Genomic DNA, 288,358 nt, shown 5'->3' with positions numbered 1-288,358 from the left:
GACCTAGATAAATGGAAAGGTACACAGTGTCTGTAAATGGGAAGACTCACTACAGTGAACGTGTTAATTTTCCTCAAAACAACATATAGATTCAACACAATTCAAACTAAAATTCCAGTAGGCCTTTTTGTAAAAATTTATAAACTGATTCTAAAATTCATGCGGAAATTCAGAGTCTAGAATAGCTAAAATAACTCTGTCAAAGAAGTACAAAGGTAGGAGACTAAACAACCTGCTGAATGATTATTAGGTCAAGGAGGAAATTAAGATGGAAGTCAAAAGATTCTTTGAATTAAATGATAAAGGGGACACAAGTTATCAAAATCTGTGGGACACAGCTAAAGGAGTTCTGAGAGGAAAATTAATAGCCATAAATGCCTATATCCAAAAGACAGAAAGATCACAAATCAACAATCTAATGAATCATCTCAAAGAACATGAAAAAGATGAGCAAACCAATCCCAAACCCAGCAGAAGAAAAAAAATAACTGCGATCAGAGCAGAACTAAATGAAATCAATAATTAAAAAAACTATATGGAAGACTAATAAAACAAACATTTTGTTCTTTGAAAAAATAAACAAAATTGACACACCTCTCACTAGATTAACCAGAACCAGAAAAGAAAAGACTCTAATAAGCTCAATCAGGAATGAAAAAGGAGAAATTACAACTGATATCATAGAAATACATATGCATGCCGTATTATCCAGTCATTGTACTTCAAGATATTTATGACATGACAAATGAAAGCATATGTACACATAGACACTTGTAAATGAATGCTCACAGTAACTTTACTTGCAATAGCCCAAACTGGAAACAGCCCAAATGACTAATCAATGGATAATACATTGTGGTATAGTCATACAATGAATTGCCATATGATAATAAAAAAGGAATGAACTATTGAAACACATAAAAACATGGGTGAATTCTAAAATAATTTTGCTAAGTGATGAAAGGTGATTATTTAAGGATTCTTAGACATTAAAATCAGATGTTTTAACACATTTATTGAGTACTTTAAAATTTAATAAATAAAAATAATGGATCTCTTGCTGGGAAGGGCAGGAAAGAGAAGGTGATTAGGGTAGGAAGGAAGAATTAACAGTGAAGTTTATTTATGAGCAAAAAAGGTAATGTCATATTTCATATATTATCCTACAATAAAAACCCTTAACCTATCATCAAACACCCCAAAGGAGTCCAGGGATGGACTCAAAGAAATGTGTGACTGTTTCAAGGGCACACATATTTTTCCTGGGGAGAGGGCCCATCACTGTGATCAAAGTATTGAAGGGCTTCATAGTACAAAATATTAATAACTACTCAATGATCTATGTCAAGGATATATAGAAAAATCTGATGGAAACATTCCACTCTGTTTGATCTTCTATCTTTTATTAAGATGGTCTTATAAAAACCAGCTGGCTGATTTTTATGAGCTTTGTAACACTTATTGTGACAAATCTCTTTCACAATGAAAAAATAGGCCCTCACTAAATGTGTTATTCAAGATTTTCAACATTAAATGCTAGTTTTGCTGAATAAAAGAAAACTGAACAAACTAAATCTTTTCCAACAAGTTCTCCTCTTAACACATGTATAGAGTTATAACATTTACTAGAGACAATTAATAGTTTAAACTATTATGTCAGTATTTTATTGCAAATATCCTGTTGTGACAACACTCAGTAAGTTAATGAAAGCCAGCCATTGTTAAAAGTAGTCAGACAATTGACCCAACTGAACCACCTGCATACATTTTCTGAAGTCCTTACACTATTTTAATATCAACTTTTCAAAACATTTTAAGATTGTGATGGTAAAAGGCAAATAGAATTATGCTATGTAGCTGGGTGTAGTGGCTCATGCCTGTAATCCCAGCTATTCAGGAGTGTGAGGTCCCTTGAGATCAGAAGTTTAAGACCAATCTGGACAACATGGCAAGACCCCTTTAAAGAAAAAAAGTAAAAATAAAAATTAGCCAGGTGTGGTGGTACTTGCCTGTAGTCCCAGCTACTCTGGAAGCTGAGGTACAAGGATTGCTTGAGCCCAGGAGTTCAAGTTCAAGGCTGCAATGAGCTATGACCATGCCACTGTATTCCAGCTTGGGCAACAGAGCAAGACTCTGACCTTAAAAAAGAAAAATAAGGAACTACTCTATGTGTTAGGAAATAAACAGCAATCTAAAACCTGAGTGAGTATTAAGTAATCTAACCTCTGTTTCTTTAATTGTCCTCTAACATTTTCCCCCTCAGTTATTACAAAAACTTAACAGAATCAGTAAGTTAAATAATTTATCAATAAACAAAATATTAAAATTAGAGCTGTTCTGGAAACTTCAATTTCCCTCAAATCACTCCCCTCCAATCAATTATACCTGTGAATGTCCAAATACTAAGAACATAATCCCTGTGTAGTGGTTTTATTTACATGTATATTTCCACCTTTCTTCTACCCCAAGATGTTCTAAACTATGTCTTAGAAAAGAGCTGAAAAACTGATACTTAGTATATTCTTCTCAATATTCTTTGAATTACCCTCTACCCTCTATAACTTTTCTGTAATCTTTGTTTTTACCCCAAGTCTAACCATTTTGATTGCTTTTCATTTTTTCAAGTCAACTTCTTGACAACTAGAGCCCTCTTCTTCTCTGAGAGAGCTGTAGTTTTTTCTCAGCTATGCTTTTACTTATTTTTTTTTTTTTTAGGATATAAATAATCACGTTCGTCTTATTTGTTGTTTTCAACTGCAATCTTCCTACTCTCTCTTCCACCTTGAGAGCCAAGGAATGACGTTCCGCTCAGCTGCTGAGTCTCATTTGTTATGACACTAACATGTGTTTCTTTTCTGTTCCTTCACTGGTTCAAAAATATAACACCAGGAAAACAATGTCAATTAAATTATCTCAGAGGAGAAAAACGTGAAGTTTGTAGCAACTAACTTCATTAAAGTGAATCTGTAAAAGCATGGCTTACCAAAAATGGAAGAATACGCAAGCAAACTTCAAACCCAAACCAAGGCTTCTTCAGAGATAATCTTAGAAAATCATTTTTGTTTAATTATTTTTTTAACATTTCAGGGTTTTCTGAATTATTTGTTCAATGTCACACAACATCAATATGTTAATCTTGTAGCATTTCATTCAATCACAGAAATTTGCCCATGGTATATTCAATTGGTCTATCCATGAATTTGTTCTCTCCTGGGTCATCAAAATGGAAGTGGTGATCTGATGAATCTTTGTATTTGCATATTTCACAAGATATAATAATTGTGCCTTGAATTTATTTATACAAAGCTCTATCTGTTTAAGGAGAGAAATGACATGATTTCTTTTCAGGATTCCTGAAAGATTCCTGCACTCTTATGTTTACTGCAACATTATTCACAATAGCAAAGATATGGAATCAACCTGAGTGTCCATCAATGGATGAGTGGATAAAGAAAATGGAATACTATTCATCTATAAAAAAGAATGAAATCATGTCTTTTGTAGCACCATGGATGAAACAGGAGGCCATTATCTTAAATGAATTCAGAAACAGAAAGTCAAATACTACATGTTCTCATTTATAAGTGGGAGATAAATAATGTGTATATAAGGACATAATGTGTATAATAACAGACACTGGAGACTGGGAAGCATGGGAGCATATAGTGGGTGAGGAACGGAAAATTACTTAATGGGAACAATGTACACAATTGGGTGATGGTGACACTAAAAGCCCAGGCTTCACCACTATGCTATGTAGCCATGTGAAAAAACTGCACTTTTAAATCTATTCAAATAAAAAATCAAGCAGGAAAAAATATTGTATGTTTATTAACTTTCTATATCCTGGACAAAAAGAGAACTTTTAATTTATTGTTGCAACTAAAAAATTACTATAGCTAAATGCATATCACTTTTACTGATTTTTTTGGAATATAATATGCTGTTTGAACACATTTGTAGATCATTTTTTGACTCAGAAAATTATTTTTATTGATGTTTTCCATTGTTATTCATTTTGACTTTGCTGGGTGTTTTTTTTGCTTGAGTTTTTTGCAGTTAGATCTATTATCTGTATTTTGACTCTTTATTTTTTGTACTCCATGTCCTTCATATTCTCTATCATATTTTTCTTTGTTCTTTCCCTCTATATTCTAGGAGACCTTTGGAAGTTTATACGCTGATTTAATTTTCTTCAGTATCTTTTCTGCTTTTTTGACTTGAGAGTGGATTTTTAACTTTTTTCTTATTTTTCAGAAATCCTTAGTCATCTCTCATTTTACCTCTTGGTAACATTCTTTTAATGCATCATAATGTTTTCTTGTTATAATTTTTTGCTCCTATTTCAAAGAGGCTAACACTTTTTGCATTTGCTTGAGAATTTCTACCCATTTTCTAAACCTTATAGTAGATTATATCTTAGGTTGCTTTCAGAAATATTCTCTTCCTGTCAGTTTTGGGATGTTGTTTCTTTTCCCTTGTCCTGCAGTATTTTTACATTACTCTGTCGTGCTTCTTTTTCTGTAGCCACCATTGAATGTAGCCAAATCTTTTCAGATTTATATCTGTCAACAGATTATGTGGATTACTCCTGGTCCAATTTATATATTCTTAGGTAATGGTTAAATCTCTCTTTCAAATCTACATCTGGAGAAAAGGTTAATATATAAACAGCTCCTAGATCAATTCTCAATTTCTTGCAAGGATATGCCTAGTTCAGCTGCATATCACTGAGACTGCTATTTATCTTATGGAAAATTTCCTGGTTTTTTTTTATTCTGAATGATAAATTATATAAATTGATGCAATTCCTAGGGCATAATCTAACTAGGAATTTCTGCCAGCCTCCAATTCTTGCTATGGTGTTTTACTTGTGGAAATTACACCTTTTAAGCAATAATGCTTTATAACTAGACCTCTATTGTAACAGTCCAGCTGACTTTCTGGGATTTTCTTTTTTTTGGCTAGATAAACAAAAATAGAATAGAGGTCATGTGGCAAAAAAAAAAAAAAAAGGGAAGTGAAATGCACTATTCTGGTTATCCTAAAATGCAATAAATAAATGATAGAAGAAAAGTAGCTCCATATTATTTGCTACTGATGTTGGGTATCCAATCATTGAACCGACAGTGGAGTGGGATAGGTGCAAAATATCATCTCTCTTTATGAGGTGAAACGTGGGGGTGAGCTGTGATGTTAATTTCGGTAAGTTTTTTTTCTTTCTAACCACATGAACTCTTCTATGTTTAAAAAGATATGAGAGTTAAGAATTCTTCCCAAATCTGACTTCAGGTGGTCTATAGACCTTAGTGTTTAGTATCATTTTTGTAACATTTTCTCCCACTGTCTTCATAATTATTTTAGTAGGAAGTAAAGGGAAAAAGGCATTGGAGACTACCAGACAAAAGTCATTTAAATGAAAAGCCCAGATAAGATCATTTTTGCTTCATTTGTTAACATTTTCTTTCTTGTTAAAAGGTGTTAAGGATTAGTTCTGTAACTGGCTAGTTAGACATTCATTCAAACTGTTTTATTTATAAACATCTTCTGACATTTGTTGGCCTTCAGGTTCCCAGGTTTCTTTGGTGGCATTCTGGTGTCTTTATTACATGTCACTGCCAAGTGTTATAGCGTAGAAATAACAAAGAAGAAAAATACAGCAGAAATTTGACAGCATCTGATAGGCTCACTTTTGTGTAGTTTTCCATTTAAATGAATAGTTTTTTTTTATATTTGAAAACAGATTGGAAACGTAACTAATGCATTTTGGACACTTACTCTTGATCAATGTTGTACTAGGTGCCTTCATGTATCTTTCCCTATTTAAGCCTTTGAAAGAGAGGATGCCTAACTCTCATTATTACAGATGAGACAATATGAGCCTCAGGGAAGTCCAGAGAGCTGTTCTGTGTCCTACAGCTTATAAGTGGACAGCTAAGTTCTCAGCCTAGTTCAAGTCTGCATGGCTACTGGGTCCCTATCCTTTCCAGCACACCATGATGAACATTTAGTATGTGAAAACAATTCACACATTCATATTCTGTGTACTGTCTTTAAGCAAATTCTTAACCAGATACTAACAATAAATAAATAATTAATATGTGGATGGCAACATTTTCAGATTTTTGTTATTCTGCCTTTTGTTGAAAGACAAAGTTTGGTAAAGCAAATAGTACGAATACTTTTGAAAATCTTTCTACTGTCTCACAATACACCGTAAACTGTTTATGAAGTCAAAATATTTGAGTTATCATTTTCTGCTTGTTACATAATACCTACTATTTGAAAATATTTGTTTAGATAGCTGGAATCCATCATTAATAATTTTAAGAAAACAGGCTTCCACATAGAAGGAATTTGGAGTAAAGTAAGTTTAAGGACCTATTACTACCTTCTAGAAGTGCTAAGGATCCTACCCCTTTGTTACACAAGTCATAAAATAGTCAACTATAGCTTCCACCAGTATGATCCACCACTGTGCTCGGATGGCCATAAAGCCTGGAAGGAATTGGGGTCAACTTTTTTTTTTGGGTGAGGGGAGACTGGAGTAGAATGAGTAGGAATATTTGAGGAAAACATGAGTTAAAAAGCTAAGTCCCTCGTGGTGGAGAGGAAGAAACAGTGAACAACAGTTCCCAAAGAAACTCAAGCAGATATAAGCTATTTATGGGCCAGATAGAAAGAACTTATGGGAATAAAGTGAGCTGCAGAGCTAAACCATCACAGGAATTCTGCCTGAAAATAAGACAAGGGAGTACAAGGATAGGGTCCAGCTTCAGGGCAATAAACACAGGACAAGTATAAATAGACACAGACTCAAGCCAGCTGGCTAAGTCGAATGGAGTCACGTAACCCTACCACAAGTGCTCAGGACTGGAAAAGCAAAGAAACCCCAGATAGTAAGAAGGCCTGGAACAAGGGAACTTATAGCACCTCCTCCACCCTCAACCCCACTACCAACATCATACCCACATATACACAAGCAAGCATATTTTGCAAAAATGTGCTTGTTCTTTTACAATTTCAGGAGATGGACAAAACAGGACAGGTCTTGCCAATACACATCTTGTTCAAGCATTGTTTTATAAGAAACTGAACTTTCTTACAGCAGCTATATGCTGATGCTCAGTACTCATTGGAAAAGGATAACAAACCAAATCCAGAAATATATATAAAAATTATAACAACCAAGTTTGCTTAACATTACAGAATCAATGTAATTCCCCATAATCTCCTTTAACAGGTTAAGGGGGAAAAAATCCCATAATTATTTTAACTAAGAAAAATTAGCATTAGATATAAATCAACATACATTAATGAGAATAACTGTTAGCAAACAAGGAATAGAGGAAAATGTTTTAATCTAATAAAAGGTATATGGGAAAAAGCTACAGCAAACATCATACACAATAATAAAATGTTAAGACATTGGCTTGTTGAGGTTGTATAGTAGATATGTGTGTGTACTTTACATGTGCAAGGTACAGGGATACAAAATATAAAAAAGTATTATCTGTATACAAACACAACAGGTGAAGCCACGCCAAATTAAGAAATTAGCAATGTGGAAATCATTGCTTAAAATTATTATTTTTTTTATATTTAAATGTTTTAATTTTTATTTTTCTAAAGTTTAACAATTTTGGACAGAAATCTTTTTTTTAATGCTTAATACCTAAAATTTGAACCTTCTCCCTTTTGTTTTGGGTTATAAAATGTGGAAGTCCTCAGAAGTTATGATATGTGTGGAATTGTTTGCCATGCCCAAAGTCCTTTTTTGTTTGTTTTTGGGTTTTCCTGGCTTTATTGAGGTATAATTAACAATGCACATTGAAATCAATGAAAAAAAAATATGCATGTAAACAATGTTTCAAATAGATTTAAAAAATTGAATGCAAAGAAATTTGAGCTCATCTTCTAAAAATCTTCTACAACCCAATTGTTGAGATTAAAGAGAAAAGCAGAGAAAGAAATGTCCCTGCATCTTTATCTTCCATAAAGAGAATTAAAAACCATTGTCTTAACCATTAGAGGTTGCTTGAGCACAGACCCATTTCTCTGTGAATTGATAATAAAAGAAAAATATTAGGCTTTTATCTCACGTTTCCATATCAACTTTATGATAAGGAAAGCAAGTAGCCCTCTTAGGTGAGGAAAATTTTCTTCCATAGAAAAATTCCAGCTAATACAAGCAGGCAAATGGTGTAATTAAAAAATTACCATCTCACAATTCTTTAAGAAGTAAATGACTCAGGCAAGGTCGTTAATGAATAGTTCTTTAAAAAATCAATAATAAATGAAAAGTTGATGGAGATATTTCAAGTGTAAAGGTCAAACTTGCACATTCAGAGCGAACAACCTCAGCGTCACTAAAAGCCAGAAAGTAAGTACTTCCTGATGTGAAGCAAGGCAATATGATCAACACAGAATGACCTTTGAAATGTTTCCATCTAAAAAAAAAAATCTAAATCTAATCAGGCCTCAAATCTAAATTCCCTGGAAACATGGGGCTATGAAAGAAAAACTCGGTAATACCATAAAGGAACATTCAGACAAATCAGAATGTGAGGCACTGTGTGCTGAGACGACAATTGGAATGTCTTCTTTAACAAGTCAGTGGCCTGAAAAAGACATGAGAGAAGGGATAGATATTGCAGGTGTAAAAAAAGATTTAAAAGAGGCAAGAGATAAATTGAGTCAATCAGAAATGTTTTTGTTTAAATAATTGAGAGAAATTTGTACATTGACTAGGATCTTACTGATATTAAAGAAATTATCAATTTAGCTGCGAGTAATAATATTGTAGCTATGTATGTATGAAAATGTCTTCTGGGATGTACATTGAACAATATAAGATTGAGATGTCATGATAACTGCAACTTGATTTAAAATACTCAAAACTGGGGAAAATAAATAAAAAGAAGCATGGGAAATATTAATTGTTGATGCTAACGAAGAGGTATATGAGAATTTCTCATACACTCTACTTTTGTGTGTTTGGAAACAATAAAAAAATTAAACTGTGCTGTGATAGATCTAGATAATTAGATCAATATAATTGGGTGCCTTTTAAGAAATTTTAATTGCTACAAAAATTAAATCAGAATGTCTTCTAAATTAGTGATGATAAAAACATTGATCATAGAAAATTTTAAGTTATATGGCAAAAACAGAATAGAAAGAATATAGTATGAGCCGGTAGGTGGTGTTTGTGGGTTAGATTTGACCACACCCTGTATGATGAGTCAGTAGATGCACTTAAACGGTGTGCAGAATGACCTCCCTGGAAGTAGGTGGCACTTTCTGGGAGGAGCAGGCTGCAGTGCTGTTTTTGGGTCCTGTAACCAGCTCTTGTTCCTCTAGAGAGGCACTCTAGTGCCTCAGGTGGTGGGTGCCGCCCTGGGACTTCCAGGTGTGTCCTTATTCTCCACCTCAGCTGGGGCAGATCAGGGAGTGAGTCTGGGTGGAGCTGGGTTGGGTGAGCCTGCCCTTAAATTCCACCAATGCTGTTAGCGGGGGTCAAAGGTCTGTTCTCTACTTGTGGGAAAAACTGCCAGGGAGGGGCTGAAATGGCCCCACTCAGCCGAAAAGTCTGCAGGTGGGGGTGATGCTGTCTGAGACCTGCAGTCTGGAGCAGGCCTCGCTCCTTTATACCCTCACCTATTCTGACATTTCTCTCGGGCCTCTGCCAGCGGGACCTCAAACCAGCAGATCTCCCCTGGCTGTGATGCAGGCTGGGAGGTTTCCTACCCAGGATCTCAGCCTGGGTTGGGCACTGGACCTTCCTGTAGGTGGAAGGTTGCCCCTCAAGCACGCTAATCTGCCCCTGAAGGCACACACACCTCAGTAGGCTCATTCACAAACATTCCTTCTGTGCCTCAGGGCAAGGAGATATAGACCTGGGTGTACAGGATCTGGTTTGCAGGCCTGTCCCCTGAGCCCTGGAGAACAATCCCTTGCCTTGCCAGGGAGAGGATTGCTGGTCTCAAGTCACCCATGGGGTGCCCATGCTGAATCAATGTCTTTCTGCCTCGGGATTTGTCCCCACTCTCCTGGAGTCACCAGGCAAGGAGCACCTGGGAAGGCTGTCAGGTAGGGAGTTCACAGTCTCAGTATCCCTCAGTCTGCTGTAGGGCCCCCAAAAGAAAGGTCCCATTCCCAGCACATTTCCCAGGGTGGTGGCTAAATTGCCTCTCTCAGCAGATGGGGATAGAGAAGGGGAAGAGGAGAATGAAGCAATATGGCGTCTGCCAATCAGCTCGGGTCTGTGGGCCGGGAGGTGCCCTGAGCGAGCTGGGAGCCTGGTGCCCTGTCCGCAAGAGGCTCACTGCTCAATGGCAGCGGCTGTCTCTGGGCTAATGTTGGCAGGTCTCTCCAACCACTCAGGAGCCCACCAGCAGTCTGAGATGCAAGGGAGAGAAAATTTAACTGCTTCACCTACCCTTGTTGCTGGTCTCCAAGCCTCTCGCAGGCCTTTGTCCTTCCCGTTCTCCTCTGCAACTTCTTCCCATGATGTCTCCTGTAGTTTTAGGCACCCTTCCTTCCAACCCTCCTCCGATCTATGTTTGTCTGCCTGTTTATTTTTTTCACTTTCTTCTAAAACCTGTCTTTCTTGTAGAGACACTCTGGCTGATGGTTTTTCTCGTCCGCCATCTTGCCTCCAGGATCAGAGTCGTTTTTTTAACCAGGCTTAATGCCTCCTAAGACCAATTCAGAAGAATGAAAGACTTGATTACCCTTAGTTCAACTATTTTATATAATTTAGGACATTGATGTTTAGTAATATTCAGAGATTAAAACATTTTTAGAGCTAAAAACTCGCAAAAGCAAACAAATGATCTCTGATGTAGTGCACATTTAAATATACTCACTAGATGAAACAAAATACATAGGTCAGGCCGGGCGCGGTGGCTCACGCCTGTAATCCTAGCACTCTGGGAGGCCGAGGCGGGTGGATCGCTGGAGGTCAGGAGTTCGAGACCAGCCTGAACAAGAGCGAGACCCCGTCTCTACTAAAAATAGAAAGAAATTATATGGACAACTAAAATATATATATACAAAAAATTAGCCGGGCATGGTGGCGCATGCCTGTAGTCCCAGCTACTCGGGAGGCTGAGGCAGTAGGATCACTTAAGCCCAGGAGTTTGAGGTTGCTGTGAGCTAGGCTGATGCCACGGCACTCTAGCCCGGGCAACAGAGTGAGACTCTGTCTCAAAAAAAAAAAAAAAAATACATAGGTCAGAATTGACTTCTCTGTAAACAAGAGGAAATAGTCATAACATCATACGTAAGAAATTTCATAATATATACAAACCAATATTGACTTTCATTTTTATTTACCTCTTCAAGAAGGGAGGATTTAAGTACACAAAGAACCCTTTAAGTACAAATGACCAGTGAGCCTTCTAAAGCTTGTATCTTGTGTGGGTTTGAAGAGTTAATGTCCTTCTCTGCTCTTTGCCTTTTGAGAAATCTCTTTGGCTGCTTAACTCTGTGAATATACTGGGGCTTCAGCAATTTGGAAGACCAACCAACCTGAATGCCTCTCCTGCTGCAAACTCACAATAATGCTAGATAAATCATTAAAGTTTTAAATACATAGCTCAGTTCACAAGAAAAAAAAAATACCTGAGTGTCAGAAATCAACAAAAAATTTAGAGCCAGAGTGATAAGCTCCTGAGTGACCCAGAGCAATCTTTGACCCTACAGAGATTTTGACAGCTAAGGGCTGGTGGTTTGGTGTTATGGATTTTATATTTTATTTTTGAATAGATAATGCATTCACATTGTTCAAAAATAAAAACTGTGTAACAAGCTTTAATTTCATCCCTGTCCCAATCCAACACTTTCCCTTCTTTCTATAAATAATATATTTTATTAGCCTATTATCTATCCTTCCAGTGTTGCACAGGCAGCAATAAGCACATGTCAATGTAAATTTGTTCTTATTTTCATACACAAAATGTAAACTACCTTTTTTACACAATATTGGTAGACTTTCTTTTTTCAGTTAACACTAATTTTGGAGATATTTCCCCGTATGTATTAATATATGGAGAACTTCTTGTTCTTTTAAAAAACTGCATAATATTGTTTTATATGGAAAGCAATTGTTTAGTAATGGACACAGGCTTCTGCAGAATATACACTTATAATCACATCATCATATACATTTGTAAATATATCTGTAGGATTAATTCCCAGAAGTGGGATTTTTGAATCATAGAGTAAGTTCATGTTTTATTTTGAGAGCTACTGCCAGATTGCCTTCCATAGAGGTTGTATCATTTTGACAGCTTGGTCAGCATTACAAGGAAATGTTTCTTCCTCTGAAGACTGGCACACAAAGGGCAGGTCAAACTTTAGGATTTTTTCCAATCTTATAGATGTAAAATGCCATCTCACATGTCACATCTCAAATTTAGTCTTATTTTATGCACAAGGATGAGTATCTTTTCATGCACTTAAGGACCCTTCATATATATTTTTTTTTCTCTGACTTGTTTGCTTATGGTCTTTGCCCATTTTTCTATTGGACTTTTGATTTTTTTTGTTATTGATTTCTTGGAACACTTTATACATGAAGAAACAATCTAGAGACTGATGTTTTCATACTTCACAAAGAATAGAAAATATTACATAAAGCCTGTACTTTGCAAAGGATGACTCCTAGAAAAAGGGTAAAATAAAATGACTTACAAAAATCTACCCACCAGTTCAAGGAAGAGACAAGAATTTATGGTTGTTTCTGACAAGCTTATTTCTGGTTGGACTCTGGGAAAGAATAAAAAGTTTTCTGTGAGAAATTTCTGTGAGTCCATATTTATAGAGCCTACTTGACATGGAAATTCTTCATGTGGAAATTCTCAAAGATTAGAAAGTAACATAAAAGCTGGTGTAGAATCAATGAAGCTCTGGAATGAACTGATAATATGGCCCAAGGTCCATAGTTTGCTGACTTCTAAGCTTTCCAATGGCTGGGGTTTTCCATAAGAATTCCTGGTATACAGAGATGAGAATCAACTATTGAATAGATAGATTATTAAAATATGAAATATAGCTTCAGAGCAGTGGTCCTGATCATTTCCCAAGTGTTTCATTGCACAGATTATAGCAGGCCAACAGTGTTTCTCCCAGACTATGATCCAAGGCAAGCATCCTGAGACCAGCAACCCAGACAGATAACTAGTTAGTAACCTTCTATGTTAAAACACATAAAGATATTGAATTCAAGCAAAGAAAATAAAGATGTTTTTAATGGACTTTAATCATAGGAATTTTGAATTAAATATTTGGGAATTTGCTTTGCCATTTTGACCCAGGAACATGTTGTTCAGCCCAAGCCTATGGTTTCCTGTGCTTTAAAATGGAACAAAAGAGGTCTTTTACCTCCTTAGTTAAATATATTCCTAGGTATTTTATTTTCTTTGTCATTATTGTGAAGGGTATTGAGTCTTTGATTTGGTTTACAGTTTGACTGTTGTTGGCATGTAGGAATACTACTGATTTCTGTACATTAATTTTGTAACCTGAGACTTTGCTGAATTTGTTTATCAATTCCAGTAGTCTCATGGCAGAATCTTTGGGGTTTTCTAGATATAAGACCATATTGTTAGCAAAGAGGGACATGTTCTTAGCTTGGAAGACTCTACAGTGCATAAGAAATAAATTTCTCTAGTTTGATTTAAATAAAAAAAACATAAAAATAAAAAATAAAATGGAGCAAATATATGTAACTATAACAGACATTTTTAAACATTATTCTTAATTTAATTTAATTTTAAATATTATGAAATCATCCAAAAATAACAAAAAGTCTATAAAATAATATATGAAAAGCCATAATCAATTATGAGTTATAACAAATGTTAATATGTTGTTCCAGAGTCAGGATAAGCTAGTTATGCTATGACACAAATGCCAACAAGATATCAGTGACTAAAAAAACAAGCTTTATTTCTAACTCATATTTCATAACACCAGGAGTCAATAGGGAAGCTCTACTCATTAAAGTCACTCAGGGTCTTAGGCTGACAGAGGCCTACCATCTCTTTCATCTCATCAAGGGATTCAGCATTTGCCACAGCAGGGGAAGTGAGCATGAAGATTTGCACATCTAGGGTGACACAGTCACATATTCTCATGTCTCATTGGCCAATGCAAGTCACATGGCTAAGCTTCACTTCAAGCGCATGGGTAAGTATAACCCTCTTCGTAACTGCAAAACACAAAGAACCAGATATATGGGCAAGCATTTATTTTAATAAAATATCCCACAAAAAGACTGAGAAAACTAAAAAAATAAATAGATTCTGGTAATATTAATTCAGAAAAAAGCAAAAACAATACAAATAAATAATAATATTTATTTATTATAAAAAGAGAACTTAAATTTGGAAGAAATTTGAAAGAATGCAGCATGAACAATGTAAAAACTAATCAAAAGAAATCTGTACTAATATGAAAAATACCTTCAAGGCCATGACACAAATGATTAGGAAAAGCAGTTAAAAATACAAAAGAAAATGAATTCATTGTTGAAATATTTCCTTCAAAGAAAATACCAAAACCATTAATTCCAATTATATAGAAATTTTTTCAGAGAACAGATACAGAAAACATCACAACTCATTGTAAATGGCTCCCAAAACTGACAGCCCAACCAGAGATAGTATAAAAAAGGATCATTGCACTCCAATGTAACTAATGAATGCCAAGAAAAAGATAACAAACCAAATCCAGAAATATATATAAAAATTATAACAACCAAGTTTGCTTAACATTACAGAATCAATGTAACTCCTCATAATCTCCTTTAACAGGTTAAAGGGAAAAAAATCACATAATTATTTTAACTAAGAAAAATTAGCATTAGATATAAGTCAACATACATTAATGAGAATAACTGTTAGCAAACAAGGAATAGAGGAAAATGTTTTAATCTAATAAAAGGTATATGGGAAAAAGCTACAGCAAACATCATACACAATAATAAAATGTTAAGGCATTGGCTTGTTGAGGTTGTATAGTAGATATGTGTGTGTACTTACATGTGCAAGGTACAGGGATACAAAATATAAAATCTAAGTATTATTTGTATACAAACACAACAGGTGAAGCCACGCCAAATTAAGAAATTAGCAATGTGGAAATCATTGCTTAAAATTATTATTTTTTTTTACATTTAAATATTTTAATTTTTATTTTTCTAAAGTTTAACAATTTTGGACAGAAATCTTTTTTTTAATGCTTAATACCTAAAATTTGAACCTTCTCCCTTTTGTTTTGGGTTATAAAATGTGGAAGTCCTCAGAAGTTATGATATGTGTGGAATTGTTTGCCATGCCCAAAGTCCTTTTTTGTTTGTTTTTGGGTTTTCCTGGCTTTATTGAGGTATAATTAACAATGAACATTGAAATCAATGAAAAAAAATATGCATGTAAACAATGTTTCAAATAGATTTAAAAAATTGAATGCAAAGAAATTTAAGCTCATCTTCTAAAAATCTTCTGCAACCCAATTGTTGAGATTAAAGAGAAAAGCAGAGAAAGAAATGTCCCTGCATCTTTATCTTCCATAAAGAGAATTAAAAACCATTGTCTTAACCATTAGAGGTTGCTGGAGCACAGGCTCATTTCTCTGTGAATTGATAATGAAAGAAAAATATTAAGCTCTTATCCCACGTTTCCATATCAACTTTATGATAAGGAAAGCAAGTAGCCCTCTTAGGTGAGGAAAATTTTCTTCCATAGAAAAATTCCAGCTAATACAAGCAGGCAAATGGTGTAATTAAAAAATTACCATCTCACAATTCTTTAAGAAGTAAATGACTCAGGCAAGGTCGTTAATGAATAGTTCTTTAAAAAAATCAATAATAAATGAAAAGTTGATGGAGATATTTCAAGTGTAAAGGTCAAACTTGCACATTCAGAGCGAACAACCTCAGCGTCACTAAAAGCCAGAAAGTAAGTACTTCCTGATGTGAAGCAAGGCAATATGATCAACACAGAATGACCTTTGAAATGTTTCCATCTAAAAAAAAAAATCTAAATCTAATCAGGCCTCAAATCTAAATTCCCTGGAAACGTGTGGATATGAAAGAAAACAGGGGAATACCATAAAGGAACATTCAGACAAATCAGAATGTGAGGCACTGTGTGCTGACACAACAATTGGAATGTCTTCTTTAACAAGTCAGTGGCCTGAAAAAGACATGAGGGAAAGGATAGATACTGCAGGTGTAAAGAGATTTAAAAGAGGCAAGAGACAAATTGAGTCAATCAGAAATGTTTTTGTTTAAATAATTGAGAGAAATTTGTACATTGACTAGGATCTTACTGATATTAAAGAAATTATCAATTTAGCTGCGAATAATAATATTGTAGCTATTATGAAAATGTCTTCTGGGATGTACATTGAACAATTTAAGAGTGAGATGTCATAACTGCAACTTGATTTAAAATACTCAAAACTGGGGAAAATAAATAAAAAGAAGCATGGGAAATATTAATTGTTGATGCTAACGAAGAGGTATATGAGAATTTCTCATACACTCTACTTTTGTGTGTTTGGAAACAATAAAAAAATTAAACTGTGCTGTGATAGATCTAGATAATTAGATCAATATAATTGGGTGCCTTTTAAGAAATTTTAATTGCTACAAAAATTAAATCAGAATGTCTTCTAAATCAGTGATAATGATAAAAATATTGATCATAGAAAATTTTAAGTTATATGGCAAAAGCAGAATAGAAAGAATATAGTATGAAAATCTTTAAGAAAGATGAGGATAAGACAAGATGATGGCAATAGTAGTATTACAAATGAGTTAAAATCCCCTATTGATATGTAAACCCTTCTGCAGAATTTTAAAACAAAATCTAACTAGATTCTTTTAACTAGATTAATTAAAAACCAACTTCAAAATGTTACAAATGAAGGAGTAAAGATGTTTTATAAAGTAAAAAATAGGCAGAGGTGGCAATATCAAAATCAATATATAAGTAATTGAATGAACAAAGCTCATCAGTTTATAAGAATGAGAGCTATTATTTATAACAAAGACAAAATTGTTATGGACTTTTGTGTGTTTATTACTTTCTCACTCAAATATTGTAGTTACTTCTAAAGTGATTTCTCTGCCTCAAGAATTCTTATTCTTCTTTACACAGATATCATAAAATTTCCTGGCAAGTTATAAATGCAGAATCACTCAATAACCAATTATTAAATATCTACTTATCTAAACAGTATAAGTGTGTATATGGAGACATATAATACATAAAACCCCTTCCCAGCCACTTTAGCCCCAATATCTTCTGGGGAGAGGCAGAGATAGCATATCTTGTTTCTTTACTGAGTTTTAATTTTTTCATTTTTTGTTTTTCATTTTTTCTCTTCTGGTCATAGCTGTCTAAAATGTCTTTGTTTAAATTAACAAATAGATCAAGGTGGAAAGAGCACAATAATAATTTTTTAGATATCTATTTCACACAATCCTCACAAAAAAGTATAAGGTAGGTTTGCCAGAACTTTACCATTTTTAAGCAGAATCTTATAAATGGGGTGCTCAAAAACACATATTTATAAAATAGAGAAGTAAATATTAAACCTTGTCCTTCTATGCTAACTTACCCTTGTCATTTTAGTTATAATATTTTCGATATTTCAAAGCTAATTCTCAAAGTTTAATGGTAAACACAGGCTAACAGAGAAACCTGAAGATAGTTTTACCTGACAAGAACTATTTTATCCATAATATTTCTGTCATTAAAAAGAACAAAGTACTTGCTACATACAGCAAGTACATATTGCTGCTTCCTAACATTTGGAAAATTTCAGGGATGGTAATGTGTTTATAGTCTTGTGCAAGTCAGTGTGCCCACCAGGCTGAGAAAAAACTATAAAGCAGGTTAAGTCTAGAGCTTCAGAACAACGTATAGAGTTAGAGTTCTGATTTTTAGGACTCTTACTAGTAGGATATATTTTATTTAATCTTGGGCATTATACCTTTAATGTAAAGGTCTTTTCTGGGAATAAAGATTATATCCAACTCTGTTTAAATTACTAAATAACTAAATCACTAAATAAACTAATTGTGTCTCTAATAAAAGCATGAAAGGATGTGCTTAATATATTCAGAAAGTTTATAAATAGTAAAAATGCAAATATTTCAACTCAACACTAGCAAATTCTGTCATAGCTTTAAGGAATAGAGGTTTGATATGGTACCATTTAAACTATTCAGGTGATAAAGAAATAAAAAAATTGTAAAGTCTGTATAACAAAGAGTCCAAAAAAAGAAAAACTATAGTTCAAACACAATATCATCCCAAAACTTTTAAATAACATTAGCAAATAGAACTCATCTGCCTATTATAGGAATAATACCATATAATAAGGGGGAATTAGTTTCAGGGATGAAAGAAAGATTTTATTTTAAGAAATCTATTAATATCATTTTCTTAATAATAGGTCAAAAGAAAAAACTTTAATCATCTTCACACAGGTGAAAACGGCACTTGATAATATCCACCAACTGTTTTTTAATTATAAATCTTATTATGATAGGTCTTATAAGATATAACTATGACTTTATTTTTAACTGTGTTTCAAAATAAAAAGCTATCATAACACTAAAATTCTAAAAACAATGTTAGGAAATCCAGGAAAAGACAAAGGCCCAGAATATTTCCTCCTTCTTTACCTAATTATGGGAAAACACACAGGGATGTCCTAAAGAGGGCTCATTGCTGTGATGTAGGTGACATGAAGGTCTTGGCCATTTGTTTGCTCAGGCCCACCCCAAATGGACTATTTCCATAATTTAATGGCTCACTGCTGTACCTGCCCAGCCTTATAACTCAGTGGGTCAGATCATAAGGAGTTGCATCATGACCTGATATCCCATGGTCCAGCACCGTCTCGATTACAGTCCAGGAACATACCAACATTTACTGTTTAGATGCTGAATACGCTCTGCTTTCAATGCTACAGAAGGTGTAGCCTTGCTCCAAAACCCTACAGATGTGCTCTGCAACTCTCTTGTTAAGAAATGCCGGAGATTCCTTATCTACCATACTCCTACCACCTACAACCTGATACTTGCATGTTGAAATCTAGAGAAAAATTCTTGGAAATATATAAATGATCATTAACCCAAGTAAAAAAAAAAATAATAATAACAATCATTAAAGAAATGGAAGGAAGAGTCAAAAGTCATCTTCAAAAAAAAAAAAATGGCAAGTCCTGCTTTAATTAAAATTACCAAATAGACTAAAATGTTTTCTATTCCTTCTTTCAGTGCTCTTCTTTGCTTTTGTTCCCTTTTTCCAGGCATCCATCCCAATACTCCCTCTTTGCTCTCTTATCCCAAGTTTGCCTCATTCAGGAATTATTCCATTCTTCCAAATTATTTTCATACTTTCTTTTCAAAATTGAAGGATGTTCACTTATGATTTCCAATATTTTCCACTGTGACACACCTAATAGTTTGAAATTCACATCTGCCTCACACTCCCAAGGGCATTCTGAGCATGAGAGCTGCAACTGTTCTCTCAAGAAAGTAATGTAGGATGCAGGGAACAGAAAGGGATATTGGTCTAAGAAAAGAAGTGAGTTCTCTCTAGTTTTTAAAGTATATAATTATTGTTAGTATTAATAGTAGTATCACTAGTAATAAAGTTGTGACATACCTCTCAATCAATGTGCTACATCAGTGTGTGAAGACAACCCAGTTAAGAGTGGTGAATTAGAGGAAATAATTCTGATACAGCAAATTCACCCTAAGGCAAAAATTACTGACACTTTCTCTGAGAAAACCTAACAGTTTGTTAAACAATTTTGTTTCTAAAAACTGAGTTGCAAATCCAGAGTTTCCATGCAAAATGAATATACACTTTTTTCTTTATATTTATTTGCCTTGCTTGTATCTCCCAAATTTAGACCACAATTTAATCATAGATGGAGGAATAGTGAATTTTTTATTGGTGCTGGTCATTGTACTTTGGCTCTACGACCGTGGGAAGGAAATCGGTTTCTTCAGATGATGATTCATTTCCTTCTGCAGAACTTAAAAAAAAAGCAAAGTGTTAGATAAAGATTGAAGGAGTTAAAGTAAATAGCATACTCAAGTGTCCCAAAGATAAATATATACTAATACACAAATAGAATTCTCTGATTAGAAAAGAAATGAAGAGTAGGAGGAGGGGGGATGGAGGGAGAGAAAGGAAGGACGGAGAGAAAAGAAAAAGGAGAGAGGAAGGGAGAGAAGAAAAATTTCATGTCAAGACATATTTCTTTAATGGAACTCTCAGCTCCTGGAGGAGGTCAGAAACTTGGTTTTATATAGCATTGCCTTTGGGTCTTCTACAGCAATGGACACATGGTAAGAATCTAATAAATACATTTTGGTTGCTGGAAATAATTAGCTTGCAAATATACATGATATATAGAAGAGTTTTTGTTTTCTTTTAGAGAAATCACCCCACAAGAGAAGGAAAAAAACTCCCAAACTATGGAAAAGGAAAAACTAAATGTATTTCTCAGAAAACTGCACAGGCTATGCAGCAGAAAAGGGTCATATTTTTCCTATAAGATGGTTTCTGTTGACACTGTATGTGCATTAGCCCACTGTTCCTCTGCCAAACTCAGGCAACTTGTAGGTTGGACTATCAAGAGGACAGCTCCAGGAGCCAGAATGATTGATAAAAGGGATGTTTTTCATGGGTCAGAGCATTCTTCTGTGTTTTTTCACTGATTGTTTAACCTCTAGCCTTGTAATACTTTCAAAATTAAGTGCCCATAGAATTTATTATGGATAATATGACTTAAAAAATGGAATGAGGCATATAATTCTAATCTAGCCAGCATCTGCCTGAGTAATGTAATATCTCAATGACTCAGAAATCAAAAATTGTCCATGAGGAAGAGACTGAGAAGAATTCAGATGTATAAATAATGTGGAGTTGAGAAAGTCTCATCAATGAAGAATTTCTTTATGTTCTTAGTTCTTAAAGAACTCAAAAAAATGGATTTAGAATGCAATCATAGGGAATTGATTAGTTCAATAAGCATATATGAATGCATTTTATGTAGCAAACATAGACACTAGGGAAAAAAAAAAAAAAAGAAGAAATGACCACTTCACTTTCTAGTGAAGAATGGAGAGGCAAGAATGTATACTTTTATTCTACAAACATATATGAACATTTACCATGTGAAACATATGCTAGCTTTTAAAAAAATAAAAAAAAAGACAGATATAGACTTTGCTACAGAAGCTCACAGTCTAGTTGGGATTCAGAGTATAAAAAGTGATTGCAGTCCAGTTTAACAGACATTAAGAAAGAGGTATAAACAGGATGCTATGGAAAACAACTGATTATTGAAGCACAGATAATTTACAATTCAAAATTAAGTACAATAGAGGAATGAATATATGATGTGGGAGCATAAATGGTTTCAAATACTGCCCAAAGACATCAGAAAAGGCTTCCTTGGAGAAAGTAACATTTGAGATGGGGTGGAAAAGCTGAGTATGATATGCTTGGTGAAAAAGTTCAGGTGGGGATTGCAAAGGGAACATACCAGAAGCCATAAATTTGTCAACAAGCCTGGCTTGGACAGGAAACAGTAAGAATTTTCTTGAGAAAAGAAGTAGGGTACACATCAGGGAGGGGTATAACGACCCCAGAATAAGTAATTAGCTACAGAATGTGAAAGGCAATTTAGAGTAAGCCAAAAAAATTTCACTTTTTCCCATAGGCAGGAAGCCAAAATAACTTTTTAAGCAGAGGAAGAACATAATTAACTTCCCCCCTCCCCCAGCTTTTTGCTTTCTTTTCTTTCCTCTCTCCTTCCTCTCCTTCCTTCCTTTCTTCAAAGTGAATTTACACTGCCACCTAGAAAGTGACCTGGAGTAAAAGGAGACATTGTTGGGAGAAAATCCAGTTAGGAACTAGTTGCTGAAGCTCAAATGAGCAAGTACAAGCAATGTGGAGAAAAGCAATGATGGTGGAAATAAAGAGGTGAGGACAAAATTGAAAAGCCTTTCGTAGATAGAATTTTAGTTACAAGATGGATGAGTTCGTACCACCAGTCTTCGATGAGGGGAGGATGGAATGATAGTGGATAAAGAATGAGACATAGGAATCATGAAAGCCCAGAAGATTTTCAGTCTAAAGCCTAGATAACAAAGAAAATAAAATACACAGGAATATATTTAACTAAGGAGGTGAAAGAACTCTACAGGGAGAACTACAACACACTGAGGAAGGAAATAGCAGAGGACATAAACAGGTGGAAAACAACACCATGCTCATGGGTCGGCAGAACCAACAATTGTTAAACTGTATATACTGCCCAAAGTGATCTACAGATTCAATGCAATCCGAATTAAAATATCAACATCATTGTTTGAAAATCTAGAAAAAATAATTTGATGCTTTGTATTTAACCAGAGAGGACCTCATATAGCAAAAGCAATCTTAAGGAAAAAAAAAAAATTGGAAGACATCAATTTACCAGACTTCAAGCTGTACTATAAGGCTATAGTAACTAAAATAGCATGGTACTGACACAAGAACAGAGACATAGACCAATGGAACAGAACTGAGAACCCAGATGTAAATCCATCCTCATATTATCCATCTAATTTTTGACAAAGCAGACAAAAACTTACACTGGGGAAAAGGATCCTTATTCCAAAAATGGTGCTGGGAAAATTGGATAGGCACATGTAGAAGACTGGAACAGGATCCGCACATCTCACCTCTAACAAAAAGCAACTCACTGTGAATAACAGACTGAAACCTAAGCCATGAAACTATAAGAATTCCAGAAGAAAATGTTGGAAAAACTCTTGTAGACATCAGCCTCGGGAAAGAATTTATGAACAAGATCCTGAAGGCAATCACAGCAACAATAAAAATAAATATGAGACCTGATTAAATTAAAAAGCTTCTGCACAGCCAAGAAAACTATCAGGAGAGCATACAGACAACCTACAGAATGAGAGAAAATATTCTCATGCTACACATTCAATAAAGGGCCAATGACTAGAATCTGTATGGAACTCGGGAAAATCAGCAAGAAAAAAAAACAAACAACCCCATTAAAAAGTGAGCAAAGGACATGAACAGAAACTTTTCAAAAGAAGACAGAGCAATGGTCATAAACATATGAAAAATGCTGAACATCTCTAATCATCAGGGAAACGCATATCAAAACCACCATGAGATATCAATTAACTCCAGTGAGAATGGCTTTTATCCAAAAGTCCCAAAACAATCAATGTTGGTGTGGATGCAGAGAGATAGGAACACTCATACACTGCTGGTGGACTGGAAACTAGTACAACCTCTATGGAAAGTAATATGGAGGTACCTCAAAGAGCTACAAGTAGAACTACCATTTGATCCAGCAATCCCATTACTGGGCATCTACCCAAAGGAACAAAAGACATTCTATAAAAAAATACATCTGCACTAGAATGTTTATAGCAGCACAATTCACAATTGCAAAGATTTGGAAACAACCCAAATGCCCATCAATACATGAGTGGGTTAATAAAATGTGGTATGTGTATATCGTGGAGTACTACTCAACCCACAAAAAACAATGGTGTTCTAATGCCTCCTTTATTATCCTGGATAGAGCTTGAGCCCATTCTACTAAGTGAAATATCACAAGAATGGAAAAATAAGCACCACATGTACTCACCATCAAATTGGAATTAATTAACACTTATATGCACATATAGTAGTAACATTCATTGGGTGTAGGCAGGCAGGATGAGGGAGGAGGGAAAGGGTATATTCACACCTAATGGGTGCAGTGCACACCATCTGAGGGATGGACATGATTAAAACTCTGATTTGGGTGGGGCAAAGGCAATATATGTAACCTAAACATTTGTACCCCCCTAATATGCTGAAATAAAAAAAAGAAAGAAAGTTTGTAAAGTTTTGGCACAAGCTAATAAAATATGTACCGACATGTGTGGGACTTGGAAATGTGTTTGATTTAGTTAAACATCTATGTATGAGAGATAACTGAGGTGCATTCTTGGCTGGAAGCAGACAGATTAAATAAGCCCTAGGAGTCACTAAAATATCAATACTGGACGGGCAGGTTAATTCTAGCACTCTGGGAGGCGAGGCAGGAGGATTGCTTGAGGCCATGAGTTGGATACCATCCTGAGCAAGAGCTAGATCCCATCTCTATAAAAAAAATAGAAAACATTAGCCAGGTATAGTGGCATACACCTGTAGTCCCAGCTACTCTGGAGGCTGAGGCAGAAGAATCTCTTGAGCCCAGGAATTTGAGCTTGCAGTTAGCTGTGATGATGCCACTGCACTCTAGCCAGGGTGGCGAGACTCTAGTGAGACTCTGTTTAAAAAAAAAAAAAATCATTACTAACGGGTAGCAAACTGCTATACTTTCATCTTGTGCTATTTTAGCCAGTTCAGAAATGTAAAAGTCACCTTAATATATACCTTAAAAATGCAAATTAACTTATGGTCCAATTTTTTTCATTATGTTTAAACTATCCTTGACTTTTCAAGTGCAGTGATATCCTTAAAGAGTGTTCTGTTTTCAGTCATTTTATAAATAAAAACATATAGTCAATATATAGGATGAACAAGTTTAGAAATGTAACATACAACATGAAGACTAAAGATACTAAAATTGTAATTGTATTGTACCAGAGATTTTTGTTAAATAAGTAGATTTTAGCTGCTCTTGTAAAAAAAAAAAAGTAGTAACTACATGAGATGATAGAAATGTTAATCTGCTTCACTATAGGAACCATTTTACTATCTGTATGTATCCCATAACATTTGTAAACCTCAAATATAATACTATATTTTTAAATATATATATATATTGTTAAAAAAAATTGACATTACATAGCCAAAACCTTGTTACTCTTGGTCCTCAATCAGTATGCTGAGTATTAGCTAATATAATATGCATACTGACTGATCTTTGGTCTCTTTGCTGACCCGCTTCCGGTGAATATTAAATGCAGATGGAGAATCTGTAATGAATAGCAGAACACACAGGCAGCTATTTTATTTCTTTGTTCCTTGATTCACTAAGCTGAGAGAACTGCCAATAGAAATGTAGCAGAGCATAAATATTCACTGTTTGATATGCAGAAGCTTCTCTTATTGTTGGCTACATGTGACCTTCTTCTGAATGGCACAAAAGGAATTGCTTGAGGTAACAGGGCGATATATTCATGTTCAAGTTTGTCTAAGCAGAGGGTTCTCTTTGTATCCCCAAAAAAGTTATATTCAGTTTTCTTTTAAAAGAGGATTAGCTCCCTTAAAGGGCAAAAGAATGTTTTGTCAACAAGACAAAATATTTCAGGTAATTATGCTCAAACCTGGAGGCCTGAAGTGGAGTGCATAATATAGATATTAATATCATATTGGATTCAACTTGACTGAAGGTACCCAGTTTCCAGAGCTTCTCTCTCCTGATTGTAAGCTCTGTCCTACCTTAAACTATATATATTTAAGGATTCATAGATTTTTCAGAGGGGCCTTGTTTTGACCCTTAATGCCATTTTTGTATTTTTACTATTCTTTTCTTGATTATTCTAGAAATCTCTACATGCATCTTAGATTTATCTAATACAAAATACCAACTTTTATACTTCCCTGCCAATGCTTTCACTTTAGAACACTTTAATTTCCCCAATTCTTTACTCCTTTCCTGTGATAGAAATATGCATCCATAACTTTTGTAACATGATATTAGAGTACCTTGACCACAGCAAACAGAATATATTTTCTTGTTTTATTAATATTTAGCCTAGTCTAGCAACTTGCTTTCGCTAGTAACATGTAGTATACATAACATGAACAGAAGTTTTAAATGTGATTGCATGGGTTGGCTTTTTCTTATAGAAACAGAACCAGTGGGATATATAGAGATATATAACAGAAGATTTATTACGAGAATTGGCTCACATGATTATAGAGGCTGAGAAGTCTCACCATCTGTTGTCTATAAGCTAGAGAACCAGGAAAGATAGTGGCATAACTTCCATTCCATGGCCAAGGCCTTAGAAATAGGAGGGCACAAGGGGAGGTGCTGGTGTAAGTTGCAGCGTCTGAGGCCCAAGAATCAGGAGTTCAGATATTCAAAGGCAGGGAAAAAAAGAATGCCCCAGCTCAAGAAGAGACTGAGCAAATTTGCCCTTCCTCCACCATTTTGTTCTATGAGTGTTCTCAGTGGATTGGATTGTGCCTGCCCACATTGGGTAAGACAGATCTTCTTTATCCATTCCAATGATTCTAATCTCTTCCAGAAACAACCTCACAGATACACCAAGAAACAATGTTTTACCAGTTATCTGGGCATCCCTTAGCCCAATCAAGTTGACACATAAAATTAATCACCACAGACTTGTACTCTTGCCATTGTCATAAAAAGAGAATGCCCCAAAGAAGCCCATGGTCCATAAATAAGACATGTGGAGTATACCTGAAATGTAACTACAGTCTTCAGCCAAGCCCAGACCCATTAATCCATGAGTGACACACACACACACACACACACACACATGCATATATGTGTGTGTGTGTGTATATATATACAGTCATCCCTCAGTATCCACAGGGGATTGGTTCAAGGCCTGCCCTATGGGTACCAAAATCCAACAGAGGCTCAAATCCCACAGTTGGCCCTGAGGAACTCACAGATAAAAAAAGTCAGCCCTCCATCAGCCAACCATATTCATGGCTTCTGTATCATACAAATACTGTATTTTCAATCTGTAATTGGTTGAATCCTCAATGTGGAACCTGTGGATACAGAGACCATAATGAAAGTATCAAGGATTTGGACACAAGGACTAAATGTGTCTCCATGATAAATTATCAATACTTTTGCCTTTGTGTGTGTTTGTGTAAGTGTGTGATGGGGGTGAGGGGTGTTTGAGGGGAATGTATCTTTTCTTTCCTTCTCCTGGCTGCAGCCTGGGAATTGAGTAGATAAGAATGCCAAACCTCACATGTGTGACTCTGTATTTTATTAAAAGCCACTGTGATTTTGAGATTGCTTTTTATGTATCATTATTGCAATAATAGTTGATATGTACAAGCAAATATCAAAGTAGGTAAGGAAAGGCTAATGGTGGGTCTTGAGAGAGAGAATGAGGTTAACTCTCAGGAACTAAGACAGAGGAATGAAGATGGAGCTTTCTGTGGCTGAAGGTGAAACCTTTCCCAAGGGAAGAGAATGTCATGAGCATTCAAGGGGAAATTAGAGCACTGGCCCCAACATAGAACCCCAGCTCTAAAGAAAGAAAAACCTTTGCTTTAAGAAGTGTGGAAGTGAGATTCCAGACTCACCAGGCCCACTCTGTTGCCTGGAGCCTGGAATCTATGGTGAGATGTAGTGGGGGTAATGACAACATTTACATCAGTGAGATAAAATGGCATCTGTGGAGGATCCACAACAGTGTGAAGTGCAATTGGCAATAGCAGGACCACTAGCTAAGAGTTTTGAATGACAAAGATCATCAAGGTCTAGAAGGATGCCCTTAGTCCCCACAGTGCATCGCAACATTGACAACACAATTTGAGGTTATAGAGTTAGAACAGTGTCTATGGCAGCTAACAGTAATCAATTTTCTTTGTGTTGTCTGATTCTAACAATTCTAATACAAGGTAAGTAGCTAAAATCCTGTCACAAATTTAGACACCTGGTTGCCAAGCATTCATTTCATTTAAATAACTGGATAAAACTAGACAATGCAATAGCAAATTGGTTGAGAGGGCAGTCTCTAAAATCAGATTATCTAAGCTTGAATACCATCCTGCCATTTATTAGTTATTTGACCTCAGTTGCTAATTTTCTCTGTGCTTCAATTTCCTTATCTACAAACTCCAAGCAATAATGGTAACTTCCTCATGGCACTGGCATAACGGTTAAATTACTTAACACATGTAAAAGACTTAGACCAATTTTTAGCACCATATAAAAAATTAAATAAATGCTAGTTATGTTACTTGCTTTATCAACGAGAGTTTATGAAACCTCCCTTGCTTTCTTCTCCTGTCTCCTTAAACTAAGAAGACCATAATAAAAGTATCAAGCAGTTGAGGACAAGAATAAAATGTGGCTCAGTGATAAATCATCAATACTTTTGCCTTTGTGTGTGTTTGCATGAGTGGTGTGGGGTGAAGAGGTTAAGGGAAATATTCTTTTCTTTCCTTCTCCTGGCTGCAGCCTGGGAAATGAGAAGATAAGAATGTCAAATCTCACATTGTGTAAGAAAGAGATAGATGAGAGAATTACCTTGGTAATGCCCTGGCTCCTTAATGGGTGATATGTTTGCCTTTCCCTTTATTCTGATTTTGGGGGTTGGCTATTCTCACGAAACAGCTCACAGTTAATACACTCATTGTTGAATAAACATTACGAAATCTGGAAGGGGAGCCATTTGAAACTAATGGAAAGTTACTAGAGAAAACAGTGAAATCCAGATTACCAATGTTTGCTACACAGGGACAAGAAAAAGAAAACTATGAAATCAATATACACAATACTGATGTGTAATTATTTCTAATTTTATGGATGTTTAATCAAATACTCCTGGGCTAGTTAAGTCCCTACTAAATATTTTAAAAGTATCAATAGATGAAAGATTTATCACAAAGGTCAAGTCTTGCAAAGGACTAGAGAATACCTGAATGAGAGTTTCTAAGAACAAAAATTGGAAGAAAGCTAAATGTAAAGGGAAACAAGTAGATAAATTACAACATAAAATGGAGTATGACACAGCCATTGACATGATGCTATTGATATTTTTTGAAATCTAATTATGTTCATCATACCAAGTTCTAGGTAAAAGCAGGTTATAAAGTAGTTTGATAATAATTAGTTTTATAACAATGAATTTAATTATTTAAATTAAAAGGAGGGAGTAATAAAGAGTATGTCCCATGCATGTGTATGTCTAGTCAAAATTTTGGAAAGATATGCATCAAAGTGTTAACAATGGTTAGTTTTGTATGACAGGATTAGCAATAATATTTTTTTAATTATTTGTTATTAGTATCATTATTTAATATTTTATAAAAATGTGTCATATATTCAGGGAATAAAACCATAAGGATATTTCCATTTTTAAAAATTTGTTTGAAAATAATTAAACTTACTTACAGAGTTTAAAATCTGCTTCTGCATTCATATGAACCATTCTTGAACTCCTGGCCTCAAGTGATCCTCCCGCCTCAGTCTCCCAAAGTTCTAGGATTACAGGTGTAAGCCACCAAGCCCAGCCCAGCATTCTTGAATAGCCCCTGATATAGTGACCAAGAAAGGTTACAAAGATTCAGAGCTAAAGGTTTTCATTCACTTTTCAAATGTGCAAACTTGAATCAAATTAGACTTTTTAAAATTTTAAATTATTATGTATACATAATAGATGTATACCTATATATGGCATATACAATGTTTTGATACAGGCATTCAATGTGAATTAATCAAATCAGGGTAATTGGGGTAACCATCACCAAAGGCATTTATTATTTCTTTGTGTTAGGAACATTCCAATTCTACTTTTTTAGTTATTTTAAAGTATACCATGACTTACTGTTCATTATAGTCACTTTGTTGTGCTATCACATATTATTCATTCTATTTAACTATATTTTTACACCCATTTAACCATCTCCACTTTATCTCCCCTCCTCACTATCCTTCCCAGCCTTTGATAACTATTATTCTATTCTCTGTCTCCATGAGATCAATTGTTTTAAATATTTAGCTTCCATATATGCGTGAGAACATGTGATATTTGTCTTTCTGTGTTTGGCTCATTTCACTTAACATAATGTTCTCCAGTTCCAATCATGTTATTGCAAATGGCAGGATTTCATTCTTTTTGTGACCATATAATATTTCATTGTGTATATGTACCACAATTTCTTTATCCATTCATTCACTGATAGACACTTAGGTTGCTTCCATACCTTGGCTATTGTAAATAGGTCTGGAATAAACATGGGAGTGCAGATATATTCTTGATACACTAACTTCCCCCTCCTTTGGATGTATACCCAGCGGTGGAATTGATGGGTCATATCATAGTTCTATTTGTAGTTTTTTGAGGAACCTCCTTATGGTTCTCCATAGTGGTTGCACCAATTTACATTCCCACCAACAGTGTATGAGGGGTACCCTTTCTCCACATCCTCGACAGCATTCATTATTGTCTGTCTTTTTGATAAAAGCCATTTTCACTGGGGTGAGGTGATACCTTATTGTAGTTTGATTTGCATTTTTCTGATGACTAATGATGTTGAACAGTTTTTCATATACCTGTTGGCCATTTGTATGTCTTCTTTTGTAAAATGTCTATTTGGATCCTTGGCTCATTTTTAATCACATTATTTAATATTTTTCTATTTAGATTTTGGAGCTCCTTATATATTCTAGTTATTATCTCTTGTCAGATGGGTAGTTTGCAAATTTTCTCCCATTCTGTGGATTGTTTTCTCACTTTTTTGATTGTTTCACTTGCTGTATAGAAGCTTTTTAGCTTGATGTGATCTCATTTGTCCAATTTGCTTTTGCTGCCTGTGCTTTTGGGGTATTTACTCAAGAAGTCCTTGCCCAGACCAATGTCCTGAAGAGTTTCCCCAATGTTTTCTTTGAGTAGTTTCATGGTTTTGGGCCTTAAATTGAAAACTTTAATCCACTTTGATTTGATATTTGTATATGGTGAGAGATAGGATCTAGTTTCAATCTTTTGCCTATGATATCCAGTTTTCCCATTACCATTTATTGAAGAGACATTCTTGTCCTCAATGTATGTTTTTGGTACTTGTGTCAAAGATAAATTCACTAGTGATGTGTGAAATTATTTCTGGGTTCTATATTCTGTCCCAGTGGTCTATGTGTTTGTTTTTATACCAGTACTATATTGTTTTGGTTACTACAGCTCTGTAGTATAATTTGAAGTCAGGTAATGTGATTCCTCAAGTTTTGTTCTTTTTGCTCAGGATGGCTTTGGCTATTCTGGGTCTTTTGTGGTTCCATACAAATTTTAGGATTATTTTTCTATTTCTGTGAAGAATGTCATTGGTATTTTGATGGGGATTGCATGAATATGTAGATTGTTTTGGGTAGTATAGACATTTTAACAATATTGATTCTTCTGATTCATGAACATGAAATATATTTCCATTTTTTATGTGTCCTCTTGAATTCCTTTCATCAAGGTATTATAGTTTTCATTGTAGAGATCTTTTACTTCTTTGATTAAGTTTATTCCTAGGTATTTTATTTATAGCTACTTTAAATGGGACTACTTTGTTGGTTTCTTGTTCAAATTGTTTGCTCTTGGCATATAGAAATAATTTTGGGGTGGAGTCTGTAGGTTTCTCTAGAAATGAGATTATATCATCCGCAAACAAGGATAATTTGACTTCTTCCTTTCCAATTCGGGTGCCCTTTATTTCTTTCTCTTGTCTGATTACTCTAGCTAGGACTTCCAGTACTGTGTTGAATAACAGTGGTAAGGTGGGCATACTTGTCTTGTTCCAGATCTTAAACAAAAATCTTTCAGGTTTTCCCCACTCAGAATGACAGTAGCTGTGGATCTGTCATATATGACTTTTATCATGTTGAGGTATATACCCTTTATAGCCAGTTTTTTGAGAGTTTTTATCATAAAGGGATGTCAAATTTTATACAATGCTTTTTCAGCATCAATTGAAATGATCAAATGTTTTTTGTGCTTCATTCTGTTGATATGATGTATCACATTGATTGATTTGCATATGTTGAAGCATCCTTGCATCCCTGGGATTAATCCCACTTGATCATGGTAAGTAATCCTTTTAATATATTGTTGAATTCAGTTTACTAGTATTTTCTTGAGAATTTTTGCATTTGTGTTCATCAGAGATACTGTGCTATAGTTTTTTTTTTTTTTCATTGTGTGTCTAGGTCTTGTTTTGGTAGCAAAGTGATACCTTATAGAGTCAGTTTGGAAGTATTGCCTCCTCCTGGATGTTTTGGAATAGTTTAAGTAGGATTGGTCTTCTTTGAATGCTTAGTAGACTTCAGCAGTGTAGCCATTGGGTTCTGGGCTTTTCTTTGATAGAAGACTTTTTATTACTGCTTCTATCTCATTACTTGTTATTGGTTTATTCTGGTTTTGGATTTCTTCCTGGTTCAATCTTGGTAGGTTGTATGTATCTAGGAATTTGTCCATTTCTTCTAGGTTTTTAAATTTATTGGCATGTAGTTGTCTATAGTAGCCTCTAATGATCCTTTGGATTTCTGCAGTATCAGTTGTAAAGTCTCCTTTTTCATCTGTGATTTTATTTATTTCAGTCTTCTCTCTTTTTTTATTAGTCTGGCTAAAGATATGTCTATTTTTTTATCTTCTCATAAAACCAATTTTTTATTTCATTCATCTTTTGCATTTTTTTGTTTCAATTTCATTCATCTCTGCTTTGATCTTCATTATTTCTTTCCTCCTACTAATTTTGGATTTGATTTGCTCTTGTTTTTTGAGCCACAAATGTTGTTTATTTGAAGGTTTTCTATTTCTTTGATGTAGGCATTTATTGCTATAAACTTTCCTCTTATTACTGCTTTTACAATAGGTTTTGATATGTTGTGTTTTCATTCTTTCGTTTCAAGAAATTTTTAAATTTCTTTCTTAACCTCTTCATTGATCCACTGGTCATTCAGGAGCATATTGTTTAGTTTACATGTGTTTGTATATTTTCCAATGTTCCTCTTATTATTGATTTCTAGTTTAATTCCATTGTGGTCAGAGAAAGTACTTGGTATGATTTCATTTTTTTTGAATTTTTTAAGACTTGTTTTGTGGCCTAACCTATGGTTTATCCTTTTGAATATTCCTTGAGCCTAGGCAAAGAACATGTGTTTGACAACTGTTGGACAAAATGTTCTATAAATATCTATTAGCTTCATTTGACCTTTAGTGTCGATTAAGTCCAATGTTTCATTGTTGAATTTTGTCTGGATGATCCATACAATTCTGAAAGTGGAATGTTGAAGTCTCCAACTGTATTGTGTTTGTATTTGGATCTCTCTCTCCTTTATCTCTGATAATATTTGTTCTGCATATCTGGGTGCTCCAATGTTGGGTGCATATATATTTAGAATTGTTATATGCTCTTGCTGAATTGGCCCGTTTATTATTATATAATGACCTTCTTTGTCTCTTTTATAATCTTTGTCTTGAAATCCACTTTATCTGAGAGAAGTGTAGCTAGCTACTCCTGCTCTTTTCTGTTTTCCATTTGCATGGAATATGTTTTTCTATCCCTTACTTTTCAGTCTATATGTATCTTTACAGGTAAAGTGAGTTTCTTGCAGACAACATGTAGTTGGCTCTTTTTTTTTTTTAATCCATTCAGTCACTCTATGTCTTTGTATTGGAGAATTTAATCCATTCACATTCGATGTTATTATTGATAATTAAGGACTTACTACTGTCATGTTATTATATGATTTCTGGTTGGTTTATGGTCCTCTCTTTCTTTCTTACATCCTTCCTGTCTTCTTTTGTTAAAAATGATTTTCTCTGGTAGTGTGTTTCAATTTCTTGCATTTTAATTTTTGTATATCTGTTGTAGGTTTTTTGATTTGAGATTACCATGAGGCCTGCAAAAAACTTTTTATAATCAACTATTTTAAGTATATGACAGCTCTGCTTACAAACAAATAAATACATAAGCAGAGAGAAATATAGCAGAAATTCTACCCTTTGACTTCATTCTCCCTTGCTTTCTTTTTGTTGTTTCCATCTATAACCTTTCATGTTATCTCTCAGAAAGTTGTTATTGTTATTTTTCACAGGTTTGTCTTTTAGTCTTTCTACTCAAGATATAACTGATTTCTACAACTCAATTACAACAATGGAGTATTCTGTATTTGTGTACATACCATACCAGTAAGTTTTATACCTTCAGATGATTTCTTATTGTTCATTAACATCCTTTTTTTTCCAGATTGAAGATCTCCTTTTAGCATTTCTTGTAAGACAGGTTTAGTGTTGATGAAACCTCCCCTCTTTTGTTTGTCTTGGAAAATACATCCCCTTCATGTTTGATGGGTATTTTTGCAGGATATAATATTCTTGGATTAAGGATTTTTTTCCTTCAGCACTTTGAATATGTTATGCCACTCTCTCCTGGCCTCACAATTCTCTGAGAAGTGTATTGCCAGACATATTGGAGCTCCTTTATATGCTATTTGTTTCTTTTTTCTTATTTCCCTTAGGACCTTTTCTTTATCCACAACCTTGGGGAGCTTGATTTTTCAATGCCTTGAGGTAGTCTTGTTTGGTTTATATCTGCTTAGTGTTTTATGATCATCTTATACCTAAATATTGATATCTTTCTCTAAGTTTGGAAATTCTCTGTTATTATTTCTTTGAATAAATTTTCTACCCCAATCTCTCTCTCTCTCTACTTCCTCATGAAGGCCAATAAATCTTAGAATTGCCCTTTCCAGGCTATTTTCTAGATTTTGTAGGAGTTTCTCACTTTTATTTATTCTTTTTTCTTTTTCTCTTTTGTGTATTTTCAAATAACCTATCTTCAAGCTCACTAATTTTTTATTTTGCTTGGTCAATTCTGCTGTTGAGAGACTCTGATACATTTCTCAGTTTGTCAATCAAATTTTTAAGTTCTAGAATTTCTGCTTTTTTTTTTTTAGTGTTTCAATCTCTTTGATAAATTTGTGTGATAGGCTTCTGAATTCTTTCTCTGTGTTGTCTTGAAATTCATTGAGCTTCTTCAGGACAGCTACTTTAAATTCTTCTTCTGAAAGGTCAACTGTCTCCATCATGCCAGGATTGGTCACTGGTACCTTATTTAGTTCATTTGGTAAGGTCATGTTTTCCTGGATGTTCTTGATGCTTGTGTATGTTTGTCAATGTCTGGGCATTGAAGAGTTAGGTGTTTATTTTAATCTTCACAGTCTAGGCTTGTTTGAACCTATTCTTCTTGAGAATTCTTTCAGATATTCAAAGGCAATTGATTTTTGTGGGCTAAGTCTTTGGTCACACTCAGTGTGCACCCCAAGTGGTGATATGGTCCCTGCAGTCATATCAGCACTGGGGGCGCTGTATCCCAGTGATGCTGTGACTACTGCAGACTCCTGGTGGTACTACCTTGGTGGACTTGTATAAGGTATGGAAAAATTCTCTGGATTATTAGGCAAAGTCTCTCACTCTCTTCCCTAATTCTCTGTACTCTCTGTGCTTGGCTGCTGGAGATGGGGGAGGAGTGACATGGTCACTTCCTCATAGCCACTAGCACCAGGTCATACCTGAAGCCTGTCTAGTCTCACTCAAAGCCAGTGGTGACTGTTGCCTGGCTACCTCTGAAGTTTATAGAAAGCTCATTAGTCAGCAGGTTTTGAATCCTGCCAGGACTGAGCCTTTTCCTGCAGGGTAGCATGTTTCCTTCTTGCCCAGGGTGGATCTAGAAATGCCATCCAGGAACTAAGGCCTGGACTCAGGGGCTTCAGGAGTCTGCTTGGTACTTTATTTTACTGTGACTGAACTGGTACCCAAGTTGCAAAACAAAGTTCTTTGAGCTCTTCACTTTCCTTTCCCCAAGTGGAAGAACACTCTCCCTGAGCTGGGCTGCCTATAGTTGGGGGAGGGGTGACACAGGCACTGGTTTAGTCAGAACTGCTGGTGTCTTACTGGGTCATGTGCACCTCACGTCCACTCACTCTGAGCCAGAACAGCCATAGGAACTTCCCAATACTGTAGCCTTTGTAACTTGACTGCTTTACAAACTTAGTCCAGGCCCCAAGTTGCTTTTTGTCAGCCAGTGTTGGGGCTAGCTGGAACTTCTATTTTGGGGCAGAACATTTCCCTCTGGCTGGGCTGGTTAAAATACTCCTTCTGTGGGCCCTGGCAGAATTCTTCCCTTAGCTATGTTCCCCTGTGCTAAGGCGACCCTGAGTCTCAAGGTAAAGTCCCATAATCACTTCACTCTCCCACCCCCAGGCACACATATTCTCTCTCCATGGGGCATGCTGGCACTACACTGCCAGGGTATGGGGGAGGAGTGGCATAGGCAGTGCAAAATTGTCTTTTCATCCCTCCTTAGTGCTTCTCTCATTGATATAATGTTAAAACCAGGTAGTATAATCACTCATCTGATTTTTGGTTCCTCTGAAGGTGCTTGCTTTTGTGGATAGCTGTTGAATTTGGTGTTTATGCAAAGGGACAACTGCTCAAGTTTTCTGTTTGGGCATCTTGCTCTGCCCCCTTTCAAATTAGACTTTTAAGAAAGATAATGGTATTTCTACATGTTTGCATAGCATACTAACCAAAATAACAAGTGCAACAGAAAATAATAAAGGAATCTCCATTTAAAAGTAAATTAGTAAATTACCAAAATCCCTTATTATAGAATCTAAAATAGAATTTAAATAATATTTTCATCAAAATAAAAGGAAGATGCTCAGCTTTGACAGATATCTTCCCCAATCAAGAGTGAGATGCTGTTTGGTAAGAAAGTAGGGAGTACCCCCAAATATCCTTTACTTAGAGATATAACCTCTTGCAATTTGGGTGTGTGTCTTTTTTTTTTTTTTTCAGATTCTTTATTTATTTTTTACTTGGATCATAGTAAGTCTTTTAGTGTGGCTGAAACAGGCATGTTTAGTGGGAAAATGGGTAGTGACATTCATACATTGACTCCTTCTACAAATACTTGTTGAGTATGCCTATGTATGTTGCACTAAATGCTTAGAAAGGTAGGACAAGTCGCAAAAGGACTCTTGAATAAAATATGTCTCAGAACTCTCTATTCTTTCTACCCACTTCGGGTGTGTTTTTGAAGTGTGGGTCACCATTTTGGATTCCTTAGACCATGAGTTCTCTGAGGTTAGAAACCATAATGTTTTTGTTAACAACTTTATCCAGAGTTCCTGGCACACAGTAAAGGCTGAATAAATATTTGTTGGGTAAATGCCTGTAGTTGTTTTCCCTCCCACATAATGGCAGAAGTGGAAGGAGAAATGAAGTGGCCATGTCATTTTAATTCAACCCAACCTACTTTCATAACCAGGAGGAAACAGCTGCTCAACCACAAAGTTAACCAAACAGACAGAAATAAATATTCATCCACCAAGCAAAAACTTTGTGAATCTTGGAGCATTCACACTGATAAGAAAACCTGCCAGAATGACCTGGACCAGTCTCTCTAAAACAGAGGAGAAGCCAAAATCTGGGAGACTTAAGATTTGAAATATTGTAACTCAAAATCTGATGCTTTTAATCATTGTATTGGACTGCATCTTTTCTAACAAGAATGAAGTAATCCTCCCCATGACTAAATTATAATAACATACTTGGTGTAAGGTAACATTTAACTAAAATACTGTCTTGTCCTTCTAGATGGCCCCCAACTAATCAGAGTAATAAAAGAACTTTTCTGATGGAGAGTCCACAGGTTTAATCAAAGATTTGGTGACACAGGCCACCTTCTAAAAGACTGTAAAAAAGCTACTTGAGATGGCCAGGAAGTCAATGTGCAACCTTATTAATATCCAGCCCCAGTAGTGTCTGGTGCATTAAGGGGTCACAGGATTCCACTGCATTTTAGAATGGATTCGAGATTTGATGGCCTTGCCTTCTCAGAATATTTTTTCACATCTTAAATTCTATATTTTGTGTCAAGATCCAAGCTCATCAAAAGTCATGACTGATTTAGCAATAAAAACAATTCATTTATCTTTATTTTGTTAACTTATCTGTGCAGGAAGAATAAATTACAGACTTGTGCCAGCCAAGATCTTCACGCAGAAGATTATTTAATAGGGATGTAGTGGATAAATAGGGTAGATGTAGGCCTAATTGTTAAACAACAAAAAAATTACTTTAACTTAAGAAAGAAAGTTAAATTTATTAAATTACTAAGATAGCAGGCAGAATTGAAAGACATGTTGAACCTGCTTTGACAAAGGCTAGGAACAAAGGCTGCTCTGTGTCATCAGCATCTGAAGCTGTTAAATCTTCTCTGAAGTAGCAACATGAGTTATCCCAGCTCTAATAACCTTCATTCTCTATGTGATTGTCTTCTAGTTACATAATTATAAGAAAAAGAATTGGGTTTTCCCAACTTAGAACAGATGTATTTATCCTTGATTAATCACCCTGGCAAGTGTTTTTTTAAAACAGGACATGGTGACACAGATACAGACACAGATACAGGGTAGAAATTAAGGGCTGAGCCATGGCCCCAATCTACATTGTTGCAGTGGGATACTGACATGGTCGGAGCATGTTCTCTTCAGGTAGAAGTGGATTTCCAAATTCCTCTTGGAAAGTGGCTTAACCACTGTTGGATTTGTTCTATGACAAAACCAAGAGGTAGAGTCATAGCTGCTAAGTTGATTTGGTCAGCAAAATGGTGGTATGCCAAATCCTGCAGGCTTGACCTTTGACTAGGATTCAGTATTACAGTTCTTTCCTCTTTCCCCCTCCTCCAGCTTCTGTTGCAGAAAAAGATGCCACATTTTCCTTGCTTCATATGAGGTTAGAGCTGATTTCTCATTGACTTAAGCACTTTCATGTTCAGCTCATTAGTTGTAGGAAGCTTACATTTTGTTGGCTCATTTCTTACATTAGGAATTAGAAAATTTGGGACAATTATTTGCTGGAAACTGCAAGATCATAGCTATCTCTTCTACTCAAAATTGTATATTATGAACATGAACTTATTCCAACATCTTAAAACTTTCAAATCATCCCCTTTTGTAAGGTGAAATAATCATAAAAATATACATGTAAAACCTCCCTTCTATAGGAATATCAGGAAATATATGTGTCAAAGTATTTTAGTTACCTGTTGATTCACAATATATTATTTCAAAATTGGCTCAAAAAAAACAAACATTTATTATCTCACTCTTTCTGCAGGTCAAGAATCCACGTACACTTAGGTGAGTGCCATTGGCTCAAGGTTACTCATGAGGTTGTAGCTACGGTGCCAGCTGAGACCACAGCCTCATTTAAGGGCAAAACTGCACGAGGAAATAATTCCATGTTTCCTCACATCATTGTTGGCAGGATTCAGTTCCTCATGCCATGTGGGACTGACAACCTCAGTTCCTTACTGGCTGATGGCTGGAGGCCTTCCTCTGTCCCTGCCACATGCGTCTCTTCATAGGGAAGCTCACAGCATGCCAGTTGGCTTTCCTCAGAGTGAGCAAGTGAGAAAATGAGAGGCAGTGCCAGGACAGAAGCCACTATCTCTTTGTATCCTAATCTTGTAAGCACATTCTGTTCATTAGAAGTGAGTCACTAGGTTCAACTCACACTCAAGAGGAGGAGATTATACAAGGGTATGAGTTCCAGGAAGCAGAAGTCACTGGGAGTTCTGTTAGAGGTTTCCAATCACACCAGGAAAAAACAAATCTGTGTTCCCATTAGTATAGGAATTACAGGTATATTCTGACCTTTAGGAAACAGAAGAAGGTCATAAGATAAAGCATAATAAAGTAACAACTTTCAAATTGAGGAGAGACTTTGAGAAAAAATGAAAGGAGTTTACTATTATGATTCTATAAACCAGGAGGAAAAGAGGTTTGATTAAGACAGATTTTCATTGGCAAGCATGAAGAATTTTACATTTACATCAAATATTCATTAGGCTACAGATTTTTGCATGAGTTTTAAGAGTGTGCCTACTTACCCTCTACAATAGGTGGCTGCCCAACATGACTTGTGGTCATCAATACAAAGAGTTACATAAAGATATTGTCAATACAGAAAGCCTTGTAAAGGTAAACTAAATGACAAATTATAAGGAAAATGTGAAAAAAATAAAACAATTTTAACAAAGAAAGCTTGTAAAAAAAGATCCATTGGAAAAAAAAATGCAACAGTTTAAACAATTTACATTATACAAAAGCAAAATATTTTGAGGCAAAGGAATTCAAGAGCTATTGGGCTCTTTCAGCTTTATAGGAAACTGGCCAGTTGTACCTCTTCAAATGAAAAACAAAAATAATCAAATTCCATAAAGATGAAACTGGATAGATTATATTTAGATATATTAATCTTAGTGAACTACAAGTGGTCTCTGACTTAAAAGATTTTCAACTCTACACTGGTGCAAAAGCAATACTCATTCCATAAAAACTATACTTTAAATATCCATACAACCATTCTTTTTTTTCAATTTCAGTACAGCATTCAATTAAATTACATAAGATATTCAACAGTTTATTATAAAATAGGCTTTGCATTAGATGGTTTTATCCAATTGTAGGTTAACATAAGTATTCTGAGCACATTTAAGGTAGGCTAGGCTAAACTATGATGTTTTGTAGATTAGGCATATTAAAGGCATTTTTAACTTATGATGTTTTTGACTTATGATGACTTTATTTGACATAACCTTATTATCAGTCAAGGAGCATCTGTAATCTGATGCAGATATCCAGAATGATAGCTGTATAGGATGGGTAGAATAGTTGAGATATAAACATTGAAAAAGAAAATGAACAGTCATTGAAAGAAAACTTAAAATATCTAATTTGGATATGTAAAATCAACATGGTATAATATATTTTACCTAAGAATTAGAAGATGATCTACACTAGTAGTTATCTTGAAGATTCATATTTCAGATGACAGGAAGCTCTCTTGTGTTTCTTATTTAAAGAGAAGGAATAAATAGGTAAAGCCAATGATGATACTCTGGTGCCCTATCTTGGAAATATAAAAAAAAAAATTTAAGAAATCAAACATTTTCAATCATGTCACCAGAGGATTTGTAGAAACAGAATGACTGAAAGCTTTAAAAAGTTGTCAACAAACCTGTGAATGGCCACTTGGAATTGCAAGTATAGATGATAGGGAATTAACTGCCTCCTGCCTACATAAATCAGGGATGATATCACAGAGATGTCACCTGTCTGAGCCTTCAACAAAATATATGAGGTCTGTCCAGAAGGTATCCAGCCATGTAATAATGAAAAATAGAGACATTTATTGAAGAAGATACAAGATACAAGAAATGTTGTACATAGGACAAAGATGCCTCAGTCCCCTTCAAAGTAGGTACCTTGGGGCCTCACACAGTTCTCCCAGTGTCTCTTATCCTAACCTGTACACGTTTGACGATTTCAGGTGTTCTGCTTGTTGCAGCCCTTCCAGAACATGGATCACTTTCAACAGATTCTCGACCATCTTTGAAGCATTTGTGCCAAACTTTTATTTGTGCTGCATTCATTGCATCATCCCGGAAACCCTTTTGAATCATCCGAATAGTTTCTGCAGAGGAATATTCAAGCTCGACGCAAAATTTGATGCAGATTCGTTGCTTTACTCGCTCAATCATTTTGAATGCGACAGCCGCACAGTGCACAATGCTCACTCAATGGTGTCTAGCGCCCCCCTGACTAGTATAGTGAAGTTGGCATTGTTCACGCATGCGCATCCCAGTCCACTCGCCTTGGCTGCCAGGTTACAACCATGTCTCACAAACTGTTCTGGTTAAATTAAGAATGGCTGGATACTTTCCAGATAGACCTCATATGAGCTTGCTAGAAATACCATGGTCACAAAGAATTCTAGGCAGAAATTATGTGCAAGGGTGGCATTTGTACTCTAATCATTTTCTTTTCGAAACACTCTCCTCTCTTGGTTTCCATCATTTCACACTCTGCTTGTGTTCCTCATTATCCCTTGTTCCACAGGTATTTCCTGTTTTCCCTATTTCCAGTGGATGGACTTCTTTAACGTGCACCCCTGGTCTCTTGCCTGACCCTTTAATTACTCCTCCCCATGAAGAAGGTATCAGGTGGTATTGATGGTTGAGAGTCATTGGCCCATATTTCATGTCAATCATCCGTGATCAATGAGAATTTGAATGCCTTTTCTCCTTTCTCCACTAGACAGCCAGTGGGGGCAGAGAGCTGAGGTTAAATATTCAATATCAAGTTTACTCACAGGGAAACTTTCCTAAGACATAAATGGGAGGTGTGAGAGGAGCACAAGAGACCAGGACATTCTAATCGATCCATTTACCCCTCATGCTACTTTTAGAGTTTAGCAGCAATTAAGATGATGCTATAGTCTCTTTCTGACACTCTATTTCAGAATTGGTTCCACACCGGACAAGGAAAAGAGAGTATTAGATACTGACAATCTAAAATCTCTGCAATTTGTATTTTATTTGTAATTATTTTTTGATTTGGGATGAGAAGATTTGGTCGTTGATTGGATGTGGGAGGTGAGGGAGAGAGAATTGGAATAACTCTCAGATTCCAGAAAAGAGACTATAGAAGTGGCAGCATGAGACAGACACAATGATTCTGTTTATTTGAGTTTAAGGTATCTTTGGGGCTTCCTAATAGAGAAGTCAAGTAAAAAGTTATAAAAAGAGTTACACAGCCTTTGTTATGTGTGATGCCTAAAGTTTATTTCAGAGTACACAGTTTATTATAAATCAACAAAAAAGGGAAGTCTATTTGCAGGTTAATAGAGACAACACAACATAATCAGAAGTAGCACCACTTTCATCAAAAGACCACCAAATCTCAGGAGAAAAAAAATTTTAGGAATCAGAAATATTAAAGTCGTTTTAGTAATTTTAGAATGTATAGTGTGAGAATAAGGAATAATGACCATAATTTGTTGATATATTTCTTTAAGATGAAAATATGGCAGTCTCTTCCATCTCTCCTCTGTCCTAACCTCAACAGCATTACTGTCACATGATTAACTGAAAAATGCCTGTGGTTTGAAGGCCTAAATTAAATCTTAGCAGTCTAAGCAAAGGAGATATTCTAGATTGTAATTTAATGTGTAAACTCTGACAGTGGGAAGCATGCCAGCTTTTAGAAAATAATTTATGACTCAAAAGCAAGCAGAAAACGGCCCAGTAGGTATGTGAAAGTATTAGCTACTAAGATAAAATATAGTTTCTAAGAGGAGTGTATTTGCAATGGGTGACAACCTTTCTTGTCATTTTTCTTTTAACAAATGTGTGTATGTCTGTAGTACTTTATCATTTAGCTAGTTCACTAAAAGTTACACACAATGTGTCACATTAAGCGGCCTAATATATGTCAAGCCAAGCTTCTGTAAGTTTTCAAACATGAAAGCCCAGTTTGATATTTCACTGTGCTGACAAACTTGTATTCTTTACAAACAGCATAAATAAAATCTGCAGGATGTTAAAGTAGGTAGTGAGAAATCATATCCAACTGGGGCTTGTGGAAGGCTTCAGAGGGGAGGTCAAACTTGACCTAGACCATCAAGAACTTTGACAGATGAGGCTATGGCATAAAGAAAAGGTGTTTCTGAAAGTACATTAAACTTAATGAAGTGAAATTGGGTATTTTGAAACCAGTTTTTTTCTCTCTCCAGGCTGCCTTAACATTGTGTGTTTCAGTCAGCCTCACCTCCCAAGAACTAGTGACCCAAATAAAAGTGAGCCCCCAGGACCTTTTTGGGGAATTCATGGCAGTCATTGAGGGCCCTACAGATTTCTTCCTTCCTTGCTCCTGGCTCTGACTCCTAGCTCTGTCTCTTCTATGAAGCTACACTTTTTACCTTTTCAATTTGAGTATCTACATTCAGTCTCCTGAGTTTTGGTTATCAATTCTTAACAATTTTTTGACATTTGATTGCTACTCAGTTCTGTGACATTTCTCACTCTAGACTATCTTGTAGAATGGCTTTGGGACTCTCACTTCCAGTGCCAGGGTGGGTTGGTTTGTAAGCCCAACATGGACCCACATGGTGAAGAATTAGACAACATCAACCACTGAAACTATTTTTGTTTTATTGCTATTTTAGTTTTTTCAGGTAAGAAAACAAATACTTATTCATTGGAGGAAATTTGGACAAAAAGCATAAGAATACAAAAGAAGAGAAAAATCACCTGCAATTCTACCACTCAAGATAGACACTGTTCACCTCTTATTTTTTCTAGTCTTTTTTCTATCTGTGTGTTTATATATGAATTTTTAAAAATAAAATTGTGTTCAGAGTGAATATACAGTTTGTATCTTCTTTTTAAATCCTTATTTTCTCATGATTGTTTTCCAGTATCATTAAGTAGTCATGGATAAAATTGCTTTTGAATGGCTGAATATTTCAAGATATATTAATAAGTATAATACGATGAAGCTCTGTTATTAGGCATTTATGTCATTTTTCTATTTTCCACTATTGTACATGAAACTCTAATATCCAGTGGCCTATGATTGCAAGTCAGTTTCAAGGAAATATAGATATAAAGGTAAATGTAACTAGAAAAACACAACTCTATACATGGATCTTGGAGACCATTCACAGGGAAGCCATTCATAAGCCACTGCAAATTTCTGAAGCACCCACTTTATCATCCCAGGCTCCAGCCTGGATCTTGAGCAGTGTGGTACTCTGACTGGGATTTAAAAACCTCTTTTTCCCATTAGCCAGAACCTCAGTTATTGTGGGTCCAATTTCAAGAGGCTGAGGCATACCTGCATCATTTCTGGCTACCTGGGGTCTATGTTTTAAACTTCGTTATTGGATCCTGTTCTTTGTCATCCAGGAAAGAAACCACTTTTCCTTCCTCAGCCTTTGTCATCTTCCCATTTGGGGAATTTTGTGAGTCTCAATGAAATCCAGTGCTACTTATTCATTCCTAATTACAGATCGTCAAGCTGTGAACTTTGGCCTGTCTGAATCTCATACACTCTCTCTTGGGTATTGATCTGTGGTATAGTTTTTCTTCTAGCCTAACGTGAATACTACTAAGTATTTTTCTCTAGTTTTCTAACATATCCAACCTAGTCACTGTTCCTCAGGCCATACCATCAGCAATTCACCAAAGAGAAATACTCCTTGTGGCTTTGCATCCATGAATTTAGTTGCTGGACTTATGATGGTGGCATTCTCTGCCTCTGAAATAGTCACTATTTGGGTGGCTTTTTCAATTATAGTTCAAGGTGTAATTTCCCCAATAAATGGTTACAGGTTTTGCGGGGGTTGGTTAGCAGAAGATTTAAGTAAGTATTTTTGAGTTACGATAGAGTTCTGCCTCAAAAGTTCCCAGCGTTCACTTTATATACATACATGTATATATACACACACATATATATTTGTTTATTTGCAGTTCCATGTTTTTTAATTATTTTATTTATTTTTAAATTTTTTATTTTTACTGATTATGGGTACATAATAGTTGTATGTATTTATAGGGTACATGTGATATTTTGGCACAGGCATACAATGTGAATTAATCAGATCAGAGTAAACGGGGTATCCATCACCTCAGGCATTTATCATATCTTTGTGTCAGGGACATTCCAATTCCACTCTTTTAGTTATTTTAAAGTATGCCATAACTTATTGTTCATTATAGTTACTTCGTTGTGCTATCAAATATTGTTCACTCTAACTATCTAACTCTATTTTTGTACCCATTAACCATCCCCACTTTACACCCCATTCCCTACTACCCTTCCCAGCCACTGGTAGCCATCATTCTACTCTCTGTCTCCATGAGATCAATTGTTTTTAATATTTAGCTCCCACATATGAGTCAGAACATGTGAGGTTTGTCTTTATGTGCTTGGCTTATTTCACTTAACATAATGTTCTCCAATTCCATCCATGTTGTTGCAAATGGTAGGATTTCATTCTTTTTGTGGCTGTATAATATTCTATTGTGTATATGTACCACATTTTCTTTATCCATTCATCTGCTGATGGACACTTAGGTTGATTCCATATCTTGGTTATTGCGAATACTGCTTTAATAAACACGAGAGTGTAGATATCTTTTCCATATATTGAATTTTATTCCTTTGTATATATATACCTAGCAGTGAGATTGCTGGTCATATGGTAGTTCTATCTTTCAGTTTTTGAGGAACTTCCATACTATTGTCCATATTGTTGTAAATGCACTAATTTACATTCCCATCAATGTTGTACAAAGGTTCCCCTTTCTCAACATCCTCACCAGCATTCATTGCCTGTCTTTTTCATTAAAGCCACTTTAACTGAGTGAAATGAAATCTCACTGTAGTTTTGATTTGTATTTCTCTGATGACTAATGATGTTGAGCATTTTTATATACTTGTTGGCCATTTGTGTGTCTTCTTTTAAGAAACATTTTTCAGATCCATTGCCCATTTTTTAATCAGGTCATTTGATTTTTCATATTGAGTTATTGGAGCTATGTATATATTCAAGGTATTAATCCCATGTCAAATGGGTAGTTTGCAAATATTTTCTCTCATTCTGTGGGTTCAATTTTCATTTTGTTGATTGTTTCCTTTGCTGTGTAGAAGCTTTTTAGCTTGATGTGATGCTATTTGTCCAATTTTGCTTTGGTTGCCTATGCTTTGGGGGCATTATTGAAGAAGTCCCTGCCCAGACCAATGTCTTGAAGCATTTTCCTGTGGGGGCTGGGGATAGAAGAAAGGATGGATGGATGGAAGGATCGATGAAAAGAACATGAGCAGGGAGAATGAGGGTCAGGTGAAAATACCTGCCTGAAGCTGCTTGTTTGCTGTGTGGAAAGGTCAGCTGAAAACAGCTGACCTGTATGGAAGTTGTTAAATAAATTAACAAATGGCCCTGACCCTTTGCACCTGTCTTTGGAAATAAATACGGGGAGGAACTTGGCCGAGGAGGCCATTTTGTCCTTCAGACTTAGGCCTCTCCTCTCTAAGGAAGATGTGTTTTGAGTAATTATTCATTCCCTTGCTACCAAGCTCAGAAGCAAAAAGCAGCGACAACAAGTGGTGACCCCGACATGATTCAGGAATCCATGCATCCAGTAAGCATTTTCGTCATCTGGACCACAAGGGGAATCATCCTGGTAAGGGACAGTCCTGCTGGCTGTTTTGGGAAAGGGACCCATGTGTGTAGTTTCAGAAGAGGATTTCTGACGTGGGACAAGAGCTGACGAAAGATCAGCAACTCTATCTGCACGCTTTGCAGCAGCTCTTAAAAGCTGCTCAGTGTTCTGTTGAACCAAAAGCCTTACGGTACCTCTTATGTGCCATAAGGCAATATTGCCCAGATGCTGCTGTGTGAAACACTGATAGTTACAGAGTAAGAAAAATATAGACCATAAAGGATATCATAGAGCTATGTGGAAGGAATCCAGGAAAGAATGATATCACAGGCTTCAAAAGAACAAAGTCTTTCGAGGATTAGGGTGCTCAACCATGTCAAAAGTTACAAAGAAAGGAAGGGAAACACAACAACAGTGATGGTCCCTCTTGATTTGGCTATTCTAAGCTTGTTGGTGATGACAAAAGTTTCAGTGTATCAGAAGATGAAGCGAGATAGTTGATTAGTAGTAAAAGATAAATATATACATATATACATATACATAAAGGTATATTAGAAAGAGTAGGTATAGCCTATTCGCTCTAAAAGTTTAATTAGAAGAGAGAAAAATAGGAGAAAAAGAAGTGTGATCTGAGGAATTTATATGGTTGGTAGGCAGCATTAAAGTTCACTTAAAAACATTTAGAACATGGCTTAGTTTTTTTAGGTATTTTGAAAAATTGCTTTTATTCCTCAAAACAATGTTTTTTGGTAAATGTTCTTAAATATGCTTTAGCAAAATTTGTCTTGATCTATGAAATAAATAAAACTACATCCAGTAAGCAGCAAGTCTACAGAATTTCTGCTGTCAGATAAGGGAAGAGAAAGAATTTTTAGAGTGGTCAAAACTTAGAACTGGCTCACTCTCTTCCTCCTCAGGATCCTAAATATTAAGCAGAAAAAATTTTAAGTATTTTGGATAAGAGTTCGTTGCATGAGCCAATTTTCATCTCAAAATAAAAATTAACTAAAATAATCAAACACAAAAAAGTTAAATACTGAACCCTGATCTTTTTAGGGTCAAAAAGGAAACAAAACAAACTAAGTATGACTAAAATGATAAATCCAACCATTTTGGGTTTAAGAAGAAAAATAAAATCTACAGTTCAAAGACAGCTAACTGAAAAAATTAAATAACAGGGAGGAAAAAAGCATTGGCTCTAAATTATTCTAATTAAACCTCTGACTTCAAACATATCTAGGCAATTAGCTGCCAGCTCAGTCCCTTGGGAACTGGCCACTAAATCTTTTGAAGCCTCAGATATCTCCTCTACATGATTGGAATAATGATAGCAACCTACCTTATGGAGCACTTGTGAGGATTAAGTGACCTAATCAAAATAATGTGAGATCCAGGTCTGACACAAAGTATGCACTCAACAAAAGGTAAATGGTGATGATGATTTCATTTCCTCATTCAAGCTTCCTAGTTCACCTGATAATACAAAGGAAAAAGCAAACATAATAAGAGAGCTGCTTCCCAAGTTTATATAAGTTTCTATCTAGTAGAGTTGCATCACTGTAGTCACTTGCACTGAATTTTCTCGTATGCTATGATTCAAATATATTATACCTCTTTTACATACTATAAAATAATGAATAATCATTAATGTCTAGAAAACAAAAAATTACACCAAATAACAAGAATCTTACTGTATTCCATAATTGAGAGAAATAGTTGACAAAACATCCTTCTGTAAACCATTAAGCTTGAACAAAAAAGAGCCAGAAAATAACATTTTTCAAGTATTTGAACTTTATTTAGAACACATGAGTTGATTCACACAGATTTGAATAGTTTACATGTATTATTAAAATCAAAACTTGTTTTGACATTTTATTGGCCTACAATGTGAGAATTTTTAGAGTAATTCTTCATAAAATCTGATATAAACAATTCTTTTGGAAAAATTGCCTCCTGAAACCTTGGCTTTTTTTAAAAAATTAAAATACTATAACTCATTTATTAGGTTTCACTAAATTACTTGAACAGGTATATCTGCTCTCAGAAACACTTGAAATATATATGCAAATGACTTAGAAAAACCAGGAAAACATAGCATTGTCTCAAACAAATATAGAGCAAATTGTTTTAAAATACAAACTGAATACAAATTGAAAGCTAATAGATAATAAATGGAAGACACACCACTATTTCTGACTTGGAGTTTTTAAATGTACACTAACTTGGAATGTAGCACAAAATTTGTGGAGGAAAAGGTAATCTAATTTCTTAGAAAATAGTTAAAGAAATATGCGTATCTTATGCTGTTTCCTCTTCCAATGTGAAGTACCCACCATGGGAAGGCAGTTTGAGAATGTTATTTATTTGGAAGTTTTAGAATTATTTTATTAATGCTGTTATTATTTTCAAAGTCACAAAACAAAAGGAAATGTGTAAAAATAGAAAAGAATAGTTTTTATCATAAAATACTTGTATCATTTTATAAAATTATACTACAGCTTTAAATATTTTACTGACAGGCTAATTTTCTTAGTGGTAACATATATCTAATTATCTATTTTTTTGTCAATGAGAATATCTTAATTTTTAATTAAAATTTGTAAGTCACTTGGGAATAATAAATATTTTATTAAATGAGGCATACATTAACTAGTAAGTATAAGAAAATTAATTCATCTCACATGAAAATTTTGCTAAACCTTACAAAGAAAGATTTTACGTTCTAAAAGAGAATTGGCACTAGGCTAAGTTATTGACGTTGGCTAGAGAATGTTAATCCTTGGAAATATTTATGTCAAATAAATGATTGTGTGATTTGTATATCAAGAGGGGGTATATTTTTGTGGGATTATATGACTTCTTAAAATTTCTTCCAATGCTATTATTGTTACATTTATTCCATTAAAGAAAGTGTCCTTGCTCCAAATGAAAGGGAGGGAGAGGAGATTATAAAGACATTAACATAATCATTCATATTTGGGAACTATATGATTAGATCTTGATCAAGTTAAGCCTTAGATATAACCTTAAAGCAGAACATTAGAGCAAGTTGGGCTTCAGTGAAAACACATTTTACATTTAATGATATAGTAACTCTAAAACAGTATCCTAAAAGATCAAGCCTTATAGGTAATAACAAGTAAGTGAAAACGAAAAACAAATACTATGACCAAATTGAGATTATTCTATAACACACACACACACAAATCACGGAGATAAAGCACAATAATTTAGATCCCCTAACCATACAGATGAAGATTTTAGAAAATATTGGCCATTTACAAAAAAATTAAAGTGAAAGATGCAAGGGTTATTAAACAAAATTTGAACTGGTTTAATTCCACTAGAGAAAAATACAAACATGTGAGACATAGCAAATTATGTACATAATTTTGCATAAACGCAGATTAGGCAATGGAAGAACTACTCAAAGAAACAGGGAGAATGCAGAAGAAAATAACACAGATACAAAGAAATATGAATAATATTAAGAAATATAAAAGATGATGACAAACATGGAATTTAATAACTAAACAGATGATATTGTAGGAATTTAGAGAACTGGAACAGAATTGCTAAGCAAGTATAATAGAAGAACACTTTATAAACATTAAAATTAAATTAGCCTTAATATAATAATTACAACATTAAAGCTTAAATTATTTTAGTGAAAATACTCAACCTCACAGATTTGATTTGTAAAACAATAAATTGTCTATGAAATATTTTAAGGCAGAAAGACATACAGGGAAAAAAGTGAGTTTTAGTGTTCCTCATAATATTAGAGCAATACTCAGAATATTAAGACTTTAGCCTAATAGAGAGACATCAATGCATAAAGTTAGGAGTGTAGGCTCTGGAGGTTGAATCCCACTCTATCACTTATTGGTTGTGTAACCTAAGGAGAGTTTCTATGCTTTTCTAAATCTCAGTTTCTTTATTTAAAAAATAATGATAATATAAAATAGCCATTCTGCAATTGTCATTTTTGGGTTAGACGAAATACCACATGTAAAGTGCTTAGCACAGTGATAAGTACCTACTAAAATAATGCTGTTCATGATATTAATAATGATTAAGATGGTAATGATGAATCAAAATTTAAGTCCTCATTAGCACAAAAAGTTTATCAATTCTACCTCTGCAAAGCCCATTATATCTGTTTCTTCTTTCAATATCCTATCTGTAACCAGTGTCACCATTTACTTGTGTCTTATAATAACCTCCAAATTCATTACTCTTCATTATTTTTTATCCTTATATGAAAAGTATGTTGCTAATACAAATAATAGGTCTTATCACCTTTCTAATCTGAAAAAACATGTAATAGAGCTCTAGTTATTTCTTTATTATGCCACTCACTTTATTTTAGCTTTTGCTCAAATATAAACAACTTATAAAGGTTTTCCTAAATCATCCATTTAAAATAACCTCCTTACCTTACCTTATTTTTATTAGCACTTACTTCTGTCTGATGCTTTATTGTACATAGTGATGCATCTCCTAAAAACGGGAATATGTTCTGAAAAATGAGTTAGGTGATTTTTGTCATTGTACAAACATCATAGAGTGTACTTACACAAACCTACTACACACCTATTGCTCTTAGGCTACAAACCTGTAAAGCATGTTACAGTACTGAGTACCATTTGTATCACTGTGTTACATATTTGTGTATCTAAGTATATCTAAACATAGAAAAGGTTACAGTAAAAATCGTATTTATAATCTTATGGGACCATGTTGTATATGTGGTCTGACATTGACCAAAATATCTTTATGCAGCACATCACTGTATTGGTAGTTTTCCTCTCTACTAGATAAATTCCATGAGAGCTGGAACTTTGTCTGCCTTACATACCGATATATCCCCAGAATCTATTAAAGTGGCTGAAACACGAAAGTGCTCAGTAAAAAATATTTCTTGACTAAATTAATGAATTAATGTTTGCCTTTCCTAGTAGAAGTTGTTGAGGGCCAGGATATTCTCACCCTCCAACAAAATATTACATCTTGTACATGATGGGCTTATAACAGAGAATTAATGAATTTTATTTTAATGCTAGAAAAATCCTGGGAGTATTCAAGAAGACAATGTGGCATATATAGAACATATTTAGAATTCTAACCCTCTAAAAAGCTACACATTTAATTTGGTTACATTGTATAAAGTAATGTAATATTCAAAATTCTCCTCCAAAATTAAAGTGGTTTTCCAAGTGATGACCTACTGTAATCAAAACTATACATGCTATTTCCTCAATGTTTTACTTTACCTCTAGACTGAATCTCTTCCTTAGTGGGATCGGCTGCATCTAATCTGAAGCACTTCATCCCACCCCTTATCACCGCTTCAAGACCTCAGGAAGGCTGGATCATGTCCCATGATCCAAAATCTATTATCAAATTTAATTTCTCCTGCTACTCCCTCCCAGTTCCTATTTTGTGATATGAATGTGATTCATTTGATAGATAAAATTATTCTTTCTATAAATTAAGAGTTTAACTAGATAAACATAAAAGTCCCTTCTGGGTCTAACTCTCTATCATTCCATATGATACATCTCTTGGAAATTCTGAGTAGTATATCGGAGGAATAATACCTTTCAAAATTTTTAAATTTAAAACATATTTGTATAAAAAATTTTAACTTTAAAACAGAAGTAATGTAACTATGGATTAAAACCAGAAATATGATTTACCACTAGGAGCAAATATTTATTGATTTACTAACCACTTTCAATATTAAAAAAAAAACTTGGTTACCATAGCAAAGCTAAATTAGAATTAATGTTACTTACCACTTGGTTGACTCTTCTAATAATTTTTATTTGTCTGAATTACATTACTGCATCATACAATCCAGTACTCTAAATTTATCTTCCAAACTGAGTGTAAATTATTATTATATCTACTGTTTATTTTAAAAACACCAGATTTATTCTATTGTTAATGATAGGGCAAATATATAAAATATTTTCTCACAACTAGCACTACCTGCTAATTGTAAAAAATATAGAAATTTAAGGAAATGAATTAATTAACTACTAGCAGCATAGTGTATATTCTTCTAGACACATAATTATGAAAAACAAGATGATTGTTTAAGGTCCTACGCATATAAATGAAGTGCTAAATTATATTTGTCTTTACCTCTTTATCACCTATTCAAATGATATCGATTACATGTTACTTATTGCATCTGTTTTAACTTAAAATTAAAATCAATGTTTTCCCATGTCATCACAATCTATTAGAAAACAGTTCTTATTATAACAAAAGACCTCAAAGATCTTGGCTTAAAACAACTATTTGATTAGGTCTTATTATTCCGTGTTAACAGGCTCGGTTGGGCAGTTCTGCTGGACCACATCATGTTGACTGGGGCTTCAGTCATCTGGAAACTCAGTCGGGCTAGATGCCCAAGGGAGCTCATGCAAATGCCTGGCAGAATACATTAGTTGTTGGCTGGGAGCTGTGGCCTCTCCATGGGGCTTGGGTTTCTCACACCATTGTGGCTGGGTTCTGAGAGAGAAGGTTCCAATAGCGAGCATTCCAAGTGAGAGGAACCAGAAGCTATTACACTTAACGGCTATAGACCTGGTCCTGGCACAATGTCATTTCCATTGCATTTTATGGAATAAGCGGTCACAGGACTTAATTAAGGGGAGGCAAAATAGACTGCACTCTGAATGGGGAAAATGAGAGATTTGGGTCCATCTTTAATCCACCAGAATAGCAACATAATTTTTACTTATATATGCACCATAATTTAGTCAAAGCTAGAAATAATCTGTGCTAAAATTGTTCAACAAAAGGAGAAAAGCTATTATTATTCAGGCTGAGACACATCTGTGCAACTTTTTTGAGTTTAGCCTATTTGGAGTTGACTCAGCTTCTTGTTTATGTCTTTTTTGAAATTTAGGGAATTTCCAACCATTATTTCTACAAATACTTTTTCAGTTCCATCCCCTTTCTCTTCTCCTTCTGAAACTCCAATGGCACAAATGTTAGGTCTTTATTATAGTTCCACAGGTCTCTGGTTTTCTGTTCATTTTTCTTTTTCAGTTTATTTTGGCTCTTATGTTCAGATTGGGTAATTTCTATTGTTATATCTTCAAGTTCACTGAACTTTCCTTTTTCTTCTTCATTCTGCCTTAAGCCCATCCATTAAGTTTCTTGTTTCAGTTATTGTATTTTTAGTTCTGAAATTTTCATTTAGTATCTTCTATTTCTTAGCTGCAGCTTTTTTTTTTCATTTGTTTCAAGCATATGTATAATTGCTCACAGAAGCATTTTTATGATGGCTGCTTTAAAATCTTTATCTGTTAATTCCAACATTAGTGTCATCTTGGCAGTATTATTTAATAATTATTTTCTCTCATTTAAGGTGAGATTTTTCTGACTCATCCTTTGATGGGTGATTTTTTTTTCTTTATTGTATCCTGAACATTTTGTGTATTATGTCCTGAGACTTTGGACCTTATTTAAATCTCTGTTTTAGCAGACCTTCTCTGACATGCCGGAGTGAAAGTCCTAGTTCTCCATCTGACCCTTTTTGACACCCTGACTGAGAGAATTACCTTGTTGGTGCTGGGCAGAGAGAATATTTCTTGTTCCCCACAAGGTATCTGGTGACACCATCCTACTTGGAGTGGGGAAAGCAGCTCATTAATACTTCCACATGATTCCCACTGACACTGCAGAGCGGGTGGGCTACCTGTCCCTGGATCACGATGAAAGTTCTGGCTTCCCACTCGGTCTTTTCTGACACTGGTGGGAAGGAGTACCTTGCATGGCTATATGGGGATGGCAGTCCAGGCTCCTCATATGTGTCCACTGAAACCATGGGGACAGTGTCTGATTATCACCAGGTAGGAATTAAAAATCTCTGCTCCCTGCTCAGGCTTCTCTAACACTGCCCTGTTGGAGAGGTAGGGGTACCTCATTATACATTGGTAAAAGTGGAAGTCTAGGCTCCCCATTGGGCCTTTACTGACTGGGATGAAGGTAGACAGTGTTGCTTTCTGTGGTGTTTGGTTAGAGTAAAGTAGTTATTGTTTTAAAGGTTTCTGTTTTGCATGATTACCCTTTTTCTGGTCTTTTGGCCAGAGAGAGCAGGAGATTGTTGTATTAAGCAGGAGGTACAGAGAGAAGTACGTCTACTCGATCCAGAACTGTTTTTTTTCTTTTTTTAAATCTGAGTATTTTGCACTTTGTATGTCATGAACATTTTTAAATGTTGTTACACTGACTTCTCAAACATCACTTTTAACAAGAAGGATCTATACTAAAATATAAGAGAAATATCTCTGGATGGTGGAATTGCATGTGATTTTTATTTTCTCTTTTGTTTTTTATCTGTCATGTCTAAATACTCTAGTGAACATATATTTATTTTGTGGTAAGAAATTACTAGATAATTATTAGAACACATTAGCTTAACATTTCATATATAGCAGTTAAATATAAACAGTGCAATATAGACAGAGGCAAGTCACAGGAACTCTATACATAGTTTAGAAGATTTGACAGAAGATTTTTAAGAGTTCTATGTCCTTCTAAGTAGTAAGAACTTTGCAAAAGTTAAATTCTTAATTCCTATCTTATAATTCAATAATAGTTAAAGCATATCCCTTTGTGTTCCCTCTCCTCATCCTCCTCCCTTCACCTGCCCAGGTATAGCATAAAAAAAATTTCAGTGCTTTGTTTTTCTTGTCTGTTTTACACTGAAAAGAACAAAGTTAAGAATATTCTTAATAATGTAGTTTAGGGACAGATGGTCATACAAAAATAACCAAGTTTACCAAAATGATGGTGAAAATGCCACATTTCTCTTAACATTGTCACCGAGCAACAGGAGTGAAATTCAAGATTTTTATGCCTTCTCTCTCAGAACTGAAAAGTAAGGGAAGATAACAGTATCATACTCAGCTAAAAGAATCTTTTCCGTGATCATTTCATTTTAATTAGTTAAACTAAATCTTTAATATATGAATAGTTTGACTTCTACCTCAATCAATTGGTTATTAAAAACCCACAAAACTGTGTTCTCTTTTCCTCTGTGCTAGACAAAATAGGATTTCTTAAATCATTTTATATTCCAGCTTCCTCATCTGTAAAATAAGAAACTGCAATGTTTTCCAACTTTGAAATCATTTTAACTTTTGAAATGAGAAAAAGGGCATTGTCTGTACCCTCCTGGGAGGTCTCTAACCTTCCTCCTCACATCCCCTGCTCCCTGCTCACATCCCCTCACAACACTCCATGCACAATTTAACTCAGAGTCCTTGTTAATTTTTATTAGGCTAAATATATTTTTTTGCTTAAGAGATCAATTCAGTATAGTCAACAGTTGATTCAAGAGAAGATATTGAACTTACTAAAATAATTATGTTAATATCAATAATCAGTAATTATGGGTCTCCACTGAAAACAGTACTCCTCTGATTTTGGTCTGAGTACCGCCAAACACTCAGATAAGAGACTATGGGCATCAAAAAGAGAGATTTCTTCATTTCTAAATCAAAAGCACAATGGTTGGAACTTCTGGGAGTTGAGAGGAATCTTTTAGTAAAATTATTAGGAATTATAAGCATAAAATGCTTTTTTTTTACAAAAAGCATAGTGGTACTTTTCCGTTCACGTTGGTCAAGTTCAAATCTTTTAACTCTTTATTCATTCATCCATTTAATTCATTCAACAGACATTGTTTTAAATACTGACATACAGAAGTAAGCTAGGTGGACATCCTCATTATGTTCATGAATCTTAAAATATCTTCATAATGGAGTGTGTCTTCAAAAAAGATCAATTTGTAACTTAGCTTGTCTGTTTCTATAATGAAGATAACTCCAAAATGTGCTAATAGATTTACAAAGCCATAAGAAAGGATGCTAGTGGAAAAAGATAGAAATGGAAGCTAATCTGCTTGTCCTGAGGAGGCATTCTCTGTATGTAGAGTATTGTCAGTGAATATAGAGTATGTATTCATTGTCTAGAAAATGACTGGAGGAGGAAAAGGGGGAAAAGGACAGAAATAATTTATGTAAACAGCTGACAAAAATCATTTCTTTGAGATTCCATATTAAATATCCTTTTATCTATTGAATTCACTTCCTTTGTTAGTGAAGTTTTCAACATATTAAGGGTCCATTCCTCCACTGCATCTGTACCCTGTTGTGTCATCTTTCACTCAAGATGGCTGAGATATGTGACACTAGCTATACATCAGCAAAATGTATGTACAGTATTCCACACAAGGGCTCCTTACCCAAATACCTACCATCATAAGTTTGGCTGGAAAAGCCATAAATATCAAAGCTCCTTCTCACTTTAGTATCTATTTCTTAAAGTCAAGTCCACAGCTAGTCTATCTCCTTCATCCCTTTTCCTTTGGTCCTATTCAGGTTCTAACAGCCATCCAGATCCGAGGACCTCCCAGACTGTCTTACAGCCCTACTGGGAGGTACTGGTCCTCTGTCACAGAGGATTGTCCCCAAAAGATACTGTCAATCCAATCATGACATTCCATCAGGGAACATAAACAACAAATAGGAAAGAAACAGATACTCTTTTATTTTTCTCAAACTACACCCCACGATATTAGCCTCATTGTGTGTCGTTTAAGCATCCACTTCATATATTTAGGCTCTCTCTGATGAGGGTGTGGGAAATTGTCTTTACTTAAAAGAATAAGAAAATAGGGGATCTAAAGTGTTAGAGAAAATCTTACTATGGCATTGTTAAACCAGAGGAAAAGAAAGACAGGGGGCACAACATTGAAAGAAATTCTTGGTTAATAAAAAGCTACTGTCAAGGTTTTATAGAAAAGAGAGAATCTTAATTTTTTGTTTGCCCAGAAGCTATGATAAACATTCCTGACAAATGATCCTGACTCTCTATTTTAGTCTGAATGCTGCACAATTCCTGATAGGGACATTGAGAGTACTGTACAATTGTATTTAAAGTCTTCATACAAAGAAAGTGGCTTTTCCACTTCAGACAAGGATTGACCCAGACTCAAAAGAAAATTAAATGATTGAATAAAAAGAAACACCAAACAGTACTAGGTTTATCTCTTTAGAGATTTTTCTTGGTCACATATGCCTAACAGCTTCACCAGAGAATACACAATGACTGTATGCTTTAGAGCAGGGTCTATTCATAGTTATTCTTAAGGTAATTGTATAGTAATGTATATATTAATATATATTTCTTCAGGTTTTCATGTGTATTTAGTTATTTTCAAGATAGTCTTACTTTTTAAATAAAATCCCAAGTAAAATAACTCTTTAAGTATCTATGAAGCGCAACTTATGTAATTCAAAAGATTCAAAAGAATTGCTAACAGCATTCAGAGTCTAGACTGGCAAGGGAAGTAGAATCCTTTGAGAATGGTGCTTCAATATAACGGATTCCTACTGAGGTGTGCAAATAGTTTCTGGGCAGCAATTATTTCATAGACCCTGCTAGCATTTGGAAGACATAAAAAAAGGTTTTACAACAATTTTAGATTGCCAATGAACTCTATATACCTCTCTTGTCAATGAAAGAACTTCTGGTTTCTTAAAACTGTAACAAAAGAAATATTGAGTGGCAATGAAAATTACCATTACTTAACATAATCCTAAAAGATATAGATTCAGAATACAGATTTTTTAAAAAGAATTTTTACAAAATATTAGTTAAATCAGTGATGGAAGTGAGAATTTACACAACCTAAAATTTATTCTAGCCTTATGGTACATATGTTATCTCTTATCTCTCTTACTAACCACTCCTACTCAATTCTTTAAGACCTATTTCAAATACCACCTCTTTAGTAAAGCTATCATTGTCCTCACTCTGCAAATACGCACACTTTCTTCAGCAAGCAGTACTCATTGTTCTCCCTCTCAAAGGGCTCTCAGAACACTTTGCACATAACTCTGTCACATTTTATTATTAATTAGTTGTTGCTACATATTCCTTTCCTGCTAGGCTGTGAAATTATCTAAGGCATGGACAACTTTTTATTAGGATGTTTATCCCCAGGGTTTAATAGTGTCTAAAACTGAGTAGTCACTTATTAAACATGGGCTTGGTGGAATGGTGGATATGCAGCCAGTTCCACTGTAAAGTGACTACTGGATATATTAGTATCAGCAGCTGCCACAGACTGCATTTTGTGGCCATAAAAATTCTACATTCAGTTTATTTATCTTTGGATTCTTAGATCATGCTTCATGTGCATTTTATTTTCAAAATCCTATGTGGATTATGTTCAACCAAAAAACCAAAATATCCACTGACTTAAACAGACTTCCCTTCTGTAAGGGCTTCTTAAGCAAGTGTCAGAATTTGATGCTCTCTTACAACTTTGGTAATAAATTACAAATTGTATTATGAGGTAGATTATACGTCTGGATCAAGTTTTTAAACTATGCACTATTTAAAAACATCATTATTCATTAGGAAACAGATCAGCTATTAAGAAACAACAACAACAACAACAAAAAAAAAACTGTGAGCAGCTACTGAAGAACCACACAAGATAGGACAAGTTCTGAGTGTGTCTGATAAAGGTTTTCAAAAGGCTTCTGACTGAATTATTAAAGAAGTTCATCATTACAGTCCTTGTAAGTATAAAAGAATATGTTGTCATTAAATAACGTCAAAGTGACAACAGGGAGTCGTGAAATCCTCTACTAATGTGGCTCTACTCTGAAGCACCTTAATTAAAGTTGCTTATTAAAACCTAGCTCACTTTTGGGAAAGCACCAAAAATCATGAGCACATGGTGATTGTTAGACTGGCCAAAAACGAAGTTTTCCCTTTCTGTATTTATAAACATTTATTTCTAGCACATCTATTAGTTTCCTCAGAGTAGTGTTTTTAATAGTGTTTGTTTAGATGGAAACTATGATATTTTTGGCTAGGTGAAGAAGATAAAGAATTACTTCAGAATCACGTTGATCTTTTCAGCCTGGGCCACACACAGAAGGCAATGCTGTCAATAATATACTCAGCAAATGTAAAAGGTGACAACATAGAGAATGTACAGAATTTAATGTACCATTAAATTGAAGTTTAACAAATTCCTGAAATGTTAGGAAATATTTTCTATTAGGAAAACTAGGGCACTGCTCATCCACCAGGAAGACATCAAGAATCAATAACATCAGTCCCAATAGAGAGAGGTGCCAGAGCCTGCTGAGATCTCACAGAGTAAACTGGGAAGCAGAGAAGGAAGAAGATAAAGGAGGGAAGTTTTCAAACCCAGAGAGGCTCTGAGCCCAGTGAAAGGGCAGACTCTGGCTGGGTGGCCGCTTCATTCCCTCTCTGGTGGCTTTACCCAGAAGCTGGGAGCAGATCGTTGAACCCTGCCAAAACAGTTACCTTACTAGTTTATATGAAGCCTGAGGGTGAGCTCACCCAACCCAGCCTCGCCCAACATCACTCCCCCACCTGCTTCTGTTTTGGCAGAGATAAAGACACACCTGGAAGTACCAAGGCCCTGCCCACCACCTGGGACAATCAAATGCTCCTCCTTAGGGACTAATGCTAGTCACAAAAACAGCACTGCACCTTGTTCTTCCAGCAAATGCCATCTACTGACAGGGAAGTCAATTTTCCCAGCCCTTTACAGCAAGTACTGTCTCAATCATAAAGGGTGAGGTCAGTTCTCACCCACAAGTGTCACCCACTTTTTCAGAGATTAAACTGGGCATACCAGTACAATTCACATTGCTAATAAATCCGCAGAGCTGGGGAAAGAAAAAGGATTTCAAAGACCTTCATCTTCTCTCATCAAAGAGAGAAAAGGAATTTGCCCACAAACATAGCTCACCACTGCTACAGCCTACAAACAACTAGCAACTGAGAAAACCATTACACTAAGGATATCCGTAACCAAGGCATCTGTCCAGAACCTAGAGTGCCATCAAAACACACACAAAGCCAAAGGATCTTGCCCAACATATATTACAAACACACCTGTTCGAATGAGGGGAGGGGAAGCCCCATCTAAAGATAAGAAAATCAAAATTTAAGAAGCAACAGCTACTCCAGATGAGAAGGAATCAGTGAAAGAATTCCAGAAGTATGAAAAATCATAGCAAAAGGACACCCCCAAAAGGGAACACCAGCTCTTTTGGGTGGAGTTTTACATAAAATTCCATGATTATAGATGGCAACGATAATATCTTCTATATAGTTTCCCACTGCTATTGTAACAAATTGCCACAAATTTAGTGGCTTAAAATAAACACAAATTTATTATTTTACAATTCTGGAGGTTTCAAAATTGGTTGGCAGGGCTGCAATCTTTCTAGCGACCCTAAGGAAGAATCCGTTTCCTTGCCTTTTCCAGCTTCTCAAAGCTACCCTCATTGTTTGAGTTATGTCCCTGCATCACTCCAACTTCTACCAATGTTTTCATATCTTCTCTGATTCCCTTTTATAAGGAAATTTGTGATTAGATTGGCCACAGTCAGATAATTCAAGATAATCTCTCCATTTCAAGATTTTTAACTTAATCACATCTGCAAAGTCCTTTTCACCATGTAAAGTAACATATTCACATGTTATAGGGATTAGGATGCAGACATATTTTGAGACCATTATTCTGCCTACCACATCCTAAACTGAGGGCTGCCTGGAAAATATTTCAAAAGTATTCAAATCCATTTTTTATGTTGTCCAGAACTGTCTGTAACCCTTGCTTTGCCTTAGGTTACAATTGGAGGAGAAGGAAAGATGCTTTGGAAAGAAATGGTGTTTAAGGGAGAAACAGCTTGGGTTCTGAGTCTTGGTACTGCTACTGACTGGCGTTGGGGGAGGGGGTGGAGAAGGGTCATGTAAGTTTTCTTACATGTAAATTAATACATTTTTACTTTAAAGATGACATTGCATTATAAATGTTAAACACCTAGCACAATATCTGGCACAGAGGGGGGTCGTTATTATCACAGTTACAATTACTCATTTAGATTAGATGTTCTCAATTCTGAATGCCCATGAGAATCATTAACAGAATAACAAAGTCCAGGAACCACCCTCAGAGATTATGATTTGATTTTTTTTGTGATTTTTTTTAAAAAGCTCCCCAAGTAATTACAGTGACAACAGGGGTTGAAAAAACACTGACTTTGATTAAGTTGACTAAGATGTTAACTAAATCTTTTGGCTGTATTTACCATAAATATCATTGTACCCCACCTTCTAAAATTCCTTCTTTTTAAAGTCATTATTTAAAAATAAGTTTTACATATATAATTTGACGAAAACATGTCTGGTGAAGAGATGTATATTAATTACAAGGGTTTTTTTTTTTTTTTTTGGTGTATTTAGGCTTGAAAAAATATTTTCTGATTTTATCTTTTATCAAGGGATAATTTTGTTTGAAAGAACAATTCTTTATTTCTCCACTGGCAGCCCATCATATGCTTTTAACATTTTCATGTAGTTTCCAAACATGATGCGGGAGCTAATGACTTCTTTTAAAATTTTTCATTTTATGTTTAATGTATTTTAACACAGCTTAAAAATTTGTTCCCATTGTGTCTGAGGGTGTGCTCTTAATTAAAACAATCTCTATGTTTTTTGCCATGTGGCATGAGCATTTATCTTAGATTATCTTTTGAAATAAAGATTACGATTGTGTCTCAATAAAACTAAAAAAGATGATTTAATGATATCAGAACAGCCAATTGGTGAGGGTAAACTAATCATTGAAGCAAATTAATTGAAAGAATTGACAGGTTATTTGAATTTATCTACCTTTTTAAATGTCAACTACAGATTTAAAAAAAAATTATTGGTGTGTACAAAGAGATTTATATCATATTTCAAGTGTAGGAGTTTGGAATATAGTAATTACTTCTTTGGAATCAATATTTTAAAGATAAATTTTAAAGAAAGAAACTCTTATTTGGGTTCAAATAGACTCTGATCCAGACTCATGCTTAGACATCCTTTTGGGGAACAAAACGGAGAAGTATATCCATAAAAATGATGTTTGAGGATAACTGAAACAATTTCATAGGCAAATATTTTTTATGTCATTAGAATAAATGATGAAAAACAGAATTTATTCTTTTGAAATATGTATTTGAGTAGCAAGTCAAGCCAAACTGGATAAATATCAATGTTTTTATCATTAGGTAGTATACTATCTATTTTCCTTTGGTAACATAGGTAAAGTGCATAGCATCATTGAATATTTTTAATAGTATAGAACATCATTCTAGTAGATATCAAAAGAAAAACGTCTTTTCTTATATTCTTTTCTATCAATTATTTATCATTTGCCTCTAATACTATTTGCTAAAGTACAGTTATGTATTCCACTTGCAAAATGGTTCTTTGTTTTCTTGTCAAAGAAACGGTAATCTCAGGTCTTTCTGGGTCCTCTCTGTTAATAAAGGTTTTCGTAAATCAATAGTAGTCTGCAAAATGCAATAATCACATCCCAGTACGTGTGCAAAGCAATTCATTGAAGGATGGGAGAAAACATTAGACCTCTATTTATTATCTATCTTTCATAAAGAAAGAAAGAAATCTTATTCATATTTAAAACATGAATTGATAGCAGAATATATATATAATTTATCAATAAATTTTCATATATTGGAATTGTATGCAAAACCTTTGTGCTGTTAGTGATACATGATCAAGGTTATGAGGACTATAAGTTCTAGTGTTCTACCTTGGTATAGGATAACTATTGGTAACAATAATGTATAGTTTCACATAGCTAAAAGGAGGATATTGAACATTCCCAATACAAAGAAATGGTAAATGTTTGAGATGCTGGATATGCTAATTACCCAGATCTGATCAATACACATTATATGCATCAAAATATTATCATGTACCCCATGTACAATTATTACTAGTCAAAAAATAAAATTAAAAAATAATTTAAAAATTATAAAGAAAATTAAAAAGAAAAGGAGTATGAAGACTGCTAGAGTTGATGCCCCTTTTCCAGATAAATCCCTTGTGGGTTTTCAATATATAAAATTGGTTATAGAGAGCTAAATTTAGAAAAATATGAATAAAGCTAGATTATTTGACAAGATAGAAAGAGAGGAAATTGGAATACAATGGCATGAATGGCACATTCCTATAGGGAGATGTGAGGAAAAGAAATGAGTAGGAAAAAGGAGAAAAAAGAGCCAGGAAAACGATAAGAGGCCAGGCTATGACCTTTTCGGGGAGCACACAGAGACTCTTTTGGGGTGGAGTAGCCACAAAAACTTTTAAAAACAGGGGCATCTTTTACTTAGAGTTAATTCATTTAGGGGTTAGTTAACGAGATCCCTCTCCTATGACTCTAAAACCTTCAGTAACAGTTGTGCCACAGACTTGTATGTATGGATACTGGAAGGAGGAAACGAACGGGAAACAGCCACATTTGACTGATTGCCATGGTAGCAATCAAGATGCAATTACTTCTTTTGCTTCCTAGCTATGTGAACTTGTGCCCCACATTATGTTCAGATTTATCAGTCTTGAGAGTCTTTAAAACTCTTCTTCCTGCCCAGAATATCCTTTCCTCTGAAACCTTGACCCTGCACTATGCCGCCTGATCTGGACTTTCTGGGTAGCCCCTTTTATTATTTTCAGTTACAATCCTTGATACTTTGGATCTGTCAATATCAGCAAACTATGGCAAGTATATTTCATTAAGTTACCTTCAGAATTTTGAAGTCTTTTCAGAAACACAGATAAAATGTTGGTAAGGCTGTGCGTGTTGGTAGAGGTGGAAAGAGAACCTTCCCAGGAGACCAAAGTGGGCTTTCTAGTATACAAAAGGAAGAGCACAGTATTTGAAATCTACCCAAGAAAACTAGGCTCAAATTCTAGCCCAGCCCCAGCACTAACCATGGTAATTTTTGCTACCTCATTGAAACTTAATTTCCTTATTCAAAAATGGGATAATACCTACTTACATAGAAAGGTTTAAAGTAAAAAATTAATTACAGGCTAGGCATGGTGGCTCATGCCTGTAATGCTAGCACTCTGGGAGGCTGAGGCAGGAAGATGGGTTTAGGGCAGGAGTTTGAGACCAGCCTGACCAAGAGTGAGACCCCGTCTCTACTAAAAATAGAAAAAATTAGCTGGGCAACTAAAAATAGAAACAAAAAATTATCCGGGCATGGTGGTGAGTGCCTGTAGTCCCAGCTACTTGGGAGGCTGAGGTAGGAGGATTGCTTGAGCCCAGGAGTTTGAAGTGTCTGTGAGCGAGGCTGATGCCACGGCACTCTAGCCTGGGCAACAAAGTGAGGCTCTGTCTCAGGAAAAAAAAATTAATTACATATATACATAAAATATCTAACACATAATAGGTAATCAATAGTAGCTGTCATTATTATTTACAATTAAGTCTGATGGTCTTAGACAACATAACCTCACAGCATAACAGAGGATAACTCAGGCAGCCAAACTAGCAGTGTCTTACATAACTGATGCTCAAAGGGCCTTTGCCAGACAAGCACTTGCCTTATTTATACACTGAATTTGTTTTACTCAAGTTATGTTTTTCACCTTACATGTCACATTAAAAAAAAACAGATAATAAATTATTTTTTAAGTCACTCTATAAGTTTTAGTCTCTTGTCACATAACCTTATCTTGTTCCTATCTTCTTTAAATGATTATCAAGGTTGTTGGCAAGAGACAGCTTGAAGACTCAAAAAAATTCTGTGGTACAATACAGAAGCAGGAAAAAAGTGTAACAGTTTCTCAAAATATGTGTTTTCTCTGTGTGTATATGTCTACACTATAATAGAATCTTTAAGAAAAAATTTTTTATAAACCAATAATAAGGGGTAGTAATTTAACAATTATTAATGTGTTTTTCTCCTTTCCTTTCTTTGTTCAAGTCATTCTGAGGTATCCATTTAATAGGAAGGAGATTAGAATATGTCACTAGAGAACTATAAGAAGTAAAGAAGTCAGATTCAGCTACTAATATGCAAAATAGAATTACGCAGTTAAGTAGCCAAGAAGCAAGGCTACAGTTGAGATAGCAAGTCAAGAAAGAAGATTATCCAAATTTCTTCATTTCTTCCATTATTATGTTACGGACTTGGAGGACCTAGCTCACAAAGATCTCCCATAGTATAGACAAAGCTACCTCTTTACCCATAACAAAAAAGCAGCCAAGCTTGCTACTACTCAATGGCAGGAGGAAAATAAGACATAAAAAAAGGAACACAAACAAAAAGCACATCTCTTGGATGCAGGGTAGAATAGGAAGAGATCATAGGAAGGGAAAATGTAAGGTGCCATGTATGACAACATCCCTCCAGGCAGGAAAAGGTGATTTAGAAAAGCGAAGCTAACACTAGGCGGTAACTTGTCTGTTCCCAATTTCCTATTTAGGACTGTAGAAAGAATTCACCTTGTCAGATATTTTTACACCATCCTTGTGCTTGGCAACATTCCTTGATGTTCTATGGATTACAGAGAAGGAGGCTTTAGGGTTTAACTTTCCCAGACTGCTTTCCAGACTTAGATGGTGTAGAGGAGAGTTGAGAGCAGAGCTCCTGCCATAGGACCTACGGAAAGGGGCAAGATAACCCCTGGCGGAAGTTGGGGGCTGACTCCTGGGACAACAGAGAGTCAGAGGACATGGAAGAGCCCCTTGGGTCTGCAGCCAGCAGAAAATGAAGTCAACCAGGGAATGCCATCAAAATCTGGCCAAGACAAGAGACACCTGTTTATGAGTGACATTGCCTAAAGATATCAGCATTGGAGACTGCTTTCATTTGGACCAGATGCTAGCCAGGCCTGTTCTACAACTATTCTAAGACTTCCTTTCCAACATGAGTTTCTGACACCGTTTGTGGGTTGAAACCACCTGTTTCTTGAATCCCATATTTCTTTGTTTTCATTCTCATTACTTTCTGGTGCCTAACTTCCACTAGTTTCCTGAAAAGAGGTGTTTGGGAGGAAAATTTTTTTGGCCTTGGGTGCCTGAAAATGTCTTTATTTTATTTACGCTTATCCTTCAATTAATAGTTTTGGCTTATTTCTGAAAACCCTGTTGCCAAGTAAAAAGTTGTTAAATTAAAAAAAGTTCTGGTCAGGTGTGGTGGCTCACACCTATAATCCCAGCACTTTGGGAGGCCAACGGGGAAGAATCACTTTAGGCCAGGAGTTGGAGATAAGCCTGGGAAACATAGTAAGACTCTGTCTCCCCCTGCAAAAAAAAAAAAAAAAAAAAAAAAAAAAAAAATAGCAGGTCATAGTGGAGGATCGTTTGAGCCTGGGAGTTCCATGTTGTGGTAAGCTGTGATTGCACCACTGCATTCCAGCCTGGGCAACAGAATGAGACCCTGTTTCTAAAAAATACAATAATAAGAAAAAGTGTCATTGATTTTAATGGGGAAAACTATTATCCATTCTTTCCCAACCCAAAATATACAAATGATTTTGACAGATAGAAAAATATATAGATTGAGCAAGGAAAATATGCTTCTACAAATAAAATATATCAATCTGAAAATAAGTAAGTACAGTTTGTTGTCTAAAATGTAATGTAATGAATATTTACTATACTCACCAGGGGGAAAAAAGTGGACTTGACAGTGGGTGTTGGTTGGTGGAAGAAGGTGCAAGGGAGCAATTCTTCAAAAGACATGGAGAATGAGGTGATCATCTTTCAGGCAGGCATTCAATATCTGACTCAGGTATGCTTGATGATAATTTTGTTTTCTTTGAGACTGACAAAATAAAAGTTAAGCCGAAAGTTCTTTAAAATATATAAGCATAACACATATGCACTGAAGTGTCATATAAAATTATACCTCTTCCTCCTCTTACTGACCTTTCTAGATAAAACAAAATGTTTTGGATTTGTTCAAATATTGTGTGCAATTCAAGTTTTTCCACATTATGTTTTCTGGCTAGAAACTATTATGTTGGATAAATTGGTGTGAGTGAGTGTTTTACGCTGAAAACATTATATTGAAATAATACCTTTTAAAGCTTATTTTATACAGTGTGTTTTAAGATGAATAAGAAAAACAAAAATGTTTTCCAAAATTTGGTATAACTTTATACAAGCAGTATGGCAAAAATCATTAACTGAACTTATCAGCAATACGTGTAAATACTCATATTTAATTGATAGTGAGGCTGAATAGGAATTCTAGGTTAGAGATCATTTTCCCTCAGAACTTTATAGGAATTGCTTCACAGTTTTATAACTTTTATTTTGCTATAAGACATACATGACATTATAATTTCCATTCCTCATGTGTGACCTTTTTGATTTTGTCTTCTCTCTGTATTTAGAATCTTTTCATTGTCTCTAGGTACCTAAAATTTCATAATGATGTGCCTTGATATAAGTCTCTCTTTCATTGTGGTTTGAATTTATGGACTCTCTTAATCTTGAAACTCATATCTTCCATTATTAACTTTACTAATTGTTTCTTTCTATCTGTTGTATCTATTTTTTCTTCCTGGAAATCTAATTGACTAAAATATTGGTTCTTGTAGATTAATATTCTAATTTTATCATAATTTCTTTCCTATTTAATATTTTCTATGGACATCTCTCACTTCTTCTTCTAACCTTCTATTAACAATAAATTCTATTGAATGTTTAAGTTTCATTTTTCTCTGGTATATGTTTCTTAATAGCAGGCTGTCTTTTTTGCAAGGAAGTGATAACACTTTATTTGTTGGAAGATATTGCAGATATTTTGAAGTCTTCTTCTCTTGCTTACATTGTCTCTGTTTCCTCAATATATCTTTGTTTCCTCTGAGGTATATTGGCCTGCCTCTTAGGTTCAAAGGGCTTTCTCAAACATCTGTTAATCCTTGGCTATTTATTCATATTTAAGAATGAGACACTAAAATACTGGCTGGAAGGCTGGAACTTTTATGTTCAGGGATGAGACATGTTGACTGAGGGATATGACTGTAGGGTGATTAATGGGGGCAAAGATGCTTATTTTAGGACCCCTAAATGTTAGAATCCATAGGATTTTCCTTTCAGACTGTTCTGCTTCTTCAGAAAATACTATTCAAAACTGGATATCTATATGCAGAAGAATGAAACTAGACACTTATCTCTCACTGTATACAAAAATCAAATTAAAATGAATTAAAGACTTAAATCTAAGACTGAAACTATGAAACTACAAAAATAAACATGGGAAATGTTTCAGGACATTGGTCTGAGCAAGGACTTCTTGAGTAATACCTCCAAAGCAAAGGCAACCAAAGCAAAATTGGACAAATGGAATCACATCAAGCTAAAAAGCTTCTGCACAGCAAAGGAAACAATCAACAAAGTAAAGAGACAACCCACAGAATGGGAGAAAATATTTGCAAACTACCCATCTGACAAGGGATTAATAACTAGAATGTATAACGAGCTCCAACAACTCCACAGGAAAAAATCAGATCATTTGATTAAAAAATGAGCAAAGGATCTGCATAGATATTTCTCAAAAGAAGACAAACAAATAGCCAACATGTATGTGAAAAACGCTCAATCTCATTAGTCATCAGATAAGTGCAAATCAAAATTACAATGAAATATCATCTCACCTCAGTTAAAATGGCTTTTATCAAAAAGACAGGCAATAACGAATGCTGACAAGGATATGGGGAAAGGGGATCCATCATACACTGTTGGTTTCAATGTAAATTAGGACATCCACTATGGAGAACAGTATAAAGCTTCCTCAGAAAACTAATAATAGAACTACAATACAACCCAGCAATCCCACTTCTAGGTATAGACCCCAAAGAAGAGAATTCAGTATATTGAAAAGATGTCTGCAATCCTATATTTATTGCAGCACTAGTCACAAAAATCAATATATGGAATCAACCCAAGTGTCCATCAATGGATGAATGGATAAAAAAAATTGTGGTACATATACACAATGGTATATTATATGGCCATAAAAAGAACAAAATCCTGCCATTTGCAACAACATGGATGGAACTGCAGAATATTATGTAAAGTAAAAAGAGCCAAGCACAGAAAGACAAATCTTGCATGTTCTCACTCATATATGGGACCTAAATATTAAAAACAATTGATCTCATGGAGACAGAGAGTATAATGATGGTTACCAGAGGCTACGAAGGGTAGCAGGGTGTGGGGAAAAGAGGGATGATTAATAGGTACAAAAATATAGTTAGATAAATAGAATGAACCGTATTTGATAGCACAACAAATTGACTATATTCAATATTAAGTTAGGGTATACCTTAAAATAACTAAAAGAGTGGAATTGGAACATCCTTAACACAAAGCAATGTTAAATGCTGAGGTGATGGATACACCAATTATCCTGATTTGATTAATTCCCATTATATGACTATATCAAAACATCGCATGTACCTTATAAGGCTATGCAACTATTATGTACCCACAATAATTAGAAATAAAAAAATACAAATTAAAGAAGAAAGTACTATTCCAATCTTTTACTTAGGGATGTGTTTGATGGATAGCATAGGCTTAGCTGTCAGTATTCTGGAAAGTGATTATAGGAAGAGAGTTGATATCTTATAGTTCATTCTGTATAATTTCACTTGATTATCAAGTTTTTAGTATGTATCTCCAAGTCTAGTGCCAGTCTGATGCAATTTCTCCAGAGAACAGATTTCTTTTCTGCTACCAAGATGCAGGAAAGTATTTACTAGCAAAAGGTAGGGATGGAATCAAGATGCCTAACTCCTTCTTAAACAGACTCTCAAATAGTCTTTCTACCTTCCTGGGTACCTGATGCCTCCAGTTTCTGAATCTTTTTTTAATCCTCATCTTCTTTAATCTCAGTAAGATTTAACATTACTGACAGACTCCTTTTATTTTTTCAACTTTTTGAAATTTCAAAATATTAGGGGGATACAAATGTTTTTGTTATGAGGATAGCTTTTGTGATGCTTGAGTTAGGGATATGAGTGCGCCCATCACCCAAACAGTGTTCATTTGCCCTTTAGGTAGGTTTTTGCCCCTCCTCTAGTCCCTCCTTCTTGATTTCCAATCACTTTTACTTCCCTTTGTGCCCATGTGTGCCCATTGGTTAGTTCTAACTTATTAGAGTATACATGTGGTGTTTGTTTTTCCATTGTTGAGATACTTCACTTAGGGTAATGGTCTCCAGTTCCATCCAAATTGCTGCAAAAGATATTTCATTCCTCTATATAGATAAGTAGTACTCCATGGTATACATATAGCACATTTTGTTAATCCACTCATGAATTCATGGACACATAGGTTGATTCCACATTTTTGCACTTGTGAATTGTGCTGCAATAAACATTCACGCGCAGGTGTCTTTTTGATAAAATGACTTCTTTTCCTTTGGGTAGGTACCCAGTAGTGGGATTGTTGGATCAAATGGTAGGTCTATTTTTAGTTCTTTGAGGAATTTCCATGCTGTTTTCCAAAGAGGTTGTACTAGTTTGCAGTCCCACCAACCATGTATAATGCCTTCCTTTCTCTCTGCATCCATGCCAGCATCTACTGTTTTTTGACTTTTTGATAATAGCCATTCTGATAGGAGTAAGGTGATATCTCATGCAGTTTTAATTTGCATTTCCCTGATGATTAGTAATGTTGAGCATTTTTTCATATATTTGTTGGCCATTTGTCTCTCTTCTTTTGAAAAACTTCTGTTCATGTCTTTTGCCCACTTTTTAATGGGGTGCTGGGAAAATTGGATAGCCACGTGCAGAAGAATGAAACAGGACCCTTATCTCTCATCATTCACAGAAATTAATTTAAAAAGGATAAAAGACTTACATGTAAGGCATGAAACCATAAAAACTCTAGGATAAAATGTAGGAAAAACTCTTAGATATCAGTCTAGGTAAAGAATTTATGACTAAGACCCCAAAGGCAATTACAGCAGCAACAGCCATAAATAAATGGGACTTGATTAAATTAAAAAGCTTCTGCACAGTGAAGGAAACAATCAACAGAGCAAATAGACAACCTACAGAATGGGAGAAAATATTCACAAACTATACAGCAGATACAGGGCTGATATCTAAAATCTACAAAGAACTTAAATCAGCAAGAAAAAAACAATTTCTGAATCTTTATCCATCTATGACACTTATCCTCTTGTATCATTTGGAATTTCTCTCTACAAAAACTTAGATTTCCTCCTCTTATTCTTTGCTTAAGTTAGTTACCATGTATCCATCAGCTTTTCATATTCAAAATTTGTTGATACCTTATTATTTCCCATTCCTTTTGCTCTTTCAAGTCTGTACATTGTTAATTCTTAACAGTAGTTTTGGAAGGGAAGAGAGCAAACATGAATTCACATATCTTTAACTAGAAATTTTCTTCTCATGCACCCTTTATCTCAGATTCACTAGAAGCTAGTTCATGTCAAAAAATTTCGTGCTAAAAGTTCTATATAAACCAGAGAGTAAACTTGAAAGACTAAAGTGACCAAAAAAAAGAAAAAAAAAAAAATTAGGATTTACGAAGTACTCCTACTGACCTGAAAATGAAATTTGGAATAATGTTTTACTAGGAGTTTAATCATTATTAAATGGTACCACACTGATTAATGTATAAGAGGAAAGGCTTTGGAGTCAAGTAAACCTGTATTAAGTTTGGGGTCTGCCACTTATTGGCTGTATGGCCTAGAAAAATTTGCCTTGGTTTCTTCCTTCATAAAGTGAAAACAACTAATACCTTCCTAATAGAGTTTTGTGAGAATTAAATTAGATGATATCAGGAGCTTAATCTAATACTTCACACATACATGGTGCTTTATGGTAGTTAATACAATAAATTTGGCTTGCCCATCATAAGATTTTGTACTCCTGAAAAGTTCTACATTTCATAGTACCATTATTCTTATGTTTTCATATAGGATATATAGAGTTTTCATACAGGATATATACATATATAGAGTACATACATATATGCTACGTAGTATGAGTGTATTACACAGTATGTAGTATAAGTAAGCAATTTGAAGAGGTACTGGCAGAAAAAAATGCTACAAGAAACATAAAGAGAAATGACTAGGTTCTAAGGTTTCATCTCTCAAATCACCTATTCCTATTCTACTCTACTTGTCTTCCACATTGCCAAGATATTTCTATGAGTTCTGATACTCAAAGTTATCCATTGGACTCTGCTGTGGAGGTCAAATAGATTTGATTTATGTTAGGAAAAACAAAAGAGTAAAATCTATAGCCAAGGTAAATTTTTTGGTTGTCATGGAGGGATGAAGTTATGAACTGGTACTTCACCTGGTTTCTTCCGTTGACTTTATTCTCTCCTTCTCTGTGGTCTTCTTTGGGCTTTTAATGTAAGTCTATCTTCAGAACTACAGGCAAACTTCCACCAGAGTCCTTGCCTTGAGATAAAATGTACAGTATCTTGTTTTTGGTATTTGATTGAGGTCCCTAAGGATCTCAAACTCTGCAAAGAAACTCTGGAACAAAGAAGGCACCAGTCCTTCATTCAAATCAAATATCCTTAAGTTCTAAATCTGCAACTTGGACAGCAAAGGGAAAATTATAAAGATTAAAACCATTTTTCCGCCGGGCGCGGTGGCTCACGCCTGTAATCCTAGCACTCTGGGAGGCCGAGGCGGGTGGATCGCTCAAGGTCAGGAGTTCGAGACCAGCCTGAGCAATGAGCGAGACCTCGTCTCTACTAAAAATAGAAAGAAATTATCTGGCCAACTAAAATATATATATAAAAAAAAAAAATTAGCCGGGCATGGTGGCGCATGCCTGTAGTCCCAGCTACTCGGGAGGCTGAGGCAGTAGGATTGCTTAAGCCCAGGCGTTTGAGGTTGCTGTGAGCTAGGCTGACGCCACGGCACTCACTCTAGCCTGGGCAACAAAGCGACACTCTATCTCAAAAAAAAAAACAAAACAAAACAAAAAAAAAACCACTTTTCAATAATTTTCCAGGCTGGTCAAACTCCCCTTAGCCTAGCCTCCAGTATCTATAATCATATCTCTGTATGGATTAGGATTTAGTTATACTGATACCATCATGGAGTCACCAAAGTAATTCTATTATGCAAAGCCTTTTTTTTTATTCTAAATTGAGCATGGTGACAGACTCAAATGTTAATATGATTTCAAGCAATTTATACTGAAAATTGCAATCAGGGTGGAAAAGAAGAAGAGCTCAGCATATGCATGAATATCTACCTAAATAAATAAAACTGTATACAAATACAAACACATGTTGTAGGGTTATTTGAAAAACTTTCAACTATTTACTTTACCTGTACTTATTCTTATGACACTTCTAATTAATATCCATATTTATAGCCTGAAAATTTCCTCTGGGCATAGGGAGACATTATTTTGTCCATTCAAAGGTTGGGAAACATATTTTTCACCTTATTATCTTTAATAATATAATTTTTTTCTTCAATTACTTGCAAGGAGAAAATTATCAAAAGGCCATTACAGATAAGTGAGTTTGTAAAGACCTCAGGAATGGGATCAAGTTTAATGCTAAATTTAATATGTCCTTGATACCTGAAATAGATTGAAGGCACAGGCTTTTTAGTATACTAACTCATAATTTTAAAAATTGCATATTTGGAAATTAAGCTTCTTGAGAACAAAGACTATATTATTGGTGACTTGTATATTTGGGGGCCCAGTCTCATCAAATGAGTCATTCAAAGTGGAGAACCTTTCCCAGCTGTGATCAGAGAGAGAGATCTCATGGAAAAGAGATCAGTGAGATGCCACAAGATAAGGACTTGACCCACCATTGCTGGCTTTGGAGCCAGAGGAAAGGGACCACAAGCCAAAGAATGTGAGTGGCCTTTTAAAGCTGGAAAAGGCAAATATAAGATAGGCAAGATAAGTTTTTATCTTTCCCTAGAACCTCAGAAAGGAACACATCCCTGCCGACACTTTGATTTTTAGCCCAGTGAGACCTATGTTGAATTTCTGACCCACAAAATGGTAAGATAATAAATTTGTGTTGTTTTATGCCACTCATTTGGTGGTAATTTGTTATATCAGACTTTAATAAATTTTATAATTTCTGCATTTCTTTAGTGTTCCAATTTTATTAAAATAGAAATTATATTGATGAAAATATTTTCTACAAGAGAGGTTAAGTAACTAAAATTTTTCAGTCTTTCATATGACAGTTTATGAATCAATAATTTTGTACACAGAAACCTTAACTCACAAGAAAGTAAAAAGCTATGTTCATGACAAGGAAGTTCTAATATTCCAAAGAAAGTTTTTCATTATACCAAAGAATAATCCTATATATCACAGAATAATCTTTTAAAATTTTTAAGGATTATGTAATATCTCTTGTTGCACAAAGGAATCATTAAATTAATTTCCTTTTTTAGCTCTCAGAGTCTATACTAGTCATATCCAAGTCCCAAATGATAAAATATTCTTATCAAGGCTTTAAGTAGTGATTGAATTAAAACTATTAATGATATGTGCCAATTCCAAACCAAACATCAAGATTCATAAACAGATGTTAAAGAAAACACATCAACATCTGGAAGTTTACACTATGGGGAAAGATAGTGTCTAAAAACAAAAGAATAAGAGATTGATCAACTGGGAATGTTTGTTTCCTAGAAACCAAAGGTAATTTCCTATAAAGTAAGAAATGTGAATTAAATATAATACAAAAACACAATAAAACAAAACAACCTAATGTACTCAAAATGAACCCCAAGAACATAGCATTAACTGAATTATTTTCTATATAACATGATATTTGTTAGTTTATTTAACTAGAATTCAGAAATAAGACACCAAATATGTTTAGATCTCCATTATACAGAGCATTCTGTTAGAAATTGTGAGGCAATTCAGAAAATCCATTCTCTAATATTAAGGAATAAGGAATTTAAAGATTCTCTCGGGAGTCAAGATAAATGCAAGTGAAATGACTTATAATTATTACATAACAATTTTCAAGAAGTGTACAATAGTAAAATGATACAGAAGAAAAATAGGGATAAAGTATGATTAATCAGGGAAGACAAGAAGTGGGCAGCCATATCCAGAAATAAATTGGGTTGCTGGGTGCATGATACAAATGGAGATATGCTGAGAAAACCACTTTTACCCCAAGAGGACTTAAATTTCTGCCATGAATCCAACCTATCAGCTATTCATTTAACCAGAAAATATTTATTGACTATAGCACACCAGGTTGCATGGGTGCCAGTATAAATATTTTCCTTTCTTCTTCCTTTCCTTCAATTTTGGGCCATTTGGAATATGACTGTCTTCTGAAGAGATAACATGGAAAGCTATTACCAGATGATAACGTGAAATTATGGCCTGCACCTTCCTCTCCTCTCTCATGTCTTATTTCACTAAACAAGTACAATAGTCTTTAGATACTTCCCAGCTATCCATTGTATACACTATTGCCAGAGCAATCTTCTAATGTCATAATTCTCATCATCTTATCCTATTTACTATTCACCAGTCAAAATTTACCTGTTTAGTGGCTTAATTCTTCAGAGCTCTAAAAAAAAAAAAAAAATAGCTGAAGTGAAATGAAGAAAAGTTTAAACAGAGATAAGGAGTGCAGGAAATGACTGGATCTTGATTACATTTATGGAGTTTGCAATTATCTCAAATGAGAGATAACTGGTAATGATACAATAGAGAATGAGTGGATGAATATATTTTTGAAAAGTGTCATTCTATAGGAAGAAAGATAAGAGTTCAGTATTTGATATAAGCATGATTGATCTACTGACAATTGTAAAGTTTGGAACTCAAGATAGATATTTAGCAATCAATCTATACAAAATTGGTAAATTCATACCATAAGAATGGAGGAGCTTCTGAGAAAGATAAATGTTAAGGGAAGGGAGCAATGAACAAGGAATTAATTCCTGGAAATTCCTGAATAGTAGTCTTAAAAAAACTCAGAGAAAAAGGAATAAAGGGAGACATAATAGAAGAAATGAATGTTATAAAATTTGTATTAGAGCTTCTTTAAAAGTTCTACTTTATTTGCAAAGAGTTTGTGTATGGGATGATGTAACTAAAATAAAGTGTTCTGTGAAATTCCTCCTGATTCTCCTTTAGGTTAGGTAGGATTTGATATTAAGCAGGCTAAATGGTTCCAATTTTTCTTTTCTGGAAATTAAATAAACCAGAGCTGCTTTTTTTTTGACTGTTTATAAAAGAAGAAAATGAGCTGCCAAGACACAGTTAATAACACCGTATATGTTTGAATTTGTCATAGAGGAACTTTTAACAAGCCCTAGCATGACATCTTGTTTTTGCATACCCCCAGCCAAATAACTCCCCAAATTTCTTACTCTTAAAACAGCTCATAAGTAGAAGCTGGTAGCCACACTATAGCATTAGCTAAGAAGTATTGCTTACTAAGCTATCAGGACAAACTGAGTTACTTTAAGTGATTTTACCTACTGACTCTTTAAAATGAATTACAATAATACAATGTTTTATTTATGTTGAAGTAGCTAAAGGCTAAAGATCTTTTAATTTATCAACATGAATTTATATAGAACTTGACTATGAAGAAAAACATCATTTGGGGATGCTGTCCAAGAACATGGACCCTGCATGAAGAGACAGCAATCAAGGAATGAAAAAGCAAATGAAAAAAGTTTATAGTTTTCCAACTCTTACATTCCCATTCTTTAAGTGTTTCAGAGGTCCACATGCCCAGGGATGGTGTATACTGCTACTTCCTTATCCCTTGCCAATTGCCAGTTGATCATATTCTTCCTTTCCACTGAATAAAGATGAGCCAACATAGGACTCTACGTAGCCATGACCAATTGATCCCAGTTAGCATGCTATTTGAAATCAAGTTACCATTCCCAATACATCCGAAAGTTTTTCAGGAAAAGAGTTTGAAAGAGACAATTTTAATGTGTTTTCAGAATAGTATATGACCATACTTTCCTAATTCGATAATTAAGAAGAGTGGTACATTATTATCTACTATTTTATCATCTATAATTAATATTTATCCATCTCTCCATCCATCTATTCTTTGTTACATTTCCCTTTAGCACAGGCTTCTGTAACGTATTGCTTAAAAAAGAGCTTCAAATTATCATTTTGAATTTCCCTCAAATTATTAATTATAACATGTAAATTCCAGTTATACACAAAGAATACCTAGTTACACTTGTGTTGATTACATATTGGCTTTATTGAGATCCTTTACAAATGTCTCCTTTCTTCTGTCTAACCTGTAGCTTCTTCTAGTGCCAACCCCTTTAACTCCTAAGAGAGAGGGAAAGCATAGCTGCTATACAAGGTATGTTACTTGTATTTACCTAGAATCAATGCAAGCATGTGATTGGCAGTGGCAGGAGGTAGGAATACAATGAGCAAGTCACTTAAAAATATGCCATGAGAGTTAAGCTCTAAGAGCACTAACTTTCTTAGGGGACTAGAAAGCCTTCATGGAGGAGGAGATATTTTCCGGTGAAAGAAGGTTAGAAGTTCTTTAGCAGGGGAGAAAAAGGGGCTTGGCATTTTGCAAACATATTTAGAAGGTTCATGTGATGGAGAGGTAGATGATGAAGTCAATATTGCATGTACGACCAGATGTGAAATGACTTTGGATGCCAAGATAAAGTGTTTGGATTTTCATACAGTAAATAAAAATGAATCAGTAGGGGTTTTTGAAGCTGAGCAGTAAGTTTATGACCACAATTGAAATGGGGGATTAGTCTAAACAACTGTTTTTTTCGATTTTAGTTTTTCTTGTGTTTCTTTTTTTTTTGATGATCAGAAAATATTATATATTTATGTTTGAAATTATAAAGTATAGAAATCATAGAAAATAAAAATCACCTACAATCCCATCCACTCAGAGATAAATCATTGTTAATATTTTGGTGCCTAATATAAAGTACCTTTTTTCCATGAATTAGGATAACTATAAATACACACATGATATATGTATAGGATTTATATGTAATTATGCCTTACAATGAATCCTTTTATGCATACATTTATGAAATCTGCCTTTTTCACCTAATAATATACTGTAAATGTCTTTCCACTAAATTCACATAATTTTGTAATATTATAAATAATGTTAAGGTGATTGTGTTCTACATTAATATTTTGCATATTTAATTATTTTTCTAGAATAAATTCACAGAAATGGAATTGTGGATCAATGAAATTTTGCTATTTTAAACCTTATGATCCCATTTTCTAATTATTTTCTCTAAAATGCTATATCCATTTATATCCCTATTAGCATTTATGAGAGTGTACTTTCCTCCCATGTCTGTAATATTTGGTGTTACCATTTTTTAAGTCTGTGACTATTCGATTGTGTGAATATCTCATTATAATTTTATTTTGTACTTATTAATTACTCCTGAGGTTAAACATTTTATCTACTTGGCCATTTGTTTTACATCTTCAGGGATGTTGTTTATTGCTTCCTTTTATTGGAGTAATTATTCTTTCCTTTTTTTTGCTTTAAATATTAAGAGAGTAAACTTTTAGCTGCAACATATATTTCAAATATTCTTCTGGGTTTCATTTTTATTTATGATGTTCCTTAAGTGTAAAATTTTAATTTTTAGTAAAATTCACCAAGACGATTTTTAACCTAGTGATTCTATTATGTCTGTAATTAACTTTGCTGTGACAAAGAACTTTAAGTAGTCATCCCAACATCAACCACTTAAAATTAGTTTTTCCTTATGAAATTAAAATGCTACCTTAATTCATTTTAAGTTATTAAAGTCAGCATAGCAAAGCAGGTAAATACTTTGGATTTAGTATCACAGCAAACCCATTTTTACTGCTTTGACCTCTTCAAGTCTTAGCTTCCTCAAGAATAAAAGAAGAAAATAGCACTAGATTATTGTATTACACAAGATAATACATTTAAAGTACTTAGAACATTGTTTGGTTCACAATAAACATCAGGAGATGATAGTGTTGTTATTTTTATGTTAGGATATGGTTCTGGGTTTTTTACTTTCTTCATCAATTAGTGTGTCCATTTTTGTACCTATTGTTATAGTTTTAATTATTTTGTATTAATAATTTTAAGTATTTTTAATATCTGATAGAACAATTTTATTCAATCAATCAAAAAATATTTATTGAGTGTCTTCCCTAGACCTCAAATGGCTAGGATTTTGGTTGAGCAATTCGGCTCTAGTTCCCAATCAAGTAAGCCAATCAAATAATCACATCTAACTGAGGATTTAACCAGTTTATCAAGATTAAAGTTTTTAAAACACATTAATCAGACATTTCATTTTTTGTGTATTTTCAAAACAGGATATAAAACCGTGCAAATTTTTTAAAAGTCCTGATATTCCCTCCTGTTGTATAATCTTATCAGTTCCAATCTGTCTTTGATTAATGTCAGACTCTAGAAAAACGTTTCCTTGAAAGAAGTTTTTCTTGTATTACAAAACATTGAAAATGTATTTAAATTTTTTAAAAATTTTGTCAGTAGGTTTTATTCAATTTTAATATGACAAGAAACCCAATCCAAAAGACAATTGGACCCATATATTTCTGTTCATCCATCATGTTCTACTATTAATCAGATTCCATGCTTTTCCTGTTTGGGCATGGCTGCTCTGACTCCATCCAGTCTTAGATTATCTCTTAATGAAATCCAATGGGAAAAGACCAAGAGACTGTTTCTGGGAAGTCTCAGCATCTTACTAATTCTGACTGTGTTACATATGAATTCTTGAACTTAGCTCTAAATGACTGTACCAAGGGGATGGAATATATTTATTTCCAACACCATGGATTATGAGCTTCTATCCAGTGGAACATCCCTGAATGAATCTCCAAATAGCAGTACTAGAAATAGGGTGAAGTGATGTTGGACAGCAACCAACCAACCCAGGAAATGTCCAATCATTTGGCTACCTCATCTTCCCATTCACACACCTTCACAAATATCTATCTACATAATAAACTTATGTCATATTCCACAGAAAACATACTCTCCACCCCTTCTCCAAAGCAATAACATGCAAAGTCTCATTCATTTACTGCACTCAGTTCCAAGTTCAAAATATCTATTCATTGCATAGTCTTCTCTGTTAGATTCATCTCTAATTTCTCTTGGCCTAGAGAACTAATGCTATATAGTATGTTTAATGAGTCCCAAAACATTCAGTACACATTTTTTAAGCTGCCATTTGGGGAAGGTAAAAAACAAAGTGGTTACTGCCATATGTTATGGCAGGGAGAGCATGCCAGGGAAAGAGAGAGCAAAGACTCCTTGACTTAGGAGTGAAATAGAGTTCTGCTCTCTAGGAACTTCTGTTGTTGGGAAGGAAATGGTTAATGGCAGATTAGTAGGTCACTTCTTCTCTAGTGGGGATAACAGGGGGAATGAATTATTCTCACCAAATGTTCTCATACACAGGGATTCTCTCTCTATAAAGTAGGATATATCTGTTCTATTTTTCTTATTGTAGGCAAATCTGAAATTTATGGACTTGACCTATACCTAAAATTCACCTGTATCCTTGTAATTATTAGTAAAGTTAAGTTTGATGTCATTCAAGATCTATAATTTAGCCTGTAATCCTAACACTCTGGGAGGCCAAGGTGGGAGTATTGCCTGAGCTCAGGAGTTCGAGACCAGCCTGAGCAAGAGCAAAACCTCGTTTCTACTAAAAAAAATAGAAAAAATTAGCCAGGCGTGGTGGCACACGCCTGTAGACCCAGCTACTCAGGAGGCTGAGGCAGGAGGATCGCTTGAGCCCAGGAGTTTGAGATTGCTGTGAACTAGTCTGACACCATGGCCAGGACAACAGAGTTCGACTCTGTATAAAAACAAACAAACAAACAAACTATAATTTATGTGGGTCTGCTTTGACAGTTCACTCTGTTGAGTTTACACAATTGTTTTCTATGACTGTATCTGAGATGCATCCTGTAATTTTTTATTAGCATATTTCATTTAACCTCAGGTTCTGGAACCTGAGAATTATTTTAAGGCTTGAGCAACCTTAGTCTCTTTTTTGTAAGGTTTGGGGTTTCTCTAACGGTAACCCTTAAACTCTTGATATGTTTTTAACTTATTTCCATTTTCTCTACCTCATAGGGTGGTAAACAAAAAAAGATACCATGAAGAATCAGAATATTTCTATCTGGAAATTGTGCTTAAAATTTCTCTCTTCAAAAAGCAGTCCATGGCCACTGTTGTAGCTTGAATTATGTCCCCCTAAAAGATATGTTGAAGACCTAATTCCCAGTACCACAGAATGTGATTTTATTTACAAACAGGATAGTTGCAAATGATTTGTTAACATGATACCACACTGGAGTAGGGTGGACCCTTAATCTGACTAGTGTCCTTATAATTAGAGGAGAAGAAACAGACACAGAAAGAAAGATAGCCATATGAATGATTAAAGTGATGTATCTACAGGCCAAGTAACACGAAGGATTGCCAAGAACTGCCAGAAGTGAGGAGAGAGGCATGGAACAGATTCTCCCTCTAGTGCTTCCAGAAGGAAGCAATTCTGTTAACACCTTGATTTCAGACTTCTAGCCTCCAGAACTGTGAGAAAATAAATTTCTCTTTTTTAAAGCCACCCAAGTTTGTGGTACTTAGTTACAGTAGTCCTAGGAAACTAGTACATCCACAATGCACTGCCAATCTCTTTAGCGCTAAGCTGAATGTCCTTTTCATTGGTATGTGTCTCCATGGACTGCATCTTCTCAATGGGAGTAATTCATCCCCTTGTCAGGAAATGACTGCTTAAGTGGAAGAATGTGGGAGGGGCTTGAGAAACTAGATTATAGTTTTTCTAACTGCCAGTCATATCTCTTGCTAGTCTTCCCACTTCTGATATTGCTTGAGTCAATGTTAGCTTGGAGCAGAGTATTTGGCTTTTTCTACCCTGCTACTGTATTTATAGCTATCTCAGACTTCAGATTGCAGGTAGAAAGAACACTTATGCTGAAACAATATTCTCTGGTTTCATTGTTTTCAGGTGGAAAATATCAAGCTTAAAACTTTCTCATTCCTGTTTGACCTTATTAAAAGTTCTAAATGCTGAATTTTTTAAAACAAGTTTTCTTATCCTGTTGCCTTGTTCAGTCTAAGATACACAGTGACAGTTTAACCAATTGTTTTTTTTACACTTAATTAAACTGCCAAGTTCCAAGACTGGGATCGAGTCATCCACATTGTCTTCCATGTGACCTCATGAGCTTGGCCAGACTACATATGCAGTCTAGTCCCTGTTCAAAAGTTGGCACAACCACTCAGATGTGGCTTAAGTTGCTTCCACTTTGATTTACTTTATTGTCCTTTCACATGCAGTTTGATCAGAGCTCAAACAGTAGATCTGTGACCTAATTTCCTATTTCTATGATCTGATTACTCTGTTCCGGTTCCATTCTCACAAAAGATCTCTCTTTATGGTGGAAAGAGATTGTTACCACAGTTTTAAACTTACATTTTCTCGCATTTTAAGTCAATGAGGTGTTAGCAAAATCATGAGTCATTTCACTGACTTCGCTTTAGGCAAGTTTACATTTCTCAATGAATCACAGTGGATGAAGTAATACCATGTACTGAATGACTTAGGTCTAAGTCATATTCTCTGGCCCCCTTACCTCCAGAAAAACATGGGCTAATCATGAGGGAGGACTGAATTTCCAAATGGCCCTTTGTAGATGTAGAGTTAATTGAAGCTAACCAGTTGGAAAATGTCCACTATAAATAATGGAATTAGAAGGAAGGATGGAGCAAGATGGTGGAGTAGGACTTTCTAGCAATCATCCCCCAACAGAAACATCGATTCCATGCACAAAAATGCCTTCACAATAGCTAAGAAAACCAGGTGAGAGATCACAGTAACTGATTATAACACAATAATAAGAAAAGACCCATTGAAGAAACTAGAAAGGATAGTTTTACATTACCTGCATCATTCCTCCCCCAATCCCAGGCAACACAGTGCAGAGAGAGATACCATCTTCTTGGGGGAAAGAGAGGAAAGTGACCACAGGAATTTGCCTTGGACCCCAATCCTGGGCCCATCACAGTAAAACCAAGTACTAGACAGACCATCACAAACCCATATTCCAGGCCAATATCCACAGACTGAGCCTGCCCTGGTACCAGGTAAGAGTACCTAGTCCCAGACTTCAGGCTTATGTGGCAGACTCAATCTTCAGCCCACATCCCCAACAGGATGACTTCGGACAGTCCTCAGTGACAGGCAGCCCTCAGTGACCCCAGGCTTCTGGGATGCCCCAGTGCTACACAGGCTGCATCTGCCTTAGGCACTACACCTGCCAGAGCAGACACCAGGCTTCATATAGCACTCCACTGGCTGCAGCTGCCCAGGGCTTCTGGCCCTACCTAGTGCCACAGCTGCTGCGGGGCTTTACCAGATAAAGCCAGTCTCTGAAGATTGGAATAAGTACCTAATTCTTCAAGTGTGAAGATAGCCATTCACAACCACAAGAATCAAGAACAGTCAGGGACACATAACATTGCCAAATGGACAAAATAAAGTGCCAGTGACTGAGGTGTATGACATGCCTGGCAAAGAATTCAAAATACCTGTTTTAAAGAAGCTCAGTGAACATCAGAAAATAGAAACAATTTAATAAAATGAAGAAAATAATAAGTAACCAGACCAAAAAATTTAATAGAAAGATTAAAATAATTTTAAAGAAATCAAACAGAAATCCTGGAGATAAAAAAATAAATGAACAAAATTTAAAAATGTAATAAAGAGCATCAATAGCAGAATTGATCAACCAGAAGAAAGAACCTGTGAACTCAAAGACAGATTATTTAAAAATAGGCCGGGCGCGGTGGCTCACGCCTGTAATCCTAGCACTCTGGGAGGCCGAGGCGGGTGGATCGCTGGAGGTCAGGAGTTCGAGACCAGCCTGAGCAAGAGCGAGACCCAGTCTCTACTAAAAATAGAAAGAAATTATACGGACAACTAAAAATATATATAGAAAAATTAGCCGGACATAGTGGCGCATGCCTGTAGTCCCAGCTACTCGGGAGGCTGAGGCAGTAGGATCGCTTAAGCCGAGGAGTCTGAGGTTGCTGTGAGCTAAGCTGATGCCACGGCACTCACTCTAGCCTGGGCAACAAAGTGAGACTCTGTCTCAAAATAAATAAATAAATAAATAAATAAATAAAAAAAAAATAGACAGGAAAAAAAGATAAGAGAAAGAAAAGGAATAAAGAAGTCTTACGGGATTTATGGGACAGTATCAAAAGAGCAAATTTTTTAGTCATAGGTGTTTGATAATAATGAGATAAAGATAAAGGGTATAAAGCTTATTTAAAGAAATAGTAGCACAAAACTTTGTAAACCTAGAGAAGGGTATAAATATCCAGGTACAGGAAGGTGAAAGGTCTTCAATCAGATTAAGTCCAAATAAGACTATCCAAGACATATTATAATCAAATTGTCAGGGCTAGTAGGCTCATGCCTATGATTCCAGTGCTTTGAGAGGCTGTGGTAGGGGGATTGTTTGAGGCTAGGAGTTCAAGACCAGCCTGGGCAAAATAGTGAGGTTCCCACCTCTACAAAAAAATAAAATACAGGTGATGCACACCTATAGTCCTAGCTACTCTGGAGTCTGAGGAAGGAGGATTGCTTGAGACCAGGAGTTCAAAGTTATAGTGAACTATGATCATGCTCCTGTGCTCTAGCCTAGGTGATAGAGCAAGACCCTGTCTGAAATAATAATAATGATAATAAAAACTGCCAAAAATTAAAGACAAAGAGAGTATCCTGAAATCAGCAAGAGAAAAAAAGCAAATTAACATATAATGGAGTTCCAGTATAGCTAGCAGCAGACTTCTCAGAAGACATCTTACAGGCCAAAAGAGAGTGGGATGATATGTTCAAAGTGCTGAAGGAAAAAAAATATGCCAACCAAGAATACTTTACCCAGAAAAGCCATCCTTCAGAAATAAAGGAAATAGAAAGACTTTTCCAGACAAACAAAAACTGAAAGAGTTCATCACTGTCAGACCTATCTTACAAGAAATGCTAAAGAGAGTTCTTCAAGATGAAAGTAACACAAAAACATCTGAAAGTATAAGACGCACTGGTAAAAGTAATAAGTCAAATTCAGAACACTCTAACACTGTAATAATGGTGGCGTGTAAATCACTTAAACCTTTAGTATGAAGGTTAAAAGAGAAACTATTAAAAATAATAAGAGTTACAATAATTCATTAAGGGATATGGGATATGAAAAGATGTAAATTATGACATCAAAGCTCAAAATAGGGGAGGAGTGGAGTAAAAGTGTAGGGTTTTTTTTTTTTTTCAATCAGAGCTAAGTTGTTACTGTCTTAAAAATAATCCATTATAACTATAAGATGTTTTTTGTAAGTCTCATGGTAACTACAAAGTAAAAACCTATAGTAGATATACAAAAATCAAGAGCAAAAAAATCAAAATATACCACTAGAGAAAATCAATCACAAAGGAAGACAGCAAGAGAGGAACAAAGAATCTTTAAAACAACTGTAAAAATAAAATAATTAACAAAATGGCAGTATTAAGTTCTTACCTATCAATAATTACCTTGAATGTAAATGGATTCTTATTCTTCAGTCAAAAGATACAGAGTGGTTGAATGGATTAAAAAGAAAGAAAGAACCAACTATATGTTGCTTACAAGAGGCTCACTTCACCTGTAAAGATACACATAGACTGAAAGTGAAGGATGAAGAAAGATATTCCATGAAAATGGAAACCAAAACAGAACAAGAGTAGCCATTATTTATATCAGATAAAATAGCCTTTGACTTAAAAACTGTAAAAAGAGACAGAAAGGGTCATTATACAATGACAAAGAAAGCAAATTCAGCAAGAGGATATAACAATTGTAAATATATATGTAACCCAACCTCAGAGTACCTAATATGCAAAACAAATATTAATATACCTGAAGGGAGAGATTGACTGCAGTGCAATAGTGGTAGGGTACTTCAACACCCCAGTTTGAGCTATAGATAGATCATCCACACAGAAAATCATTAAGGAACATTGAACTTAAACTACACCCTAGATCAAATGGACCTAACAGACAAATACAGAACATTCCATTTAGCAGCTGCAGAATACACGTTCTTCTTAACAGCATATCGACATTCTCTAGGTTAGATCATATATTAGGCTACAAAACAAGTCTTAACACAAATTTAAGAAGATCAAAATCATATTAATAATGTTTTTCTGACTACAATGGTATAAAACTAAAAATCAATAGCAAGGAAAAACTTCAGAAAATTCAAAAATGCATGGAAATTAAACAGCATGCTCCTAAGCAACCAATGGGCCAATAAAGAAATTAAAAGAAAACTTAAAAAACTTCTTGAGACAAATTAAAATGGGACACAGCATACTAAAACCTATGTGATACAGCAAAAGCAGTTCTAAGAGGGAAGTTTATAGCAATAAATACCTGCATCAAAAAAGAAGAACGATTTCAAAAAAACAACTGAATGTTGCACCTAAAGAAATTAGAAAATCAAGAACTAAAGTACAAAATTAGCTGAAGTAAGGAAATAATAGAGATCAGATCAGAAATAAATGAGAGATTAGAAAAACAACAGAAAAGGCCAACAAAACTAAGAGTTAGTTTATTGAAAAGATAAACAACATTGACAAACCTTTAGCTAATCTAAGAAAAAAAGAGAAGACTCAAAGAAATGAAAACGGAAACATCACAGCTGGTACAGCAGAAATATAAAAGCTCATAGGAAACTATTACGAATAATTATATGCCAACAAATTGGATAAACTTGAAGAAATGGATAAATTCCTTGATGCATACAACCTACTAAGACTGAATTATAAAGAAATGGAAAATTTTAACAGGTCAATAATGAGTAAGGAGATTGAATATGTAATAAAAAGTCTCTTATCAAAGAAAAGCTCAGGACCTGATAGTTTCACTGCTATATTCTATCAAATATTTAAAGAACTAATACCAATTCTTTTCATACTCTTCCAGAGAATCAAAGAGAAGGGAATACTTCCAAACTCACATGAAGCCAGCATTACCTCTATATAAAAGCCAGACCAAAAAAAAAAAAAAAAAAAAAATAGGTCTACAGTCTACAGACCAATATGCCTGATAAACATAGATGCAAAAATCTTCAAAAACAGAAAAGATACTAGCAAACCAAATACAACAGTACAAACAGCACATTAAAAAGATCATTCACCATGACCAAATGGGATTTGTCTATGAGATGCAAGGATGGTTCAACACACATAAATCAACAAATGTGATACATCACATTGACAGAATGAAAGACAAAAACCGATCATTGCAATAGATGTAGAAAAAGCATTTGATAGAATTCAACGTCCTTTCATGATAAAAACTCTCAATAAATTAGGTATAGAAGGAATATATCTCAACACAATAAAGGGTATATATGACAAACCCACAGCTAACATCATATTCAATGGGGAAAAATTGAAAGCTTTTCCTCTAAGATCCAAAATGAGGCAAGGATGCACTCTCACTACTTCTATTCAAAATTGTACTAGGCCTAGCCAGAGAAATTATGCAAGAGAAAGAAATAAAGGCATCCAAATTGGAAGGAAGAAGTTAAATTGTCCCTATTTGCAGATGACATGATCTTATGTATAAAACCCTAAAGACTCCACCAAAAAACTGTTAGGACTAATAAGTGAATTCAGTAAAGTTACAGGATATAAAACAAACATTTAAAAATCAGTATCATTTCTGTACACTAATAACAAACTATTTGAAAAAGAAATCAATAAAACAGTCCCATTTACAATAGCTGTAAAACAAAATAAAATATTTAGGGATAAATTTAGCCAAGGAGTGAAGGATCTTTACGTTGAAAACTATTAAACTTGATGAAAGAAATTTAAGAAGATACAAATATATGAAAAGATGTCTTGTGTTCATAGATTGGAAAAATTAATAGTATCAAAATGTCCATACTGCCCAAAGCAATCTACAGGTTCAATGCAATTTCTATCAAAATACCAATGACATTCTTCACAGAATTATAAAACAATCTTAAAATTCATATGAATTAATAATACTCTAAATAGCCAAAGCAACCTTGAGCAAAAAGAACAAAGCTGGAGGCATCACTTCAAAATATACTACGAAGCTATAGTAACCCAAACAGTATGGAACTGGCATAAAATCAGACACACAAGCCAATGGAACTGAATGAAAGACTCAGAAATTAATCCATGCATTTCCAGCCAACTGATATTCAGCAAAGGTGCCAAGAACACACAATTGGGGGGAGGACAGTCTTTTTAATAACTGATGTTGAGAAAACTGTATATTCACATGCAGAAAAATAAAATTTGACCCTTTTCTCACACCATATACAAAAATCAAATTAAAATGGATTAAAGACTTACATGTAAGATCCAAAACTACGAAACAATAAGAAGAAAACTTGGGGGAAAACTTCCTTGACATCTGAGCAATGACTTTTTGGATATGACCTCAAAAGCACAGGGAAAAATCAAGAATAGACAAATGGATTACATACATCAAACTAAAAATCTTCTGCACAACAAAAGAAACAATTGACAGAGTGAAGAGACAACTTATAGAATGGGAGAAAATATTTGGAAACTATACATCTGATGAGAAGTTAGTATCGAATATGTACAAGGAGCTCACACAACTCAACAGCAAGAAAACAAATAACTCAATTTAAAAATGGGCAAAAGACCTCAGTAGACAGTTCTCAAAAGAAGACAAATGGCCAACAAGTATATTTTTAAAATGCTCAACACTACTAATCACTAGGGAAATGCACATTAAAATCACAATGAGGTATCACCTCACATCTGCTAGTATAGCTATTATCAAAAAGACAAAAGATTAAGTGTTGGTGAGGATGGACTCTTGCAAGAGAGCTCTTGCACACTATTGGCAGGAATGTAAATTAGTACGAGAGTTATGGAAAACAGTATTGAGGTTCCTCAAAAAATTAAAAATAGCATCTTGAAAATTATCACCTCAAAGAAATGATAAAGGTTTGAGGTGATGGATATGTTAACTACCTTGATCATTATACAATGTATACATGTATTGAAATATCACACTGTGCTGCCATAAACACGTACAATCATGAAGTGGGATGCTTGTAGTTAGGAAGCTTTTTGAGATCAGATTATAGTTCCCACTCTACTGTCTGCAACTTTATAAAGAAAGTAGTTTACTTGACTTAACCTTTGAGATAGTTAACAAGATCTATCCACCATTCATACTTAAGTATGGATTAATTAGTCTACATTCCCAATATACGAAACTAGTCTTAAAAGGTCAAACTAGAATGGTTTGTTGAGAAGTATTTTATTTAAGGCAGAAACATAAAGGTTATCAGGTTCTTACAGAACATAAATGTTACTTGATGGTAAGGAAATATGCTGTCCATTGAGTCACAGAAATGTTATTGATAAAGAAAGTAAAGTTCCAAAGAACATGAATTTGCCTGAGATTGTCTGCAGAGACTATCTAATATTGCATCTTGTTCTACCTTCCTGATGGAAGTAAACCGTAAGTGAACAAGGTAGTGCAATTTTAAGGTGTCTTAGTTCTGAATTTATGTATTTTAACTTTATCCCAAGTATAATTTATTTTAGGCTATCTATGTACTTATTGGCTAGACCTAAGCAACAACCATTAATATTAGATTTCTAACCATTTGCTTGCTATCATGACTGTCACTGACATTATCCCTACTAGCACATATATAAGTTTAAGTCATGTGCATCAAATGTTTGAGTTTAAGCCTTGTGTTTGTATTAATACTAATAACATTTATTTACTATGGGCCAGGAACTATTCTAAGCAATTTAAATATGTTCATATGTGATATATAATAATACAAGTATATCAATACTGTTTAAGAGGAAAGGATTTTTTCTAACTTACAGATGAAGAAGCTGAGGACATACGGTTTAAATAACAACCTTATTATATAGAGGCAATTCCAGGATCTGAACGCAGGTAGATGCAAAACTTAAATTTGTATATAATTCCAAGTTTGAGTTTAACTGTTTCCTTCTCTTAACTTGGTTTCTGTCACTTATGGTTAAAAATGTATCACCATCAGGAACTAATTTAATGTATGCTATTGCTGATAAACTATATGCCAGGTCTTCTTTCTTCACGGGAGAAGAATCTCTTTATATACAATATTGTATGTTTTCAATTTTAACAATTAAAGGCAAGTCAGGTTAAGGTTTTAAAAAGTATCAATTTAATACTGAATATTTAGAAATATGGTACACACAGACACCATAGTAATATAAAATGCATACAATTTTAAACTGTTTTCTTATGAACTCTTAACATGTATGGCTGATGCTTCCAACAGATAAAATTTTGGACAAAGGTATTAGATATTTTGGGGGGTTCATTTTAAATACCATTCAGTCATGCAGTTAGGAGGCTTTTAAAAAAATAAATATGACAAATATATGGATTTCTGAAGTATAAATTGACATACAAATCTATATATTTTCTTAGTATTTTTCATTAAAGCATCTTTAAAGAAGCATTTTGTAATGTGAAGTTGACAGCTCAAATTAGATGCAATGAAAAGGTATGACGTTTTATTAGAATTGTGTAATTCACATACCAAATATTTACATGAAAGTAAACACAAAATTGAAAAACAAAATTACATATTTTTACTCTCCAAGGCTTCAATTTCAGAAAACTACTCACAGTAAAAATTTATAAGATAAAATTCCCAATTCTGAATGCTAATAAGGAAACACATGTATGAGCAATTCTAGAAACTTAAATTCAACCTTCAGAGAAGCAGTGAAGCGGTACTGTAACACTACCCCGTGGGGATTGTCAAAGCTTTTTCTAGAACTCCTTGGGAGTAGATTCTTTTGTGAGACACTAAGAATTAAAACTTCATCCATTCACCAGCATACATTGTGATAGGCTTTCTTTTCCAAACTTAAACATGATCACAACCATAAGTTAGTGATTTGGGCTTAAATGCCCCCACCCCCCCCATTTCCCCAAATACACAGCTCCAGAGAAAAAAATTTCATTATTTTTTTCCACTTGAATAGTTTGAATAAAATATCTATTTTGAATTTATAAAGAAATAATAATCTTACACATTGAGAGCTTATGAATTTAAGATCTTAAATTTCAAGTAATAAATACTAGCTGCTGGAAAAACATATTCCTTAATGGAACTTAAACCATCAAAACTTAATTGTGTTGTATTGCTAATTTAAAAAGTTAACACAGGAGAAATAAAAGGATTTTCCCGAACTATTTTAGAGCAGTGGTACTTAACTCTGACTACAAATTAGAATCACTTGGAGAGCTTTTGGAAAAACTGAAGCATGGCTCTACCTCCCAGAAATTCAGATTTAATAGTTATGGGATGGGATCCATATTAAAAGCTCCCTGAATGATTCTAATACGAAGTGTGGGTTGGAAAACATTGATTTGGAATAATTATTAAATTATTATTTACTCAGGGTAGATCTGATTTAAATAAATTTTTTAAAATTCAAATATATGAGCATTTCCTATATCATAGGCATTGTTCCAAGTGCTAATAAGAATTTTTTTCTATAAAAATTACTGGATAACCTTATATATACATTTTATCATTTGAATAGTCACATAGATTTATTAAAATATTACTCAAACTTTTATTATGGTCTGCTGTCATGAAAGATCTCTTTTTACTTTTCTGATCTATCCTCCACTTGATACTACAGCAGAAGAGATCACACTCTGAAACTTTTTCTTAAGATACACGGAGGGAAGATAAGAGAGATTACATTTTTCAAGTCATAGAATATGAGGTATTCTCTACCTGATATCTGGAGGCACAAAGTCATAATCTAAGAACTGAAATTAAGCATTGCTTTGATGCTTCACAGAATCTTCCACATCATGAATTAACTCCCATTGGTATCAGTGCTTGCTTTAAATTGCCTAAAAAAAAAAAAAAAAAAAAAAAAACTATGACAGATCCTCAGGGAACTAATAAGAGTGGGATCTTTTAATTCAGACCATATATCTTATGACCTATTTGTAAAATAATTCTTAAAAACATTACAGGAATATGATCTTTGAAACATATATAATTAGAAATTAGTTATCTCAAAGGAACTAAAAAAATACATAGTTTTTGACATACTGTATAACTAGAAATTAGATACTATCCCAGGATGATATCTTGAGCTTTAACAATTTAAATTAAAACCAACTTTATTAGATATTATAAAACTCATTTGAAATGTATTTTAACTCAAGAAAAAAATCAGATTTAAATTAGTTTGATTTGTATCTACTTTTTAACCTAACACTCAAGTTTAAAGATGTCAAAACCAACTAACAAATTTATTAATCCTATATTAGGTTAATTATCTTTTATATAGCTGGACAGCAGGCCAATAATGATGTAATTTTGGTTAAACCATAATATACGCACATATAGGAAACTGGAATAGAAATTTTTTTCCATACGCGATGGAATTAGAACAGTTTTAAAATTTTTATGAAACCTCAGTAGTCAAAATAAATATTTAATAAAAATATATACCATAACAAGATATCAAGAATTTAGTGTTTAAAAATAAACTTTGTCACATTGTTTTGTCTTCAGTCAAACAGAACTGAATTTAGTGGCTTAAGTAAGAATGATTAAGGTGTGATTTTGGAAACAGAAAATTAAAATTCAAATAAGACCACAGAGCTAGCACTAAGATGAAAGAGAAATTTACTATATTATAACTCAAAGTTTAAAGTTAGGGTTATTGGGACTTCTCAATATGCTTATGATCCTATGAAACATGAATAGTTTAGGGAGTAGGAATCAAAGAAAAATCATGATTATGTGATACATGCTGTGACATTATCAATTAGTAAAAAACAAACAAAAAACACCAAACCCCTCCCCGCAAAACTCAGCAGTATATATAAGCACCATTAGAAATGTGTGCATGTATGTATGTACATATGTGTGTGTGTATGTGTGTGTAAAACTTTACCTGCTTAAAAATTGCATTTTAGCGTGATGTTAAGGACATGTAATTATGAAAATACATCCTCAAGCTAACATATCAAATTACTTTTTAAAAAATGTTTCATCCAGCATTCTTTCTAAAAATCAACCAAAAAATACAACATAAAGAAAGCCAGTATTCTTTTGTAGTGCAAAGTTCCTTGGTTAAAAAAAATTAGTGAAGAAAAAGAATGTGTTCAGTAAGTGTTTTCAATCCATAGCTGAATTCCAAGAGGTAAAGGAAAAATGAAGTAGGCTAATAAATGGGAATTCACAGAATAAACCAGCACATGTTGGATTGGCCCTCAAAGGATTATCATTTAGGTCTCAGTTTTTAATTGAGTAGTAAAGATTATTGTGCCAGAAAAACTTTCTTTCTATAACAAAAGTTGCAAATTTGTCACCTCCAATTTAATATTTCTGTTTATATTCACCAAAACTCTGAAAACTTTTATATAATACATATGCTGGGTAGGACAGGTCTTTAATGAAAGTGTTATTTTAATGCTATGTAGAGACAGTTCACAATAGACTGTTAAGTATCCTTGATATTTTTTCAGAGCTCTTAGTACAAGCAATCACATGATATAGATTGAAGTTCTTTGATAACCACTGTCACATGATAAATAATAATGCTATTCACCATTTAAAATACGTTCAATCTCTTCCAGTCTTTTTAAAGCAGCAAGTCTTTTCTTTTCAATTTCTTTGATGTCTTTTGTTGTTTTGTGGGGGGTCTCTTTGTCTGTATTTTTTCCTAATTGTTTGTTAGATTTAGACTGACTTTTATTATCACTTGTTTTTGTTATTTGTGTTGGTCTGGATTCACTTACAATTTCTTTCACACTTTCAGTTGGAATTTTTTCTGCTTCTCCTACACCTGAAACCTTCCCAGCTGGGAATATTGACTGTTCTGCAAAACTAGATAAGGAAATTTTATCCCTGACTATACCTAAATGGCGATGAATATATTCTTCATGTGGTGCTAATGCCAATGTTTCAACAAGGCACCTTTCAGCTTTTAATAAGTCTTTCTCTTCAAAATAAACAACACAAAGATTGTGTTTTCCTTGCACATTGCTTGGATCCAACTCCAGAATCTTTTCAAAACATTTTTTTGCTCCAAGTATATCTTTCTTTTGATTCATCAAAATGTCTCCCTTCAAAATGAGACCCTTGATATGATCAGGATAGTATCTGAGTAACTCTTCCAAAATTGGCAAAGCCTTTAATTCTTTTGCAGTCTGAGAATACAGAAGGGCCAGATTAAACAAAGCACTTCTGAAGTCCGCTTGTAATTTTATGGCTTTCTTCATCCAGATTTCTGCTTCAGTGTCCTTTTTGTCATCCATGGCAAGCATTCCCAAATTGAAATAGCCATTAGCATCTTGTGGCTCTTCATTTACATAGCTCAAAAGTCGTTTTCTAGCTTCAGGTCTGAGTTTAACCTCCCCTAAGAATAGTTATTTTTTTTAAAAGAAAAAAATTGTAATGTTAGCAAAACAATTAAGTTTGAAAAACAGATACTTACAAGTACTTAGTATACAAAGATAGTGTTAAAACAATTTCTATACCTAAAAATAGTAGAAAGCAAAACGTCAAAGCCTTCATAGGAAAGACATTAATTTCAAACACTGAAATGATAATTCATTTCCTTTCTTTTAAGGCAATAGAGTGTTTCAGAAGCCAAAATCTGCTTACTAAATAAGATTATTTTTTATGTTGCATTTTTTTTGAAATGTTTTAAGAGCAAAAAATATACCATTAAATATAAAGCTATAAAATTAGGATTTAGGAAACAAATATTTATTGAGATAATTTCTATTGCAAATAAATAAAAACATTTTCAAGTGGTATAATTGCAAATGTTATGGTGCAATCTTATGTGCGATAATGAGCATATTTCATGATTATTAAGGTTAGATAACCTTATAAAATTATTAATCTCCAAATTTATACCTTTTTGAATACCAGGCATAAAGATCTCCCTCTAGTCTTTCTTTTGACAGCATTATGAATAAAGAAAATTTCAAAATAAATCAGGAAGCTTCAGTTGTTATCTTGGATTAGCTACTAAAATAGTCATATGAAACTGGGTTAGTCATTAGATCATGTCAGTTTTCACTCTAGGCTACTAAACAGAAGATCAGCAAAAGTAAACTGAAAGAGTCTCTTCAGCTCTAAAATACTATGATTTTATGATTCTTTCATTTTTTGCAAAAGTTTTAAGAAATGTATCTAAGAAATAAATAAAAAGCTATAAACAGATTTTTCCAACATAAAAATTAAAAAAGATTATGAATCATGTACACTGCCCTGTAAGGGAGAACTAAAATTCCTATACAAAATATGGATCAAAGATCCAGATTTACTGTGATTAATTAATTTAGTTTTGCTAAATTATAGGAAATGCAAGAAATTACAATAATATCTCAGAAAATGTAGTGAAATTGGATATAAAATGATGCCAAAAATATTTGCTCTTGTAAATCAAAAGAAAATAGAATATTATTTTTTTGAAAACATATAATGCTCTTGGCTGCTTAGAGCTACTTATGTAAAAATTTCACAAGTTCATTATTTAGGCAGTATATTTATTTATAAAAGAGGTTATATTATGTTTATAGTACATAAAATGATAGAACAGATTAATTAGATATTACTTAACAGACTATCTGGAAAATTAGTCTTAACACATACCAAAAGAATAATTGCTATTATCATACATTTAGTGCATATTACTTAAAAAGAGTATTTTAAATATTCTTTCTTCAAGTATTTTACATATTCTTTCTATAAATCATTTAAGCAATGTTTTGTTATAAATTATCCACTCATAAAACATTTGCTATGGGTAATGAAGTTTAAATTAAAGTTTTTACATTCCAAACTACAATTTGTTTAAACACAGAAATATTTTGAGAAAACATACCTGATTCTTGCATTAATATAGCAGAATTGAATAATGCTAGCTTATGCTTTGGATTTAGTTCTAAAGCGTGATTAAAATTTTTCAAAGCTTCATTTGGTTCTTTAAGTTCAATATGTACAATTGCCAAGTTATACCAAAGATCTGCATTATTTCTGTCCAGCTCTAGTGCTTTAAGATATGCTTCTTTTGCTTTGAGAGGTTTATTCATTTTTAAAAGCAATTCTCCTCTGCGGAAAAAATCAAACACAACTTTACTTACAACATTACCATGTCAGTTTGTAGAGACCATTTTTGACAAGTTTTAAGCCTATCCACATACAGCTTTCTTTTCTACTTTTAACTTAGGCTCTTAAAAGCTCTCTTTCAAAAATAATTCTTTGAAACTGTTCTCAAATCTGAACTTCCTAGTTCAGCAAATTTCACTTGATATGTTTTCAAATATTATTAAAGAAGGAAAAAAGCATGCCTGACTTTAGAGGGCAAGATGTGGGGAGGTATGCAAAAAAAGGGAACAGAGAAAACATATTCTTTAAATATACCTTTAAAAGAGACAGACTAGACTGCATCAGAAAAATGACAGCTAACCAGAGTGGAGATCAATGAATTTGTCAGATGATAAAGTAAAAGCGTTTGAAGAAGAAAAAGTGTGTTACTCTTATTATAATACTAATACTATTCTTTCCTATAGTATAACCTTCGGAATAAAACAAAGAAATAATGATTAACATTCTCATTAAAGCAACTTCTAGAATGAGTGTCCAAAATGTTACTTTTTAATGCAGAGATTATTGAATAATTCTTTGTCGATTAACACATGACAGATTTTATTTATAGATATAACCCTGTTACAATTACAGGATTTCAGTAAGTACTAGATAAGGCTGAACAAAGACAACCTCCAATTTAAGAACAGATTTTATTTCAAAAACTTAAATGCTGAATATACTTTCTCTGTAGCCAACAATGTTATAAATTATCATTAGGTTTCTAGGCTAGGCTGCAAAACAAAGTTTAAAAATACATTTTTATTCATGTATAATACAAATAACACTTACATAAGAAAACATTAAGTTTTAACGCATGATGTCAGAAAACTTTTTACTGACAACTAAATTTTCTTTGAGGCAAAGGCATCAATAACCAGTCAACTCTCAAAATTTATTTAAGAAAGTTCCTGAGAGTTGGATATCATAAGTAACTATTACAAAATATAAGTTTTAGGTATTAATTTAGATAGGCAAAAATGATTTTGGTGATGAGAAGAAAATGAAACTAATAAGAAGCTTTTTTGGTCCTTTCTTCCATATAAAACCTAAGTTGGCTATTATAAGTTAGGGATTTCCCTTGTCAATTTCAAATCTATTAAATTTGATTGTCAGTCTAAAACAATCTATGCCCTTCTATGCCCTTGGTTGTCAGCTAAGATTACTAAAAGGAAAACATGCAATTTAGTCAAAATCATCAAAACGTACACGCAGATGCAGCTTCCATATTTTATATATGATAGCTGTAAAGTGAACTACACTACCTGCTAATGTAAGCCTGCTTGAAGTCAGGTCGCATGCTTATTGCTTGTCGGTACAGTTGATCTGCTTCTTCCAGTCGAGACTCATTTGCTCGAATCAGGTTAGCCAGATTGATATAAACATTTAGGTGGTTAGGGGCAATTCTTGCTGCATATTTTTTACCAGGAATAATCTGTTTAGAAGAAAAGGCATTTTCATAATTTGATATTCTCTGCCAAATAAAAATCAAAAATAAGAATTCCTAGTGGCTTACTTAAAATAACACTGAACGTAAGATTATGCTGCTAGTTTTACTAAAAAACTAGTTTCTAGTTTAAAATATATCACAAAAATGTGAAAAAAAGTATCTATCATGAAAATGTAAATAAAATAATTAATGTTTTGTGGCACTGAAGGACATATTTTTTCATTTGTGTCAGCTTAATGGACTATTGTTAGCTTTTTATTATACCTATCTTTTTATGAAGTCAGATGAATCAGAACTTTTAGAAGTCAAGGTTTCAAGTTAGCATGAGAACAGGAATAGAACCCAGATCTCCCATTTCTCAGTATGGTAATTTTTTTTACACTATGTCAACTTTCATGTTGTCAGCAAAATATTTCCTGGTTGTGACAACATAGTAGTTAATTTTATTTCAGAATCATACTAAAGATTCATGTGTCTGGTGAAGTTGGAATATAAAATACTCCAGTTAATTATTTAGTTAAGTTTAATATTATATTTGGATCCAAATTTTCAATGAACACAATAAATTATATTTGATAAAAACCTGTAACAAACCTGTAACTGCAATTTAAATGCAGTATTTCAAGACTGAAATAGCCCTTAGGATGTCAGATGGTCTAATTTTGTTTTTAAAAAATTTATTAAATTACCCAATTGTTATTGTTACTATTATCAATATTACCACCACTGAGAAAACTGCAGCCTCGGTTAAACTATCTTTTCTGATGACACAATTTCTTTGATGTCTTTTGTTATTTTGTGCAGGATCAAGGACAGGATCAGATCTTCCAACTTGGATACTATAATGTTATAGCCAATGAATCTTGCACTTGTGCCATTTTACTAACTGGTAGACACAATGTAGCAACAGAGATGTATCTACTAATTTGATCAACTTTATTCATTTTTGATAGGAATAATACTTAATGTACATAAAATTCTTTTCATTTAAAGTCATTTAACTCACCAATAACTTATCCAGAATATCTAAAATTCGTACTTTATAGACTTAGTTTATACCTACACAGACTATAAAAACCAATTTTTTAAAATTAAGTGAGCTAGAAAAATAAATATAATTCTTTATAAAACTTGCAGAAATAGATGATTCACTCGCACCTTACTTTTATATCAACAGAATGCAGAAAGGATAAGAATTTTCCATCTAGATAGTTCTATCTAATATGGACATCTAGTAGACACGACACAATAGATAAATTATGACAGCTTACTTGAGGCATCAGTGATTTAGCCATCATGTAAGATTCTTCAGCTTCTTTGGTTCTATTTAAATTTTTATAAGTTCTTCCTACATTCATGTGGGCACCAATATCATCTAAAATTAAAAAAAATTGTTGGCAAATGCACTAATCAGTATTCAACGTAATCTTCTGAGAAGATGTGTTTCTAGAAACAAATACACTAGGCAAAAAATTCAAAAGGAGGCAACAGGTCCTGCTTCCTCCCTAAAGTTCTTTTAACACAACTTGTTATAACTTATGGACCAATGTACACTACAAAATTACTTAAAGCACTGTAAGGACAGAAAATACATACATGACATGAAAAAACTATTTGAATGGATCTTTGAAGGGTTAAGACATATGAAAAAAGAGATAAAAGTAATGAAGAAATTTACATCACCTCTCTTCACTATATTTTACTATACTATACTGAAACTTGTTTCCATATCCTTACTCTCATAGCTTTGGAATTCACTCTAAAAGTATGGTTCAACTCTATAAGAAATGGATCATCATGATTTTTAGAATTATATTGAGTTATTATAACTAACAAATACACTATATTGAGTTATTATAACTAACAAATACGCGTCATGGTGGGATAGGGACAAAGAGGCTGTGAACAAACTTTTGTGATTTGCTTTTTTAAAATCTGCGTGAATGTTGTTAGAATGACAGTATAACAGAGTATAATAGAATATCAGGATAATAATATTACTCAAGATACAGTGGCCCTTCTCTCTTAAATGATAAATTCCTTATATTTAAAAACTTTTGAAAAGTTTGTGTTCATATTAAAATGTCAGGAACTTATGTCTTATTTTCTGATGTAGAAAATAAAAACTTCAGAAAATTTATTCAGGAAAAGAAAAAAAATACAGTTTAAATAAGAAAGATATGAGGACTCATTGAACAGTAGTTTTTAAAAAAGATACATTTCCCAATAAATATTTCAAAGGTTTGGAATAATGATGGAAGGGAGAGGATCTTAAATCAGACAATTTTTACTCAACATGAATTTCTAACAGACATGACAAGGTTTCAAATTATGATTACTACTTGCCTGTGACACCGGTGGTTTTGCAATTGTGGAATAGTTCTCTGCCTGCAACTCCCAGGACACATAGGGGCCAAGCATATATATCTTGGGCATTCCCCTAGGAGGAGAGTAACAGTCCTAAGATCTTGCTCTATTATGTTTCAGGCTGGCAATTGTGTGCACTGCACAAAACCGGCAAATGCAGTGAAGGTTTGGTTGGAGAACTGGGTGACAAGGTTGAGGGTAAGGAAGTTGATTTTTCCTTTTTAAATGTACTGCTGAATCTCACAAGGCCAGGATAGTGTCAAGCAAAAAAATGCTTAGGCTAGCCACTCCCAAGCCTGGCTGCAAATCAGAATACCTGTGTAGTTCAAAAAAATTAAGATACCTTAGCCCCACCCAGCTCTATCAAAACAGAATCTTCAGAACTGGTATCCTTAAAAACATGTTTGTAAAAATTTTCAAAGGCAATTCTGATGTAGAGCCAGGGTTGAAAAATCATTGTATTATCAAGTGCATATAAAAATATGGAGTATAGTGATCAGATCAATTAAATAAATCTATACCATTTGTTACAGAGATCAGAAAGTTATTTAGAAAAATCTAAGGATATATAAAACCTTAAAAAATTAATTATACAGTAAGAATTTAACCTAAGAACAAATAAATTGAAAATTTGGATAAATAAAAGTATAACAATGCCAGCTGAGTTCTTAAAATGTTACTGAAATTAGTCCCAACCAATCTCAGAAAAGGAACAGGTTAACTACTTAGGTAAAAGATGAGGCAAATTACTACCCACTGGAATCAGGATCTTAGAATTATGGCAAGGAGATATTGTCATCAATGTAGACTTCAGACAGTAAAGCAGCCCTAATTTGTCAAAGAACAAGGATAGCAATTAGATACTCTTTGGCATCAAAAGGGCTACTCAATACAGCTAATAAAATGAAAGATGTAATTTATAAGTTACAAAGTTTTAAGATTCTAGAGGGAGAAATAAATAGTATTACTTTTAAGGTAAATGTAAATTTGAAAAAAGGTAAGAAAAAAGGCAAGATGTAAAAATCTGTGACATTTAAACAACTAAAGAGTTAAAGGAATTTCAAAGAACAAGCTCACTCTTATCAATACACTATCCAAACCAACAGCAGCATGAGTTAATCAGTCTGACTTTAATTCAATGTAAATGAGGATCTCACAAATCTCAAATGTACCCTCAGTATGTCAAAACTACATTCTCTAATCAACTCACTTTTCTAGACCCTTCATTATTTCACTCCTTTTTCTCCTCAAATCTTGAACATCTTATTTTCATCAGGCAAACAAAAGATTAGAAGGGAGCTTGTTTATCATCCTACTGCCAAAGCTATCAACTTATCTGTATGAATGTGTGCATGTGTTTATAACGCTAACACATACCTACCTGTGTACACATGCACACACAATCTACCTATATCTCTTCTCTGATCTAAGGCCAACCAATCCAGTTATGCAACGGATTACATTCCCTTTTCCCACTTAAGGACTTTATTCATGCTATTATCCTGCCTACCCCGCAATACATCCTCCTAGTGCTAATAGGAGCAATCTATACAGCAAATCTCTTTGCAAGAGTTGTTTATATATGTTCTGTTTGTATTTCCTCATTTCCAAGTATTTCATGGACAGAATTCAGGAGATCTGTGAACTTTGAAGGGAAAACAACTGCATTTCAATTTTTACTAACATCTACTAAAAAGTTTGAATTTCCTTCAATCATTATAGAAACACAGGTACCATATCCTAGTAGTATTAGAAATACCTTGACTTTATCATTAAATGAAATCACAGATTTGTTGTATCACATTGCAATTGTTGCAGATATCTTGAAATTTAGCTTACACTCACCATTCCTTTGAAATGATAGTAGTTATTAGACACTGGCTCACATGTGATCTCAGTAATCCTGTCTGTAGATGTACATGTGATGTAGCTGGCAAGTATCAGGCAATTAATGACTAATAACGCTTCAGACACCAAACAGTAAAGTATTCTCACACTGATGGCTCAGATATCTACGTTGCTTCCTAGTATTTCCTATCCACAAAATTGTCAACTTATTTAAAAAGATAAATTTTTAAATATCTGGAAACTTCTAAGTTAGAACTTTATGGTTCATAAATATAGAAGTAAAAATTAACAGCATTTTAGTAAATCAAATCCAAAAATATATAGTAAAGATAAAATGCCATTATCAAGTGGTATTTTACTGAAGGCAGGTAAGGTTTTAAATTATAAATCAATCTCAATCCATGTAATTTACTATATTAACATACTAAAAACGGAAAACCTTATTATCTCAACTGATGCAAAAGCATGTGACAAAATCTGACACCCGTTTATGATAAAAATTCTCAGCAAACGAAGAATTAAGAAAAGGATGGGAGCTCTACTATAGTGGTGGTAGGAATGTAAAATAAAATACATTCTTTGGAAAACAATTTGCCAGTCTTCTAAAAAGTTAAACATATACAAATCATATGATTATGCCATTCCTCTCCTTGGTATTAACCCAAGAGAAATGAAAACAATCTCCACACAAATGAACATTCATGTACCAGTCAGCATTATTTGTAACAACTCCAAACTGCAAACAATCCAAACATCCATCAATGGGTAAATGGATAAATGAACTGTAGTATATCCACATGAAGGAATACTACCTAGCCACACAAAGGTACAGTTTTATGATTCATACAATATAAACAAGTATCAAAATACTTATAAACCGTGAAAAAGCAAGGGAAAGAGAGTCCATACAGTATGATTCCAGTCACATAAAATTTTATAAAAAGCTCAAGTAATCTACAGTCTTAGAAGGAGGTCTAATTTGCCTGGAGCAAGGGGGGGTACAAAGGGGTAGGAAGGAGATATTACAAAGGGATATAAGGAATTTGGGAGGCTAATGGATATTTTTATTCTCTTGATTGTGGTAATGGTCTTATGGGTATATACAAATGCAAAACTTAGAGAATTATACATTTTAAACATGTATACTCTACTGTGTCACTTGTACTTCAAGATAGCTATTTAAAAAATTATAATTCAACCATGCTTTGGATTACTGCAAAAGCCTTCTAAATGGTCTTCCTGCTTTTCTTTACTATTCTTTGCATACCCAGTGATCTTAAAAATTATCTACACCAAAGTACATTTGCAAGGCTTGCTCTCTAACCTTATTCTCACCTCTTTCAAATGCTAATTTTTCAGAGCCTTTCTCTGCCTACTGTTTCTAATCTCTACTCCCTTATTTTTATAGCTTTTATTACTTTTGTATAATATATGTATGTGCATATGTATGTATATATATTTTGTGTATTTGTTTAGTTATTGTCTATGCCCTTTTTTAGAATGAGAGCTCCATGAGGGCAGGAAGTTCGTATTATTTACTGGTATCCACAGCACTTAAAACAGTGCCTGACACATGATAAATTCTCAAATACATGCCTGATGAATAAATAAACCTATAGAACCATTTGCTATTAATTCTCTTTTCAGCCTTCTTCCCTGAATCCTACATCTTTTATTTGCCTCCTCCTTTCCTAGTTTCAGTAAAAATATTGCCATTAATACTTACCAGCTCTCATTTATTGAGTATACACTATTGGCTAGAAATTGCCCTAAGTCTTTTACAACTGGTATTTAACATAATCCATACAAAAGAATGGAAATATTGTTATTATTCCAAATTTATATATAGAAAACTTAGGATGATTGAACTGAATTTGATAAAAGGTTTGTCTGATGCCAAGGTCCAAGCTTTTAACTAACCACTACACTATCTGTCCTTTTTTAGCCCTATCCTGATTCCTGTCTTCCCCTCTCTCCAATATCTAGCTCTAATGATACAGTAAAATAACATGTCATTTTATCTGTCAAATCTACCTATGAAGAACATAGCTAAAAAACAAGGAATAAGACAAGAAGCCACTGAATACCACATTCAATGTTTCTAAGTTTATATACTTTATTTACAATAAATTCGAATAAACTGGTTTACCTGTTTTCCTAGCCAATGGCTTATTGGAAATAGCAATTTTAAGTGTGATAGTGAAGTCACAGTAAAGGAGACAGGTTCAGCAAATATCTCAAAAACAGCAATAAGTGATAACTGACAATGAAGGGAAAAATTATTTAAATACTGAGTGCCCATACTTGCAACATTCTGTGATAGGCAGAGTATTCACTAGACAAAATGCAACATGTACGCACATATACCCAAGCACACACTTAATTTAGTATTTACAACAATGCTGTGAGATAGAAATTATTATCCCAATTTAGAAACAAGAAAGATGAGTGCAGTGGCCTAAGTAACATCTTCTAAGTCTCAAGGTCTTTGTGTGTCTGACATCAAAGATGACTTCACTCTCCAAAAACTCCTAGAATGAATCTAAAAGACTTCAGAAAGTAATGAATTAAAACTGCCACATGTAGGGACTACTTACTGTGATAAGGACCCTACTACATGATGCAGTGGGTACAAAGATGAATCAGATATTCATGCTGCCCCCAGGAAGCTCCACAGTTTAAATAAATATTTTAAATGAACTAACATTTAAGTAAATACAATATAGCACTAAATAAAAAATTACAGATATAGAAAAGATACAGAGGAAGTTGTAAGTAGTTTTATAGATAAAAAAACATTTGCTTCTAGCTGAAAAGATAGTAAGGTTTTCAGAAGACAAGCCATGTGAGATGGGGTGTGAAAGATGACTAGGTTATGATGGAAGGTGGATGGGAGGGAAGGGAGAAGGGGGAACAGGGAAATTCTAGGCTCAAGAAGAATATAAACATAGGTAAAGAAGTGAGGAAGCACAGGACATGTACCCCGTATTCTAAGAAAAACTAAACTACATGAAGGATTATGGGAGATAAAATTGGAAGGCTAGACCATCAGTTATATTTCTACAACCTTTTCTTCACCTTTGTCTAATTGAAACTTAGCTTTGTCTTGGAGACATCGTTACCCTGTAGCTCTTCAGATGGTGACTCTGTTCTTTTTCTTATCCTTTGCAACACTGGGCCTGGAGGAAGAGTACGTGTCCTCCTTGATTCGTGTTGCCACTTTCAGACAATTCTCTTTCTTTTTAAAAATCACTCATCTCTGAATCTCAGGTCATTAAACTCTATTATCTACTATTCCTCTTTGGTGCAGTCACCAATCCCTGTATCATAAATCCTTCCTGGCTCCCTATTACTCTCTTCAACATCACATTTGTCAAAATTCTTTGTGATTTCAAAATCCATATTGATTAATCTTCTAATACTGTGGCCTTCATGTCCTTTCTTTCATTGATTTTTTACCTCCCTCGTACCTTCCCTAGTTAGTTCAGTGGCCATAGTCATACTTATTAGAAAAAATTGGGGTAGTGTCCACCACTCTGCACCTCTCTGAGGATATTTAGTAGTATGGGAGGGGCGAGTGATGGTTTCTTTTTGGTTGTTACTCTGAATGGAAAGTAATGATGGTATTTGGTAAATCAGAGCCATAGTTGGTACATACCCTGTGATACAGTTCTGCACAGTAAAAATGTCAATAGCACTTCTATTGAAAATATTGCTGCTCTAGCTACATCCTACTCAAGCACCAATAATGCTTCAGACCTCTAATCCACTGATTTTGTTATCTTCCCTCCATCCCTCACCCTCTCTCATATCCTTCTTTATCAGTTTAGATTCTGTGTCTTATCATTCCCTTACCCCTGTTTTGCTTAGTAATACACAATTGACAAAATCCTAAATGTGTTTAACGGAATTCTCAATGCCTATGGCATCACCATTACAGTTAAAAAGTTGCAAGAGAAAAATGTATAACCATACCAATTAGTTTAATTTCAAGTAGGGTGTTAAGAGTTGTGTGGCAATTATATTACATTTTCCTAGTCAACACTTTCCTAGTGACCTAGATCTTTGCTTCTCAAAGAAACGTGGACTAATCATCACTTGGGAACTTATCAGAAATGCAGAATTTCAGGACCTACTCTAAACCTACACCAGAATATGCACTACAACAAAATCTCTAGGTGATTCATTTGCACATTAATCTCCAACATTTCCTCCTCCTTACTCTCCACTTATGATTTTGCTTTCTATTTCACTGAGAAAACAGATGCAAAGAGAAGACAACTTCCAGAAGTTTCTTCAATGTCATCTACTCACCTGCCTATATTCACATCACTATACTGTGCTTTCCCTGTTACCACAAGTTAACTATCAGTCCTATGATTAAAGGAAGCACCAGATCCTATCTATCTCCTCAAGGACAGAAGATCCAGTAATTCATTTCTCCACTTTGCATTATTACTTTTCCAAATTTTACTAGATTATCCCCAGACATGCTTTGTTTCTCCCAACTTAAAACAAAAAACAAAAATAAAACACTATTACCCTACCATCCTCTCTTGACCCCACACACAGGACCACCACCCTTTCTTATCAATACCCTTTAAAAGAGTTTTCTGTACTAATTGTCTCCAGTTATTCATCATCCACTCTATTATATTCACTTCTTTCACTTTTGTACCCATCACTACACTAAAATTATTCACCTGTGCCACCCAACAACTCTATGTTCAAAAAAAAAAAAATTCCTTAAACATCTGATATAAGTGACTCTTACATATAATTCAACTCAAAATAAGCAAGTATGGAAACACTAGTATTTAAGTTATTGGAATAAAGCCTGAAAATAAACTCTACCTTATTTTCCCTAAATATAATCAAGTTTTTAAAAAAGCAAATAAATAATTCATCAATTTATTAATTAATAATACTTACCTGGCTGAACGTGGGTAGCCTGTAAGAAGTATTTTAAAGCTTTCTCAAAATTCTTTTCATTTTCCAGAGCATGACCCACATTATTCCATAGTTTGGCATTATTTTTATTTACCTCAAATACAAGTACAGATAGAAATAAGTTACAATTAAAAAAATATGGCTGCAGTTCACACAGATATTTGTTTGGTGTATTACTACAATGAAATGCTCCATGGAGATGTCTCTGGGATGAAGAAGGAGCCAAATAAAGACTGCTTCACCAAATTGACTCTCCACCTGACCCCTGAACATCAACATATTAAAACCACAGCACTGTGATGTCATCCATTTTACATATTAACATTTTACTAAAAATTTTATCTGGTCAAAGCACAGTGCTGTTTGAAAACATCTACTCCATTTGTATTCTTTTAGGAGAGAAAGTACTGGAACACGAGAATATGCTTAAACATTGCACTGATGACTTATTTTTAGGCTTGACATTTTTAAAGCTATTTACATACTCTATTATGGTAATGGGAACCCTGAGATTAAAGTTCTTAGTCAATGCGTGCATTTAGAATTCACAGATTGGCATAGTGTTCTTTCAGGTAGAGGACGATACCCAGCCAAGGACCTAGCTGCAGTGGTTGGGGCTGTAGAGTGTCCTGGGAGTGAGCACAAGCACAATTCCTGAAACTTACAGCACTCCACTGGTATCCTAGGAGTGTAGATTAATAAGTACCATAAAGAGTTCTCACTTCTCTGCAGACTTCTGAACTGGGATGAGAGTGGAGCTATTGAGGGTAATTAAGAGGAGAGTCATCCAATCTTAAATAGATGCGAAATCAAGAAGTCTATTGGAATGAGGCAGCAACCCAATAAAGGCAGGCAATGGAGAGTAAAGAAATAGCCAAAGGAAGCAGAAATTGAGAGATCTGAAGAGGAATGTTGGCAAGCGAGAACCTAAAAAAATCTTTGCTGGTAACCTTTATAGAAAACAAATTTGTGTTTTTTTAAAAGATCTTTTTTTTCCAATTTACATTGTCCATTCTACAGAAATGCTAACTCATTCCTTTCTGCCAGTTATCTTTTCTTAGTATTGTAACCACTGGTTATCTTCTACATGGTAGGGTATCATTTTTTGCTGTGTATTTTATTTTATTGAATTGAAGATGTCATCAAATATAAGACTCACTATTGTTTTATGTACCAATAAGAAAGAAAAAAAAAGCCACTAATTAATTATATGGTGCTTTCGCTATGAGACTTATTCTAATTTCAGAGATATTAAAAGGTAAAAAAAATGTGCACCTTAAGAACCAATGGAATATAGTATTCTGATTTAAACATTTTATCATTTGAGCTTCTAACTGTGTAGCATTCAGGGAATTATTCACATATGCTTTGGACATATAGCTAAGTACTATTCAAAGCATTTGATTATGACATGTATTATATAGAGAAGAAATTATTTTCATTAATTTTTTGGTAAAGTACTTAATATAGAATTAAATAGTCTAATTAAAAGCAAAGTTAAAACAACTTAGAAATGACTACAAGAAATCACTGATGACATACTCTTCTGTCATTCTGAACAATACTTTACCTTCAAGGCTGACATAAACAATGTATATTCAGATTCCCAATCCCAATTTCTGTGGAGTGTTTTTAAGGCATGAGTGAGTATCACCATAGACAGACAAACCCAGGATAGCTTTTTTAAAACACTGTTTAAGAGAAAAAAGGAAAACATAAAAAACATTGTCTCCATCACCAAAAACATTTTACCTGTTAGAACAGAGGTACTAAATATGTTAAATGGTACCAAAGTATCATGTTTGAATTTATCCTACATTCGAATGATCATCCAACTTTGAAGGAAATAACACCCAAAAAATTAAATATTGTGAATGTGATCTTCTAATTCAGCTTTCAATTACATCACATATTCTAATATTTGCCTCTATCTTAAAAGCTTTGTTTAGATGACAAATATTTGACAAAATCGGTTTTTAATTGCTACTTTTTATATTTAGAGTCTTTTGTGTCATTAGCTACAATTTGAGTATTCTTAATTGAGTTTATAAAGGGTCAACCTTATCACTGGCTATATTTAAAAATGTTTTGTGACTCCTATTTATACCATAGACTATCATGATATTCTTGGAATAATTTTATACTTTAAAGCTAGAATTGTTTATTAAAAGACATAATAAACATTAACTCTTTATAAAACAGGTGTGAATTACCTTTACAACTTTCGGTTAATTGTTTGAGACTCAATTCTTCTTAAGTGTTGATCAGTTAATACCAATTTGATGGTGAGTACATGTAGTGCTTGTTTTTCCATTCTTGGGATACTTCACTTAGTAGAATGGGTTCCAGCACTATCCAGGGTAATACGGGAGGTGCTATATCACCATTGTTTTCTGTGGCTGAGTAGAACTCCATGGTATACATATACCACATTTTATTAATCCACTCATGTATCGATGGGCACTTGGGTTGTTTCCACATCTTTGCAATTGTGAATTGTGCTGCTATAAACATTCTAGTGCAGATATCTTTTGTTCTTTTGGGTAGATGCCCAGTAATGGGATTGTTGGATCAAGTGGTAGTTCTACTTTTAGCTCTTTGAGGTATCTCTCCATATTACCTTCCACAGAGGCTGTACTAGTTTGCAGTCCCACGAACAGTGTATGAGTTCCTATCCCTCCACATCTACGCCAACATTTATTGTTTTGGGACTTTTTGATAAAGGCCATTCTCACTGGAGATAAGTGATATATCATTGTGGTTTTGATTTGCAATATACTTCAATAATCTTTATGATCTCATTTATTAATATTCTTTGAGTCTGTGTTTTTGCTCCTATAACATAGTTCAATTTCTTTCATTTTGATAGATCTACTTAACCAGAACAAGAGAGCATGGATCAGAAAGAAAATGGTAATTGGAAGCAGTCAGATGCAAATCTAAATCAAAACTGTTTACTAGTTGTGTGATCATGGTAAGCTATATGAGCTTCCATTTTCACATCTGCAAAACTGAGTTAAGGAATGTCAAAATTAAACAAAAAAAAAATCTAAAGTGTCTATCATGTCCCTTTGCACATGGCAGGCAGTCAAAATTGGTAGTGATTGTAATTGGATACATGGGTAGACTCTAAGAGAAAAGATTTAGTAGGTGGTAGTGAAAATTGTAGACATGGATGAGAACATCTAGAGAACATATGCACTGCGAAAAAAGTGGCTGTGAGTAAAACTGTGAGAAATGTAAATCTTCAAAGGGCAGGTACAGCAAGAACAATCTGAGCAGAAATGATCAGATGTGGAAGAAAATCTGGAGAAAGACATTTTACAGACACTAGGGAAATACATCAGAAATAAAAGTGTTGACTGGATTTAGCTACTAGGAAGCAATCTGCTACACGTGTTAATAGAGCCATATAGGGAGAGGTCAGAATTCTGCGGGTTGAGGAGTGACTAGAAAATGAGAAAGAGAAGTGACCATTTCTTTTTCAAGTTGCAAATCCAAATTTAATATTATTACATTAGTATTACTTGACCATAAGCAATCTGCTTTATTTGATACTTTTAGTACCACAGCATAGGTATACAATATACCTATAACAATTATAGTTTCTAAGCACATATACAGTGTGATTATGCCATTCATTAACTGTTAGTTTGAGGCAACTAGTACACAAAGATTAAGACGAAGATAGTGATGATAGCAAGAAATTACAAATTGTTTACTCTATGCATTTTACATATATTAACTCAATATGACTCACTTAAGTTGGATGACTATTATCTTAGTTCATTGCATATGGAAGTGGCAATGGTCACTTGTGACTTTAGTCTCAATAACATCCTTGTTTTCATTTGAATCTGACTCAAAGTTTGTTCTGTCTCAGGCTGTAAAATAAAGTTATATAAATATGGGGAAGAACACAGGATAAATAGGTGCTGTGGAGATTTCCTAATGTGAATTACAAGGCAAATGAGGAGAATATTGAGAAGAAAAATCAAAAGATACGAAAGAATGACTTATAAAACTAAATACAGATTTTAAATAACTGAATGTATCACACTTAATTCTATAGTTAATAAGCATTAAATGAACTAATATTTTAATTCACCTTCTGTTTGATATTTTCTGCCATCCATGGGCTACCAAAATACAGAACCCCATGCTAGGAACATATAATACTCGCTCAGCAACAACAAATCCAACTGGAAAAAAAAGGTTTGATGCAGGAATAAATGGTAATGCCATTAAGCAAAGTGCCTAAAAAGAAAAAGAAGATAGTTTATTAAATTAAAAAATATATGAACACCTAACACTTAAATCCAAATATTTTATCATTTAATTTGAAAAAGGTAATGATAGACCATTTTTAATACTATGAAGAATACTAATTTAAGCATAAAGAAGGTAACTTAGGGATGGTAATAACAAACATCAGTATGTATGTAAGCAAGATGAGATGGAAGTCTTCTTGAATTCTAGAATTCAGAGGATATCTCTGAGCTTGTTTTGAAAACATGATTCCTAGGTGTATTTAGGAATGATTTCTTCTTGAAATGAAAATCCAAACCATTACAGCATTTTAAATGTGAAAAGCATCATCAGCTATACTTCACTGGTTTTCTATGAATATAACACGCTTGCATAGTAAAATATGAAAACTTTAATAAAGGTAAATATTTATATCTTTATGCAAAAATTGAATAACAAAAGTATATCCAATTAAATAAAAAAGTAGAAATATTTTTTGAAATTATATCTAAAATAAAACACAAACAATTCAATCCTAAGAAATAAATAACCTGATTAAAAAATGGGCAAAGGATCTGAACAGGTATTTCTTTCCTTTTTTTTTTTTTGTATTTTATTTTTTTTTTTGAACAGGTATTTCTTAAAAAATATATATACTAATAGCTGACAGGTATATAAAAAAATGCTCAACATCATTAATCATCAAGGAATGCAAATTAAAACCACTATGAAATATAACATTTAATAGCCATGAGGATGGCTATTAATAAGACAAGAAATAACAAATACTGGCAAGAATGTGGAGAAAAGGGAACCCTTCCACCCTGTTGGTGGGGATGTAAATTAGCACAGCCATTATGGGAAACAGAATACAGGTTCCTAAAAAAATTAAAAAGAGAACTACTGTATGATCCAGCATTCCCACTACTGCATATATATTCAAAGGAAATGAAATCAATATGTCGAAGAGAGATCTGCATTCCCAAGTTCACTGCAGCATTATTCAATTCACGATAGCCAAGATATGGAAACAATCTAGATTTCTATCAATGAATGACTAAAGAAAATGTGGTATATATACACTAAGGAATACCATTCAGCCTCACAAAAGAGGGAAATCCTGCCATTTGCAACATGGATAAACCTGGCAGACAGCATGTTAAGTGAAATAAGCCAGGCACAGAAAGATAAATACCACATGATCTCACTTATATGTAGAATCTAGAAAAGTTGAACTCATATTAGTAAAGAGTAGAATGGTAGTTACCAAGAGTGGGGGAAGGGGGTTTGGAGATATTGGTCAAAAGATACAAAATTTCAGTCAGATAAGAGGAATAAAAATAAATAAATGAAATGTTTATACATCTGACTTATGTGCACATGATAAAAATAAAATGATAGGGAAAGATGTTAATAGATTTTTCAATAAAACAAAACTAGAAAGGTTAACAAAATAGCCAAACATGTCACTTTTTATAACTTTACTACTATAAGAAACCACATGATAATGTAAATTGAAGGAAGGAAATAAGGTGTGTTCAGACAAGACAGCAGACTCTGCTTCTGGACCTTAATATTACTCTGCATAACATTCTGCCAGGTCACATGAATTTAACTAGAGGCTTAGTATATGTATAAAAATAAAACTACCCCCCCTTAATCAATAGTCTTTTATTCTATAAGAATTTCTAAAATTATAACACTGTACACTGAAATAAAACATCACAAAAATGTTTAGATTTCTTACCATTTTGAAAATGGGATGACGTGGTTTTCTCAATAACCACAAATAGCACACAAAAAACTTGTGGAAGGAAAAAAGTTTGGTCATCATTAGGACATTTGTTTCTATGGCTATCTGCTTCCATATTTTGTTACCCTAATTTGTTTTATATTACCTAATCAAATAAATAAGCTAGTCCTTCAGCTTCAGAAGTTTGGGCCTCTTCTAATGTGGAATCACCTTTTTTGTAATTAATACTATACTTTATCAGCAAAATATAGATGTAGAGATGTATATATAATACATTGAAAAGAACACTTTCTCCATAAATGTTTATACATTTATGATTTGTAATGAGATAATGAAACTGAGGAAGAGCACTACTATCAAACTGCTCAGTATCATACCAATTTATATCTGTGAAGTTTTAGTGTTTTTTAAAATCAAAAAGGTAAAAAATAAATAAGGAGTGCATAGAATTCACTTATCATTTCCCAAAAATGCTTGACAAAAACAACCATCTAGATGTGACACAGATAAAGACATGTTCCTAAATACGTAGTTCTTTAAAAAAAAAATTTCCCTAGTAGTTCATGGATGCCCTAAAGCAATTTCATTTGAAGCAATTAAAAATGTTAAATTCACTCAAAGATGTATTGTAGACTGATGCATAAACTACACAAAGAAAGAAAAACAATCTCTCAGGAAAAATATATTGGTTCTAGGTAAGGAATGTCCCTAATGATTAACTTACTCAGAAGTCCTAATATGCTCCCTAATAATGTATGCCAACCTAGTTAACTATCAGTAGCTTATAATTTCCTTCTTCTAGGAATGTAAACTGTCTTTAAAAAGGCAGTTTTAAAACTTCCTTTTTAAAAAGGAAGGATGTTAGTGGAAAGAATAAAAAGTTTGAGACAAATCTGTTTCACTTCTTATTTCCTATGTAATATAAGGTAAACTACTCAATTACCCTGAGACTCTATTTCTTTATAAATAAAATAAGGAGTAATAACTACTTATATTATGTAAAGATATATATGACATCTTATCTTATAATTGCTTAAGATGGTATCTGGTCCTTGGTAGGTACTCCTTTGCTCTACTTGCAGAGATCTTCAGAAAATACTACCATAAAAAAATAGTATGTTTAGGACTATACTTAAAGCAGAATTATGCTCAAGGTCACAACTGGCCCTTTTTTATATACATAAAATAATACACAATACACGTAAATGTTTATTTCATTAGCACTATTCTCTATTTTTTATTCAGCTTACATTATATATGCCATTATTTTATTTGCTGAAACTTTAATTCCCCTTTTTTAAACCTTTCTTTTAGCAGAACTTTAGCTTTGGATGTATTCTACCACTTATCTATTTCATCTGTATTTATCAAAGTAGCAATGTGTTGCTAGAGAAAGTCCCAAAGCTAACAGACTAATATATCACCATAAATGCCTGATTACCAAGTTCAGATTGACCCTTAAGACTGCTTAGGATTTCTAGTTTCCTCTGGTAGGTTCAATTCTTGACTGTTTTGGACTACTTTTCTCAAACTTTAGACCAATGTCACTTTCAGCAGGCAAACACACTTTCTAATTTACAGAGAAAGCTGAAGCCATAAAACAAGAATTCCTTCAATTTCTTGCTACTAAACCTAACAATATCCCCATTTATGTTGTTCCCTTCCTTAACATAAGGGGTATGTTATGTTATGTTACCCCTTCTTTTACCTCAGGTCAGACCTGTGATTTGTATTCTCCTGCTTCTCACAAACTTCACTAACAATTACCTCTTCTCTCATTTATTCAATCACTTTCTAATCAACTATATTCTTCCTACCTATATTTTAACGTGCTCTTTCCTCTCCAACCTTAAAAATCTTCTCCTTTGTCAATACACCTCTAGGCTATCTTCCTCACTGATGATGTTCCTTAGGTATAAAACAAGTTTCCACAATCTTAGGAAAAGATTTTTGTAGCCATGGTAACAAGTAGCTAAATAGTTTCAAACCCATTTAACAAGTAGCTAAGTAGTTCCAAACCCACTTAGTCACTCAACATTTCAACTTAATGAATATGTTTTTTGCAAGCCAACCTATTAGTTATATCTCTTTGCTTCTAAAAGTCAGCCAACTGAGTCCTTCAGTGAAAATGCTTCTAAATGCCAACCAATCAACAGTCTCTCCTTGCCATCAACTCATTCCTACCTCTGAAAGTCTATCAATCTCAGATATCCATGCTTTCCTCAAGCTCTAATAAGGTCAGCAATCTGTTATGCTTGAAGCCACTGGCTAACCGGCACAGCCTTCTGTTACTTAGGGAGGCAATAAAATTCAAGTTCATCTCATCCTTTTAAATAGCTGAAGTTAAATTACCCCTACAGGTTACCTATACCAGCTCTCTGCATTTTCTCATCAAATCACTCACTCTACAGAAATAAATTCAAGTAACTAATAGACCTAAAAGTGGCCAAAGCCAACAGACATCACTTTTCAGCTAGATCTCACTTTCCTACTCAACAGCATCTGTTAATATTAACCATTTGGACTTATAGCTCACTTGCAGCCTCAAACTCCTGGGATCAGCCTCAGTCTGTTGAATAGCTGGGATCACAGGTGTGAACCACCCTGCCCAGCCATTCAGTCTTTCTTAAAACATTTCCCTACCTTTCTATTCATTTGCTCTGTCTTCTATTTAAGGCTCCTTTTCTTCAACAAACATCTAAATGTGTGAGTTTATCAAGACCTACTTATAGGCTTCCTCTCTTTTCACTGTATTTAGCCCTGTCAACTGTTTTCTTGGGGAGAATTAAGACCAAATATTCTAAGGCTGTGGTCCCCAACCCCTGGGTCACCAACTAGGTGCCTGGCCTGTTAGGAACTGGGCCACACGGCAGGAGGTAAGTGGCAGGTGAGCCAGCGAAGCTTCATTTGTATTTACAGCCACTCCTCATCCCTCAGATCACTGCAATAAGCTTTAACTCTTGTCAGATCAGTGAGGGCATTAGATTCTCACAAGAGTGTGAACCTTACTGTAAACTGTGCATGTGAGGAATCTAAGTTGTGAGCTCCTTATGAGAATCTAATGCTTGATGATCTGAGGTGGAGCTGAGGTGGTGATGCTAGTGCTGAGGAGCTGCTGCAAGTACACATTATTATTAGTAGAAAGGTTTGACTGCACAATAAATGTAATGCCCTTGAATCATACCAAACGCCACCCCCCCATGGAAAAATTGTCTTCCATGAAACTGGTCCCTGGTGCCAAAAAGGCTGGGGACTGTTGTTCCAAGGCATCCATTATGAGTAGGCATTAACTTCTATGCATCTAGAATGTTACTAGCTAGTTACTACCTTTGAGAGAACTGATAAAACCCTAGTAGAGAAAGGTTGTTACACAACCTCTCGCATAGGCCACCTCATTTACTTCCTGGTTTCAATTATCACCTCTATGCCAATGAATAAAATTTTGATGTGCAGTGTAGGAATCTCCTCTAAAGACATGAAGTGCTGTTCAAAATCTCCAACAAGATGTTTCAAAGGTCACTCACAATCAACATGTCCAAGGATAATAGTAAACATGATCTTTTCCACACACTCTATAGTCTTTCAATCTCTGTACCTCAGACATTCTTCAGACAATCTTCTCTGTATCTCAGACATTCAAATTTCTCTAGAATGCAAGTTCTCTGGAAATGAAGACCTTCTATTTCCTTTTACTATCATATAATCAGTGCCTAAAATGCTGCCTGGTACCAAGGCTGCAGTCATAAACTTTTATTAAATGCACAGATGAATCTAGTGGCTGTAGACAGAAATGACATACCTGAAAAGCATTAAATATACTTTCTGACATACAGTAAACATTTGAGAAAACTTATGAGTATGAAATAAGGCAGAGCAAGAAAATCAGAAAGCAGCAGTTCAGAAATGGAACTGATTATTCAAATAATCAGAGTTTCTGAACATAGTAAGAGCTACAACAGGGAGTAACAAAAACCTTGCTAATGAGAACTGAAATGCTATATATTTCTAGCTGCACATCTCATATGACACTCTTTTCTGTGCCAGGAAGACAAGTACATAGTATGATCCATTTCTTCAAAAAGTATATAATCTAGTTAAATAAAGGTAAGAAATACAAGAAAATGAACCCAAAAGGAATGCTTTAAGATTTCAGAGTTCCTACCAAATTAGGAAAATTCATGATCAGTTTTTATTTTACATGTTGACTATATATGTCATATTATGCCTACAAATTAAATTGATATATAATTTTAGGATAACCTAAGTTCATAAATTGGGATGCTATTGAACAAAGAAAAATACTGCTACTAAAAAAATGCTTTTGATGAATTAAAGGTACTTTCTTAATCAACTGAATGTAATATCATCTGAAAAATTAACATCTCTTACCATTAGAACAGTCTTGGAGGAATCACCAGGGTATCGGAGACTGAATACTCCCAAAGCCCCCAGAAAGCAAAAGAAAGTAAATGTGGCCAGATTTCTAATATCCAGTAATGACTCTATAAGTGGTATTGTTCCCATGGTCCAATCACAGCAGAGCTCTGAAGGATTTAATAGAAGCCAAGCATTCACAGGAAGGAGGTAGTTAAAAGTTAGCTGCCTTGTAGGAGTTGGGCTTACAGCAGCTGGGTTATCAAATCTGTATAAAGAATAAAAAAAAATTATATAAAATACTGTTTAAACACAAACAATATATAACATATATAAATAAAATACTGAATAGTAAAAGTAATATTTTATATATAATCTTGTTACACAGAAGACACAGATATATTTTATGGGTACCTCAGACTCTTTCTAGAGTTTAGTCTAAATTTTATGAAAGGTCTGGTTGAGAGAAGTGATATTTATAAAGAACTCTTTGAAGCAAGCAGGTCATCGATTTCTAGTTTATTATTAGGATAATTCCAGCATACATACTATACCATTATGATATTCTGCAGGATACTGTAAAACCTGCATGAGTTTATTTCAGCATGGCTAGACTCAGAGGTAAAAATTCAGGAAGATGAAAAGTAATTATTCTTTATAGAAAAAAAATGCTGAGGAGGATAATTACATGAAAATATCACATAATTTGGGGCTTAGAAAATTATCTGAATAAAATTTATTCTAACCAATGCCAGCAATGCACTGTCACAGATTATAACATGAACAGCATTTTGGCCTTTTGTTAAGAAAAAAAGAGTTCTTGTATGTAACACCAGTAATTTAAAATTGAATAGGGAACTAGTATAAATTTCATTTTAAATTTTAGCTGAGTCAGGTGAAATGAAAAATGGCTAAATGTTCAAGTAGGAAAACATGGTATATAAACTGTTAAAATTCAGTATAACTTCTGCTCCTACCTTTAAACTAAAAAAACTGGATAAGAGGTATATAACTTTTTTTTAAACACATAGAACATCAGGTAAAGAAAGACAGTGACACCTGAGGAAGAAAAACACATGAGAGTAGTCCTACTTAGATGGGGTTTAGCACCTGAGTTTTTAGTCAATGAAACACCAAGGGGGAACGTAGGCCAACCTCAGCAGTATACCTGAGTTGAGAAGACTGAGCTGGGACCCTGAGGAGCCCAGGGGCCTAGAATTTGTGGGGCAGAATATTAGAGAGAAGAAAGCTGCTGAGAAAGAGAATTTGAGAGATCTGCAGAGGGTCTCTCTCCAGTTTTCGGTATTGATGAGTTCTAATCAGCACGTATATGTGAAAAAATACCCAAGGTCAGTGTAGTGAGTTGACTCATGTTTCCCAAATATCCATGTTTACCCAGAACTTCAGAAATGTGTTTGGAAGTTATTTGGAAATAGAATTTTTGCCAATGTAATTAGTTAAGATGAGCCCACATCAGATTAGATTAAATTAGATTAGGGTGGGCCCTAAAATCTCATGACTATAGTCCTTATACAAAGTGGAGAAGACAAATGAGAGAGACACAGAGAAGGCGGCAATGTGAAGATGAAGCAGACTGGAGTGCTGCAGCTTCCAACCAAGGAATACCAAAGACTGCCAGTAACTACCAGAAGCTAGGAGAGGCATGGAACAAATTCTTCTTCAGAGCCTCAAGAAGGAACCAACTGTGCTGACATCTTGATTATGGACTTTGGGCCTTCCGAACCATGTGGCTTTAAATTTCTGTTGTGTTAAGCTAGCCATTTCATGGTTATTTGTTACAGTAGCCTTTAGAAAACTAATATGGTGGGGGAAAAAAAACTTTCTGGATTAGAAATAAAAATTCCTAAATACCCAGATCCAGAAATAGTTCCTGAGCAGCTAGAGTGGAAATCCTCGTAATTCTTAGTGTATTAAGTAGTATCATCAGAAAGGTCTTGGGTCAGTACTGGGGCAAAATTAGTCCTATCCTAAATGCTGCTGTGGTCTCAAAAAATAAGTTTTAAAAGTATGACTAGAAGATGAAACATTTTCCAAATAACTTAAATGCATCTCAGAACAAAGCTCAAATTTATAGAAATATATTAAGGCAAAATTCATGCATAGCATCCACTCACAAATTACCAGGCATATGAAGAAGCAGAAAAATACTATGTGTAATGAGAAAATGCATTCAATATAAACTGATCAAGAAATAACCCAGATGACAGAATTAGTAGACAAGGACATTAAAGCAGCAGAACATGAAAAGACACAGAGATGAAAAAATCAGACTTCCTCCTAGAGATGAAAACAGCTTCTTAGATGAGAAATAACTAGATGAAATTAAGGGCAGATTAGACACTTCAGAAAAAAGATTAGTGAACCTGAAGATACAGCTAAAGAAAATATCCAATTAAAAATGGGGGAAAAAAGATTGGTGGAAAAAATAGACAGAGAGTATCAGTGCAACAACTTCAACAAGCCTAAATACATGCAAGTGAAGTCCAAGAAATAAAGGGGAAAGAAGAAAACGGCAAAAAGAGAATAGTAAAAAATTTCCCCAATTTTTTATTAATGTAAAACCTACATATTCCAAGAAGCTAGGTTCACCTAAGCACAAGAAACATGAAGGTATAAGAAACAATGACAAAGAGAAAATATTAAAACAGGGATAGAGAAAAATATACATAACATATAGAAGCATGAAGATGACAGAGGTTTTCTCAATGAAAACAATGCAAGCCAGAAAATAGTAGGGCAACATTTTTAGAATACATAATGAAAAACAATCAATGCAGAATTCTCTACCTAGGGAAAATATCTTTCAAAAACAAATATTTTTAAATGCAAAAGCTAAAAGAATTCATCACCACTAGGGTTGAAAGTCAAGAAATGTTAAAGGAAGTTCTTCAGGCAAAAGGAAAAATGATATCAGATGAAATTCTTGATCTAACAAAGGAATGAGAGCACTGGAAATGGTAACTCCATGGGTTAATGTAAAACTATTTATTATTTAAATTCTTCCAAAGGTAATTGTTTAAAGCAAAAATAACATTGCGGGATTTACAATGTATGCTCAAGGAAAACATATGCCAACAGCACAAAGGCTAAGTTCACATATATATATAAAAATATATATTATACATGTGATGTTTCTATTATATATGCTGTTATTTATATTACATATACTTGAAATTACAATATCCTTTGAAGAACTGTGATAAGCAAAGGATGTATACTAAAAACCCTGAAACAATCACTAAAACAACAAAGATTTATAGCTAATAAAACCAACAAGCAGATAAAAAGAAATAAAAAATAATCCAAAGGAAGATGGAAAGAGGGAAAAAAGGGAACAAAGAACAGATGGAAAGAGAAAACAATTCGCAAGATGACAGATTTACAGCAAATTGTATCAATCGTATTAAATATAAACGGATGAAACACTCCATTTAAAAGCCAAATTATATAACCAAACAACAAAGGAAGACCCAAGTATATGTAGCCTACAAGAATATCTCTTTAAATATGAGGGTATAGATAGCTGAAAAGTAAAAAGATGGAAAAAGATACACCATGTAACACTAACAAAAAATAGCTGGGATGTCTATTAATACAGGACAAAGTGAATTTCTGAGTAAAGACTATTATAGCTATAAAGAAGTTCATATAATAATCATAAAACGATCAGTTCATCTAGATGACATGACAATCTTAATTATGCACATAATAACGGAGCTTCAAAAACACATTAATCAAAAATTGATAGATCAGCAAGGAGAAACAGACAAATCTACAATTATAGTAAGAGATTTCAATATTCCTTTCTCAATAATTGATAAAACAAATAGACAAAAATCACTAAGGATATAGAAGACTTAATTAACATTAACCTTAACACCTACTCAGTTTGGGGTTCATTATTTTTATTGTGGTGGTTTCATGGTTGTATGCATATCAAACTTATCAATTTACACACTTTAAATATATGTGATTTTTAAAATGTTAATTATATCTCAAAACTGTTGAAAAAACCCACATAAATCAAAGACTTACTGGAACATTTACAATCATTTAAAATCCAAAGTCAAAAAAAAGAAAGGAAAAAACAGAAAAGAACCAGAATTTCATACCTGGTAAATACTGGAAGTTGGGATTGAATGATCTGGACTCTAACCACAACAAGTAATAATGTACTGAACATCAAGACAATGAGTTTTATTAGTGTCTGCAGCATAGAAAATGGTATACTACCCTTTCCACGGAGAAACTGTCCAGCAGCAGTACATAATAATGGTAAAGTATACTGAAAAAGAAAAAAAATGTTTTAAAGAATATTATACTGCAATGTTTTTAATAATGTCTTTCTAAATGTAAGATTAGACACAAACTAAGTATAATTATAAAATCAATGTGGTACAATTTGTGGAACTGATAATAAATAAAACTGAGCTCAATAATCTTATCCAATAATGAATTATACTGTACATTATTGCATACTTTTCTAAATTGCCTAACAATTCCATCACTGAAAGTTAAAAAGCAATCCTTAAAAAACTGATGGTATCATAAAATATTAAGTATGTAATTTTCAGTGGGTATGAGGACAAAACATGATTGTTTCTTGTAAAATTTATTATTATTGGTAAACAGATTGACTTACATAACTATATACTTAGAAAATAAGGTTCCTAAAATTTGATTCAATAAGGATAAAAGACGGCAATAAGAAAACTTATGTTTCCTTACCCCCTGGGCAATAAACACTTCATATACACAGCAAATTCCCACAACTGTTACTCCTTGTTCTTTACACAATGTTGCAACAGCCACTAAAAACACTGTCAATGCAATTGGAGTCCACACTGCAATTTAAGAACACAAAAAAATAAAAATACACAATTTTACAGTATCATAAAATATTTTAAGGCTTGTGATTCATATTCATATTTGTGATATTTCCCATTGACCAATATTATATACTTTAAAATGAACTTAAATTTTTAAATTTTTGCTATACACAAGGGCTGTCCAGAAACATTCTAGCCATGTAGCCACTCTCGTTGTATTAACAATGGCTGGATACCTTCTGGACAGCCCTTGTATATATTTAAAGCAAAACACCAAGATGTATAATTTGAACTAAAAAAATTTTGTGGAGAGGGAAATATCTAACCAAATACTAATTTTTAAAACAAAGGCAGAGTGGTGATTTTTGGAAAAGAGAAATTTACAGCTTAAGTGTCATAATGAATGAGCTATCAATCTGAAATGAAGATAAATATCTGATATTATCACATAGATATATACTTTATTACATCTGTAATTCATTTAAAATTTGAAACCTAAAACTATTGGGCAAAGTAGGGTATGATTCTTATAAAAAAAAAACTATAAAAATTAAAATGAAACAAGTTAACAATAAGCACTTAAATCAAAACTATTCTTTAAAAAATTCACAATAGAATGTTCACAAGTTCTATTTAAGAATTTCATCAACTTTAAGTAAATGTCTATTACTTAGTAATTTGATTAAAGAGCAATGTGTGAGAATAATTCTGGATCTACTACTAACTTGCTTTGTGAGTCTGGGCAACTTTTCTGAGCTCCAGGTTTCCTATTGGAAAACATAACCGCCAATTATTTTTCAGTTAAAAAAAATACTTGGTAGTATTAGTGTGTGACCTCAGTTTTTATTAAGAACATTAACGAAAGCAACAACTCAAATAATTGACTCAAATCCAAGTTTAAACAAAAACTTAATTCATGAATCTAATAAATTTTCTTTTGTCGTTGGGCTTAATATAGAAACTCATCTATTTTTGAAATTGCTTTCAGTTTAAAGTATTCTACAGAATAAAATTACTGAAAAGAAAAACAATCAAAAACAAAGAAACCAAATCCAAAAAACTGTTATAGATACTAATTATAATAATATTCTTTCCTTAAAAAAAAATTCATATTCTAATTAGGCCAAAACCATCAATACTAATGTAATAGATTGTATCAAGGATTATACTATAGTGCTAAATTCAACAAGAAATTCATAGAGGAAAGAAATCAGTATATGGTTATTCACAAAACAGGTTGGACCTAAAGGTGGATCTTCAAAGATATATAGGACATAGAAAAACTGGGGAAGTGGGATGTATGAATAAAGGAGTATAGCTGGGAATAAGCTGGGCAAATAAATGATACAGAGAATAGTATGACTGGATGGGTATGTATATATTAAAAATTAGTGGGAAGTAATGGCCTTTATAGCAGGTAATTTAAAAATATATTAATATTAAAGAGTTTATATAACCAGTTTAGCATATATTATATTTCACTGAATCTCAAAATCACCCTATGGGTTAAGAGGGCAGATGTAATCATATTCATTTTTTAAGATGAGGAAAGAATTTTGGAGGTTATAAAACAATAGTCATGTACAATAAGGAGACTATGACTTTAACATAGTTGTTCTGACATTAAAGTCATAGCTTCTAACTAATTTATATTTCCACTCCAAGGAAGAGAAAGAAAACAGTTGTTTCTATAACCCTGGATTCAATCTCACCGATTAACAGCTCTAATAAAGGCAAATGCCTTCCTGAAATCAGTCACTTCAATTCTTCAACCTTTAGTGACTATATTACTATATAAATATATACACTTTGATTTAGATCTTGTGGTTAAAGTCACCACATGTGATTTTGTCCAAAACGAGTATACTTACTTTATAAAGAGAATATTGGTTTGCAATTCCTATTACTTACTGAACTACCTCTTACTGCATGATGGACTACGTAGGTAGAAGACCATTATTATCCACATTTTATAAAGAAATGAAAGCACAGTGAGGTTAAGTAATTTACACAAGATAGTAAATGGAGCTAGCAAATAGTGGAGCTGGAATTTGAAACCAGACTCTTGAATTTAACATGTTCTTAACAACTATGTGTGCTGCCACTCAAACTGCTTTAAGAAGGCATTATGCACAGCAGTACTAGAGGCAAACCTACTCATATTATAAAACTAAGAAACATTAAGCTGTTTGGCTAAATCACTTATTCCTTGAACCTTAATTTCCACATATATAGGCTTCTTATCATCAGTACTTTGGGACCACGGCGAAAAAAAATCCCCCCAAGAACTTAGGAAAAAAATCTCAGTTAAATTTTAAAAGCAAATAAATAAAAGCTAAGGCTATTATGGCCCTTTCATGCCCACTCTCTAAAAAAATCTTTTTTTTTTTTAATTTTATTTAAGACAGAGTTTTGCTCTGTTGCCCGGGCTAGAGTGCCGTGTGTGGCGTCAGCCTAGCTCACAGCAACCTCAAACTCCTGGGCTCAAGCAATCCTCCGCCTCAGCCTCCCGAGTAGCTGGGACTACAGGCATGTGCCACCATGCCCGGCTCGTTTTTCTATATATATTTTTAGCTATCCATATGATTTCTGTCTATTTTTAGTAGAGATGGGGTCTTGCTCTTGCTCAGGCTGGTCTCGAACTCCTGAGCTCAAACAATCTGCCTGCCTCGCCCTCCCAGAGTGCTAGGATTACAGGCATGAGCCACCGCGCCTGGCCTAAAAAAATCATTTTTATTGCCTGGAACTTGTTTTGTGACAATACCAGGTATCATTAGGACTAATGAGCTAATGTATACTAAGCACTTTCCAGGACAGATCGCATGGTAGGGGCTCAATAAATAACTGAACTATAATCAATACATAATAAAAATTATACTCTAGCAGGCTTTTAACCTTGCCTAAACAATATCGTAGCCTACCACATATTATTTATCAAAAGATAACTAAGCATTGGTACTTGTATCATTTACAGTTAACAGTAGATGAAACTAGAACTTACTCTAAAACTCCTATATTCCAGGGTTTTTGGTTTTTAAAATTAGATCATATAGAACCTATTTGCTCATGATAAAATACAAGCTACACACAAATTTTTAAAGTACTGACAAGGTTCTGTACTTCCACATTTTTATATATGCTAAAGTAGAACAATATATAAAGATAAATCCCAAGTTCGGCATATGTTTTATCAGAAGCACCTGGAGTAAATAAAAATTACTTGATCAGGTTTTATAGCTGTAAAAAAAATCAAATGTTAATTACTTACCTATGGAATTATCTGGTCCTTTTGATTTGGTATATGACAAAAATGCAGCTAGAAAAAAGATAGATGACAAAAGTTCTGCTCTTCCTACAACTCCTGTTACCTAGAAAGAGAAAAGGAAGGGGGTTTGTATTAATAAAGAGTACCATGAAAATTTACTATATATAACAGCAACAATATTCTAACTAGAAACTAAATTTCATAACTTTTCCAGTGCATATTTGTTTCTTAAGCATTCTTTGAGTGCCCTCAGGTGGTGAATTTGTATATCTTACATAAATGGAAATTCATCAGCAATTCTTTAACAGTTCGTTTTATTATTGTTATAATTTTGAATAATTAAAAGATTCATAGAAAGTTGAGAAAATAAAACAGAGAGGTCCTGTGTATTCTTTACATAGCTTCCCCCAATGGTTACAACTTATAAAATTATAGTACAATATCCAGAACTTAAAAGCTAAATTTGTCTTACATATTTTCTTAAAATACAAGCATTCAGTTCTTTTAAATTCTAAAAATCCAAATATAAAACATCTAAACCTCTCCCTTTTTAAAGCATTTTGAACTCATTGTAAAATTTAAAACAACATATTATTTTTATAATTGTATGGAAAAATATCTGGTCAGCTAGGCACCAAAAGGTTCACCACAGTGAGAGACAATCTCCCTCCAACACACACACACACACACACACACACACATTCCCCTGCACACACACTTGTGCTTACAACTGAAAGCTTGTAACAAAGCAGCTCAACAGAGTATTCTTTGTTCTTGCTGGGAGGTAATTTTGAACTTTCAAGGTTACCAAGAAAAATAAATTGAACTTTGGGTATATCTTGGTAGGTGGACCCAATAGACATATTGGCAATAGCAGAGATAGCTCACAATTTTGAAACATATGACAATAGACAATATGACTGAGCATCATCATTTGTTAGAATGTCTGTTCATGTTCCCATATATTTGATATATTTTCATCCCTTACTTAATTTGGCTTACTGATGGACTATTTTTATCCTTTGAAACACAAACATTGACAAAGTGACAAATAATACTTAAAATCTGCATTGATAAAAAAATTAGCAAAGAAAAGAACTGTATACATTTATATTACTGAAGTTAAGACAGTTTTATGTTCTTGAATGAAAAATGTTTATATTTCAAAAATTGTTTTAAATTTAAAAATTTTATTCAGTAGGGAGTGAGACTTTGCACTAGAAAGTTGAGACTTACTGTAATAATTTAAGAGTCTTCAAATACTTGGACTAAAGTCATGGTTACATTTTTTTCTTAAAAATATGTAACATTATAATCACTGGAGGATTTATAAAAAAAATAATGAAAAAAATCGATTTATAGTTTTACTTACCGCTTCAGTGTGTATTGGGTGTACTGCAAAAAGTAAAGAAGCAATCACACTACTCCGGTTCTCCAGAAAAAGTTTGCAGACTTTAAGAAATATCACACTAACCACAGCATGAAAAATCATATTTAGGAGATGATATGACATTGGTTTTAGTTCACTAAACAGATAATTTAAGCGAAAAGTCAATACTGTTAAGGGACGGTAAGACTTGTGGCTTCTCTCCTAAAAGGAAAAACAATCACTGATTATTAAAGCACTTTGATCCTTCAGGGTACAAAAACTAATCACCACATTTACTATTGAAGGTATCTACATATGACTGAGAAATAACAATACAATAATAAAAAGTCCCAATAGTAACACAAACATAAAGGATAGCTTTACAATCTGTGTTTTCCTGCTTCCTTAGTATACAAACAAGGTAATCTCCTCCCTTATATATAATGATCATAGAACCAACAGTAGAGGAAGAAAGGCTATTAATTCCTCTTCAATATATAGGTTTTTCAAAAAGTTGGACAACGCTGGCAATGGTCAAGTTGGAGTATAAGATTCTCTCCAAAGCCCGCCTCCCTATATATTACCAATACAAAAGTTAATATAACTGTTGGCTAGATCTTCAAAAGGAAACATAAGAACATAATGCTTACCAGGTCAGTTCAAATAGTGATGACTCAAAAAGGTACTCTAGTGGTTTTATGAAAAAATGTCCATAATGTATAAACCAAAATATATTAAACTAAAATCCCTACATACTACAGAAAGTAATACAAGAGCAAAAACTTTGTTAGAACATGACAATAGACACTTTTGTTGTGGTATTCTCTGTTGGCAGTAAATCAGATTTATGTGAAGTACTGGATTTCTTTACAAGTTAGAAGTTACATTTAACCAGAAATACTTTCTACCCTAAGATAAAAATCAAAGCAGATTTAATAAAACACATAGTTCAAAAATATGCATAATATTACCCTATTTATTTTTTGTAGTTTTATTTAAAGGCATCCACACTCAGCTTCTTTGCTCTTCTACCTCTTACTATATTCTGCTGTAACTCTCTGGCACATAGGTATAGACTTATGCCCATTTGTTCATGTTTACTAGGGAACATTAGGAAACACGAAGAACAAACCTTTCCTATTTCGAAATTAGGAGCATTTTAATATCTCTGTTTGTACTGACTACAGATACCATGATGTGCCATCTACTCAGAACGTTCTTTCCTGGTTGGCTAATTTCTGTACCTTCTTCAAATTTCATCTCAGGTATACAAAATTATTTTTAAGGCACTGTATTGAACTGGTATGTTTTTTACAGGAAAGTAGAAAAAGGTTCTAGAAACCTTCTTAGTGCCTGAAATGTTAATGTGGCTCTGTTGGAACATATCTGATAGGTAAAAGGATAAAGCCAGAAAGTTTTAATTGCAGTACACATAATTGCTCGGTTAGGTCTATTAGATGCACATTTGCCATGGGTAATGATCAACTAAAAGACAGACTGATTATTATAAATAACATAACTATCCATACATTTGGAATCTATTTAAGACTCTGACAATCATTACTTTATTAGATATCAAGTTTACTCTGTAAAAATATAGTAAGATAGCTAGTTCCATTATGAACAAAACAATTCAGATCATTATTATCCAGCATCTTAAAGAAAAATTACTTATGATGGTAGTTGGCAATAAAAATAAGCATGAGTATTATGAATTAATAGGCTAACAGTTTCTTGTTAATGTCAATCTCAATACAGGGATGGCAAAAACATAGTAAGATAGGATATCTGCAGAAGTTACCTTAACACAAGGTACTTTATAGGCCAAATTCTGGAAAAGGGTGGCTCATTACAGCCCAGTGTTTCTCAGCCATGTCTGTACCACAGAATCATCTAGATGACTTCAAACAAACAAAAACAATCCTCCTTCCCCCTAACACCTTCCCTCTAACAAAAAAATAAAACACACGCACACAAAATAAGACAAAAAAATATTGATGCTTACATCATACTCTGAGAGAGACCATCTCAAATATAACATGTTTGGATAGAAGCTTGGTAATTTTTTTTTTTTTTTTAAATGCCCAGGCAGATTCTAATATGGCAGCCAGGGATGTGATTCAGTGAACTATCAATAAACAGATTATTACATATCTAAAGAATGGGCCTACTAAAGAGATAATCTAAACACTGAGAAGTCCACAGGAGTCCAAAGACCCCTACTATGGTAGTATTTTCATACGGCTCAGGAGAATGTCCTAAAATATGTTTTTAAGATCTACATTGGTACAAAAATCCTTATATGTGTGCACACACATAGGCTTTCAGGCTATAATTACCTAATGACATCAACCATTAGATCTTTGAGTGTGCTAGTTCCAGGCTTATCATAAAACCTTATCACACCTAAATACTACTTAGAACAATTCTTCCCCTGTATCACATTTGCCTACAGGGAGAGAATATGCCCATCAGAAAATATAAGGAAACTACATTCTTCAGTACAAATAGTTATTCTAGTTTGTTCATCCATTATGTCTAAGTATATTATTATGAGTCCTTTTCTTTGTCTGCTTATGGGTGCTCTGTACAAAATCAAATCTTCAATCTGAAAAGCTGAGAAAACCAGAAAACAGATCATTGACACCATGGTATGAGACCCTTTAATCTGGCCAGCTAAACTTTCAGTTCAAAATCTCAACATTATGATTAAAATCACTGCAGACACTAGCATAAGGTGGGAGAGTGAACACATATATCTAGGGGTCTCTGGGGACCAAGGGAAAGCATAGAAAGGAATAAGCTGTTTAGAAATAATTTATAATAGGGCCATATTTTTCCCTAATTATCAAAAGATTTTTTTTTTCAAAAACTAGAATTGGGTGAGAGTGGAAAGGTTATAGGAGAATAAAGTCTGTTTACTTAATAAGAAAAAAAAAATTTACTATGTGCTTGTACCTAGGGGAATGAAAGATTCCATCCCCACCCTTGAGAAGTTTCCAAATTTGGGAAATGATGAAAGAGGCCACAAATGATCACTGAGAAACAAGCTATTACATTATTACATGTTATGTTTCCACAATAATTTATTCAATATCTATGTGCCATGCATTGTAGATAGATATATTAATTCATTTATTTATTCTCAAAGTGTCATTCTGTTTGACAGATCAGGAAATGACTTGCCATCTATTAATAAAAATTGTATTTCCATCTATTTCGCAAAGCTAATGTAAAACAGAACTAAAATTAGAACCCAACTTATATGATCCCAAGCCGACAAGGGTTTAATCCTAAACAGTTTAACCAGTTGATCTTCAAAATAAAGTTACTGGCAGAGCAAAAATACTCTCATAAAAATGAACTAAACTTTTGAGTTCTCAATATGAAACTCAAATGACTGTTAGGTAAAAGATATGACAATGATTTAAAATTTTTGATAACCACTTTTTTCCCTGCAGAGAAACTGGCAATGTGTACTTACTATTTTTACCCTTAAAGTCTAATTTGTTTAATGTTGAAGTTGTGAATATTTTAAAATAGTGAAATATAACAGTCATCTCTTTTGCCTCACTTATAAAGACAGAAAAAAGAGAAAAAAAGTCAGTTAGCAAGAAATAGACTTCTATTACACCTATTGCTTTCCCTACATATTTGGTTTTCACATAATTATTTTTTAAAAGTTAAGCCAAGGTACACAGCCAAAAAATAATCAAGTACTGCTTTACAGGAGATAATCATACCTTCAGTTTTCTGTCCAATTTATTACAAACTTGTTATGTCTCATATAAAACTTTAAGGGAAAAAATTCACAATTGCTATGATGACAATGTTGATAAAGAGAGAATTAGAAGTAATAAACTACCAGAATATTTTAAAATCTGAGATATGCATAAGTAGTATATAATTACTTACTTCAGACATAGGAGTTCCCCAGAAGTCATTCTGAAATAAAGTTTTCAAAGGTGTAGATGGATGAAGATCTTTATTATCAAGTATTGCTGACACATCATCAAAAACAAAACCACAAAAGAGGCTGTTCCAATAGCAGGCAGTAACTACACCTACTATTAAGGTTACTTCTTTTAGGTTAATGTCAGCCATCTTTCCTACAAGCAGTTGTGGAGAAAAACTGGAGAAAAAAAGCATGAAGATAAAATAAGCAACATGTTATTTTCAAATAAGTTCAATTTTAGTAGGTAGATAATAAGTAAAATAAAGATTGTATGTTAATTATCCAGAGAAAACTTCAGCTCAAGGGCCATCCATCTGTAAGCAGTATTGGTGGGCCACCCTGTTAAAATTCAGACTCCCATCTCTTACTAGATACAGCTAAGTAATCATCCCTCCTATCCCATGGCAGAAGACTGGAGATTTCCTCTCTGGAGTATATAAAACATAGGGTCTCTGATACAGGGGACACAAATGAGAACAAAGGTAGCACACTGAAAATAAAGTTTAAATAAAAGTCTATCTGTTTATTTTATGTTGAGACCCTCCAGCCCTCTTCTTCAACTGGTCACAGACTTCTGTAAAATTTTATGACACTGGAAACAAAGAGAGGATTCTAAAATCTTTCAGAAACAAAGCAGGTTCCAGATCAAAGATCAGGAATCAAAACAAATCATTTTTTTCACCAACAATGCTGTAAGCTAGAAAAAAAAAAAAAAATCACCCCTCAAAATAAAAAGGAGAGTAATGCTTCAAATTTCTAAGAAATAATGACGTCCAATCAAAAATTCTATATCAATAAATCAAAATTTCCCAAGTGGGAAAGAAGAATACATTATGTCATTCAAGGCCTCAAAAAAATTTACCTCTGATACCCCTTCTCAGGAAACTAGGAGAAGAGGTACTTTAATAAAATGAGGGAGAAGACTAAGAAACAGAAAGAGAATCAAGAAATGGGATCCAACACAAGCCAGCAACATACATATGTTGTAATTTAGAAAAACAAAATGAAAACAAGTCAGGGTACCCGTCATTGGGTAGGTAAAAATCAAGGTTTGTGTATAGGTCAGAAATCCTTCTCTCCTATAAATGACTCAAGTCCCTGACCTGATAACACTAATTCACTTGGGTGTGAAAAAGTGTTGTTTGATTAAATGTTCTAACCACAGGAGAGTTTAAAATTAATAGAAGAAAAAGATGTAAATTAAACCTGTGGTTTCAATACTTTGAAATTATATTTGGGAGTAACTTATGCATCTTATTTTTAGAGTACTTGTAATGTTTGAGAGAATCCGACATTCTGGAGACTTTGATACATTAGCTTCATAACTATTCTTTTAAAATATATGATATGTATAATATACATTATTTTAAATTATTGACTATGCAATTTCTGAATTTAGAATTTTTAGTTGAAAAGTATTAAAATTTAGCTAAGTGTACAAACAGTATTGGAATTTTTATAAGAACCTGGGAGTTGCTATAGTTTTAATTTTAACTTGTTAGATTTATAGCAGTTATTTAAGTATTGAGAAAGTTTTGCTTGTTAAGTTAGGCATCTGAAATACTTAAACAAAAATGAATGCATTCAAACCAATTCTTTTCTTCAGTATAAATACCCTTATCTGATACAGATATATATATGTGTATATATATATATTTCCTTTTGTATATACATATTTATACACACACACACACACACATATGTATATGGTTCTTCTGTTTGTTGTGCCTGGGGTCATTCATGTGCTTACAGTTATCCCGTGGCTTGACTAGGGTTGGATGGTTTGAAGAACAGGGGTCTCAGCTTTCAAAGCTAGTCTCTGTTACTTATGGTCACATCCTCTATTAGGTCAGCCCGGGCTTCTTAAATGATGATCTCAGGACAGTAGGAGGGCAAGTTCCAAAGCACAAGCTCTTTATATGCCTCTGTTTACTGCGTATTTGTTTATTATTAATAAAGCAAGGTAAATCCAGAATCAAAGAGGGAGACGTTATAAAAGGGCCAAGATAAAAAAAATTTTAAGATTCCTCAAGGGAGTGTAATATGAGAGAAAGGGAGAGAGAGCATGTCAGGAGCTCAGCTGTGGAGTCTCTTAGGTTATGTCCAAAAGAGTCTACCTGCAAAGTACAAGTTGGGGGGAAAGGAGGGGTTTACATGAAGGCATAGAAAGATAAGATTCACTGGGGGCCATTACTATAATTATGTAACACCCTTGTTGTTAGTTGAGACACACAAGCATATTCTCAGATGCATATGGTCTAAATGGATGGGATGACTGATTTATGTTTGCTTACAAAAATGGGACATCACCATTTATGTGCACAAAATTCAACTGCAATTGAAGACTACTCACAAGCTACATTGTAGAGATACGAACACAGTTCCTTCAACAAAACTGTATTGAGTGTTGACTTTCTGTAATACAACATTGCAACTGTAGACAAAATAAATCTACAGGATAAGTTTACATGAATGTGAAAATATTTAGCCTGGTAAGGAACGTTCTCCCAGTTCAATTTTCTGGGAAGCTGGGAAAGTCCTCTCAATTTCATTATTATTATATCATCATTTACAAGAAGAGTAATCTACTATATTTGTACTATTTTAAAGTTTGTTAAATGTAGTTTGGTTGGCAAAGTTTGCAAAGTTTGTATTCACACTGACTCCTACTAAATTTTCTAGTCTCCTCATGTTGAAGAAAAACAAGTGTCAGCTTGTTGCACACTCATTCCTACGCATGAAAACAAGACAAAACAAAACATTTACTATACACAGGATACTAAATTTCTCATGGCCACGCTTTATTGTAGACACTGGAAAAGTAAGCTACCATTTATTTTCTTGATAAGTCAGCAAAAAGGAAATGGAGGTAAAATCTAAGAAACACAGATTTTTTGGTACAGGGAACAAAGGTAGCAATTATAAAAGGCAAGGGGCTTTCTTGTGAAGTGATTTTGGTCAGAAAAAGCTGTTCATAAAATCCTAGGAAGAGGGCAGGTCTAGGCAAGTATTCCTCTAACAGCCTATTTACAAAATTGTCACATCTTGATGAAAACTGACAGATGCAGAAAATCCAATGAAAAATAATACAATTTTAGCAATTTTCCTCAAAAAATATAGTGAGTTACTGAACTAGAACTTGAGTTAAATTTTCCTCATTCACAGGTACAAACTGATGACAGTGCATAAGAACCAGCTAACTCATTCCCTGCTGTAGCTCCAGCATCTAGCACACGGTACAATATCAAAAATATTGTTAGAATGAGTTAACAAATGAAATTTAAGCAACATTTTGCTTTTAGTCAGGATTGTCATCTAGGTTACAATCTGAGCTTCATCAATTATTAGAAAATAACTTCTCTGTACTCATTCTCATTTTTGAAAAATGAGAAAAAAACTTACCATTAGACCAGGCAACTTGAGTTCCTGGGAATATAAATGTAAGCAAGAGGGTGGGAAGTAAGGGTGTAAAAAACCAACACAAACAAAACTAGTAAATTAATAAAAATAATAGTTATAATAAATGAAAAAAACAAAGAAAAACAAGGTGGTACAGTAAAAATAACAGACTCCTACTATAAAAATAAATAGGTAGTAAACATACCACATGACGTAGTATTGTGTTCGAATATTAAATTTCATCCCTACCACCCTCTGCTAAATTATGAATTAAAAACACTGAACATGAATATTTATTCAAATTCTTGAGTAATCAAAGTTATAATATTAGAATATGACAATATTTAATAAAAATAACAAGATTGAAGAAAAAGCACTTTACAGATATTGGCTCCCAGAATATCTGAAGAGGTAGTATAGCAGTTAAGAATATCCTCCAGGCAGAAAGATCTGTATTCAACACACTATTTAGTTTAGAACAGAGTACTTAACCTCTTCAAGCCTCAGTTTCTTAACATAGATGGAAAATGAGAGGTAGGTAGACACCTATTCCACTGGATTGTTACGATGATTAAATAAGATGATGAGAAATATTTGCCATAAAATCTTTCAGAAAAGGAGTACACAAAATTGTTCCTACAAATCTGAATAATGTCTAAAAATTTATTTCACAAAATCAGTATGTTTTAATTTCCTATTAAACTATTTCTTGTTTTACCCAAACTCATGGATTAAAAAGAAATCTCTTCCTTATTTTCAAAAATAAAATTTAGTCAATTATGTAAAAAAATAAGTGCTTAACAAAAAAAGTTAAAGATGAAAGGCACTGGTCCAAATAGTTGGGAATGTCATTTATGATTTCAAGTCTACAGCTTTTTTAAGAAAGCTACCTAGTGGTGTATCATATTCCAGAGCAGTGAGCAGTAGGATAAACAAAACTTCCCAAGAGTTAAGAGTGGTAAATACCTGAAAAGGTGCTTTCAGAAACGGTGCTCTGGGCAACAAAACAAGTGACAACAGCAGCAGTACAGGTGAGTCCTCCCGTCCCTTTTCTCTCCACCCCACGCAGTGGCCCAGACAAATACTAACCTCTCCTCTCTAGAACCGTCACTTTTTCCTAGCTCCTCAACCTTCAAGCCCTTCTATCCGCCAAGGCAAAGGTGCTACAGGTAAGGCGAGAGGGGTCGGAGGATGCGGTGTCCTCAATTCTTCGCTCGCCCCCAAACCATGGTCACGACTGCGCGGCCCCCACTCCACTACACCCAGACAGATTCTGATACCAAAGAAGGCTAAAACTTCTTTTCTTCCCTTCTTACAGAAGGCACTACTCTGGACGCCACTTGCAAACGCTTGATGGGAAGGAGAAGACTTCCCAGCTTCTCTGTACCCGGCCAGGCCCTTCCGCCCCAATGGTAGGAGCTTCTCACAGCCGGGATTGCACCCCTCCACTTCTCCCCATCCGCTGACCGACAGACAACTCCCCCTTACCTGGGAGCGGTTCCTTCAGGGAATGGTTTAGGAAGGCCTCAGGAAGAGCAGCCCAGTGAGTGACGCCACCGAACCCACAGTCATGATCTATCTTGTTCAGGCCACCAGCGCGGACGCGCCTCAGCCACTGCGCCTCCCGCCTCCCGGTCCTCCCGCACGGCCCCGGTACAGTCGCAGCCTCCCGCACTGCACGCCGGGAACGCCCTACCTCTCCTCCTGAGACTTCAGTTCCCAGCATGCACAAGCATCCAGGCAGAACTGCACTCTGGGATTTGGAGTCCTCATACCACGCCTTCTCGTTTTTAACACAGTAGTCCAAGGAACCTGGCGGATAATCTAAACGTAAAGCGTCACCCACGGTCGTGAACTGTAGGCTCTCCTTGCATCCGGGACCTTATTCTGGCCTCAGCTGAGTGGGGAATGGTGTCGCCTAGCAGCCGTCGCCGCTTTGGCTAGCTCGGGACCGGTTGGCAAGACCCAGAGAACGCGTGGAAGCGCCCTAGGGAGCTGTCAGGGGCCGCAGCGAGGCCCAGCTTGGTGGGTGCAGTAGATGAGGGACCTCCGCTGCTTACCAGGCTTAGTCTAGGTCGGTGGATCCTTGTAAGCGGGAGCAGGGCCGCTTTGCAACAGCGTAGCTACCCCGCCCCTTCCTGGCCTCTGGTTTGCAATGCTTTTGCCTTCTTATTTCAGTCCTGGTTTCCCCGACATAGCTTGACTCTTTTAATTGTTTATTTCTGCATTTTTTTTTTTTTTTTTTTTTACCTCCAATCCCTGCTTCTTCGAATCAGAGGTCACTTTCAGCCTTCCACATACCCTTCCGCTTGGCACGAGTAGGCATTCACTCACGGTGGTGGTAGGGGGCGTGGAGAGGGGGACCCAAAACCTTAGTCTTGACTTAGATTAGTTTTAGCAAGGAAGCCAGTCATGTTTTGTTTTGTCGGCACAATATCTGTGCTGACTGCTATAATTTTGATCAAGGCTGTTTTTGCGCACTTACCTGTTTTGCGGTTAAGGAGCCATAGCTCTGCCTAACACCACATAGAGTTATAATGATGTAATGTGTGAAAAGTGTAAAGTACTGTAAAAACAGTAATACTGTTTACCTTGAAAATGCTGATACCCACCTATTTTGTTACAGAAAGTGGAGCACAGTGAAAGAGTTAAAGATGCCACCTAATATAAACTGGAAAGACTTAATGAAAGTTGACCCAGATGACCTACCTCGTCAAGAAGAACTGGCAGATAATTTATTGATTTCGTTATCCAAGGTGTTTAATTGATACATAATACATAGATATATACATTGATCTATGATTAATTTAAGTTGTCCTTGAAATCATTGAATGATACAACTGGAAGAGTTCTTATATTTTGCTTAAAGTTATAACATAAAAAATAGTTGCTTTTCTCTTTACTTAGGTGGAAGTAAATGAGCTAAAAAATGAAAATCAAGAAAATATGATACACCTTTTCCGAATTACTCAGTCACTGATGAAGGTTTGTATGCAGTAGGCTTTTATAGTAGCTTTGGCTGTTAGAGGAAATTTAAAAATCTGTTCTTATATAAGCTAATCCCTGTGAAAGTACTTGGTAATATCTAAATCACCACTCAAACATGAGATATCGTCAAATGTGAATTGAGGATTTTAATGTGCAAAACGTTGCTAGTTTCTACATAAAGTTCCTGAAAGAATGTGTAGGGGAAACACAATGGTTTGTTTAAAAATAACATAGGAAGATATACCCCGAGGACCAAGTGAAAATGTGGACAATGATGGCTATAGGGATATGTTAGGGGGGAAAGGGATTTAAGGGGTATCAGAAGACTTTACAGAAGACAAAGACTGAGCAGTAGTTTTAGATAAGTGGAAGGCAGTGGTAAGATGGTAATGGAATTCTAGTGCTAGTGGTTACCATAAATCAATATTGGGAATGGGAAATACGCTTATTCTTTGCATTCGAGGAAACAAGTACAGAAAGTTTTTAGCAGGTTGTAAAGAAAACAAGTCTTAGGTAGATAGTTTGGGATAGGCTATCCAGGGCCTTAAAGGTATATTATATGCTATCAGCAAATGAGAGGCCAATAAAAGTTTTTGAACCATGATTAATAGATACAGAAATATGCCTTAGGATGGAAAAACTGAGTATGTTATGTAGGACAAATAGAAGGGAATTGAAGCTGTTTAGAGACAGAATTATGAAGGAGTTTAGACAAAACTATAGATTAGAATAATGGCAATTGGAACAGAAAAGAGTTAGTGAGAAACATTACAAAGGGAGAAGTTGCAATACTGGATATAAGACTTAAGGAGCTGAGGTAAAAGGAAGAATCAAAGATATTTCAGACTTGAAGATCTAGAAATTGTAGCCTTAAGTACAAAAATAATTCATTTACGAAATATTTACTGAGTGTCTCCATGTACAATCATTGCAAACACTAAGGATTGTGATAGGAAATAAAACAAAATTTTTATTTTCAGTGCTACATTCCAGTATAAAGTCATATTGAAATAACTTTTTTTTTTTAATGTTTAGATGAAAGCTCAAGAAGTAGAGCTAGCTTTGGAAGAAGTTGAAAAAGCTGGAGAAGAACAAGCAAAATTTGGTAAGTACCTTGGAAAAAGTTTATTATGATGTTAAATAATGAATTCCATTTATTCATTAAGCAGTAGAAAATTTAATGTATTCTATAAAATGTATATATTCAATTTATTTTTGAAAATATTTTTACAACTCCTATTTTATGGATCTGGTGTATAATACTTTCTCTTATGTTGCCTTGTTATAATCATAACAGGATCTTTTAAAATAATTTTTTTATTTTATTTAAATTCATTTAAAAGTTTGTTTTGAGGTAACTCTAACCAGTTGAAACATTTGTCTTTTTTTAAAATAGAAAATCAATTAAAAACTAAAGTCATGAAACTGGAAAATGAACTGGAGGTATGTTCTTTTGTGTTCCCTATAAATGTAAAATATAATTGTCATTAATTTTATTATTTTGAATTACTTAAACATTTTTTATTATTGGCTGGAAAAATCACAAGGATAACATTGTGTTCATAGTACTTGTTCAGGATATATTCTATATGCCTATTATGTACCTTAGATTCTAGTAAGACTTGAGCATCCAGTTGTGAATGCAATAAAAACAGTAGCTGGATGGAGCTTACAGTCTAAGGGGGTATACAGAATGATTACTAGTAACTAAAGTAGAGGGTGGAGATTTGAGAAATAGTGAAAGAAGGGTATTATAGGAGAATTAGCTTTTGAGAAAGCTAAGGACTAAAATATGAATGTATTGTTGAGGAACTAAATACATTGAAATTCCTGAAAAGGTAGGAAGTTATACAAATGCATTAGCCTTTGAAAGGAGAAAGACTCTCCTCCTTTGTATTAGGAGGGGGAGGAAGAGTGGATGTGTACAGAAGCCTTTATGTTTGTAGGTGTAGTGCCTGGAAGTTGAGAGGTTGGAGATGACATCATCTGCTAAGAGCAGGAGTGGGAAATGGTGTAGTCACATTGTAAGGAAATCAGATAAAGCTTAAAGTATAAGGGAGAGAATAAGGTTGGATTCGAGTTCTAGTCCTGATTCTTTTATTTGTTAACTCTGTGAACTTGGATGAGTATTTTTTATTTTCTACTATATAATCCAACTCCTGGGGAAATGCCAAGCATTTTCAATAACTATTAAATGAATTATGAAGTTGAATTGATTCTATGTTAGTATTTAGCCAAGCAGCTGCTATAGAATAGAAGAGTAGGACAGTTGAAGATATTGGTAGGAAAGTGCAAGTTGAAGTGAGGATTATGAAATCTTAGGTGAATAGGTAAGGAAGTCAAGATTGGGGTTGAGTGGGGAGAAAGTGTAGAGATGGGGAGGCAGAAGAGAAGTCAAGGAATTAAAATGTTCTGTGAGATCAAAGAGCAGATATGGTGGAAATAATTGAGAGAATGTTCCTGCTTGGATAACGATCTAGTGTGTAGAAGTGGGAGACTGTAGTGAATTCAATAAACAAGTTAAAAAAAATAGACTCCAGCAAAACTATATCGAAATTGCTTAGGCAGGCTTTTGATGGAAGACCATAAGCCATGTGCTTAAATTCTCAATGAATTTTGAGGAGTGATTGGGAAGTTGGTCACTTGCTGCTACCACAAGTAGGTAGGGATGAAATAATTGGATGTCATGTGAGATTCAAAGCAGCTAGAATTTTTGCAGGGCGGTGGAGGAATGATAACTTGGAAATTGAAGGGTAAAGTAAATCTAGGAGAGTACCGACACCTTCTTTTGACCTTGATTTATATGGGATGTGAAAGAATGAGCAGTTTCCAATTGAAAGGGTTCCAAGGCAATCAGTATACTAAAGGAACTAAATTGCAGCTAAGGCAAGGAGATGGAAAGGAGCATTCAGTAAAGAAGCTGAGGAAGTAAAATATTAATTTATCTTGAAAGAGGATTTTAGAGAGCACAATGAAAGGCTTTTTGAAGAAGGGAAAGAGTGAGAAAAATTTGGTTAAGGTAAAGGAGTAAACAGAACTGTATGGTGAAAAGATGATTGGAGACCAAATGATACGATGTTTCGGGCTGTGACCTAAATTAACAGGAATATGAGGCAAAATAGATTTAGTTGGTTGCAAGATCTTAAAGATAAATTAAATCTGGGCTGGTTAATATGGTAGCACTATCCACTTGTGGCTATTTATATTCGTTAAAATTAAAAATTAATTTTCTTCAGTTGCACTAGCCACGTTTCAAATGCTCAGTAGCTACATGTAGGTAGTTGCTACTGAACTGGACAGCACAGAGAATATTTCCATCATCTCACAAAGTCCTGTTGGACAGCACTGGTCTAAATAGTCCATGTTATGAGGGAAAGGGCAGGTTAAAAGCACCAAAATTTAGTGCTAGGGTGAGGCTCTGTTGGTTTATAGCCTGGTTTCAGTTCTCTGAGGTTCAGGAGAAGCCTTGATATTTCATCGCCTATATTGTATGCCTCTGCAGTTTAGTTTCATACCTGTGGCTAAGGGAGAGCTTAAGGAGTTGTCAGCCTGAATAAGTTGAATTTTTTAAAAAGTGGTCCTTAAGCTAATCTGATTTTAAACATCTGTGCTAAAGTGTAATGAAAATTTAAAGTAGAGATAATTATTTGTTTGTTGGTTCATTCAAACCTCTAAATATAACGGGATTAATTTATACTTTTGGTTTATTGCTTTAAGATGGCTCAACAGTCTGTAGGTGGACGGGACACTCGGTTTTTACGTGATGAAATTCGTCAACTTGAAAAACAATTGGAACAAAAAGATCGAGAATTGGAGGACATAGAAAAGGAGTTGGAGAAAGAGAAGAAAGTTAATGAACAAGTAAAATGCTTTTTTTTCAATGAATCTTAACTTCACGTTACCTCGATAGAACATCTGATTTTGTTTTTTGTAGTTACTGGTAATAGTATCCATTTTTATGTTGTATAATTGAGGAATGATGCACAGTTATCTCAAAGGTTTTATATCACTGTTCATTTTGTCATCACAACTTTAAATTATAATGGATCAGATACTTCTAGTCAATATGACTTGGAGATTAATTCTTTATGTTTGGAGGTACATTTTTCTCAGGACATTAAAATTCTTATATATGTGAAATTTATGCTTCGGTCTTGAATATTGGTATGAAGAAATTAATAGTCATTCATAAAGTGATTTTACTATCATAGTTGATTTGGGTAAAAAGTTATATTTGTTTTAACATATACTAGATTTGGAAATTAATTTTTTAATGATGTATTGAATAATGGTTAATTAAATTCCCTGTTTTCAGATCTACCTTTCTTTATGTAGTATATATACATTCTTGTGAAGTTGTGTTAATGCCAGTATTTTATAAATCATTCATATTTCAAATCATGACTTTTTAATACAACCATAATTTGTTATTGCCCCTTTTGTTATATCTTGTTAGTCATAAAATAATTCATGCAGTGTTCACTTAAATTTAATTTTAGGAAAAAAGTTGTTTTCTGAAGATAAATTTGTATTTCCTGGCAGAAAAGTCTATTTTACCTCAGCTTCTTATTCAGTGTTTTATTTATTTAACATACCTATTTAATGTTTTTTAAACAATTGTTATTTTCCCTTAGCTGCCAGTAAACTTATTACAGATTTAGTACCTAACTGGTAACTCTTCCATCCCTCATGGCCAGAAGCTTTTTCTACCTTTGTGTCTTTTAGAAGGTCACTGCTGTATTATATCCCTTATTTTGTCCATTGTTCTGTCAGAAACAGAGGGTTATAAATTTTAAGTAAACAACGATTATGAGATGATACTGCTATTTAAAGAGAATCTATCATAAATTGATTTGTAAGGAAAAATATCCTTAGATTCTTGATATATCTATTTTACTTTCTAGAAGAATCATTTAAAAGTTATCAATACAGTTTCTGTAGTGGCAAAAGTATGGATTGATGCTACCTGAAAGGTTAGTAATAAATTCTTGGAGGATTATCTGTTTAGTTGACTCAGCAAAACATAACATGCCTATGCATTTTTTAGTAATTGTAAAGGATCCAAACTATTTTATTCACTAATAGAATTATTTAGGAGGATGTCTGGTTTTCTGGACCTTTGTTCTTTTATCAGTTTACTTATCATCATTCAAACCACATACTTTTAGCTAATCACAACTACTGTTTCCATTCATATCTTAGAATACTTTGTTCATAGGTGCCCACACAGAGAACACTTGAATGTATGGCTGATGTACCTTTCTAGCTGCTAGATTTCTTGAGATGGAATATAAATTTAGGCTGGATATTCTTTCCTTGCCCTTAAACAGTCATTCAGTCATATTTAGTATTTATAGCATGTCAGAGACTGTACTGGTTACTAGGAAAACAGTGGGCAACTATATTCTGGTTCTCAAGGATATTCATAGTCAATAATAAGCATAACATAAAGATAATATTATACTTAAGGGGATACATAAGGATGTATCCTGGGGTACCCTGAGGAGGGTTACCTAAATCAGTCGTGAAGTTCAGGAAGTGATATGTATGTAAACTGAGGTTTGAGGTGGAAGTCAGCCTGGCAAGGGGGATGTGGATGAGCATGGTGGTGAAGGAAAGAACATTTTGGGTAGAAGATACATTGTTAGAGGTAACAATATTATGAATATTATGGTATATTCAGGAAACTACATTTATTCATTTGGCTGGAGTACAGATAAAAATATTTTCCATGGAGTCCTTACTATGTGCCAGATATTTTATATGCATTAATTCATTATTCCTTATTTGACACTTATCATATGGGATAGGTCATTTCTATCTACCATGCTATAGATGAAGAAATTGAGACATAGAAAGAGTAAGTAATTGCCCAAGGTTATACAACTAATAAGTGGTAAAGCCAGGATTTGAATCCAGTCTTACTGAAGACTTTGTGCTATCCGTGCTATCCTGCTTTTCCATGAGTTTTAATATGCATGGTCCTCTGGAGAGATAACCAAGAACGGTTTCTGAAGAATTTGGTCCTTTTCCTAAAAGGAGCCAGTAAAGAATTTTGAGCACAGGATGTCATGATCTGATCTGTACTTTTAAAATTTACTGTGCTTTGTAGAGTATGTATTGAAGGGGGCCAAGACTAGTAAGGAGATATTTGTGTTGATTCAGGTAAGTGTTAATAATGGCCTAATTAAAGTAATGACTGAGAGTATTAAGAGATGTAGACATGTTTGAGAGAAGCAGATGTAATTAGTTGTGATGAATTATTGGTTGTTAGAGGAGAGTGGAGAAGGGAAAGTCTGCCTAATTTTGTGAGTTGGGCCACAAGATAGGTAAATTGTGCCATTCACTAAAAAGGAGAACAAGAGGACTTTGGAAAGTTTGAGATTATTATTTCAGTTTTGTACATATTGAGTTTGAAGTCCTTGTGGGCATATTCAAAAAGGTTATCTGTGGGTATGTAATTTACAAGAGACACTGGGCAGATAATGAGGGTTTATGGGTTGTCAGCATAGATATTATTGAAGTTATTGTAAGGCAGCTTTCTGAGAAATGTCTAATAAAGCAGTGAAATAGGAAGAGGTGCTTCAAAGAAAAGCTCAAGAAAGAAGAAACATTAGGAGTGTGATGTTTGAGAAGCCAAGGGGAAAAAAAGCATCAGCAGCATTAATGCTATAGCAGGGTTGAGGAACCTTTGGCCTTCCAAGTTCTTAAGTGCAGCCTTTTGACTGAATCCAAATTTTACAGAACAAATCTTTTTATTTTTACTAATACATTTTTGTTTGTATTTTATATTTTTATTTTATTTCTAAAGTGAACATATTTAAAATACCAAAGAATAAAACAAGTTTCAGTATAATCCTCCCAGATTAACTGGCACAATTAGAACATTAGTAAGGTATAAGGGCTAAACTGATGGCTGCTATGCTCATGATTTAGTTCTAACTTCCCTGACCTGACTGACACAGCTACCTCACAAGGCTGGTTGGTGAGAGTTTACGGGGGTCAAGAACACCAGTCTGTTACAAGCTTTTGACAACAGTGCACCGTGTTTCTGTTTGAAGAGGAATTTGTGAATAGTTGCATAGCTCGACAGTATTTTTTAATTCTGTCTACTTAACAGACCCTCATGTCAAAGAAGACCAAGAGAACACTGAAAGAAGAAAACAGATTTTTAAATGAGGATTGGGAATTGCAGTATTATCTTGCTTCTGCTAAAGATAAGATGATTCACTTGCTTTGTGATACAGCAATATCAACATTAAAGAATATCAATGCTTGTTAGCATTATAATACTCATAAGGACCACAAATATTTTAAATTAGAGGGAGAGGCGAGAAAGGTTGTATTGCAGAAGTTAAAAGGTAAAAGCAAATGCAAAGAAAATTCTTTCAAAGAGCAGTAAGACCTGAAAATAATGCCACTGAAGCAACTAATAAAGTAGCTTATATACTTGGGGAAAAAGGGAAGCCATTCAGTGATGTATTGATATAGAAATTGTGAAAGAATGCATTGTCAAAGTTGTAGGATGCTTAGACCCTGATAATGTTTCAAAGTACAAACAGCTACCTCTTTCAAGGAGAGCCATTACTGATAAGCAGCATGAATTAACCTTCAACTTAACAGAACAATTTCATTCAATACATCAAAAGGAAAATATATATTGTTCAGTCACTTTGGATGAGTCAACAGATACTACTGACTAGGTGCAGGTTTTATACTTCATTTGGGTCATAACAAAAGATTTTCTTTGCTAGAAGAGTTACTTGCTTTAGGCACTCTTGTGAACAGAACACAGGGAATAGATATCTTCAACATCTTTCAAGACAACTGTTGTGAAGTTGGACTGAATTTGGTAAATTTAGTGAGTGTGTGTACAGATGGTGCACCTTCCATGACAGGAAAACATGTAGGGTTTATTGCCCAGTTAAAAAAAATGTTAACAGATCCAGATGCTCTCATTTCTTTTCATTGTATCTTGCATCAGCAAAATCTCTGTGATAAAGCTACTATTAATATTTTGAGTGACACTTTGCAACAGGTTATAAGTATTGTTAACAATATTTGTGAAAATGCAATGTGCCATGGTCAGTTTCGTAACACGCTAAAGTTGAATGAGGAGGTATTCAGTGTGGATTTGCCCTATCATAAAAAAGTGTGTTGGCTATCGCAGGGACAGATGTTAGCCAAAATTTTATCTCTGTGAGAAAAGATAGTTACATTTTATGAGGAACAGAATCAGCAATGTGAATTATTGAAAAAAGACTTCTATATGAATATTTCTGTGTGATATGTCAAATCAAAACAGCTTGAATATTTCTTTGCAAGGTAAAATTAAGTCTATATATGATCTGTGGCAAAAATCCAAGTATTTCCAAAAAAGCTATCTTTTTCAAAACTCTTTTTCATCAAAAAGAAGTTTTGGATGAACATTTTCCCCAGTTAGCAAAGGTCAATGATGAGTAGGAGGACATATGCAAATCATCTGAGGAATACGGAACTGTTATAGACTTAGTAATTAGGTTGTTAAGTATAAAATGTCTGATTTCCTTAAGTACTAACTTTGACAGTTGATATCACTGACATTTCACTTTGACAGTTCTTGTTTTATTTTTATTGTGAAGGTACATCCTTAGTTTTTCAAACATAAATTTTGACTTGTGATTATCTTTCAAAAAAAATTTTAGAGCAATTTTTGTGAAACCATGGATAAATATATTCCTGTTATTTTCGATACGCATTGTTTCGTGGAACCAATGTAGCACATACAGCTCAAAATAGCAACAAAGTGTTCTGGAAGGGTGTGGCTAATGAATGCACAGTATGTCAATGGTTTGAGAAGTTTTGGTGATTTTAGTCTTGAAAATGAGCCACGTGGGCAACGTGAGACCACGGTGGATAATGATGAGCTGAAAGCTATAGTGGAAACGAATACATCTCAATCTATGTGTGAATCAGCAGCAATGTTTGACATTTCTATTCTAACAATAGTGGACTTTGAAACAAATTGGCAAGGTAAAGAAGCTGGATAGATGAGTTTCACATGAAGTAAACTAGCATCTGAAGAGAAATCATCTTGAAGCTTGCCTTTCTTTGCTGTCACAACAAAAAGGCAAACCATTTCTACAGCGTATTGTTATGTGTGATGAAAAATGGATCCTTTTTGACAATCGCAAGCATTTGGCACAATGGTTGGATAAAGATGAAGTGTCAAAACACAGTCCAAAACCCAATATTAATCAAAGAAAGCTAATGGTGTCTGTTTGGTGGTTCAATTCTGGTATTATCCACTATAGCTTCATGAAACCGTGGTCAATCTATTACAGCAGATGTCTACTGGAACCAGTTGTATGAAATGATGAGTAAGTATGCTTGTGGACTTGGAAACTTTTGTCATCCACCATGTTCACTAGACCTTGCATCAGCTGACTACCACTTCTTCCAGGCTTTGGACCACTTCTTGAAAGCAAAAACATTCAATTCTCAACATGCTGTGGAAAATGCCTTTTGTGTTATCATCGCCACTTGCTCTCCATGCTTCTTCAGTGCTGGCATAAAGAAGTTACCATTAAATTAAGATGTCAAAACTATGTCGATAGTTTAGGTGAATAGTTTGATTAATTGTACTGCTTCTTGTTTGTGATATAATAAACTACAATGTGATATAATAAAATACAATGTAAGTTTTACTGACTTTGAGAATCATGACATCACACTCAGATTAGCCTCAGCTAGTTTATATCACCAAGGCACCTAAGGAACTACGGATGAAATTGATTGGGCTCTCAGTAGATGACATTTTAAAGTCATTGTTTGATGCTAAGAAAGTTCCAGTTGAAATATGGAAAAATGCAGAATACCCATGCCTTTGGCAACATGCTGGAAAAATGCTTTCTTGGTTTTTAACCACTTATTGCTGCGAATCTATATTCTACCTAACTCAAATCAACAGGCTTTGAAGGTCACAGTTGACTGATACCCATCTAGAGGATCAGCTGAGACTGTGGACCTGCATGCTGTAACTAAGTATTCACATTCTTTCCAACAAAAAGCAGACACAACAATGTCATTGAAAGGTTAGTTAACTTTAAAATTAACAAATAGTTTTCATTTTTTGAAATTATTGAGTACACAGTAGTTATGATTTTACAAAATAATGTACATTTTTAAGTGTATCTGATTGAAGTTTCTTGAATGAGGCCTTATTTGATTATAGCTAAATTAATGCGGCCTTGCAGCATGAAAAGGTTCCCTACCCCTGTGCCACCACATTCAAGTTTGGCTTTTCTCTTGTTAAAATTTTCTAATTTGGAACATAATGGGACTGTTTCTTAACTCCAAATAATAATAAGCCAACTTCTAAGATTTTTATTGTACTTTGCATTTTATTATGGACTTTCTTTAAACTTTTTATTTTGAAAAATGTCATACCTTCAGAAAGATTAAAAGAAAAACAATAAACACCCATATTTGTTTCATATAGATTCACCAGTTGTTAACGTTGTGCCACATTTGCTTTATCTTTCTGTCAGTATCTTTGTATACACAGACATATTTCTCTTTCTCTCTTTTTTGTTTTGCTGAGCCATTTGAGTTAATTGAAGATAGCATGATATTTCACACTTAAATATTTCAGTATGTCTCTCTGAAAAAGAAGGGTATTCTCCTGCATAACTTCAATATAATTATCATGTTCAGGAGATTTAATATTGATTCAATACTATTATCTAATCTGGTCTACAATCAGATTTCCTCTATTGGCTCAGTAATATCCTTCATAGTCCCGCACTTCCAATATCCATAGAAATTGGTAGACAAGGGATATAAACGTAGGCCAGTCTGATTTCAGATTGCTTCTTTTAACCATCACATTGCACGGCCTTGTATTTTTAAGTAATTTAATCCTCACTTAGAGCAAAGAATAGTCTAGCTATGACATAGAAGAACAGTGAGATATGAAGATCTTGGAGAGAAAACCATTTTATTAGGGTTGTTTAGCGGGGGAAAGGGGATGATTTGTTTGTTACAATATCCTTTGGTTAGAGGTGTGTGTGTGTGTGTGTGTGTGTGTGTGTGTGTTTGTTTAATCTTTTAAACTGAACCTGTTTTATCCTTCCTAAACCTTAGTTTTTGAATTTTTGGCCTACTATTTATGTAATAGGTTAACAGAAAGTCCTTCGTAGTTAAAACTTCTCTACTTTATTGAAGAGGGTTTAAAATTTAAATCAATAACTAAATACCTAATTTTGTATTAAATTGGTCTTGACTTTTACCTTTTTTTTTTTTTTTTAACTATTTCAGTTGGCTCTTCGAAATGAGGAGGCAGAAAATGAAAACAGCAAATTAAGAAGAGAGGTTGGTAAAAAATTTTAGTAGTTGTGGTTCAACAAAGATACTTGTTAAAAAACTTTACATAAATTTGTATTGTAACCAGAACTGGAATGTTCTAAGTAACTGATGTTTTCAAACTGGCTGGTTTTATGATATGACTTTATCTCAGGAAATTAGAAAACAAATTAAAATGTGAGGCCATTAAGTACTACATTCATCTCTTAGATCTGTGTGGGTAAATCTTTCTTTCTGTCTTATAAGCTATTCTGTGTTAGTTTGCTAATTGAATAGATGATTGGATTTCTGTTCTTATTTCTCTTATTTTACCTAGAATTCTTTTAAAATTTTTGTTACTCATGAAATCTCATAAATTCTGATTATTATTTGGTTCTTCTGAGCCAAATAATGTTTGTATATTGTTTATTCTGATAAGAGTTCTTAAGTTTCTAACTTAATCAAAATGTTCTTTGTTTTGGTTGATAATTAACATTGTTACTTTCTTTAGTTATCCAAAATAATATACCTCATTTTCCTAAAATTTCTTTTTTGCTTTCTTTATTTCAATTATTATTTTTAATTATATATTGCCTTTCTCATTTCTAATTATCTTTTTCCTGTCCTTTCTGGAGAACAAACGTCTAAAGAAAAAGGTGAGGCTTTAAGGGTGGTGAAACCTTGGAAATTTAAGGATGCGTTCTGAGAGCACTATTTAGAAAATGTAATTTTGTTTCTTAACAATGAATGAATAGTTTCTTGATGGAATGTTGTCTGTGGTCTACCTTCAGAATGAACAGCTTCGTCAAGATATTATGGACTACCAGAAACAAATAGATTCACAAAAAGAAACACTTTTATCAAGAAGAGGAGAAGACAGTGACTACCGATCACAGTTGTCTAAAAAAAACTATGAACTTGTCCAATATCTAGATGAAATTCAGGTAAAATGAATAGAAGTCAGTTCAGAACAATGATTCTTACAAAACTTGAATTTCATTATAATGTAAATCGAGTATTTAACCCTACATGTAAATTCTGTAGTGTAAATCTGCAGCTATGTATTTGTAAAACATGATATAAATTGTGTCTTTGAAGTTACAATTTTTTAATCATTCTTTTTATATGTGCCTATATTGGGCATAAAGAACAATTGAGGGACTTATGTACAATTTTCTTGATCTTTACTTTGAATTAATTGGTCAACACTAATTTAGAGTAAAGGTCCATAAATTCTTTTTTTCAGTGGATACTTATGGCTCTATTTAGTTTTAATTTGTTTTAAATTTCAGTTTCTTAAAAAAATTATTTCTTAACCTAGTGTCTTGAACTGGTTTAGACTTTAACAGAAGCTAATGAGAGAATTGAAGTTCAAAATGAAGAAATGAGAAAAAATCTAGAAGAGTCTGTACAAGAAATGGAGAAAATGACTGATGAATATAATAGGATGAAAGCTATTGTGCATCAGACAGATAATAGAATGGACCAATTAAAAAAAGAAAATGATCATTATCGACTTCAAGTAAGAATTACTGTTAGAATGACTTATTTACATAAACTTTATATTGTCTTACTACTATTTATTTGAAACTAGAAAGTACTTTAACTTTCTTTGATGTGAATTTTTGTCTGTAGTCTCAATATTGTAATATGTTGCTATGCTAATAACAGATTTGTTCATTTGTGTTTCTCTAATCCCCTCACACTTTCTAATTCTTGTCATCTAGGATATATAAATGATGCTTGAATGAATGTGTAGAAAATGGTCCTGTAAATCTCATAATTGTAGGAATTTTCTACAAAAGATTCTTGAAAGTCCTAAAATTTAATTTTGTCTTAAAAATAAATACACTATAAATATATTAGAAACCAAAACATTGTTCATTATTTATGTGGGATTAAACCTGTTTAAAAAGTAGAATAATGTTTAAAAATATAATTTTCTAGTAATAAAAGATAATTATGTCACTATAAAGATGCAAAAACCATTAAAAGTTACCTTTAACTCTAGGGCTACTCTAATAATAAATAGGTATATGTAATATAATGTATCTGTATATATGTGCATACAGATATACATGTGTTTGCATGTACATGTGTGTATGCAAATATGTGAAAATATATTACATGTAACAACTGCGTAAGTATGTATGTATATATGTATTTATATAATGTATATGTAAATATGCATATGTAATAAATATGTTACACTAGTTTACATCAATTCTTGAAATAACTGTTGTTTTTTTAGGTACAGGAGCTTACAGATCTTCTGAAAGCAAAAAATGAAGAAGATGATCCAGTCATGGTAGCTGTCAATGCAAAAGTAGAAGAATGGAAGGTACTTTTCTCAATTGATATAATAGCTTTTTCATTTTGTAGTTTAGATTTAGAGTATAGTCTGATTTTTGTTTAAAGGCCTTAGACTAGTTAATAACATTTTTATTAGGGTGTTTTAAAAGTTTATTATATTTCTTAGCTACAAAAAGCTCTAAAGCTATCCTACGTATTTCTCTTGCTAATTTATTACTGCATGAACGTTTCTAAATCGATGAGTAGAACATCAAACTTTTTGGTAGACATCTAAGTCCAAAATATATTTGTCATCTATATATATAATTCTAAATATAATTTAAATTTTTTCACTTAACTCATAGTTACTTTTTATTATATATATTAGTTGTATAGTTACAGGTTTAACTTTAGTTTTTCCAAATCTTACCTTTCATGTCAGATTAATCAGTGGGAATGGGAGTAAGCAAAGAGATCTATCAGAATCACTTGGGGAACTTTTTCAAAATACACCTCTCCCTCCTCACCAAATTCCCTGGTCTCACCATGTCAGAAGCTGTGATTATAATGGTTGTATACTTGAAAAACATTGGAGATGATTCTGAATGAATAATTCTAATTTTAAATGCTACCACTTCCAGAATCATTGCTTCTAGTGGGGTTCACATGAGTCTTGTTAGCACTTTAAATTGGTTATCATATGGGGAGCTCACATAACTTATATTTTAAACAAAAACAGTAGCAATGGAAATGAGGCTTATGGAATCAATCAGAGGTCAGTCAACTTTATGTAAAGGACCAGAGAATAAGTATTTTAGACCATGTGGTCTCTGGTATAACTACTCAACTCTGCCGTTATAGCATGAAAGCAGCCATAGAAAATACTTAAATGAGTGAACAGGACTGGTTCCACTAAAACTTTATTTACAAAAACAAGTGGCAGGCCAGATTTGACATGTGGGCCATAGTTTACAAACCCCTGGAAAAAACAGTTGTTTGTACCATATTTGATTTTTGGGGGGCAAATGATAGCATGTTATATGTATTCTGACCTAATGTCTTTCAATAATTATTTTCTATCAGTACATATAATATTGCTTTGTTCTTTTCAATGGCTATGTAATTTTTCTTTGGAGATATGTATATTATTTGATAATTGATTTCGTATTGTGTGTTGTTTATGTGGTTTCCAATTTTTGCTGTTATAGTGTTTTAATGATGTCCCTGTATAAATATTATTTTGCAAATGTACAAGTATATCTGTAGAATAAATTGCTACAAGTGTAATTGTGATATATGTGTTGCAAACACATTCTTCCAATTTGTCACTTGTTTTTTTGCTTATGGTATTTTTTGCTATGAAATATTTCTTTTTATGTTTAATAGTTAAATTTATTGTTTTTTAATGGCTTTTAGCCTTTGTGCTGTAATTAGAAAGGCTTCTAAGTATAAACTTGTTTTCTCATCATTTCTCATAGTATCTTTTTGTTTTTTCTTTTACATTTAAAACATTAAAACATATATAATTCATTTTGGTATAAAGAGTGTAATATGGATGTGACAGAGCTATTCTGTTATCCAGACATCATATATTATCTTACTCTTACTGAAATAGAGTTCCATTTTTATTACATACAAAATTCCTGTTGAATTTAGATGTAATTTTGGACTCTCTTTTATTCAATTGATCTATTTTCTAATCAATCACATATGCTCGTTTTAATTATTATATGTCTTAATATCTAAAAGCTAATCTTTTTTTTTTTTTCTTTTTTTTTTTTGAGACTGAGTCTTGCTCTGTTGCCTGGGCTAGAGTGCCATGGTGTCAGCCTAGCTCACAGAGACCTCAAACTCCTGGGCTCAAGCCATCCTCCTGCCTCAGCCTCCAGAGTAGCTGGAACTACAGGCGTGTACCTCCACGCCCGGCTAATTTTTTCTATTTTTAGTTGTCTGGCTAACTTCTTTTTATTTCTTTTTTTATTTTTTAGTAGAGATGGGGTCTCGCTCTTGCTCAAGCAGGTATTGAACTCCTGACCTCAAGTGATCCTCCTGCCGCGGCCTCCCAGAGTGCTAGGATCACAGGCGTGAGCCAGCACGCCCGGCCTGATTTTAGATTTCTTTATGAACATTTCTAATGTAAATTTTAGAAATAGCTTGTTCAATTCTTACAAAATATCTTGTTTATTATCTTATTGAGTATATGTTAAAATTATAAATTGATTTATAGATTCATTTGGGATAAAAATCTTTATGATATTTCATCCTTCTAGCTAAGAACACAAGATACTTTTCCTTTCATTTATTCGAGATACTTTATGCTTCTCAGTGATATTTTAATGTTAACTTCATAAAGATCCATTGTGTAAAACTTTTTGTAGTTGCCTGGAGATACTTATAACTTTTTATTTAGAAATGAATTTTGAAAGATTAATTCGCAAAAAGAGAAAATTACAATGTATATTTTTGAATCATTTCCTATTGGAACTTTAGGTTGTATACACTAAAGGAACAAAGATTGTACCAGTAGTTGCTGATACTTTCTCACTTCAAAGAATTTTGTTTCCTATAGTTTCTTAAATGTACTAGTGGTATATATTATTTGTCACAATGAGTAATGTTTTATTAATTTTTACTTTGCATAACAGATCCTACTTTGTTTATTTTCTAGTTAATTTTGTCTTCTAAAGATGATGAAATTATTGAATATCAGCAAATGTTATGTAACCTGAGGGAGAAGCTTAAAAATGCCCAGCTTGATGCTGATAAAAGTAATGTTATGGCCCTACAACAGGTAAAATCTTCTCAAAATTTGATTTATCAACCAATTTTATTAAAGTTGAAACTCTGAACAATGTCTTATTTATTATTATATGTATCATCTGTGCCTAATCTAGTGGCTTGCACTGCTAGGTGTATAATAAAGTCTTTTGAAATTTCTTACCATCTAGTCTCAATGAAAAATTTAGAATTAACTTCAGAATTAGGGTTAGAGTTAGTACTAAATTATTTTGTTTATTTTTCTATGTTGACATGGATAATACATTGTTTTGGTTAGGAATTATTTAATAAGAAACTTAAAAACTTTTAGAAATTTTAAAATATCTTAATACTTTATTATTAAGGTTTATTATGTTGTATCTTAGTCCTGACATACCCCATACAATGTGAAAAAAAGCTAAAAGTGTGATTATAATTTGACTGTGAAAATATTTTAGTGAAAATATACTTACATAGAAAGAAGTCACATTTTCATCATTTGTGCTGTAGTCACAGTCCAGAAGTAAGGAAGATTGAGAAGTATTTGGAGAATAAAAACAATGCAGGGGACAGTATTTTTGAATGAAGTTCTAAAGTGGTAAAAGCTAAGTGGAACAAAAGAGAAAGCACCGGGCAAAGCACAAACATGCAAAATGGTAAAAGATAAAATTAAATGGTTGATGAGGAAAAGTCACGTATAGGGAGTTGAAAGAAGCTACAAATATTAGAGAGTTCCAGAATTACTATTTGCCAGAGTGTTAGCCATTAAATCCATCTTTCAGTATTGGAGTGACAGCAGTGTACCTAACACTGTGTTGTGCATTTGAGATGGAAAAAATAATAAAAGGCATAGTTTTACCTATAAGAAAATAGATTCTATAGTCTTGTTGAAAAAAACGAGACCTACCTTTTTTCCTTTACCTTTAAAATGTATGTTACTATGTAATGTTTTAAAATATTTTATAGGGCATAAAGGAACGAGACAGTCAAATTAAGATGCTCACTGAACAAGTAGAACAATATACAAAAGATATGGAAAAAAATACTTTTATTATTGAAGATTTGAAAAATGAGCTCCACAGAAACAAAGGTAATTAAATATTTTAAAAGTATATAAAGGTGGTTTTATATGCCATTATGTTTTTAAAGTCTTTTATTTTTATTAAAATAAAATCAAGTCATGTCAATAGATACATTATTGAGTTCTCTTCATTTGAATTTCATCATATTTTCAAAAAATTATACAGAGTATTATTACTTACATATATTACTAGAGCTTAAATTTGTAAATAGTGGATGTATTTTCTATAATTTTTCTCCTCTGATGAAAATTACGTTAACCTCTATTACCAAATTGGTTGTATGAAAGAAATGAAAAATGGTGATATAATTTTTTTATTTAACCTTTTTATAATTAACAAAGAATAAAGGATAGTAAAATTTGATCAGTATAGTGGCATTGCAGATAGTTTTCAGAAGTAATTTGACATGTCAGCATTTGGATTAATCTTGCCCAAATTAATGTCTCATCATATTCTCCTTACCATGAGTCATACTACCTTACCTGACACATCAAATCCTCTGCATATAAGCCCTCATAACATCCATGGTGTTATAATTCCATAACGCTACATGACATAGTTATACAGGGCACACTAGTGCTACTGTTCATGGTAAATTCATGGACATATTTATTATAATTGCTGAAGATAAAAAAGACATGAAGGAGAAATAGTGAGTCTGTATGTGTGTAAATGTAGTGCTGATGGTGGTGTTTGGAGCTAGAGTTGTAATTTAGATAGTGTAGCAGAAGGCTCACTGAAGAGGTAATTGAAGTAAGGAGAGTCATGCAGATGGCTCTAAGCAGTGGGAATAAGTGCAAAGGCACTGAAGCAGGAGTGTACTAGGCACGTTTGAGAAACAACAGAGAAGACTGTGGCTGGAGTAGAGTGAGCAATTTAAGTAAGTACTCACCGTACTGAGTGAGAAGGGACAAGATCAGAGAGGTAACCAGAGGCCATTATCATGGGGCCTTACTGTTCATCGTAAGGACTTGGCTTTTATTTTAGGTGAGAAGGGGCACTATAGACAGTTTCTGAAGATAGGAGTGATATAATTTGACTTGGGCTATTGTCTGCAATAGACTGTAAGAGTAGTAATTATGGAAGCAGGGACACCTATTGTAAGACTATTGCAGTAATCTGGAGAGAGGTAATGGTAGTTGGAGCACGGCAGTAGTGCAGTTATTAGATGTAGTCTGTTCTGGATGTATTTTGAAGGTGATAGAAATGGAATTTTCTGACAGATCAATTATGTAGGATGTGAGAGAAAGAGTTAGGACTTTTGGTTTGAACACTGAGGAGGGTTGTGGGAAGAGCAGGTTAAAGACAATAAGGCACTTAGTTTTGGACATTAAGTTTTAGATGCTTATTAGACATTGAGGTGAAAGTGTTAAGTAGGTACTTGTATATGAAAGTCTGAGGTTTAGAAGAGCAATCTAGGCTAAAGATATAAATTTGGGAACCATCTCCACTAAAATGCTATTTGAAGTTCTGAGGTTAGCTAAGATCATCAGGGGAATGAATGTTTGTTAGGAATAAAAATCTAAAGACTGAGCCCTGGGATACTTCTACTTTAGAGGCTGGGGAGGTGAAAAGGAACAACCAAACGAGACTGAAACGACATGGCCAGCAAGACGGGAAGAAAACTAGGAATGTGGAGGGTCCTGAAAACCACATGAGGAATGTAATCAAGGAAGAATAAATAACTGTGGTCAGAGATGTGTTCATTGCTGCTGATAGGACAAGATGAGCACTGATAATTGACTGTTGGGCTTAGCAATGGTCATTTTTGGTTCTAGAGAAAATAGATAAAGAGGAAATGGGGAGAAGAAATATAGGATTTCTTTTCTAGTACTGTTTCTATAAAGGGAAGGAGATTGAGGGGGAAGAGAGATTTAAAAAGTGTTTTTCTCTCTTTAAATTTATTTTTTTTTCTTTTTAAGAGACAGGGCCTCACTTTGTCACCCAGGGTGGAGTGCAGTGGCATGGTCATCGTTCACTATAATCTCAAACTCCTGGGCTCAAGTGATCCTCCTGTTTCTGTCTCCCAAGTAGCTAGGACTAAAGCCACCACACCTGGCTAATTTTTTTTAATTTTTTGTAGAGATGGGGTCTCGCTCTATTTCCCAGACTGGTCTCAAACTCCTGGCCTCAAGTGATCCTCCCATATTAGCCTCCCAAGTGCTATGATTATTGGTGTGAGGCACCATGCCTGGCTGTATTTTTTTCTGTAAGATGGAAGAAATAACTCATGATTCTAGGTTCATGGGAAAGCTCCATTAAAGAAGAAACATTTGATGAATTGATGAAGCAGAGGAGGGAGGGAACTTCTGGAGCAATATCCTGGAGAAGGCAGTGGGATGGGTTCTGCTGTACCAGTGAAGAGATTGGCCTTAACAAGGAACACAGAGAGTTCATCCATAATTACAGAAAGGAGGTAGAGTGTATAGATACAGATGCAGGTGGCTGGGTTGATGCCCTAGCGGGGGAGCTTGTGGAAGTTCTCTGCTGATTGCTGCTTTTTTCTCAGTGAACAAGGAAGCAGGGTTCTCAGCTGAAAGTGAGAGTGGGGGAAGACAAAGCACAAGTTTAAGGAGAGAAAAGAGAAGAGAAAGTATAAAATGGTCACATGAAAGAACAAAGACTTGGGGAGTGTACTATAACTGTTGAATGGCATCAAGGATTCACTTGTATATTGGGCCCACTCTCTGTGTGTATTATGTTTGTATTCGAATACTTTGACAGTAGTTTAAACTGCTTTCAAAGGATGACTGATAGTGTGGATTTTACATGTTCCAGTCACCAGGAGGAAAGTGGTGGTTGATGTTTGCTATCAAATAAGGAAAAGGTCTTACCTAATGACACTTCGGTCCGTACATAGTCATATAATCCTTAAAGCTCACAGAAGGCATGTCTACTAGACTATACTCTGTATCTATAGATAGATACATAGGTGTATCTATGGCTAATGGTGTTCTTCCTTCATTGGTTAGGATTAGGTTTAAGTATCACAAGCAGAGATCTGAAAAATAGTGGCAAAATCAAGATAGTTTATTTCTGACTTGTGTAATGGCCTGGAATTAAGCAGTCCAGGTGTTGCCTTCCTCTGCCTCATCCAGAATGGAGCTTTACTATCATGTCTTTATCCCAAACAGCAAGATAGAGAAAGAGAGGGCAAGAGACAAAAGCACGTACTGAAGGATAGGTGGGCAAATATAGTGTTTACTGTGGAGGGCCACGTGGAAGAAAGGGAGAATGGGTACTGGAGGACAACTCAGCCTTGTCATGTTCCACAGGTAGGCTGTTAGCTCCAGAGAGCAGGGCTCATTTTTTAAAATACTAGTCCAATGTATAGTGTAAGTCCAATGTAAGTGTATGCCAGATAGAGTGGTAAATGTTTATTACTAAATGTTTATTACAAATGAGTGTGAGAAAGATCTGTGTCAATAAATTTTAGAATGATAGGCATATTTTGTCTAGTAACAATTTTGTAAGATAGTACAAGTAGCGATTTAGGAACTTTTTAGTTTAGGATTAAGTTTCTCTATAAGTGACAGAAAATCAAGCATAGAACAATGGTTTAAACAAGATAGAAATTTATTTCTCTATGATATAAACAAAGTTGATTATTTGTAAAGAAGTGTTTTGCAGCCTTTTATAATCTATACCCTTTTAGCTAAGAAGATTTTACTGAATTTACTTTTTTAGTTAATTTTATTAATAGAACCAGAATAAAACTTCCATCTTACAGGTATGAAATTATAACATTAAGGGAGCTTTTTAATGTGGCATTCTACTTCTCTTGCCTCCATATTGGAACCACTTATTTGAAGGAATGAATATGCAATTCAGTTAATTCATGATTTTTGTTTTTACTCTGTAGGTGCTTCAACCCTTTCTCAACAGAGTTATTATATGAAAATTCAGTCAAAGGTACAAATTTTAGAAGAGAAAACTAAAGAGGCTGAGAGAACAGCTGAACTGGCTGAGGCTGATGCTAGGGAAAAGGATAAAGAATTAGTTGAGGCTCTGAAGCGATTAAAAGATTATGAATCGGTATGTATTTTTATCTTGTCACTCAGGGAGCTTAGAATTACTCTTGCCACTCACAGTTAAACTATTCTGTGCTGTTTATACCATCTAAAAAACATTCTTTGAATGTATTTTGATAAAGGTTATCCTAATTAATTTATACTAAGCTATTTAAACTTTTGAGCATTTTTTGGCAGGAGAATTGTTTTCAAACTTTTTGATTAGGCCATTTTGCCCAGATAATCAGCTTTGGTGAGTTAGCGGAATTAGATTCTTCGTTATACATGTCCTTTTTGCCACCATGTAGATGTGTCACCACTGGCTAGGTTGACAAAATGTGTGACAGGGACAGTTTTGTTGCCTACTGTGTTAACACAACCTGCTTTGTACTTTTTATATTTTTTAATTGATTACAACTACGTAAGGCAACTAATGACTTACATATTCTACTGGTATTGCTGATTCTCTTTCACTGTTCTTTCTCTGTGTTTTATTAAGCATTTTATGTATTAAGTGTTTTATATGGAATACATATTCTGAGTCACTTTGCTATTGGTATGTTTTATTGGGAAGTTTCAACTGTCCCACATTCCATCATCATTATTATTGGTATATTGGATTTATAAAATCACAATGAAAAACCCAGTATAGTGATTTAAATTGTAGGTATATGTGTATTTTCCCTTTGACTTAATAAAAAAAATCATGCATTTGATAAATTTATTCAAATAAATAATGTTATATTTAAATTAAATTGGATATTTTTCAGGGAGTATATGGATTAGAAGATGCTGTTGTTGAAATAAAGAATTGTAAAAACCAAATTAAAATAAGAGATCGAGAGATTGAAGTATTGACAAAGGAAATCAATAAACTTGAGTTGAAGATAAATGATTTCCTTGATGAAAATGAGGCACTTAGAGAGCATTTGGGTAAGCCAACTTTTAAGTTAATGTAATTTGCTCAACTCTGATGTTCAAGTCTTTTTTTTGCTTCACTTTTTGTTTATTTAATATTATTATTTTTAAGTAGTTAAATGCTTGTTTTTCAAAATAAATACTTCTATGAAAACATTTAAAACAACAATGGAATTGCTCTGATTAAAGTGGGATTGGGGATTTGATGGGGTTGAAATGGTGAGTGGGTAGGCCTGGAATATTGCTTTATTCTAGCATCTGCACAGTAGTAACTGCTTGTTTAAAAAATGAAAGTCTATTATGTTAATACCGCATATTAGAAGTTAACCTTTTTTTTTTTCAGCGAAAGCATGGTCTGGTCTGTACAACCCATGTTTGCAGAATGCTTTTGTTTCAGATGCATTCATTGAAGATATTTAAAAATACTTTTTAAAGTTTTTAAAGACTCTTAAATACGTTTGAAATCTAGACTGTTTACGTTTTACTTAGGTTGAGTATTTATGGTTTCCATTGATTCTGCGAACTATTGATAATTAGTAAATATAGCTTGAGAGTTTATATGTTGAATTAAATAGTTTATCAGTGAATGTTACTAGTTTGAATGTTACGACATTCATTCTGAAAATGAAAATATCTTCTTTAAAATGAAAATATCTAAAAATATCTAAAGTTGCTAAATTTCAGTTAATGCTTTCTTAATTAAAATGACAATCTGTAAAAACTTTTCTCTAGAGGGAGGAAACAAAAATATTTTCTACAGATTATATATTTGTGAAAATGTCTGTTTAACAAGGACCCAGAGTTATACTAGGACTTCAAGTTAGACTTCTGATCAACTCAACCTGTCAGATCACACACAGCCAGGAATCTGGAAGTTCTTAAAGATGACTCTGACCAATCTAGATAGCTTTCTCAAACCCTTATTTTCTGTGTTTAAAAGGCCCCAAAACTTGGTTTATAATTTACTTCAGGTTTTTGTCAGGATTTCCATTAATAATTGTGATAAAGTTTTAACTTGGGTTATAGTTCAAATATCTGGAAAATTCTTGCACAAAGAGTACCCCATTCTTCAGTGATATTGGCTACATGAATTATAACCAGTTACTTGATGGTATATGAAGTTTTTGTAGTTTATTTGAATGTTATTAAGTTTTTAATTGTATTGCTTTTTCCTTTAGGCCTTGAACCAAAGACAATGATTGATTTAACTGAATTTAGAAATAGTAAACGCTTAAAACAGCAGCAGTACAGAGCTGAAAACCAGATTCTTTTGAAAGAGGCAAGTATGGTAGTCAGTTGATTATTTTCTTGGTTGAACTAAAGAGAAATACTAATAATTCATACTTTGCAGATTGAAAGTCTGGAGGAGGAACGAATTGATTTGAAAAAAAAAATTCGTCAGATGGCTCAAGAAAGAGGAAAAAGAAGTGTAACTTCAGGTATACTCAATTATTCCAAAGCTTTAAAAGAATCATTGAGAAGTGAGTTGTCTAGATCTAAAATTTTCTGTATATTATTTTTGCTATTAATACATTACTGTGGCTCTGCATCAAGTTTAATGAGTGAAAATAAGTGGCCTAAAGAAGAGATAAGTGGGTATCATTGGGTTCAGCCCTGAATACGAAACAGGTAAAAAACAACAAGCAAATGAAAATGAACCGTAGAATTGTGGAGTTATGAAGAGTTTATATTATAGTGTCTTAAATTCTAGATAGCCCCAATATGTTGTGCATAGTAAATATATTATTTTGTGAATATGAATGATAAAACTTAGTAATTTTTATGTTGATATGTGTTATTCTTAATATTTTTCCTTTTATTAAGGGCTATGCGTTGAAAATCTTTGTAAGTTATTCTTTACTAAGTGAAAATAATATTTTATTGAATATAAATTAGCATCCTTTTTTGTTTTATTTTACTTGAAATAAAGAGAACAATTGGTTAAGTTTTATACTAGCCATTATACAGTGCATTTTTGTTAGAAGACCATAGAGAAGGAAGTTTTTTCCCCAAGTCCAATAGTACATCTAGGAATATGAGCAGAGAGGTTTTTTTAGCATTGTGGTTGATATAATACATCAAAAATTTTCTATAGAAGTGGAACTTCATAGAAGTTATTAGTATAATAAGTTTACTAATAATTTATTAGTATAATAAGTTTACTCATTCATGATTATTATGTACTTTATATATCTTTTACTACTTTAGTGCCTATTAATTAGCACTTTAATATAGAATAGGCAAAGAATGGTAGAGAAGAAAAAATTCAAATTAGTTTCTTACATTATTAATAGCTTATTAAAAGTGAGCTAGATCAGAGATTTGTGTTGGCTACATGTGAATCAAGGATTTTGGAAACAATTGTTCTATCTTTTGTTTGGATTAAAACTTGATTGTAGTTTTTAAGAATTAAAATACTGGAATAGCAGGAGAGTTATTTTTATGTTTTTAATTTGTTAATTCTTTTATATGTAGGATTAACTGTTGAGGACCTGAACCTAACTGAAAATGTTTCTCAGGATAGAGTAGGACAAACAAAATGGGATTTAATGAGCCTCAAAAATACGAGTGAAGCACAATCAAAGGTAAACAATAAGGTACCGGTATGGCAAAGAGCATAAAGGAAAACGTTATTATCGGTGCTTTCATTTCTTCCTCCTTTATCTCATTTTGAACATCTACTTTTTTTATAGTTGCTAAATAATAAGTAGAGACAAATGTTTGCTATTTAAATGCTTATTGATCCAAAGATTGATTAATGAGACATTATTTATTCTGAATACAGATTAGGAGTTCAAATAAAATAGAGCTGCTCCCTAGGAGACCACCATTCAGTATTCCACAATCAGATCAGAATGAGCCAGAAGAGAATATGACTGTAGGATCATTATCAAGAATGTTATCTGAAATCCATCGTAGTACAGAAAGTGGAGTGGATCCTTTTGTCTCTTTAACTAGACATTCTTCATCCGTGCAAGTAAAAGATAATTCAACTCCAGAAACTATTACAATAAGAGAGATTTTTAAAGCACCCTGTCTACAATCTTTAAGAAATCTAGAATCATTAGTCAGTACCTTTAGTAGGGAAAGCCATGAAGAAACAGATGACTACTCAGGCTCTCTTTCTGATGACTATATGAAGAAAGTGTCAAGAAGCCATCAAACACTAGAGAAGACTAATTTCACACAAAAAAGTGATTCATCTTTTCAAGCTTTCTCAACAGCTTCAGACTTAATGCAGAAGTTATCACTTAGGCAAAAATCTGCAATATTTTGTCAACAAATTCACGATTGTAGAGATGACATGGATAAATCACAGTTAGCAGCGTCAGAAGATGAACAGGTTCATACTCAAATAAAGTATTCTGATATCAATTTGAAACAAGATAAAAGAAAAAGTAAAGTACCCTTACAGACAGAGATTTTGAAAAGTAAGCTTGAGGTTAATCTTCTGGACCCTGTACCTATTACTGCACAAGCAAAATTGTCTCAGATAGATCCTCTTGACAATCTTATAGAACAGCTACGGAGAGAACTAGTATTTCTTAGATCTCAGGTGAGCTTTCCTCCAAACTATATTCCTGGGATTGCTTTTTTATGACTTCTCTAACAAAGTTCTGTAACAATTTTAATAAGAATTTTTTTATTTGCACATTAACACTAATTTATACACATTGTATTTTTAAAAATCTAAAAATGCAGTACATTTGACTTGAACTCATTGATTTGTCTAATTTATTAAATATTTCTTTAGAGTGAAATCATAGCACAGGATTTACTGATCAAAGAAGCAGAGAGTAGAAATGCAGAGATAGAGCTTGAACGTCTTAGAAGCCAGGCAGAACAGGTAGTGTAAAGGCAGACCATTAAAGAAATGATTATGATACTAAAGATAAAAACCTTTATTATATTTCTTTGCTTTTTACTATGGGGTTGGAGGAGGGAGAAGGAGGGAGGAAGATCACCATCTGTTTTACCATTTAGATTTTATTTTTATGATTGCTGCTATATATATCTCTATAGCTTTTTTGTTGTGCTGTACTTCAATTGATCAAACTTTTTAACTTGGAAACTGTAGACTGTTGTGATATTTTGTAAAAAAGAAAGTCAACTTTATTTTCTTTGTTTTGTTCAGAATGAATTTCTTTCAAGAGAACTAATTGAAAAGGAAAGAGATTTAGAAAGAAGTAGGACAGTTATAGTCAAATTTCAGAATAAATGTAAGTTACCGTTACCTTTTATTTTTCTATACTTACATTTTCTATGCTTAAAATCATGGTTGTGAAGGGACTTTAATACATTCTGTCTTCTAACCTTTTTTACTATAAATTAGTTCCATAGTGTATATACTTCAGTCTCTCACTCATCCTGTTGGTTTATCTTGCTATTTTTATTGCCAAAGAATGTTATTCATCTGAATTTTTTGTGAAGAGACATATAATTTTTCTTTTGTGTTCGCTAATCAAAGTAAAGTTAGAAAATCAAATTGAAAAGATTTTTAATATAATACATAATTTAAGTTAGGGCAAAAATATACTTGTGATTTATTTCTTCCATTAATGAGATATGTTGTATATTTTCACACGGTATATTAATGAATAGGTTTAACATTTAGCTATTTAACTGAACTGTTTGCACTGGATTATAGCGGAATGTTTTTGTATATTTATTTACATTTGCATTTCCCAATGAGTTTATTTTTTTATGTATGTGAAATATTCATCGTCTCTATAGAATAGTGTAAATTGTGAAAAAGATCTGTTCATTTAATGAGAAAACTATTTAATTACAGTAAAAGAATTATTTGAAGAAAATAAGCAGCTTGAAGAAGGTATGAAAGAAATATTGCAGGCCATTAAGGAAATGCAGAAAGATCCTGATGTTAAAGGAGGAGAAACATCTCTAATTATCCCTAGTCTTGAAAGACTAGTAAACGTAAGTTATTTTTTCATGTTAATGTTTTTTCCCGTAGTGCTTCAAAGATGTTCCACTATGTAGTGGTCTCCATAATTTCTGATGAGATATTTTAAGTCATGTGAATCTTTGTTTCCCGGTATGTAATTTGTAGCTTTTCTCAGGCTGCTCTCAATGCTTTCTCTTTATATTTGTTTTTCACCAGTTTTGACTGTAATGTGCTGAGGGGTGTGTGTGCATGTATGTGTTCGTGAGAGTATGTGTATCTTGTTTGGGGTTTGCTGAGCATCTTGAATCTGTTCACTTATGCTATTCACCACAATTGGGAGGTTTTCTATCATTATTTATTCAATAATTTTTTCTGCTTCATTCTATCTGGAACTTCAGTGATATAAAGTATTGCATCATTTTTTGATATTTTCATACAGGCCCTGAGGGTCTATGGCTCTATTCTTTTTTTTAATCCCCTAATCTTTTGTCTTTTCTTCTACCACTTGGATAATTACTATTGATCTGTCTTCAAGTTCACTGACACTTTCCTTTTTCCTCTCTATTCTTTTGGTTCAAGGATTAGCCTGAGACTTGCCAAAGTTTTTTATACAGAATTTGGAGCTCCATTTTGTTGACTTTCTTCTTTACTGGGATTTCCCACTGACTTTCATGGGGCTTTGGTCTCTATCCTCTAGTTTTATAGACCAGAAAGATGATAGGTCATTCCAGTTACAGCCTGATCTCTAACGAAAGCCTTAAAAATTGCAGATTTAATTTTTGCTGGTCCTGGCTTCCAGGTTTCAAGTCCCCTCCAAAATCTGCTTACTTTTATTTTCCAGAACACTTAGGTAATTGCTTTTGTATTGATTTTTATATATGGGAGTGTAGGTCTGTTGGGAACTTATGCCACAAACCCAGAAGTTTTATGGAATGACTTTATTTTAAATATTTAAAGACTTGTTACTATAGGAAAGATTTAACCATCAAATAATATTCTATTTATATTTACCATATAGGGACTTACGTATTCCATAGTATTGACTGTTACATAAACTTGAATAAAACACACATGCTAGATTCTTAATATTTAAGTATATGTCATTTACATTATCTGAACACATTTAGCATACTAAACAATATAATGTTTCCCAATTTATGCTTGATTTAAATAGAAAAAAAATCTTATTGTTCATCAAATTGCTTTTTTTATTGTGACTAATCAATAGTTGAATACTTTCTTTAATAACACTGTAATTGTTAGCAGAGAGAGAGAATGATACTGGTATATTAAAAACTTCCTAAGGCAAGAAAACCATTTGACAAAATTTATGGGAACCATTTGATTTCCATTATATTTTTCTCATTCTGACTTCTCTGGTTGGTGACTTTGTTTTGCCTCTCGTTTTGAATATCTGAAATGATTCTTCATGGTTTTTTAATGTTAACGTCTTTTGTCTATCATGCTACCCACTACTAATACTGTGTCTCAGATCAAACTTCATTTCCAAGGGAAACTCTACTTAGTGATCAAATAAAAAAAATGAGAACAGCCCAGGAAATGATATCTTCTATTTCTGTTGACATTCCATGAGCTTTCCCTGAACCACTGTTTCCGTAGAGTTCATTTACTTCTGTTTTGGACTGTCATCTTTTTTTTTTTTTTTTTTCTGATTCATATGCCATTTCTGAAATTCACAAACCCGCTAGCAGTCCTTTTTCTAGGAAATCTTCAGAATCCATGACAATTTAGACCAAATAAGTCTTCATTATGCACCTCAGTTCACTTTCTGTTACTACAGGATATTTTTTAGTACTCTGAACCACTATCTAATTCAACCTCATTTTACCAAAGGGCCATTTAAGACAACATGGTACTATTCCTCAACAAGACAACTAATTAGATCACCTTGTTGTCATTCAGAGTACCTCTTTCTTTCTATGTTCTTCTGTCTTCCTAGTATCCTCTTTGAATTAGTATAACTTATTACTCTGTGTGGCCTGGTCTGATCTCCCTCAGGTGAAGGCTTTTATAAATCTACTACCTAGAGTTAAACCGCAGATCACCCTCCTGAGTAGGAGATGGTTTTACTCGTCTTACCTTATTTTTCTTCTACCTTCATTTCTGAACCTTTAGTTTACATTTAACAATTTTGTTCCTTACAATTCTTCTGAAGTCCAAATAATTTATATAAGTATATTCTGTAGATGTATGCATGGTATGTGTGTATTTATGTATGCTATTGTTGGAGAATTAAGGCCATTGAAAACACTCTAATATTTTAATATTTGACATGTTATTTTTGCTTATTCATTACTCTTGGATAATACTATGTTACCCTTTGTTGTCATGTATGCTTCAACTGTGGAGAAGAAGCACTGAAAAATTCACCTATTGAAAATTAGTAGCTATTTCATTCCTTTGTTCATGCTTTAAATTCAGATATTGCATAATTTAAAAGCATTTACATATAAAGTACTTCATTTTGACTGTACAAAAACCCTGTGTAGTGGGCAGAGCTAATATTATTTTCCCTTTTTTAGAGACAAAGAAACTAAAGTGTAAAGGATTTAAGTCAATTGCCCAGCTAGTAAGAGACTGATTAAGAGTTGAACCCTAGTCATTTTATTATTGTTTGGTTGTTTTTCTAGTGTACCAGCCTACTAAGATTAACTAGATATTTGTTAGTTGTTATAATGAAGTAATTACTATGCTTGATAATATAAATTAAAGTTTTATAAATTTGTAAATAAGAATTTGAATTAGTGTATTTTATTATGCATGGCAATGGGAATAGAAAAATGCTTAAATGTCAATTTTATTTAAAGGTAGATTTTTTTAACCATGATGTTCCTGCTTTTCCTTATATTTCTAATATATAATATAATTATACTAGGCTATAGAGTCAAAGAATGCAGAAGGAATCTTTGATGCCAGCTTGCATTTGAAAGCTCAAGTTGATCAACTTACTGGAAGGAATGAAGAATTAAGACAGGAACTCAGGGAATCTCGGAAAGAGGCTATAAATTATTCGCAGCAGTTGGCAAAAGCAAATTTAAAGGTGAGAATTTTATTAAATGAAAGAAAATGCTAAGCATAAAAACATAGATTTAATGGGAAACTTCTAATTTTTTTTTTAAATACTGCTTTATGATAAAATACCTCTTGAATTTTTTCAACATTAGGAAAACTGTTTGGATTTTTTCTTGTAAAATTAAGTGGAAAAATAAGTGCCTTATAACATAAAAAATAACACAAAAATTCTAAGTCTTATACCTAGGCATTTCTAAGTAGAAATTAAAGTATGGTTTAATTAATTCCTTACAGAGCATTCACATATCTATTTTTAAAAAGTAGTCAGTAGAAAAAGCATAGGTACAAGTTATTGCTTTTCAATTTGTCTTTCTTTGAGTGTAACAGATGTGATTCTCATCGCTGGATTGTTTATTTCCAGATAGATCATCTTGAAAAAGAAACCAGTCTTTTACGACAATCAGAAGGATCAAATGTTGTGTTTAAAGGAGTCGATTTACCTGATGGGATAGCACCATCTAGCGCCAATATTATTAATTCTCAGAATGAATACTTAATACGTCTCTTAGAGGTAGTGAAATTTTCACATATGAATAACAAAAATCACTGATAGTATATTTCTTAATTTAGTCTTCATGTATTCCTTTGAGTTTTCAGAATAATAATAGTGAGATCTATTATTAATGGATTTTGATGTTAGATGGACTATTATAAATAAGAGCAATTTACTCCCTTCCATTCATGTGCATGAGAAGTATGTTCATACATCTTGTTCACATGCATGTCATCCATATAACATATATGATTGACATGTAGAACAAGCAGCAACTACTATAAAGTGGTGATGTGTAAATGAGATGAGCACTTTTATTTACTGCTGTTTGGAAAACAATATAAGAGAATAAAGTCTGACAAAGTTTTTTAGAATTATGATTAGAATTTTTCCCTTTTTTGTGTTAACCACAAGAAAAAACTGTCAAGCCAAATTGTCTTTTTTTCTTCCCTTTACCCTACAAGGTATTAGTTAATCCATCAGCAAATAAGAAAGGGTACTATACTATATTGTTTGCATTGTTTTCGTTTCTTATTTTTGCTGTCTATATCATGGTCATTATAAATGGCTTAATGAGAGATGCTTTTTATTATTTGATTTGAAGTTTAAATATTCGTAACATCACATACACTACAAATACAATTACAAAAATGTAATTCAGAATCAATGAAAATATGTTTTTGATGATAAGTACCCCTCTTTCCTTCTGCTAGATGATCCATTGGTGAATATGCTTAACATTCTCAAATGCCTGTTTTTGTATTTGGAAATTACATTAATCTTTTTCTAAATATTAGAGTTTGTATGTTACCTAAGTCAGGTAGGGGTCACCTTAACTACTTATCAGAATATTACTTTATAATTCGTGTTATTATTTTTAAATGTATAATTTTAGCACTTTTTATGATTTCTTTTATTCTCTTGAAATATAGGGACACTATCAGCAAGTAATAACAGTAGGCATTGTCATATTGTTTGAGATAAGATTCATGTTTTTTTCATCTTTATTAAAAAAAAATGAGAACCATTGTAGTGGATTAGAGAGCAGGTAATGAGAGCTTGAAAACCTGTCCAAAGCGTTAAAATAGGTACTTAGGCTCTCAATCCTAAAGCAGCATAGAGTGATGGATGTGGCAAGACCTCTGGGGTCAGATAGACTCGACCTCAAATGTTGAATCTGCCTATATGGAAAGTACTTGGCACCAAGCCTGGCTTATGTGCTTGGTAAATGGTTGCCAACTGTAGTGCTAATGGGTTTTTGATGATAAGTAAGTTACTTAATCTTTTTAAGTTTCAATTTCATTTTTAAAATGAAGTGATTTGAAAGGATAATTTAAGTGGGGATATGAAAGTATATATTCACAAAAGGGTATATAGCTGAGTGAGTGGAGGTGAGTTTGTGACTATTCTGATAAAAAAATTCATGCTTATAGTAACTATTGTATCTGGTAATTTGTGTGCTTACTGTAATTATCATATATGATAGAAATAATTTTGCTTGTTGTAAATTACTTCTTTTTTGCAAATTACTCATTCTGTGTGCCTTAAACTAAAAATGTCCAAAATATCATAGAAATGATCTGTGCTACTTAAAGGTTTGATGACTTTTTTTTTCTCTTTTATATATTTTTCTATAATCTTGTCAGAATATGAGTTTATGCTTTCTAATTCAAAATGTATTCTGAAGCTTTTTTCTTTCTTATTTTTAACCAATTTTTAGGAACTACAAAATAAAGAAAAGAAGTTAAAAAATTTAGAAGATTCTCTTGAAACCTATAACCGAAAATTTGCAGTAATTCGTCATCAACAAAGCTTGTTATATAAAGAATATCTAAGGTATAGGTATTAGCAAAACTTTATAAATATGATTGCAATATATTATTGTTCATAGTGAAAGTAACTTAAAAAGAATTTATATATTTTGTTTTGCACTTCCCTCCTGTCTCTTCTCTTTTCCCCATCACCACCCCTCCTTTTGTTTTTTTTTTACTCTGGTAGCTGCTTTCAAGAAAATATTTTTAGATAGACAGTGTATCTTAATGATTGTAAGCCCATCCATGTCCTGGAATCATTCTGCCTATGTTTGAATCCAGACTTTAACATTTACTATTTATAAGAACTTGAGCAAAACTGCTTTACCTGTCTGTACCTCAGTTTCCTTATCTGTAAATTTCTGTGCTGGAAATACCTTTTTCATAGAGTTGTTATGAAACGTAAGTGAATTATTACATGAAAATGCTCAGATGAGTGCATGGCACATATAAATACTTTGTAAATGTCAGCTGTTATTAGCATCATTCATCATGATCTTGTCATTAATCTTACATGCTCAGAGGGAACAAATGTACTTCTACTTATCTCTGCCATCTTATCTATATCAATAGAATGATTTCTTTAGTAGGAATTAGAATACCTAATCAAAGGTGATTTAAACACTAAGGATGATTTTCATCTTACCTAAGAAGAAACCCAAAGCTTGTAGGGCAGGTTATATTTAGGAATTGTTGTTAACGCCTGCAATGATTGTAAAACAGCTACATGAGTTCAAGGATGATGGAACCATGCCCATTGAAGAAGAGGAGCATTTTTTTCCACATTTAACTTTTAATTTAGTTTTATTTATTTATTTTGAGACAGTGCTTCACTCTGTCGCCCCATGTAGAGTACAGTGGCATCATCATAGCTCACTGCAACCTGAAACTCCTGGGCTCAAGCCATCTTCTTGCCTCAGCCTCTCAAGTAGCTGGGACCACAGGTGTGCACCAAGACACCCGGCTAATTTTTCTATTTTTTGTAGAGATGGGGTTTTGCTGTTGCTCAGACTGGTCTCGAGCTCCTGAGCTCAAGGAATTCTCCCAACTCAGCCTCCCAGAGTGCTAGGATTACAGGTGTGAACCACCGCACCTGGCAACTATCTGTCTGTCCATCCATCCATCCATCCGTCCATCCATCTATCTATTTTATTTATTTGTTTATTTATCTATCTATCTGTTTATTTATTAATTACAGAGTGTCACTCTGTCACCTGGGCTAGAGTGCTGTGGCGTCAGCCTAGCTCACAGCCTAGCTCACACTCCCAGAGTGCTAGGATTACAGGCATGAGCCACCACATCCAGCCTTTATTTTTAAACATTTTTTCCAGAGGTGTTTGGCTGACTTTGACTCAGATCTTATGAGCTAGAATTGGGTCACATGTCTAATTCTGAACCATTCAGTGATAAAGAGAATGATGCCATCATAATTGGTTTATGCCAGGCAGATTACAGGCAATTATGGAATATCACTTGTGTAGGCAATGGTGTCTTACACGCCTTTTTGAAAAATTAATTAACATATTTTTGAGTGTTTTAATTAATGGGATAAAATTGTATATATTTATGGTGTACAACATGGTGTTTTATATATGTATATATTGTGGAGTGGTTAAATCAAGCTATTTAACGTATGTATTACCTCACATGCTTATTTTTTTGTGCTGAGAACACTTAAAATCAACTTTTAGCAGTTTTCAGGTATACAATGTATTGTCATTAACTCCAGACACTATGATGTACAATAGATCTCTTGAACTTACTCCTCCTGGCTAACTGAAATTTTGTATCCTTTATCTTCTTTTAAGTCTAATGATTTTAAATATTGTTTGTATCTCAAATACTTTGTAAATACCACTCAAATTTAACAGTAGGATCAGAATGTTGAGACTTTATCTAGAATTCATTTGGAGTATTGATTATTTCTTAGTCCTCTGTTTTCAAAAAAATATTTATAAGATTCTGCTTCAATTATTATATTGTAATCATTTTAGAGTGATGAATCAGGGAAGAATGAAAATATTTGATAACTTTGTTATCTTGCATTTATTTTTTAAAAATTTCAGGCTAAACCCTATTTAAACGAGATTTTAACTTCTTGTGTTATCAGATACTGAGTAGCTATGACATCTCTTATTTTAAGAAAACTTTAAATTTCTATAATCTAAAGTTATCTCTTCCTAACATTTTGTTAGGTTTACTATATTGTCTTTCTTTTGTTTGTTTTTTTTAGTGAAAAGGAAACCTGGAAAATGGAATCTGATACAATAAAAGAGGAAAAAAGAAAGCTTGAGGATCAAATCCAACAAGATGCTATAAAAGTAAAAGAATATAATGTAAGTAAAACACTTAAAATTGGTATACAATATTATACAAACTAAGCTAGATTCAATAAATAATATCCACATGTCTTTGTGTAGAATTTGCTCAATGCTCTTCAGATGGATTCAGATGAAATGAAAAAAATACTTTCAGAAAATAGTAGAAAAATGACTGTTTTGCAAGTGAATGAAAAATCACTCATAAGGCAATATACAACTTTGGTAGAAATGGAGCGACAACTTAGAAAAGAAAATGGGAAACAAAAGAATGAGTTGTTGTCAATAGAGGCTGAAGTTTGTGAAAAAATTGGATGCTTGCAAAGATTTAAGGTACTTCTGATTCTTGTATTATTTTGTTTTTGACTATGAAAATTTTCAGATATGCAGAAGATAGGATAGAATCATTAACATACACCACCTGGATTAATACCACTTACTAACATGTTGCCATAATTGCTTCATCTGTTTTTTGTAGGAATGTTTAAATTGCAGAAATTTCTACCCTAAATATTTTAGTGTACATCTCTAAAAAAAATAAAGCCTTTTTTTGTCTACATAACCACGATAACTTGATCATACCTAACAAAATTGACAGTAATTCCCTAATATTACCTAATGTCCAGATTATATTCACATTTCCTCGGTTTCCAATCAAGGACCATGCATTTATTGCATTGGGATGTTATATGTCATAAATCTTTTTAATATAGAATCCCCTTGGTTTTTTTCTCTGAAAAATGTTTGAAGATTTATCTGATTTTTCATGTGTGTCATTTTGTTCCTCTATTACTTACATTTACTAAAAGTTAATTTTAAGCCTTTGTGAGAGTCAGATTAAACTTAGCCAGAATACTTCATAAATAATGCTTTGTACCTTATATTGCATCATTTCAAGAGTGTCTGGTTGTTCCATGTGTCGTGATTGGGGATAACTATGTTAAAGAAGACAGACACATACCTCCATTATTAAGTGATTTAGTTACTGTTTGATGATATTTTGGTACCATAAAAATAATGAGTTCTTTGGTCCTCCTAATGATTTTAGCATCCACTGATAATTGTTGCCTAAATCAATTATTTCACTAGGAGTTGCAAAAATCATAATTTTCTAGTTATATTCTGCTTTTACATTTATTAACAGACATTCTATAAAATAAAGAGCTTTTCCTCATTAGCTCAGGCTATTTGGTGTTCTCAAAGTATAATTGATACTACAAAGACAAGATAAATGCTTCATTCTTTCATTTTAATTACTAGTTTTCAGAATACACAGTTGGTACAATCTGCTTCTATCTGTTTTTTTTTTTTTCCTTCTCAGCTTTCTCTTCCAGTATCATAACAGACTCATAGATTTTTTAAATATTCAGTGTGTTTTAGTTAATTAGAGTCATAATGTTTTGTCTGAGCTTGGGCGAGTGGGAGTCCTTTAAAGTTAACTCTTAAGTCCTTTTGACAAAAATTCATTAGTTTTTGAACCAAGCTTCAAAGCTTGGTTTATTTTCTGATACAACAAAATGTCTTAGACTTACCTTATATATTTCTTGTTTGTACTTGGAATAAGCCATTTCTCTAAAGAGCCCTAGTTATTTTTAGGGGGGAAAGCATTTCTTTACCAAAAACTGGCCACTGGGCATCATTGCTCTCAGAGTGCCATTTCTACTAGTCTCTTTCAGTGGACAAATTAGGAAAATATGTATATATCTAAACCATGAATTCATGTTGTTATTTCCAATTCAAATTTAACATTATAGGGTAAGTAAATAGTATGGAGTTTTTACTAACATTGTTTGATTTTGTGCTTGTATTTCTTTTTTCTTACATAGAACATCTTGATTATTAACTTTAAAATTTTTTTTATCCTACAATATGCATACATTAATTTGAAAATAATACTTGTATTGGTGTTAACAATAACAACAAAAGCAATGCTAACAGACACAGTTTAAAGTTTCCTTACAGGTCTTTTTTTCTTCAGAATATATCTCGCTGAGGATGTGTAGGCAAAGTAACATATCCTACAGTTCCTTGAAATAATCTTACTCTTCATGTGGTTATGTTATTTGATACATAGATAAACTCATTTATTTTCCATTTTTGTCAATTGTTGGCATTGTTTTCTTTTTTAATAAATTTTAATATATAAAACGTTTACATATTCAAAAGATTTAATCAGAGAAATCTTCTGTCCTTGTACCTTTCACCTTATTTTGCCCCACCATGTGTAGGTAACTGATTATCCTTCTAATGTTTCTTTTTGCAAACATAAATAAAGACAAGAAAGGTTACATCATATAGACACTCTTCTGCACCTTGCTTTACAGCTTATTTTTGAGCATGCAAATATTCATTTTACATGACTAAATTTAGACAGAATCATATGAACACAGAATTTAAAGTAAAATTAAAATGAACTTGAGAACTTTACCATCCACTTTAAAGATAGTAATAGGTGATATTATCATGCTAATAAACTTATTTTCAGGGTGATCTTAAAGCTGAATCCTGGATGCAACAAGGAACCTGTTATAAAATTAAAGCTATTTTTATTCTGACATGTAATAAGGAAATTTTGAGATGTAAGAAATGTTCTTGTTTATATTTTTGTGTTAGACTTTTTAGGATCTACTTAGAGTTTTACAAATATAGTTAGTATTTGAGATAGAAAGGAAAACAAAAACTGGAATTTTCTTCCTTTTCAACCTGCTCATTCAGCTTGATTTTTTAATTTTTTTTTATAAAATTGGAGCCAAGAAAAAGATATTTTTAAAGGATGGGAAACAGAACCCCATCTACTCCTTTCTCCTCTCACAGAAGTAAAACTGAATCTCCAGGATAAGGTAGAATAGGGTGTACTTATTTAGATGGAGAAGAAAAGCTGTCAAAATGAGATCTGGAGCCCTATTAAAAATATTTTTCCATCATTACTATACTTCAGAATGAACTATAACCTTTAGTTCTTCCTCACTTCATAAATTTGGTTATTCTTTTGTACCACTTCTTAATCAGCTTCCATCACGCTCGTCACTGTACTTTTCTGTGTAATTTTTGCTTATAACAGAGCAGTTTACTGGAGGGAACTAAAAGTTCAGACATTTCTTCTTGGTGTTAATAATAAAGTATCTTTGAATAGTTGTATAGCTGATGAGTAGAACATGAAGCAAATAACTGAAAGTCCTTGACATTATTTATTACACAGAACTATGATAGGAAGTTTTTTCCCCCTTAAATAATGTTTCCTTTATGTGAACAAGATTTTCTTTTGACACAAAGCTAGTCTGTTTAACTTATAATAAACAGAAATAGATAAGTTATAAAGGTTACTTATCATAATGCTAATTTTGCCACTCAACTATCAAAAGTTGTTTTTTCATCTTAAAAAATTTAGAAGAGCCATCCAGAAATACATTCTGAATGATATATTTTCTTGCTGCTGTTTATTATACTATCTAAAATTAATTGAATTTTATTATACTATGACAGGAGTTATAAAAGGATTTACTTTATTTTTATCTTTACTGTGATTAAAAATTTCAAAATAGCATTTATATGGAAGAAATTAATATTCTTGCAAATTTTTATTCATATGGGAAATCATGTATTTTCTAAATGATTTTAAGATCTGTTTTGCTTTTAGTTGTATTATCTTGTGTTATCCTTCTCAAAAGTGGTTATTGTTTACAAAAAAAATATACAAACATAACTCAGTATATCTTTATTTACATAGGAAATGGCCATTTTCAAGATTGCAGCTCTCCAAAAAGTTGTAGATAACAGTGTCTCTTTGTCTGAACTAGAACTGGCCAATAAACAATACAATGAACTGACTGCTAAATACAGGGATATCTTGCAGAAAGATAATATGCTTGTTCAAAGAACATATAACTTAGAACACCTGGAGGTAAGTTTGTATGATCCTTGAACTTTGTGATATTAGCCATTTTTCTTTGATGATATCTTTGTGTTTTGGGGGATTTTTCAGATTTTAATTTAAAGTTTGTCTCTAAGTAAATTTAACAGAGGTATAATTCATAGGTAACAATTTTATTCTAAATATTTTGTTCCTGAATATCAACACACACGCGTGCGTGCACACACACATATAACATATCTATTTATAGTTGCAGAATGACTTCCAAAGGACTTCATTCAGGTCATCCTCAGCTCACTTGCATGATTTAGCTGAATCAAGCCTTTTCAACCAGGCACTTCATAGGTTGACTGCCACAGTAGAAAAAAAAATCCATTAAAAATCTCAACCATCTTTTCACTATGAACATCTAGTATCTGTCACTTACAGCATGTTAGGGATGCTCAGTAACTAATTGAAGGAAGTAAGCACCAGTTTGTGAAGGTTGTAAAACTCTTGTGTATTCTAGCTTGCCAAAATGAATGTACAACTTTAATGGTAGAAGCTAATACTCAAAAGTTGAGGGCCACATATTAGAAACACAGTATTTTGATGATTATTTTTTAACATGTAATTCTAATTTTGTAAAAATCTGGATTGTAAGTTTTCAAAGATATTACATAAAGTTAAGAGAATATCACTTTGCGTTATTTGTTTAAATTACAATGTAGTTTCTTAATGATGTTATTCAGTGTGAAAATACATCCTTAAAAGAACAAATAGAGGCTGTAAATAAAGAACTGGAGATTACCAAGGAAAAACTTCACACTGTTGAACAAGCTTGGGAACAAGAAACTAAATTAGGTAAGTCTTATGACTCTGATCATATAAAATGATTAAGATCTAATAGTGAATATTTTTCATTTAAAATCCCTTTTCGCTACCAATGAAAAGGAAATATTTAGACAATATTTAGGAAATACTGATTTAAAAAAAATGAACTCTTTGCTTAATATTTTAACTTAGCAGGTAGTTAATCAATAGTATCCAGTACTAATCCCTATCAAAATTTGGTTTAAGTTCTTGAATTAGATTTGTTTCTAATGAAATCATACATGTGAAAAATTTATGACTAAGCATTAGCTATTTTGAACTATTTAATAATCAAAACTGGTGATAGTTTAATATTAATAGTATTATGAGTTCTTTCACAGAGTGTAAGTTATATTAGTTATACATCTCTTGATATTTTTAAGTTAAAAGATCACCATAAAACATCAAAGAAAATTTGAAAAGAATTTGTATTGCATTTGTATTGCCCATACTTCCACTACTATACAATCACATTTTTTGCTTATATATGCTTACATATTTTATATGCTTTAAATTATAATAAACATATTATTTGTTACATACTGTATATAGTAGATAGCAAAAATATTCCCATGTTTTATCACACTTATAAATGTAAATATTCATGCAGTATTCTACCGAGTGATTAAATCCACTAGCTCTTATTTTTGCTATTTCTTATAATGCTACAATGAACATCTTCCTGTATATGTAACAGAGATATTACTGTCTCAGAAGGTATTGAAATTTTGTTGGCTCTTGCTAGGGTTTTCCTTATTAGTTTTTCAAATGGTTATCCTAGTTAAGAACACTTTGATAATTTTATCTCATACCATTGTGCTTTATAATTTTCAAATAAATTTGCTGCTTTGGATAAGATATTTTTGTTAGTTTTCTAGACTTTGGAGCTATTGGAGGTTTCTGTTACTAAATAGAGCTGTTCTATTAAATTGGTAATGAAGACGTTTGGTTTAGAAAGGCCTCACATTGGGAAATCTTAGATATGATTTCTACTTTTAGAAATGTAATTTTTGTCTTTCTTTACTTTTGTTGATTTAAAAACTACGTTATCGGAGATTAGAACCGCCACGCCAGCTTTCTTTTGGGTTCCATTTGCTTGGAATATTGATTTCCATCCTTTTATCTTCAGCCTAAATGCATCCTTGCAGGTTAGATGAGTTTCCTGAAGACAGCAGATACTTGGCTTATATTTTTTTATCCATTGGGCCAGTCTATGTCTCTTGAGTGGGGAATTCAATCCATTCACATTTAAATGTGGTATATGTATACCATGGAATATTACTCAGCTATTAGAAATGATGGCGATATGGCATCTCTTTGGTTCTCCTGGAGTGAGCTGGAACCCATTCTATTAAGTGAAGTATCCCAAGAATGGAAAAACAAGCACCACATGTACTCACCAGCAAACTGGTTTCCCTGAGAGCACATTTGGGATTCACACCAATTGGGTATTGGACAGAGGTCGGGGCTGGGTGGAAGGGATGGGTGTATACCTACTTGATGAGGGCGATGCGCACTGCCTGGGGAATGGACACGTTTGAAGTTCTCTCTGGGGGGGATGGGGTGGGGGGAGGGGAGGAGTGCACACCTACATGATGAGAGTGATGTGCACTGTCTAGGAAATGGACACAACTAAAGCTCAGACTCGGGGGGATGGGGAGGCATGGGCAATGTATATAGCCTGATCTTTTGTACCCCCTTGATGAGCTGAAAAACAAACAAAAAATAAAAATAAAAAAAAAAAAAAAAAAAAAGAAATGTAATTTTTAACTCAAAAAGATTAAATGTGAATTGACTTTCATTTAAATTAAAATATAAGAGTATTATATACAATTTTAGTAAGTTCTTGGTTCAGTTTATCCTCTCTCACTTTAATAAGTACCAAATTCCATACCTAACTTCTATTATTTTCTAGTACCTTAATCTCTTCCTTACATGGATTTATATCACTGAAATTTTAAGAGTTTTTCCCTCTTTCCTGTTGCCCTTATATGTTTGTTTAAAAATGTCACTTCATTAGCTTTTTTTCATCCAGGAATTTCTTGGTGCTGGGCTGTACTCTATCCCTCTCATTAAGAAAACTCCAAACCCAAGAACATCAGGTGGCTAATCCACTTCAGCCCCTGCAATACACTTCTTTTCATTGTCAGAATTAAGTACAATGCAAAATGGAGAAGGGGTTTTATGTTCTTTATATATTTATATGTAATGCACTTTTTTCTTCAAGTTGCTTAGGGTTGCTTCAATGGGTCTTTTATCCTATAAAGAACTGATTTACTAACTTTTAGCTCCTTTGGTGATTTTTTGTTACTACTTGCAGTAACTATTCTAAAATCATATATTAATATTTTAAAGATATATAGAGAACATAATGAAGTACGTTTTATTTTTTAGAAATAACATTTTTTAATTAAGATATGTACATAGTTTTTGAGATATAATGCTATTGCACACTTAATAGACTACAGTATAGTGTAACCATAACTTTTATATGTACTGGGAAACCAAAAAATTTGTGGGACTCACTTTATGGTGATTTGGCTTTATTGCAGTGATATCGAACTGAACCCACAATATTTCTTTTTAAAATATATTTTATTTTTTGTTATTTTTTAATTTCAAAATATTGTGAGGGTACAAATGTTTTTGGTTCCATGTATCTATTTTGTTATGTTTGAGTCAGGGTTATAAGTGTGCCCATCACTCAGATAGTGGTCATTGTACTTGTTAGGTAGGTTTTCCCCCATCGCCTTTTCCCCCCTCCCCACTGCTTGATTTCTACTTAGTTTGATTTCCTCTGTGCACATGTGTGCTCATCAGTTAGTTCCAATTTAATAGCGAGCACATGTGGTGTTTATTTTTCCATTCTTTAGACACTTCACTTAGGATAGTGGTCTCTACTTCCATCAAAATTGTTGCAAAAGGCATTAATTCATCCTTCCTCATGGATATGTAGTATTCCATAGTATACGTACACCACATTTGGTTAATCGACTCATGGATTGATGGGCACTTAGGTTGATTCCACATCTTTGCAATTGTGAATTGTGAAGTACTTTTTAAAACTGAGACAAACACCAAAATTTTTTTTCTTTTAAAAAACGTCACACTTGTTATGTTCTGACTTGGGGGGGTGAGAGGTAGGGAGAGGGGATAGGGGTATAACTACATGATGAGTGCAATGTGCACTATCTGGGAAATGGACACGCTTGAAGTTCTGACTCGGGGGGATGGGCGGGACATGGGCAGTGTATGTGGCCTGAACTTTTGTACCCCCATGATGATAAGCTGAAATAAAAAAAAAAAAAGTATGCTATTTTGAGAAAACTAAGATATATAAAACTTGAATTTAGGAAGCTGGAAAAATAGGAGGGGGCATTATTGATATTGTAAAAGACTATCTATAAAGTGAATCTTTGCTTAATTCTTTTAAACAATTGGCTACCCTAAACATATGGGTTTTAATTAAGTCTCTAAAAAGCAAAATACTCTACCAAATTTTGTCTTTTTCTAGAGCATGACAGATAAAGCAAAAGTTTAAGTTTTCTTCCTACTCCCCCAAAATTACTAAGTAAGTAATGATACTCTCATGTGATACCTTTTCATAATAAACTGGGCCTTTTAGTTCTCTTTTCATTTAACTACAGACTTTTGTGTTCAAAGACAAGCCACATAAGCGCATATGTAAGGTTAGGGCATAACAACTAATAAAAGAATGTAAAATATTTGATATTAGATGTATACAAAGACCAAATAATACTCATGGTTAGAGAAGATCGTATTTGGTAAAAATCAATCATACGGCTTCAGATTTTACTTTTCAGCTTGACTCTGTGAGACTTCAAAAATCAAATCATTGCACTTATATTCACAAAGTCATGTTGCTTTATTGCATTGCTTTTCATACATTTTATCTCATTTCAGTGAAATATGTTTATTTACCATTTTTTATTTCATATCTGTGACACCTCTACACTAAGTCCTTTACCTTGTTATTTCAACAATGATTTTTTTTTATCATTTGATTGATGAAGAATGTAAATTCCAGAGAGATTAAATGGGACAGGCATCATACAGGCAGGAAGTAACAGAGTTCAGAATAAAGTCCAGGTTGTAATTCAAAAATTCATATTCTTTCTGTGGAACAATATTGCCTCCTTATATATAGCTAAAATACCTAAGATGTAATTTTAACATAAACGACATGAGATTGATTTAAGTATTATTACATACAGGAAATGAATCTCACATGGATAAGGCAAAGAAATCAATAACCAACAGTGACATTGTTTCTATTTCAAAAAAAATAACGATGTTGGAAATGAAGGAATTAAATGAAAGGCAGCGGGCTGAACATTGTCAAAAAATGTACGAACACTTAAGGACTTCATTAAAGCAAACGGAAGAACGTAATTTTGAATTGGAAACCAAATTTCCTGAGGTTTGATATTATAATTTTTATGCAATTAGAGAGTAAAGAATTAGTCTCATCATCATGAGGTTGGTTTAGATCTCTGAAGTAGCATATTAATACAGTGCTTGGATTTCATGTAATGAGTAAATAAAAGATTTACTTTTAAATTTGAATTGTTTAAAATGAAAGCATCTAAAATGAATTGTTTAAAATGAAACATGAAACAACTGTGAATGAGTTCTTGTTTCTCACCAAGTTTACATTATTAGATTTAATGTACATAAAGGATGTTATTTACTTAATAATGGAATTGCCTTCCACTACCATCCCTTCATTTAACAAATATTTATTCACTGCTTGTTACATGTCAGACCCTGTATGGGGACTGGGACTATAGCAAGAAACAGAATAGACAGTAATCTCTGCTTTCAGAGACTTTACCTTCTAATAGGAGATTTTATATTTTTAGATATGGTCAGAATCAGTTGACTGGTAATAAATATAGTTTGCAGTGCATGATTTGACAATGCATGATTAAACAACATTCTTATAATGCTTGCTTACCTTAAGATTTAATATGTTTTCCAAAGTATATATATCATTTGTGTTCATTTTAACTGAATCACTAAATCTATATTAATAAGTTTTTATTAACTTATTTGGATTTATTTATAGATGATATAATTGAAGTAAAATATAATGAGTATGCCACATTCTAAGCAAATTAAGAATAGTAGAAGTTAAGACATTATTGGTGAGTTACATAGTAAAAATGATTTTTGGTGGGTTAGAATATTACCAGAGTTTGCATAACTTATTCCTGACTCTTTCCTCTCTTTCCTCTCTTTAGACTATTCTTAATACTCACACTCAATTTAATATCTGGACCAAGGCAAAGTAAACAGGACTGCAATTCTCTAAGGCTAAATTACAAGGGAAACCCCACCAAAAACTGATGTATCTGAACATTTTTTTATGTTACATTTTCTTAGCTTACCAAAATCAACTTGGATGCACAGAAGGTGGAACAGATGTTAAGAGATGAATTAGCTGATAGTGTGAGCAAGGCAGTAAGTGATGCTGATAGGCAACGGATTCTAGAATTAGAGAAGAGTGAAATGGAACTAAAAGTTGAAGTGTCAAAGTAAGTGCATACAAACACTTTAGTCATTTGATTAGGTGTGTCAGCTCTAATTTGTCTTTAAGAAACCTAATTACAAGCATACAGGGGCAATCTTAGTGGCAATTAATACTGGTTTCTTTTTATAAAAACAGGATTAAATAGTATTAAAAAGATTGATTTTAACAGGGTTAAATAATAATATAGAAGAGGAAATGACCTTTCAAGATTTGGAATTTTCTGAGTCTAGGAATATTATTGCAGAAAGCACTGACTTTGGAATAAAGACCCTGTGAGGTCCAGTTCTTCTGCATACTGATTTTTTGAGGGAGGGAGCAATGGAGAAAGAATGGTTATTTAATGTATTTAAACTTAAGTTTCTTCACTCTGATAAGGGAGTAAATAAGTAATAGTAGCTCTTCTACCTATTTTATAAGGTTACTGTAAAAATATAATGAAAAATTAGATTTTGACTTAATTTACATTTTTTGGGCATCTGCTATGTACTGGGCACTGTGCAAGGTATTAAACATATATTGACTCTGTCTCTAGATAGAGATAATTAACTGTATCTCTAAAAATAATATATTCTTTTATATTTGTATTTTTATATAGCTTTTCACATATTCTCATATTATACATTTTTTGGGGATTTAAAAACAATACACTGAATGAGTATTATACCAGAATTGTTATTTGCTTATGAAAGTTAAAAAAAAAAACAGTAATATTCCAACTGTTATTTAATTAGATTTGGATTTTTAAGTTTCTTTGATTCTAGGTTTTTTTCTTTCATACTTACTAACCCTGAGGTAATGTTGTTTTCATTTTATGTGAGGAAACAGGCCCAGCTAGTTTAGAACACAAAATGTATGTAAGGAGTGAATACTGTGTGCCAGTTAGATGCTGTCTTTCACTCTCTTTTGTAATTAGGTACTACTTCAGTAGAAAAATATGAGGGGCACTGAGAATCTGTCAAGCACAAATAATTAGTGAAAGTATTTTTATGGCTTACTCATAAGGTTACAGTCATTCCATTGGAGCTTTCATAGTCCTCTTGGAAATATCAGTCATTGATGCCCTTTTCACTGTGAAAGACTCCTTTTTTTGTTCTTCCTCTCTCCTCATGGACCTTACCTTTTGAAATAAACTAATTTCTAATTACTAATTTTATTAATCAAAACATATATCTGGCAGTGGGAGCTTCTGTTCAGTATAAGAAAACTTTTATCTGAGCTAAAAGTAAGGAAACTTTACATTTTCCTTTACCTGTACTTCACAATAGGTTTAAGGGAAATGGAAGCACTTACGTACCATCAGCCATCCCCTTTTTATGTAATTGTTGTAAATGCATACTTGGTGTGTTTTTACATTTCTGAATATGAAATATGAAAATTTGCAAATTAAAACAGGTCAGAACATACATTAATCCACTTATGGAATCTAAAAATTTTATGTTTCTGTATTCATAACTGGGTAGTGGTATCAGATAAACCTACTTAATACTTTATCCTAGCTGATTCCAAATTATGATAAATATCCTATAAAAATTATAGAAATGGAGATTCTTTGGCCATATACATTTGGAAAATGCTATGTATTAAGTATAATTTGAGGTAATTATTCATGTTAGAACTTATCAGAACATTTAATATTATATCCTATGAATTTTCAAGGGGGAGGGATGTTAGGAATGGAGTTTTTTAATAGTATACTTCTTATCATTTCATGGAATTATGCTTCATGTAACAGTTTAGGAAACCCTATTTTAGTATTTTGTACAAAGCTGAAAACTAATGGCTTTTTGCAAAAGTGGTCTAGAAATTTTGAATTGTGTTATTTACTTAGAAAGTGTACTCATTTGTTCCTGAAATATCTTAATACTTCCCAGACTGAGAGAGATTTCTGATATTGCCAAAAGGCAGGTTGAAATTTTGAACACACAACAACAGTCCAGGGACAAGGAAGTAGAGTCCCTAAGAATGCAACTGCTAGACTATCAGGTATGTGCAATATTGGCTCTTCTATATAGAATCTACAGTTTTTCTAAATTCACATTAGATACTGGGATGATGTTACAGTTTTAATCAGAAGGTATACCAATCAGAGGCTCCTATTCTTGTTAGTTGGAACCTGATTAGAAAATGTTTATAATTTGAAATACCATTCATAATCCAGAAAAGCATTCAGATGCCTACAGATGCATTGTGCTGCTGATCAAAGTTAAGACACTGAGAAACAATAGTTAGTAAATATCTAATAACAATATTTTCTCTTGTATTTGTATGTAGCTTTTCATATATTCTCACATTATACTTTTTTTTGGACTTACAATTTATACACATCATCTGAATTAGTATTATACCAGAATTGTTATTTGCATATGGAAGTTTAAAAAAACTAGTAATATTCCAACTGTTATTTAGTTAAATTTGGATTTTAAATTTGTTTGATTTTAGATTTTTTCTTTTACATTTTTTTGTAATGTAATTGTTTGTATTAAAGCAAAGTTAGATTTTTGTAGAATCTCATTTACCACACCGTTTTAAAACTTTATTTAGTATTAATAAATTGTGATTTTTAAATCGATGTTTCATTAAACAAACCTGAAACTTACTACAAATATATATTTTCTAATATTAGGCACAGTCTGATGAAAAGGCACTAATTGCCAAGTTGCACCAATGTATTGTCTCTCTTCAAATTAGTGAGGCTACTGCTCTGGGTAAGTTGGAGTCAGTTACATCTAAACTGAAGAAGATGGAGGCCTACAATTTGCGCTTAGAGCAGAAACTCGATGAAAAAGAACAGGCTCTCTATTATGCTCGTTTGGAGGGGAGAAACAGAGCAAAACATCTGCGCCAAACAATTCAGTCTCTACGACGACAGTTTAGTGGAGCTTTACCCTTGGCACAACAGGAAAAGTTCTCTAAAATAATGATTCAACTACAAAATGACAAAATTAAAATAATGCAAGAAATGAAAAATTCTCAACAAGAACATAGAAATATGGAGAACAAAACCTTGGAGATGGAATTAAAGTTAAAGGGCCTAGAAGAGTTAATAAGCACTTTAAAGGATGCCAGGGGAGCCCAAAAGGTAAATGTTGATTTTAAATTCAATATTTCCAAAAGAGTTACATAATAATTGTAAGTTCTTAATATGTGCCTATATAAGAAATGCATAATATGCAACCAAAATTCCAATTATAATTCATTAATTTAGATTTTATAAATTAGGAGTTTTGGCTATTTGAATGTCTATTATTTGTGAAAATAAAATGAGACTTTTCTAAGAAAAGATTTTAGTGAAAGTATTCAAATTGTATAACAGCAAAGAATTTTAAACTCTCTAGAGAAGTTCATGTATTTAATTAAATACTAATTATAATTATTTTTAAACATTATATTGGTCATCAATTGATTTCTCCTTCACAATTTGTTTAAACATAAAATAATCTGTTTAAAATTATAAATAGTGGGCCCACATTTATTTTAATATGATTTGGTTTTTACCCCCATTTGGAAGGAATTAAATGAAAAATAATTGTCTTGCAACTGAATCTTATTTTCTAGGCTAGAAATATAATATTTAGGATTTCCATTTTCGAAAATAATACCAGTGTTTCAGTGACATGCTTATAGTGAGTGGTCAATAACTATATGACAGCAAATGAAAAATATGAAAGTGAATATTAGTGATATCCATTCCAGCATAGTTTGAAGAATGTTTTAAGAGCCCACATGTTCTTAGAAATGTCTATGGAAATCCTAAATCAATTTTGCTATGTGGCTCAACAAAGGATAATTTTATATCTTACTTTATATCTTTCTTTATTTTAAAGTGTCCATTAAATTCACTTAAAATCATTACAATCAATGGAGAAATATATAGCATTTACATTTATATATATAATTTGTAATTTTTAGGTAATCAATTGGCATATGAAAATAGAAGAACTTCGTCTTCAAGAGCTTAAACTAAATCGGGAATTAGTCAAGGATAAAGAGGAAATAAAATATTTGAATAATATAATTTCTGAATATGAACATACAATCAGCAGTCTAGAGGAAGAAATTGTGCAGCAGAACAAGGTTTCATTTTATATTTACTTTGGTTTTTTTTGCTAAAATTTTAAGAACATCACGAGTGACTTATTCTCTTAATTGAATGGAGTTGGATTATAATGGATTATTAATGGATTATGAAATAATTCATTTATTTTCTAAATTATTCTAAAACTTTATTGAGTTTTTATAGCAGTAGTCTTAGACTTAAAAGGAGCAATATATAAGCAAATTTATTTGGTAAGTTAATTTTTATTTTGATATTGGCTATTTGACTTTACAGTTATAAATTTCTACTGGCTCTCACTGATGGAGTAGAAGGCAGCTTGGTATAGAATAAAGCATATGCTTTGGAGAGAGTTGAAATTCATCAAGCATATGATTATCTCAGAAATTTTGTTGTTACCTCTGCTTGGATTGTCTTACCCTTGGTACCTGTGGTGTTTATGCTTTCACTGCCTTCAGATCTTAAATAAATGTCTTCTTACCTTATCAGTGCAAGCTTCACCAGCCACCTAATATGTAACAGTAAATCCTACCTCAAGATTCCTTAAATAGAGATTATTTATCTTAATTTTTCTCCATAGCACTTGTCTCTCTCTGACATATTACTTACATACTTGTTGATTATTGTCTCCTTCTCACTAGAATGTAAGTTTCATAGTGACAGAGACTTGATTTTGTTCACTGCTGTGTTTGTACTGCCTGGAATAGTACTTAGCATATGTTTAGGATGGATGCTTGGATAAATGGATGGATGGAGAGATTGACATCCTGACTTCACATCTGCCTATGTCTGTGATCTTAGGCTAGTTACTTCACCTCCCTCACTTTGTATCCTTTTCCATAAAATAAAAATAATAGTGACTTCAAGGTATTATTTTCACGATTAAGTAAGAAAATAAACATAAAATGCCTGTTCTATACCTGGTGTGTTTTGTGTACATCTGACACACATTGTCTTTTTTTAGTTTCATGAAGAAAGACAAATGGCCTGGGATCAAAGAGAAGTTGAGCTGGAACGTCAACTAGACATTTTTGACCGTCAGCAAAATGAAATACTAAATGCGGCACAGAAGGTATAAATGATTAATCCTGTTTGCTACTCTGTAGCATGACCTAGAGTGTTAACTGACAGAAATATTTTCTAAATCAGATGTATTATAATTTTAATTGATGTTATCTTTTTATATTAAAATATAAATGGGGCTTAATCTATCTTTTGTCATACAGTTGTAAAAATTAATGTTATTCTCAATGCTGCAACTGCTTTTTTAAAAAACATACCATTTCTTAATAGTTTGAAGAGGCTACAGGATCAATACCAGACCCTAGTTTGCCCCTCCCAAATCAACTTGAGATTGCACTAAGAAAAATTAAGGAGAACGTTCGAGTAATCGTAGAAACAAGGGCAACTTGCAAATCACTAGAAGAGGTAATTAGAAGAATTTGCATTTTAATTACTGTATTGTTTATGTTTATCAAATTTTCTAACTGTTATTTATTAATGAGGACAAAGCATAGAATGATGAATCTCTTGCTTATTCCACTGTCTCTCCCTATTCTCCTATAATGGTTCTAATAGCCAATGATGAACAGCAAATATGGCTAATTTGAATCCACTAGTCATTTAATCACTATTTGTCACTTTTAGATACACTGATGAGTAATAGTGAGCATGAAAAGAAACAAAAAGCATTTAATTATAGCTTTATGAGCAATGTATTACCTTTCCCTGTATGATCTTTTCATTCTTATTTATTTTTATGTTTTACTTTATAGTGTATATTATATAATCTGTGAATCACTTTTCAGCTCATTAGTTTTTATGCATGGTTAAATGGTTGAAAGTAAACTAGAAATTACTTATTTTAATCTAGATCTTGAATTTGATTAATAGGTGATCAAATCTGTCTTCATTAAATTATTCAGAAAATAATATGAACTAAATATGATTTTCATTTTAGTTTCCATCTAAACATATTTACTGCAAATAAATTTCAAAACATCTTTTCAAGTAATATTGTACATTTTAAATCAATCCAGGAAACTTGGATATTCTTCAGTAATTGTAAGATTTGTCATTTATGTGACTTGCCACTTAGTTACTTGATTTAAAGAACCTTCTGAAGAGTAAAAACGTTTTTGTGTTTTGTTTTAATAAACTACAGATTTCGTAATAATGATTCATTGACTTGGGCCACTAAAATTTCAGTTTTTACTCAACTGACTTTTATGGATTAGTTTTCTAGACCTCTGATAGTCAATGGACCAAAATAAAAGAAATGATTTGTTACATTTTCTTCCTACATCTAGCACCACCACACATTTCTAGTTCTAAACTGCAAGATCTAAATTAAGTACCTTAATTAAATTTCACTTTAATCATACCAATGAAGTTTCTAATACATGTAATAATCTTATAAATAAATAGTTCATACAATTAACTGTATTGTCACATACAAATAATTTAACCTTATTAACTATCAGATGGCTGTGGTAAATATGCTATGAAAAATAAAGTGAAACTCCTTTTTTTGCTAATAACCAATCTAACTAAAATTCAGATGAAGCATTTTAAAGGGAAAAAATACTCTAATAATTTATTGCGATTTAATCATTGCAGAAGCTAAAAGAAAAAGAATCTGCTTTAAAGTTAGCAGAGCAAAATATTCTGTCACGAGACAAAGTAATCAATGAACTGAGGCTTCGATTGCCTGCCACTGCAGAAAGAGAAAAGCTTATAGCTGAGCTAGGCCGAAAAGAAGTGGAACCGAAATCTCATCACACATTGAAAATTGCTCATCAAACCATCGCAAACATGCAAGCAAGGTTAAATCAAAAGGAAGAAGTGTTAAAGAAATATCAACATCTTCTAGAAAAAGCCAGAGAGGTATTTTATTATATTATGTTATGCTATTTTATTTATCATCATGTTTTTTACTCAAATGCCAAATATTATTCTGCCCTAAAGTGGTAGTTCATTTCTTACTTTCAAATGATTCTATTTAGGAATCCTTCCTTTGATATGATTGGATTATAGATCTGTCAGTAAAACTGGCAGTTTGTGTATGTGCATCTTTCTCTTATAGACTGACTAAACCAGGAATAGCTGTCATGGTGAAACCATATGATTTTGAAATATATTAATTGAATTTATAGGTAAGGATTGAGGCAATAATTTAGGATGAAATCTATCATACTGGTAGTCAGGGGAAATCAGATTAGTTAGAACTTAGGCGGGGGGCTAGGGAATCTAACATTTAAAAATTTTTCTAGAAACAAATTAAAAGATAATAGATACCCATGTTATTCTAATGTTTAGAATAAATTATGATCTGAAGCTGGGCTTGTCAGCTTGAACATGTGCTAGGGGAGATGTATACTGGTCTAAACATTTGCATGAAGATGTTGTTTCTTCCCTATCTTGTAGGAATTTTAAAAACTTAAAGATAATAAAATATTTAAGATCTTCTAAATTTATTCAAATAGCAATTTAAGATGTAGTTTTGATTTTCTGTAAAACAGGAGCAAAGAGAAATTGTTAGAAAACATGAGGAAGACCTTCATATTCTTCATCATAAATTAGAACTACAAGCTGATAGTTCACTCAATAAATTCAAACAAACAGCTTGGGTAAGATTCTAAGAACTTTGTTCGATTCTTTATTGATTTTTGATAGCAGATAATTTAAAATTCAGCTCTCTTCTCTTTTCTTTAAAGTAGAAGCCACTCTACCTTTTTTGTTGCCAAACTAATCTTCTGAAAATGCAGCTGTGATCACTCTTCTCCCTAGACCCAAATCCTTCAGTAGGTCACCACTGTCCATAAAATTATATTTACACTCGTTAACCATACAGAGTCTTTTATGAACCTACCTGTCTTTCTTTTCAAATTCTACTTGTTTAAGCCTACCCATATTTAAGTACTTTCCATCTTTTGAATTCAGCTGATAATTGCCTGCTTTGATCATTCTGTTCTGTTGTGTGAAATGACCTGTCTTTTGTCTCTTAACGTGCAACCTTAGCATTTTTGAGCTTAATTTAGTCAACATTTATGACCCTCTAATACATGTAGACACTTTGCTAGAAATTGGGAATACGAAGAATAAGTTCTCTATTTCCTATCTTTTTTTAATACCAATAAGAATGAGCTTGAATCCTGTCTTCTTTAAGCCTTCATTGCCTGATAAATCACTAAATTTTAGATTAGATATTATATATTGATCATTTGAGGAACCAAATTAAAATTATAGAATAAGTACAGCATTGAATTATATATGCCCATTGCTAATATATTCATATTTCATAGGATTTAATAAAGCAGTCTCCCACTCCAGTTCCTACCAACAAGCATTTTGCTCGTCTAGCTGAGATGGAACAGACAGTAGCAGAACAAGATGACTCTCTCTCCTCACTTTTGGTCAAACTAAAGAAAGTATCACAAGATTTAGAGAGACAAAGAGAAATCACTGAATTAAAAGTCAAAGAATTTGAAAATGTCAAATTACGGTGAGTCTTAGAAATGTATTGTAAAAATAGGCAAATGATAATAATGATATAATGAAGATACAACATGAGCATTTGCTGTGCCAAGTACTAGTCTAAGATCTTTATGTATATTATCTTATTTTTATTTTCAGGACTACTTATGACATATATTATTAATTTCTCCATTTTTCAGATAGGAAACTTCCTCAGGATTGCTCAGTAGCATGGCTAGGAAGAGATGGGAAAGCCGTAATTTGAAACTAGTCAGTCTGACTCAAAAGCTAATCCAGATTCTGCTCCAGAATCTTGTTCTTAACCTCTTTGAGCTTCTGTTTCATTATCTTTAAAATGAAAGTGACTTACCCTGGCTCTTGCAGGGTGGTTATGTGAAGGTCAAGTAGAACTGTATATGAAAGTAATTTGAAAGTTGTAAAATAACATACAAACATAAAACTTTTATTTACACACCTCTACCAGTATCTGGCACATAATAGAGGCTTAATAGATGTTTGTTGAATGAAAAAGTCATTATTTTCTGTATTAATTTATAGTGACAGTAACATGTTCACAGCATTTCCTATATTAGAGATTCTAAACTTTGTTCAACCAGTTTATCAGAACATAGATTTTAAACCTAAAATGGGTTTGTAGTTATGCAGATTCTAATCATTGTAAAACTATCTCTCTGGGCCTCAATTTTCTTATCTGAAAACAATGAGAAAGTTGAACTACTTATAATTCCATTCTAGCTCTGAAGTATCTGTGAGACCCTTTGATTCATTACTCACTTATCCAAGATGGCTCTGACAAAATTAACAACTATTTTTGCTTTGTTAAGGAGTTTATTTTGTACCTTACTGTATCATTTTAGCCTAAATTATACTTGTAGTCTCTGTATGCACATTGTGTGCATGTTTTAATGTATCTTAAGAAATTATGTATCTCTGTGATTTCTTTAGTAAAACCTGATATTTTCAAAATTTGATAATTATTTAAAGTTAGATTTAAGTTTTACTAAAAGCATCAAGTCCCAAAGACTTTAACATTTGTTCATGGCTTAACACAATCTCCCTCTCATTGGTCAGAGTTTAATAATTTGAATCTCAATACAGATGCAGTGTCAGTATGCACAATGAACTAGATATAATTCATTTTATCAGACTTACTAATACTGAATGAGTAGTAGAACTAATTGAATTAACTAAGTCTATTGATGGCATCTACTTCCATATATATAACTATACATACAATACTAGTGAATTTGAAATATAAACAAGTTAATAATGCATGTGATTTCTGTGAAAGTTTATATTTGTCTTTGCAGCATGTCAATTTACGGCAGTAGTTCTCAAATATAGGGGTTAATTTTGTCCTCCTTCCCCATCTAGGGGACATATACCAATGTCTGGAGGCATTTTTGATTGTCATGGCTAGGGAATGCTACTGGCATCTAGTGGGTAGAAGCAGGACATGCTAATAAACATCCTACAATGCACAGGACACAAGACAACATCCCCCAAAACAAAGAATTATTTAGTCAAAAATGTTAATAGTACCGTGGTTGAGAAACCATGATAATGAAGGAAGCAGTCACATCTTGCAGGAGCCATAACATTTAAAATGCTGTTTTATTCATTCTCTATATGCTATTTGATGAGAGCCACAAAATAACCTGATGAGATTGTTGCCAAAAATAGTAGGCAGAAACTAGAAGAAAAATTTCTATTTTATGTTAAGTTTAAGAGTAATTAAGTGGAATAAGGAATTTTTCTTTTAGATTTGGATGTCTACATCAAGATTTACATTGTAAGGATACATAGGAATGAACATTTGCTCTTTGTGAAATTTGTATCAATCAAGGTATTAATTGCAACAACCACCAATACATATGTTTGTTTACATTAGGCTCCAAGAAAATCATGCAGATGAACTGAAAAAAGTAAAAGCAGAAGTAGAGGATTTAAGGTGTCTTCTGGGCCAGTCACAAAAGGAGTCACAGAGTTTAAAATCTGAACTTCAGGCTCAAAAAGAAGCAAATTCGAGAGCTCCAACAACTACAATGAGAAATCTAGTAGAACGGTTAAAGAACCAATTGGCCTTGAAAGAGAAACAACAGAAAGTAAGGAATAACAGAAAATTATAAACATTTAGGAAAAATATGTGATATTTTTATTTTTATAAGCAATATTGCTAGATTGCTTTTAGAGAAGATTTGTAAATTTATAAAAGATAGTAGTACAAATCTGTTTTAATAAAAAATATGAGCTTTGTCTTATGCTGTTAAACAGAGTCTTTCAAAACAATTCTTTTAAATTAGCCTCAATAAGTGCTGTTTTTCACTGTAAATATGATCCATTTTATCTTTTCATGTTGTCATCAATCTGATTTGTGGATTATCACAAATTTCCTCTATAGGAAATGAGAGGAAATCTTAATTATTTTCTCTCTTTTTCCACTGAGATTTTGTGCTACTGAGGCTATTTTGACCAGTTGAAAAATTTCAGACAATTTGGGGCATTGAGAGGGAGATACGATAATGAGAAGGACAGATTAAAGAAGAGGGTAACAGAGATAATTTTGTGGGAAGGACTAGGTCAGTGGATTATCTGATTTATTAGGTTTTTTGTTTATCTCATATTTGATATACTCAAATTGTTTTAGAAAGTGCTGCTGTTTTTCTATACTAGCTCATGAAATTTATTGATAAATTTTAAGCTTTTTAAGTCTATAACTTTCCTTGTCTACTTAAATTCAATTAATTTGACATGGAAGGATGTATGAAGTAATTGAAATATCTAAACTTGAATGTTTGAAAACAAAACATATCTGATTTTTGTAATACAGATTGCTTGATTTAGTGCTGGGTTCTCAAAATCATTAAGATTTTGAACTCTCACATTCAATTTGGAAAGAATTGAGTATAATTACTAAAGGAAATGTATTTGAAAAAGTTGGGTTGTTAATTTGTGAATTCTGTTTGATTAAACACAGAGTATTTTAGGAAAATAGAAAGTAATAAAGTTTATTTTTATATTACACATTCCTCATAAAATTTCAATTTTTCTTAAAAAAATCATATATGTTGCCATTTGTAGGCACTTAGTCGAGCACTTTTGGAACTCCGGGCAGAAATGACAGCAGCTGCTGAAGAACGTATTATTTCTGCAACTTCCCAGAAAGAAGCACAACTCAACATTCAACAAATTGTTGACCGACATACTAGAGAGCTAAAGGTGAACATCAACACATGCATTAATATATTAATAATAAAATTTTTGATAATTCCTATTGGAAGAGAATTCACTTTGATATATAGTAATTTTGCTGATGAATACAGAATTTATAATGAATTATTGGTGGATAGATATATTTACATACACATGTTTTTGAACAGTAAGTATCTTTCCTTATAGTATCATAAAGAGTGTTTTCACTACCCTAAAAATCCTCTGAGCTCCTCCTGTTCATTCCTTCTCACCCTGCCATTCCTTGGCAACCAGTGATTTTATTAATCTTTCCATAGTTTTGCCTTTTGCAGAATGTCTTGTAGTTGGAATCACTCAGGTATTGATTATCATCTTGGGGATTAGGAAAAATAGGCCATTATGAGCTGCTCTTCCTAATAGAATTAAATTTAAGAAACATTTTACTTAGGATTTTATTTTAAATACTTTTTTTAGAGCAGTTTTAGGTTCAGAGCAAAATTGAGAGGACGGTATGGAGATTTCCTGTATATCCCTTGCCCCCGCACATGCATAGCTTCTTCCATTATCAATATCCCCCACTAGGGTGGTACATGTGTTACCATTTATGAGCCTGTATTGACACATCATAATCACCCAGAGTCCAAGTTTACATTAGATTTATCTCTTGGTGTTGTATATTCTGTGGTTTTAGATAAGTATATAGTGTTCTGTATCTATCCTTATAGTATCATAAAGAGTATTTTCACTACCCTAAAAATCCTCTGAGCTTCTCCTGTTCGTTCCTTCTCACCCTGCCAAATCCTTGGCAACCAGTGATCTTATTAATCTTTCCATAGTTTGCCTTTTCCAGAATGTCTTGTAGTTGGAATCACATAGTATGTTTCCCATCACTGTCACTGTCACTGTATGGGACAACTGGGAATTCCTTTCTGGTGGCTAATATAGACTGTCCAGTATTGCAAGTTATCTTTGCATTCTTTATAAAGTAGACTAGAAACTGCTTCAAATCAGAAATTTTGTTTTATACTACTCTTATGTTTCATAGTGCTTAAAAGATTGCCATCCTTGTTGATATATACTTGTTTCTTTAATTCAGCCATAATGAAACATTTGCATATTGATCAAATTTTGTTTCTGGACGTTTGTTGAAGAATTGCTTTAACTACTTTTTTTTTTTCTCGAAGTAGACTTTGTTCATTTGGCATGAACATGAAAGAATATATGTAGTTTGTGGAGTTTTTTTCCCTGTGTACTTAAAAATTTATATTGAAATTTTCTTTTTATTAAGTACTAATGGTATACTTTCTGTTTTATGTTGCTTTTGTTATTGATACATGATAAAGATTAATAAGACTTTTCTTTATCTCTTATTAGTCACAAATTGAAGATTTAAGTGAAAATCTTTTAAAATTGAAAGAAGCTCTTAAAACAAGTAAAAATAGAGAAAACTCACTAACTGATAATTTGAATGACTTAAACAATGAACTGCAAAAAAACCAAAAAGCCTATAATAAAATACTTAGAGAGAAAGATGGAATTGATCAAGAGAATGCTGAACTGAAAAGGCAAATCAAAAGACTAGCCAGTGGATTACAGGTAATTTTATATTTAATTCTGATGATGCCTTTGATTTGTAAAATATAGGCAGTAGTTTATTCCTGCTTTATAATTTTGTCTATGGTATTTACTAAAACTGGTTTTCAAATCTCTTTGATTAATGTAACTACTTCTTGGAATGACCTTTATTGTGTTTATAGTTCTAGAGTAGCATATTTTATTAAAATGCAGAGGCAGTTACCAGGTTTTCCTATGTATTAAGAGTATCATTTAGAAAGTATGGTCAGCAATAGCCTCAGAAAGGTTTCATAATTGGATTATTGTATATTTTGTTTGATATTTGTTTGTAAGATATAAAGATAACACCTTAACTTTTCAGGGCAAACCTTTGATAGATAATAAACAAAGTTTAATTGAAGAACTACAAAAGAAAGTAAAAAAACTAGAAAGCCAACTGGAAAGAAAAGTGGATGAAGTAGACATAAAACCTATAAAAGAAAAGGTATGTGAAGATACTAATTAATATGTTTAAGATAGTGATAGGGTAAGTTAAATAAGTAGTTGATGAACAGATAATACACTATATTAATTTGAGGACCTGATACACGCTGTAAGTGGTACTGGATAACACAGAGAAGTCTAAAACAAGTTTCTGTCCTTTAGGAATTTACAGTCTACTTGAGGAGACACCTATAGTACAACTCTTATTTGGAAATTACATCATCTCCGTGTCATCTTTGTGACATTAGAATACCTCCCGAGTCCCTTCTCGCCTTACATATCCAGCTCTATTTATCATCTTTCCCCAATGTAATCATTTACATAAACTGGGCCTTTGGCCTTTGGGACAGAAAGCAGGGCATTTTAAGACTTCTACTTTGACCCAAATGTGTCCGATTTGTCCTTCAGTAGACTAGGCTGCTAATTTCAGGGTAAACAAAATGGTTTATAATACATTAAGTATTTGCAGTTATAACCAATAATCAATCTGTTCATAATTTCTGTAATGTGAGAAAAATTGCTTGAAATTTTACAGTTAATAGTAAAATGTTTGGCAATAAAATTTCTTGATAATCGGAAGAACCCCCCAAAAGGTAAAATTGGCTAAAATGCCTGTAATTAAATTTGTTATGAACAATAAACTGGAGATAACTTGTTGATAATATTGAAAGTATCAAAAGTGACCTGGGAAGTGTTGGTGTTAGTAATAGTTGCCCCTGAAGAAAATCACTATGGAGGAGCTATGGTTAGGAAAAATTTTTATTATAACATTTACCCAGAAAATATTTAATATCTATAAAATAATTTCAATAACATGAAAACAGAAAATTGTCTTTAATGGCACTGAACAGAAAGTAGGTGATGGAATTCATGCGTTTTAGTAAAGTATACTCAAAAAAATATGTTCCCTATGAAAATTCATCAATATCAGTATAATTTTGATGAAAATATTTGCACTTGTATGCATGAGGTCATAACATCCTTGCTGTAAGAGCTTTGCTGGTGAAAATGGCAAGATCAATATGTCCTTACTCCTCTGGATTGCTGTCTTTGCTGCCTCCTTAACTGGGGATAGGCCTAATCCCTGGATATCTGTTCCTAATTTGATTCCTATCAGAATACTTTCAGAGCCTTGTAGCTTTGCCAGGACTCCTAACCTAAGTGATTCAGTTTATTCCTCCTTGAAATGAATATAATACTATATGTATTTCCAATTTCTGAAGATTATTTTACAATCAAATGAAATAATATGTGGAAGTCTTTCATGAGCCATCAAGTCCATACCAGTATAAGATACTGCTAACAAGAAAAAGAAAGAGAACACAGAGGACAGCACCAATATTAAAATCTATATCCAGGAATCTAGTGAGAACATTTTTTCAGATTCTATAGTGCTTGGGCATTTATAATTTATACTCAAAGAATGCTCTCATATTGAGTATTTGGAAATTTTTCTTTGTAAAAAATGCCTGTAGCCTACCTATATATTAAATAAGATAACAAAACCCACTACCGTACCTTGTATTCCTTTCTCCATAGCATTTAGTATTGTCCAAACGTACTAGATATTTACTTATCTGTATGCTCATCTTTTTTTTTTTCTTATTAAACTGTAAACTTTAATGGCAGGAACTTTGCCTGTTGTTGTTCATTGCTGTATTTCCAGTGCCTAGAACAGTCCCTGGTACATAGTAGATGCTCAGTATTTCTTGAGTGAATGAAAATTTTAAAATGCTATATTATTTTAAAATATACATAAGAGGATTTTGGTACAGAAAATATGAAAAGAGAACTTCTGTCCCTATCCTATCTTCTCCCCTCTTCTCCCTCAGTCTAGAACATACCCACAGTGACATTGCCTTTGTTTTCTGTTCATTTTTAAGTTCAGTCTTGCTTCCCTCAGTCTTAATTTAGCAGGTAATGTTAGGTGGGATAGAATTGTCCAATCCCAACAAAGCACTCTGTGCTGCAGGATTATTTACCTATGTACCTCATGACTCCAACTAGTATTTACATTTCTGGGAGTACAAATAAGGTAAAAAAATTGACCAGTGTTAGAGTATTGGAGAAAATAGTTCTCCAGTATTGGAGAAGCTAGTTTTGATATGGCAACTCATCTTAGTTGGGAATTTGATTTTAAACCATGATTCTTAACTCTTTCAGACCAAACATTCCCTTTTATCATAAATATAATGTTTCATAATATTCTCTTTACTATTCCAAATGATAGTCATAGGTAATATAAACTACCTACTTAACATAATTTAGAAAATATCATTATAAATGTCCTAAGTGAAATATATAGGAGGAACATAAAAGGAAAATAACTTAAAATAATAAAAATATTTATCTACTATTCATATTTCAATATGTAAATGCTTTGGCATGACTACAGTAGAAAACAAAATGAACTAGTTATGTGCTTGCACCTTTACGTGGCATTAATGTGAATCTGAAGCTACAAATGTAGACTGTTACAAATATGTTCTATAGACAACTCATATGTCATGATAGTATTACCATTTGTAATTTGATTTCTAAAATGGTAAACAGGCTGGGTGCCACCCCTGGTGCACACTGTAGTCCTGGCACTTTCGAAGACCAAGGTGGGAGGATTGCTTGAGGCCAGGAGTTTGAGACCAGCCTGAGCAACATAACAAGACCCTGTCTCTACAAAAAAAAAAATTAGCCAGTGTGGTGGCCTGTGCTTGTAATCCCAGCTACTTGGGAGGCCAACACAGGAGGATCCCTTGAGCCCAGGAGTTTGAGGTTGCAGTGAGCTATGATGACACCACTGCATTTGACCCTGTCTCAAAAAAAAAAAAAAAAAAAAAAAAAGATGATAAACAATTGTTGGTACAGTTCTCAGCAAAACAGTGACTATAGGCCTCGCTTTTATAAGACCATTGTATTCCTAGAAAATTTAGTGTATAGTAAAACCATTAAAAATAGCTTAATGTTAATAGGTGGAATAGAGATAAGTTCTTAGCTCAGACCATTGTGAGCAGAATTCTTAAGTGTGTGAACATCCAGCAGGACGTTTGAAAGTTGTTCAGTGAAAGGGACTATTCTGCATTACATAGGCTTTCTTTGGCTCCTTTATCACAATTATAACAAATCATGACAGCCCTGAAATATCCTAATTCTCTTCTGTTTTTTTTTTTTCATTAAGCATTTATCGCCAGCTAACTTACTACAAAATATATTTAGATTTTTCCTGTTTTGTTATCTATATTTTGCTCCTTTTTCTCCGAGTTTACCCAACCAACCGACATAAACTAGATTGTAAAATTCATGAAGATATGGTTTTTTATCTGATTTATTCATTGCTTCTATTCCTAGTGCCTTGAGTAGTACTTGAGTGGTTAGCACTAAATAAATATCTGTTGAATGAGTGAAGTAATGTACATTGAAGACTTGAAGGGGCTCTGTCGCTAGGAGACTATCATGGGGTAACAGATTGAGGGGTTGGTCATTTATACTTGAGATTCTTTGTTAGAAGCTTACCTTAGTCATGATAGTCTATTTTAGAATATTTATTTAAAAACTCTTTAAAGGTGTTTGCATTAGTTAAAATTATCCCCCAGAATTTTATCTATCACATGATAGAACAAAATGTACTTAGACTGAAAGGCATTTTTGCCAATAGCTTGGCATGGCTAAAAATTCTAGAAATTATACAGGTTGAACATCTCTAATCCAAAAATCCATAATCCATCATGCTCCAAAATCTAATATTTTTTGAGCACCAAGATGATGCCACAAGTAGAAAATTCTACATCTGACCTCATGTGACGAGTTGCAGTCAAAATTTTGTTTCATGTATAAAATACTAAAAATATTGTATAAAATTACCTTTGGTTATGTGCATAAGGTGTGTCTGAAACATAAATGAATTTTGTGTTTAGACTTGGGTCCTAATCCCCAAGATAACTCATTATGTATATGCAAATATTCCAAAACCCAAAAAATATCTGAAATTTGAAACACTTCTGGTCCCAAACATTTCAGATAAGCCATATTCAACCTCTATAGCTAAATGAACCTATTTATATTACAAAGGTTGTCTGGAAACTATATAGCCATTGTTAATATAATGAGAGAATGGTTACATGGCTGGATACTTTCCAGACAGCCCCCATGTCCTCTAGGAAGTATTGGTTTACCATTTTCTCTGGGTAAATTGTAATTGATAAGTTTTAAAAGGAAATTAAAAATAATATTGATAATTTTCTATCTCCTTTGTTATTGTTTACAGAGTGCTAGGGAAGAATTAATTAGGTGGGAAGAAGGTAAAAAATGGCAAACCAAAATGGAGGGAATTCGAAACAAGTTGAAAGAGAAAGAGGGGGAAGTCTGCACTCTAACAAAGCAGTTGAATACTTTGAAGGACCTGTTTGCGAAGTGAGTTAAAATTTCATTGTAGAATGAATTTTGTGTAAAATCCTTTATTGACCTGAAAGTTATATAATTTTATCATAGTTATGAGACATTTTCTAGTTTAAATGATCATATATTATCTATTTTTTATTTTCTTTAAAATGCGCTTTAAATATATTTTAACAATTATAAGTGGAGTTTCCTGTGATTTTGATGTAAATTAGTTCATAACAAATACAGAATGATGTAATTATCATATATTGGTCTAGTAATGAGTAAGCAGTTGAACAAGTTAAACAATGAATGGTATATATTCATGATTCTGTATTAAATTCCACAGAGCTGATAAAGAGAAACTTACTTTGCAGAGGAAGCTAAAAACAACTGGCATGACTGTTGATCAAGTTATGGGAGTACGAGCTTTGGAGTCAGAAAAAGAGTTGGAAGAATTAAAGAAGAGAAATCTTGACTTAGAAAATGAGATATTGTATATGAGGTAAGCTATTACATGGAAATGTGCTACCTGCTACAGTGAAGAAAAACTGGTTGACCCATAGAAATGTAAGTAATAAATGTGTGTTGTTTTAAGTTTGGGTTGTTTCTCTTTTCCCATGTGAGTTGAGACAGTCCTAATTCTTTGTATGCCAACTAAGTTTTGATTATATTCTTGAGCTCCTAAATAAGATGTTGTGAGACTCTGGGTCTTGTTTAAATTCTATGGGAAATGTAGATATTTTTGTTTTAGCATGCAGTCGGTCTAATTAGGTTCAGGCTGCAAGTTTCAGTCTCCTTTCTGTGGGCTATTGTGCCAATATGGGTTCCATTTTCAAAGTCTTTACAGTACTATTTGGATCTGTCGTACCTATACACATCTCAGTTGATGGTCTGGTATGTGGGCTATGTTCTGTTAGTTCAGTTCTCAGAAACTCTGGTACTCTGATTAGGATCAGATACATACATGTGCAGCTTAAGAGTGAGCCCAGAAGTTCATAAACAACTTTATAGGCTCCCTTTCTTGAGCTATGTGATCACTCTTTGTGATCTCTCTATGATACTTTTTGTTTTCCTAGGGCAGAGTGTAGAACCTTTTCATGTTGGAAGACCTCATTAATTTAGCTGTAATCAAATAAGGCTGCATTCAAGAAACTTTAATTAGATATAATTAAAAATATATATTATTTTGTAAAAAACTAACTACTGTGTACTTAATTTCAGAAAATGAAAACTCTTTCTTAATTTTAAAGGTAATTAACCTTTTAATAACTTTGTTGTGTCTACTTTTTGTTGGAAAGCGTTTGAATACTTAGTTACAACATGGAGGTCCACAGTTTCAGTTGATCCTCTAGATGGGTATGAGTCATTTGTGACCTTCAGGGCATCTTGATTTGGGTTAGGTAGGAGAATGTAGATTTGCAGCAATAAGTGGTTGAAAACCAAGAAAGCACTTTTTGGGCATGTTGCCAAAGGCATGGGTATTCTGCATTTTTTCCATATTTCAATTGGATCTTTCTTAGCATCAAACAATGACATTAAAATCATCTACTTTTAGCTCAGTCAATTCCATCTATAGTTCTTTAGGTGCATTGGTGATTCCAACTAGGTGAGGCTAAAATGCTAATTTGAGTTTGATGTCTTAATTCTCTAAGTCATTGAACCTTTCATTGTATTCTCCAATTAATGGGTCTATAACAGCTGCCTATTCTTCAAATGATTCATATATATCATCCTGCTCATCACTGACCTTTGCTAACTGGGGAAAATATTCATCCAAAACTTCTTTTTGACGAAAAAGTGTTTTGAAAAAAGATAGCTTTTTTTGAAATGCTTGGATTTTTTGCCACATATCATATAGACTTAGTTTTACCTTGCAAAGAAGTATTCAAGTTGTTTTGATTTGACATATCACACAGAAATGCTACATTCCTATAGAAATCTTCTTTCAATAATTCACATTGCTGATTCTTTTCTTCCTGAAATTTAACTATCTGTTCTCACAGAGATAAAATTTTGGCCAACACCCGTCCCTGCAATAGCCCACACCCTTTAGAATGATATGGCAAATCCACACTGAATACCTCATCATTCAACGTGAGCATGTTATGAAACTGAGGATGCCAAGTTGTATTTGCATGAACATCATTAACAATGCTTATAACTTGTTGCAAAGTGTCAATTAAAATAGTAGCTTTAGCACAGAGATTTTGCTGATGTAAGATAACAATGAAAAGAAATGAGAGCGTCTGGATCTGTTAATAGTTTATCTGTGTAATAAACCCCTCATGTTTTCTTGTCACAGAAGGTGCACTGTCTGTACATACACTCACTAAATTTACCAAATTCAGTCTAACTTCACAACATTTATCTTGTAAGTTGTTGAAGATGTCTATTCCCTATGTTCTGTACACAAGAGTGCCCAAATCAAGTAACTCTTTATAGCAAAGAAAATTCTCTGTTATGACCTGAGTGAAGTATAAAACCTGTACCGTCAGTAATATCAGTTGGTTCGTCCAAAGAAATTGAATAATATATATTTTCCTTTTGAAATATTGCATAAAATTGTTCTGTTAAGTTGAAGGCTAATTCATGCTGCCGATCAGTTATGGTTCTTCTTGAAAGAGGCAGTTGTTTGTATTTTGAAATGTCATCAGGGTGTAAGCACCCTACAAGTTCGACAATGCATTCTTTCACAATTTCTACATCACTGAATGGCTTCTCTTTTTTCCCAAGTATATAGGGTACTTTATAAACTGCTTCAGTGGCATTATTTCCAGGTCTTATTGTTGCTTAAAAGAATTATCCTTGCTTTTGCTTTTCATCTTTTAATTTCTGCATTACAACCTTTCACGCCTCTCCCTCTAATTTAAAATATTTGCAGTCCTTATGAGTGTTACAATTCTCATGAGCACTGAATTTCTTTAATGTTGATATTACAGTATCACAAAGCAAGCAAATCTTATCTTTAGCAGAAACAAAATAATATTGCAATTCCCAATCCTCATTAAAAAATCTGTTTTCTTCCTTCAACATTCTCTTGGTCTTCTTTGACATGACGGGCTGTTAGAATTAAAAAATACTGTTGAGCTATGCAACTATTCACAAATTCCACTTCAAACAGAAACACAGTTCACCACTGTCAAAAGCTGGTAACAGACTGGCATACTCAACCCCTATAAACGCTCACCAACCAGCCTCGTACAGTAGTGGCTCCAGTCAGGTGAGGGAAGTTAGAACTAAATCATGAGCATAGCAGCTTTCAGTTTAGCCCTTATGGCTGACTCATGTTCTAGTTGTGCTGTTTAATCTGGGAGGGTTATTTCCTTGAAACTTTCTTGATTCTTTGATATTTTAAATATGTTCATTTTAAAAATAGAAATATAAAAGATGAACAAAAATGTATTAATAAAAATAAAAGGATTTGTTCTGTAATATTTGGATCCAGTCAAAAGGCCGCACTTAAGGACCTAGAAGGCCACAGGTTCCCCACCCCTGCCCTAAGGCTTCTCATTTTGGTACTTTGGACAGAAATCTGAGGCTTTAGTTACCCAGTTATACTGTGTGCTTTAGCAGTTCCAGGTTTCTGCAGCCAAGCAAGCAACAGGAGGGCAGAAAGAAGGGAAACAAAACTACTTTCACCCTACCCCCTTAGTAATACAGTGCTGCTAATTGGAGAAGATCCCCTTCCCTAAAAATATTAGCTCCTGTATGGGCTCCCATTATAGCCTCTGTTACCACCTCCATGGGATTGCTTGAGGTTTGGGTATGAGAGAATGGTTAGAAGAAAAAAAATGAGTTATTTTCATATTCTCTGTAAATGTTAGAGGATTTCTTTCTCCTTACTTGAGCTAGAACTATAAGGCTTTCTGGAGTGTTTGCTCTCAGTGCAGACACCCACCTGCAAGTTTCAAATAATGTGGTGTTCTGGCCAGTTAGTAACAAAAGAAAAGAAAAGAAAAGGTAAATTCATCACCTGTTTGATGATACTTCAAATTCTGGTATTCCATCCCAATCTGTCTTCTACTGTTTACTTTTCTAAGTCTTGAAATAGCTGTTCCATGCAGTTGGTAGAACAAGATTGACTGTGTTTACTCCATTGTGCCTGGAATCAGCACCCACCCACCTCCTATTCTCTGCCCCATATGATTTCCTATCAGAGCCTTTGAGATTTGTTTTTTTTTTTTTTTTCCTGTCCCTTTCCAAGCTGTATCTTCTGATATAGTCATGGTTATTAAAAGCAAAGTAAAATCATGTCCTAACAACAAAAAATAAAATCATTTAATTTTCTGTTTCACTCATTTCTTCCAAGATAAGCTTAGGTTAGTTTTATGTAATTTGTTGTGTCTTCTAAGTGCTTACACACGATCTATAATCATGTTCATGATCATTGTCAAGGGCTGGTACCTACCTATAATATTTGGATATAAGGATATTTACCCTTCATAAATTTATAATTCTTTTTTCTTTCTATTAATCTTCAAAAACTACCATTAGTCCTTCTACATTAATGTCTTCTGTCGTGTCAGTATGAATGTGATGTGAACATATGAAGTTGAACTTCTTTAAGGAACACTCTCGGGAGTTTCTAAGCTACATTCTATCCCCTTTGCTTCTAAATTTTTGTTTGTTAAATTCTTTAGAATTTTCCTTGATAGGGAAGGAAAAAATGATTGAGGAATTTCTCTTTCTCTTGACATACAGTTACTGTCTGGTCCCAGTAGTGAATCTTTCCCTTTCTTGTTTTTCTTGGTCTAAACATATGTTCAAAACAAAACCCTTTTATTCTCCTTTGCAGTTTTCACAAGGATCAAATCATTTTAGTTGAAACCTAATACTTTCAGAGACTCTTTTTTTCCGCTAATAATGTGTTAATAATGGAGAAGACTTTATAGAAGAGATTGAATTTTTTGTCTTTCTGAATTCAAGACGTTTGAATTTCTGAATTTTTTGAATCAGATTCAGATATTAAATGGAGGAAAGACATATCAAAAAGGAGAACCCGAGCAGAGACATAGAGGCAAGAGTAAATGCTACATGTGTGGGTAAAAGTGGGTTTATTTGCCTAAGTAAAGGTAGACTCCTGGACAATAACGTTGGATAGATGTGGCTGTGCCAGACTATGAAGGGTCTTTCAGGCCAAGCAGATGAGTTTAGGCTTAAAGTGATAGATTATTATCTGGAACCATTAAGAGCTTTTTTAGATCCTTGAACTTCTTGAGAAAGACATGTATATTATGCAATTATTATATAATGTTTTAAAAATAGTGGATATTTTAGTTTAACTATCTTATGTAATTCCATATAAATAGATGCATGTACTTTTAAAATGTTAATGTATTTCAGTAAATCAAAATATACTTTTTAACTCAAAGTAAAAGGAGCCCTTCAGTGAATGCTCTATAGAGGATTATTTTGTAATATAAATCATGGTGTCCTAATTTATGTTTTATAAAGTTTAGCAGTTTTAAAGAATGTAAAATTAACATAGTGTTAAATACATTTCATTTTTCTTTCTTTCTTTTTAAATATAGTAAAATAGGGAAAAATTGAAGTTTGCACAGTAAAGAGTCTGTGGTTGTTGTTCATAGGACCCACGAAGCTCTTCCTCGAGATTCTGTTGTAGAAGATTTGCGTTTACAAAATAGATACCTCCAAGAAAAACTTCATGCTTTAGAAAAACAGTTTTCAAAGGATACATATTCTAGGCCTTCAGTAAGTGTACGTGTTTTCTTTCTTTTTTCTATTTTTAAATATATAAAAGTGAAATCAGCTTCTTTATTTATCTGGCCACAAACATTAGATCCCTCTCATTAATATTAATGTAATAAATTCAACTTTTATTTTTATTAGAAAGTGATGTATAACTTCTAACATAGCAGTAAATTTAAGATTTTTAAGCTTTGCATACAACTTTTACAAATGATTTCTACAAATTTTAAATGTAGTTATATAATTTGCTATGACAGGAGCATACAGTTAAATAGGAAAATATGCACTGTTTCTATTCAAATATGTATGACATATTTCTAGTTTATAAAAATTAATCATTAATGTAGAATTATTTGTTGGATATTATATTAAATACCTAGCGTATATATTAATATTTTGTTACTATTTTTCTTTTTATGTTTCTTCTTTTTCCTCTACTTCAAGGAGAATCAAGTATGTGACACAACTATGCTTTCTATCCTTATTACCTGTATTAATAAATATAGGCATAATATTTTTCACAAAAAAGAACACTTCATTCGGGGACAACAACAAAAAAATGTATAACAATGCTCAGAATTAAAAATGGGAAGAGGATAGATGCCAGTAACAACTTACATCATTGGGTACCTAGAAATATTTTATGGTATTAACATAATGAAGAAAAACACGAAGCAGAAGAGGTTGTAGATCCTACTGAGTTAATTATATCTGAGGAGACAAGACTAAAAAATAAATTAAGTCCGTTTAGGTCAACTATGGTACCTTGGCAGATTTTAGCTCCAGTTTTAAAAATGAACCAGATTGTAAAGTTGAAAATTAATCAAGAATATTGTGAAAATGATAAAGAGATGGGTGCATACCTACATGATGAGTGCGATGTGCACTGTCTAGGGAATGGACACACTTGAAGCTCAGACTCGGGGGGGATGGGGAGGCATGGGCAATATATATAACCTGAACTTTTGTACCCCCATAATGAGCTGGAAAAAAAAATAAATAAATGATAAAGAGGAACATAAAAACGAGGAAGAGAATAAGATAGGCAAGAGTGAAAAAGGAAAGGGACACACAGCTGAAGATGTGAGTCACAACATGGATTCAGAAGAATATGCTGTGGAGGACCATGATTATGCCACAGTTGCCGATTCAGCGAATCAGTGTCCTGAGCATGATGTACAGGCATATTAGTCCAGCCAAGAAATGAAATGTCCCTGTTTTGAATACACGGCAGTCCTTTATTTCTTTGTTAACTGATTTTCTTATAGTAAGTAGTATGCATACATATATAGTGCATATGGGGAAAAAAGTATGTAGGATTTATAAAAATTACCAACTATTGATTCTCCATAAGCCCTAATTTTTGACTAGTTCCTACAAAAATTAGTGGTTGCGCATTTAGTAGTTTAGTTTAAGTACTCATTTTTTTATCATTGGTGTTCACTTAAAGAGTATTATATTAGATAAATTAACAGCAGAAATAAGACACTTTAGGAGTATTTGTTTTGCCTTAGAAATTTCTAATTTAGCCTGCTATATTTACAAGTAAAGGCTCACTACAGTGAATAATACCAGTGAAATTTTGTTACGATGTTGTGCAACATCCTAAGATATGTAGCAAGTTCATTTGGTGGTCTTTTTGCCATGTTTTATAACAGATACCTTTTTTAATAATGAGAAAAGGGAAGTACACGTATCGCTATCTGTGCTGTGTTGGGCTCTGTGTCTATGTATATTTCTGACAATACTTTGCAGAATATTATTCCTATTTTACATAGGAGGCTTGGAGAGTAAGTACATCTCTAGTGATCATGAAGCTACAGAACTAGCATTTAAATCCAGGTCTAACTCTAAGGTTTATGAACTTTCCATGTACACAGTACTTTCGGTCAGTTTACATTGAAATACCAAATAAAAAAGTTCGTTCTCAATTGAATTAAAATAGCATTTATCTTTTTTCTTCATCCTTCCCACCTCAGGATTTCAGTCACCTAAATCCTCAAAATACCAACTAAAATCAAATATCTATATGTTATAAGAAAGTAGATGAAAGTGACTTAATTCTTATTTCCTTATCCAGGTTCATAATGCTTTTTTTCCCACTTAATAATAAATAAGGGAGAATTTGAAACTTTCACTCTGTGTTATCTGTAACTCCATCCCCTAAGGATTTAATTTCAAGCAGTTTATGCCTTTTAACCAGATTCTTCTTCTGAAAAACAGTTTGGAAGTCCCACAAAGTTCATTATACAAGAATTCTGTTTATATTATCATAGAATAGAGAGTTTCATTGGAATTTGTTTTTCAGAAATTTGGAAAATCACAACAAATATCTTTAATTTTATTTTCTGAAAATAGAAGGGAAAAAGTGATTCATAAGTGCATCCATGACCACAGAGTAGGTCTACAGAAAAATAAATAAATAAATACATAAATAAAATTGCATCCATATTTTTTGTGAAAAGTGTGTTAAAAAATATCCTCATGTGAGATCTTCATCATATAGAATTACTCTCTTTTGTAAGTGATACTTAATGTATTTTTTTTATCTATCCATCCTTAGTACTCATAAGTGATTATCATTTGTTGAATCAAATAGCTACCACAGACAGAAGAGAGGAAGTTAGGGAGGCAGAAAAGCTCAGGGACAGGAAATTACAGATTTCCACATCTGAAGAGACCTAAAAAAATTATCCTGTAGAGTGCCTTCATTTATAAGATACAAAAACTGACAACTTTGTAAATGGCAGAATTTGCCTACTGTTAACCTCACAGTAGTTGAATAAGAATGTATATTTGGGTTGTCTGAATGAGTGGAAACTTACTCCTGTTGTTTAAAGACATCAACAGAAGTGTCTGTCTTTTCCTTGCCACTACATATGTGCATGTTCACACACATTCCCTCAAACAAAAATCAGGTGGACACATGCACCTAGACATTCTGCCAGTCTTCCGTTATATGCCTCAGGTGTCTGTCTGGGATTTCTTTTCTGTGGCCTATTTTGTGATTAATTTTACTGAATTTTATCTAAGAAAATATTTGTATGTGTTTCTTTACTTTTTTTTTTAATCTAACGGTGTATATATCAGAATTATAATGTAAAGTATTTAACCTGGTAATTCAAAAGATGTTATAGAGCCATGTGTAATATACAATAGGTATATTTAATAATTATTTAAGAACTATAGTGTTGGTAAAGTTATTGACTTTATAGCCCATTCAGCCAGTAGAGAGAGAAAGGGGTAGGGGAGGAAAAACTAAAGTCATGCCAAGTAATTTTACAAAAGTATTTCATATGATGCTTTTAGCAGTCCTATGAAGTATGTAGTATTCTCCCCAATGCATAGAAAAAAATAATCAGGCACAGATTTTTCTTTCAGATAACATATACTTTAGAATAAGAAGTAAAAATGAACATAAATAATAACCCGAGGTAGATTCATGTCAAGAAAAATGCAAATACACTGTTAATGGATTTCAGAGGAGGGAACAATTATGTTAGCTCAAAGAATAAGGAAAAGCTTTCTGAAGCTTTTCTGAAGCTTTTTCTGAAGAATTGAGGCAGTTCTTTTTGTTGTAGTCAAAAGTACTGCAGATTTAGTAGGTTAAACAACAGAAATTTATGGTCTCATAGATCTGGAGGCTAGAAGTCCAAAATCAAGGTGTTAGCAGGGTTGGTTCCATCTGAAGGCTGTGAGGGAAAGATCTTTCCAAAGCCTGTCTCCTTGGCTTATAGATGGCCATCTTTTCCCTGTCTCTTCACATTTTCTTCCCTCTGTGCATGTCTCTGTGTCCAAATTCTCAAATTCTTCCTTTTGATAAGGAAACCAATCATATTGGATTAGGGTTCACCCTAATGACCTCATTTTAAGTTGATCACCTCTATAAAGACCCTGTTTCCAAATAAGGTCACATTCTGAGGTACTGGGAGTTACAACTTTAACGTATGAATTCAGTGGTGGTGGAGAACACAATTCAACCCAGAACAGATAACAATCTACTTTATTTTGGACTAGGAAAACCACCATAAATTAGTTTAACCATTATAAGATTATATATTAAGCCTATGTGTGGACATTATTTAGCCATGCTTGACTTTGCTTTCTATTTTAATCAAAATAAATGACATTACCTTTTCTCATGAAAGTTTTATATTCTGATTTTTATTTTTGGCTTTCTCTAGCACTCTCCAATTTTCTCACATTCCTTTGAGAGAAAAGTTCCCTTTTGACATAGTGTTTTCTTACCCAGTATGTCTTTTGTGGTTTTTTATTTAATAAACTTTAATAACATTCCTAATTTCATTTTCCTGAAGACTTCAGAAATAGAGTCAGATGATCATTGTCAAAGAGAACAGGAGCTTCAGAGGGAAAACTTGAAGTTATCATCTGAAAATATTGAACTGAAATTTCAGCTTGAACAAGCACATAAAGATTTGCCAAGATTAAAGGTAAACTTAAATGTTTATATAGTTAGGAATTCTAAGCCTGAAATTTCTTCCCCCTGCCTTAGTTGTTATGTTTACTTACATTACCTTATGAAGAAAAGAAATAAAAAATGCATATTCATAAAATATCATGGTGGTGTTATACTTTATACATTTGCTCATTTTTTATTTGTTGAGGGTCTACTTTGATACTAGGTGCTGAGAAGCAGCAGTCAAAAAAGAATCCTTCCTCTCATAGAACTTATGTTCTAGTGGAGAAGACTGGTAATAAACAAGTAAACAAGTCAGATATATAGTATGTCGGCTGATGTTAATGATAAGGAGAAAAAGCATGATTGATGTGAAGGGTGTGGAGGGAGGAGGGGTATGATTTAAAAGGAGATAGTAAGGCAGGGCTTCCTTAATAAGATGATACATGAACAGAGACCTAGGGGAAAGGTAAGGAAGTGGGTCATATAGGTACTAGAAGAAGAGTCCCAGACAAGAGAAATACCAAGTTAAAATCCCCTGAGGTGAGAGGATACTTAGTGTATTTCATTAACAGTTGTCACACTTTAAAAATATTAGGATTATTGTTTATTTTAGAAATTTTACTTTCTTTATTTTGGTATTAAGCTTTTTAGCATTGGTTTTCCAAATCTTACTTAAGGGAATCTTTTGTTTTCTTGGCTAGCTAATTGTTTCAGTTTTATTTTCTATTATGTGATATTAGCAGTCTATTAATTCCACTGGTGTGATATAATTAAATTATTTCCTGCTTCTCATTCTGACTTTTAAACTGATAGAACAAGTGTTAAAAGTTCAATTGTCTGTTTCTCTCTACTGCTCGGATAGGGATCTACATGTGTAATTTAGGGAACAGTTAAAATCAAAGTTCTAAATTTATATTGTATACTAAGGCAATAATGTAGAAAGTATTTCTTGACATTTCATTTAGAAAATATTCTTGTATTAATTTAACACGTCTTAGTTCAAAATCTTCCTTGTTGATCTAGAGACCTAGTTTTTTAGTTTGGCTGTGCAGTTGAAGAGGATGATAGTTCATATGGATTGTTTGCCTTTCCTTTTCAATAGCTATAGCTGTGTTAAATTGTTACCTTTGCTTTTATCTTTTAGAATCAAGTAAGCGATTTGAAGGAAATGTGTGAATTCCTTAAAAAAGGAAAAGCAGAAGTTGAGCGGAAACTTGGTCACGTTAGAGGGGTAAGTATGTGAGAATATGCAATACATTTGTTTTGGTTTCAGAAGCAATAAGCCAGAAATGAAAAGTTTAGATATACCATGACAGTAGTAATATGCCTTCCCTAAGTGCCTTCTAGTTACAGATTTTATTCTGCTGCATCCATAATATAAAACATCATTAAACTTTCTCTGTGTCTCAAGTTAATGTATTTTATCATCTTTTATAACTGACATCCTTTTTATTTTACTTGGACTACACATCAGCTCTCTTTTCATTGCATATCCCTCCGCACCTTGACAACATTTAACTTCCAGGAGTCCTTCTGTTCATTGAGGTAACTGCTAACTGCTCCGTGGTCCAATTCTACCATTTCAAAACTATTTTTTTGAGATATCCACAACAACTTCTTGGTATAATGTTTTATAAATGTTTGCCCATTTTCTTTTGTATTCTGGTATTTTTCTTCCCATGTTATTGTATATTTCCTTTGTATAAAGAATAAATGCTACTTAGGAGGCCAAGGCCAAAGATTTAAGCTCCTATTGATTTCATGTTGGTCAGTGGCACAAATGGAAGCAATCATAATGCAAAAATTCATTCAGGTCATAATATTAAATATATGATAGATTCAGTGAAGAGTGTTATTAGAAAAGTATTTAGAAAAAATATCTTGCTGACAGCAGCATTTGTTTCATAAGTGAAAATATGTGTTAATTTGACCTTTTCTATGTAAGTTAACTATGAAAATATACCCCATATACTAAAGTGATACAAAAGTTTGTGTATCAGGGTTTTTCATTGCAAAGTATAAATACTAACTAAAATTTTAACTAAATACTAACTAAAATTTTAAAAATTAGGCATACTATTTTATGCAATTGTTAAAAACTTTTTATTTTAAATAATAAGCAGTTAAACTAATTAACTGGTCACCCATCTCTGTTAATCTTTATGCAAGATTTTTTATTTCAGATGTCTCTTCTACTTATTTTGGACAGAAACTGAATTTCTAAGCAATAGCTATTCTTAGAGAAAATTGCCTTTATTATACTGCAATTAAAATTTGATTATTCGTGAGCTCTTTAAAGACACAATTTCTCTTTTGTGGTTTTATTCCATATAAAGAAAACTCTGGTATACTGGAGAGAACATTAGCTAAATAGAATAGATTTATTCATTTTTATGAATAAAGCTAAGGCTAGACTAAGCTATTATTATTAGCTGCATGATTTTAGGAATATCACATTCTCTAAGTCTTGGTTTTCTTCTATGTAAAGTAAAAGTTATAATTCCTATATGATAGGGTTCTTTTAAGGTTGAAATGAATTAACACACCTTTGGCATCAAATATTGGGAATTATTAATAATGAATATAATAATGAGCTTGTCTTATTGTTGGTACTTTATGTTATATTCTCTAAAATATTTGACTGAATTCAAAAGTTAACATATTCTTTTGTAGTCTGGTAGAAGTGGAAAGACAATCCCAGAATTAGAAAAAACTATTGGCTTAATGAAAAAAGTAGTTGAAAAAGTCCAAAGAGAAAATGAACAGTTGAAAAAAGCATCAGGAATACTGACCAGTGAAAAAATGGCTAATATTGAGCTGGAAAATGAAAAATTGAAGGTAATGTTTTTAATGTGATCATTTTTATGGGAATATTTTAGTTTTAACTTTTATTAATTTTTAGGAAAATTTTAAATATAGTACATAAAATGGCTTTAACAGATGAAGTACATATTTTATACATATTAAAAAAACATGATAGCCAGGGCTAAAGGTTTACAGAGTAGCTCCATTTAATCTTCCTTAAAATAATAAGCATAGATTAATTACCTTTGTATGTTTTTAGAAATATTGATATCTAAACCCCGATCCCTGAAATTGATTTATTTCTTTCAGAGTGAGACCTAACATAGGTGTTGTGTTGGGGTTTTTTATCGTTTTCTTAAGTAAACGACTCATTTGATGTGTAGCCAAAGTTGGGAATTTCCGTTCTAGATGACCAATGTTCAAGGGAAGACTTTAATTTTAATCATATCAAATATGGTCTCTAAAACTACTTTGAAGTAAGTTTTGCAAGTTTAAAAGATAATATTTTATTTTATTTCTTTGTTTTGATAATATGTAGTTTTTGTTTTTTGGTTTTTATTACTAGGCTGAATTAGAAAAACTTAAAGTTCATTTTGGACGTCAGCTGAGCATGCAGTATGAGTCCAAGACCAAAGGCACAGAGAAAGTTGTTGCTGAAAATGAAAGGCTTCGTAAAGAACTTAAAAAAGTATGACTTTTATGACTGAGATTGTAATTATTTACTTTTATTTTAATTAAGTAATACCTCTTAGAAAAACTGAAAGTAGATCCTTGATGAGAGTGTCTATTCAAAATAGACATTAAGAGATTTATGAATTGTGTTTTTATGCTTACTATTATCATAGTCCTTCACCAAGAGGGGTATTGATAGTAAAAAAATTAATATATTTAGAGGCAGTATAATGTAGAAGCCACTCAGCCTGGATTCAGTTCCTAGTTCTATAATTTATTAGCCATGGGAGCTAGGGAGAGCAACTTAACCCCTCTCTATCCCTTAATTGCCTCATCTGTAAAATTGGAAATAATAAGTATGCCTATCTCACAGAGCTGCTGTAGGGTTTGAGTTCATGTTTGTGCACGTGACTTAGAACAATGCCTAATATATAGTGAGGAGCATATGAAACTGTCTTAGTACAGTTTCTTTCTATTTAAATAGCAAAATATATCCTTGCTACAAATGGGTGTTGTTATTTATATGGATGATCCAGTGAATAAATTTAAATTAATATTTTAAACTAGTTAGGATAGTATCTGTATGTATCTTGAGGCCAGAGTGATATACTGTGCTTTCAATGTGGGTGTTTAATAGTAGAAATAATCTATGTTACTTACACATAGTTTAGGCTTATAGCTAGGTCTAATATTAGGAAGTCAAAACAAAGTATCTTTTAAAGTGTAAAGATGTAGTTTATCCCATTATTGAAAAAAATATTACATAGGAACAAAATGACAAATTTAAAGTAACCACTAGAGTAAAAGGCTTGTAAATATATTTCTCTGACCTCATTTACTATTGTTCTAATTAATATGATCATACTGCTGTTTTAAAGGAAAGGAAACTTTGAATTTATTGAAATTTTGATCAGCATTTAGAACTCCAGATTATTTTTTGTTTTCCAATTTGTAATAATTTCAAATACTTTGCATCTGTGAGAACAGTATTATATTTTGTCAAAATATACTAATTAGTTTTTAATGACAGGAAACTGAAGCTGCAGAGAAATTGCGGATAGCCAAGAATAATTTAGAGATATTAAATGAGAAGATGACAGTTCAACTGGAAGAAACTGGCAAGAGATTACAGTTTGCTGAAAGTAGAGGTCCACAGCTTGAAGGTGCCGACAGCAAAAGCTGGAAATCAATTGTTGTTACAAGGTAGGAGCAGATAGTTTAAAACTTGTACAAAGTTTAATCAGTTCTAATTTCTGGCATTATTGTTTTAAAAGATGACACTATTCTGAATAACCTAGTTTTTGCCTCATGAACAGTTTATTTGTTTTAACATAATACTCCCTTTTTTTCTGTTCTAGCATTGCGAATCTTTTCCTTAAAATGTTTTTGTTTGGGTGGCAGGGCATGGGACAGAGCAGAACTGGGCCTGGGCTAAGTTGTTGGAGCTACCTGTGCATCATGCAGCTGCCTTCAGCTGTGAGCCTGGCCTGATGCTGCCCACCTTCTCCTGGGTGCTGCTTTTCTCCAACTGCAACCTCAGCTTCTTTGTATTAATTTTCTACCTCAAGTATGAGCCAGGAATAATGGAGCTGTCTTGTCACAAACCATGGCGTACTAGATCTGGGCTGTGCTACAATGCTTTTGGAATTAGATCCTGGGCAACTGTCTTTTCAGATTCCCCCAATAGATGAATTCAGCAGCAGCTTTAGTGTCTTACTGGCCTCTGCTTTCTGGTACTTGATTTTCTCCCACCCCATGAACCTTTTCTACAAGTATGTGGGATTTCTGTCTGTGAAACTAATCTTTGTGGCTATGAAAGAGATGGTCATAGTTTATGTGTAAACATTCATGTGTTCATTGCCACAGTCACCACGGGTGGTTCATCGTGACTATAATGAGTCGGTAAAAGGCTCTGGTGTCATTCTCATTCCCAATTTTAAGTAGGTACTTCAAGGACTCTGGAAGCCAGTGCCCAGTGGGATCCTGCCCGTGTCCTTTCCTATTAAAACCATTCTGGATGAAGTTGTTTACTATCCAGCACATCTGCTGTTCCCATTTCAAAAGGCAAACTCATCTTTATCTTACTGTTGTCATAGAGTTCATTATATCCATGCATCACCAATTTCCCCTTTGATGTCTTTGAGGGCTTCATTTGCCCTGTCTGCTATTTGGAATTGCCTTAGTGGGAGGCGACATAGCAACCACCAATAATACAACTAGGATCGGAGTCTCAGCACTGTGAGATGACAGCAAGTCCCACAGTGGGCCTGCCACACTACACTTACTCCTGTCGGCCAGATGGAAGGAGAAAAGAGAAAGGTTAAGCAGGCACATTAGAGGGCAGCCCAGATGGCCATGTACTACTTCTGGAAAAGGAGTCCTTGGTTCCTGTCCTAACACCAGAGTAGTCAGAATCCACTCTTCTCTCCTCCAGCTCTCACTTTTCCCATCTACAAACCAGGAACAATTATTTTATCAGAAAGCTAGCATCAGGGTTAAATCAAATAACAAGTGTGATAGTATTGGGGGAGGGTCTCTTCTTTGTCTTCCTGGACCCCAGCAGTGATGCTCACCCAGCAACCCTATCAGTTGATTTCTTGGTCATTCTTCATTTCCTTCTACAATCATGTATGGACTCAGAAAGAATTTTGAGTTACTTTGAGATCTGTTTATTCAACAGACATTTACTTAGCATATGCTACTGCCAGATTCTGTGCTTTATGTTGGATGTTATTTCTAAAAGGCCCACCTTGCCTAGGTTCCTTCAGGGAATCAGCTAGCTTCCATGGTGTAGAAAGCCCTAATTCTTACTGTGACCTTAAGTAAATTATATGCCTTCTGTGGGCTCAAGTTTTTATTATTTTTTTTTTAATCTGTGGAGATGATGATCCTTGACCTTCCTTCTCTAAAAGGGCTCTGTGAGGCTGGAAAAGAGATTGTTAGTTGCAAAAGGGTTTGTAAGATTTATAAATGGTTAGTAGGAGATGATACTCAACCATAATTGAAGATGACTTTGTATTTTAGATTATTTCTGTGTTTTTAATCTGAGAACTGTATGAGCATAGAGCAGGCCTTCAGTAAACCATTCTGAAGATATAAGTCTAAGTAGAAACCTCTTGTCAGAGAGAAGGTTCATTCTGATCCTTGACCCCCAGGTTCCCTAAATCCATCCAAAAAAAAAACAACAATTGCTAAATTTTAGCACTGGGATTATACACCCAGCTCAATAAAGCAGTTTAGAGATATCTCTCTTGGGATCCATGACACAGGTCTTGCTCATGCTGAAATCCTTGTAGTTACTGTTATTTACTCAACAAACTTATTTACACATATTCTGTGTCAGGTCTAATGCTGACTGCTGGGACAGGCAAGGGTGATGTAGGGGCTATTTTAGATAGGGTAATCTGCTTGGTGGCTTTTGAACAGAGAATTAGATGAAGTAAAGAAGCAAGCTTATGCTATTTCAACATTAACTTTTGGTAGATAGTCTTGGTCAGGTTAAAAATGTTTCCTTCTAATCTAAGTTTCTAAGATCTATCAAAAGATGTTTGAAGTATTTAGACAATCATAATTTTCCTTTCATATTTTGTTGCCAAAGCTATACTAACCTTTTTAACTTAGCTAGAAGGTGTTCCTTCTCTTTTTCTGTCTGGAAAAGTTTTAATGTTGTATGCATTGTTTTCTTTTAGGTATGATGGGCCTGTTTATATGCAATTTCTCTCACCCATGCTTTTGCACAATTTTTTCCCTTTCCCTTTTTTTTTTTTTTTTTTTTTTAAGAAACAGTATGTTGCTATGTTGTCCAGGCTGGACTTGATCTCTTGGGCTCAAGCGATCCTTCTGCTTCAGCATCCTGAGTAGCTGGGACTACAGACATGTGCCACCATGCCCAGCTTCTTGCCATCACCTTTTAATGCTAAATATGTAGCATTTGACTAGAAAACTTTGACTAGAAGAAACAGTAAAATAAGATATTTTTAGTGCAATAATTTGAACTTTTAAATCAGTAAGAGAAATCATTTGCCATGTCTGTACTATTTTTTTCTTTATACTTTTAGAATGTATGAAACCAAGTTGAAAGAATTAGAAACTGATATTGCCAAAAAAAATCAAAGCATTATTGACCTTAAACAGCTTGTAAGAGAAGCAACAGAGAGAGAACAAAAAGTTGAGAAATACACCGAAGACCTTGAACAACAGGCATGTAATGTAATTTTTCTTTACATGATAAAATAATGCATTATATCACAAGATGCTCCCTGCATTGTCTTATGTAGATAAAAATAGACTCTTAATTAATTCCTTCCCTAGAGGCCCATCTAACTGAACAGCATCACCATTTGGCCCATTTGTTTAAGCCAAAAACTTTGGATCATCATTCACTTCCTTCTTTTTCTCCTTTCCCACATCTTTTTCATCATTAATTCATGTCAGCTGTATTTTCAACCTATATCCTAAGTCTGATCACTTCTCAGTATCTCCACCTCTACCAATCTTGTCCAAGCTATCATTAATATCTCATACCTGAACAATTGCCATAGTTTCCTAACTGGTCTCTCAGCTTCCACTCTTGTATCATTTCACCTTCTCTTTATCTCTGACCTATCCTCCACAGAGTTCCCAAATAATCCTTTGCAAGCAAAAAGCAAATCATAGCAATACCATTTTCAGGTCACAATCTTTCAGTGGTTCTCTATCACCCTAAAATAAAACTTAAATTTTCATAGCCTATAATTATGTACACGGTCTGGCTCCTACTTTTCTCTCCAGTCTCATCTACTACTTTAACTTTCATTCAATGTTTAGTCATATTAACTTTCTTTCAGTCCTTTGAACAAACCAAACTCATTCAAGTTTCAAGTCGTTGTACTTTTTTCCTTTGTTTAGAATACTATTCACCCGAATATTCCCATCGCTCACTCCCACATTTCATGTCTCTGCTTAAATGGAGGCTCCTCAGAGAGGCCTTTCCTAACCCTAACCCTATACCACTTTTCATCATCACTCTCTGTCCTCTTACCCTGGATTATTTTTCTTGATAGCCCTTCCTACCATCTGGTACTTTTATCACATTACATCATATCACAAACTCATGGTTTATCTTCTCCCACTATTAATGAAAATGTAAGAACCATGCAAGCAGGGTCTCAGCCTATTTTATTCACTGCTATATCCTCTGTGCCTAGGACAATGCCTGCCATTGCAGTAGTTAGTACTTAATTGTTGAATGAATGGTGAATTGAATATAGAAATATGCTTATGTATGCTTTTGAAAACCCAACTTTTAATATGCTTCATTAAAAATGTGTATCTTTATAAAACCTCATATTTCCATGTCAAACTTTATCTTCTAACTTTTCATTGTACCCAAAGATTGAGATTCTCAAACACATTCCTGAAGGTACCGAGACAGAGCAAGGCCTTAAACGGGAGCTTCAAGTTCTTAGGTACATCATGTGTTCCTATGACTGTTTTTTTTCGTTGTCTTTCTTTTTAAAAATTATTTTTTATATAACCAGATTTGCTAGAGCTAGGTTTTTTTAGCCTTGCTGCCTAATAGGTTCATCAGGTCCTTATTTCATCCCTCTAAAGCTAATCACTAACTTTTACATAATACATACTGGAAAAAAAGAGTAAACCCAATCCTAATTTCAGTTTCAAGTTTGTAATATCATTTATACTTGTCTAAGAGCACAGAATGAATTAAACCTGAACTTCCTAGAGATAAGAACAAGTAATTTTTTACTTCCAGGGGTCTCTATAGTCTACTTTCATTAGGCTCCTCTTGTAACAAAACTACTCTGGAAAATGGCATCAGGTCAGATACTAAAAACATGAACACTTTGATTCCATACTTTGAGAATGGTGGCATTGCAGCATTGAGAATAAATGTTTATCTTGATACATTCTGATTACTGTACACTAACTAGTTCATAAGAAATGCCCACATATTTTGTAGAACAATGTCTGTTGGTTTATTATTTTTGTTTTAACACATTATCATTGTGATCTAGATTAGCTAATAGTCAGCTGGAAAAAGAAAAAGCAGAATTAATCCATCAGATAGAAGTTAACAAAGACCAAAGTGGACCGGAAAGCATCAAACCTGGTAATGTATATTATAAAACTACCCCAAGTTTTTGAACTCAGGTTTGCCTTTTTTTGGTTCAGATTCCTTATCGTTTCTCTACAAAAACAAATCCTTGATATGAAGTTTTAGAGCTGTTGTCTGTCCATGCTATAAAAATATTCCCATTCATCCCTTGAGTTGTCTCTACTATGGTAGCAAGTACCTAAGCGTTTTTCTCCTTGTGTTCCATCTAGGTGTTAGAGATTTAATCACAATACAAGGCTATGCAATGAATACTAGGTCTGTTGTTTCCAGTTTCTAAGTACAGGCCTTTTCAGTTCCTCTGGACATTTTTTTCTAAATGTTATTATTATTAATTTAAAAGCTACAAATAAGTAAACACTGCCTATATTCTTTTTTTCCTTTTAGAAAGTAAAAAGAATGCCTTTCTACCCTTTTCTACTCTCATTCAAGAGAATTACTATTCATTCCCCTATTCCCATGTGTACACACACATACACACGTATACACGTATATTCATATATGTACAGAGTACAGTTGGTCCTCATTATTTGTGGATTCTTTATCTGTGAATTTGCTTACTCACTAAAATGTATCTTTAATCCAAAAATCAACACTTGTGGCAGTTTGTGGACATTCGCAGAGCAGCAGAGCATTTGAATAATCAACCTACACGTCCCCAGCAAAGATCCAGCAAGGCAATGCTCGGCATTCTTGTTTTCATCCAGAGATGACTAGAGGATGGAGACAGTAGGGGCCAGCACAGCATAGTTTAAGAAGCTTAATTCTGATGCTTATTAGTGGGACAGTCTTCAGAGAATAACTTAACACTTCTGGATCTTGTTTTCTCTTTTGTAAAATAAAGAAAATAGAATCTACCAGGAGAGTAATTTCTAGGATTTTTAAGATAATAATCTATATGAGATGTGTATGTAGATATATGTAGATGTGTTTGTATGTGTATATATTTCCCCTGGGAACAGTAGTTTGATACCCACTAATTAAAAGTATTTGTGTTGAGTTTATAGAACAAAACTACTGTGAACAGAGAATAGACTTTATATCGTTTACATATACAGATATATATTTTCCTGTACGGTGATATAAAATTGGATTCATACTATACATATTTCTAGTTTATTTGCCTTTAACAATTTATCATGGACATCTTTTGAGGTCTGTTTATAAATCTCATTCTTTTAATAATTCTATAGTATATTATTGCATGGATACATTGAACCATTTACCTTTTGATGGATATTTGCTTTCAAATTTCTGCTTTTATCAATATAAAATAATACTATGCTGAATCTCTTAACCTAATCATACCATTAACAGTTTACTGAAAATACCAAATTTTGCTCCAAAGGATTTTATCAATTTATATCTGAACAATCTGAGTATTTCATATAGCTTTTTCAACATCCTACTATGTGGTCCTGTTGCTACTTTGTTTTAAAGTCATTGTGTATGCATTCTACTAGACACTATGCTAAGTACTTTAAGCATTCTATTTTATTCATATAAGCCTAGATGATGACTACTATTGTCTCCATTTTACATGTGATAAACAGATTCAAAGAGGTTAAGTAACCTGTCCCTATGGTTACAAAATCAAAGAAGTGGCAGAGGCAGATTAAAAGCTAAATTTAGGCTGGGCATGGTGGCTCACACCTATAATCCTAGCACTCTGGGAGGCCGAGGCAGAAGGATCACTTGAGGTCAGGAGTTCGAGACCAGCCTAAGCAAGAGGGAGACCTCGTCTCTACTAAAAACAGAAAAATTAGCCGGGTGTGGTGGCAGGTGCCTATAGTTCCAGCTACTCGGAAAGCTGAGGCAGGAGGATCACTTGAGCCCAGCAGTTGGAGGTTGCTGTGAGTTAGGCTGATGCCATGGCACTCTAGCCCAGGTGACAGAGTGAAACTCTGTCTCAGAAAAAGAAAAAAAGAAACCTAAATCTATGAAATTAAAAAGCTGCTTATGATTCCAGTCCTTAACCACTGTGCTATGCTGCCTCTTGGTAACTAAAAGTATATACATAAATCTCTCTCAGCAGAGCAGCCAGCTTGGTGTATACCAGACTAGGCACAGTACCAAAGAAGTCCTGTTAATGCTCGTTAACATTAGACAAGTTCTCCAGTCTTTCTAAACCTCAGTTTCCTCTAGGAATTTCTGAGCCATCTATTCCTTATCTCCCATGTGAAGGAGATAAAGATACCTGTCATGTTTCAAAGACTGTGAAGGCTTAAAATCAAACCAGAACTGTTTTGGAAATTCCAAATCATTAACTAAATAAAAGTGGTCATTAAGATAACTTTTGGAAGATGCTATACAAAATATTATATGTACATAAGAATTTTTCCATATTAAAACATGATTCTATACTTCTAATACCTATCACATGCCTCTTCTCTTTTTGCTTGCTGTGGAATTTCAATACTTGATAGAGGCAGCATATAGTATTCACATCGTGAATGTGAATTTATGGCCTTCAGCCATAAAATGCCGTATCTTCCAGGCTGTGGGTTTCATAAGTTTTCTGCTTCTTCTCCATAACAAATCCTTTATCTTAAACTTATTCAGAGTGGGTAAAAGCAGAGTCTAATTTTTGTAACTTTTTTGGCAGATGCTGATCAACTAAAGGAAAAAGTAAAAGATCTAGAGACACAGCTCAAAACATCAGATCTAGAAAAGCAGCATTTGAAGGTAATTAAATATTTAATTTTACCTAATTTTAGTACTGTTTTGTAGAAACAGCTGTTGAAAACTATTTTTATGACCACCATCTTTAAGTTTTAAGTATGTATCCTAAAAATTCCTGTAATTACATCGCATATTCATATTTGACCTTGATATTACAATCAGTATTAAATAAGAGCTAACAAAAAATAAAGAGAAAGAATTAAAGAGTAAATTTATTTTTTAATTGTAAAAATATAGCTCATTATTTTAATGTTTTCTTAATTTTAAGTTTTAGGTCACATTGAGTATATTGTTTTTAGTTCATTTTGAAATTCTTTTCAGAAATTTTCTCTTAAGGTTATAGTTCTCTTAAAAAAATATTTGGCATGCTTTACCTCTTAAGACTGTAAACAACAAAAGGGCCTGGATATGAAAATTAGTTCATGATCACCAGCTATTCTAAATAGTCACTGGAGCTCAAATTCTCTCCCTTCACCAGATGCCTAACTTAGCCAGGCAGAAATCCCAAGGTTTCCCTGATCATAAATATATTTATACAAAGTTAGTCATTCATTAAAAATTAGATATTTATAAAGAAAATATAAATGAAGCATAAACCAAAAAATCTAAACCACAATAACTTCAATGTTGTGAATAGCAAAGTCCTTTTGACTGCCTTATTATGAGTATCCTATGTGCTTTTAGAGAAAGATAATCCCACCATGAACTAAGAGTTGATAAATTTTAGTCAAAGAATAGATAATTCTATTTGACAGTTAACAACTTAGTTATTTATACTGTACAATGAAACTTCATTAACAGAATCTTAAGAAAATACTTTTGCCTTTATAGCTGTATTTGACTATTCAGTGTACTTTGGCTTTCACATTTGTAGTTAAATCTCTTTAATTCAAACCGAAAGCATGTATTATATTTCCTATATGCAACTTTTAAAGATAATATGTTTCTATTAGGAGGAAACAAAAAAGCTGAAAAAAGAACTGGAAAATTTCGATCCTTCATTTTTTGAAGAAATTGAAGATTTGAAGTATAATTATAAGGAAGAAGTAAAAAAAAATATTCTTTTAGAAGAGAAATTAAAAAAACTTTCGGAACAACTGGGAGTTGAATTATCTAGCCCTATTGCTGCTTCTGAACAGTCTGAAGATGAAGAAGAAAGTCCTGTTAATTTTCCCATTTATTAAGGGCCACCTATACCTGTAGCTTTATTTGGCTATTTATTAACTTTATAAGTTAAAATTCCATGTGGAAATAATCTCTGAACTATAGAATTTCCTTCTCACTACCATGTACCTTTACTTAGATTAGAATTTTTAGTAGATAAAATGAAATTTTTAACTTATTCGACAAGTATATTTTTGAAGACTTATAATAAGTATGACTATCAAAGAGTATCAGGGTAAATTTAACAGCTTTAACATTTATAATTGGGGTTTCATATATACTTTTTATATGTGTTAAGGTTCTCAAATCCTATGACATATATATATATATATATACACACATACATAGATATACATATATAGATTATGAGGTTGAGCCATGTTTTGTTATATGTTTAGCAAAATTAAATTGAACTTAGATTATTTAATGTTGGAAATCATAAAAATTGTTGGTTTAATTATTGTCTCTAAATTACCACCCAGTTATGGTGGAATGTATCCACCCTTTGTAGAAGTTTGGGAGCTTACTGTTACTTACATTTTTATGGCCAAAGGTTAAAATTAATTTGCTGATTCTAAATAAAATTTTGAAAGGTATTTTGAAACTGGAAAATTCATCTCTTCAAGTGGTAGAAGACATACTACTATGTTTCACAATGAATAAGAACCTTGAGATATTTTTAAACATGGCAGAATATTCAAGATTAGAATATAATAATAAAATTAATTTTAATTACATTTGCATTTTATACATCAAATATTATATCTTTGAGCCTACCAAATTTCTGATTATCTAATTTTAAAAAATGATTAAACAAACACTTAGTATCAAAGGCATAGTCATATTTGTTCAAGTTCATGTTGATAATAACTGGTTTCGAATTCATGTAAGTATCTGGAATTGGCCAGCATAAACCAAGATGATGGCGATGGACCTGGAAAGAGAAAAAAACTTTAGCTATTCTCATTCATTTGTGAAGAATGGACAGCACAGGGGTAAGACTGAAGGATACTGTTTTTGGAGGTTGATATGATCCAAGCATGAGTCTTAGTCTAAATTAAAATTAACAGGCCAGGCACGGTGGCTAACGCCTGTAATCCTAAGCACTCTGGGAGGCTGAGGCAGGAGGATCACCTGAGTTCAGGAGATCGAGACCAGCCTGAACGAGAGTGAGACCCATTCTCTACCTAAAAATACAAAAATCAGCCAGGCATGGTGGGGCATGCTTGTAGTCCTAGCTACTTGGGTGTGTGAGGCAGGAGGATCCCTTGAGTCTGGGAGCCAGAAGTTGCAGTGAGCTATGATGACACCACTGCACTGTAGCTGGGGTGACAACAGAGTGAGATTCTGTCTCAAATAAATAAATAAATAAATAATGATTGGGGAGAAGTACACAAATTTAATAGATTAGAATCTTTAAGAACTGGTAACTGGATATATGAAGTAATAGAAAGGAAGGTTGAAAATAATATCCAGGTTTTTACCTCAGTAAATTTGGGTGTTAAGACTAGGTCTAGTTTTGAACATTATGAATTTCAGGTACATGTGAGAAATCAAATTGGCAAGTCTAGGAGACAGACTGAAAGGGCACAAAGTATAATATAACTCATTCTGTATGTATCAACTATCACCTTGGCACTCGTTTTACTCAACAAATTCTATAATCAAGTAAACTTGGAGATACTGACTGAAACTAAGTTGGTACAGGATGTCTCCAAGAACACTAATGTACAACTTCAATTTCCATGTAGGGGATATGCAGTATCACTGAAGCCCATCTGGGATGGCCAATGCCCCACAGCATACACACTGGGAAACACTGTGTTAGCATTTAAAGAATGGTGGCATGTGAGATGAGGAACTTAATTTCTTTACTGCAAATCAGAATTGCTGCAATTTGTAAAGAGTATTTTAGTACTGCTTAGACTTTGTTGCAGGAACATAACACAACATAGCCCCACACAAGCTATATTTTGCCATTACCTTAATTAAACAGCCGTCACTGCAATGCCATACTATTCCTTCAATTTTACCCTCTCTGCAACCTTCAAACCAGGACAAAAGATCATTGTGCTTCAATGTAGGCAGATTTCTTATTTGAAATGTTCCATGTGGTATAAGAAGATGTAACGGATGCTTCTTGCTTCCTAACCCTAAATGGTAAAATTTGCCATTAACCATACTCATTCAAAACAACTTTTCAGAAAGAATGAGAAAATTTGCCTCTCCAAGTAAGTTTTCTAAAGTTTTCTTATTTAGGAATAAATTTAGAAAAAGTATAGTTGCTCCTTGAAGAGAATATAATCCAAGTGCATTAAGTCCTGCTTTCACTCTAATGTGGCACCATATTCCAATAAACCTAAATTCCACCTCTGTGTACTTTACCCATTCTATACCAGCGGTCAGCAAACTAGGACCTGCAGACCAAGTCTAGACTGACACCTGCTTCTGTAAATAGTTTCCATGGACACAGCCACACCCATTCATTTAAGCACTGTCTATAGCTCATTTCAGAGGTGTGGCCCACAAAGCTTAAAATATCTACACTGGCATTTTGGAGAAAAAGTGTGCCAACTCCTGCTCTATATACACCATTAGTCACATTCAACTATTCAATGTTTGTCAAACAGCTGCACCACAATCTCTGATAACTTGTCTAATTATCATCTTAGTTGCTTTATACCTACCAATCAATCTACTTTCGATCTCAATATAGGATTTTCTTATTATAGCTTTAATATCCTTAGGTCTATTTTCTCATTCCCCCATCAACAATGTACTCCATAATGCCCTCAGGACTTGTACTTGGTTCATCCTGGTATATATTTTGATGCTTGATATGGTATTCATTGTAAATTCTTTATTTACTTTACTCTTGGCTGTTTAAATTAATGCTATAACCATGAAAAGTGCATTTTCAATCAACTCAGCTCACCTGAATATGAAAAAGCAATGAGAAGCTATTCCTGAGTAATTACTTTTCATATATAGTTCTTTACTGTTATCACAGGAAAGAATGAAAGGATAAAATCAGCCTTTTGTATTAATAAATCAAAATGGTTAGTCATACATAAATTTTTCCATGAACATAAAGTTAACAGAAATGGATGTAATCCCAGGAAACTATTTAACACAAATTTGTTAGTCATTTCTGTAGTGTGTGTTTTTTAAGTTGACCCTAGAAAGTTCTCTTTATAAATGACAGTAACTATAAATAAGAAAAAAGCTTCACTCACCATATGGATTTCCATTGATATTTGTTCCTACAAGCTCCAGTGTTTGCTCTAAGAGATCTGATAGTGGCACTGCACTAATTTCCAAAAGTCCAGGATCAGCAGGATGATGCTTTAGTATCAGGGCGATTTCAAATTCATAATTAACTACAGAGGAATGCCAGCAATACTGTTTGTTGTTTTTCTCTACTGGTACCCAACCTATCATTTAAAAAATATATATTTTATTACATCATTTTTCTATGGATTGAAACTATACGTAATTCTATTTTTATTATAAATTTCCATATTCTCTGGATGTCTGTCACACAGACATCATTTTTAAAATCAGTGGGAAAGTTAACAGTTTCATAACTTTTTTTTTAAATCATAAGGGTTCATTTTTTATTCTGTTGAGGAATTCACCTGTTTGATTATTCACTACAGAGCACCCAGAATTCTCTTACTAGAAATTTCACTCTAATTCAGTAAAAATGAACACTATTCTAAGACATAGCATTAAAACTTTTTTTAATAAATGCTACCTTCACTATAGTTTCAGAGACAACGACATATGCAGTAAGTGTTCCACAATTTATTGAACTGTTTGTTCCCTGCCTTCTTTGTAGTTTCAGGGACAATGGACATATGCAGTAAATGTCCCACAATTTATTGAACTGTTCCAATATATATTTAATAATTTATTAATACCATATTTATTGAATGTTATTTTTGTTCCTCTTCTCACTCTTGTTGCTAGAATTGGCCCCTCATTGTGGAGAATTCATTACCAAAGAAAACTAGGACATACATGCCATTGTGACCATATTATTGGCCTTCATTATTCACCCCAAATTACTGTAATAATTTCTTTGCTGGTCTGCTTGCCTCCACTTTTATTATAGTTGTATTTCTAAAATTTAAATTTAGTTCCTCTGTACCCCTGCTTAATAATCATTATCTTCAGGATAAGCTTCAAACTCTTTTAGATGGAATACAAGGGCCTTTAAAATCTGAGATACCTCCACATTCAACTTCTATAGTCTCCTCGAGATGTCATACACACTAAACATTCCAGCTACAACAAAGTGTTATGTCCAAAATACTCCATGCTCTCTCCTCTTCCTTGAAGTCTGCCTAAGCTGACCTTCCCTCTCCTTGCCAGCTAAATTCCTGTTCTTAAGCTTTGGTACAGATGCTAACTCCTCTTAAAAGCTGCCTCTAACCACTACAAATTGAACTAAGAATTCCTCTTCTTTTCTCCAGTTATATCTTATGTATTCATTACTGTTAATTCTTAAATCATACTATTATTGGTTGATTTCTCCCAATATCTAATAAAAGATCATTGAGGACAAGGGTTCTGACCTTCATTTTTGTATTACCAGAAACTAAGTGGGTATTGTACATAATAGACATTCAATACATGCCTCTTTATATGCCTATAATCTTAATCTGGGGGTATCTACAAACTCAGCTACCTCTGCAAAATTTTTCCCATTCCCAGAAAAACTATTTGTGAGACACCTATTTTTACTCCCTTTAATGAGAGATTCTTCTGAGATCTTCACAAAAAATAAACACATATACCATATGTTATTCCCAATTTAAAGGTAAAGACTTCTTGAAATATCATTTCAGACTACATCAATCATATTATCTACCCTGACAAGAACTTTAAGGTCATTGTCATTCAACACTTTGTCACAGACTACAGCTAGTAAACTGTTCATCTTAGAAAAGATTCTAAACCTGAGAGGACATTCTTGATATGAAACATCTTTGATATAACTGCTAGATTTTATATAAATTTGATTCAGAAATTTTATGCTATACATATTAATAAAATGAACCAGATTAAAATTGATTTCTACAATTTGTCATTGATTGCACCTTTTGTTTTTTTTACTAGTCAACACAAAATTCCATTTAAGAAGATTTCATGATACCAGGAATGTGTCCATTTTCATCAGGCACCGGATTCCCATTTACTTGTTCTATTTCTTTTGCTGGTATCCAGCACTCCGGAGCAGGTTTAAAGTCCTCCTCAACATTCCAAAAAAATTCTAAAAAGAGTTAGATAATATTATATATGGTGATACTTTAAAAAATGTAAAACACTTAACAGATTCAAACTAGGAACAGCTAATAAAACATAATATCTGATATGATACAATTATTCTTCATTCATTGGGACTCCACAATGTGACTGTACTTTTCAGGGCTAGGGTACTACTAACACTTTAAATTTTTAGTTTTAAATACATGACCATTTGTATATAGTGTAACCAATATTCCATTATGTATAAATTTATATGAATTATTAATGCACTATGGATATATATAAATTATATACAACAATGAGTGTAGATATACAATGAGTGTATGTATCTACTACATATACTATTTAAAGGTGTTTTAATGTTATAGTTTAACGTACTAATTTTCCTTTGAGATTTGTGCCTGATTTGTAAGATTACATATTTCTCTCTTACAGAGACAAAATCAAAATGTGTCTCATTATATTTGTAGTAATTTGTATGTTTTAATAAAATAGACTCATACTATAATGAAGAGTCAGAAATATTAAGAAAATATTTTAAAATATTTTTCAAGAATATTCTTTACATAAAATTACTCAATTGTAATTTTTCCTTTTTCTCTAAATTATACAAAGATGAAATGTATAGAAACACCATAGCAATAAATAGCCACAAATTTCAGCTATTTGAATCATGAAAAGTTAAAAAAATAAAAAAACACTAACCTTTTGAGTTTTCTTTTGAATGTAGAAAATTTTTAAATCTTTTGTCAGCTTGTTTGTTAGGTTTTCTATCTAGCCGAGCCCAAAGGTATGGCTGATCTAAAAAGTAATAATAAAAGGAAAATTAACATATAAGAGACAAACAAAACTTATCTTGAAAGATATTTCAGAATAAAATTTTCAATAAACAGTAGGGTCATTTCTCTAAGAGAAGAAGCAACCCTAGAAAAACAAAGGGAAATATGCAGTCTTAAGATTATGTATACCACCTAGCTATGCTATACCTGATGCTATGGAGAAGACTTACTTTTTGGTTAATGATGAGGATGAGATAAAAAGTAAACTCACGATCCTGTTATAAGGACATTCCATAGTTATATTTTATTAGTAATTAGTATTTGTGAGAAACTAAAGCTACCACTATACAAAACAGAAACATAACCAGATAATTGTATTCACACCTCCCCTGAATATTACACTGTAAGGGTTGATTCTGGAATGTCTGGAATTAGGCTGAACTGTTTTACATGGGACTGACCCCTGGTCAATTCCTGAAATATACAGATTAATAGTGCTGATTTGCATTCATGGGTCTGAGGAGTTTCAGGACACTGTGCCAGTATTCTTTATTGGTAAGAGTGAGACCCTTGGAGGGTTCTGCTGCTGAGGCTGGTTACTTAGCAGAAGATGCCTAATGTGGCCAGCAAAAATATAAATACAAAATATAAATTCCAAGCTCAGTCTCTATTTTGGACTCCCTGGTTCCAAGGTGTTACCTGCACACATCAGTGGTTCCTTATCTGAGAAAATGTGTCCTGCCCAGGCCTTAAACTAGGGCACAACAGCAGCTTTTACCTGGCTTCTCCAAACCCCATGCTGTGAGATAGTCCTTGGCTGTCATACATATCTTTACTTTTAATGCCCTTGCTATACTGTGCATCTTTTACCAGTAATAAAATGTGGATTTGTAAGCATTGTCATTTTGGGTCCTGTGAGTCTTCTTTGGCAGTTAAACTACAACCTTGTTTAACTGCCATCATCCTGCAATAATCACACATAATGATGCACACTAAAGTTTCTTAATATAAAAACCTGAAAAATCTTTTACAGTTCTCTCAAATATATAAATCTGAAGTTTGTAAAAATTATTACACTTTGGTTCAGATATTATATATTACTTATTAGCTATCAAGATAAATAATATGAAGAACCACATTAAAATTATATTGTCATTTCTGGTTGAATGGACCTTTTGTTTTTTGTTTTGTTTTTTTTTTTTACCAGTTAACATAAAAAATGCATTTCCCTCTGATCCATTAGGATGACTACTATCAAAAACCAAAAAAGTGATGGTGAGGATACAGAGAAATTAAAAACTTTGTGCACTGTTGGTAGGCATGTAAAATGGTGCACCCATGATGCAAAACAGTATGGTGGCTCCTCAAAAAATTAGAATTACTATATGATCCAGGACTTCTACTTCTGGATATATACCCAAAAGAACTGATAGCAGGACCTCAAAAATATATTTGTTCATCCCTGTTCATAGCAGCACTGTTTATAATAGTCAAAAGGTTGAAAGCAACTCAAGTTTCTATCGAGCGTTAACTGGATAAACAAAATGTGCTCTATATAGCCTTAAAAAGGATTTAGCCTTAAAAAGGAATGAAGCCAGTCACAAAAAGACAAATACTATATGATTCCACTTTCATGAGGTACTTAGCATAGTCAAATTCATAGAGATAGAAAGTATGGTTACGAGGGGTTGGGGGTGGGGAGATAGGGAGTTGTTTCATGGGTACAGTTTCAGTTTTACAAGACGAAAACTGTTCTGGAGATGGATGCTGGTGATAGTAGCACAACAATGTGAATGTACTTACCACTGAACTGTACACTTACAAATGGTTAAGATGGTAAATATCATGTATATCTTAGCACAGTTAAAAATTTTTTTAAATGCATTTCAGAAGAGATTTCCTGATACAAGCAATGTGTCCAGATGCCCATTTAATGGTTCTATTTATTTTTGTGCAATTACAAGGTAATCTCACCATCCGGAAGTAATCACAAAGAACATTTCTCTTTTCAATGCACTTTTTTTTCTTAACATGGTTGATAATTTCTATTTGAGTTTCATTTCTTTTAAAGTACATTAAAATGAAATTAATTGGCTACACTGCCAACAGTAATAAAACCACTAAAATCAGCACTGGGATCAGTACAAGAACAGACTTTAGGGTCAAACTTAGGTTCCACTGCCAGTTCAGCCAGTCATTATATAGTCTTGAACAAATTATTTAAGTTCATTGAGCCTCATTTTCCTTATCTGTAAAATGTAGAGGCTTCTTGTACAAGTTATAGATAATATGTATGAAGCATTTATCATACTGCCTGGTCCTCAATAAATATTAAGTGTTAGTTTACTTCTTTTCCTGCCCCAAGAGAAAAATACAAAATAAAAATATAACAATTACAACCTTTTAATCTTGCCACTAAGATTTCCAAGGGTTCATGAAAAGCAAATGCCCCATTTCAGATTTATATAATTCGTAAAGTGATTAAGAAAAATAAGTAATATTTGTAAGAAACATGATAGTTTTATTTTACCTTTGTAGGTAGTGACATAACAACATGTTCCATCCACTTTTTCTGTTGGAATTGCACTGTATATATCTGCATCTAATGCCTTGTGACTTATAGTTTCAGTTGCCAAAACTTTAAATGGCTTAAAAGAGAAAAAGAAAAAACTGGTTTAAGATAGACAGCCGCTGTGCTTTGCACACACTCTCGCCTGAAATGTTCTTAATTTCATTAATTTTAAGGGATGATCTCCTGTTCATCCTTCAAACAATTAAAAAATTTCTTCTGTGAAGTTTTGAATCACCCCTTTTCGTCTTTGCTATCACAGCAGTACCTGGTTTTCTACACAAATCGGTAATTATTTACATGTTGCTTTATCCATCATGACTTAACACCAGGAACTATGTCCTACACAGCACTGCATCCCTAACACAAGTGTTTAGTATGTTCAATCATAGTTGACAATTATTTTCTAAATGCCTACTATGGATTAAGCATTGTCCTCAGCACTGGAAACAGAGGTGAGGAAAAAAGCACCTGTCTTTGGTGAAACTTGCATCTTAATGGAGACAAAAGAAACAAAATGCATAATTACAATGTTAGGTATGACAAGTGCTAAAGAGAAAAACAAATGGAGTAAAGGCAAGAGAGGGATGAGGTACTATGTTAGATATGGTGGACAGGAAAAGACTTCTTTGAGGAGCAATATCTGAGCAGATTTGAAGTGAGGGAATACACCATGTAAACATTCAGGAAAAAAAAGGCCCCAAGTCAGGAGGTTTCTTGATGTGTTTGAAGGATGCAAGGCAGCCATTGTGTTTGGAGCTAAGTGAAAGTAAAACTAGATTATGTGTTTAATTAACATAAATAAATAATTCCATAGGTGCTTCTGGTGGTTCAATACAAGTATTTTCCAATCATAATTTTTAGTTTTTCAAGAATCAATCTACTCTTCAATACAGGAGATTTTCCATCTTTTATAAACACAAACATTTTTGTGATTTACTAAACTTATTTTTCAATTAAGACTGGGTTCTTAGTGAGTCTTAGCAAGGATCTGGTAATGTACTTCTGCCTCAGGCCACAGTCTAAAGGAGCAGACAAAAGAGATGGAAAATAGCTCATATTTTGTTTTTGCTTTTTTTAGCCTTTTTTCCTAAAAAAACCTAATATTCATATGCTAATTACAGAAAATTTACAATATGAAATATACAAAAGCATAAACAAGAAATCATCCATAATATCACCACGCAGATGTAATCACAAAAAACCTTTTGGCATAATTCCCATCTCTTTTTCAGTGCATTTTTCTCCTTAATATAACTGATCAATTTCTGTTTTCTACAGAGGAAAAGCCAAAAATCAAATGCTTTCTAGATTTACTTATTTCATATGCTTTTCCTCCTCAGCTGCACGATAAACATAAAATAAAAGCAGCATCTTTTTCTTAATATTTCATCTCTGAAAAATGTTAACTGCCATTATAAGCATAGGATGCCTAAACTATAATTATTCTCATCCTTTTCATAAAGTAATTATCAGTAGTATATAGCATTGTGATGGAGGTTGCATCCCTGTCTAAACATTTTAGACCACAGACATTTACATAAATGTTTTATAACCTAAAAATACTTGGATGCATTATGAAGTTCAACAAGTACTCTTCTGGAAAATATACCACCTGCTTGAAAGGGAAATTAACCCCTGATGGCTTCTTACCATTAATAGTTCTTATATTAGATAGATATTATGATATTACAAACTTCAATTTCTGAACTATATTAACTATAGTTGCTTACATTTGTTTATTTATTTTGAAAATGTCCAAGAAGGCAAAAGAAAAATCGCCTCTGTAAAACAACTCTTTCTTGATTCTGAGTTAAGCTTCACTTTGATAATAGTTTTCTCCACAGCTACCTAACTTCCCCATGCGGTCTCATGAAATCTTTCACTTTGGAAGTTGTATTCAGGAGTGTCACTATAATGTTGATCTTTAAAAACTCTGTGATCACTCATTCATCAAAGTTAGAGCATTTAGTTTGTGAAAGGCTTTGTCTAGAGTCCTAGACTATACAGGCAGAATATAAAAAAGGAGTAACACTGGCTGGCATCACCTCTTAGGTGAGACCTCAAATGTGTACTCCAGTAAATACAGCCCCATTGATGACTCCAACTGGTCTACTATGCCACCTCAGATACGTTACAGTGTATACTTCAGTACCTTTTCAGTTCTAAGTCTTTGCATAATGAGTACTCAAAATTTGAGGCTGATTTGGGTTCATTCACGTTTTTTCCATCACAGCTTTCACTGTTTGACTGTTAAAACTACCAAGGATTACTTGCCTTTTGTTTTTCCTTAGATTTTGTTAGCTTTGAGAGTACTCACTTCTTGTCCCTTTCAGCTTTATCAGTAGTAAACTGTTTACATATTTATGGTTGCTGTCAAGAAGATAAAAGAACATCAAAGCTGGAGGAAAAGACAGTTTCTCAGGTTTCTACCAACTTTTTTTCTGTAATTTATTTTCATTTCTGAGTTTTATGCCACTGTTTCATAGTCTTAATCTGAAGTAACATCATCTTACATTGTTAAACAGCACTGCACAATATAAACATTATACCAATGTGTATAAGCTTAAGACTATGAAAGTGAAAGTACTATTTCAGAGAGGTAAACTAGGAAATTAGCCCCTTCTACTACTGATTCAGTACTTTTAAAATATAACTGGTTGGGGATTTATCCACCAATTTATGACAGTGGTATAAGAGCATATCAATTTAAGCTATGGTGGCAGAGCCACAGGGTCTAGACCAATAGTAGTGTGAGTGAGTGAGAGCGTGTGTGTGTGCATTTGAATTTATCAAAGATCTTAAGGAAGGTAATTACTCTGCCCATGGAGTTCTTGATGATTGTAAACATTCCTTCCATAAGAATCAATCATCTACCACTCTTTGCTACGGACATGTCCAAAGAACAATAGAAAACACTGAAGGGTACACCAAGTTCTCCTTCTCTACCTGTTATCAAAGACTTTAGACTATTACTGAAAAAACAAGGCATGTGTGTATAAAAAGTATATAATGAATATCAACTGGGTGGTCCTCTACAATTTCCAGGGAAGGGAAATCACTGGAATGATTCGACTGATCAGAAATTTCACAGACAAGGTCTGACTTGAAAACTTAAGAACACTCTGGAGGTGATCCAGACAGAGTGATTAATCTGAACAAAAATATGAGAGACAGTATTGTGGCTGGTATCTTCACAGGATGAAAGAGATTTTTCTAAAACAGAGACTTCCCTTTGAGAAGGCTGGAGAGTAAATTAGGCCTGCTTCATGGGAGATCTTGAATTATAATTAAGAATTTGGATGCTAAGGTGTTCTTAAGTGCAGAGAGATAAGAGGCTTATTTTTTCCTGGTGCAGGGTACTTTCACAAACTACTCCCCTCTAACACACAAAGTTGAAAATCACAGCCAGAGTGAACCACTGACACAGTTAGTGGCAATGTTTCATATGGATTAGATTTGTTAAGGCTTAAAAAAAAAAAAAAAAAAAAAAGGCTAATTACTGCTACAGACACTTAGTAAAAACTGGAATTTTGTCTAGGTAAGAATATGGTGATGATCATTCTGGATGGCAAGTAAGACCAATTAGGTAATGCAATGGGACATCAAATCATTAACTATAACAGTAATAGCGTATAAAAGAGAATGAAAAGATCAGAAGTTATAAAATAAAAAGGTGAATGGAAAACTGGCATGAAATGACTCAAAAGTACCTTCCTTAATTCCACAAATACATATCCAGTGTCAAGTCCTAGAAGCCTGTCTAAAGATAACTGGGCAGTCTTTGCCATCTAAAAGGCCTGTTAGTCTAAAAGACAAGAAGATGGCCAGGGCCAACGATGAAAGGTGCGGTGGATTTCAACCGGACATGTTGATTTTGAATGAGTTGGCAGCATCCAGCTGAAAAATATGGATTCTACTGATCGGGACTACCATGTCCTTGATCAGTAGATTATTAAAGAATTATCCTGAAATAGTTACTATTCATTTGCTAGCATTTAGTGAGGGCCTAGTATATGTAAAACACGTTGCTAGAAAACTTGAGATGGAAACACCAAAGTTAGTATCAAGTAGGTAATTACTGCGAATAATACATGAGGTCTGATCTTTAGTGACATTTAATTGGCTAGCTGTCAACACTGCCACTGGTTCTCAGATTATAACAGGTAAAGTTAGTGTAATATCTCCACTTTCTCACCACACTCTTAAAAAGCAGTACAGCTTGTACTGTGGTGATTCTCTGGATATTGAGGGGTTTTCCACAGAAACTGATACCCTGAGAAAAAATGGACGTTATTTTGGATGTGGGTTTTCAATTTCCCTGCAAGGGCAGGACTGAATCGCCTGATCAGAAAAAAATTCTCTCGCAGATTCCCTCCCTTACAACTAAGAAAGGACAAGAACCTGGAGCTCAGGCCGTACGGGACTCCTACCCCAACCTCCCCAGCGAAACCTACAAGAGCGCCCGGCCTGCACCGCAGCTCTAACGCGCCCAGCCGCCCTCGCCGGGTTCGAACCGAGCCAGCGCCGCCGAGAGTAGCCCACGCGTTACTGCCCCGCGGCGCGGCGCTCCTCGGTACCTGGTGCTCCCTTTTGGCGGAGGGCTCCTCTTTCACTTCCGTCACAAACACACACGGCATTTTCCGCTGCACGGAGCCCAAGCGCCTCATGCTGCACCCAACAGACAGTGCGAGTGGAGAGCGCGCTCTCGAACTGCGCCGGGTCCAGACGGAGAGCTAGCCCTGCAGCAGTAAATCCCGGGGCTCAGGCTACTCACACTCCGCGCCCAGCTACGGCGGCTGCGCCTCCGCGACGCCAAACCCGAGCTAGGGGCGGGATCGCCCGCCCGGAAGCGGCCTCCAAACCGCGGTGTCTTCTGGGAGTTGTTGTGCAGACGCTAAAGCGCCGGGTGCTCTCCCACGTGCGTCCCTCCGGGTTTTGATGACCATGAAAATACAAAGATCCGCTTCCTGAGCGTGTGTACCTAACCACACCGAGGGCTCAATGATATATTTGAAAATTAAACTATATCAAATTTTAAGTGATGCACATTTCAGATGGCGATTTAACACCATTCTAATGAAACCTGCTTGCCTGTTTTCTTTAACAAGTTAATGGGGAAAGCACTGTAGTTTAGAAATATCAAGAGACATTCCCAGATTCCAAGCAGAATGAAAATTGGCTTCCCAGGAAGAATGTCAGGAAACCCTACAATTAAAACACCTGGGACCAAAAAAATTTTAAAAGTTACCGTTTGAATTATGCCTCATTGTGCAGCATAGTGTGGTCGAAGTTAGTTCTGATGTTCTTTCCGGAGTGAGTGCAAAGTTTAACCTTAGACTAATCCAAAACTACAGGAATACCAACGGACTTCAGTCTCAAGTGTTTCATTGGACTCTTATTAATCTTAAAGATGAGCTCCAACAGCTTTTAAGTAGCTTGAGTAGTTGTAGTCAATCTGCTCTGACTTACTGCTCAAAAGAATATTAGTAAGTAATAAACCAGCCAATGACTGAATAAAATAAATATTAAATATTTAGTAATAGTATCCCTTCTATCTCATTACGTCTAGTAGTCCTCAGCCTAAAGTTGTAGAGGAATTTTGACTTTACTGTCATCTTCTATGTGCTTGAACAAAGCCCAGATCTCATTTCTATAATTGTCTTATCTTCATGTATCCAACTGTCCAGCATTTTACTGAATTAGCCCTTGGAAAAATTAAACAACTATGTGTCATTTGGAGGTATTTATAGTAAGGAGGTTCCCAAGGAATGAAATATCCAAAAAACAAAAACAAACAAACAAAAAAACCCAAAAAAACACTTCATTGTTTTTTGATTGCTGGATTCAGACAGGTGGAGGGAGGAAGAGATTTGCCATTTCAAAGTGTTTACTTTCTTTTCTGCTCTGTTCTATTTTCTCATAGGAAAATACAAAAACTCTCCCACCCACCCCCGACCTGCCCAATTAAAAAAAAAAAAAAGACAGCTGATGGCTCTGTGATATTGGAACAAGACAGTTCTTAGCATTTTGCAGTCAAGAAGCATGAATTCTCTGTTCCTTCAGAGAAAACCTAAAAAGTAGCTTGTCTCATGAGTCCCAAAAGACAACAATTAAATAACCTTTACAACTATCAACTGTCATTTTCCAAACTGCCACAGAATCTTCTAGGTTCAACATTCCGTCATTTCTGAGAAAAGATCATCTCTTCTAAAACACTACACTTGCTCTTTGAATAGTAGCAGCAAGACTATCTCTTAGGAAGCACCTTGTATTTCCAACACTATGTTTTCACCAGTGCCTGGAGCAAAACTTCTGGCAGAAACACAAGAGTCCAAGTCAGGGAGAGCCACAGGATCAATTCACAGTTATAAACTGGACTCCTACTCTGATGGGTAGCAGCCGTCAGCTCTGCCTGATCTTATAATCCTGAAGAGTCACCAAAGAGTTGCTACCATTTACTGTACTTAAAGTGGTGTTACAGCATTACAAAATGGAAGAAAGACTTTATTCTCTGATGTGTTAGTGTTCAAGCATGCATCAAAGATGAAAAACATTCAATGCAAGCCTGCTTTGGTCAACACAAAATGCTTACAGAATCTTCAGCCCTACTGGGAGACAAATTTCCCATTACTCTTCATTACAAGGAATAAAAATCCTCATGAATAGGATCATAGCTTTCTTTCAAAGACTAGAATGAAATTCACAACAGGAAAGAATAGAAGTGAAGTGATTTAGAAAAAGGAAAAAACAGCAAAGAAGGAAAAGAGAATTTTATTTTTCAATATTTTTATTTTTATTTTTTTTATATAGTTTTTGAAACAGAGTCTTGCTCCCATCACTCTAGTTAGAGTGCAGTGGCATTATCATAGTTCACTGTAACCTCAAACTCCTGGGCCTAAGCAATCCTCTTGCCTCAGCCTCCCGAGTAACTGGGACTACAGGCACACACTACCATGCCCAGCTAATTTTTTCTATTTTTGGTTGAGACGGGGTTCTCCCTTGTGCTCAGGCTGTTCTTGAACTCCTGAGCTCAAGTGATCCTCCCACCTCAGCCTCCCAGAGTACTAGGATTATAGGCGTGAGCCACCACACCTTGCCGAAAAGAGAATTTTAAAAAGAAGTAAAAAGTACGACTCCAGGCATTGTAAAGACTCATGTAGAGAAAATGTAGAGATCTATTCAATGTTCTCTGTAATGACAAAAAAAAAAAAAGAAAAAAAAAATCTCCATGTGAGTTTGACCCATTTTTTCTGTGTCTGTTGGAATGTAGCTGTTTCCACCTGACTTCAAGAGGTAAAAACATTTTCTCAGCCTTGTGGTGGGGTGAAAATGAATGCTTATTTTATCCATTGTAAAACATGAATTCACACAATGACTTTAATAATATTACATTTAATCATGCAATAATGGTGTTTGGTAACGGTATTTGAAAACAGTCCAATGAAGCTACAAATTCACAGTTGGATGCAAAAATCACTTCTAAAAATATTTCTTAGAGTTGTTTCTCCCAGTATCCTATGCACTTAAGATGAGTGCTTTGTTGTTCTGGAGTTAAAAGGTAGGGCAAAACACCAGTGAAGATATATATTTTTCTATATATCTTTGCTAATATTTTCAAGAGTTTAGCCAAATTTTTATTCTCTACTTCTTTACTTCTAATAATACCTAGTTCTTTGTTTTTATTATCTTCTCTTATTTACAGGAGAACAACTCTTTCCTAAATTTTAATTTCCTGTTTTATTTCTTAGATTTTTATCCTAAAGTATTATGTTCAAAAAGTTTATAGCAGCTTAGCTTGTTTTACTTAAAAAGTGGGAATCCATATTTGTCTTAATCTTTTAAATTTCCAATTTCCAATATTTTTATCTAGTGTAATCTGTCATTTTCATGGTATCTTTTAAGTCACCTATAGTGAATATTTTTATGAATGTCTACTAGGTTCTAATTCTTTTCTTAAAGATACTAAAATGGGGATAGACATGAGACAATGCCTGTAATCCCAGAGCATTGGGAGGCTGTGGCAGCAGGATCACTTGAGGCCTGAGTTCGAGACCTGCCTGGGCAACATAGCAAGACCCCCATCTCTACAAAAAAAATTTTAAAAATTAGCTGGGCATGGTGGCATGGGCCTATAGTCCTAGCTAATCCAGATGCTGAGGTGGGAGGATCAGTTGAGCCTAGAAGTTCAAAGTGACAATGAACTATGATTACGCCATTGCACTTCAGCCTGGGCAACAGAGCAAGACTATGTCTCTAAAGAAAAAAAAAAAAAAAAAGCTACTAAGATGAAGACCTCAAGAACTGCTGATTGAAAAGTTTCGTTCTCGAAGTTCCAGTGGCGCAATTGGTTAGTGCATGGTACTCATGTGAAATGTCTCATTCTGGGAATCAGAGTATAATACTTCAGTTTGTTTTCAACAAATTTTTAAAATTTCAAGCACTCTGGAACCTGCTATAAGAAGAAGCTACTCCTTCTTTTGTGATGGATGAAAAATAAATGGGATATAGCTACAAGATGAACAAGTAGTCCAGTTTATTTTCAGGTAATTATATCACAATCTGAATGTGGTTTTTTTCCCAAATCAGTGGATGGCAGAGAGTCCATATTTAAATAATTGTATTATCTTGGAATATGAATAGCATATTTACCTATTATATTTTAAAATTTTGGTTTTATTTCCAAACCATGTATAGAAACAAGAGGGTTAGAAAATAGGTATTTACTTGTGAAATACTTATTACTTTTTAATTATTAAAATATAAACTAGTTTACATTCCATATTCAGTCAGAATGTTAAAAGATGAAATATACTATTTTATTTTAGTCTTTTTCGGTTAATATACTAGAAATGAGTAAGGGAAATACAGTATTCACTAAGGTAATAGCCTTAGTGAACTAGCCTACAGTTACATATGAGGTCATTTATGATGAGCAAACAATGGATTAGGTAACAGTGAGGAAAATTCTGGAAGTCTGAGTTTGTAGCTTACTAGCAACCACTTTCAACATTTCTGCAAAGCTAGAGAAGGTATCTTCTAATTTAAATTTCTTTAGGAATTGTCTATTATGTAATATACTGCCAACAGGAGGTCAGTTTTAAAGGAATACTGCTGATAGCCTGAAAGACTGTGGAAAAGAAATTCTTTTTCCCCCCTTACACACTGATAGTTCTTATATTTGTATTCCTGCAATTCTTATCTATATCTATATTTTTAAAAAACACATTGGATTAGCAGCAAGAGATTTGAAAATGGCAGAAGTTGGGAATGACTGCTATTTCTTTTTTAATTCCACATGCATAAAGGTAAATATTGTACAATTTACAGTACTTCACATGCTTAAGCTTTCTAGTAGAATGAAGGAAGATATGGCAATAATTTGCATTGCTTAACCAAAATTTACTATTTTCCTACAAGATATGTTATATATGTAAAATCTGAAGTAAAAGCTTATCATATATTTCTGAAATACTGAATTTCTCTTAGGAAATCTGGGATAATTAAAATTATGATTTCTTTGAAATTACCCTTATACATTCTGGTTACATGCCTATAGCTTTTTAATCTTCATGTGGCACTTTTACTTGTATTATGGCTCCTTCAAACATCAAATCCTAATGTTGAAATATTATCTGATGCATCATATTGTTTTTGTCAATGTGATTTCAGTTATATCAATTAAAATAGTTGAATTTGGGTTATATCAAACTTAGTGCAATAACTCTAATTGTTTCCCTCCTACTGAATTTCCTCTTGTCAAAAGTCTAGGTGATAGCAAATATTTAAATATAATTTAAAAAGGAAAACAAAAGTAAGATAAACAAATTGGCCAAATATGAATTAAAGTTTATAAAGTTAAATGGGAAAAAGTTTAACCCAAGGAATTAGGATTAATGGATCTCAGTGAAATCAAATAAATGTAGAAACTCAGTGTTTAGAGCTTCATGCTCATACTACTGAAACCCAATGAAAGAAATGTTATACCTGGTTTAATATGTTTCATCTCTCCTAGGAAGCCTGACTGTATTGGGTAATAGAGATCATCTCCATAATTAGAATATGGTTAGTGAGTCTTAAAAATTTTATCTGGCTTTTTTCAGAAAGAGAAATTAAGTTATTCTTCATTGGATTGTGATCAAAGGTATCATTGGTTTTTTATATCTCTATTCTTAGTGAACTACATGGATTAATTGATAACAAAAAGTGACATTTTATCAGTGACTTGCAGCATGTACTATTTAATCATTAAATTATCTTGTCACTTTCTCACTAAAGTTAGACTAATTTGCTAAAATTTAGACTTATGCTCTTATATTGGTAGTGTGTATTTTTGTGATTCTAATTTGATCTACTCATTTAGCAACCCATTGTTGTCGAACACTAAAGTTAATATATTGTCCATATTTTCTACACTGTGTACTTTTTTTCTTTTAGGGTTCCCAGTGCCAATTCCGACACTGTGAAGAGGCCCTTGGCAGTGACACTGTGTGCTCATTATGGAGAGAGAGGAAATGTTTAGATCCACTCTGCAGATTTAGACACATCGAAATGCAGGTAGAATTTCTCAGCATCGTCATTTCTGTTAAAAGCATTTCCCTCTAATAATATTGAATTACATTTTACAAAACAATGAGGAAGAAATCATTCTTCCAGTATTTAATTTTAGGAATTTTGTGCTTTTTTCAACTTAAATCTTAGAAAAATGGAGGAACATGTTTTAGAAATACCCATTGCTACATAGCAGGGCTTAGCAACACTGAAATCCAGGAAACACACATGATCCTAAATCAGTAATTGCAATTTTTTTTCACATTGTGTTGTGTTGTAGCACATTGTGTTTATTGTGAATATGGCATCTAATCATTACATTTCTCCCCACCTCCTTTGTCTAGCAAAACTGCAGCATTTCATGCTTCTGGGAAACTCAACCTCTTGGTTGTGTGAAAATCAGTTGTATCTTTTATCATAGCAAACCTCGAAATATCAATGGATTATTTTTGCCACCAAGTAGCAGTGAGTATATTTTTTGAATAACATGGACATACCATATTATAATCTGGTTTTGGAGTAGCAGCATAGAATGACATATTAAATAAAGTAGTACAAGGTGAGCAATGCAGTTCAATAGCCAATGGATGATTTGGGATGATATTGTCATGAATCATGAGATAAAGCTTAGCATGAGCCATCAAGTAGCTAACAAGATGAAGTGAACAAAGAGTGAATTAAACTTTCTCTGACTATTTGTGTCTAAAATGGATTTTATTCATCTGAAAAGTGGGATGGCTACTGACTTAAGTAGAAGGAGACTGTGTCACAGCAAAGCATCACACAGCTGGAGCCAAGGTCAGAGGTCATGACCTCACTGATGCTTCCTCCCTGTAATGTGTGGAAACCTATCTCATATGTGGGGAGAGCAAGGGCATGTTCTAGGTTACACACATATTCTGCTTCTAATAGAGCAGCTTTATGTTGTGGTTCTTCCTAAGACCAACTATGGAGAAAATGCAATCCCATTGCTACAAAAGGCACAATTCAATCTAACTAAGTGATACTGAGATGCTACTATGTGGTGAACCTTAAGATAAGTCCTGAGAAGGGGATACAGAATATACCAAACTGTAAAGTAGAGAATGGCAAGAACCTTGATGAAGAAGTTGGTGCTGTCAGGTTTCCTTAATGCTGTAGCTACTCTGCTCTCCTGCTAGGGCCACCAAATTTCTCTGATCAAATGGTTCTAGAAATGAACTGATAGGATACCTGTCCTTTGGGATTTGAAAATTTGTCTGTAGATAATCTTTGGCAAATGGATAACATAGACATGTAGTACTGTCTTTCACATAGTGGCCGGTTCCACCCCAGGAAGCCCTCAACGGTATTTATTCATATTAGTAAATAGCTATTTTCCCTCTGCCCAAACACATGTCTGTACTCCAGGAAAGAGGATTCAATTTACACACTGTAGGTAAACTACCAAGCTCAGCTGAAATATGTATTGAACTACTGCATTACCTATTTCAATACCTTAGAAGGTATAATTTGATTCTTGGTAGACTCTATATTTCCTACAATATTTCCACCAAGGCCTGTATTAACCAAAACTTACAAAGTAATACCCTTACGAAAATTCACCTTTTTGTGTTTCTATAAATGCATATGATTAATTGATAAAATCAAGTTGGGATTATGACAAACTATTTGGTAGCAAAATTTAACTGGCTAAGTATCAATTCATACACAACCCTGTGCAATTTGTGTGTAATTTTTTTCTCTTGGATCAAAATAAGATAAAATTTATATATTTAAATGTTCAACCTGTAAAAATTTCTAGGACCTCTGCTGATGAGTTGAGACCTATCACATAGTACATATTAAGTAGGTGAGTTGGAGCCACAGCAATCCTATCTAAATTACCAGCTGTGCTCTTCCAGCATTAGGTGCTTGCCAAAAGCAATTTTTTATTAAATGATTTGCCATTGTATGTTATCTTTAAGCACTGAGCACAATTATCAGGAGTCTTGCATTTTTTGTCTGAGGGTACAAAACTGCCGGTTAGTCTTTTTTGCAATTTAAACTTTAAACTGCTAGTGGGTTAAGAAAGGTTTTGGACTCTTTTGAAAAATATTTTATTCAAAGACACATAATCTTTCTGGTTTTCTCCAAGTTTAAAAGCAAATAGCTGCTAAACCAATTGAGAATGCTAAGAAAACATAATTCAATTGATATTTATTATGATTATATGAATTCCCTAAACATTCCTGAGAACAATTTCTATTTTCTTTGCAAGCATGGTAGGTACTTATTTTTTCTCCCATGGAGGGAGAAGTTAGTGTACTCTGTTAGACAAACTGTTGTTTATAAAACTCCTTCAATTTGGCTGAGGAAAAATTTTCGAAATACAGTAGCTTAAACATTGAAACAATTGCTCATCTCTCCTTGGCTAGTTGCCATGTTATTCTATAATGAACAATTGGATGAGATAATTTGATTTTTGTTTATTCTAGTTCAGTGTTTTAGTGATGCCTTGGGCAACTGATTATTTGGCCAATTTATTTATTTATTATTTCAACATATTATGGGGATACAAATGTTTAGGTTACCTGTATTGCCCTTGCCCCACCCTACTCTAAGCCTGTCCATCCCCCAGACGGTGCACATTGCAATCATTATGTGTGTATATACCCATCCCCTCCTCCCCACTCCCAGATGCCCAACACCCGATCAATGTTATTGCTATATGGGCACTTAAATATTGATTAGTTAAAACCAATTTGATGGTGAGTACATGTGGTGCTTGTTTTTCCATTCTTGGGATACTTCACTTAATAGAATGGGTTGCAGCTCTATACAGGATAATATACGAGGTACTATATTGCCATTGTTTTTTGTGGCTGAATAGAACTCCATGGTATACATACACCACAGCTTATTAATTGATTCAAGTGAGAGTCAACCACACTCTTTATGATGAGTCAGTAGATGCACTTTAAGGGTGTGCAGAATGACCTCCCTGTCAGTAGGTGGCCCTTGCTGGTAGAAGCAGGTTGCAGTGTTGTTTTGGGGTCCTTTAACCATCTCTTATTCCTCTGGAGAGGCACTCTAGTGCCTCAGGTGGTGGGTGGTGCCCTAGGACTTCCAGGAGTGTCCCTTATTCTCCACCTCAGTATGGGCAGGTGGGGGAGTGAGTCTAGGTAGAGCTGGGTTGGGTGAGCCTGCCCTCAAGCACCACAAATGCTGTTAAAACAAGTTCTGTTCTCTGCTTCTGGGCAAAGCTGCCAGAGAGGGGTGGAAATGGCCCCACTCAGCCAAAAAAGTCTGCATGTGGGGGTGGTGCTCTCTGAGACCCGCAGTCTGGGGCAGGCCTCACTCCTTTCCACCCTCCCCTATTCCATGGTTTCTCTTGGGTCTCTGCCAGCAGGCAGGACCTCAAACCAGTGGATCTCCCCTGGCTGTGATGAGGGCCCAGAGGGTTCCCCCCAGGATCACAGCCTGAGCTGGGTGTATGGCCTTTCCGTGGGAGGAGGGTTGCCCCTCAAGCACGCTGATCTTCCCTGAAGGCACACACACTTCAGTAGGCTTGTTCACAAATATCCATTCTATGCCCTGGGGCAATGTGATCAAGACCTGGGTGTACAGAATCTTGTCTGTAGGCCTGTCCCCTGGGCCCTGGAGATCAATCCCTGACCCTGCCAGGGAGAGCAGTGCTGGTCTCCAGTCCGCCTTGGGATTTTCCCCACTCTCCTGGAATTGCCAGGCAAGTGGCACTTGAGAGGGATGTCAGGTAGGGAGCTCACAGTCTGAGTACCCCTCAGTCTGCTGTAGGGCCCCAAAAGAAAAGGTCTTGTTCCCTCAGATGCCTCTGGGTGGTGGTTAAATTGTCTCTCTCGGCAGCTGGCAGCAGCGGGTAGGGAAGGGGATGGGGAGAATGAAGCAATATGGCACCTGCCAATCAGCTCGGGTCTGTGGGCTGGGAGGTGCCCTGAGGGAGCTGGGAGCCTAGTGCCCTGTCAACACGAGACTCACTGCTGCTGGCAGCAGCTGTCTCTGGGCTGGTGTTGGCAGGTCTCTCCAACCACTCAGGAGCCCTCCAGCAGTCCGAGACGCAAGGGAGGGGAAATTTAACCGCTCCACCTACCCTTGTCGCTGGTCTCCAAGCCTCTCAGGCCCTTTCTCCTTCCAGTTCTCCTCTGCAACTTCTTCCCGTGGAGTCTCCTGTAGTTTCAGGCACCCTTCCTTCCGACCCTGATCCAATCTGTGTTCATCTGCCTGTTTATTTTTTTACTTTCTTCTAAAATCTGTCTTTCTTGCAGAGACACTCTGGCTGGCAGTTTTTCTTGTCCGCCATCTTACTCCTCCCCGTCCTACCTATCATACACATTGTAAAAGAGCTCAGGCCAGGTTCTGTGTAGGATATCCCTTAAATGGGGAGTTTGTTCATTTCTTTCTTCTCAATTAGATTTATGTTAAACACCCTTTTTTGCAAGAATCCTACAAAGATGATCAATAGTATATTTAAAAATCCATACAAGTGTTTCTAATGCCCTAACCAAACCATTCTATGTGGGTGCTCTTAAAGAATTAGTGAAAAGTAAAGAAAAAGCATTAATCAAGGACTTCTGATCCGTGAATTTTACAAAAATTAGCATCTTTTTTATTTTTTCAAGCACAAAGGAAGGATAGTGCCCAATTACCAAAGAGTCCAAATAAAAACAAATTATTTAGTTATAAATAATTGAATTGTTTATGCAATAGTTTCTTATAACTTACATGTTTTGTATTGCATCTGCATTTTAACTCTGGAAAGTATTTATAGCAAGAAATATTGCATTATGATGACAGTGTATATGACATTTATTTTAATATAATTAAATTTGTTTTGAAAATTGACAAAGCATATAAAGTAGTTGTTAATGTTTGAAATGTCTGGGCATGATATAGTAGTCTATCATATATACTAATAGACACTCTCTTGGTTGTAAGCAGTGGTATACTGCTAAATGTTTAACAAGTGGATCCAGATATCAAGGCCTATGATGTGAAAGAGAGTAGGACAGTGTATTATTGTCCAAGGGCTGGACAACTGACAAATAGAACAGAATGGAGAGCTGGGAACAGATCCTGGCACCTCTTTAAGATATAACACACTCATTATATTGGCAAAAATTGAAAATTCTAGCAATTGTTGGTGAAGACAAAGAGCATTGGGAATTCTTGTGCATTGTAAGTGGATATATAAACTGATACAAGCACTTTAGAAAACAGTCTAGCATTATGTAATTTATTAAAACAACATAATTACATTATATACTTTGACAATTATTGCACATCAAAGTATAATTTTATTGGGAAATTATCTCTTAGTGAGATGAATAATGATCAAAATTATTCTAATCTGTTTATGAAACAAAAAAGCATATATTACTGCTATGGTTTGAATATATGTATGTCTCGAAATTCACGTTGAACATGAATGGTATTAAGGCCCTTATAAAAGAGGCTTCACACAGAGCTTGGCCCTTTTTGTTCTTTTATCCTTCTGCCTTCTGCCATTTGAGGACAGAGCATTCATCCCCTCCAGAGGACACAGTGATGAGGCACCATCTTGGAAGCAGAGATTCCTCATCAGAAATAAAACCTACTGGTATTTTGACCTTGGACTTCTGAGCCTCCAGAACTGTTAGAAATAAATTTCTGGGTTTTTAAAAATTAACTTACTCAGTCTCAGGTACTTTGTTTATAGCAGCACAAATGGACTAAGACAACTGCTGGAAATTAATGTCCAGGACTAGCATGTTATTCTAATATTTGCTAAGATAGTTAGAAGATAGTAAACATTTTACAAGCTGAAATAAGTACTTACTTCAATTAGAAGATTTCATAATATTATTTAATAAAATAGGTTTTAACTATCTCAAGGAGTAACAATTGCAAGAAAATCATTTCAGAATTTTATCTTTTTTATTTAAGGTATCATGAGTAATTTACAAACACATAAATAATTCTCCCTGCATTAAAAAAAATATGACTATAGAATAACTTTCAAAATGGTGTTGTGAGGAAGTCCATGGACCTGCTCTCCAGCGAAATAACCATAGTTGGTGAAAATTACCTGTTAAATTTTTTTTTTTCACATCTCTAGAAACTGTCCTAAGGGCATATAGCAAATAAAGTAATATTTATTCAAGAAAATCTACTAAATCCCAGTAAGAACAGCAAGTTTGTGGTATTTGAGCCACCACTCACTCCTTTCACCACCTCTCAATTTAGTGTGACAGAAACTCTACTCTGAATGGGCACAGCCAAGAACATAGGCCTCTTTTTACCTCCAGCTTCCAGTCAAGGATGGTAATATCTTTTTGGCAGGAGCGGTCTGCTAACATTTCTCATCCTCCCCAACTCCCAAGTTGGGTGGAGCTCTATTTTTCAGGCAAGTGGGGCAGAGAGATCTGGGTCTTTCTTCCACTCAGCCCCACTCATAGGGCAGAAATTATATCCCAGATGCAGCAGGCTGAGAATAATGAAACTCCAATTATCCTTGCTTCAGCTTGAGCATTGGGTGGAGGTTTCAGGCCAGGAGGTACAAGCCATAAAGATCAGAGATTACCACCTTTGCCCAGCGCCATACTCGTAAAAACAGGGGTGTCGCTCCAGGAGAAGTGACTGTCCCTGTCCCTACTCTTAGCATTATTCCTTGCTCTTGCATAAGGAGAGAAGCAGGCTGTAAGAGTAGAGAACTCTGAAGCTCTCAAAAAGAGAACTGAATTTATTTGGAATAGAACAGTACTTCCATCCAAGTACTAACCAGGCCTGACTCTGCTTAGCTTCCAAGAGAGGCTGGTATCTGTATAGAAGTAACAGACTAAACTGTAAACCAGTTGGAAGTTTGCCAAAGACAACCAGGAAAAAAAACTCAAGAAGAGCTCTTCAGAAATTGGAACAAACTTGAAAGATTAGCCTCAGATATGACCTCTGCAAAGGCGTCAGAACTTCATTGGATCAAACCGTGCAGCAATTTATGCCATAGTGCATCGATGAAAACAATGGATCAATAAGCCAGCAACTAATGGAGGCTAACATCTGATATTAATATGTTACCAACAGAGATGGACAGCCTAACAGAGAAACCAGGGAAAGAGGCAAAGAGAGCCCTGCTAAAGCCATAGTCATCCCAGGGTAACTGTGCACATGCCAAGGCTATACCTTCTGAGGAATGAAAATGAGGCTGTACATTGTGGGAGAAAATAGAGTTCACTAAGTGCAATACATACACAGGAAAAAAAGAGGCAACAGAATGCCTTTGAGATGGCTCTGATGTTAAACTTAGCAGACAAAGAATTTAAAGCAGTAATTATACTGTGTCCAAAGACTTAAAGAAAATCATGCTTAAAGAAGTAAAAGAAGGTATAATGACAATGTTGCATTTTCTCTGTAGATACCACACTACAGAAAGAAAATCAGGAAGGAATTCCACCCCTGACCCAGAGTCAGGAACCTCTGAAACCTCAGGAAAAGATATCACGACCCATTCACCATCCTTTAGTTTTAAAAACTAACTTTGAGGAAGAAGAGGAGGAAGTAGATGAACAAAATGGTTAGTAAACCTTTTCTCAGATTTACAATGCACATTCAAAAACCTCGCAATATTTTCTGCATATATGTTTAACTACTGGAGGTTTATGATATACATAAGGCAGATTTTGGTGAAAAATGACTAATTTCATGAAATAAATTTAATTTGTTATGTTCTAATTTGTTCTGTATCTATATGTTTATGAGCATTTGGATTGGAAGGTTTTTGTTGTATATGGCTGGGAGATATCTTATGCTTAAATATGTACAGGTACTTGTAGAGATACTAATAACATCTCAATATATAACTGTTTTTAAAACACATTGATGCACATGTGTGCCTATCTGTTTATCTACATATCTATGAAAAATCTATTTGTTTCACATTTAATCCTTGAAGTTACAGAGATCTGTAGAGTAGTTTATAGTTTATAAAGCAACTGTCATCTGTATTATCCTAGGTAATCTTCATGAGAGTATGAACAGGGTTAGGACCCATGTCTTTTGCATCTTAATCTATCCTTTTCCTCTGATATCATCACAGTACAGCGGTGCCAGTAAGTGTGTACATACAAGACAAACATGCTGAAAAATAAACTCTCACTCTGTCTTTGCTTTGGCATGTGTCCTTCTCTGGGTTACAGACCACCATATTTTCTGTGCTTCAGAGACCCAGAACTATTACTTTTTTTGTTTGCTGCAGCTCATGCCTACGTATGCCTCCAGACAAACACACACCATCTCAACATGTGAGTCTATACCTCCAGCTTCTCGTTTCGAGACACATAACACATAATTAGTCATTTCTTTTCTCTTGACTGAGTTTTTATAATTTTTTTAATACTGAAATTGTAGAAATTAGAAACATTTACCAGTATGCAAAATTATTTATTTTAAAAATTACAAAAACTAATTCATCCATGAGAACAATATTTGGGATTTTTCTTTCTGGTTTATAAATTTGCAGATTATTTGGCTTTGGGACAATTTAATTTAAAAAAAATATATCCTGTAGATGCTTCTAGTTTATGGACAAAGACTCCTGAAGAAATTGAAGAAAAAAGAGCAATAAAGGAGATGTGTTATAAATCTGGTAAGAAATCAAACATTTGTGGATTTTCTAGTACTTTATGTGGTGAATATGCTAACCAATGCTTTTCTTACGGGAGATTAGGTGAATACTACAGATTTCATACTCCTCCAGATATTTCATCATCAAAAAGCGTAGCTCCTACAGCAGAAAAAGAGTTAGAAAAGCCTTTGGAAAATGGCAGTGAATTGCAAGAAGGTAAGAAATCAAAAGGCAGCATTCAGAGTGATGTGTAAGAGATATTTGGTGTAATAGACTGTGAATTATTTAGTATGGTGTATAAAATAATAGAGTTGAATGATAAATAATACAACAGGCTTGAGAGTAAAAAGGAAGTGTTTGCACTGAATGACCTAAATTTCATATGAAAAGCTGCTTTAATGGGGCTTGTGTTTTCCTAGAGGAGCCACAGAATGAACAAACTTCATAAAGACATGATGACACTACACATTTCATGCAGTAATCCCATAAATAATTTGCTTTTACCATTTTTATTTGTATTTGAAATAAATTCTCCTGTGTAAGTGGTCTAGGTTTTTCTTTCCAAATAGAAAAGTAAACTTAGCCCAGGAAGAACAAAAGGGCCATCACAGAATGACATTAGTGGCAGAACAACGTTCATTGAATTGAGGGTCTTCTGTGTCAGGCTATTTCAAGGGCAATGCTGGTGGACAAATCCAAGGCTCTGACTTTTGTAGAACTTATTCTTTGGTGAATCTGATTTTACTGTTGGAGAACATTTTGCCCTTGAAGGCAAGATAAGAAGCATATTGTATGCTAGATATAAAACCAGAAACTCAGAGAAAATCCATGGGTGCCATAATTTTCTTGTTCCTAAGGTGAGCTTAAAAACAGTAGAAGCAGTAGAAGAGATTTTGATCCCTCCATCCTCCTCCAGAAAAAAAATGTATATAGATATAGAGAGAGATATTTGGGAAAGTCTACTAGGATTAAGATGTGCATGGAAGTGCATGGTGGAATATATAAACTGCCATTTTGCAAATCTGTATGTGACAAACTATTTAAACATATGGCGGTAGGTGGCAGCAACACACCATCAGATGGAAGAAAAGTCGCAAAACTTAATGGGAGCCATCCAGGGAAGAACAGATTGCAGGTCTGCACTACTTAGACAAGAAAAAACAAAACAAAATGAATAAAAAACAAGTTAGCAATGAAGAGTAAGAATGTCAGATTATAAAGACAATTACATATACTTTTGCTTTGTATTATGCTTTTTAAAGCTTTTTATTTCTAAATAGTAAATACAGTTAATTCCTGCACATGCTTCACCCAGATTTCCCCAAAATGTTAGCATTTTACCACATTTTCACTCACTTTCTCTTCAAATGCACACCTTGTTATTATTATTTTCTGAGTTTTTTTGAGAGTAATTTGCAGATATGATGCCTATGTGGTCTTCTATAACTGTAGTATAAACATCAAAATCAGGAAATTGCCACTGGTACAATATTATTTACAGCTATTCCCCCACAAATGTTATCAATTATGCTATTAATGTACTTTAAAACAAAATGAGTTTTTTCCCTGGTCTAGGATCCAATCCAAAATTTCATGTTGCATTAGGTTGCTATGTCTCTGTTAAAAGCAGCTTTTAACAGTTTATTTTAGGAGAAAATTATCCAGCGATGTATAAGGAAAACTGAGAGAATAATTTAATTATCACTGTGTAATTAGCATTTTGTAGTCAGTAGTGACTCTCATACTTTTTATTCAGTTGTTCATGGTAAACAGATAAAAACAAAAGAAATATAACAAAATTCATTATAGAAAAACACATCAAATAAATTAAATATATATTATGTACATACAATACAGATTTTAAATTGCCATTTGATAAATAGGAGAATATACTTGCTTGCTTCTTTGTTAACAATTACAAAATTTGCTTGAAATGCATGTATTTATAAATTTATTATTCATCAGATCACTGTGCAAATAATACTTACATTAACTTCTAAGCTTTTGACTTGCATCATAAATTCTATTGTAAACTTATTTAAGCCTCTATTAATAATAGTTCCTGGGATGGCTTTTTTTTCTTCTCATTTCCAGGGGATGGTCTTACAGTCCCAACAAAATATAGCTTTGAAAGGCAAGGTGAGATAAAAACATCATTGGATAGGAAACCAAGGACTGACATTGCTGAAAATGGAGGTGAGTTAATTTTATTACTGGAGGTGAGCTAATTTATTACTGATTGATTCTGAATATATCACCATATAATATCTGAGTTTGAATTTTTCTCTCATAACTGTGTTTCATTTTTTAAATCTATTTCATGTTTAACACAGGGGATTTGGAGGTACATCGCAAAATCAGATACTTTCAGAAGCTGATATCTCTACCAAATACTTTGTGTGAATTTGTACTCAGTGTGCAAGATATTCCATTTTCCATGTTTTTATGAGAAATCTGATGTATGTGTGTGCCTGTGTGTGTGTATAGACTTGACTCAGCCTATAATGGATTTGGGTATCAAGCATGTGCTATACTTTAATAGAGCTATAAACAGAGGAGGAACTTAATAAATCCTTGAGTAATTTGATGTTAAGGCAGCTATATTCAAATACATGTATCATTTGTGCCAAGGCACAACATCTTAATTGTGTGATATAGCTTAAACATTTTGAATGGCTTTTTAGCAGAAACATTTTGGAAAATTCATGCTTTCACAGAAAATTCTAAGCCCTTATTTTAAAAATATGCAGACTTTCTTGAGGAGGAAAAAGGGTGTGGCTGGGTGGGAAGAATGTGTGTGAAGAGCAGGAAGGAGGTTGAGAGCAGGTACCAATATGTCTTAGGCACATTAGCAATATTGCAGTCCCATTTTCACCCATTTTCAGCCATTTTTCTCTGTTTACTTTTTTTTCCCCTGGTGCCAAAGTACTTAATTGTTTCCTCTTCTTTCTTACATTTGCAGCAGTTTTAGACTAGCTGTCATCATTTGTTTGCCTTGAAGCAATAAGTTTGTCCGGAGTTTACACTGTCAATTACAACCTAGTGGAGAACAAACTGGATCCACTTAACTGGACCAGTTCTAATTGTACATTTTGTTGACTACCATTAAATCATATTGCCTTTTTGGATATTTATCCTGGAATTAGAAGACTTTTAAGGACCAGGAAAACTGCTTTCATATATCTGAAGATGTCATATGGAAGATAAATTATATTTAATCTGAGTATTTCTAAAAGATGGGACTAAAGAATGTTATAAGTTAAAGGACAATTTTGTCAAATATGTGAATTTTCTTGTAATTATCTATATAAAAGTTTACATACTGAGTATTCATACACATATATATTAATACACATATATTAATCTAAACAATATATAGAGTTGGGATGGTATATATAGAGTTGGGATGGTACCACTGAGAAATGTTCAAACAAAAGTGGACAAAGGGGATATTATAGAGGATACTCCTGTATTGAAAGGCAGTTATGCACCGCTTTCTGCCATCATTGCCACTGACAGTAAGGTTTTGTCATAGGAGGTGACTGTTACGTTCCACAGAGAATCATATTTATTGAAGTAGATGAAAATGAAGCTTTAAGTGAAGAGAAAGAAAGCACCATGTCAAAATGTTCAAATATTAAAGGTAATTCCTTCTATAATTTTCATTCATTTATAATTTGTCTAAGTAAGTTAAACACAAAGCTTGGTTATTATGAAAACCAATATAAAAGGGAAGGTAATAAAATCAAAATATACACTGGATAGGAGTCAAAAGCCCTAAGGTTCTAGTCTTGCCTTTATCCTTAATTGTATGCCCATGGGACTTTATCATTTTTAGCCTTAGTTTCCTTATCTAAAAAATTAGCACTTTGGACTACATAATTTCTAGGAGTATTGCTAGATCTAAAGTTATTGGCTCTCCTAAATGGTTATACCAAGTCCTTTTCAGTTTGTTTTTCCAGTTTATCAGTATGACTGAATTTTGTTAGGAAACATTGTTTGTGAACACTGTGAAGAGTGTTAAGCTTGTGATGACTTCCCCGTTTTGTAATTTTTGCTAACTATGGTCTGTGAATAATCAAGAGACACGATAAATATGTCCTTTATAGTTTTATGCTGTCTTTACTGTGCTTAGAATCCCCCAGCTGGTACCTCTCTGCTGGGTACCTCTCTCAATCACAGACTAAAAGGACAGCTGTCCTGTAATTAGAGGGCTTCACATCCTCTCCATCAAAATGTAAACCCATTTAATGTACTGTTTTCCCCAGCATTAAATATTCTCAAACATAAGAAAAGTATTTTTATGGAAAATTTTATGCAAATCTCTCTTTCTCAGAGATGGAAAAGGTGCACCCAATCCATCAAAGCCACTCTTAAAGCTATGCTAATACGGTAGTTACTAGCCATGTGTGAATATTTAAAGTTAAGTAAAATAAAAATTCAGTTTTTCAGTTGCTCTAGCCACATTCCAAGTGCTCAACAGAAACATGTGGCTAATGGCTACCATCCCGAACAGCACAGATTTAGAACATTTCCATCACTGTGGAAAGCCTTACTGGATAGTCCTGTTACAGTATAGAACAAGTGAAAGCTGTTACATTTAATATTTTCAGAACCCCAATTTAAATGGGCCCATTTAATATAAAATTGATAACTTTTTAATTCTTTTGTATGGAGATATTAAAAGTATTGCCACAATTTGTCATTCACACATTGAAGATACTGGCATAGTATTTTTTTAATCAAATGAATATTTATTAGGTCAGGTGGGAAGAACAAAATGGGGTAGAAGGGATAAGTGTTCTATTTTAAATGGGATCGTCATTTGGGTAGAGACCAGAAGGAAGAATACTCCAGGCAGACCAGCTAAATGCAGAGGTCTGAGGTCAATGATTTAGTTTTCAATTTTAAAATTTGGTTAGTGATGATATTTGGGGAACAATGTGGCAACTAGGGAACTTTAATGATGCTTTCTCAAAATTAATATACATATATATTCTAAAGAGGTATGCCCATCATGTAATATTTGAATAGTGAAATACCAACTGAAACACTTCTCCTACTAATATTGACATTTTATTTTCTTAATTTGCTTTAAAAGGTAACAAGGACAGTCCTCATCTAAAGCGTTCCCTAACTACCCGACTAGTGCCTACAACGCATGTATTAAATGCTACTGAGAATATCAGTATGAAGTGCAGAGAGGACCCCTCTTCAAGTGAGACATTAGCTCTATCACTTTTTGGCCTTAGATATATTTGTCTAATCATGGATTTATTTTGCTTATTTAAAATAGGATTTAAAAAAAAGACAAAAAAACGAAGGTTTGAAAATTATTCATGACTAAGAATTAAAGACAAAATAGTCTTCTACTAACTGTGACAATGAATTGTGATGTAGGTCCTAGTAAATTGCATGCTTTCCCACTAGTTTATTTTAGATATTAACATTAATAATATACTACCTTCTCAGAAGATTCACTAGTATAATAACATTTTAAATTTTACCCATAGTGAAATACAGTGGCATCTTTTTATTATGTTTTTGGATTATTTTTAATAATTTGGCTTCTACTCGATACTCAGTCGTCGGAGCTACTTCCTTGATGCAATTAAGACTTGTGAATCTTCCTGATTCCTTCCCTCCTTCTTTCCGCTCCTTATTTTATTTATTGAACCCCTATAATATTCTTGGATCCTAACTAGGCACTGATGGGAATCATGATGACTTGCCCCAGAGAAACTCAGTTTAGTGGCACTTGTTACAAATATGGTTTTTAAACCTTAGGACTGGGAGAGTGGGAGTAGAGGTGGAGCATGATGTTTGAAGAGGAGACAGTGAATCACAGCTTTATTGGGGGCCTAAAGCCTAAGCTGAGGTTGAGAGCGAGGGCAAAGACAGATTTATCAGTCCACTGTAGAGAGCTAGTGGAATCTACACAGTGCACTTGATGTCCATTTTCTCTTTGCAGTAGTCACTTGTGAAGGTTTCTTACACAAAGAAATGAGTGCCCCTCTCTACCAAATTATTTTAAGATTCTCTGGAGAAATGTACCTTAGAAATTTCTGAAAAATTCAGAATGCATATATAAAATTTTGGATATGAAAATAGGCCAAGTAAAAAGTGAAAAATTTAATATTCTTAACACTTAGAAATTCTGATTGTTCAGTCTTGTTTGACCAAACTATCTGTATACCCAACTTCTTAAGATTTTGAAAGAACAAGGTAAAATTCACTGAAAATATTTTACTTTAATCCAACTTCTTAAGAAATAGTTTTGGCTAAGAAAGTACAGAAAAATTATGTTGAAAATAACAATTCTAATACTACCTAACAATAGCATTATAATGAGATTTATAATTATATTTGGAATACAATTTTATGTTCTTTTGAAAGAATCCACATTCCTTTGGAGAGAAGCATTTATCTTTGTTGAAAGCTACTTTATTGAAGGTTTTCTCATCAATCTATTTCCAAGATAGATTTTTTTTTTGGTACTTAAAAATAAATCACCTTTGTTCTAAAAAGTAAAGCATTAGAGTGGTACATTTATTTTTTTCTCTTGCTTGACATGTGAATGCACAGATATGTAATTATCACCTACAGTAATTTTCAGATGAAAGCATCTCTTAAAAACATGTAAAAATTTATATCTTCTCTAAGTGAATGATGTCCAGCCAGTGAGGAAGCCTCATTTTAAAGGTGTGAAGAAAAGGAAATGGATTTATGATGAACCAAAGAACTTTCCTGGCCCTGGAATGCGGAGAGGTAAAGAGTCCATATATTTGATATGTCTAAATTATAATTTAAAAAGAGATTAAATATCAAATATTTTCTACCTGAAAAACAAATCACGGTCATGCAACATAAATGTTATTACGTTTTAGATGTCAACCCAGCTTCTCTTAATTGTTTTAGCTTACATTGTCTTCCATTGTGCTATCAAATATTTTAAGTGCAATATGTTTTTTTATGGGTGTGAAACCAGCTTGTTTTATTCTCCCCTCCTTCCCCCTTTTCTTTACAGCAGTACAGGCTTCAAACCCCAAAAATAAAATGAGTTACTATCGCAATAATAAAAACCGAAATGCTGAGAATGCATCCTATATCCATGTTCAGAGGGAAACTGTCAGGACTGTCTCGTTGAATGCACCTCCCCGCAGCAGGCCGGCGAATGGGACCTACAATAAAGTTGATGTTAACAAGGAACCCAAACTCAACCTCTATTCAGGTGAGGCCCTTCACTAATGTGCTTTACTCCTGTCTGGGGTTTGCATTCTCATGAAGTTTCTTGATGGCTTGCTAAGCTTCACTGCCACCCACCCCTCTCTTTTTTTCCCAGGCCATCAGCACCATAACATCTTAGATACCAGGGAGAGGATTTATTCCATGTGTAGGATTGTCCATGATTTAAAGGATATGTAAGAAAGCTCATGTTGGGTACAGATGACATGACACTGTACCTCCCTAGAGTTTTGTCTCAGAGCACTGCACTTTGTTCCCCCTGGATAGCTTTATTTCACTCTGGAGGATTGTTTTTAAATGGTTGACATTTTCTTGTTCCACTAACTGCCTTGTTCAATTATCACTGTCAGCCTAGTGCCTTGGCTTTTCTTTAGGTCTTCGTGATTATTTTCTGAAAGGGTTAGTTTGGGGGTTAACTGCAATACTTTTGACAACCTCTCATCTCTCCCACCATGCACAGATTGCTCCTAAATCATTTCATCATGTAATAGGCAAAGTCATAGTATATGTCAGGAAGTACAAAGCCACAGAGGGGAAGGGAACCAAATGTCTTTTTCTTTCCTGTCTCAGATGAATTTTGCTCTTTTGAAGCTTAGTTTCAATTTTTTCAACTTAACCAAATGCCACTCAATTCTCTATATTTTCATGTTTGTATTTTTCCATGTTCATAGTCTAGTTAGTGGAGTTCTGAATGTTTTGCACTTTTGCAAACATAAGACTCTCTCTTAGTTTCTTTATTTTATAGTTTCAAATAGACATTAGCTTATTTAAATTATTTTTCTATTTGTTTTAGAATATAATGATATATGGATATATATGTAAATAAGGATATTCTTAGGTGAAACTGGCTTTTAATTATTTGTCATTATTACTATTATTTTATTTACTGTTACTGTTATTATTATTTTATTATAGTGCAAGTGGATGACTATGAAGAATACAATGAATACTGGAACAGTTTATTGCCAATGTCTAGATTTGTGTGATGGTGCTATCACTTATACTCTATATTGCTTTTGTACCATTAGTACAAATGTCAACATAGGGAAAAAAGAACATTCTTGGTAGTGTTATGGACCATGCTTTGAGAACCACAGCTGTATAGTAATACTTGAAAACACAAATATAACATTTTGGATAATAGTTGAAATGTAGACATGTCAGAGAAAAGTAAGCATTTAAGGAGCAGGTCTGTATATAAATGCACTGGTTTCCTGGGGGCAGTGAGTTCATTATTATAGAGTGATCATTGTGATCATGGAAGTCACTTCATAGAAAGAAATGGAAATTGGGTTGTACTGCAGTTTGTTTGTTTTTTAAGTTCCATAAACATTAGCAGAATTGTACGTAAAAACATGGTAAAGCAGTCCAGTGAAAATTTTAGTTACATTCAGATATTTTATTCTCCTCTATCTTAGCCTATTGAGAGAAAGTCTTATTTGAAGAACTGGACAGCCAATTAACAGATCTGTAACCATGTTCACTGATAACTTAAATGGTCTTAATAAACTCATTTATATCCCTGATGCCCTAGCTTTGAAATGGAAAGTGAATTACTTAGAGAATAATTTCACTCACCCTTGAGATTTTTATAACTTTGAAATGCCTTGGAATATGATTTTAAAGTTATAAAATATTTAATTCTGGTCTTCTTTTTTTTCTCAGACAAATATCCGCCAACATCATATAATGGCTCAGCCTGGCGAAAAAGAATTCCTTTCTCAAAAACATATTTGAAAACTGAAAAGATATATACAGGTAAATATGTACTGGTGATTTTAATGTATCATGCAATTCTGAAAATAAAGTTTTGAGTTCAAGGAACATATTTTAGAAAACATTAAGATAAATAAAAATTTCAAGATATATATGCACACTTAATTACTTGGAGTTTAGTAGATATCTTGTCTACCAGAAATTTAATTTTACTTTATATTATTCTGATTCTTTTTGCCTAATTTTATGTGGTACCATAAAACTGTTGGTGCAGTCCTTTCCTGGGCAACAAACATAGTAATTGCAGCAATTATGTAATATATTATGGTGCATTCTTTGCTATGCTACATAGCCAATATATAAAAATGTATTTTGACACAAATAAGATATTAAAGCTTTCCTATATCTACTATAGACAAATATTGATAGGTACAGGCTGACAGGGCAACCAAAATGAAATTTCTTGGCCAGGAGGTTCTGAGGGACTGCATTCTCCCCCTTGTACCCTGTGTCTGGGACAGCATCGGGTTCCTGGGAACCTTCTCAGGGTGAAGGTTTTTAGTAGCCCTGACCTCAGGTTATTCTTTTGCTGAACAGCTTGGTGTCTTTTCCCAGCCTATCTTTCCTTTTGGAAAACCACACAGAATAAAATGCTTTCAGTTACTTCTCAGACAACTGAACCTCTCAGAAGTTCCAGATAAAGAGATCCTACCTAAAAAAGTAGCCTACAACTTTCAGAATAATGTGAAATCCATGAGCTCTTGTACAAAAGCTTCTCAGAATGGGCCAGCACACGTCCAGACCAGAGAGCTTCCCCTTTCCAAATTAAATAGCTGACATGGCATTTCTTGAAATCTTTTTGACTGCAACTGTGACTCAGTGTGCAGATCTGTGTACATATACACTGGTGACAACTGTTATTTTTCCACATCTTTTCCCAAATCATATTGTACTGCAAGAGAACTCTGCTGCAGTGCTATTTAATTGACTATAGTTTAACCTTGTATGAATTTTCACAATGTGATTGTGCTTTATTTTGTGGGGGGAAGAAGGTTGATGAAAATCCTGGGTGAGACTAGAAATTGTTGAGCTACAGACTTTTCTCCTGTGGTTTTCTTTTGGGCGAGATGATATTTGGAGTAATGAAGAATGTGCTCTTCCCCTCATCCCTGGTCCCAGTGACTGATCTTGTATTTCAGTAGCCTTCTTCTCTCCCATCCCAGATAGTTAAACACGAATCACAGGACGTGGGGAAGGGAGGGCTACTTCAGAACACAAAACGTGTACCATCTCTGTATAGCACAGGATCTTCACTTCCCTGTATGGCTGCATTGCACTTCCCAGGTGCAACCTAGAGAAAACACTTTGAAGAGAATTTCTCAAGTAATCTGGGTTAAGGGGAAGGCAAGTCATGTCTAACATGGGAGGACTGTTGATAGCTTCTTGAGATTTCCAAGTGCCAAGGTTGCATGGGAGGGCATCACACATTCCTGTGAGCTTCAAGTGGGAAACAGTTCCTGGGAGAGAGGACTAGTGAGTCTTCTGGCTGGGATAGAAGAAATAAGCATCAGAAAAAGGCTGTTGTTGAGTCCTATTGGGGCGGGGTGATACTTAGCTATAATCTTAACAGATTACCTCTGCCAGAGAGCCAAATAGAAACCAACCAAGAATCCACTGTCCAAATCCTTGTTAATTAGAGTATGGTCTGAGGACTAACAGCAATGACATCACTTGGGAGCTTGTTAAAAATGTGGAATCTCCATGACAGGATCTGCATTTTAACAACATCCCCAGGTGATTAAGATACAAATTAAAGTCTGAGAAACCTAAGACTAGGATATCTGGGCCACCATTCAAGGGAAATAAGAGTTCAGCACAGTACCCAGACATGTCAAGACTGTTGAAATTATATTCTCTTACTAGTTCTCACCCAGCAGCATCTCAGAAATTGGGATCCACAGCAGAGAGGGTGGGGTAGGTAGAAAACCCTGAGCAAGAATTCTAAATCTGAATATGACTGGGAAGAATGAAGAGACTAAGAAATTACTGAATTAGACTGAATTTATGTGCAAAGGACTAGATAAATCTTCTACATCAAGAAGAATAGGGATATAGAGTTAAAAAATTAAATAGATTTTATAATAACATAATTTGTTTTCTTATTTTTCTTTTGATTGGGAAGTTCATAACCTAGAAACTCTTATCCTTTCCAATTGTTGTTATCACCAGAATAGGAAGAGAAATGTTAGCTTGTGCTCTTCCTCTCACATATTCCTAGTAGGGCACAGAGCGGCAATTCCAACATTTCCCAGTGGACAGATGGACTGCTGGAGGGAAGGAGGCAGAAAACACAAGCTGCCACTAGTCTGTTCCTGTAAGGCTTTGGCAGCCAAGGCCACAGAAGTATAAATGGGCAGGAGGGGCCTTTTGGTAAAATGTCCTTGGATGCTATAAGGATAACACAATAGGGGAGGAAAATGTCTGTGGGAATTAGCAGGGGAACTGAAGGTGACTAGAGATGTCACTTTCACTGGGGTTCTTTCCTTGAGGCCACATGTCCTTTCTGATAAGAATACTGCTGGTGTGAGTGGAGGTGCCTGTCTCAACATGGTGGATCATTCGTCTGTTCATTGAGTGTCCCCACAGTGCAGCCCCATATGGAGTATCGCTTTCATTTTTTCACCCCACCCCACATGCAAAACACAGTAAGCACAAAAAAGAAGTGGATTAATTTTGAATGGTATTTTGAAAATATGAATTACAAAAATAAACTTAGTTTTTGTTTTGCCTTTAGATTTATGGTAAGCAATTAGCAAAAGAAATATGAATATTGGTGCCCTGAGGAAGGCTGAAAAAGAAAATAATTGAAATATTTTGTGCATTTTTTTTATTAGAGCCAAGAAGAAATGGGAGCAAGTAAACCTGGAGGTTGAGAGAAGAGAAAAATGAGAAAAGAGAAAAGTGCCAGACATCATTTGATTTACAATCAAAAATGAAAATTCAAAGAATGAGATACTCAAGTACTCCATACTATATACTGGATAGCCAAAGATGATAAAAATGCAAATTCTGAAAATAAGATGCAGGAAGTACATTGTGCTCTTTCAAAACTGATAAAAATGCAAATTACAAACAGCTGCCTGTGTATTTAGTAGGTTTGAAATTCATTCCATGCATTACCGCAAACATTTAATAAAATTTAAAAGTTTGACAATTAAAATCATTCTTTAATTGTAAACTAAGTTAAATTGCACAGATTGAGAAGTGAAATGGTGCCTTTGATCTCTGTTTTGCAATATTCATTATGGAGGAAACCTTACATTTTCTTTCTTTACCTAGATTTTCAGCTGGGCCCTCAGCAATGATAACATATAAAGTGTAAACAAATTCAGTGAAATCCCAGAGTTACAGTTTGGTAATAGGTACGTTAGAAGAATTCCATTAGAAATACACTTTAATGTGTGGTAGAAAGACACAAAGATTGGTTTATTATACAGGGAAGTTGCTAAACAATATCTTTTAATTGGCAAATTCAAAATCTGTCTACTGAGGTGTGCTACATTCAAAACTGAAAAATAAACCTTTTCCTACCATCAATAAAAATATATGATCATGTTGGAGAAAAGGAAATGTTTAAGAAAAAAAGTGAATTAATCACATGGTGTCCCAAAAGTCTTAGTGAAGTTTTAAGGTGTTAGTAACACCAGAAGTATGGATGCTTACAAATGTAAGAGTGACATCATTTGAAAACTTATTTTGATTTATTTTGTACTTTTTTAGAATTCTGTATTTTGAATAATGTATTTTTATTTAATATTTAAAATTTTAGTCAAAATTAACCATCTGCAGAGTAACTGAAACAAAACTTAAAAATTTATTATTTAAACTTAAAAACAAGTATGAAAGCAATATAATTAACCTTTTTAAAAAAATTCAGAATATTATGGGGGTACAAATGTTTCGGTTACATGGATTGCTTTTGTACTGCTTCAGTCAAAGTCTACCGATTTAAATGTAAATCTCACCCAAAAACATCTTCACAGGAGCATCCGAAATAATGTTTGACTAAATATCTTGGCATGGTGGCCCAGCAAAACTGATACCTAAAATTAACCATCATATTGGACCTACCTGTATAATCCAGGATATTCACATTATCTTAAGGTCAAGTGATAAACTAACTTAATTTCCCTTTGCCATGTAACCTAAAATATTCACAAGTTCTAAGGATCAGGGTGTGGACACCTTTAAGGAGCCATTATTTTGCCAGTTGCAACTACATTTCATATGCATAATAAAAATGATAGTTGTTGCTATGTAGCAGACACTATACTCCATAAAATATCTCACTTAAAAAATAAACTCTTACCTCCACCAAAACAAAGAATCAAACAAGGCACTAGGAACTATTATTTTTCCCATTAATGAGAAACTTAATTTCACTAATTGGTTATATAAGTTGTAAGTTGCAGGGGCAGGATGGTATCATGTCTATGGCTCCAGGCCTATGTACCTCACTGCACTAGACTGGATGAAGATTTGATTATACTTCATCTTCTCATGGCTTCACTTATTCTGAATCTACCCTGGGCTGCTCTGGACTAGAGATGTCAACCTCAGAGCCATGATGGTAGAACCCTTAATCAAGTAAGGTTTCTTCCCCATCACCTTCCTTTTTCTCTGCTTAAAGAGTGGTATAGATATGTCGTATGCCTCCCTGTCTATTCCTGAAGCAAATATCAAAATATGCATATTGTGATATTACATTTAATTTCGAGTTTTCTGACAACCAAGGCAAGAAAGAAAACAAAGATAGTTATATCAGAAAATTATACTAGTGCTCCAAAGAGAACATTTTTTTACTAATACTACTTTCAAAATGGAAGACATTTTTGTGTAAATCTAACTGTAATTCATTCAATAAATGTTACAAGAGCACACTTCAGGTCAAGTCCTCTGCTAGCTATTACAAATACAAAGATAAATCAAATATTTCCTTCTAAATTCTTTAATATAATAAGTGATGCAAACGAGTGATTTACCTGAGGGACTTAAATAGCTTGTTTTCAACTCTAGTCTTAGGACATGTCTATATTATCTTTAAGAAAAGTTTACCTTGGACAGCTTTTCCTTTGGAAATGATTTTTGGCTCCTTTTACCAGAGGCTGTCATTTGAGGTGGAAATGAAAGTTCTAGCTCAACAGTTTCTTATTACTTACAATTAGTTTGTCACAACCTGGAGTCTCAACTGCTTGGCAAAAATAAAAACCACCACTTCTACTTGGCTCCTGGCATACACTCAAAAGGACAATTTGTATCATTTGTAGGCTAATCAAAACAGATCATCCACAGTAAGGCAGGGAGAACTTTGGGTTCCAATTCAATCTGCTTTGAGTTGGCTTTGCTGGATGGTGTTTGCAGAGATAATTGCCCCTATTGCCAGGATGATGTTTATGTTCTTCTCCCCCAGGGAAAAGACTGCTGTAGAACAAATTAAGTGCGATTTAGCAGGAAGGTTGGGTAATTGCCAATAAATTCAGTAAACTCTCTAGGGCATTAGAGCCACAGGGCCTTTTAAGCTCCTAGTTTTGCCATTTGCTAATTGTTTGACCTTGGAGGAAATACTCTCTCTGAACATTAATTCCCTCCTTTGTAATAATAATTTCCTGATATGATTGTTATAACCATTAGAGATAATATATTAAGCACCAAGAGTTGTGCCTGAGATAGAGGCGATTTTTGATAAATGGCACCCATTTATTACCATTGAAAAATATCTGACAGGTCATCATCACTTACTGATCAATATAATAGAAATAATGTGATTGCACTCACTCTTAGGACTTAATCTCATATTTGATTTGCATGATATTAAACAGCAACTAAAAGATAAAATCTGGATGTTTCTGCTGGGGCATGGGTTAGAAATACAGTTTGAAGATGTTTTTGAGAACAGATTGGTAATTCTCACACTTGTTTGCTCCTTCTCTATGAGATCCCCGGTGACTTAAGGATGTGCAAATGTTTCCCTTTCTTAGTGTTGATTCAGAAACAAATCTATATTTAATATTTTGATAGGAATATATTTCTAAAACATAAGACCAAAATAAATTTGATACATTACAGCACTAAAAATTAAACAATAAAAAACATGTTGCAGCAGAATTTCAAATATGTTTTTGTTTTTTAAAAATTCTGATTTAATAATTTATACTCCCTAGGCATGCAGCCCTGGGAAATTTCTAGCCCAGGGCATTGTAGCTCTGCATATAGTCAACTAAATGATTTTTGTGTTTTTTTCCATAGGGAAATAATTTCAAATTTGGTTCCTCCTGATACCCAGAAGCTTATTTTTCCCTCCATAGCTAGTCGGTTATTATGTTTCAAGGATATAAAATTGCTTAACATCATACTGAGTGAATTCTAATAAAAATACAAATTGTTTTATCAAAAGATATATTTTAAATTGAATACATAACATACATTAGTTAGATGTTGGTCTGTGTTATCCATATTATGCTTCTTCCATGGGCCTAAATAATCAAGACATGGTGACTCATTATTGAAAAAAAAAAAATCTATTTACATAAGTATATACTTTCTGAATCATCTTCATACTAGCATTGTATTATATAATCTGTAAGTTTTGCTCTCTGAAATATATTAATGTAATATTTTAATGCATGACTAAACATGTATTATATTAACATATTAATATAATATGTTAAGGGTTATTTATTTTCAGAAGTGCATAACATTCAGTTTTTACTCTGTGCCAGACTTTATCCAGTGGTATACTGATAAATGTTTAAAAACTGGTTCTCAGAAAAAACAGCCTCTCTTTGTAGGATCGCTGATTTCTATCATGTAAAAACTCCCACAGTGGCAGATCTAAAGCTACTAAAGTGAAGTCACTGATTTCACAATTAGGAAGAAATGCACCTAATTGGCTCTTCTGAGCTGGGAAAAAAGCTTACTCCAGCACGTTTGTGTATTCCTTGTGTTATAATGACATAACTTAAAATGATCAAATTAAATTTATATTAATTGAGTGCCTATTACAAACCAGTTCCAATTCAAGATATTGGAGATATCCCTTCAACTATATTTATGCATATTGTGTACGTGTCTGTTTGTTTATTGTCAGGTTTTACCCTTAAGAGTAATATCCTCAGGAAGGTAAAGTCTTTTCTTTTTAGTTCATTATGGTTTCTCTAAACCTAGAATGATGGCTGACACATAGCAGGCAGTGAATAAAGATTTGTTGAATCAAAAAAGGAGACTCAAACTTCAACAAGCTTACAGTCTATCAGAAAATTAAACAAAATGGTTTTTAAGATCAACACACTAAATTACGTTATGATTACCAAGCCTAAGTGCTTTTTCTAAAGTTAAAAATTAAACCCTAATCAATTCCATAATGCTATAATCAGTAATAATTTATACCTACAGCAAAAGTTATATTTAATTAAAATGTTACTAACAGTATAATAGCAAACTTTTATAGAGTGCTTGTTCCATGGCAGGAATATGCTAAGTGAATTACATGTACAGTATTATTGAATTTAACTCTCATAATATTCTTTCAAATATGCACTCATTTTATTATCTTTTTATAAATGAGAAAATTGCAGTTACAAATTGTTCAGTAACTTGCTTAAGTCAATTGCTGATAAGTGTTAGGCTCCATTTTGAACTTAAATCTTTCTGATTCTAGAATATATATTTTTAACCCCTAAACATTAAAATTTTTTTTTTTTATTTCAGCATATTACAGGGATACAAATGTTTAGGTTACGTGCATTGCCCTTGCCCCACCTGAGTCAGAGCTTCAAGTGTGCCCATCCCCCAGATGAGGTGCACCAGCTTCCCTCCCCCTTCCTCCACCTGCCTCCCCCTTCCTCCCTCTTCCTACACCTGATGAATGTTATACACTTAAGTGTTGATCAGTCAATACCAATTTGATGGTGAGTACATGTGGTGCTTGTTTTTCCATTCTTGGGATACTTCACTTAGTAGAATGGGCTCCAGCTTTATCCAGGATAATACAAGAGGTGCTAGATCACCATTGTTTTTTGTGGATGAGTAGAACTCCATGGTATACATATACCACATTTTATGATCCACTCATGTATTGATGGACACTTGGGTTGTTTCCACATCTTTGTAATTGTGAATTGTGCTGCTATAAACATTCTAGTGCAGATGTCTTTATTATAGAATGTCTTTTGTTCCTTTGGGTAGATGCCCAGTAATGGGATTGCTGGATCAAATGGTAGTTCTACTTGTATCTCTTTGAGGTATCTCCGTATTCCTTTCCACGGAGGTTGTACTAGTTTGCAGTCCCACCAGCAGTGTATGAGTGTTCCTATTTCTCCGCATCCATGCCAATGTTAATTGTTTTGGGACTTTTTGATGAAGTTCATTCTCACTGGGGATAAGTGATATCTCATTGTGGTTTTGATTTGCATTTCCCTGATGATTAGAGGTGTTGAGCATTTTTTCATATATTTTTTGGCCATTTGTCTTCTTTTGAAAAGTTTCTGTTCATGTCCTTTGCCCACTTTTTAATGGGGTTTTTTGATTTTTTTCTTGCTGATTTTCCTGAGTTCTATATAGATTCTACTTATCAGCCCTTTATCGATGTGTAACGTGAATATTTTCTCCCACTCTGTAGGTTGTCTGTTTGCTCAAAGAAAGTAGATAAACATTCTATTCACAAAAAAATGATAAGAATGTGAGGTGATAGCTATGCTAATTAGCTTGATTTAATCATTCCAGAATGTATACGTGTATCAAAACATCACATTATAAATGTATATAATTTTTCATTGGTCAATTAAAAATAAATTTTTTTAAATGTCAAGGTTGTAAGAGTGAATGAAACACAAAAAAAACTCTGTGCTCCCATGAAGTGTACATTGTACTGGGGGGAGAAAGCCAGACAATGAATATATAGTAAGTTTAGACAGTGATAAATTCAGGGGGAAAGATGAAGGAGGTTAAGGGGAATAGCAGGTGGGGGGAGGGTAGAGTTTGCTGTTTTATGTAGGGTAAGGGAACTCACTTATAGGGTGACATTTTGAACAAAGACATGAGAAGGAAGGGAGGGGCTACCTGTGCCTGTTAATTGGTCTTGTAATTCCTTTCACAAAGGAAAAGTAAACCCTCTCTTATCTTTATGACTGGAGGTCCTGCAAGAAGAAAATTAGGCTCCTTCCCTCTCTCACAGAAACTAGCAAATACGTCTGTTGTTTCCCTTCAGGATTGCTTTTCAAAGGGATGACTCCCAGGTCCTTGAGAAAGAAAGTCCTGGATTGTAAACCTAACAAGAAGCTTTTTTAAAAATTTACATCTCAAAGGGACAGAGAAGGAATTTACAATGACAAGGGTTCTAAAGTAGATGCTCTAAAGAAAGGGAGGCCAGGGGCCCTACAGTAGGAAGAAATCTGTTTAAAGTTTAGTCAATCTGGGGGAACTGTATGGCCTTCTTGAGGTGGGCGTGGGGTAGGGGAATATGGGGTGGGGGTGGGGAGAGAGAATTAGTTTTGTAAAAGATGAGGTTAGAGAGTAATGTAGAGGCAGGTCAGATAGGGGATTTGTAGGCCATCTCCAGACTTTAGCCTTTTCTCTGAGAGCTGTGGGAAGCCACTGGAAAGGTTTGAGCACAGGAATGCCACAATCTGCTTTTCATTTCTAAAGATTACAGTGAGTGCTGGTCCCAAGACATTCCATGTGGGAAGGGAGCAGTGGCCTTAGAGAGACCAGTGAGGAGGTTATCACCATAATTCTGGGGAGAGAGCCTGTGTCTCGGGTCAAGGTAGTGTTGGCAGGGGGTGAGAAGTGGCTGGATTCTGGTACATTTGATAGTAGAGCCCACAGGTTTTCTCACAGATTTATAGGGTGAAAGAAAAAAATAAGTCAAGGTTAACTCAAGGTTTTTAATGGAAGGAAGGCTGGAGACTATAGGAGGAGTGTGAAGTTTGGTTTGGAACTACATTCAGTTTGAGATGCTTCAAAGGGAATGCCTATGACTGTTAGATCCGGTTCCCCTTGGCCCCAGGAACAGAGAGGCAGAGTCATTGAGGCTGCAAAAAGGCAAAGGAGTTTATTGGCTAGCCCGAGCTAGGGTCCAAATTCCAGAGCACCAACGCAGTGGCCTCTCCACGAATTAGGACCCCGCCCTGGGGTAAAAGTTAAGCTTTTATACTTTTCTGTATGCTAGTTTTCACACGACACGTTAGTCTGCACACGACATGTTAGTCTGCACACGGCATACTAGTCTGAACATGACACACTAGTCTGCACACGACACACTAGTCTGCTCTTCATCCTCCTTTAGTTTATTTATCCTTTTTTTAGAAGTGGCTGATCGCATTGGCTCCTGGTTTGTTGACTCTAAGCTTCGGGCTTTTCGCGCTGGCACCAGTTGTAGTTAACGTCATCCAGGGGAAGAAGAGGGTCTCCGACAGGGGAGGACGGCTGTTGTTGCATACCTTCTAGTTTTTGGTTACAAGCGATACTGGGAACACACGCACTGCACAAGCCATTCATGCGCTGATCATGTCTTGCTCTTCTTATCTACTTAGTTGGTTGGAGGGCCCCTGGACTCTCCAGCCCTTTGTCAGGAAGTAACTTGTGGTTACCTCCCGGGGCTTTGTTTTCCTTTACTTTAGTGAAGCCTGCCATGGCTCCACTTACGCTAAGCACCAAGCCAGCAAGCCATATATACAGAAGCAGAACTAGGCTTCTCACATCCAGGAAGCCTAGCCTATCATGGAGTTACCTTTGCTCTTAACCCTGTTTTTCATTCTGATTAACTATATTTATCAAACAACTAAAAGCAAGCATAGTCACAGAAGCAAATAGCATCAGTTAGAATCAAAGAGAGCACACATTTTCCTACTATCAATTCCTGTTCTTCATGACCACAAATTGAAACTGTTTATAGCTCTTAAAAAATCACTTAAAAAGTTCCCTAACCTTAATTTTAAATTTAGTTATTTATTATAAATAAAATAAATTTATTTATTTATTAAAATGCAACTATTTATTTATTGCTAAACATAGACTTTTTACCGATTCTGCTAAGAGCCAAACCCTTGAGGAAAGCTTGAAAATAATAAATAAGAATGAAGTAAAAAAATATATATGAGTGTTCTGAACACCAGAGGTCAGCACTATCACAGGAATAGCACATTTATATAGCAACCCTTCACAAAAAGACATTTTGTTTGGGTACATTTATTTCTAAATCACTAATGCTAACAGTAGGAATCTTCAGAAATGAAAATAAACAAAGCATAACCTTTTCATGGAAGACATTTTATACAGAGAAAAAGTAATTTATTTCAGATTATAAAGAGCCAGAGAAGCTATAATGGAGCTTGGGGGCTTCTACAGTGTTTGAAAATAAAAGCGCAAGGACAGACGAAGCAGGGGACACACCAAGGCATATTTTTCTCTTGATGCCCTTGTTGAAATCATGCTGGGAGCAGTAGATTGCATGAGGACAGAGAGGAGAGCAGCCCAGGTTGCCCCAGTTCAAATCTGGTATTCCTCTCAAGGGCTAGGCTGCAGCTTTGCTATATGTACCTCCTCAAAAAGGTGACATTGTGCCAGAGGCCCTACTGAAATCACTTTTAGCTGCTGGGGCCAGCAGGTCATAAGTGCTTGAGTCAGGCATGATAATCTTCCTTCCATCAGGGAATACAGGAGGATGCAAGAAATAAAACAAGAAAAGAAATAAAGCATAAAGGAACAAAGTGCAGAGTTGAAGCAAAACTAATAAAACTTTAGGGTCTGCAACAAAGGATGAGAAAAGTATTTATGTATTTCAATATGAGAGAAAGAGACACAGAGTTGAGTAAAAATGTGAATATATTGATTTTTGTTAAAAAATGGGGTAGGTGCTGACATGGATAAATAAACTGTCAGAAGCTAACAAACTAGATTTAAATTTGGGGTGGAGGGTTGTCTATGAGAGAAAATCTTTTTTTAATAAATTGAAAAGGAGAGAGAGTGTGTGTTTCTGCAGGTATTACTTTAGCTTCATCCTCTTAAACTGCTATTTATAGCTAGAAATAGATTCAATCGAGGTATGTTTCTTGTCAATGGTATTTTAAAATATGGTACACATAGTATGATGTTAATTATCTGGAAAAATTGCTGACTCACTTTCTCTTTGGAATAGAGAAGAATATTAATATTTGTTTATATCTGTTTGTAGGGATACAGGATATTATAATCTTTTGCCCTGAAATCCTGAAGGACAATGGGCTAGATTATTAAGGCAAATTAGGCACATGTGCTTACATATTACCACAAGTACACCTCATTATCTGCACCTATTTAAGGATCCCTTTTCTCTTTACTTTATTCATCTGTGTAGTCAATTATACATCTTTGCTCCTTTCAACCATAGTCCTCTATCTCCTTTAGACGCAAGATTTTGAGCAGGACTTCAAGGTACTGATGAATTTTTTTCCATTCACTTTTTCTTACTTGGATTATTAAAACCAGCCTACCTTCTTTCTTTCCTTCCTTCCTTTCTTTTTTCCTTCTCTCACATCCTCTCTCCCTCCCTCCCTCTCTCCTTTCTTTTTCCCTTTCTCCCTCTCTTCATTGCTTCCTTGCTCCCTTATTTCCTCCCTCTCTCTTCCTTCCTTCTTTTCTTCCCCCTTCTCTCCTTCCCTTTTTTCTGTCTTCTGTATTCAATGAATATTTAGGAAGCTCGCTATGTATAGTACATGGCAGACACTTTGCAAGATGGTAGGATTAGAAAGCTAAAGAGAACACTAAAGAGAACACATGGTCCCTTCCCCCATGAAACCCAAGGTTAGTTTAGGTAGATAGGTATGAGAACAATTACAGAACTGTTCAATAAGTGCTGTATTCAAGGAATTCAAATTTTTTCAATTTAAAGCTCATAACCCAGGAAAGCAGAACATCTATTCTTATTCTCACTTCACATATATGATAAAATAATTAGGGAAGTCAAATGATACATGTAAAAATTTATAATTCTCATACAAATAGTGAATGGGTTTGATGAAGTCATTTCTGTTGCTTTTTCCAACATTACCTTACTGTCACTTCAGTCTCACCTCTCATTATATCTTCTTTCATGTTTTTTATAAGTGACTTATATCACTTCTTTCCTTTGTGACCCTTATTTCACTTCTTTTCTCTTTGTGTCACCTTCATTGCTAGATCTTTCTCAACCTTTGTTTTTTACCCCTATAGCTAATACAGTATATATATTTTTTACAATAGAAAGTTGTTTGTGTGACTGTCCTACCCCTGCTATTTTTCAGCTATTCAATAAAATATACAGTACTTTCAGTGGCACTAATAAATTAGTTTATTAGATAAGATCCCTTTTAAAAAAGTTAGAGAGAACTTAACTCTTGAAGGATGATAAATGGTTTATATTATTTTTAGTTAATAAACTTTATTTTTAATAGATGTTTTATTGAGCAGAGAATTTCCATATACCCCCTATTCCTCCTATACACACACAACTTCTTCCACTACAACATACTGCACCAGAGCAACACACTTTTTACAATCAATAAACCTACATTGACACTTCATAGCCACCCTTAGTCCATAGTTTACATTAGGGTTCACTCCTGGTGGTGTACGTTCTACGAGGTTTTGACAAAAGTATAATGACATGTATCTACCATTGTAGTATCATACAGAATGGTTTCACTGCCCTAAAAATCCTCTGTGCTCTGTCATCCTTCCCTCCCTACCAGTTCCTAGAAACTACTATTTGAAACTTTTACTATCTCTATAGTTTTGCCTTTTCCAGAATGTAATATAGTTGGAATCACATAGCATGTAGTCTTTTCTGATTGGCTTCTTTCACTTGGTAATACGCATTTAAAGTTCCTCCATGTTTTTTCAAGGCTTGATGACTTATTTCTTTTTAGCATTGAATAATATTCCATTGTCTGGATGTACCACAGTTTGTTGATCCATTCACATACTGAAGGACATGTTGGTTGGTTTCAAGTTTTGGCAAATATAAACAAAGCTGCTCTAAATATCTGTGTGCAGGTTTTTGCGTAGAAAAAAATTTTCAACTCTTTTGTGTAAATACCAAGGGGTACAATTGGTGGATTGTATGGTAAAAGTATGATGTATTTTATAAGACATGACCAAACTGTATTCCAAAGTGGCTATACTATTTTACATTCCCACCAGCAATGAATGAGAGTTCTTGTTCCACATCCTTGCCAGCCTTTGGTGTTGTCCATGTTCTGGATTTTTGCATTCTAATAGGTGTATAGTTATATCTCATTGTTGGTTTAATTTGAAATTCTCTAATGACACATAATGTTAAACATCTTTTCATATACTTAACTACTATCTATATATCTTTGGTGAGATGTCTGTTCAGGTCTTTAGCTCATTTTTAAATCAGGCTGTTCGTTTTCTTATTTTCATTTCTTAATCATTTTTTTTTATTTCAAAGATTTATGAGTTCTTTGTATATTTTGGATAACAGTCCATTATCTGATAAGTCTTTTGCACATACTTTCTCTCAGCGTGTGGTTTGTCTTCTCATGCTTTTGACAGTGTCTTTTGCAGAGCAGAAGTTTTTAATTTTAATGAGGTCCAGCTTATCAAATATTTCTCTCATGAACCATGCCTGCCTTTGGTGTTACATCTAAAAAGTTTTCATCATGCCCAAGGTCATCTAGATTTTTTTAAATGTTATCTTCTAGGAATTTTATGATTTTGTATATTACATTTGAGTCTCTCATCTATTTTGAATTAATTTTTTGTGAAGGGTGTAAGACTGTATCTAGATTTGTCTTTTTGCATGTGGATGTCCAGTTGTTCCCACACCATTGTTGGAAAGACTATCTTTTCTCCATTATATTGTCTTTGCTTCTTTATCAAAGATCAGTTGATGATATTTATGTGGGTCTATTTCTGGGATGTCTATTCTGTTCCTTTGATTTATTTGTCTATGTTTTCACCATTGCCATACCATCTTGGTTACTGTAGCTTTATCCTGTCTTGAAGTCTGATAGTGTCAGTCATCCAACTTTGTTCTTCCCTTTCAATATGGAGTTGGCTATTCTGGGTCTTTTGTCTTTCCATATAAATTTTAGAATCAGTTTGTTGGTATCCACAAAATAAGTTCCTGGAATTTTGAGTGAGATTGCATTGAGTTTATAGATAAATTTGGGAAGCACTGACACCTTGATGATATTGAGCCTTCCTATCCATGGACTTACAATATCATTCTATTTATTTAGTTCTTCATTGATAATTTTCATCATAGTTGTGTAGTTTTCCTCATATAGATCTTGTACGTATTTTGTTACATTTATAATCACATATTTTCTTTTTTGATGCTAATGTAAATGGTAATGTTTTTAATTTAAAATTCTACTTGCTCATTGCTGGTATATAGGAAAACAATTGACTTTTGTATATTATAGCAATCTTGCTATAATCACTTATTAGTTCCAGGAGGTTTTTTTAAATTTATTTTTTTCTGATTTCATATATAGATGATGTCATCTGTGAACATAAGCAGTTTTATTTCTTTCTTCCCAATCTGTATATCTTTTTATTTTCTTTGCTTGTGATACTGCGTTAGCTACGACTTCCAGTATGAAAGTGGTTGCCCTGGACCATACAATATACATTTACAACTAATCCAAGTCTACTTTCAAAGAACATTATACAGCTTCACAGGTAGTGCAAGTACTTTATAGTAACAAAATAATCCTAATTCCTCCCTTCCATCTCTTGTACTATTGCTGTCATTCATTTCACTTTTACATAAACATACATGAGCATATATATGTACACACACATATACAAACAAGGATACAGAATTAAATGCATTTTTGCTATTATTTTGAACAAATGGTTTTCCATTAGATTAAGAATTTAAAAAATAGTTTTTATTTTACATTTACTTATTCTTTCTCTGATCTCTTCTTTATGTAGATTTGAGTTTCTGACCTATATAAATTTTCTTCTCTCTAAAGAACTTAACATTTCTTGCAAGACAATTCTGCAATGAATTCCTTCTTCTTCTTCTTCTTCTTTTTTTTTTTTGTCCAAGTAAGTCTTTATTTCTTCTTTACTTTTGAAACATAATCTCACAGGGTAAAAAATTCACTCCATTCTTCTTGGGTTCTAGGTAGAAATCAGATGTAATTCTTATTGTTACTCCTCTATAGGTAAGGTATTTATTTCCTTTGATTTCTTTAAAGATTTTTTCTATATCTTTTGAAGTTTGAATATGATATGCCTCAGGTTTTTTTTAGCATTTATCCTGCTTAGTGTTCTCTGGATCTTTGGGTTGATGTCTGAAATTAATTTGGGTAAATTGGCTGTCATTGTTGTTTCAAATATTGCTTGTGTACATTTCTCTTTTTTGTCTTCTTCTGGTATTCATGTTGCGAGTATATTACACTTTTTGTAGTTGTCCCACAGTTTTTGGATATTTTGTTCTGGTTTTTCTTCAGTCGTTTTCTCTTTGATTTTTAGTTTTGGAAGTTTCTATTGTCATATCCTTAAGCTCAGGGATTTTCTTTCTCAGCTGTGTCTAGTTTACTAATGTGCCCATCAAAGGCATCCTTCATGTCTGTTATACTATTTTTAATTTCTAGCATTTTTTCTTAGAATTCCATCTCTCTGTTTACATTGTTCATCTGTTCATGCATTCTGTCCACTTTATTCTTTAGTGCCCTTGGCATATTAATCGTAGTGGTTTTAAATTCCTGGCCCAATAATTTGGATATTTCTACAATACTTGACCAGGTCTGATGCTTGCTCAGTCTTTTAAAACAGTATTATTTGCATTTTAGTATGCCTTGCAATTTTTTTTCTTAAAGGTAGACATGATTACTGGGTAAAAGGAAGTATATAGCCCTTTAGTGATGTAAGGTAAGGTAAGGTAAGGGGGAAGGGGAAGTGTTCTATAGTCCCATAATTAGGACTCAGTCTTTTGCTGTGTCTGTGCCCCTGGACTGTGCCCTTGTGTTTCAAAAGGAGAAGGGGAAGAGGAAGAGGAAAAGCAACCACTTTGAAATACTCCAGAGCATTCTTTTCTTCTTAATAAGGCCTGCCCTCAGTTTACCAGAGACTACCTTGCTAAGATATTTATCAAAACTTAACATATATGGCAAAAGGGCAAAATCCAATTGAGTATTAAATGTTGAACCATAACAAACAGATCCATGCTCTTACACAACTTATTGTTGAAGAGGTATGAAAGACACAAATTAAATAACCACAAATACAAATAGTATTGCTGTGGTTGCCGTAAGGAAAGCTACGTTGAGCTAGAACACACATCTGGAGGATTTGACCCCTTCTGGATTTTAAGGGGTCCTTGAAAGATTCTGCTCATGGTCTGAGAAGCCTTTTGGATCTTTGCCTTGTGACAGCTCTTCCTTCACCTTCAACATTGAAAAATGGTCACTATTGTTTCTAGAATGAGATATTATAGGTTCTGACTGTTTTATCTGAAGAAATAACTTGTACATGTTACAACAAGGAGAGAAAATAGGAATGAGTCATATTCCTTTAAATTCTTGTATTTCTCTGTTCAGAATTTGTGTCTGCTACTTGCTAGTGTTTGATTTTTCCATTAGAGAATAGAAACAATGCCACTGCCTCTCAGTGCTTGAGTAAAAAAAAAAAAAAAGAATAAAATACAAAAAAGGATATTATTGGATTTTATCATAATTAATCAACTAGTTTATAAAAAACAGGGTTGAGTATTGAGAGAACTGAAGATATGAGGATATATTTTCTCTTTGGATGCAGATGATGCCAGGTAATATCTTATGGAATATGCTTATCACTGTATCTCTCTTTTTGTCTAAGATGGACAGGGGGTGGGAAGAGGCTTACACTCCTCAGCCACTTAAATAAATGAAGAAAACTCATCAGCAGAGGGCTAAGAAATCAGCGAAGGAAACATGTGATCATAACTTAATATTATCTTTGATAGAAAATAAAAAAGACTTGTCCAAAAACCCTTTGCTGACCTCTCTTTAATGGTCTGATGATTTGTTTTATAACTTTAGAAAAGGATCAATCTATCTTTAAGGCCTGTGGCAGAGAATGTTACTTGTCCTTTAGAAATCCATTTTCCTTTTCTTCCCCAGTATAAAGCTAGACTACATTTAATAGCCTCCTTTACAGTTCGGTCGGGCCATGTGACTGAGCTCGAGGCCAAGGAGGTGACCAGAGTGATGGATGCACTTCTAGGCCTGGCACATAAAACATGCCAAGTTGCTCCTCCATGCTCTCTCTCCTTTTGGGCCGAACAGGATCATAAGCCCCAGGGTGAATCTGGAAGCCATGTATTTTGAAAATGGCAGAGTCTCCATAGAGCTGGGTCCTCAAATAATTATAAGGAACGGTCCCTCCTCCTCTTTCTGTGACAGGAGACAGCACCTCGGACTCTTACAAGAGAAAGAAATATATTTTTTGGTCCTCACATCATTGAATTTTGGGGGCTTCTCTATAGCACAATTACACTACTTAATGTAGAGCCTGATAAAAATAAGTGACACATCCATGATTACAGAAGGGTGTCTAAACATTTGTAAAATAAGAGAATTCTCCTAGAGAAAACGATGAGTGAGTTATCATTATAGCTATTATTGCCATTGATATAGCAGTTCTGAAATATTTATGCAGGCACACATAGGACTGGAGTGCCAAATCAGGTTTATAGGACTCTGAGATCTTACCCAATATTAATGTTTGCTATATAATTTTTAGGATGAGAGTCCTAAAAAAGGCTCGGCCAACTCAGATAGAGATCTGGGATATCAAACATGTTTTTCAAGGTCCTTCCTCTCCACATCAGACGTGCCCCTGTGGCACAGAACAGATGACAGCTCTAAGTGTGCTTCACTGGCAGAGTTCTGCAATTGCAAAACATCTACATTCTCTACCCCCAAGAATTGCATAGCTTGCATGACATCCCTCAGGGAGCTATGCCTTCTAGATCTTGGGCCCTATTCACTGCAGGTAATCCTTATCCAGGGATATCAGGAATATCTATGCAATATAAGGACATTTTAGAAGTAAAATCTTTTCTTCATAATATATATTAATGATCTCTTTACTCAGTGGTCCAGTTGACAAGGGGTTTAAACTGACTAAGTTCCCTGCTTCTTCCCTCTTCCCCAATGGTAGTCCCTCATGAAGGAGGTGAATGGATTGTAGTCTAGCTCTTTTAATTCTTTCCTTACTGTTTAAAACTCCATTATAAGAAAAAAAAAGGCAGATCAATAGTATTTTATGTATATTGCCAAAGATCGATTTGGATAAGGCTAAAAGAAAAATGCATTATATAGCAGCCCTGTATTTCTTTAGCTCTCCACTTTGTGTTATGGAAATTTAGGCTTAGAGATAACTTAGAAACTACTAAGTTCACACGGCTAGTCAGTCGTCAAAGGAGAACCACTGGACTGGTCTTGTGGCTCTGTGGATAAAATTCTTTCCTCCAGCCTGAGCCACCTCCCCAGTCAGTAAAGTACGGTCCTCTGGTCATATTTTGACTGCACTTTTCTCAGATTCCTCCACTTCTGTTGATCCTATATTTGTGAAGAAATGTAGTGGTGATAAGTAAAACAAACAGAAATTTCAGATTGAAATTCCCAGTCTTAAGTTTTGATGTGGTGGTCTCTCCAACTGGCTTTGCGGGAAATAAAGGGAAGACCAAAGAAAGGAGAGTTCTTTCAAGAGTTTAGAAAATTAAAGTAGAAGGTAAATGAGAAATCTATTTAATTTAACTTACTCTTATGAACTACTTTCTAGACTCACCATTTTATTGTTTAACAAACTGGTGTCTGTAAGAGCTGAAAATGATAAATAATTCGTCTGTCATAATATTCAGCAATAGAAACCTCATACAACAAATTATGAATTGCCTGACTCCATTTATATGATGGACTGGAACACAGTCATGCTCCATGTTTTGTATACATACTTTTAGGCTGTAATGACAGAGTTGAATAGTGTGACAGAAAGCATGGCCCACAAAGCCTAAAATATTCACTGACTCTTTACAGAAAAAATCTGCTGTTTTCTGGTCTAGAAGACCTTTCAGTTCTCTTCTAATACTGAGATTTTATGACTGTATAAATCTGAAGTCCAGCACACTACCCTTTGGAGACTTCTTTAGAACTAATCCCAATACTTATTAAGATTTATCATTGTGAAGAGAAATTAAAAGGAGCATAACCCTTTCTGTCTTAATTTTGAATCTTTATTTTATACTTCTATTAATAGAAAAAGGGAAAAAAATGTTTTGAGTATAAACATTTTCTAAATACTTACATTGGTTTGGACTGAAACTTAGGCCATGACTCAGATGCAAACTGTCCTCTTTTGTACAGGAAGGATGACAATGAAATCCACAGCAGAAGATATGGAACCAAAATTTTATTTCTAACAGGTTTTAAGATTTGAAAGTAAAGGAAGGAAAAAATTGGGAGAGAATCCACCCTGAGAAATCTTCAGGCTCCGCCTCTGCAATGATTCCAGTCTGAAAGTTGGCTAATGCTTAATATTTTTTACTTTGAGGGTGTGGATACCTGCTGTTTGATTTAAAGCATTCAAAAAACGATCAGCTTGCTCTGTGATGAAATTGCTGCAGAATAAACAGCCTCATAAGCCTCGCACTTCTGCTCTTTTATTGTATTATTCACCCCTTCAGTTTTCCTCCACTCTTTGGTAGCTTCATAGATTTCACAGAATCTATTCCTAGCCTATGATATTAATGATGCCAATAGGCAGGCCCCAGAGAGCGCTGTTTTGAGAAGGCTGTACTATAGCAATCTCAGTATAACTCTCCTGAGTTTCTTGGGTTTTTTATTTTGTTTGGCTCTTTTTTTCCCTTTGCCTCGTAGAGCCGCAATTTGCCATGTCTTGCTACTACTTACATTTTCTCCCCTGCTGACACTGTGAATTAAGGTTGTTATTAAGTTACCATTCTATTCCTCTGGGACGACCCTGTCTCTGTACACTGTAGGTACAGCCTTTCCGGCAACCTGCTGTTTGCAACACACAAATCAGGAACTACAGCAGAAGCCAAGCGTTTCCTTTGTTATTGTTGTTATTTCAGACATACTGAGTACTGTCAATGTACTGAGCATACAAAACAGAAGTTTCCTACCCTCTACAAACTTGCAGTGTTGGTCTTTGAAGGTATTTATAAACTCATAGGAAAAACAAAGCAATTAAAATTAGTAAAGGCAGCAATAGAACAGGCTCTAAAAATAAAGTCTGAAAATGCTCAACTAAGAGCATCTGAAAAATTACTTCTCCAGCTCTAAAGCCATGACCTGCATCTTCCATCTGCTCTATTAGAACACTTCACAAGAGCTTGAAGTTCTTCAGAGTTTATGATGAAAGTCTTATAATTGTCATTCAGTCATATTTCTTGTGGTTCTTGGCAAGACAGGATCTAGCATGCCACACCTCTCTGAAGGGGTGCTACTTAGCTGGAGGTGCTGTCTCTGAAGAGGGGTCCCATGGGGCTGCAACCCAGACTTTTGAGGAGTGCCAGTCACATAGGGCTGGTATCAATGAAGCTGGTTCTGTGAGTGCTGGCAAAATTGGAAACTGGATTCAATTGCTGTTATGGCAAGAACTGCCTCTGCTAGGATTAAGATATGCTGCTGGGTTGATGCTCCCAAGAAACTAAAGCAGACAGGAATCCTACAAGAAGCACACAGGGGACTCATGGAAGTGAGCATGCCTTCTATCTTCAGCTTCCCAGTCTGTTGTCTGCCTCTGGGAAGGAATTGGCTCTTCCAGGGTGAAGAAGCCCTGTTTATGTAATGCTCCCAGGAACCGTGGCAATCAGGAGCCCATCAGAAACCAATAGAGAACAGAAAGAGCAAGTCCCTTCTTCCTCCTCCAACCTTTTAGCACCCCTCATTGTCAAAGTTCAACATGGCAATAGTTTCTGTATAAGAAATGGTTTGCAGAATCCCTCACAAAGCAGAATTGGAGAGGTGGGTTTGGAGCCGAAAGATAACTTGATAAGTGGCAAAATTATTTTTCCCACAAAGATATGCTTTCAGTAATAGTATTAAAATTATAATGAATACTAAGGAGTAAACGATATTTCTGAACTGTTCTGTGAACCATTAAGAGTGACGAAGAGAAAGGGTAAAGACAAGGAGAGGTTTCAGGAGGGAGCTGCAGATATGTTATGGGCATTGACTTCACTTTCAGTTTGAGACAATAATGCAAGGTAGTATGTAGGGAATGGAAGAAAATGAGAAAAAGGGAAGAAAGAGAGGTGATCATTTCCCAGAGCAAGTTGTCCCCACTTCCCAAGCAACATATAGTTTCTCTGTGTTTACCCTGTGTCTCATACCCTCTGTGATGCTCTGGGTGGAGCGTAATAATAAAATACTTAGAATAAGCTGAGCCACTTTGATTAAGAAAGGCATGGTGAGCATATGCTCGCAATTCTCCTCCATGCATGGAAGCCTCAATGTGGTTTCTGTTTGTTTTACTGGCCTACATGTTATGCAGTTGGCTGTCATCTGGTATGTCAGTTGGTGTAGCACACAAATGACTCTGCTTTCTCATTTCCCACAGGCAGTATTTATAATGGCATGATTATGTGTCCAGAATTCAAGCTAAGAAAAAAAAAAAAAAAAACGGGGAAAAAAAAAAAAAAGCATGAGCTGAGTGCTGTAGCCTTAGACTTTATTGAAATTAGAAGGTATCAGGTTTCACTGGCAAGATAAGCATTCTTTGCTACAGATACTAATGAAGAGACCATTGCTTGCTGTGTGCCAGGGGTAAAAATAAAGAGGAGCAAGGTGAAATTGGCCCAACAGACTAAACTTACTTTTAAATCCAGGAAATATATCATCTCAAACATTTAAAGGAAATAATGCACCCTAGGAAAATAGACTGAATGACCAAATTAGTTACAGGACCTCAGATCCGTTATAGGACGTCAGTATTACAGCATGGGGGATTGTGCTCTTGTTTTAATTGTGATTTCCAGTAAATCAATGGCTCATTTTTGTGATGACATAAAATTATGAACAGAAAGAACTGATTGTTAAATGTATTTTTCTTCAAAAAAATTATCTTTTATTTCAACCAGCAGTTTACTTAGATTGTTGTTGTTTTATTTTATTTTTCACATTCTTGAAATGAAATTGGCCATATATATAGCTTTAAAAACTTCAAGGAACCTCAAAGAAGATACAATTGCCTGTGCATTCTGCCTGTAACACTTATGAGTGAGATCCTTTGGTTAAAATATTTGAATAGGTCCAAGCTACAGTTTCTTTTCTAAAATGGGGATAAGAATAAGCTTAGGGTGGTTAACTCCCTCAACTCCCTAACTTGCCCATATGTACCACCAAAACATTAGCTATTATTATTTTTAGCTATCATTATTATAACAATTATAATTATTATATTTATCCTTGTTAGTATGACAGGTAATAACATTGGAATAGTTATTCTGTTAGCTATATGTATTATTTCTTTTTAGTTTCATTTACATTTGTAGACTAAAAGCATCCCTTGCTTTCCTTGCCCATATGTCTTGCCTGAAGGAGTGGCAAGCTGGAGAAAATAAAACTCTAATAAGGGAAGCAAGCACGAAGCTATTTGGCAGCTGCTCTGTATAGTGCCAACACGCCAGTGGGCAGCATTCTGTCTCCAGTTTAAACTTACCTGCTGGGGTGGTGCTCTTGTGGGCCAATTCAGTGTGCATGTCTGATGTAACACATTGGTGATCAAGAATACATTTAAAATTCAAATTTACATCACCTAGCAATGCCAATACCAATGAAATAACCAATTGTATTCTTATGTAGTAACAATGACATGGGAGATCAGTTTAAAATAGTACTTTATCTGTATGACTGTTGAGGAATATTTCACAATCTATTGTTGGACAACACTGGAGAATTTAGACTTTTAGCATGGAAAATAAGTGAAAAATTCTTAATTTAGTCCTATTAACTTCTTAGGATACTGCTAGAGCTTATGGGATTTCTGTGAATTATGTGAACAGATTTTGATCTCTCTGAGTAATAACACACTTGGGAAATATATAGGGAAAGTAGAAATTGGAGACACATAACCATGCTACAAGGTGAAAATAATTTGAAAAAATTTCCTAAGGTTTTGGCTAAATTGCTTAAACTAATTGGTAATTTCTTTCCTGAAATGTCAAATAACTGTGACATGTTAAAATGATGTGCTTGGTTTTAACCACTTGCAAGTGAAGTTCCAGGGCTCTAGCATCTACTCATGTGCCAAGACTGTGACTAATGCCTGCTGTTAGTGCTGCTGGGAAAAGATGTCATTCTTTGGGTATCTTTTCTTGGTAATTAAAGAATATCTTCAAACTCACTGTCCATAGGGTGAAATTTTCCTCCCAAGTCTATTTTGCTACCTACAGCAAAGACCTAATTTATAATCATTGCATGATAGTGAAGACAATTATTCTATAATCCCAGATCTTGCAGAGCAAATTATCCCCTAAAAAGGGAAAGCTTAGAAGTTTTTGTTTTTCAGTTTAGTAAATATAACACAGGTTCTTAGGTGACCCAATCACAATGGTAATTGATGTAAAGAATGTAATCTTATCCAAGATCATCTAACATAGCTCAAACCAATCCACTTTTTTCTATCCCTACTGACTTTTTTTTTTTTTTAGAGACAGGTTCTCGCTCTGTCACCCAGGCTGGAGGGCAGTGGCCAAACATAGCTCACTGCAGCCTGGAACTTGTAGGCTCAAGGGATCCTCCTAGCTCACCCTTTCGACTAACTAGGACTACAGCGTGGGCCACCATGCCAAGGTAACCTTTTTCTTATCTTTTTTTAGAGACCAGGGTGCCACTATTTTGCCCATACTGGTCTCCTAGCCTCAAGTGATTCTCCTGCCTTAGCCTCCTGATTTGCTGGGATTACAGGCGTGAGCCACTGTACCTGGCTTTGTTGACTGTTTCTTAACTCAGGTGTGATGAACAGATCTTAAGATGCTCCTGTCACCCCAGCTATATTAGGGAACTCCACATAGCAAGAAACTGCTAGTAGCTTCTGGAAGCTGAGGATGGCCTCTGGCTAAGAGTCAGCAAAAACTGAAGTTCTTCATCCTGCAACCACAAAGAACTGAAGGCTGCCAACAGTTATAAAAATGGGGAAGCAAATCCTTCCCTAGTGTAGCCTCCAAATGAGAACACAGCCCTAGCTGACACTTGATTGCAACCATATAAAACTCTAAGTCAGCTAAGCCATGTTTTAGACTCCTACTCCACAGAAGCAGATGTGTGCTATTTAAAGCCACTACATTTGTGGTGTAAAGAAAGCTAATACAACAGGTGTCTATCATCAAAGGCTGAATCACTACCCCAACTTCCTAATTGACCTCTTTGACTATAAATTTGGCTACTCTAATTCATTCTCCTCCCTGTAGTCACTGTTCCTTCTAGAACACAAATCTTATGTCACCGCCTTGAAATCTCCGGTGACTCTACATACCTTTTGAAGAGCCTTCATCATGTGTTTCCTATGTACCTCTCCTGCCTACTGCTCATTACTCTGCCCCTACCTCACATGATGCTTTAACCCATGAACAACTTCTTCAGTCTTTGCACATGTTCCATTCATTTCCCAGTTGCCTTTCAATTCTCAATTTAGGCATGACTTCCTAAATTTTGCTTATAAGCTTCTTCTACTTGCTACTGTAAAACTGTATATTTAACATTGTATTTATCAAAGTATATTATAATTGATTATAGACTTGTGTAGCTCTCCTATAGACTAAACACTTTTGGGGAGAGAAGTCACAGCTTGTTTATCATTAAATTTCCATACATAACACAATTGCTAGCATTGTAGCAAGTAGTTAATTAATAGCTCATGAATGAAAATTCTATTTGTTTCTAAACTAAAAGTGATGTATAAATCTCCACTGAACTGATTTATATTGCATCCTCCATTATATAGTTATGACTATTATCTTCTTTCTGTGGTTTGATTGGTCTTAAATTTGTGATTCCTAAATTTGCCATATTTTAAGATCCATCATTCTAGACATTTGTTTAATATACAAATGTTTGCACATATCTGATACCCACTGTGTGAAGCTTTACAAAGGAGGACCCAGGAATCTCTTATTTTAACCAATACTCCTTGCGAGTCTGTTGATTCAGTAAGTTTGGAAACACTGGTTTAAAATGAGTACATATAATACATACTGCACACCTGAGTCCTACCTATTGGCTTTAGTCTACCTGTAGAGCCAATTAAATCAAACCACATTAATTACCCTGTTGCTAGAATTGTCCAGGACTAGCTCTGATGACTTGTTTGTGGTTCAGCAGTCTGTTTTCTGTTTTCCCATGGGCCACTTTCCAGAACATTTTTATTCGTTCACATGTTGTTGACTACTTCTTGAACCCACCACATTACCATTTTGGAGCTGGCCATAGCTTGATGTTGTTGACTCATTCTTTCTCCCTGACTGCTAATACACCCAAATTAAACCTTAACTCAATGAAGCCTCTCACTTCCCAGAATGTATCTTTCTAATTTATTTAATGTCCAGGTGTTCCTGAGTCACAAACAGCAATTCCTGTGGGAGCATAGATGCTGGAACTATATAAAAAACATTTATTGCATTTTAAGTAAATGCAAGATTTTTCTCACTTTCAATTTTA

At 34.0% G+C, this 288,358-nt stretch overlaps 4 protein-coding genes across 7 annotated transcripts; 2 read left to right on the top strand and 2 right to left on the bottom strand.

Annotated features, from left to right (window-relative positions):
• Nucleotides 1–92,664: 92,664 nt before the first annotated feature.
• TMTC3 (transmembrane O-mannosyltransferase targeting cadherins 3) lies at nucleotides 92,665–131,670 on the bottom strand. 3 transcript variants are annotated; one of them, XM_069490022.1, is made up of 14 exons: nucleotides 131,473–131,661; nucleotides 127,561–127,779; nucleotides 126,192–126,291; nucleotides 122,823–122,938; nucleotides 122,207–122,379; nucleotides 118,089–118,341; nucleotides 111,807–111,955; nucleotides 109,269–109,389; nucleotides 107,681–107,792; nucleotides 99,805–99,908; nucleotides 98,349–98,518; nucleotides 96,821–97,047; nucleotides 94,532–95,341; nucleotides 92,665–92,816 (listed from the first exon to the last, which is right to left on the bottom strand). In XM_069490022.1, exons 1-14 carry the CDS (start codon nucleotides 131,659–131,661, stop codon nucleotides 92,773–92,775), a joined length of 2,787 nt encoding a protein of 928 aa, XP_069346123.1. In that variant the 3' UTR covers nucleotides 92,665–92,772. The 3 variants fall into 3 exon arrangements, with proteins under 3 accessions (XP_069346123.1, XP_069346125.1, XP_069346124.1); XM_069490024.1 differs by lacking the exon at nucleotides 92,665–92,816 and having other exon boundaries at nucleotides 94,524–95,341; nucleotides 131,473–131,670; XM_069490023.1 differs by lacking the exons at nucleotides 92,665–92,816; nucleotides 127,561–127,779 and having other exon boundaries at nucleotides 94,524–95,341.
• A 5,162-nt stretch (nucleotides 131,671–136,832) lies between these two features.
• On the top strand, nucleotides 136,833–224,934 carry CEP290 (centrosomal protein 290). Its single transcript, XM_069489355.1, has 54 exons — nucleotides 136,833–136,936; nucleotides 137,538–137,667; nucleotides 137,819–137,896; nucleotides 138,935–139,004; nucleotides 139,296–139,342; nucleotides 141,617–141,760; nucleotides 149,198–149,251; nucleotides 149,857–149,877; nucleotides 150,013–150,165; nucleotides 150,561–150,743; nucleotides 151,473–151,562; nucleotides 154,182–154,304; nucleotides 155,237–155,360; nucleotides 159,215–159,387; nucleotides 160,133–160,295; nucleotides 161,459–161,559; nucleotides 161,632–161,719; nucleotides 162,756–162,865; nucleotides 164,416–164,500; nucleotides 165,073–165,215; nucleotides 168,080–168,244; nucleotides 168,638–168,787; nucleotides 170,490–170,605; nucleotides 172,814–172,916; nucleotides 173,001–173,231; nucleotides 176,626–176,799; nucleotides 177,501–177,612; nucleotides 181,857–182,062; nucleotides 183,028–183,179; nucleotides 185,047–185,158; nucleotides 185,799–186,254; nucleotides 187,085–187,249; nucleotides 188,194–188,301; nucleotides 188,523–188,657; nucleotides 189,849–190,115; nucleotides 190,751–190,858; nucleotides 191,534–191,733; nucleotides 193,618–193,831; nucleotides 194,808–194,945; nucleotides 196,293–196,514; nucleotides 196,855–196,977; nucleotides 201,235–201,380; nucleotides 201,697–201,852; nucleotides 206,939–207,062; nucleotides 211,376–211,510; nucleotides 212,624–212,710; nucleotides 214,153–214,317; nucleotides 214,850–214,972; nucleotides 215,987–216,159; nucleotides 219,015–219,156; nucleotides 220,330–220,403; nucleotides 220,971–221,065; nucleotides 223,674–223,753; nucleotides 224,704–224,934. The coding sequence occupies exons 2-54, from the start codon at nucleotides 137,566–137,568 to the stop codon at nucleotides 224,932–224,934; spliced, it is 7,440 nt and encodes a 2,479-aa protein (XP_069345456.1). The 5' UTR covers nucleotides 136,833–136,936; nucleotides 137,538–137,565.
• Nucleotides 224,935–225,659: 725 nt separating this feature from the next.
• Nucleotides 225,660–238,334, bottom strand: RLIG1 (RNA 5'-phosphate and 3'-OH ligase 1). The gene is made up of 7 exons (XM_069489356.1): nucleotides 238,117–238,334; nucleotides 233,498–233,615; nucleotides 230,894–230,989; nucleotides 230,076–230,192; nucleotides 228,151–228,348; nucleotides 226,898–227,067; nucleotides 225,660–225,848 (listed from the first exon to the last, which is right to left on the bottom strand). Exons 1-7 carry the CDS (start codon nucleotides 238,204–238,206, stop codon nucleotides 225,660–225,662), a joined length of 978 nt encoding a protein of 325 aa, XP_069345457.1. The 5' UTR covers nucleotides 238,207–238,334.
• Nucleotides 238,335–242,508: 4,174 nt separating this feature from the next.
• Nucleotides 242,509–264,861, top strand: C16H12orf50 (chromosome 16 C12orf50 homolog). Of its 2 annotated transcripts, XM_069491040.1 has the most exons (13): nucleotides 242,509–242,568; nucleotides 243,974–244,093; nucleotides 244,432–244,552; nucleotides 251,472–251,630; nucleotides 252,624–252,701; nucleotides 252,783–252,896; nucleotides 254,775–254,876; nucleotides 256,216–256,323; nucleotides 257,782–257,898; nucleotides 259,344–259,448; nucleotides 259,708–259,911; nucleotides 261,591–261,683; nucleotides 264,536–264,861. In XM_069491040.1, the coding sequence occupies exons 2-13, from the start codon at nucleotides 244,088–244,090 to the stop codon at nucleotides 264,559–264,561; spliced, it is 1,233 nt and encodes a 410-aa protein (XP_069347141.1). In that variant the 5' UTR covers nucleotides 242,509–242,568; nucleotides 243,974–244,087; the 3' UTR covers nucleotides 264,562–264,861. The 2 variants fall into 2 exon arrangements, with proteins under 2 accessions (XP_069347141.1, XP_069347142.1); XM_069491041.1 differs by lacking the exon at nucleotides 257,782–257,898.
• Nucleotides 264,862–288,358: the final 23,497 nt, after the last annotated feature.

The sequence above is a fragment of the Eulemur rufifrons genome, chromosome 16, assembly GCF_041146395.1.
Source record: "Eulemur rufifrons isolate Redbay chromosome 16, OSU_ERuf_1, whole genome shotgun sequence".
In the NCBI taxonomy this organism is placed as follows: domain Eukaryota; kingdom Metazoa; phylum Chordata; class Mammalia; order Primates; family Lemuridae; genus Eulemur; species Eulemur rufifrons.
The sequence above is the reverse complement of the archived record's forward strand: the minus strand, read 5'-3'. Positions and strand labels throughout refer to the sequence as shown.

What these genes read in the sequence shown, in the direction of transcription:
- RLIG1 (XM_069489356.1), bottom strand. Translation starts at nt 238,206, where the DNA reads ATGAGGCGCTTGGGCTCCGTGCAGCGGAAAATGCCGTGTGTGTTTGTG. An exon ending in TTATGTCACTACCTACAAAG is followed by an intron (nt 230,990 to 233,497) that starts GTAAAATAAAAC and finishes ATTACTTTTTAG; the next exon opens with ATCAGCCATACCTTTGGGCT. An exon ending in GTGACGGCTGTTTAATTAAG is followed by an intron (nt 225,849 to 226,897) that starts GTAATGGCAAAA and finishes TTCTCTTTCCAG; the next exon opens with GTCCATCGCCATCATCTTGG.
- C16H12orf50 (XM_069491040.1), top strand. An exon ending in TGGCCCTGGAATGCGGAGAG is followed by an intron (nt 259,449 to 259,707) that starts GTAAAGAGTCCA and finishes TTTTCTTTACAG; the next exon opens with CAGTACAGGCTTCAAACCCC. An exon ending in CAAACTCAACCTCTATTCAG is followed by an intron (nt 259,912 to 261,590) that starts GTGAGGCCCTTC and finishes TTTTTTTCTCAG; the next exon opens with ACAAATATCCGCCAACATCA.
- TMTC3 (XM_069490022.1), bottom strand. Translation starts at nt 131,661, where the DNA reads ATGGCTGACATTAACCTAAAAGAAGTAACCTTAATAGTAGGTGTAGTT. An exon ending in GGCTACCCACGTTCAGCCAG is followed by an intron (nt 99,909 to 107,680) that starts GTAAGTATTATT and finishes TTTTAATTTTAG; the next exon opens with ATGATATTGGTGCCCACATG. An exon ending in TATATTAATGCAAGAATCAG is followed by an intron (nt 95,342 to 96,820) that starts GTATGTTTTCTC and finishes AACTATTCTTAG; the next exon opens with GGGAGGTTAAACTCAGACCT.
- CEP290 (XM_069489355.1), top strand. Translation starts at nt 137,566, where the DNA reads ATGCCACCTAATATAAACTGGAAAGACTTAATGAAAGTTGACCCAGAT. An exon ending in ACCAGATTCTTTTGAAAGAG is followed by an intron (nt 161,560 to 161,631) that starts GCAAGTATGGTA and finishes CATACTTTGCAG; the next exon opens with ATTGAAAGTCTGGAGGAGGA. An exon ending in TTTGAAAATGTCAAATTACG is followed by an intron (nt 191,734 to 193,617) that starts GTGAGTCTTAGA and finishes TGTTTACATTAG; the next exon opens with GCTCCAAGAAAATCATGCAG.